The sequence below is a fragment of the Cygnus olor genome, chromosome 4, assembly GCF_009769625.2.
Source record: "Cygnus olor isolate bCygOlo1 chromosome 4, bCygOlo1.pri.v2, whole genome shotgun sequence".
Lineage (NCBI taxonomy): Eukaryota > Metazoa > Chordata > Aves > Anseriformes > Anatidae > Cygnus > Cygnus olor.
In genome coordinates this window covers 68,739,795-69,028,152 of record NC_049172.1, presented here as the reverse complement: position 1 = coordinate 69,028,152, position 288,358 = coordinate 68,739,795, and the positions used below count along the sequence as shown (strand labels likewise).

At 42.5% G+C, this 288,358-nt stretch overlaps 4 protein-coding genes across 10 annotated transcripts; 1 reads left to right on the top strand and 3 right to left on the bottom strand.

Moving 5' to 3' along the window:
• The first annotated feature begins 79,497 nt into the window (after positions 1 to 79,497).
• Positions 79,498 to 109,684, top strand: NAT8L (N-acetyltransferase 8 like). Of its 2 annotated transcripts, XM_040555909.1 has the most exons (4): positions 79,499 to 79,894; positions 81,128 to 81,292; positions 103,142 to 103,332; positions 108,376 to 109,684. In XM_040555909.1, the coding sequence occupies exons 1-4, from the start codon at positions 79,570 to 79,572 to the stop codon at positions 108,406 to 108,408; spliced, it is 714 nt and encodes a 237-aa protein (XP_040411843.1). In that variant the 5' UTR covers positions 79,499 to 79,569; the 3' UTR covers positions 108,409 to 109,684. The 2 variants fall into 2 exon arrangements, with proteins under 2 accessions (XP_040411844.1, XP_040411843.1); XM_040555910.1 differs by lacking the exons at positions 103,142 to 103,332; positions 108,376 to 109,684 and adding an exon at positions 82,128 to 86,508 and having other exon boundaries at positions 79,498 to 79,894.
• Positions 109,685 to 123,859: 14,175 nt separating this feature from the next.
• POLN (DNA polymerase nu) lies at positions 123,860 to 234,465 on the bottom strand. Of its 2 annotated transcripts, none has more exons than XM_040556361.1 (25): positions 234,432 to 234,465; positions 224,338 to 224,478; positions 220,889 to 220,950; positions 216,712 to 217,194; positions 216,071 to 216,261; positions 213,578 to 213,690; positions 212,924 to 213,081; positions 206,292 to 206,360; positions 204,746 to 204,806; positions 204,428 to 204,492; positions 203,612 to 203,695; positions 203,111 to 203,200; positions 200,519 to 200,575; positions 199,682 to 199,735; positions 199,359 to 199,424; positions 182,504 to 182,561; positions 180,881 to 180,958; positions 180,324 to 180,438; positions 156,622 to 156,704; positions 153,923 to 154,054; positions 150,825 to 150,935; positions 147,507 to 147,585; positions 136,650 to 136,717; positions 127,640 to 127,701; positions 123,860 to 125,277 (listed from the first exon to the last, which is right to left on the bottom strand). In XM_040556361.1, the coding sequence occupies exons 2-25, from the start codon at positions 224,462 to 224,464 to the stop codon at positions 125,209 to 125,211; spliced, it is 2,535 nt and encodes an 844-aa protein (XP_040412295.1). In that variant the 5' UTR covers positions 224,465 to 224,478; positions 234,432 to 234,465; the 3' UTR covers positions 123,860 to 125,208. The 2 variants fall into 2 exon arrangements, with proteins under 2 accessions (XP_040412295.1, XP_040412294.1); XM_040556360.1 differs by lacking the exon at positions 234,432 to 234,465 and adding an exon at positions 234,098 to 234,189.
• HAUS3 (HAUS augmin like complex subunit 3) lies at positions 226,210 to 234,556 on the bottom strand. Of its 3 annotated transcripts, none has more exons than XM_040556364.1 (5): positions 234,432 to 234,556; positions 232,292 to 233,804; positions 230,794 to 231,230; positions 228,899 to 229,124; positions 226,210 to 227,624 (listed from the first exon to the last, which is right to left on the bottom strand). In XM_040556364.1, exons 2-5 carry the CDS (start codon positions 233,201 to 233,203, stop codon positions 227,391 to 227,393), a joined length of 1,809 nt encoding a protein of 602 aa, XP_040412298.1. In that variant the 5' UTR covers positions 233,204 to 233,804; positions 234,432 to 234,556; the 3' UTR covers positions 226,210 to 227,390. The 3 variants fall into 3 exon arrangements, with proteins under 3 accessions (XP_040412298.1, XP_040412296.1, XP_040412297.1); XM_040556362.1 differs by lacking the exon at positions 234,432 to 234,556 and adding an exon at positions 234,098 to 234,203; XM_040556363.1 differs by lacking the exon at positions 234,432 to 234,556 and adding an exon at positions 234,013 to 234,130.
• Positions 234,557 to 235,829: 1,273 nt separating this feature from the next.
• On the bottom strand, positions 235,830 to 280,329 carry MXD4 (MAX dimerization protein 4). Of its 3 annotated transcripts, none has more exons than XM_040556356.1 (6): positions 280,150 to 280,329; positions 279,687 to 279,786; positions 271,037 to 271,066; positions 249,285 to 249,399; positions 246,050 to 246,209; positions 242,261 to 245,033 (listed from the first exon to the last, which is right to left on the bottom strand). In XM_040556356.1, exons 1-6 carry the CDS (start codon positions 280,211 to 280,213, stop codon positions 244,885 to 244,887), a joined length of 618 nt encoding a protein of 205 aa, XP_040412290.1. In that variant the 5' UTR covers positions 280,214 to 280,329; the 3' UTR covers positions 242,261 to 244,884. The 3 variants fall into 3 exon arrangements, with proteins under 3 accessions (XP_040412292.1, XP_040412290.1, XP_040412291.1); XM_040556357.1 differs by having other exon boundaries at positions 279,687 to 279,783; positions 280,150 to 280,322; XM_040556358.1 differs by lacking the exons at positions 242,261 to 245,033; positions 246,050 to 246,209 and adding an exon at positions 235,830 to 240,903.
• Positions 280,330 to 288,358: the final 8,029 nt, after the last annotated feature.

The window sequence follows — 288,358 nt, the reverse complement described above, 5'->3', positions numbered from 1 at the left end:
TCAGTACTCTTTGAAGAGACCACGATTTCTTGGGTGAACCTGAAATATCCTATTCTCCAAGGATGCCTAATGACTTTTGCAAGGTGACCGTGCACTGGTGACCATACACCAAGGTCATTCCATACCTTAACAGCACATAGGTGGGGTGGCAGCTCTGGGTGCCAGGTGAAACAGTACTGTGACAAACCCATTTAGAGAGGTATCAGTATGAAAGCAGTACTAATGCTGCCTTTCCTTTAGTTGTTCATAAAAAAACCACTCAGGTCTTTTTCTTTTGCCTTTCAGTCCCACCGCTCCCTGCAAATGGAGATACATCAGAGCTGGAAACCTGCTTTCCTCTTTTAAGCAGTAAGGAATTATGTCTAGTCTTAAAGGCCTAGATATGTCTCATAAATTCTTTACACAAGAAAGCGAATGCTTCTCGCTTCCTAACCTAACTATGTAAAGCTCCCCCTCTATGCCACAACACTGTGAGATATTTAAATTCATGATAATTTCCCTGCTCATCAGTATTTTCTGAGGCCGGTGTATTTGCATGCTGGAGGTTATGCACGTGTTAGGAATTTGCTTTATAGTTCTCCTTCTGAGAGGTGCACAGCCTTTGGGTCTCTTGCTAGAAGCGTGTACCTGCCATGTACAGTCGTCTAATTTGCCCCCCTCTTTGATTTCTGTGTTGAACTCTTGGTGCTGTTGACTTGTAGCAATTACAGCCTTTTCTGCCAATTAGGCAGTGGAGATGAGCAGCAATGGGCTCCCAAACTGGCACTCAGATGCTCTGGCTGCTCAGTGCACTGCTGGGCTGCCGCAGGCTATCGCAGAGCTGTTGGCATGAGCATTTTTCTTCTGCTTGCTGAGGGCTTTTGGGTCAGCCTGCAGCCTCACAAAATCTATTCAAAGAAAAATTAGAGTTGAAGTGAAGTTCTTGCATAAGACTAACACAGAGAAAGAGGCCAAAAACACTCTCTGTAGCAATTCTCTCCATAGGAAACAAATTTTTTCTCTGCCTTAAAATCACCGTGACAATTCAGTGGGGAATAGCAGCTGCTGTTCCTCACTAAGGTAGGGCTCGCAGAATCACCTCTAAGGCTCATCAGAAGCCAGCTGAGCATCCAGAGCAATTTCAGGAACACCTGTAATCCCTGTGTGCCCCACTTTCCAATCAGTTGAATGAAACTCACATTCCCTTTTTTCTAAAGCCTGTAAAGTTTCGCTCAGAAGCAATCAGGGCTCATAGCTTTCCTATCACAGGCAGCAGTTTGCAGGAGGAGGGCACCTGGTGTCACCCGATGGTCAAGATTCACGTATTTCAATAATAATACAAAAATTGCTCCGGCACAAATCCCACTATAGACCAGCTCCCCCCTGCCTAGACCCCTGCAGCAGCATTCAGTGTCACCGCCAGTATTTCATGCAGAGCCCTGCGCTGTCCTGCCTGCTCCAGAAAGTGGATATTAACGAGGCATTTTTATGCTGCCTTCTTGTGATTTGTGGCTCTGTAGAGTCCTCTCCTCTCCTTAACCTGGCTTCTTGGCCATGCTTCTTTTGCTTTTCTTCCTGCTATTTCTTCCTTTTGGCCAGCTGCTGGCAGTTGTTCCCTTTTCCACAGTTCACACTGGGATATCCACAGAAGATTTTCTGGGCTGAGTTCTCCTGTCACGTCCACCCCTGGAAATCAGGAGGACCACCCTGTGCAGCCAGTGGAGTTAATGGCAGTGTAACGCAGGTGTTGCACAGTGTTTCATGTTGTTCTGACATTTCCTGCTGGCGGTCTCTCTCCTAGATCTTAGTTGGGTTTTGTGTTACAATAAAATATTCATTTACCCATGCTTGCTAAACACAGTGAAATCTGTAGAGAGGCCCTCTTTTATCTACTGATAACTTTTGTCTTGAGACTCCCCTGCAGGATCCCTGCGAACTGAGGATAAAGAACATATAGCCAATGTCATCCTCTGTGAGATCAGTGATGTAAAAATGAGAAGAAATGAAAATGTCTCTGTCATTTCGCAGCCTTAGCAAGTTTAATCCCTTGAGACTGGGAAGGAGAAAGTCCCTCCTAAAATTTCCCTTCATCCTATAGGCAGTTTGGTGATCAGTCCTGAACAAGATGTAAATGGAAAGACCTTCTAGATTTTAGTGCTCGCTTGTGGATTTCTATCGCTGACATGAATTTTGGTGGCCTTGGACCTTCAGAAGGTACATGCCTTTCCAGGCTCTGTGGTATGGGGTGTACCTGCTAGATTCTTCCCCAGAGATTTGCTCTGATCGAGGAATAAAAGTCAGGAAGGTTGGCCCAGATGATACACATCTAATAACACTTCTCTGAGCTTTTTCTACTCCAGTTGGTGCTTCTCTAGTCTGTGCCAGAGGCTGCCAAAGGATCAGGCTGCCCTATAGGCAAGCCTTTGTCAGGGGGACATGCTTCAGCCCAGCGTGGGTTTCTTTGCTAGAAGGAGGTGTACCTTGTTCTGTGCTTAAATGATGACCGAGCTCTCCTCGATGCAAGCAGGGTAAATTGTCGAGGATAAAGCGAGGATAAAGTTAGATGTAAACACCCTGGCAAATCAATGTTCCTATTTACAAGAACCCTTAGCTTTCTCCACTACCTAGATAGTTTAATTTTGTTCCTTAAGGGATAACAGCAAAACGTGATACCATGTTTTTAAGCTTTTATTCATTTTAATTTTCCACAAATGGTTTTCACTGTAACAGTCTCAACAGGAAGCAATAACAACACATAATCACGAGGCTCTTGATAATGATAAAAGTAGATCTGCTGCCAGCAACTATTATGGTTGTCCTGGGACTGTGAAAAACATTATGCACACTTTTGTTTGGGTGAGATAAAGGGCAGGTTTACTCTGAAAAATGGCTGTCAGGCTGGCGTTTCCTTATTTAGTGGCTTTGCTTGCCACTCATGTCAGTTATGCTGACGTTAGGGGAGACAAGTACTATTGTACTACCTCGGGGCTTTAACCACTCACTACCTAACGGTGTCAGATATGCTCGGTGGCTCGCTATCTTCCAAATTGATTCATGTCGTGGTTTAGCCCCAGCAGGCAGCTGAGCACCACCCAGCCACTGGCTCCCCGTCCCCAGGTGGGATGGGGGAGAGAATTGGCCTGGCAGTGAGAGGCAGCCAGGACAAGGAAGAGCAGCATCCCAGCCCTTCGAGAGAGCCCTGGAGTCTCTGCTGCCCACCCACAGCTGGCTGCATCCCCCAGAAATCTTGCCTCGTGGATATCTGAAGAGCCAAAGCCACTTATGGCAGAAACCCTACTTGTGAGGAACCCATGTTAAACGACCAGCGTGCAAATTGATCTGATATCCATTCCTCCCAGCCTGTTTATTGTGAAAGTGCTTTGGGCTAGGGACTACTCTGCTGCTTGTACGGTGTCTGCCGTGCTGTCTCAGCTGCTGATCAGGCATGAAGCTCTCCCTTAACACAAATATATAGTGAGGGCAGCACTTGGGTGCCTTCATGGGCTGCACTGGTTACACAGCTACATATGCAAGTAAGGTCATTTGCCTGGTGTAACTATTTCTAGTGAAGACTTGGCTTTAATTGTTTCCCAGCCTGAGTTCACAGGCCTGGAGGTTAAAAATAAACCCTACAAGCACCATTTGTATTGAGTAGACTGAATTTAGAAAGGACCGAGAAGCACTGAGTGTGACCCCCTCCACCCTCCCATGCCATTTGCACAAAGTGACTGCTCAGAGGCAGGTTAAGCTGATCAATTGATGTTTTTCACATTTGTCTAAGTGCTAACGTGGCCTTTGACATCCGCACCATTAAGCAGCGGTCTTGCAGCATCCCAGAGCGGCAGGGGAGAGCAGCTATGCCATCAATAGATCCTGTCTGGCTCAGGGAGTTTAGGGCTGAGATGTGAGGTGCACTGTGACTTCCAGATCCAGGCAAGGGATATGTGGGATGAGTGGGATGTACAAGACTGTGAAAGAGCCGAGTGCCGAGGCTGGGATTTACAGTGATTCCTAAACTGGTCTTTCAGTGCAAGGTATGCACCCAAACTCTCTTGGCACTCACCTGGATTTGGAGGCTTTTCCCATGATTGCCATTAAACATCCTGGTGAAACTGGGATTCAGTCTGGAGCATTTTCCTAGGCTATGGTGGGATTCAGAGCTGCCTGCTGTTCTTCCTCCTAAAACACAGATGGTGGTGGAAGTGTTGGTGCTTAAGTGAGAAGATTCATGTTGGTGATTAAGTGAGAAGCAGAACTGAAAAGTGATCATAGTCCCAACTTTCTTCATCATGAAGTCCATTCTGTGCAGGCCTTTAAAATTCATTTGGAATATAAAGGTAACTATACCATATTTACGTGTCTGTAGTGCTCACGGGACAAAGACATATAAGGAATAAAATGTAAAATGGAATTTCAAAACAACAGAAACCTTAATGAAAACTCACCTTTTCAAGTAGGTTTTTCAGATCTTCTAGAATACATCTAAACATTAGTTTTGTCATTAGCCACAAACAAACGTATTTATTAGCTACAAACTCATCACTAGCCATTCATGATCTGATTTTTCACAGATTTTTTTTTTCAACAACTTCAATGGAAATTCAGAAGACTCGGAACTAGAAAACTCAGAGGATCCGATGCTAAACATCATGTGTGTTTATTTTCTTCTAGCTTTCATTATATAACAAGCTGAGCGTATTTATTCAAAATCCTTTCATGACTGGAATATCATCAGATGCATAATAAGGACAAAATTAGGACTAAACAATTAAAAAAATAATTTGAAAGTTAAAACTTCGGTGAATATACAATTCTTAAAGAATTTCATTTTAATTAATTAATTAATTTCAGCCAAGAAGACAGGCAAAATACCACTGCATTTTAGTGAGGAGTATTTCCTTAAGACTAAGAAAGAAGAAAAGAAACAAAGAACAGTGTATAAAACATTTTTCCCTTCTTCCATGTATTCAATATGTTCCTGAAAATTAATTTGCCTCAGTGACATAAGGGATCATAGTTAGATAAAATTGGCAGAGCGGTTACTTAATAATGATGTAATATCAAAGCAGACTGCCAGTAATATAAATTCAGCTGTGCACAAATAGTATATATATGTATTTATTTATTTATTTATTTCAGTAAACTTCACCCTGCTATTTCTCATATGATGACCCAGATGCAGTGCCCACTTCTGTGTATGTCTGCCAAGCCTTTACGTTCAGGAGAGTCATAAACTGGCCCTCACTTGTAAAGATATGAGAGCTCTGAACAGCATCCCAGCTCACAGTATTTTACAGCATGAATTCAGGGTCACTGGCATTCCTTTTTGAATGCTGGAGGGGAAAGCAGACATTTGTTTGAAATACATCGTCTCGAGTGATACCTCAGCCAGTGAGGCCCAGATTAATAAAACAGCTCTGGATCCAGAAGGCCCAAAAAAAGAGGCTGAGTTTTCCAGAGCGCTCGAAATCCCGCAGCTCCTGATATGACAACTCTTGTAGCAACATTTTATCTGAGTTCCTGGAAATCTGGCTGTTCACCCTGCTGCCTAAAGGAGAGCTGAGAGCATGCTTAAGAGAAAGCGACCCCAGGTTGTAAGGTCTGGCGCGCGTTTCAGCGTTTGGGATGGTTATGAGGTGGTTGAGAGCAGGAGCTGAGTGGGCTATGAAATGCTTTCCAATGCATATGCAGTAGCAGAGATATGACTAAGCAAGCCTGGAGCAAACTCCTGAGTCTATGTGACCAGCTGGGATAAGGCACGATTGTAGAAGTCCTCGTGAGAGGCAACACGTGCTACTCCTCTGCAAAGATAAGAAGGCCCCGGAGGTGATGTTTGGAGATATATGTCCAAGTGATGGCAGGAAAAGATGAAAAAAAAAAGTCCATTTACAATAGGTTCTTCCCAGCACTGTGCACACTGACCAAGCCAGCTGCAAATCAGTATTGACAGCTGTGGTACGTGAATTAAACAGTGGGGCAGCAATCTGGGAAATCTGTACAACTTACGAATTCTGTTTGATGTTGCAGTATGTGGATCCTGATTGAGTTACAGACTCTCTTTTGAGTGTAGAGCTGATCTCACCCTTCTGTGTCTTTACATCTGTGTTGGGGCAAAATAGTGTCCAGAGGGCATGATACAACACCAGAATCTGGTAGTCACCGAACCAATTACATGTAAGCAATATACTTAGGTCAGAAAAGAGCAGTGTCACCAGGGCATGCAGGTTGGCAGCTGAGTAGTGTATTTATTGCCTGGTCCTGGCTTTTCTCTCGTGGGCCTGTTAGTATGGGTTTGCTGACAAAGGAGCAGTGGAGGTGCGGTATGAGGGAAGACCTGGAATCACCCAACCCCAGTCAAGGAGCAGTTCAGTCTGGCAGGGAAGCACCACAAGGAAGGAAGTATAGGTGACCGCTGTTCTTTCCCTTAGGTTCTGGTTGTTGCTGCAATAATAATGGATCTTAGAGCACTCTGAGTATTACATGTTTTCATGTGCCATCCCCCTCGAGTGCATAAAATCTTGACCAGAGTGCCAAAAGGGGAGCTTGTAAGCATTTGGGGGAGCCAGGCAGGCTGGCACAGAGCCCTACTCTTCTTCCCATAATCCGAAGCAACAACAAAAAGCAGCTGCTTCACTTCAGAGGTAGCTCCAAGTCTCCAGCTCCTGACAGCTCCAGAAATGTATGATTTGGGATCCGCTTCCTTGCATGAACATCCCTCACTCGGTGATGCCAAGAATCAAACCAGCATGTCTGCAATAAAGCAGATCTCACAAAGGCTGCTCCTGGCGATGCTCTGCTGTCACACCAACACCAAATTTCTCTTTCATTATGTTCAAATCAGTCTCATTAGTTCAGTCAGACTTCGTTTTTTCAATGCTCGGGGCCTTCTTGAAGTAAGACACATTAACTTCATCTTGATTTATAGCCCATGGGTTGGTTTGACTGGTTTGTAAACTGAACTCCTACACATTTTTCCTTCCTTATGGCTGTATTTTCTGTCCTCTTCCCTCCAGAGCCGTCTACCCGATCAGCCCATGTGCTGTGTAGGCTAGTTAAAGATTAACACAGCCAAACTGTGGCACTGCAAATCTTGAACATGCACAGAAACATAGAAAACAATTTTGCAAAACAAGTTTTACAAGCACTTCATGAAAAAATGTTTATTCATAATATTTTATGTTTGGTTTTATTATCAGTCGGTGCAAAAAAACCAACTATGGCTGTTCGCAGCTCTAGCTTCTTGTAGTGAGCGTTAAACTTAAAATTCATGTTGAGAGACAGCAATCTGGTCATTTTGCAAGACAGTAAGGGTTCAGAAGCTTGTATTACTGCTCAGGCTCCCGAGTGACCTTGGCAATTCACTTAACCTTGTTCCCTTTCAGAGGTGATGGTGTTTTTGAGGCTTTGTGACAGATTGGGAGTTCTCAGGTGCAATCATCATGGAGAGAAGTCCATGCACAGGCTCACAGGTGGCCCTCCCTGCTGCCCCAGACTATTTCTCCCTCGTGTGCATGGGTCCAGCAACATTTCCAGCCAGACTCCAGAAGACTGCCTATTCCCTAATCCCTTGCTGCAGCTTATGTGCCCTAGGAAGGGCACTGTGGCCTTGTGATGTAGCAGCAATGATGCTTTATTATAAGGGTAAATACAGAGTGTTTATAAATATGGATTCAGACCAAAGAAATAAAATAGAATTTAACAATGTAGACCCTCACAGAGCAGTCAGACTGCTGACTGGTCCTGCTTTCTCCAGCCATACCCTATTTGGGGAAGGGGATAGTTGAATATCCATAAGAACTCACCTTCTGTATTTGCCTTCCTCGAACCAAGCCCCAGCATTCATCATTTGAAAGACTCAGTTCTCATCATGGTTCCTGAATGCCATAGGAGGTCAGCATTTTATTCTTCTGGGCATTAGAGAATCAATCCCAAGTGTTACTGAAAAGTTCCCCTGGGAAAAGCATAGGCTAAGATAAGATTCTTGACAAGGCTCCCATATTTTCTGGTAGAATACAAGCCTGCAATGATTGTTAACCAAGGCACTTGGGCAGCACTTCTGCACAGCCTGAGAAAAATCCATGCCTTCTGTTAATCCTGTACAGCAGGAGATACTTAGCTAGGATCCCTGTCTTATACCGGTACAGATGTTAGAAAGCTCGGGTAGAAATAACAAAGGTGTTTAAAATCCTATGTTTTTCCACATATTCTGTGTTTTATTATCCTGCCACGATAACATGCTTGAGGTTTTTCTCCATGATTTTCTTCTCCTTTTTTTTTTTTTTTTTAATTATAAATACAATTTGTGGGCATTCCTAGACTGAAATGATATTATTGGGATAAAGTCTTTGTGCTGAAAACCTCAAAGCAAAACATGGCCTGATAGGGTGCAATGATGAGTCATAAAAGGCTTTTTCATGATTTGCCCCACCCCTGGAAGTGCCCAAGGCCAGGCTGGCTGGGGCTTTGGGCAGCCTGGGCTGGTGGGAGGTGTCCCTGCCCATGATAAGTATCACAGGCAGGGCTGGGAGGATGGAGGGAGGTAGTGGTACAACACACTGGTCAAGGAAACCCAGGGGAAAAGTGACTGCCCAACTTGGAGGGCAGCTGCTACAGTGGTAGGCATGGTCAGACTGTTTGGACTGGGTTTGCAATGTGGTATTAGTTTCCTTCAACTACTCCAATAAATGTAGGAAATTTGCATAACTGCAGGTCCAGCAATGTCTGCCTTTCACCTGAAGATGCTCCGTGGATAATACATGGATGGTAAAGCTGAGCCACAGCATTTCCAATGTGGGCTTCAGCTTCCTTGTCAGAGGTTGTGGTGGGCACAAACCAAGAGAAGGCAGAAAAAGGAGTGAGCCAACCTCTTCCCCCTCCCAGACCTGGGCTACTACCCTGGACTCACTTGCCCTTCTTGTCACCTTGACCCCTGTGGGATCTTTGCCAGACTCTCTTTGGGACCCCACTCAGAAGACACTGAGCAAGTTTTATCCTGAATATCTGCTGCCGAGCCAAGCAGTTTTAGTGGTGATCCATGTTCAGTTTAGGAAAAACCTGCAAATTCCCAGTCTGTTATACCAGAAGGGCATGCCAAGGGCATGGACTGCCATGAGGCAAGGATAAAATAGCAGTGTATGGAGACTCTAACTCTCTTTAGCACCCAACTGTGGACGAGGTGAATTGATTTTTCATTATTTTGGGCAATGTCAGCTACAAACCAAAAGGCACAAATGTCAAAATGCTCATGGAGACCTGCATGAACATTTTTTTTTCCCCAAAAAAAGCCCACAGCCAAAGCCCACAGCCATTTCTCCAATAGTGGCAGCACAAATATGAGTAGCTTTACTGCATGCCAATTTCCTCTTAAATCTCTTCCCTCTGGGAGCCGAGTGCTTAGAAAATATTTAGGGGGACTGGAAGCTTGCCGGCTGCTCAGCTAATGTAGGCCTTGAAATCTCTGATGATGCTCCAAAGAATGTCGGGCTGCAGTGATGGGCCAAGTTCCTTTAGATCAGGCAGAATATGATGTTTTGGCAAGAAAAAATAGAAATCCAAACAGGTGCCTCTACAGGAGTTTTTTTGTATTTATGCTGCATGCTGCACAAATCTGGACAGGGCCATCTCCAGGACTGTGTAAATATGAAATCCAGCCTAAAAGCTGAGACAAGCAGTAAGTTCCTGCAGCGTGGGCGGCTCTCCAGGAGGAGACAATGGCTGGCTTTTAGCACATCTCACTTTTTTATTTCCTTAAACAACTCGGCTTGTGTAACCCTGCAGTGTCCTGCCGACTGCTCATACTCAGCTCCCTGTTTGTACCCGTGGATCCACCGAGACTTTCCATTCCCGTGAGTGGGATGTAGCTGGGGTGGATTTTCCTGTCTCCTGCTCTGTAGGTAGCTGCATATATGAGTAAATGTACATGAGTAAATGGATGTACGGGTTTCCATCTTCATATCAGGGGATTTGCCATTCATTGCTGAGAACGCTGTGGTGGACAAGCTTGATAGTGGATGACACACATCTTTTAGAGAGTGAAATTTGGTCTTTTCAGTACGGAAAACAAGATTTTCGTGCCATCCAGCCATTGCAAGAAAACTGAAGAGCTGCCTTTCTGCACAGGGTGGATTTTGTCAGAGTGAGTGCATTTTACTTATCTGACTGGTGACAAACAAATCAGCCCCCTGGTGATAAACCTACTTCGTGGACTGTCCTTTGCACATATCTGTATGGCCACTATCTCTGTGTTATCTGTTAACATTTTTCTGCTTCCAGAGGGAAAGGTGTGTTTATTTTCTCTCTCTCTTTTTTTTTTTTTTTTCTTTTTTTTTTTTTTTCTTCAGTCAGAAAACCCAAGCACAAAGATCTCAAAGATCTCAAAGTCTAAATTCACAATCGATGAGATACCTGAAGTTTTGGGTTTTTCTGGTAAGGAGCTCTGAGTGCTTTGCCTGTAATTGCAAAAGAAATGTGCGGTACATGGAGCAGCGAGAAGTGCAGCACTTTATCCCGTGAGCATCCCTCTTCCCTCGCCACGGGGGTTCCCATTCCCTGCCCATGCCAGAGAAAGTTTCTCAGAGCCTTTGCAGCTCCCAGCGCAAGTACAACGCCATTGCAAACAAAATTAAATCCAGGCTCTTTGTGAGCTGGGTATCGCTCTTTCTACTGCCTCCCCTAGCTCTGAAGTTCAAGGACACCTCGCAGTTCATGCATCAATATACATTTTAAGCTATCTGGTCCTTCGACACACTTTGCGTGTTACCCATTCAGCGCTGTCAGCCTGCAATCACCGTGCGGGGCTTCGCTCTCCTCGTTGCCACCTTTGATATGGGAAACCATTTTCAGTGTTCCAGCACTGCTGCTTACCTCCAAAAGGACAATGCCACCTTCGATTTAAAGGCACTGAATAGCCACAAATGATCTCCACAGTTACAGCAAAAAGGAAAGGCCTGTTTTTGAATAAACGCCCTACTGCTGCATTGTGGCAGTGAGGACCTGTGAGGCGAACTAGAGCCAAACATGCACCTGCCTCGCTGATTTTTATTCTTGGAAGAAATTGAAAATCAAACCCCAGTCTAGCACAGACCTAAACACCTGCCATCGCTGCTGCGTTGGGAAATTTAAACGGGGCTGTAGAAAAATCTGGGCTGGGACGTGCTGCCCGTGGTGCACAGAGGCACCGAGTCTGGGGTTTAGGGGCAACGTGTGTTTGCCGCGAGCCCTTCAGTGGCTGGGTGGCCCTCTCTGCCTCTAAGACATTGTCACCGGCTGCTGCTCGGGATAGTTAAACACAAATAAACAACTGGTGCTGGGCCCTGAGCAGTGCTTTGAAGCACTGCCACCTGGTGGCACTGCGCAGTGTCACAGTGCCACCCTCCGCCCCCTGCTTCCCTGGGCATTTCGTGTCACTCGGGGGGGGATTTTGCCTTCAATGCAGAACCCCAGTTTCATCCTTTTACAAGGGCATCCCTCGCACAAAGACCTGCTGGGCCTTCAGTTATCATCCTCACTGTGAATTTTTAATCTCATGGCCATTTTACAGCAATTCAGCTTAATTAGTCCTAACAGTCCATCGCTAGGCTGTGGTCTTCATTTCGGTGAAAGTCCCGGGGACTGGGTCACTCAGTGCTTCCTGACATCATCCGAAGCCTTTGCTTCATACATTTCTGATGAGGCTTGAAGCCTGCTGGCTCCTCTCCGTTCTGATCTTTTTTTAATTAGCATTTTGGGGCTTTTGCTGCCAGAGCCTCAGAAGGTGATCTCCGTGGTAGGGTCGCATCTGGCTGCGGGTCTGGGTGCTGATGCCCGTGCTGAGCATTGCATGTTGTCCAGGCAACAGCATCCCAGGGAGCAAGGGGCAGGGAGCACACGGACAGCACTTGGGAAGAGGTTTGCTGGATGCTCCAGGACAAGATGCTGGAAGGGCAGCAAGCCTCCAGAAGGAGGACAGGGAGCTGGTGGTGGAAAACTTGCTGCTTTTTGATGAATTAGCTGCTGATTATGCCAGAAGGACAGTTGTTTTCACCGTCCACAAAATCTGTGCAGGCAGCCAGAACTGCAAACTCTACCTAAATATGTCCTGAATCTCCCAAAATACGTCCTTTCACAACGAACTACCCCGTGCTATGGCATGGTACGTATAATCTCCCCTTTTCTCTCATCCTACTACAGGGATAATTCAGTGTCCACAGCTTGGTAACAGATTTATCCTTCTTCATCATGACACAGCTGCAATACGTCAGGGCCAAATCCTGCAAGGGGCTGAGCATCTCTTCAAACCCGCTGAGTGCCTTTGGCTACAGCCTTGTCATTAATAGGAGTCAGCAAGGCTCAGCAATTCCTGCCAGCATTTTAGCAAGGGCTGGGACAAAGTCGCAGAGTCCTTTGGCACTGCGTGGCCCAGAAGGACACAGAAGAGGACTACGGGGAACCGTTGAACCCAGCTGAAATCTGTGCAAAGCCTGGCACTTTTGGGTTTATCATTTACAAGCGACATTGTCATTATTTATTGATTGGTTATTTATGTTGCAGTAGCACTTCAGCCAATAACTGAGTACTACAAGCAGTGGCATGGGAAGGGACAAGGGGTCAATATTATTAAATATGGAAAAGCGTGGATACATAGTCAGCTATTGTTTTTAAATAATTGCAAAATTTTTTGACTCTGCTGCCTGCTTTCCATTCCTAGCTAGATTTTCTGCAGAGCCAGAAATGTGTCTGTTGCTTTGGATGTGCTAGGTTCCTCAGAAAGTTCCTGACCTGAAACACGTGGAAAAAGATGGAAGTGTTTTTGCTGGCTTCCCTGTACCTTAGGTGAGCCAAAAGTCTTAAATGCAGAATACTTTCGTGGAAATGAGATACTGTGTTTTCAGTCAATCTTTTATCAGACTAAGGACCCATGCCTCAAAAGATTTATTCAGGGACTTCCTTGTTTACTGGTATTATTTTTGTCAGTTAAAAGCATCTTTCAGTAGCTGATCTGTAGGAAAAATCTTTCTCCCACTTTTTCCTCCCTTAATGAAATCTAGTCCAAACCCAACCCTGCATCCTAATATTAGGATTGTTTTCTTGAATCAAAATATTTTGGTGTCAGTTTCAGCCCTTGTATTTTCACAGATCTTGGATAAAATGCAAAATCATTTCCTTTTAATAGTGCCACCAGTCTGACAAATATTTCACATGAGGATCGGTGAAGAATCTTTTTCTCCAGCAATTGCACAGTCTGAGCAAGTAGGTGGGCACTTCCTTAGATGACATGGGTTTGTGCAACAGCTGTTGCTGAGGTTGCAGTAGGTATTTGGATACCTGTACCTTATTTCCATTTACAGTCACAAGGGTAGAAATGTTAAGGGGCGAATTATGTCATTTATTTTTTCCAGAGCCTGCCCCCATATATTTTGCTGCATAGCTACGCTGTGCTCTGAGATTATAAGATTGTTAGAGCCGCTTTACACAAGTTCTTCCCTCTGTTTGCTTTTACTTTCCCAGAAGTTTGAAGGAATGGGGGCTGTGACTGAAAAAGTAGATGTCCACCAGTAACCATCATTGCTTGCCTGTCCCCTCCGTCATGCACGTTCACGCTCATCACAGCCAGAAGAGCAGCTTTGATGGTGATAAGAAGTAGCAGTAATCCTGCTCACCGCTGCCACTGCTCATGCAGGGAGTCTGAACAGAGCAGGCGTCTAGGCGCAAAGCTGTCATTGTGCCATCAAAAGGAAAAAAAATAGCAGTGGCAGAAGAAAAAAGATTTAAAGTAATCTCCAAATATCTTAAGTAAGTGGAATAACCTATAAAAGGGATAAAGAAAGGGATAAATCCAACAGGTACCTTCATCAGAGCGATTGAGGGCAAGAAGTGACATAAGCAAAGTGAGCAAAGTGAAACTCTGAGCAGCACAAGTCTTTAGCAAGCGCTGCATCTCCTTGGAAGAAGAAAAGATCTCTCTTTTCCATTTAGCAAAGAGGCAGAAAGTCATTCTGCCAGCCCTTTGGAACTGATAAGCCCAGCAGATGACTGTGATCACTGAATATGTCTTAAGTGATAGAGCAAATCAGTTGGGAGTTCTCATTTAATGCTTTCCTGACTCCAGCTAGAGGTCTGATTTACCTTGCTCATGGAGTTGTTGTTAGTGCACGCATCTTCCCAGGCACTTTTCATTTGGTGAACTCTGCAAAGAAGGGGGAAAAAATGCCAAAGCCAGAAGTTTGTGACAGTTGGCAGGAGAGGCTGTTTAAATAATTCATATGGAGACCTGGAAGTAGTGAACAAGAGGGAATTGGAAGCTAATAGTCCAGAGAGAGGGGCGACATCCTCCCGTGCATATAGGAGTTACGCCCACTTCTTTTGGAGGTGAAGCTCTGGCCACGCCAATAGGAGGGCAACGGACATAGATCTGTCCCAACAGGATTGCTTTTAGATTCCTCAGGTCAGCTGCAGGGAGATGGAGATGTGGCTGCGAAGTGAGAGAACTTGATTTAGGCATCCAGGGGTACCTCAGCAGAGCTTACTCCATGTGGCCAGTGGAGTTCAAGGCAGCATTCAGCTGTCTCTAAGTATTGCTTACACCTCCACGGACTGAAATGGAAACTTTGATGTACACCTGTAGGTGCCTAAACGTAGGTGTCTTATTCTGTGAGCTGAATGTCAAATGTGCAGCTAAAGCAAAGCCGTCAGAGCTACACCAGTTGGCAGTAGCCATAAATCTGATCCTATTATTTTCCTGGCTTCAGGCATATAGAATTACGTTAACCAGAGATAATGGATGCAATTTGCTAACGAATTCACTCCCAGCAGCAGGACAGAAATGAAGGTATTTTACAGCTCTTCATACAAATCCTTTGCTAACTATTTGTGCCATGTTAAATCCAGGGTCTGATGTCTGGAATATTTGATGTAGTTAACAATGCATCTTTGACCTCCTTTGTGCTTTTGCGGTTTGGCCAAAGTTTTTGTACATCTGGAATCTGGCTGTTTCGTGAAATGTTAAATAAAGGCAAAGTTGTCATCACATGTATGAGAAAATACAGCGCTCTGTATGTTGTCTTTGCAAATTCACCTTCACTGGCTTTGTTCTTTTGAGTAAAACAACACATTTTAAATACTGACTTAGATGTGACAACTTTTGCCCCTTTCAAGGAATTTACTTGCAAGTTGGGACAAGGAATTTCCTTTTGCTTTGTAGTGAAACACACATGCCCACAACACCTTGAAAGAGCTCAGTTTGCCTGCAAAGACTTCCAGCAGGGCCGTGCAATAGCATGGCAAGTAACAGCTTAAACCTGCTTATAGCAGCATCTTTTCTGAAAACATTTCCAGCCGGTGTCACCATTTAGTCAGCACAGGAGATGCTGTCGGTGCTCTAGCTGAGACTGACAGATTTTATCCTTGAAATGTGGTAACTCAGACTTATTTTGTGCCTTGCTCCCTGCTTTTTGGGGGCAAGCAGGCAGGTAGTGGACTGGCACACAACCTCCGTGTGCTGTGACACACTGAGGAACAGTCAGCTGCAGGCAGTGCTTTGGGGAAGACGAGCTCTGCAAGGGAAGCATATGCTAAAAAACATGCTAAAACTTGCTTTTTAAAGAAGTTACCTCAGAGTCTGAAAAAAATAAAGGAGAAATGCAATTACTTCTCATAACTTTTACTCTGTATCCACAACAAAACAAACAGACTGTTTAAAGTAATCTCCTGGGGGAGAGGATTGTTCTGTTTTTCTAAAAGGGCTTTTATACTCCTTTCCTTGTGTTTTCTGGAGCATGGTTGTATGACTTGAAAATGTATTCACCTGTGCTTTTACATAAGTCATTTTTAAGTTCATGTCTATTCTTTTGTTGCATGTGTCATGGATTTTTTGCCTTCCCCAATTCATTATATAGTATGGTTTTGATGTACAAAGGATACGAAAGATTGCTAGTGACTATTTTTTCTTCCCATCTCTTCTTTTATCAGAGATTTTGCTCAGTGACTCAGGATTTATATTAGTTATAACAGTTCATTTCAGTTCTTGGAAGAATTTGGGGTGAATTGTGCTTGGCTCTTTGTAGGTTAGTTGCTTAGCTACCTAGCTTGGTCTAGGAACATCTCATGTTTTCTTCCCTCTATATTTAGCATGTCCACTGTAGTCTGAACTTTCTTCTGTGTCTCCTTTCATCCAATACTTTAGCAGGCTTTTATAAGGTTTTTCTAGCTCACTCTATGGGAGCCTATGATAGCACATTTTCTTAGTTAATGCTTTATTGTTCCAGTTGCTGCTCTTCAGCAATCTCCCCTTTAGAACTGACTTCTGTGATTTCGTAGTACCATTGTGTGGTTTTATTTCCTTAAGGAGCTGTCAAGATTTCTGGTTGTACTGGCCAATTTGGACTTGGTAGGTCAATTCAAATCTGGCCTGAGTATAAACAACTCATCGACTTCACACATAAACACAGAGCGAGTTCTAACGGTTTCTGAAATAGCTGCTCTTCTCTATCTGTCACTAAATGTGATTTTGTTTCAGGAAACAAGTATCATCATTCAAAGGGCACCAGCCTGTAAATACATTAATCAGGTCACAGCATCCTGGGTCCGCCACGTAATCTCTCACTGAGTTACGATATAATCAACAGGGAAGGTCTCTTTGAAAACTGCTTCCAGCATGCCTTCACATAGATTTGGAAATATCCGTTGTGGCTTCGGAGGTGTTCTCAGCAATGAAGTGTGATTTTCCCCAGGGATAAAGCTGGGCTGGCCCACTCTTAACAGCTCCATGCTCAGCCCTGCATGGCCCTAGCCACATCCCAGCCAGGGAGGTGAGTGAGATGGGGAATGAGCTGGCTCATCTTCTCTCTTTGCATGTGCAGGCTGACCGAACAGGCCTGCCAAAACTCTGTTTGGTTGGAGTGGAGTTGGCAAAGGTGGGTAGTGGAGAGAAGGAGCATTAGCTACTATAGCCTCCCCCTCTTTGGTGGGTGGCTCCAACGCAGCAGCCCTTTGCTAGAGAGCACGAGCTGCCAAGAGGACTGAGACCTTTCAGGCTTTATCACCCATCCCAGGGTAGGCTGCAGTTCCTTCCAGTAGGAGCCATTCCTTCCTGAGCCAAACCTACCAGACATTTTCTGCTTGCTGCTCCCACTGGCTTCCACTTCCACTGCTGGCTGCTCTGTCCCATCACCATTTAATTGTTGCAAATCCGCCCTCCACCACAGAGGGACCATGTCTTCTCTGCTGGGCTGGCGGCTCCATCAGGGCTCCTTCCAGTCCTCCCCGTTCAAGATATCCCACGGCTATTTATTCCAAGCATACTCAGACCTGCTGTGCTAGTCTGCTCTGGTTTCACGCAGCCCAGCTCCCTGAAAGGTCACCAGGGAAGAACTTACTTTTCTCATCAGAAAATAAATCAGAAATATGGTTGAAACCTAGTTAGTTGAAAAGACTGTTTCTTGCCTCATTCCTCCAGACTGACAAGGTCTCATAGCAAAACAGCAGTAGCCAATGTGGATGCTGCAGATTCTCAAGAAGCAAAAGGGAAGGATCCAAACTCATGGGCATAAAAACAGTCAGTGGTGAAAAGCACCACGACCCCACCAGCTATGGCTGGTCAACCTTACCCTTGGCAGCAGAGGGCCAAGCCCTCAGCTAGGTGTTTATTCCAACCAGCTCTGTGTCTGGGGTAGTGCTGGATCCAAATCTGGGTGCAGGAGTGATGGCTACGTCAGGAAAACTGGAGCATGTGGAAGAATGCTGGGATAAGCCTCGAGGCTGCACCCAGCATTAGATTTTGCTCAGAGACAGTTTCTGGTATTAGCTCATGAATAAAAAAGCTGCCATGCACAGTCAAATGCCAGCCACTGGGAGCTGTGGAGACAAGACAAGCCAATTTTAATGAAAAAAGATTTCTCGGATGTAACTCCTAACTGATCTGTAACATGCAGTACGTCTGTTTCTCAGGTCCCCGTGCACAGCACAGCTCTGAAGCTGTTAAGATTCTTCTCTGGGACTCAGGCTTTCATTAAACAAAGGAAAAAAAGATAAAATATCTGGCCTTTATAGCTGCGAATAAAACCTTCCAAGCATGAAAAGAATGTCAAGTCTTGCCTATGCACAGAAGGGTATTGCTTTAACTACTTTACAAGGCAGGATGGAGGAAATTAGCCTGGTATAAGGTTGTTTCATTCTAGTGTAGCTAACCCCACATGGTGGGGAAACATATAGGCACAACTTTCAGACACTTTTATCCTAAGAGAAGACTCTGCACACAAGGGGAGGCCTTTGGGTCCAGGCTGGTGATGAGGGACAACCTAGTTTAGCGCAAGTGATGCAGCTCGTGTGCCTGATGCATGGCTGTCACAGCCACTCACCCCATGGCTCATACAGCCTCCGCTCACACAGCAGTTACACCAACCCAAAACTCAGCTGTAACCTTGCTCTGAGCAAGGCCACCATGCCCATATCAGAACAGATCAACTCCAGAAACGTCTGGCAGTATCACAGCCTTGGTAGGGATTTGCTTTTCTTTTTTGACAACAGAAGCCTTCATGCAGATATACCTAGGGTGGCAGAGAAGTTGTCTGGCTGGGGGAACTTGCTGTGTTTGGGAACTGTTCTAACCTTTCAGCTAAAAAAAAATAAAAAGATCATTTTGTCATTTTGTCTGTAGAAATGGCGTTTCCCCTAAAGAAGATGGTTGGTAGGGCAGGAGCAAAGCACATCTTTGTGAGAGCCCAAGTCTGAATCTGCAGCTACCCAGAAATGTTTGTTCTGAGACCTGTGGGTGTTGTGGTCCTTTTTGTGGGGGGCACTGACCCTAATGAAGACATCAATGATTTCCTGATGAGCTGCTTCTCAGGAGGGCAATTCTAATGGGCTTGTCCTAGTGCTTTCTCTTGTTTCTCCTGTGACCCCCTGCCAAAGACATGGTGTCTCCTTTTCAGATGTCCTGGAAACAGATGAGCTTCAGATGACTGCTGCAGCTTACGTGAGCTCCCCGGGGCCTGCAGACGAAAGTCCTTTTGATCTCTTCCACCCCTCCTCCAGCTCAGCTCTGCAGCTCGCCCTGGCAGATGGCAGAACCTCATTTGTCCCAGGTAACAACTCCATTCCAGCGCCTGTAGCTCTGCCCAGAGGCCTTGGGCCTCCAGGACTGCCCTTGCTCTGTGCTTCTTGCACACTCATCTTCTCAAACAGGCCAACAGCCCACCAGCAAACATGGGTTATGGTGCAGATTGTGTATCCTGCTCCTGTGTTTCATTCAGCAAAGAGGTGTCACTGCAGAACACCCAGGTTTGCTTTGAGGTTTCTTGCCCGAACCTTGAGGTTCTGCGTTTGCTGTTTGCCTGCCACTGGTGTGACACCAAGATTATGGAGGGAGCTGCAAGGCAGAAGCACACTTGCAAGGGTGCTCGGAAAGTTCCTTACCACCTGTTTGTGAATAACTTTCCAAAATGGGAATGTTCGTTTTACAACGGGCCTTTTCAAGTGAAATAGCACTGACATGCCTCATGCCAACACAGGGGATCCTCTTGCAGTACCCTGTGAGAAAGAGGTTTTCAGAGAGAAAACCTCCAGGCTGCCTGATGGGGAACTCCCAACACCCTTTCATTGCCCAAGAGGGAACTTCCAAAAACCCATGCTCAGCTATTTAGCTGTGTTGCCTGTGGGTTCTGTTTCTTGTTTTGCACACATAAAGCTCATGTTCACATGTGTCAGTCTCTGGCAATCCAATTTTTTGGCGCTATTGCAGGGGCAATGTGCAGCGAGAGGCCTGGTTCTCTAATAAGGTCTTAATGCGCTGCTGATTGTACAGAGGAAACCTGAGACAATCCTCTACCCCTCAAATTTAGTGAATTAAAAGGGAAAGCTGGAAGGACAAAGTAATACAGTCAAGCCCCCCAGGAAACAGGCAGAGACTATCAGTGGGGGTGTGAAAGACAAAAAAAAAAACAACAGGGAACAAATGCTTTCCTCAGAGAATTTTTTTGATCATTTTTGAAGGCAAACACACCAGTGTTTCCCAGCTCCTGACAGGTTTCTCCGCTACCTTCTCCTTTTTTCCCTGCTATGCTGCCAAGGACAGCCTGCATGCCATTGGCACGTCCCTTGGGAGAGCAATGTCCCCAGTTAATAACAAGGTACTCAGGCACGTTCCCAGTGCTACGCCTGGTGCTGCTGGGGCAGATGGGCGTTTCCCAGTCACCCGCCCCTTCCTGGGCAGCCAGGACCAGCTCTCCTTCCTCCATCTCCTGCAAAATCAGGCACAGCCGGGGCTGAAAGCTGGCTGCCAGTCCCAGCCCTGCCACTCTGGCAAGTCCTAAGGAAAGCCACAGGGTGGGATACGCCAGCAGCGAGGGATTCCCCACACCGTGGCAGATCTCAGCAAGGCGATCGGCCAACTTCCCACTCCCCTCTAGCATTACCCCCTCGAGGCATTCATCTGGGGACAGGAGCAGGCCTTCCTTCCTCAGGGCTTTGCTGCTCTCAGGCCTGCAGCATGTGTGTCCGCTTAGCAGCGGGTGGGAAACACGGAGGCAGGTGCCAACAAAAATAGGCCTGGAGGGACCGATTTCTTTCGGAAATGCCAAAAGACTGAAGCGCTTGTAGTGCAGTTCGTGAACTGTGTTGGGGAGGGGTAGCGATACACTGCCAGGCGTACGAATTGGAGAGGTTTGGCAGTCAGTGTGGGCTGTGGAAATAGGCAGAGCAGCAACAGAGGAAGCCGAAGAGGTAAGTGGAGGCTGTGCAATGTCGAGGTGAGCTCTGGGACAGCAGAGGAGCCTGAGCAATGGCCAAGGTGCCCACAGCCAGCCTGGCAGTGCCCTGGAGAGAGCTCCCCAGCACAGCTTGGCTTTGGGCTCCAGGAGGAGCGAGGGGTTTAGTTTGGTGCTGGTGTTTGCTCTGGGGTGCTGCCCCTAAAAGCACTTTTTTCCTTCCCTGTTTGATACAGCTGATTTGTTGGTTTTCCTTTTTTTTTTTTTTTTTTTTTCCTCAGCCTTCTTCCTTTTCCCTTCCAGGCCCGTACGCCAGGCAGGAGTGCTGTCAGGGGTATATAGGTTGGATGTGAGCCCAGAGCAGGGTCCAGATTTGGGAAAGCCGCTTTCTAGCTTGATCTAGGCACAGAAACCTTTCTGCACAGCACCCCAGAACGTCTCTGCAGTGCTTTCAGACTGCCCCAGGTGTTAAGCTGTGCCATGAACACAAAGAAGCAGTCCCCTGCAGACCTACATTTCTGCATCTGAATAAATAAAGACTCCAGAAAGATGGAAATGCAACCGATGTGCTGCACGCAGGCAGTGGGAAGCACTAAAAACCATGCAGGTAAGCCACACAGCACCAGTATTTCTTTGAAAATCCCTTTTCAGAACAGAATCAGTAGGACACAGCCGCATCAGACACATATCATTTTTCTGTTCACAAATGCTTTTAGACACTTAATCATAGCCTGTGGCATGTTCACGAGAGGATGTGCATCGGAGCGCGCACTCGGTCCATATGCTCTGGAGCGATCCCCAGTTCCTCCACAGTTACAGCCAAAAGTGGCATGAATTTGCGGAATATCATCTGTCTTGTTATCATTAAGAGGAGGGACGTATTCCCCCCCATATATTATAACCACTGCTTTCTTCGTTGTTAATCTCTTAAATGAGGTAGTTATTCCCAAATGCACCGTCTTCTGTTAATGCTATCATATCTTCAAAGCTTCTGATCTCTGCACCCAGATAGCTTTTTGTTTCAATCTGTCCTTATCTGCAGTGTGATTTTTTTCCCTATTTCGCTTGCTTGGTAAATTACAGTTTTTCACAAGCTGCCACAGATGCTCTGCATGGCCAGACTTCATTCTATCAATGTTCACCTTCAGTCAGATACCGACTGCATGAGGCTTTTGGCGTTTATTTTTGATAGGGACTCAGCAAGGAGAGGCATATGCCTGCCACCAGCTTATGCCACTTGTCTTGGGGCTTTAATTTCTCCTCTGTACCCCTTTTTGTAAAGCACCATTAAATAAGAGCCTGGCAGTAGTGCCATGTGCCCGGGGGGGCTGGGAGCACAGAACTGTTTTCCCCCACACAAGTGATCCCACCCCAATCCCACCATTTTGCTCCATGAGAGAGGACAAGAGTAGCAAAAGGACAGGGGAAAAGGGTAATTTAGTTCTATACAAGGGGTAGATCAACAGACACAAAACTTTTAAGTCAGTAACCCAGTGAACAAACAGCACTGATGTCAGAGAGAGAGCTGCAAACGGGAGGAGGATAAACCAGTCTCTGGGGACAGAATATGTGGGTCTGACCCTTCAAACCTGGCTTTCCAACACTAGGGCTAGAGGAGCACTGCACCAGGCTGCTCAGGGAGGCTGTGACCTCCCCAGCATCAGATTTTTGAGCAAAAGCCATCCATTTGGAACAGTTGAAGTCAGTGCCTGCCCATGGTGCTAGTGTGACTGCAGGATCTTCTATAGGCTTATCTGTATTATCCTGTCACCCTCCACTTGCAAAAATGTCACTCTCTCTAAAGGCAGGTAGCCAGTTTTGGGGATGGATGCTTATTCAAAAAGTAATTGCCCTCCTCTGGGTGACCAGCCCTGGTCCTTCTAGCTAAGGTTTTACATTGTGCCTTGCAATGCAAACACCACCTCCCTCTGCCAGCAGAGGAAGAGGTTGACTTGGAGCCAAGAGAAATTAATTGTTCTCCGCTCATTGCCCAAGCTGAGTGAAACACTGAAAATAAACAAATAGCATATGTGCCTGCTCGGATTTACCATTTTATATCCCAGGTATTTCAGTGGAGGTTTCTTAGGGGTGGTTTTAACCTCAGCACCTTCTGGAAGAGGAAGGTACCCAGCTCTCCTCGCTGTGCAGATCCAGGCAAACACGGGATGTGTTTGAGCACCACTCAGGCTCATGCACCACGCTGGGCATCAGTGGGAATAAGACCTGAATGCAGTTCAAGGTAAGGCTGTGCTAAGCTAAAATAACTGCTCTTTTTGGGTGGGTGGTTCTTGCAGCACCCTCCCAGGATCAGTCACCATGTGGGAACGGCAGCTCACGGCACGGAACAGGGCTGGTGAGGGGACGCAAGAGGGAGCACAGGACAGTGTTTAATAATGAACATCTGGCTCTCAAAGCACGGGCTGTGAGAGGCTGATTTATAGGCACCAAGACAATAGACTATTGTGCTGTATCACAGGGACCATTTGACTCGATCTATTCATTCGTACAGATATATGAACTGCCCATCTCTTATAAATGATCTCCTCCTTTCTTAGGTTCTTGACTTCTTGCTTCTTTTCTCTCTTGCTTTTCCTTGAGGATATTTCTGAGCTGAAATATATAAATATCTGACACTGATGCATTAATTCTTTTTTTTCCCTTGACTGTGGCCAATGGCAGCATGTGAGAGTGTTGTCTAAGGGGGATTTTCCTACTTGTAGCAAAACCAGATCCTCTCACCATGACTTATTCTGGCATGTGTGTGCAGGGCTGCATGCACTGGGGGTAATGTGACCAGTCAATCAATGGTAATTATGATTGAGTGAGGACTAAGAGATCAGGTGTTCAGCTGCAAACCACAAAGCTGCTCTTCCCAAGTTCTTAATGAATGGTGTCACCAAACATTAATGAGGCCTTGAAAATCCCTTGAGAAAATTGATTCTACATTGTTATTGTGTAACTAGGAAAACAAAGGCACAGTTAAGTCACAAACCAAATTAGGAACTGTGATTCTGGGAGACCCCAGTTCTTGGGTTCCCAGTGCTGGTGCCAAGGGCCCCGTTCTCATTTGTTCTGTGCTGTATTTCCCACCAATGCAAAGTGGAGGAGGAATGCTGTTTGAGAATTGAAGGAAGCGTTTATTATCCACTATGTTTTCCATTTCCTTTGGTCCAAATAATGCTGCAGAGTAGAAGACCAGAAGAGAGACCCTGCTCTCTAACAAAGTATGTTAGAAAAGTGGCTGGAAACTTAGCATGCAACATCCAGGAAATGTCAGCACTAATATTGTTTGTGCAACGTTAATTCAGGCCCCTCCATGCATATGCATTTGAAGACAGACTATAATTACACACATTGTTTCCTTTAGTCCCCTGCCTCATTTAGTACCCAAAAAGGATGATGCTCAATTAGTGAGCAGCTAGTCAATAATCTCTTCTATCATTGTTCAGTGGAAGGGTCCTGTGTCTTATTTAATGCCCATCTTTCAACACTGCTCTGAATACAGAATTACTTGCTTTCTCCTGGGCATGTCTTCTGAACTCTTTGGCATTTGGGCACTTCACAAATATTACTGCTTTTTGTAGCAGACTGGGATTTTAGTACCATGGCCATCCCCCTCGTACCTGCAAGGGAGATGAGACATAGGCTGAGGCTTGATACGCTCTTTAAATTTGAGTGTCCAGTTTGGGGTGCCAATGAGCAGATTATTTCATTTTTAAGCACTTGATATGACCAAAGCCTACAGCCAAATATCCTCACTTTGGAATTACCACCGTGCAGGTCTTTCCCCACAGACTAGCAGTGCTGGGCTTCCAATTGCTTGTCTATCAGTTGGAGAGATGCTGTGCAGGAGCTCTGGGCCTTGGCTCTCAGCACTGCCAGGTGGATCAGGCTCATTAAGCATGGACTAAACCCAGCAGATCTGTTTCGACAGGACCAGCCAGTCGGAGCAGGAGTAGGGCTGAACCTCCTGGCCAGGCTGTCAGCAGGCAGCCTGGACTTGGCCGCGGGATTGTGGTGGGCAGGAGGCAAACACGCTGTGCTGAAGCCTGTTCTGGAGGCTCATCAGGCAAAGCAAACAAACATAGCCCAGGACTCTGGGGTTCAAGATTAAAAATTAAGTGTCAGTCTTCGGAAAGTGTCACCCAGAAGTTGCAGGCCAGATTTGAAAATCCACTGCAAGCAATTTGTCTGCAGTCATATGGGAAATCTATTGGAGGCTGGAAATACATCGCGGACATCCATCTCCCAGCCCCGTGTTTTAATAACAGGGCTGTACTTCCCAGATACTCATCTACTTAGTTATTTTTTCCTCTATCAGAAACATTCTTTATGCACTTCTATTTTTTTTCCGCAACAGCTTTACAAAGGTGGATCTCGGTTTTGGGCTGTTTCTTTACACAGGATACTGAGGGTATTTTAATGAATATTGTTCATAGAGCCCTATGATAATATTTTTGATGATCAACTCTAAATACATTTGCTGGCCTGCAGTAGCATAATGTGGTGAGAATTTAGTTCACTGGGGAAATGTGATGCAAAGAGACCTGCTGCTTGTCTAAAAAGTATTAGCATTTTAGGAACCACATCAGAAGAGGCAAAATGCTACAGTGTGTTGCATTCATAAATACTGGCGAGTTAGGGTAAGCAGAAATGCTGTCCTGTGATGTAATGCTTGGGGAGTAGATAATCAAACCTCTTGGCTTTGTGCAATTAATACTGAATACTTCTGGGCACAAGATGGGCCTTTAAAAAAATTTCTAATGATGAAAACTTTCTGGCTCTCCTAGTTAGTATTCTTCTGTGCATGTTTCAGCAAAGCTAACCAGCTCATTGCAACCGGTACTTGATTTTTACAGAAGTTCTGAATACTCAAGAGTGGAGCTGAGCTCAATGCAGACATCAGTCCAAGCCATTGGCTCGGAGACAGTCAGGCCAGAGCTTCACAGTTGTCCTTAAAACCAAGTTAGTCAAAGCCTGGTACACATCTAAGAGAAGCACAGCTACCTCCATGCAAGTCTGAGAAGGTTATTGTGAGAACTCCTTTTTAGACAATTGTTCCTGTATTTCTTTACCTGCATGCCATGGAAATAGTTTAAGAGCAAAGTCATCCTCTCTGCAGGGTGCAGAGTTCTACTGGCTATTTTAAGACGCAGAGGCAGCGGGAGAGAAAGGACTACTGATAATTTGAGAAATGACAATCACTGTGCAAGGGCAAGGAGCACAAGTGCCACTGACTCAGAAAATTGTGTGCCAGCCAAAGGGCTGCAAGGCGAAGGGGTGTTGGAGTGACAGCGGCCACACAACCCCGGGCTGGGGAGGCTGGTGTTCCCTTCAGATGATGTGAGCTTGCAGTCATGGCTGTTTCAAAGCCACACTGGCCAATTGTGAACTACTTCTGAAGGGAGGATTGGGAACAACCTCTTCCTGAAGCTTGCATTTACCTCTGCAAAATCACATTGCAGAGATTTCTGTGGCAGGAGAGTTATGATTTAAAGACAGGTTCTGTTCTCGTGGCAGAGGATGAGCGAGGTGATCTCTGGAGAACCATTTATTTAAGCTGCAGCAGTTACTTAATGATTAGGTGGGGGAGGGCAAGCCTAAAGACCAAGTAGTAAAACCTGAGGGGTTATTTTGGACCAGATTCTTCCTAGATTAACTTTCAGTAACAGAAACAGCTAAACTGGCAGGAGGCAAATCAGTGAATGAACTAGCCGTGTGGAGGGGCCACTTTCTCCAATAACTGACTATAGTGGGACCATAGACAGGATAAGTATCTAACTTGGACATCTGAGGTCTGGTGGGATGTATCTGACCTACGCCATGAGACAGAGAACGGGAAGTCAAGAGGACTCAGTGTCATTCACTGCTGAAGTAGAGGTAGGTCTCTGTGTCACAGAGAAGACAGAAGCCTCTGCTAAAAAGTGATTGAGAGAATGTCTATGGGAATTCAGATGAAACACTGCAAAGATGTTTAGAATGTGTGGTAGTGCTGATGAAAATGTTTATTGCTGAAATATAGAGGCAGGCTCAAAGATGATGAGAAAAAAAAATGTTTTCCAGCAATTACAGCTATATTGGTTCTTGATAGGTTATGAAACATATAGTGTCCTTAGAGCAACACAGAGCACGAACCACTTCAGTGCTACCCAAAAGAGTAAACTGCCCAACTGCCTTGTGCACTTACTTCTCCACCCATAAAATGGGTGAAATAATATATTGATTTTACCCTAAATGGTTGCCTTGCCCTGGGTTCTTCCCAGCTCCCAAATTCTGTCATTATTATCAGGATTTCTGGCTTCTGGATCTCATGATGGATTTGTAGGCTGGTAAGACCCAATTGCTTCTTCATTAATCATCCGGAAAGGCTGGGACCAACTGGTCTTGGTACAACGCTGTACCACTGCATACAGAGTGATATACAATGGTAAGAAAATGAAGGGCTTTTGAAAAGAATTTTTTTTTTTTTTGACATATTGTCCAGAGGGAAATGGGAGAGAGAGATTTGGAAGAAATGGCAGACAAGTGTTAAGAAGCTGTCAGTAAAATGCTGTCATGTGTTAATTAATGCAAGGGAGAAGATGATTGTACTGAAATTATACAAATAGCCCTATCTCAGGTTAGCAGCAATTGACTGGAGTTTAAATCACTCACCAGAATTAATTAAACATTGCATCCAAATGCCTTGGAAATTATCGCAGTGCAAATCGCCCCAGAACAATAGCAGGCCTCATCATTAGTTGGTATGAATTGGTTTACTCCACTGACTTCAATGTACCTTATCAAACCAGTGCCTCTGAACAATGGGAGGCAATAATCAAAGGACTTATTTCAACCACTGAACAATTCCAGCTGCAGCTCAGAAGAGCAAAGGATATTGTTATCAATTTTCTCAGCAGAAAGTCCCAGTGCCAACTCATGTTACCAGACCAAAAGCCATTACAGAGAAGAAAAGATAGCAGCCTCAAGGGCTGCCTCTCTGCTCCTGAGGAGAAACCCTGAAATGGGCCAAATTTACCACGCTGTGCTTTGTGCCAAGACAAACATAGACACCATTCTCCCAGATCCCACGGTCTGCAGTAGTCCTGTGGATATTTCCCCATGGATACAATCTACTTTTATGGTTTTACCAGTTGGAGCAAATCAACATCACCCACACCAGGGCCAAATGGATGGGCTGCTTGGATGGGGCTGCCCTCAAATTGCTCTCAAGGTGTAAGGTCTTCGGAGACATCTGGACTTCAGTGAGCTTTGGGGATCCCCCAGCTTCAGATGTGACATAAAAGCTCCTCCAAAATCAGCAGGATCGCTCAATGTGGTGAACTGTACAAGTGGGGATGGGGAGGACGGTTCAGGAAAGGTGTGTGTTGGGGTGAAGCCCCAGCATCCCTGCTGTGTGTGCTTGCCCCTCTTAGACCCTGCTACACACCTCCCTTAATACCCTTAAGGTTTCGGCGCAGAAAATCCTTAATCTTCCAAGTTGCAGGTAACACTAATCTGAAAAGCCTCCTGTAGCTGTAAAAGTAATTCAAAACTGCGGATGTTCACAGCTTGTAAATCTCCTTATGACTGCGTGCAAACCCAAGTAAATGCACAGGAAACCCATGTACCCATCACCCGTGAACAAATTAAATTAGCAGCCAGCCCGTTACCAGTGTCCTTGTGTTACAAACATGTCGAGCACTCGTCTCCGTTAGACACCACGGTGCCTTTGTAGTGCACTTCCACTCAGTCTGCAGAGCCACCAGCCGACTTAGTCACCCCAGATAAGCAAAGCCTTCAATCTTCTGCCCACCACATCACAAGCATGCCCTTCCCGGCTCTTTTTTTCTGCTCTTGCTGGACTTTTTGACAGGCTGCCTCCCTGCAGCGACATTTTCTTCTCCACTGCCTGGGGACTCTCCTATGACGGCTGCTGATGAGGTGAATTTGCTCTACATGAGGGACAGTTGCTGCTTCTCCGGTCGCCTAAGGAGAGCAGTGATTATTTCCTTAACAAGAGTTACTGCAGGTTTCTGGCATCGGCACTGCCTGGCATGTCACGGGGAGATGGTGCCAACCCTCACGACTTCCAGCAGGTCTCTTGGCTGCTTGACTTCCAGGCACTGGGCCCTGGTCCTTGTGGGTCTGGTACTTGGGATATTGTGGGATAACCAGCAACCCTCAGTCTACAGAAGAGTTTTGCTGTGCCCGTGCCACCTCTCTCAACTCACTTTTCTCTGTTGTTCGTTCCCCTTGCTCCTTTTTTTACTGCATTTTTCCGCCTCCCCAAAATACTACAAAACACTTTTCCCTTCCTATCACTCATTTTTTGCTGCTTCTGCACTTCCTATAGTTTTCTTCTATTAACTCCCACTAGATCATGTCTCAGGCTATAATGACATGGGGGTTAACAAGATCTTTGAGGTGGCTTCTTCCAGGGTGCCCTGTCAAGTCTGCAGCCACTGTGCTGGGTCCCCATCCCGTTCCCACTCCATTTGCTCTCCCTTCCAACAGTTTCCCCCTTATTCCTTCAGCTCCCTCCTGCCTTGGTTCATGGTGTCTGGTACCCGAGGTGGGAAGCACAGGCTGGCCACCAGCCCAGAGACACCATCTCTGCTTCCCTTCTCCTCCTGTGGCACTTGGGAGAAGCAGGGCCCAGAGCAAGGTTGGTGCTTTTCCTTTCATCTTCATGGTGACCTGGCAGTGACACTGTATTTAGGTCACTGGTGCCTGGCTCAGAGCCTCTCAGATGATTTCTTCCATCATTACTCTGAACAGTGCATTAAGGGACAATTTGAATTGAGGGGGAAAGTCAGGATCACTGGCTCATTTTTTTTTTTGATACAGGGTTTATCCATGGCTGTCATCCTGGCCAGGTTATTTCTCTCTGAAGGTTCTTTGTATTTTCCCTGCTTTGCTACTGCAAAATGCTTGTGCTGGGCTGCATTTCAGCATCACGGCCTATGCCTCCTGCAGGGCCCATGGCTTGTTTGCAAGCCGAGAGGCTTTCCACCACCTGCAGTAGGGTCCCATAGGCACCTTTGTCCCACATGGAGCTGCCTCACTGGGGGCTGCTAGGCCACTTGGCGGTGCAGTGGGTGCCAGCAATGCATGGGGGACAATAGAAGGCCAGGAACTGTCATTTCCTGCCACCCGTGGCTCTGAGGTGCCCTTCCTCATATTCTGGCCACCTGTAAAGCTCTCCAGTGTGTGCAGAACCAGAGTCGGAGCATTTTGGAGAGGCACGGTAAGCAGCCAGGGCTCGGTCATCCCATGTGTGCTCGTGAAGGTCAACACAGGAAGGCAGCCCCATGGAAAAAACAACCTTCCTCTGCACCGCTCACCTTTGTCACCTCTCCTATTAGTGATCAAACTCCCAGCGTTGGTCTGGAAGCCTTCCAGATCTCTGCTAATCTCTGCAAGTTTTCTGTCCGCCTTTTCCTATCTTTGTGGTGCTTGGCAATTTTCTCATCCAGTTATTCAAAAATGATCCTACTATGCAAGGGGCACTTAGAAAAACAACAAAAAAAAAGATGTTTTGTCCAAGAAAAAAAAATGAGTACCGTCATCTAGCTGGAGGAAAACTGCAAAATTTTAATTACTATGTGAATGGCACACACAGAAGGACATGATTTCCACACGTGTTCAAGGAACTAGCGCATTCCTATGTAATTACTGTGCAGCTGACAGCATTAGGCATAAACAGGAGCAGTAAGCAGTGTCAGGAGGTTTAGAAAAAGGAAATGTGATATCCAGAAAACTGCGGTTCAGAATAATGCACAACACAAGAGATTATTTTAAAAATAAGCATATGTAACAAATAAAGGATAGAGAAAGGTATGGTGAAAGGAACAAAATCATCAGAAAGAGAACCAGGTAGGAAAAACTGACAGGACCAAAGCACCCTTTGGTGACAGGAAATGCTTTTGCTTTGGTGCAAGCAACTTATCTGCCAGGAGGGTGGGTTTTGTGCAGCAGCTGTTGCCTGGGCTGGTGCAAGATGTCCAGGAACCTCCCAAAACATCTAAAAAAACACTTGAGTGCAAGCCCTCGTCTCTATAGCATGAGTATGGTGCAAGTTTGGATGCAAGCCTGGGCCTGGTCTCTTGTTTCTGTATCAGCAAGGTGGGCAGTGCCTCTTGCTCTGCTTGCACTGAGGGCTGCTGTAATTCCCTCCATCAGCTGTCAGCCCTTGGTCCCTCTCATGTGGCTTTTTGTAGATGAAAAACTGGAAGGAAACTGGATTTTATGTTTGCTCTAAAAGCTCCCCAAATGTTAATGCAAATGAAAAATCTTTGTCCTCTACACTTCTTTTGTGTCAGATAAAATAATTATTTTTCAATCTATGATAACACAACCTTCTAGTAGAAAGGAATAAAGCTACAGGAATTCTTGTTTCCAACAGTCTTAACTAAAAAAAAAATAATGCTGTGATGCTGATCACCTTGCTTCTGCCCTGCTAGGTCTGATGGTTTGCATCAGTGTGAGTGGGACTGAGTGATGTGGAGAGCAGTGGGTGCAGTTTGCACACTGCAGTTTGATTTATACCTGTTACAAGCCACTTACTAGCTTGTGGGTCTCCACTGCCCTCCCATACAAAGGTATTGACCTCTTCAGTAAAGCGGTCAGGGACCAGCAGATGAAAAGCTGGTTGGCGTGTAGCTCCAGGAGCTGCTCGTGGCTTGGGAAATGGCAATTAAGTAATGCAGGGCTGCTGTCACAAGCCTTGCCCATGGGACACGAAGGAGAGCTGGTACAGACCTGTCTGTGTGAGGGTAGTTGAGTGGATGGTCATTACCAAGACAGAGGTCCTCTTGTCTCTAATTGACCCTTTGCAATCCAGTTCCCCACTGCCTTACAGAGCAGACCCAGGGAAGGCTGCAAAGTGGATGGTTCTTCCACCAGATGCAGTTCAGCTCCTGGAAACATTTGGTTTTGTTTTCCTGTGTTTCTGCTGGGTTTTTAAGCTGAGAACCAGAACAGCGAGCAAGACCTTTAACCACAGCCACCCTAACTTACCTGTTAGTCGACCTCAGTGTAAAATGTGCTGGGGACTGATGCAGGCAAGCGCAGGCTGCTCTTACAAATGTCTACCAAAAACAGCAAAAAAAATCAAGCCCTAACCTACACAGAAGGCAAAACCAGAGTCTGTTCTCAGTTTTGGTCTTCTGACAAAGGCATGGCTCAAAGGGAGACCTGGAATAGGATTCAGGCATTTCTCCCTCCTAGGAAAACGCTGCAGTGAATTTTGCCAGCGGTCACTGGTGAGCACTGGTGGTGCAGCTTTCTATGGATGTGGTGGTATTCAAGCCTCTTGCTGTAGCATGGATGTAGGGTCTGTAAATGAAACAGAATTATATTAAAATTCACTTCTTCGCTGTTGACTTGTTCTTCTCCTTTGTGAAATACTTCACTTATCATGCTGCCTTCTGTCATTTATGCAGATACCATCAATTAGCAGGAAATATTGACTTTTCAAGCTCTGAGGATGAATGGAGAAGAGAGACTCTGGGCTCACAGTTTACAGCAGTTTATTGCCTATCTGCTTGGACACGCTGTAGGGAACTGTACAAAGTCCTCATCAGGATGGGTTTTGCTGAAGTATCTCCTGAAACTAGCCTCAGTGTATAGTTATGCCCATGCTATTATTCCTTGGTAGCAATGGTAGTTTAAGTTCCCTTCTCTATCTCTGGATATTTGTTTCCTGCTTCAAGGGTGGGGACAGAATAAGCTCACCACAAATATCCCTCTTTACATGATGTCTGCTGCTGGAAAAAAAGCAGCACTCATGACATCTTGCCAGGTTTCATAATATTCATTGACCTTTCACTACAAGGACCTTCTTCAGATTTTTAAGACCACGTGAGAAATATTTTAATCCAACTCTTTACAAGTCCCCTGATGAATAAGTCTTAAAAACACTGGAGGTCTTCTAGTTGGCTTAAGAGGAATGATGGCCAGTCACCTGGCACACATCATAGGCTGGGTCCCAGCCTGCCTAGCTGGGACCAAGAGGATCATATGGTCCTCAGCAGTGATCTGAGTCCTTTGTTTTGTTTTAACATGCAAGTAGCTGGGTAGCTTTACTTCTCTGATGAGCCTTGACCAATAGCTTTACTTCAGTTACGTGGCTTGTACCGGACACGGGTGGTGGATTCGGGCATCTTCTGATACAACCTGGTCTGTCAACAAATGAGGGAGTTCCTGCTTTCCAAAATGCAGGGAGGGAACCAAAGAGCACGCAGAGCTTTGTCTGTAGCTCCAGCTCTCTCTGCCACGTCAGACTGAAAGGTGCTTTCCCTGGGATTTTCCTCCAACAACCATTAATGTGCCCACAAAGAATAGCCTGTTCTGGACCAACTATTTACTGCAGCCTACAAATAAAATGTCTTCCTTTATTTATTTAAAGGTGTTTCCAGCCAAAGCCACTCCAGGACAACACGGAGGGATATTTTCCCAAACTAGGCCACTGCAGCTTTATGCTGTAGCTGCACTCAAGGCACCCGAGGAGCTGGTGGTTTTTGGATGAGTCATCCCACAGACCTTCCAGGTGTGGGATAGGAAATCTGTTCATGTGTTACAGGACCTGATCCGCTATCCAACAGCCTGTTATGCAGGGCAGATAAGCAGTGTGTCTGGCAGGGAAATCTCTGCTTTTGATACTCCATATCTTTTAGGAGAGAGAAAAAAAATAAAATAGAGCTGAGCTTGACTGACCATAGAGGAGTCCTTCAGTGCATTGCAGTTTCAGTACAAAGGTAAATCAAACTCTCAGCAAAACCATCAATTGGCTTTAAAATCATGTCGGTGGGGGCCCGAGGGTTAGTGTGAAGGTTGGTGGTGCAGGGTGCTGTCAGGATGTCTGCAGGGGCCTGCCAAGCCGCCTGCATCGGGGCCTACTGGGCTGGCAGAGGTGTGAGGCCACCAGGACCAGCGCTGTGGTGGGACGTGGCCTCCTGGAAGGAGGATATGTCTTGGCCATGGATGAGTCCTGAAGGCCTGTCTGGTCTCTTTGGTTTGTGGTTGAAGGCCGTCAGGAAGCGCCACTATCACGATACGTCCCACAACAAGCCCATAACTGAGAAATCCCCCGTGGCTGCCCACATCCCTCAGCTCTCTGATGTGTGGGATGGTTTCTGCAGGCATGGGGCCTGTCACTGTCAGCAACACCTCAGGGAAGAGCTCGTGAGAACTTGTTAGTGGGCAGTGCCTCCCACAGGAGCTGAAGGTTTTGAAAACACCTGGCTGGGTACCAATTTTTAAACACACAATTGCCCTTTGCCCTCCTGTGCCTTGTTTCTGCACACATACAGTTATTGCAGGACTAACGCAGGGAAAATGACAGAGCCCTTTACCCCACTGTCAAACTACAATCACGTAATGGAGAGGAGAAGCTGGCTCAGGCCTGTTCTGTGCAATGCTGTGACATGGAGAGAGCAAAAGGGAAGCCAAAGCTGTATTTCAAATAAATAACTTTAATAGCCACCCATGTTTTGGCAGGCGTAGACTCTGTGCCAAGGCTCAAAAGCATTTCATGAGAGGCTGAGTGTAAAGGCAGCCATGCAGATGGATGTCTTGATGCTGCTTATGTCTTACAGCTATTGTCCCCTGCCTGTATTAATGTGGTTGGTAGACAAAGGGCTTAGCAGACTAGCACATAAAAATGCCACGCTGTAAAGACACAGTGAATCAAGATTTCAGCTTGGCTGTGTTTACGGGAGGCTTGGTTTCTCTTGTAGAGGATGTAAATGGCAATCTGCGACAAGCTGCCATCCTCAGAGGGAGCTGAGCCTGCTTCTCTGTGGGGAAATTCCCACTGGCCCAGGTGAAAAGCAGCAGGACAAGTTCAGCAGACACCAAAACAAAGAGAAGCCTCCAGTGCTACACGGGTTCAAGTGTGCAGCTGGTCCAGAGGATGGAAAGTCTCCTCAGTGGGGTTGCAGCATGGAGTAGAGGTGATCTGGCATTTCAGAACTGTTTCACTGGCATCAGCTCAGTTCCCTCTGGAAGACTGCTGTGTTATGACTTTGTACCTGCACACCTCCTTAGGAGGCTGCAAGCCATTCCTCCTGCCCCACGAGGCATTTGGTCACCTCTGAGCACAGTGTCTGGTCCCACGTCCTCCCTTCCCCGTGAAATTGGGGGAAGAGGGACCAGAGGCGTCACCTTCCCATAACAGCTGGAGGCATGGGCAGAGTGGTAGGTGGTGAACCTCCAGACAAGTAACATTAGGTGAGATGAACTCTCCTCAACCTTTTTCCAAGCATGTGACTGAAATTATTTATTAAAAACTTCTGCATCGTGGGATCTCTGTCCTCTAGTCCAGTAGAAGAAGGTCTTCGTTCTTGGCATCTTTTCAGAAAATCCTTGTTTTGCGTGGTATTTTTAACATACATTACCAATTTTCTACACTTCAGAACATTGTGTTTGTTTTATCAGCTCTGATCTACTTCCCCTCTCCCTCTTTGTCATACGTTGCTTTTTTATTTCTAATTGGAACCTCATTTTGCCACAGAAGGGATCTGGAAGGGATTTTAGCCAATGTTATTTTCTTTATTGATTGTGGGACTGTGATTATTTTGGCTTCAAAAAACATTGATTTCCATTAGCCTTATGTCTTTGCCTTTCCTCCTGCTTGCTCATAATTTGCTTATCATTTTCTTAGTCTGGAGGAATTAGCCCTTCTGAATCACCCTACTTGTGTGCATGCATATGCCATTTATTAAGTGGGATTGTCCCATGTTTCCCTTACTAAGCAGGAAGCGCCTGAGCATTTGTATTGTGAGATGTACGCACACACACACAAAAAAAGCATAAACCCTCCTTCAGTGTCAACAACGCTTCACTGTTATTCTTAGCTGCATTCAAAACTATCTGTAACTCAAGTCCTGTGTTTCTTGTATAAGGATATGTCTAGGGTAAGGTGAAGATGGGCACAACCCATACAGAAACACTTAGCTTGAAATAACCTAAGAAGGGTCATGAACATGGGGAAAATGTAGATTTAGCAACTACATTTAGCTAGGGAGCAGCTCAGCCCATGTCTCGGGCTCCCAAGTGAGCACGTTCAGTGCATGCTGCACCTCCCTTGGGCAAGGGAGCCCTTTGGGCTCTGCAATTGTGCTACGTAAAAAGAGGTTTCCTGTATTAGAGGCATTGGTTTTAAACACTCCTGTACCCCTTGGGGCAGAGTTTCTCAGCATTAAAAGGCTGTAGCATAGTCTGTGGGCAGAGCAACTGCCCCAGGACAGAAATGCGTAGCAGGAGCAAGGAAGCATTATCATGATCCTGCAGAGCTTCTCCCTTGTCCTTGCACCCTGGCACACGGTGCTACCCCTGCCCTCCTCATCTGAGACAACTTGGGGGCATACAGAAGCCCTAAGTATATCTGCAGTTTACATGTAAGAAAACCCTAAATGTATCTGCAGACACCAACACTGAAGGCCAAACACAAAACCAAGAGGAGTATTGTTTAGAGGTGGCCATGTTTTGCTCTGGAAGAGACTCTCTTTGCCCACACACAAGCACCCAGAGGTCTTTCTGCTCCAGTGCCTTTTGAAATGCACCCACAGGCCCTAGGAGAAGGCTGGCCAAGCAGAAGACATAGGATTTGATTCTGCAAACAGGCTGGCAAGGAGGCATCACAGACACAGAAATGACTGTAGACCCTGTGCAGGAGACAAGGAGGAGTGGAAAGGGTATGGGCTTTGCTTGTTAGCTCATTAGTTAGGCACATAAATGCTTTGTGATACCATTGGCTATGCTTATGCAGCCTCATTTTTGAAGTAATTTGTTGTAGGATTAGCGGAAGGAGGTAATATCTTTGCATTGACCGCAGAGGAGTGAGCAGGAACAAGGGATGCACTGTCAAGGGCAGGCCTGCTGGAAGAATAAAAATTTCAGAGAAGAGGCTGAAATTTCAGATTTGTCTTCCGTTTATGAAGATATGAAACATTCTACAGCTTCACAACAGCCTTGAAATATTACTGTGAAAACTTTCATCAAAAAAAAACTACTGCAAAGTTACTGCAAAGTCTGATTTACTAGATTCTTAGTGTGTTGAGAGGCTAACTTGTGGCTGAATAAATGTTTTTCTGTGAAGAAAAAAGAAATCTCAGTAACACTTCATTTGTGTTATAAACCTTTTGTTTCCCCCAAGAAAAATAGTGAAATTCCCCAAATCCGGGCCAGTTCCACCCGGGCAGGAGTGTGGGAGGCTGGAACTGGGAGCTGCAAAAATAAGTCACCTGCTAAATATCACTGTTAGGCAGGCATCACTCCAAGCAGAGGATGCAGAGGGAGTGCAAGAATAAATACCATTTTGCATTGAGTAGCAAAAGCACTCAACAGCAGACACTGGAAGGAGAACAAGAGGCTGTTTCTTTTGGAAAGGATGTCAGCTTTCTGTTACAGGAGCAAAGGATCTGGAAAACTTGGTTAAATGTATACTGTCTCAGTCACAGTCATGTTTGCAAGTACTTTTGTTTGTAGGCTCCGGAGTGAAGTGAAACTGAGCTAGATCCAAGAATGATAAAAGGAGTGTGTAAGGGCCTGTGCCACGAGCCAGCACTCCGTTTTCTGCATGCGTCAATGGCTCTTCCATCAGCAAAAGGCATGCAGAGCGAGATAAGAAGACGCCTCCATTAAAATTACAAGGCTGATAGCTGGGGATGCACTCTGGCTCCTGCAGTGCCACCAAGTTCCTGCCCCTTGTGCTGGAGAAGCAAAGGGACACTGGAATAGTTTCATGGCCCTCGGGAGCTTGCAGCAAATGGGTCCATGGCAGCCAGCTGCTGCAGGAGGACGTGACAGGGTCTTTGCTACCAGTAAGGGCTGCTGTCAGCTTGGCTTCATCTCCAGCTGCCCTGAGGTCTCCCTTCAGTAGCAGCACACCCCTCATCCTCCCAGAAGAAGACCTTGCTCTGGGATATCACTTGCTGCTAGATGCAGAGTTGTGTCTTCATGGTGGCCTCCTTCCCAGGGGCCCAGAGCACCTGGCCACGGCATTTTTAAGTGTCGACACCGCCAAATTGCTTTAGAAAACAGTGTCTGAGGGTGATTGTATCTCAGCTTATCTCTGCTGGTGACTTTTGTAGTCAGTTCACTATCTCTGCTGTAAAGTTGCTTTTGTTTGCGGAGTGGAATACCGCTGTGTCCTCTCACCTCATGGGCTGGCATCAGGTTGGGGAGCTAGAGAGAACAATGATTTGTGAATTTATGAAGAAGCCTCGGCTTCTTCTTTTCCTATGTAGAGCAACACTGCAGATGTAAAAGGTGATATTCCCAGCCTGGGAGCTGACTGGGGGTTATGTGAGGGTGGCAGCTCTGCCGTTGCAATTTGGGGCTTCTTCCAAAATGTAATTAAATCAAGTTTTGTAAGCTCCACTGTGCTGTAAAAAACCATGACAGGCAAAGGGAAAGCTTAATAGGCAGAGCAGCTAGAGAAATAATGAGATTTTAAAGCTCAATTTGAATAGAACAATGAATTAGAAAGGTTCCCCAAAATGTAAAGAATTAGTTAACTTTCTTGGTTCTCTTAGAATAAAGTAAAAAATGTGTTCTCTTCGCTAGAAAAATTATCTAAATCCAGTATAATGCCACATTAGCAACATGTTATTTTATTTAATTTCATTCTGATACCATGAAGCATACACAGGAAGGTGCCCTCTTTTCCACATGCCCCCCTGCAGTGCTCCACTCTGATATGATGGGCTCAAATCCCACCTGCACTGTCACTGAGGAGTGCTGGATTATTTCCAAGGCTAATTTTTCAGGGTGACAACGCACCTTACCTAGTAGTCATTACTTTTGTCATCATCTGCAACCAGACACTGAAACAAAAAGAAGAATCTTGCCATAGCGTCATCCATTGCCTGGATGAGCCCAATTAAATTGACCAAAGATGTGGTTCAGCTGATTTTCTCTTTTTTTTTTTTTCCTCAAATTTTTTTTCTTCCAGGTTTTCTCAAATGCCAATACAAGCTGGAGGGATGAGATCAGTATAGGCACTTAAGACACGTGAGGAAAAAACCTGGAAAAACAGAAAATCAGCTGAACCACATTTCCAGTCAATCACATTTGAGGACAGGATATAAGCCAGGAAAATGATTACAAGAGTGCGGCTGAGCAAGGATGATGGCGTGTACGAAGGATTTGGATGTCAGCCCTCAAACAGGCAGAGATGCTTACAGTCTGCCCTGTCTACAAATGACAAGACCTAAGTGTGGGATCAATACGAGGCTGACATGCTAAATCAATGTAAAAGATTATATCTAAACTGTGTGTCATGAATCACATCTAACTACAGGCACCAAAAAAGAGAGAGGCAAGTCATAACGACTGAACAATTACATTTCAACCTGATCTGTGTTTGCTTACAGAAACATTTGCACTTGTTCCTACCTGCTGTCTCAAGTGACAAGCATGAATACAAGAGATTTGAAGGCTCAGAAAATGAAGTGGAGCAGTATAAGGTTGACATGGGGCTGACCCAGTAGGTCTGTCCTCTTCATGACCAGCGTGGCAATTGCAGCCGTCTCACATCTCCCTGCTCCTGGAGATTGGATGTGGACAGAAAGTGACTGAAAATATTAAGCCAAGAGCAGATTTTTTTTTTTTCCTGATAAAAATCCAGAGGCATTGGAGAAGTACATGGGTGCTATAGGCTGGGCTGTGGGATTTCGGTACTGTGGATAACCAACCAGACTGTGGGAAAAGCTGTGGCCAGAAACACTCAAATTTGCCAGCTCACCCCAGTGAGGAGCATTTATTGAGGCCAGTGAAGCAAGCATATGGCAGCCACTGCCTCATCCGAATGCCTGGGCAATGCTGAGACAGTGCCCAGCAGCCCAGCACAGCTGGTGTAAGAACACCAACAGCCTTCTGGCTCTGGTTAATGGCCCCCCACGGTGGGTTCCTGCCCCATCTGAGCAAGGAGGAAGATCTCTGTCAGCAGTTAACCACAGTGTCCTGAAGCAAGCGTTAAACTTGATGACATGTTGGCCCAGTAATACAAATACAAAATTATTATTTTAATAATTAAAAAGTTAAAGTCAGGTCAGGACAATACCTTTGGCCTAGACTGCACTCAAAGACATTTTCTCTGCATCTGTAATGGTCTCCTGTTTCCAATCTGTGCAATTTTGGCCTTGAAAATGGTGTTATTAAAGGTTATCTAATCTCTCCTGTGTGCATGGTTCATGGGTCTGAAACTGTGATAGCTTAGGGAGAGCCATGCCATTGTGAGCTGCTCTGAAGGCATTTGTAGGGGAGATACATTCCTATCTGCAAGGCAGGCCCAGGAGCATGAGACACCTATTGTTTCAGCCACCAAGGGAGGCCAGGTGCTCTGCATAAAACCTTCATCATCCTAAGGAGATAAATGCTGACTCTTCTGAGCCACCTACACTTTCTGTCCTCTCTCTTTTGCATAACAGCTACTGACATCAGTGTTTGCTGGTGTCACTGAACACATATCCTGGTGCCTATGAGCAACCTGCTCTAGTGGGAGGTGTCACTGCCTGTGGCAGGGGGGTGGAATTGGATGATCTTTAAGGTTCCTTCCAACACAAACCATTTCATGATTCTATCCGGATGTGCCTGCCATTCAGAGCCATCAACCTGCACTTGTTCTTGCAGGAGCCCTTCCAGCTCATAAATCCATGTGTCTCCCAGGTGTCCCCCAGGCATGGAGGGGGTCACGGTGTGAATTGTTCTTGACAGATTCTGTGGCCCAGAATTGCCTTGGTCTGGGGGTGAGTCACTTGGATTCACCGAAAGACGTTAACTTTATCTCAGACTTCATGCGTGTCCACATTAATCACTCTGTGAGGGAAATGTGCACCCCTAAAGAAGGGAGCTAGAATGGACATGATTTGCAAGCTGGCAAGGAGTGTTTGGTTTGCATCCACTTGCCTTTAGCCAAGTAAATATCTTGAGCTCCTGGTGTGCAAAGACCCTGTCTTGTACGGGAGAGAGAACGGGCGGTGGGGCTCCAGCTCTTCTCCAGAGGCTGGCCACACCGCCAGGCTTGCTCAGTCCTGCAGTACACTGTTTTCCTTGGGTGTGTTTTGCTGTCAGCTGTAACTGATACGAGCCTGTGGAAGAATGAGCCGTTCATTTCACGATCAGCTGTGAAAGGAATTGTTGGCTCCGTGTTATCAGCTCAAAGGAAATATCTTTTCCAGAGAACACAGTTCCACAAATCGGGCACCTTGGCAAGACACCATCGAGAGACTGAAGTTTCATTTTGTGGTGACTAAACACCTCAAGGAAGCTGTGACTGGGGATCTGAATGATTTCTTTATTCATTCTGGAGCAGAACCTTGCCGTATACTGGTTTTTAAGGGGTCACAATATTGTGCACATGCACCGTGCATTTTCAGAGTATTTATTTCAGCCACACTCGGTGAACCAGGAGGGTCGCCTGCCTCAATGCCAAAGGTCAGAAAATGGAAATGTAATCTGACAGAGGCACGTAGACAAAGGCATGCACTATGTGGAACGGTGCTTTCGGGGGAGCAGATAGCTGACGACATAGCGTTTAACCGCATCAGGCATAGGAAGCCTCCGAGAGACTGAGCCTCCCCAGAACGCAGAGGTGACAACGTGGTATTTAGCAGCATAAAGACCTTTACAGTGGAGCTAAAGGATTTATTAATATCAGCCCCCATCACAGAGGATGTTGGGAAATATTGGCCCCAGACGTATTTTTTCAGGCTCCAATAGTAGACAGTGAGATGTTAAAACATGAGGTGTTGAACAAGCTAAAGAGCCACAAGCTGCTAGGAATGAAAGGTATATATCCCAAGAGAACTGGAGGAATTTAAGAAAAAAGTAGCTGAGTTGCTAACAAAAATATGCTGCCTCTCATTATGTCATATCTGCATTTTAGAAAGAGCTGATCCTGGGGCTGGGGGACCAGTGAGCCCTTCTCTAATGCCAGCTGCAATGGTTGAAACTAATCAAAACCAGAAGTTTAGCTGGATGAATATGACAGAATGGGGACGGCTTGGTCTGGATTCACTGAGGAAAAATTGTCTCTGTAATCTACTAGAGTTTTTTTAGTACATTGCCAGAAGAGTGGATGTGACTTTCTTGGACTTTCAAGAGGCATAGGACAAAGTCCTTCACAGGAGGTAATCTGGGAAACAGAATAGCCCTAATATATGAGACTGGATATTGTCACGGACTAGAAATTGGCTAAGAGAAAACAGAATAAAGGATCGGTTGCAACAAGGCAAAGAATGAACGTGAACCTCACCCTACCATGTCTTGCAGAATAAAATTTGTTTTATTCTTAAAGCGCTTAATATTTTAAAAAAGGACTTAAAGGATCAGCAGAACCATGAGATGAACTGTAAGTGCTGAAGGCTGTGATGAAGCTCAGACAGCTGGGGCATGCTCTGCTTGCTACTTAGTGGAGGTTTGAAATACCCTACGCAGAATAGTGCCACTGAGCAGTTACTTGCACGTTTATGTGACCCATGTGTTGCAGAGACAAAATACCAGCACAGCAGATTTTGAATCCTTCTTTTTATTTGCTTTGCAACTGAAGTTGGTTTAAATTAGTTTTGTTTCTTTTCTAGGGAAAAATACGTCTTGCAGCCCTTTCTCAGAAGCACTGCTCTATTAAAATCTCAGAGCTGACTTCACTTTCCTTGCAATCCTGTTGACATATGTGTAATTCCTCCAGAAAGGATTGCAGCCCCGTAAGATGGCAGGATCAAGCTGTGATTCATCTCTTACCTCTTCTGAGCTAGTATGCAGTATAGCTGGTATTGCATTTTCTCAAGCTTGCTGTATCCAGCTAGACATTGCATGATTCCCCATCAGCAGCTCGGTGCAGTGATCCTTCATCTAAAGGCTCTTGAATTTCTTCCATATGAAAGACCTTGATAACCAGGAATAAATGGAGCTGTTGTTTAGGGAAAGGAGATTCTGAGATGATTCGCAAGTGAGAAGGACTAGAAACCTCAGAGATGTGTGTCTTCTTATTCAACATTTCTTATTTTCCCAGCAAGTCATCCTGAGTTGTGTCTCAGGTTCAATTTTTTGATAAAGATTTTGCAGCTTATTTCCCATTTCCAGAGACTTTCCTCTACACCATAGTGCGTTTAAAGTCTATTTCCAGAAACTGTCTTGGTTATAGTATAGATACAGCCAGAATAAATGGTTTTCAGGTACTGCCTTTTATCAGCTAAGCTTTGCAGTGCTTACAGTCTCCTAGAATTCAAACATACTTTATTATTCCCTCTGTGTTATCTGCTCCTCATCTGTAGATATTGGCAAATTCCGAAATGACAGAGGAGTGCCACAAGTGAAACAGATGACTACTTCTACCATGGTTATAAATGTGTTATTTTAACAGTTAAACTGCTCTGGAAACTTCTCCTCAGAAGGCAATCTCAGCTTACTGGTCCATTAAACAACCACAAGAGAAGGTTGCATCTTTGTGAAAAAGTAACCAGTTTCCAAGTTCTTTATTCGTGGACTTTGACAGGTCAATTTGTATTCTCACTGACAAAAAAATAAAAATAAAAATAAAAATAAAAATAAAAATAAAAATAAAAATAAAAATAAAAATGCTGGAACCACCCAAGGTCCTTAGGCCAAAAGACCAATTTCATGTCTAAAATTGAACTTTACTGAAGAATAGTATATTTGTAGAGATGCTGCTTGCTTAATTCAGTTCATTGTAGCAGCAGTACGGAAACTAAAACAACCTTTGGTAAAGAGGTAACAGTGATCACTAGAATTACTTGATTCTTTGTAGAGCATTAATGGTTCTTAAAATGTTCAAGCAGTTTTTTGATCAGTGGGTGGCCCTGTGCTGGGAACCACACGTTTGTTTGCTCAGTAGTTGGACACAATGTCAGGAGTGGAGGAAAAAAGATGGGGCAAAGAAGCAATTGTTATGTACAAATCCTTCTGGTAAGTATTTCTAAGTGGGCCCATGGGGAGCATTCTCAGCAGCTCATCATCACTAGCACTGAGACTGACCAGAAAAGGAGCAAATATTAATTGCAAGATTTTTTTTTTTCTGAAAATATTCACTGAGCTCTGCTAACCACCACTCACCAGCTGACTTCTCACAACTGTCATAAATGAAGCAATTTCAAGAAGAGATTTGGACATGTTTTGCCTAACACACAAACACACATACTGCTCTATCTACAACTGTCAGGCATATGCATATGTCTAAGTTGAGTAAAGCCAGGTCAGTTCCTATTATTGTCCTTCCCCATTCATTCCCCACTCTTTGTCTACAATTCGCAAGGTACGTTTCTTCTTCTTTTTTTAAGTTTTGACAAAATCCTAAAGTTACTGAAGTCAAGAGAAGTACTGTTATCAACATACACAGGCTTAGGATGTCACTCCTGTTTTTCTAGGCCTCATGCAGAAGGCTAGGCAGTTTTGGGCAAAGGAAATGATGCTAAGTACAAAGAATAATAAGAGAGTGTCTCCTTTAACATGGATTTGACAGAATTTAACATGACAGAACCCTGCATGGTCTGCTTTTTAGTCCTCTTTTCCAATAAGAGTATTATGCATCAGCATCATGCTCTGTTCCTGTAGAGGGGTGAAAGTGATTGGTAAGACTACAATTTTAAAATGTCTTTTACAAGACATTGTAAAATCTCTTTATAAAGGGTCACCTACAGTGCAGGAGTGCAAAAGTTTGCACATGAAACAACACTCCTCTGATTTAGCCAAAAGCTCGTGCTGTCAAACACAAATCATCATGAGGGGGCACTAAAGAGCTGTCAATAACAAAGTTATTTTGAGGTAAGGTTTGTAGGGAGAGGTAATTATCTTTTTTTAGATCACCAAATATTTTGACTGAGATCTGAGATAGTCTGATTTCAAAACATCTTCAAATTATGAGGGAGCTAAAGCTTTTCAAGACCCTCTTCCAGAAACTAAGCCTATAATATTTTTGGTTGGTAGAACTGAGAAAGAGTGTGTGAAAGGTAGACAAACCCATTTAATGACAAATTTCAAATACTTCCTGTTTTGAAAAAAAATTACTCTATGTGGAAGATCAGAGATACCGCAAGGCCTCACAACACCTGGCAGCACAAATGGGAAATGAATGAATGAGATGCAAATTGGACATCTCGATTAGAAAAGATGGACTATTTCCTTCTAAAGACTGGGTTATGGATGGGGTGCCAAAGCTGGTGCAGATGGATTCAGCAGAGTCAGCCCTGACAAACTGTAAAGAAAATCCCCTATCTCGTAGACAAAGCAGAGGATTTTCAAAATTAAAATGGGCGATTTCACAAGCGACTTGTGAGCATTCCTGTGAGACCGCGCTGCTAACAGATGTCCTCAAAATTGTTCTCACAGGCCCCATTGAAATGGAATGCACATATGGCACAAACTGCAACCAGACACTCCTGGTGCAGTGCAGGCTGATCACTAATTTTGCACTCATGCTTTAAATCCGAACAACTGACTTGATGGAGCAAGGTCACTTCTTATATCTTGAACCCCAGTGAAGCCAGTGAGAATGGAACTGAGATTCAGATTAATCACAACAAAAATAATTAATAACATCTTACTTGCAATTAATTTTCTTTATTAGACATTTATTTACATAGAACATTTAAAGGAATAATAAGGCATTTCCAAGCCAGAGACATGCAAAGATGTGTTAGATTACAATCCAGACTCCAAATTTGTAGCTGATATGGCTAGAACTTCATGATCCTAGTCTTCTAGTGCAACACCTTCCCAAGGACAGGATGAGAGCCTTCCCAGAGTCCTGTTCCAACCAGACTACCATCTTGAAAAATAACGTAGTTGTGATTTAAGGACTTTAAAGGGAAGAAGGAATGAAAAATCCTAGTAGTTGGACTCCTATGCCTTTGTGTACCACACTGAGCCCCTTCAGTGTCAGACTTCAGCTAGACAGTGATCAAACAATTCTGTCACCTTCCATTTTTTTCATATACCACATAGACAGTATTTTTGGTTGATGTTTCTCCAAGGCATCTTTAACCTCAGCCATGTGTCAGAGTCAGCTCCTTCTTCCCAAATTTCTTGAATTTTGGACTCCAAACATGAAGACTCCAAGACAATCGACATCCACCATGGACATTTAGTCCCAGTTACCTTTTCTAAACACCACATTACCATGGTAGGCCATGGCCAGCTAAATACCTACTAGCACTTGCTAGTACTTTTCTGAATCAGTTTTCCAGAGAATTGTGCCCTGCCCTGTGAGAACAGTTTACAGCCTTTGACTCTAAACATAGCATTTGTATTTGATATCTCGTCCATTCAGGTTCACCCAACAGTATGATCATGTTTGCTCAACATCACTGTCTTCCTTCTGTTTACCTGCCCTTCAGTCTTTGTGTCACATAATAACTTTGTGAAGACTTGGTTTGTTTTTAACCATTGATAGAAATGCATAACAGCATGGGGACAATCCCTGTGCAGCCTTGGTAGAAGTCTACTTGGTTAATTTTGCTTCTTGTAACTCAGAGTCGGCTAAGCTAGCCATTTTTACCAGCTTTTCTCCCTTCTGCTGTATACCGTGTTGACTTTTTTTTTAACATTTGCACATAACTTCTAAAATAAGCTTTTGTTTCTTTTGTCAATACTGTAACTGTGTGTATATTCGAGCACAAATAGATTATTTGATTTTGCTTCTAGGCAAGGTTTTCAGGAGTTTTGACTCTTCCTTGACCGATTATGTTTTTGGTTTTTTTTTTTTGGTCTTTTTTTAAGAGAAATCTTTAACAAATCTGATCTGAAAATTATATTTTCACATGCTTCCTTCCAAGTAATTTGGATCATGGTTGTTTCCATTTGTAAAACACCTTTCTAAGAGATTGTATATAGAATAATCATCTGGACTTCATTTTGCCTGTGCACAAGAAATCCAATTAAGTAAGATGATTTGTATCAAAGCCATCACTAAAATTAATTCTGTGGTCAGTTTCTCTTTGACTGTCAAGATGAGGTCTAATAGTAAATTTCCTGGATTAGATGGAACATTTTTGAGTAAGAAAATCAGCTTATATAGTTTTTAGAAATTGTAAGGATGTTTAGTTTTGGCAGTGTAACTCCTCCAACATATATTTAAATGATGATCCCCTCTCCCTTCCTGACACCTACCTTTTTTTTTTTTTTCTTAAGAATTCTGCATATCTACAGATAGATAAGTATAGTGTGAATTGGTGGTGTGTAGCAGCGACCATCTGATGCCTGCTTTAGCAGTTAGGGCATTAATCTATGAGTGTCAAAGATCACGTTTCTGACTGGTCATACAGATCCCAGCAGTTCTGACAATGTCACCGTCTCTCCTTCTTCTTTTGCTCACTTGATCTTTTTTTAAATGCAATTTGTTCCATTGTATCATTGATAATTTGATTAATTCCATCCTCCATGTTTCCCTTTTGTACTAAATGACTGCTGACCGTTTCCACTTTTTACCCTCTACTTTGGCAAATGAGTTTTAACAGTCAGTGTAGTCAGATCAATGCTTGGGTTGCTCCCATGGGGTAGAGTCTGCTCCTTAAACAAAGGACATGCTGGTACAGCCTTGGCTGTGTACCATTGACCTGGCCAGTGACTCGCTGTCAGTTCCATCTTACCTTGTTTTCAGGAGAGAGATGTTTTCTGAGATATTCAGGTGTTCCTCTCTGGAAACCACCCCACATTGCCTAATCCATTCTTTGTGGAGCCTGAGGCAGGGATGCTTCTCAAATGGGGTTATCCAGGAGCTTAAACCTGCGGTGTTCCCAGCCTTGTCCCTCCTGCCTCAGAGCTGCTACTCCTGTGTGTACCATACGTACTGGATGTCCTTTGCTTGGAGGCTGTTGGAATAGAAACCATGACCTGTTCCTTGCAGGTCACAGTGCTATTTTGTTGGTGTGGTGAAGTACTGTTGTCAGTGCTGGACACATTATTCATTCAAATAAGTGGAAGAAGTAGTTAAGGTCTTTTTGGAGTGAGCAACGAAATACAGCCTTTGGGTAGTGCCCCCTTAAACTAAAATCATATGTCATTGAATTGTGTTGTTATATGGTCACAGGAGTTTGACTCCAGACTGAATGTGAATGCAGAGAGTTTGGCATTGTTTTGGGATGCAAGAGAATGAGGGAGAGAACTAGATGGCTAAATAACAGAAACAGATGATAGAAAATGCAGCAAAAAGACACTTAAACAACTGCAACAACAGAGAGGCTCTAGGAGGAAAGCTAAAAGATTTGAGGAGCAGACTCAAAATCATGACACGGGTCATTGGGAAAGCTAATTGTCTCTTGGCAGCTGGTATTCCTTGTCCAGGGTACTTCTTGTGTTCATGTACATTAGGAAGATTGTATCAAAAAGAGTCTTGGTTATCTCCCTGGGAAATGACACTTAGGATCCTAGTTATGGTGTAACAGCTCATGTCAAGTGTCACACTCAAGGAAGAATAGACTTAAAAATATTACCTGTAATTTCTTCTGGATAACTATTCTTTGCTTCTTGTCCTACATTGTTCCAGCTGTTATTAGACAGTTGCTGTTCTTCAACCCAAATTACTCCAGTGCCAGGATGAATAATTCCATTAAGCAATATATAAAATGCGTTGGAAGCTTTCCAGACATGCTGCCGAACTCCTTCAGGCACACACAGCTCCTAAGTTTCAGAACAAGGTGCAGAAACAACTGAATGAGCGCATACAGCTGCCACAGAGAGGTAACCCATATACAAAGTGTGCATTTGTCTGGATGTTTAGGTGATTCACATTTCAGCTTGTGTTTTCAATACACACTTCACACTGCTTCATGAACTCAATGTGTGTCATGGACCCTGGGTGGCTCTCACCTGCTCCAGATTAAAAACCAACCAAACAAACAAACAAAAACTATAAAACAGAAGATTAATATTATTAGCAACAAGATCAGTTGCTTGATAGTAACATATGTCACTTCCTTAGAGAGCCTTTCCAAGCAGGTTATAAATGTCCATAGAAGATGGCATGCTATCAAACCACATGCTTTCACGTATTCTGTCTATACATGTGTGATTATCACCATGCCTTCAACATGATGATGGTTTTAAAAATATCCAGGCATTAAGGGGTATAAGGCATGGTAAGATGTAATCAGAGGGAGCAGGGCAGGGGAAGTGGGAGAAGGGGCAGGCAAGGAGAGCAGAGAGCATACTTCACATATCAGCATTTGCTTGATCCAATTTAGGAACGAGCATCACCCTGCTGTGGTCATGGTCATGCAGTATTTATAGAATGCCACCTCCTGTCTCACAGACATCTAATGGCAACTAGCGTTTACTCCAAGTGTAAATCAGGACCAGACGGCGTTTGGGACCAATGCAATATTTTATAGAATATCAAAATATTTTGTTTACTTATATGGTTCCCCCCAAAACCAAGTGCTAAATCTTTCAGTGTGATTAATGGAAAACTAATCCAGATCAATATTGTTCTCTGGCCAAGGTCCAAAAAGGTACTTAAATGAATGTCAAACTTCATGCATGGAAATAAACCCACCGATGAGTGTTCCTGATGAATTAGGAATTTCATTTGGAAATACTTGCCACTTTTTCACTCTACAGTGCTTGTTGTAGCACTATTTAAGTCTTAATTTAAACTATAGTGTACACATTAAAAATATGTCTTTCCCTATTGCATCTACTCTGTACTCCCCTTACCAAAAAGGGAATTGTGATTGCACACATGTATTGCTGAAAAAGGACATGGCGTGCATGGTAGAAATGAATCTTCATCAGCCTTTGGAACCATAAGCCTGTCACATTTGCTGGGCAGCCTCAGGGTCCAAAGAGTACATTTTATTTTCAAGCATCATGTTGCATTGTTTCTGAAATGGCATTTTCTTAGAATTTGCAGCTAGTGCGAAGTTTCAGACAGTTCTGGGTTCTGTACACTTCCGACCACAATCAAATTTCGAACAAGAACAGCGAGGACATTTCCCATATGCTAGAAATTCTGCTTTCTCCTCTGGTCTATTATTCTGGGAGCAGCCCAAGGTCTCTGTTAGGGTCAAAGACAGTTTTTGCAGTTTTTGCACCTTCTACTGTTAAGTTTAGTTCTTGGGATCATATTCAAGGGACATCCCAGGTGGAATTAAGTGGGTGCTCTTTCTCCTTTTGCACTCTGTGGAGGAGGACTGACGACCACTGTATGGAGATGCTGAGGATGTGGCTCCGAACTTTTGTATTCCTGTTGTACAGGTCCAGCCCCTGCCTTTCACCTCCCTCGCTGCTGAGCCACTGCTGGTCTTCACTCCCTCCTGCCAAGCATGAAGGTTGGCCGACACACAGCCCTGAGCCTGCCTGTCCCTCACACCAGAGCTTCACTTGGCTCTGAGTGCTCTCTGGGAGCTGCTGTGCCATCAGCACCAGCACAAACCTGACCCATGGCTCTGTTCTGCCAGATGTCTGCATTTTCTGCTGGTGGCACTTCCAAGGGAAAGGTCTGGGGCTTTCAGCGTAGCTCCACACAGGCAACAAAGAAGAGAGACTGTGGTTCTAGTCTGCAAAGGAAAACAGGAACTGAGATCTTAATGCCTATGCACTTCACAGAAGTTATCACTGTCTTCTCTTAATATCTGTTCTGGAGTTGTTGGATAAAGAAATATTGCACTGTAAATATGGTATGATACCTTCAACTAAAGCCACAAATTTACAGAGTTGTCATTATGGGTGCGGATATGATAATGGATTTGGACTCCACAGAGAGAAAACAGACAAAGCTGCAAACATAAAATACTAGAAATGCCTATGAAGCAGTGCAGGACACCTAAGACAAATTAAAATGCCAAGCAGTAATACCTTTAAGTGAAGGAAGGAACTTTTTTTAGAAATCTGGTGCAATTATATCCAATATCTATAATGTCTATCCAATATCAGTGTACTATTCAGGAAGCAGGCAGGGAGGAGCATAAAGTAAATGCAGACTAAAGTTTTCATACTGGCACATAGCATACAATATCTGACTAGCAAGATCCAGGCAATGAAATATTCATGGTTACAGATTTCAAGATATAGCAGTGCCAATTTCAAATATTCAGAAATCATGAATCAGGCTCCTCTAAAGCTTGTCTCAGTGTGACACTGAACAATTTCTATGGAGGAAATCACCCATAATTGCCATTTTACAAGATTTACAGGATTCTACCATTTTAAGTTGGACTTGAAAATAATGAGACACAGAAAGAAACACTATTTCAATTTATCTTCTGGCTTGCAAGCTGCTGTGATTTCTGATCTGTGTTTTAAATTTGGTCTCTAACCCGGAGGACTAGAAACTTATTCTTTTAAGTAAAATGTGACATTCTTCTTGAATCAGTTGCCCTGAGAGCTAGATCTTTAAGATAAGCACCAAATTCCATGGAACTTATGGTAAGTGCCTAAGAATTGGGATCACTAAATCAAAGGACAAAAATATAACAGAGGGGTCACACTATAGGCCCCATGAAAAAGAACTGAATGGCATTAGGAAATCAAAGAAGTAATGTCATCTTGTAAAATGACAATTATGGGAACTTTACTCCCTATAAATTGTTCAAATGTCACATTGAGACAAGTCTTAGAGATACTAAATGAGTACCTTGAGATATTTCTCTGAAAGTATTCTAGAGGAGCAATTCCCCTGTAGAAAGTGTGGGTTTCAGCAAACAGTCACTGAAAGCCACAGACTTTCCAAGCCATCTGGGTGATTAAATTACAGATATTCATCTTGCAGGATTTTTGAAACATTCTGGACTTAGGCCACTACTTTGCATCAGAGCTTTTGAAAACCCCTCTGCCAATTCATCTAAACCTTTCACTACAATCACTCCACATACCAAAAGCTGCAGAGAGACATGTAGCTTTCGTGTACGTCCATACTGAGGCTGTCCTTCAGTACAAGCACAGGAGTCCTTCTGCCATGCTGTGGTCTTGACCTTTATTGAGAATTGCACCGGTTTTGGCTGCCGTTTTGTGCTGCTGAAATCTGGTGACTGTAAGGTTCTCTGTTATTCTACCCAAGAATGAGAAATTGAGATGGGGGAATAACTGGAGAGGTTTTCAGAAATTGTTTCTGATGTCTGAGGGGTTGGTGGCACAAAGGATGACTGGATGAATGACTATGTGTTTTGGTGTCTCTTTCAAAAGTGTTGACTATTTCAATTTGCACTGGACAGGCTTATTCTCCCTCTTAATGCATTTTCCGGGCTTCTTGAGGTTTGGCATGACTGGTGAGGCTAAATTCAGGCAGGCATTAATGAGTGGAAAATGTATTCTTGTCAGGTACCACTTTCTTTCCCAGTTAGTTCCATACATACTTAGCTGGTTTCATCATTGTAGTGTGCTGACAGCTCCTAACAGGAGCAAAATCGTTTGTCTGATCTGGTGCCTGGGCTGATTAATTGGTTCACTATGCAAAATGGCCCTACCGAGATCTGACTTTATTGTGCTGATTGAGAAAGAATAAGAGGCTCATTTAGTCCCTGTTTCTGCAGCGACAGATTTCTATAAACACTATTTGTGGTGTCGGTAGAGGGACTCAGAATGGTTTTTGCATTATTCTTGTTGGAAATATTTCCCTGGATGTTTCATGCACCAAAGTGTATCTGTGCAGCATACTGCTAGGGTCATCTCCTGTACATTTGTCTACTGCACTGTCTCTCATATTTTCCTCTCTCCTAGAATGGCTATAATTAATCACTGCCTAATGTAGGTACTGGCTCAATGAGATTTTAGATACTTGCCCTGGGAGGGCAAATCCAATTCATCTAATATTGAATTTCCCTTAGCAATCATTCCAGTTTGGCACTTCAGAAGACCTATGAGGATAGGTCAATTCTCCTTAAGATAGTCTTTTCCCTTTTAATGTTTATTCAATAAGAATTTAGGTACCTCCAGAACATAATCCAGTCCTTATATATCCTTTTAGAGCAGTCCTTTTAGAGCAGGACTGCTACAAAAAGCAGTAGTTCTGCAAGTGCTCTCCAATGGGTACGCCAAGGTGGATCAGATCCGCAGTTTCCCAGCAACATGCTGGGCAGACTTTTTGGCCTTGGGGCTGGGGTCTTCTAGCTATCATGAAGTTTGGCAATGAGAAGTGCAAAGTCCTGCACCTGGGGAAGAACAAACACATGCACCAGTACAAGCTGAGGGCCACCTGGCTGGAAAGCATCCTGGCAAAAAAGGGAACCTGGGGGTCCTAGTGGACTCCAAGTTGAACAAGAGTCAGCAATGTGCCCTTACTGCAAACAAATCTAATGGGCTGCATTAGGCAAAGTATTGCCAACAGGTTGAGCAAGGTGATCCTTCCCCTTTACTCAGCATTGGTGAGGCAACACCTGAAGTACTGAGTCCAGTTCTGGGCTCCCCAGTACAAGACAGATGTGGAGCAACTTGAGAGAGTCCAATGACTGGTAATTAAGGGAGTGGAGCACCTCTCCTATGAAGTTGAGAAAGCTGGGCTGTTTAGCCTAGAGAATCATAGAATAGTAGGTTATCCTGAACTGGAAGGGACCGGCCAGGATCTTTGAGTCCAACTCCTGGCTCCACACAAGACTATCTTAAAATTAAACCATGTCTTAGAGCATTGTCCAAATGCTTCCAGAAGAGAAGGCTCAGGAGGGATCTCAGGGGGTCTATAAATACCTGAAGGGAGGGTGCAAGGAAGATGGAGACAGGCTCTTCTTAGCAGTGCACAGTGACAGCACAAGAGGCAATGGGCACGAACTGGAAAACCTGAGGAACACCAGGAAGCACTCCTTTACTGTGCAGGTGACAGAGCCCTGAAACAGGTTGCCCAGAGAGACTGTGGAGTCTCCTTCTTGAAGATCTCCAAAAGCTGCCTGGATGTGGTCCTGGGTGGCCCTGAAGGGGTTGGACCAGATGGCCTCCAGAGGTCCCTTCCAGCAGCAACCATTCTGTGTTTCTGTGACCATTTGCTGAGGAAGGTTCTGGAGAGTTTTGAGAAGACCAAAGCCTTGCAAAAGAGGCATTTCCATGAAAACTGAAACTGTTTGCTATATACAAAAATGTGCAAATGTCAAAACTGCTCTTTTAGGAGCTATTCTGAGTGATGTTTGGAAACAAAATGCAAGTTGTAGAATTGTAAATAAAGAAGTGTTTTTCCTAAGCACATATTTTGTTTTCCTACTTGAATTAAGCATAATAACAATAAGAATAATTATTCCTGGGAAGACCTCTGACCTGGCTCATTACCTTGCCTTGCTGGGCTGTCAGTGGTATGATGTGTTGAGACAGACTTTCCAGGGATGCTTGTTCTGTGCCACATCAGATGCACTGGCTGAACCCCACCACCACTGATGGCATCCATCTCCGGGTGATTCCATGTCACACTGCCAGAGACCCAACGTACTATGGCAAGCAAGTGCTGGGATCTTTGGGATCCAAAGATGTTGCCCTCAGCAGCTGCCTGCTCTGGTCCAAGCACAAGCTGAAGCAGGTTGCCGTGTTCCCAGGTACAGGTAAAGGTAAACCTGGTCAGGTAAATTATGCCATCCCAAGCACTGCTGTGGTGGAGGTATGCGTGCTCCACAGACTTGGAGTGCTTGGTTTTGAGCATGCTTATATAGACCCGCGAGTAGGGTTGGCCCTCCCAGTTCCCAGGGGACGCTGCTGGCTCATATTCAACTTGCCATCAACCAGAACCCCCAAATCCCTTTCTGTGGGGCTGCTCCCCAGCCTCTCACACCCCACTCTGTACATGCAGCCAGGACTGCCCCATCCCAGGTGCAGAATCTGGCACTTGCTCTTGTTAAATTTCACGTGGCTGGTGGTAGCCCAGCCCTCTAATTTGACCAGATCTCTCTGCAAGGCCTCTGTACTCTCAAGGAAGTCTACAGCTCCTCCTAATTTATCATCATAAACTTGGGACCACAGTTCAGAGCCTTGGAGCTAGATAGGATGGAGCTTTAGCTGCTCATCCTGAGCTCTTTAGTTAGTCAGTTACTAAATCTGCCACTTGAATTATTTCTGATTGGAGTGAGGCAGCTGGTGTTTGGTGGTGCCCATTCATATTCAGCTCATGTTTCAACATTTGTGGCTGCACCTTGGTTGATCCAGTTCACCAGCCTATTGTATGCATGCTGATCCTGCTGCTCATCAGGATGCCCTCATGGACTCCAGGCTGTAATTACTCAGCCATGTTACACAAGCACATTGAAGAGTGGGTGAAGGCAGGGGAGGAAAAGTACATGATCAGCAGCCTTAGGTTCTGGCTTAACTTCTTTCTCCGTTAATTCAATAGTTTTCCAATTTACGTCGAAGAGAGTGGAAAGAGACAAAGTGTTTAAGAAAAACTCCTCTTGCTGATGTTGATGATGAAGTGAAACCTCTAGAGGCTAGTTGTACCCTACCTAAGTAATTCATCTCTCCATTTCAGGGCAAGTCTCAGCCATTTGCAGAGGACATTTTCACCATTCCCTTGTGAGATGAGAATGACAGAAAGGTTCCTGATGTATGCATCAGAAAGCAAGCCCAGGTCCTCTGGCAATACCTTATTAATCTTTAGAACAACATACTGATGCTGGATGAATAAGTATCATTGCTATTTATCATATTTCTGCAGCTAGTATAATACAAACTGCTAGAAGACTTTAATCCACAAGGAAATCCATCTGATCCAATCAGAAACTAATTTGTCTGAGATTTCTTACAACAGGAAGCTCTCAATTTTTGCCTCTTTGCATTCACCTAATTACCTGACTTTGTGCACCTAATTAACTTGTAATGCTGTCATCAAGGGAATCCATGATCTTTCCAAACAATTTAGTAGCAGCCAGAGATGAGCCCTCTCTAGGAAAGAAATAATCTGCTTTTTGATTGCTGAGTCCATTTTGCTCTATTCCCTTTCTGTATACCCTTTCAAGAGAATCACAGGTGAGGAGAAACAAAATTGAAGGAAGGGCAGAAGAAATACCATGTACTCCTGAGAAAACATTGTTTAACAGTGAATCCTGAGGAGATCCTGAGTCAATAACGTGTAGGTTGAAATTCCCTTCACCTTCCATCTCAATAACCAGATCCTGGCTGTTTATTTTCCCTTTACATCTGATGGATTTAACCAGGGCATATTCATTTCCACATCCTCTTTCCATCCTGCCTGGGGTGATTCTGCACCTGAGATGATGTTCTTACCTGGCCTTCATTTCATGAATTTGTCCAAAGAATAAGCTTCAGCTGCCATCTCCAAGAACACTTAAGGGCCCTTGTACTTGAGTGTAACAGTGGGAGTCAGGAGTATGGGGGACTATTTCTGCCTCTAACACTAATCACTAGGGGTGGGATTCAACAACAAGTGTCTGACCTTTTAAAAGATAAAGTTAGCCTCAAGTATTCGTCAAGACCTCCTCTGTTGAGAGATGGAAGAGAGAGCCACTTGTGGATGTGTCATTCCACACTAAATAGATATGTTTAAAAAAGTAAAATAACTGACCCCCAGGGTTAATAATGAGTGCAGTAATGCCTTTGCACTGCAGTGATGCTATGTGTCGAATGGAGGCAATAAGGTTTATCAGCTATGATGTGAGGGCAGCCATGAAATTTCAGCTGCTAATGTATGTCGAGTGTTCTTAAATCCCTGTGCAGCAAGCAAAATCGAATTTGTTGTCATTTTTATTCAATATCAGACAAAGCAATGATCTCTACAAAACTTTTCTCCAATGGTAGGTTTTCAGAAGAAAACTGTAACTGAGTTAGTACCTTGTCAGAGTGCAGATAGCGACTGTAGCCGGGAGGAGGAGGATGGAGAGCTCTTGTAATTTATGTACAGCTGTGTAGGCTGTTTGTATCCACTTAGTGGTCTCCCTCTTGCCTCGCTCCTATCCATTAGCATGCATCAGGTTATGTGGGTGCTGACAGTTAATCAAAGTGCAGTGCCATGTGCCACTCATGACTTTCCTTTTCCCATTTTCACTTCTTTGCTTTTTAATTCTGGTGCCCTATATTAATTATCCTGTCCATGACAAGGGCTAGTAAGTGCGCATTCTGTTCTCAGCATTAGTCTGCATTTGCCTGTCTGTGTCAAGTCGTTGCCTCTCGCACCAAGTTGTCTTTTTACTCTCTTCATGCCTCTTAAGACACACTGAGTGATACTAATCCCTGGCAGAACTGGACTCTTAAATCCTAAGTATACCCCTTGGGGTTGTTTTAAACTCCCTGTTTTTGGCTATCTTGTTCATTTTGAGCCAGCAGTGCATTTTACCTCCTGGCTGGCCAGTGCTGAGTAAACATAGCACCAGTCTGAAATCCTCTCCTTGCAGCTACCCACAATTAATCTCTTTCCGCGCTAAGAATTGGCCATTTGTTCCTCCTCTCTGCTTCTTATCTCTTCACCAGTTTTTAATCCATGACAGGACTTTACCTTTCACCCCTGGATTGCCAAGTTTCTCAATAGCCTCTTGTGCGGGAGTTTATCAAAAGCCTTTTGAGAGCCGGCTGGGTCCTTGCGGAGGACGGTTTGGTTAACCCTTTCAAGGGATTCAAGCTGAAAAGAGCATGAGCGAAGGAGGAAAACCATCAATTGTAGGAAGTTTGCTGGTTGGCACATCTGTTTTGTCGTCACCTTTGTCTCCTGGATTTTCTTGGTCAAATGGCTTCCAGTTCCAGGAGTGATGTGTGGTTTATATTAACTTGCCTTTCTTGGCAGCGACCTTGCTCTGTTTGCTGCTTCTCAGCCTATTTCGGAGGGAGCAGGGAAAGGCCACAGATCTGTATTTTTAGGTCACGGACCCATTTTAGCCTCTGGGTCTAAATGTGAAACTCTGAGGGGACTGCTCCAGGCCTCCAAACTTGGAGACAGACTTACATGTACCCTGTCATGCTGATTGTGTAGGTCACCTGTCAGGCACAATTCAGTTGACTGAATGTGGGCCTGGTGCCATTTGAGATGGCCATGGGTATGTACATTACGTGCATTATGGCATGCCTATATCAGTACAACATAGGCATCATGGGAGACCATGCCAGGCTTTATAGACAGCGGAAGGTGGACCTGTGGGATGTCTCCAACATCTTGAGTTGGCAGTAGGTGGCTTCCAGGAGGAGGCTGGGCAAGAAGCCTCCAGAGGTCCCTTCCAACCAACATTTCAACCATTTCCAACAACCATGATGTCTGAAGATACCGCCTTATACCTTTGATGGCATCAGGCATCAATGTTGTCCCCTGACCAAGCTCAAAGTGCCCTTGCTCTAGTGTCTGTGAAAAAGAAACCAACTTGAGGTGGCTGCAAGGAAGCCTTGGCAGATATTTCTGCAAGTCCATTTCCCTGCTTCTCTCTCTTAAACATTCCCATTTTCTTGCATATGATCTGATACAGGCTTGACAACACTTGGCACTTACTGGCATTTTGCCTTCCCTCCAAATCCCATTGGAAAGAGGCGAGAGAGCTCCTGGGCATTTCAGGGCAGTCCTCATTGTGCCATCCCAGCAGGTGTCTGCTGTAAACACTGTGGCTCTGAGCAGGGCTGACTGAAAACAGACCCTGTCCTTTCCTCAGAAGCTTCTGTTCATGGCCACTACTGCCTGCAATTTGTATATCATACCAATGCCCTTTCTGACCACTATCCTGCCACTTCAGTATGTCTCCTTTGTGGCCACCATGACAGTTCTCCACTGATAACATCCCATTTGTTGTTGTCATTTCTCATTTCTTTGTCCTGCTGACTCTGCCTGGGCTTTTTGAAGTTTCACCTTGCAAGAGCTCTCTTAAAAACACTGAAGACCCACAAATCTGCAAGGTTTCAAAGGAAGCTGGAAGAATTTCAGTGTCTTTCAGGGCATGCCTGACTCTGCAAGGCCTCTGGCCTTTTCTCTCCTTCTTACCTGTTGTTTCACCTGTTGCACTGTATTAGCGTCATCATAGCTGGACTTCCACTTTCACGTTGTTTTGTTATCTCAGTAAAACTGGGAGACAGAGGAGAGTACAGGCAGTAAATGGATCCTGGTATTTCTCCCTTTGCTTATGTGAACCATGAGGATTTGCTTTTCTCCTTGTAGCCCTGACACTTCACTGCACTTGCATCCATTCTCCTGGGGGCTTGGTCATCTGTGCTCCGGCACTATTTACTAAGTAAAGTAAATACATCAAAGGTAAGTGCACCTGGACAGGATCTATCAGGGACTTTGGGCAGGAATTTTACCATTATTTTTTCTTTTTAAAAAAAATTAATTTTATTATTTATTTATTCCTTGCTGAAATGTATACATACATTAATCATACACAAAGTACCTCAGGCTCAGAGAAATGTTTGGCTTTTTGTAGCACTGTCACCAAATGACGAATACAGCAGAAGTTGCAGGGTGTGGACTGAAATCTCTGGCTCTCACAAGGAATGTCAGAATTCCCAGAAGTAGTAAAAAATGTAAGGAGAAAGATAACAGCATATTTCAGTCCCTACCCGTAATCCTCAGGGGCATCAAAGGACTCTGCAGGGATCTGTTGTACATAGTGAAGAGTCTGAAGAAATACTGCTGCCAAGAAATCAATTCCCAGCTCATAAACAAGCAGTTAACAGTTTGCAAAGAACACCTTCAACCTGGAAACAGGACAGTCTTACATATACAGTCACCTCTCCCCAGGCAGCCAGATTACAAGAGCTGTAAGCCTTCAGGCAGTGATCGGAAAGTCAGACGGTCCTGGGAGACCTCTTATTTTAGGAAATCAGAGAATTTAACCATTTTTCCTCCTTAGGAAGCAAACACCACAGAAGTGTTTCTTGGGCGTGAGCCAAGAGATCACTGTTCACGATGGTTTCGTCCCATGCTCTTGTTTGGGAGTCAAAGCAACACTGATGTTGGGTAAATAACATCAAAAGTTGCCAAAACAACAAACCTGACAACAACAGATAATATACTATAGCAGCCTGTTTAAATAAAGAGAAGAGACATTCAAATCATCAGTGTCACTGTTTGTGCCAGGTAGAGACCCTGGAGAAGAGCAAATCTGTTATCGCTGGAGCGCAGGAGAAGGGTCGTCCACAGCGTGACCGTCATTTTGTCACCTTTTGCTGAAGTTTGACAGCATTTCATTAAATTCTGGCATTTAGTCATATTAGCATTCCAGCCGCCATGCCTTTTCTGAAATACCACTGCTGACTATGGGGTACCCTCAGTTTACTGATTTTGCAAAATATCTTTATCTTTTATGGGACTTTTTCCTGGAAGTTTTCTGGTGGTTGTAAAAACAAGTTTTTCTGCTTATGTTCTGTTTGAACTTTCGTAACAGGATTAAAAGTGTTAATCTGAGGGAGAAAATTGCAAAGATTGGAAATTGAATTGCATTCCTCACCTTCTTGCAGCCAAAAAGTATTGACCACCACGGTATGAAACCTGCTGTAACACAGCACTACCCTGGCTGGTGGAAGATTAGCAAAAAAGTAGATAACATTTGCTGGAAAGAGAAAGGTTTTATACACAATGGGGAAACTGAGCATCATTTCCTTATATGTCAGCAGAGTGAATAATCACTTAAAATTAAAAAATAATAATAATCTTTTCTGCACCTGAAAAAATAGAATAATGCCGTGGGATTCCTGCAGGAAGCGCATGACTTAGGCTTAAATCTGAGTAAATCAGATTTTGCTCAGCTCAGCTCTAGAGCATTCACAGAAGGAAAAAAAAAAAAAAAAAGTTGCACTTCTGTTCCATAAAAACACGGCTTTTCATCTGTTTAATTTTGGGACTAACAAAAGGGGAAGATTGTTATGAGTCAGGAGTAGATAGCTTTCGTATGAAATAATTTTTATTAAAAACTCACTGACCTCAACTGTTTTAATTTAGCTTTCTTAAGTGCGTTACAGAGAAACTTTATCCAACCTTGATGCTCTGGTGTCTCAGGGATTATATATCAAACTCATTATATATCAATTATTATATATCAATTATCAGGGATTATATATCAAACTTAGATCACAGATTTAACACATCATGTGTTAGCTTTCAGCACCTGAGAAATGTTATAGGTTTCCTAATGCTCCCGCAGAATTGGAACCACGAGTCATTTGGCTTTCCAACTGTTGTTTATGTGGCATTAAAGGCTGAATATTTTATTAACAAAAGGAAAACAACCCTTAAATTAAAATTAAATACTCCAGCCAGTAGCCTAACTGCATACTGTTCAACCTCAATCCAATTTGTTCTATTAGCTCTCTCCAGAATACACAAATTGGATAGCTTTGACAATTAAAAATGTTTTCTCTTAATATGGTAAAGGTGGATGAGACTCAATAACCTTATAGAAGTCCCACCTGCTATGATCTAACGATATATTTTCAAAGGAAAAATAATCAAAGCAAAAGAGTTTGGAGAGCTGAAATAATAAAAAAGCTACAGTTTGCCAAAGCAAGCAGCATCATCTGGGGAACTTTGCACAGCAAGACCAAACCATAAATGCTGAGATTGAGTGGAAATAGTTCCAGAATTATAGACATGATGATGAGAGACCTCTGGAGGCCTCTTGCCCAACCTCCTTCTCAAAGCCAGAATAACTGCCACCTCTAGATTAGGCCAGATGTGACTTTGCTAGCCAAATTTTGAATACTTCCAAAGACAGAGCCTGAGCAGCCTCTCCGTATGACTTGCTCCAGTGCCACACTACATTTCTCATGAAATTAGGTTTTCCTTGCTGTCCCTCCCAAGCTGCAGACTGTGTTCATTGCCTTCTTTTGTTATCACTGCCCTTTGAGGCATTGTAGGCAACTTCTCAATTTCTCCTTTTCCCCCTTTTGCCAGATAAAACAAGCCCAATGACCTCACCCTCCCTTTTTAGAAGTTCAGGAGGTCCCAGACCACCTTGGTAGAAATATATAATGAAACTGGGGGTCCAAGTAAGCCCAAACATGGTGTTCTCCTACTGCATGCAGTAGGCAAATACTGGTTTTAGTGCACGCTCAGCAGTCCCACAGTCCCTCGGACACCTGCCCAGTGCTGGAAACCTCTGACCAGCCAAAAGAAACAGCACAGCCTGTTTGGCAGAGCAAGGACGAAATCAGTTGGTGGAGGAGCGGAAGCGAAGGATTTGACAGGGCCACCATCTCTCGAGAAATTGACTCCTGCTGAAATTTTCGTTCCTCTGAAAGCATCTCAACCCAATTACCTTGTAATTTAATCTCCTGTGTTTCTTCTCAGAGTGATTCAGTTTGCTGCGGGTTTTATTTGCATATATATGGTTTGTAGTTAAAGGGATGTCTGCTCTCTGTCTACAAGGACTAAAGGAACCAAATTTCCCTCTTTCATTCCCTCCTCTTTCTTCTTCACCCATTGATTTCTCCCCACTTCTTCATTTTCTTCTACTGTCTTCCTACACTTTTCTAAAACAAACAAATAAACACCTCTTTTTCCCTATTCTTGGGTTCTTTCCCCATCCTCTCTGCTGCATGTCCTTCAGAGCCATGCATAAGCCTTGACGTCAATACTTGGGCCAAATCTGTGAGCTCATACAGTTCACATCCCAGCTGCATTTATAAACTAAGGGAAAAACTATTTTTTTTGCAGTGGGCCTGATAGGTGGATTTGCGAGGGATATACATTAGAGCCCATGACAGAAAGCACTTGCTGCATGTTCAGAAAACGTCACCAACAAGGGAGGGGCAACCAGCTCCCTGGGTTTCTGGGGACGTGCTCTCCGCCTCCACCGCAGAGATATTTGTAGATTGTAGCACATTTGTCCGTAATTTACAGATGTCAGGCAGCCCGACTGAGACTGCCCCTCTTGCCGGGTGAGCAGATGTCCAGAAATCCCGACATATCTGTTGTGCGGGGGAACATCTGCGTGGTAGCATCAGAGCAGTCGGACGGAGGCTCCAGGAAGCCACAGGGGATCCTCAGTTGTGGCAGTAGCATCAGCTGCTGCCTGACCCTGGCTCAGAGGGTCTGGAGGGCACGTCCCTGTGCTCTTGCAGGCTTCTGCTACCGTAATGAGCAGACAATGTCAGGGCAACATCGGGGACTAAGGAGATTTTGATCTTGCTGCGTTACTGTGGATGTCACTGCATTTTTGGAGCTTGGATTCACTAGCTTCAGAGTGCAGATTGTGTTCCCTTTCTGTTTTCCTTCTTGGATCATTGACAGTGGTGCTGGGGATTTCTTGGTGTCCCTTAAGCTCAGCAGAGACCTGATCTCCAATTGCACATCCACTGAGCTGTGAGGGAACGTGCAGCACAGTCTGGAAAGTACAGGGCATTCCTCATTTCCTGGGGTGAAAATAAGCAGGATTAGTCATAGAGATCTGAGGCCTTTTAAACTTGCAAAAGCAAGGGAATGAAGATATCTCCTTGTAGTTTCCCCAGAAGAGGCATGGCCTCGAGGATGATATCCTTACCACTAGATGTTGCTTTCCCCAGCAAACCAGGCAGACAAGAATAACACTTCACCTTATAGCTGGTGACAGAGAGGGAGCAATCACCACCCCAAACTTCCTAAATAGCATCCAGCAGCCTCGATCATTGCAATGACCATCACTGGAGAAGGGGGGTGATGGACCATGACAGGAACCAGGGGAAACTGAGCCTCACCAAGTGTTTGTCTCAAGTTGTCAACAGGCCACAGACCCTGTGCGTTACAAGGTACAGGCTCTGGGCTAGATACACGTCCAGAACAGAGAGAGTCTGTGATCCAGTCATCTGATGCTGCTCCCTATTGCATGATCTCATTGCTGGCATCTGTCAGCACCATCCTCCGGGGAAACCCCTCACTGATAAAAGGTCTCCACTGCTGTTGGTGATAAAGTGCCACTCCTGCTGTCCCAGTCAGATGCGGGGAACTCCAGCCTCCCCACACAGACGGGTTTCCATGTTAGGTCTTCTACAGTGGTGTCTTCATAGGGGAGCACCGAAATAGGCCCGAGAGGCTCTCCTCATGTTGAGGAGCTCACCGGCACCGCTCAAATCAGAGAATGCCAAACCCAGTGGTGTCTCACACACTCCTGTTTCATCACCTGGGCCTCACAGCCCATCAGGATGCTCTGCTGTGCTCTGCAGGTCCAATGTCCAAGCCAGCTACCGGGCCCTGGTGGGTGCAGGCCTCAGCAGCACAGCTGAAAATACTCTGCACATTTATTGCTATATCCTATTCTTTCCTCATGGAAGGGTTCAGGGCTTGCCCAGACATCCTTTTGACTGGCTTAGAGAAAAGGTTATATCTGCTGTAGATATAGATATAATTATATAGATATTTTTATTACAGATCCAAAGTTGTATCCAACTCTACCAATGTGGATAGATATCTTGTTCAGCTCACTGCACGGAAAGCAAACATGACTTTGCCCGAGATTTCCTCTGTGATTTTAGCCCTTAAAGTTCTGCATTTTAAAATTTCTTCCATAGCTGGAAGGTGAGCAGCCATCCTGCATTGCATCTCCTGAGTTTCGCAAAGGCATCTTCTGCAGCACCCTCAGAGCTCCTCAGAGGAAGAGTGTCACACGGGAGAAATGCTTCTCACGGGGCTTTCAGAAAGCTAGATGTGCCAAGCCTAAAAGCTGCTCTTGAAATCTTATATTAATAAACATTCCCTGCTCTTGCTAGACCCGTTGAAGAGCTTTCTCCCGGTGGGGAATGCATCCCTCCGTGTCACAAGCAGAACATCCCAAATTAGCCGAGGGGTTTGAAGCCTGTGCCAGCAGCGCTCACACAGTGTTACCTCCTGGCAGGGTGCCCAGCCCTCCCTGTCCCTGCTGGCAGCCACAGCTGGCTATGGCTGTTAACCGTTGAGGCCATCACCTGGTGTCCTGGCCAAGGCAGAAAACCACGGGGAGCTTTGCAGATGAGGGAAACCAGGAGAGCAGGCTGGAGGCCATGCTGGAGAGCCCACCAGTGTTGGCCCATAACGGTCCCACCAGGCCACACAGCGGAATGTAAAGGCACTGATGGGATCACAGCTCTGTGTGACTTTGTTCTTAAGGCCAAGCTAAAAGTGATGACTCCCCACAAGCCCAGTAACTTGAGACATTGAGTATGCTCTCAACTGGTGACTAGAGACTGAAGGAACAGCTTGAATGCCTTTGTTTCCTGCCTGGCAGGGACCTGGTTGGATCATGGCTCTCCATGCCTTGTGTCCATCCATCCTGAGGGACTCCCTGCCTGTAGCTCGGCAGGACTCAAAGTCTGGCCACCGTGGGCAGCCCCCCTCCCTGCCTTCTCCCCCGCCATCCCCTGTCCAATAATGCTGAAGTCTCTCATCCCGGGACCTGATTTCACCTCATGCTTGACTTCTCATCTCAGGCTGAGGAGAAGCCCTGTGCACCTCAGAGCTCATCAGAAACTGATCCTTTCAGATGCTCACAAAGTGAGCACCTCCATCTCATTCTCTGACCAGATACTTCCTCATGCACAGAGGTGAAATCCCCTCTACAAAATACACCTTTCAGAAATAAACACATAAGCACTGTTAGCTCCAAAATCCTCCTGGACAACGCTTCCCCCAGCCTTGGCATCCTCTGGTTTTCTCCTCCTCTCGCCACTGTAGCCACGGCAGGCTGGTGGAGGTGTTGGCCGGGCAGGCAGGTGGATGACCCCAGGCACTTTTTATCTCCAGTCCTGGCTCTCAGATCTCTGCGCCTGCCGCAGGGACAGGTTGCTGCGGTGTGGGTGGGCTGGCAGACAGCAGCATGGACGGGAGGCACAGACAGCTCAGGAGGCAGTAGTGGGGAGAACAGCAAGGGGATTCCTGGAGAGAGCCAGAGCTGCAGGGGATCTGCAGCTGCGACTGGGAAACACAAGTGAACATGCATAAATCACTCCCCATGCCACATTTGTTCCTCCAGTGCTCATAGAAGTGGCGGAGTCCAGCTACAGTTTGGAGTTTATTGGATTGCTGCTGGGCTAACAAGATTCTTGGGAAAATTAAAAATTGATCAGATGAGCTAGAAACAATGTGTTCCACTGGGGGGGGGGGGGGGGGGGGGGAAAGTTGCCTTCAACAAATTTCGCAATTTGGAAAAGCATTTCTTTGAGCCACACTTGACATCGCTAAACACGTATTGTTTTGCAACCGGAGCGGGTGATGGGGATAATCGCTGAGTGTTTGAAATGGAAGTGAAACATTTTGGTTGAGCTCCCTGGAATCTTTCTTTCAGGTTTACAGCTTGAAAAATGTTTCTGCAATTGTGGCTTTTCATTGCAATTCGTGGCAGATGTACTATCCTTCTCCTTGATACCCTAGCAGATTTCACAGGGAAAGAAAAGCACTCTCTGCCCAGCTCTGGCTGCACATACTTTGGGGCCAGGCATTGTTTTGCATGGGAGACTGTAGCATGTACACTTAAAACATGGGCTACTCAAAGCCCCATTGTGCAATTGCCTGTTTAACCCAAACAGGAGTATTAACAACAAACAAGTCAAAGCAACCGGAGCTGCTCTAGCCCCAGCAAAACCAGCATTTTGCACGAGGAAGGCAATCAGGATGCAGGCATCCCCACCAGGCATTGCCTACCTGCACTGAGGACTGGATCTGCTGCTGGTTTTGCAGAGCAGAGCCAGCACAGGTCCCTTTGGCCACCCATGCAGAAGCACGTAGCATGTCCTCTGTGGTCACTGAGCCACCCCAATGTGGCTGGTGGCAGTGACAGGGCACCTGGGGCAGATTCCTGCCCATGTAGAACAGGTGGACACCAGGCAGGCTGTGAAATGGCATCAGCAGCCTCTGTTTAGGCAATGACACTGTCACTGATGGAGAAAACTCCTCTACCTGAGTATTACTGAGGAGTGGGACTATAACTGTGTTTATACCCCTTGTTATGGCTTTCCCCCACTGCTGGACATTTGTGTCTGGTGGGTGTCTCTCCTCATTCTCCTGACCCTATACATCATGATTAAAACACACTCTTAACATAAGAGCTCTAAGCTCAGCCCAAAGTTCTCTCAGGGCTCATTCCCATACCCCAGCACTTCCCACCCCAATGCTGAAGCTCTGGAAGGAGGTTTTGGTGGCTGACAGCTTGCTCTTCACCACACAGCGAGCCAGGACTGGCTTGGGATGCTCATGAAGGGACTCGGGGTGAGAGGCACCAGTGGAGCATCCCTGCGACGGCTGCCTGTGTGCCAGGTGAGGATGTGAGGTCACTGCAGGAGGAAATTCCTTGCTGAGAAGCATCTTTGGTGATTTTATATCCATATCTACTGGATCCTACATGCCAAAAGCCCCAGGAGATTTGAACAGCTGAACTTGTCCTGCCCTCCAAGAGGGTTTGGAGGGTGCAGCAGTAGTTTCTGGAGAAGCAGAAAGTTAACTTTTTGTCTCTGTGCTGTTTGCTATGTGCTTTTCCAATGAGGCCTGAAGGATTTTCATCAGGGATTGGTAGAAAAACTGAGTGGTGCAACCAAAAATCCTGGGAGTCACTGAGCATCAGGCCTGGGCACAGAACAGCTGCAGTGCTGCTTCCTTTGCGTGGGTCCTGCCCTGTGGGGCCAGGTGCCTTTTTTAAAACGGAGGCACCCTTTTGCCTCTCACATAGGTGACTTGCTTGGGGTCATTTTTGGTTTGATCTGCTGGAAGCGAGAGAGGAGTCGGGAAAGCTCTGTTTAGTCTTATTCATCTGGCATTTTGTTATCACATGTCTCTCCTTGCTGGACCAGCTGTTCCCCTGCAATCAGTCCCATTGAGATAGCAAAACCAGCCAAACATGCTGTTCCTGGTGTGTCCCTCCAGCCTAAAAATGACATTACACCTTCCACAAGTCACCGAGAGAGGTCCCTGTGCAGGATGCGTATCCCCCATTGGGGCTCTGGGATGAGCAGGGGATTATCGAAAGCAGAAGAGAGAGGTTTGTAGAAACTGTCCTCCGTACTGGGGACACAAGGAGGCTTCAGTGCAGACCCAGCCATAGGGAAACCAAACCCCATCATGGTATGGAGGGGCTCTCTGGGTGCTACCTTGCCTCTCCTTCTCTAGTCCTCCCTCACCCAGAAGCTGCAGGACATCTGGCCCAGGTGGCAGCACACCAAAACCACATAAGCTCCCATCTACAGAGAGGAAAGGAAACCTGTGGGGAAAACCCACGGAGAGCAGATTTGTGTCCAGGTTGTGTCCCCTCCTGGGAAACCTCCTGGAGATGCTGGGCGGTGACAATGCTAGTGGAAAGCAAGGCAGAAACCTGCTGTGAAGCACTATGGCTGCAAGGAAGGGATGAACCTCACGCTCAGTCTCTGCTAGAAGCCTCTTGCAGAAGGGCTGTGCTGGCTCATCTCCCAGCGGTTCTGCAACCACAAGCAGCACTGACAAAAAGCCATATCATGTATAGAGCTGTGTCTGCTTTGATCACTTTGCCAGCAAAACTGAAGTGATGAAGGGAGGGAGTTTTCGGCTCCGTCTTAACCTAGGCACATCAGCCAAGCCTTATGCTCTAAACCAAGTCCAAATGGCTGAAAAGAAAAGTTTGTGGTTAAAGTTGAAGGAATTAGTCTTGTTTAGTCTACAAAAGGAGGTGAAAAAAGCCACAAGATAATAGTTTTCCAACGTGTAAAAGGTTGCTGTAAAGCAGGAGGTGTTCAGTTGTTGCCCCTCATCTGCTGGCCGGAGGACAGGAGGTAATTGGAGGAATATGCAACAAAAGCAACTTAGACGTGAGGAATAACGACATATAAACACTAAGCAATAAAACTGGAGATTAAATTACTGAAGGAAGCTGCAGACCCCTCCATATCTGAAGGTTTTTAGAGACAGATGAGGCTAACTTTAACTGTGGATAGCCCGTGAAGATTTGTTCCTTATTTGTTGAAGAAAAGCTGGATAACTTCTGACCACACCTCAACCAGAGATTCAGTTTTAGGGGCTGAATGCTGACAAATAGTGGGTAAGCATAAAAGATTAAAGCTCCTTTGAGAAGTTATTGCCTGCAAGAATGAATCCTCCTACATTTTATTTTCTGCTTACTTCCCATCTCCCATATTTCATTTATGTGCATTGGTCAGTCACTTACCCTGCCTTTCCCCTTCCCCATGCCCTGGATGTGCTTTCCCCACAAAAAGGGCTGTTACTTGATATTTAGTAGGTATTTTTAGCACGTGCATCACTGTGGCATCTCCTCTTGCCTAGGAAAGCTGAAGTCAGGACGTGGTCCTGCTGTGATCTGAACCTGTGGTTCCTACAAGCCGGGGCGCGCATGGATGAGCTGCACTTTCCAGATGGCACATTTTACTGAAACTTCAGGAACAGCCTGATTTATTGATGCTGCCTGAAGCCCACAGACACGGTGGTGACCTCGTGCAAGGGCCAGCTGATCTTCCAAGGTGCTCCAGCTCGGAACAGGTGGATGAAATCCCTCCTTACCCCGGCACAATGGATGTAAGCCTTGAGCCTGTGTCAAACTCACGTCTAATGACCCCCTGATAGCCAAGTGCTGAACTAGCTGAAAAGGTCAATAGCATATCAGCCAGAACAGCTGGATCTAATAGAAAATGAGTCAAGATGATACATAGTTGGCATTATAGGAATAACAGATGCAGCCGGGGTTGGTTGCAGCAGCACGTTGATGTACTGAAGCAACTGAAGAGACTTGCATGACTGCAGCCTACCGTTCCCTTCCTGCCCTCTGAAACTGAGATGGCCCGCAGGCATTATGTATGGATTTTATGATGGCCAGGTTTCCGCATGTGGCAGATACAAGGCAGATCTTGCCATTTTGGGAGGGCCCTTTGCAATGGGTGATGCAGAGCTTGCAGGGTAACAAAAGTACCCTGCATCTTCAGTTGGTGTTAGGGCTCTGCACGGTAATCCTCAGCCCCAGGTCCAGCAGCAGCACTCCTGAAACCCTGGGTCAGGCATACCAAAAAATCCACGTTTCCATTTCACCTTCTCTGCTGTTGTTTACAGGTGAAAAAATAAAAATTAAAAAAAATAAGCAGCTGCTTAGGCCAGAGCATCTTGTATTGCCTAGGTAAAGGCAGCACACCGGGGCAGGGGAAGGCTTGCAGGGAGCAGGCTGGCGGTGTGACACTGCCACAGCAGCACCTTGTTCCTAGACTGATAAAAGGGATTTAAGCAAGAAATTTAAAAAAGAAAAAGAAGGCTAAAATAGGAGTCTAAAATAAGAACCAGAATCCCTCTGGTAAATTGCTGAGTTCGCTCCCTGCTGTGGAGAGCCGGTGCTGGGGGGGGGGGGGGGGGGGGGGGCGGGGAGTGAGCTATTTTATGGAGATGTGCTGGAAATAGCACGGGGTAGCCTGGGATCAGCTCAGGAGAGCGTGTGGTCCCCCAGAAGCTTCACTGCTGATTCAGGGCTCTCAGCTGTGCTCTCAGGAAAACCACCCTGGTTTTGGGGGCAGGACACTTGTCCTGGCCCCGTCCTGGCACTGGGATGTGCCCATCCACCTGCCCAGTATCATCCAGCAAAGCAATTACTGCCAGCCCCAAAGTGCCGCTGCCGGTGCTGAAATTGAATTTCGAAGCAGTCAGCAGCAATTCCCCAGAGATCACTGCCAGGCGGACAGGGGACAGCCGCAAGGAGGTTTTCCTTACCCGGCTTCAAGCCTCACTTAGGCTGAAATTAGATGCTAAACCTAGAACTCAAATCCTCTGATCTTCCCTTTTGCATTCAGCGCTGCTCCTGGTTTTCCTTTATAAAACGTGTTTATTGAAGCCACGCCAATACCTGCTCAGGAGGTGGGCTCTAAGCACTGCTTCCAGGCTGGTGCTTGTCCCCTCCCTCTGCCATCCCACTGGGCAGAAAGCTGTGCCAACGTGGCAGCCGCATGCACAGATGTTTTTGGGGAGCCAGGGTCTGGATGCTGTGTTTTTGATAGGGAAATCACCTGTGAATGCAGAGGGAGGGGGCCGATGTGAGGGCTGAGTCCTGCCCCAGCGCAGCACGGAGCCTCAGGCTGAACCAGGAAAGGTGATGTGCAATCATCACGAGAATGGATGGCTGCGTGGACCATCCCGGGGAGCAAGCACGGGGCTGGAAGTTAGGACAAGAAATGTTTTTTCACTATGGATTAACTCTGCTGGTTCAGACCGAGGCACATGGGCACTGTGCCTGATGCTCCCACGGATGTCACTTTTGGGAGAAGAGTTCAAGAAAGCCAGCACAGAGTCAGAGCTAGCAGCAAGCCCTGTCCTTGTGGTACAAAATGCATCCAGACCCAGCTGTATGAGTGGGCACGAGCAGAAATGGGACTTCTGTTGTGGGTAACTTGTCTCAAAAGCATCACAAGCCAGTGCCAGTTAACATCTGCCCTGTGTTTTGACTCTGCCTCTTGCAGAGGGCACAAGGGGAAGGTGGTGGACACTGGTGGTCAGGAAGCCTGGGAAATTATCAGAAAAATATATATATATATATTATGCTAGGTTTGTTTGTTTGTTTGTTTCCCTGGGAGCAGCACACTTAGAGCACGACCTTGTGAAGGAGTAACCATTTCTTACGGCGATATTTATAACGGAGGCACCTGAAGAGGTGCTGGTTTTTAGGCTTTCAGTTAGATCACATAGAGATGATGAGTTCAAGCCTTGTGTCTGGCTGGCTGAGAACACCAGCGGGGAGGATGGTGCAGGAAAACCCCTGTGTGTCTCGGAGAGGGCCGGAGGGAGGGAGGCTGCAGGTTTTCCTTACTGCTCCCTTGCCTGCCCTTCGGTACGCTCTGCAGCCAGGACCCTCGGTAGGACCGTGCAGGTGTAGCCGTGTTTCCACGGACCCTCCTAGGCAAGTATGGGGTCACAGGGACCCCGAGAAGGGTCCCCATGCTGGGTCTGGGGGCACAACGCCATGTAGTACTCGGGAGAGCCGCTGGAGGGCCGAGTCCCGTCGTTTTCCCCTGATTCCCGACCGGAGCCCAGGGTGCAGGATAAGGCCCGCAGCACCGAGCATCCTTTTCGGAGCATCCCGGGGCAGTGACGGGGAGAAAATCCAGCTGCAGAGCAGGGAGAGGAGGAGGAGGGCTCTGCTGGCTCCCCTGCACCTCCTGCAGCCCAAACCGAGCCGGGCGGCTGTCCCCGCTCTCCGCTTCCCAAAAAGCTGCTCTCTGCTTCCCAAAAAGCACGAAGCTGTCAACCTTCGGGATGTGCAAGCTGCTAAGGCTGCGATTTTAAAGGAAACGTGGCAGCCCGGGATCGCAGTGACACCCACTGCTGCGCTGTGGCACTCGTCAGAGGGGAAAGTCGAACAAAACTCTCCTTTCAGTCTGGAAAACTTCCTTAAAATCGGAGACTTGCTTGTGTCTCCCTCCAGCCAGTTCCTCTACTGCCCACTTCACAGCTCTCACAATGTTTGGTGCTTCCCTTAAAGTTCCAGTGTCTGGAATCAAGTGCCTGCCACAAAATCCCACTAAAATAAATAAATAAAACCAAAATCAAACCGAACCAAACCAAAGCCAAACAAACAAAACCCCAGCAAAACAAAAGGGGATTTCCTCCAGAATTCAGAGTGTAGAAAAAAGCTTTAGAAACTGATGTGCTTCAGCCAGGTGACGGTTGTGGACTTCACCATGAAGGACAAGCAAAAAGCAGAGTTAAAGTAAGCACTGGCCACCAGAGCCTGGCTGTCTCCTTTGCAGTGGGCAAGGAAAACCACAACATTGCTTTTTACTGAGCTTCAGAAACCCACAGCCACATTGCAAATCCACAAAACATCCTCCAAGTGGCTTTCAGTTCAGGTTGGTCAGAGGTGGGAGCTGAGCAGGGATGGTGTTACGGGTTGTGTTCTTGGTGCGGGAGGATGCAGAGTTGGGCTGCGGGAAGGAGGCACAAGGATGGTGTAGGGAAAAGGCTGGCAGCCCCAGGAAATGAGGAGCATCTCTCTTGTTCACAGGCAACGCACCGTGGAAGAGCAAAGAGATAGGACACGATGGGCTTCTTCACGTGGCAGTGGCAGAAAAAGCTTTCCTGAGACTGTGAGCTGTCCTGTTCTTGGCTTATGAAGAAGAAATGCCCTGCACTTGCTGTGCTTCCAGCCAAATCCGAGCAGCACACGCAGAGAAAGCCAAAGCTGGTTTCACAGCAGGTCTGGACCTAAGGTGCTCCAGCTTTGTCTACCCTGGGAAAATGGGGACTCCTCATTCTCCAGGCAGGTCTTCATCTGATGCAGAGAAACAAAATTCACATCCTGATCCAGCAGACCTGTCCTCCTGCCCCAGCTGTGTGCTCTGGAGGTGAAACCCCACAAGAAGATGTCCAGCACGCAGGGAGCCAGCTGACAGCCCTCCACCCCAGCTCCCCAAGGACCCCTTTGCACACCCCAGGTGAAGGTGCCCAACACCAGGATGTCTGGACCTCTCTGAGCAGAAGAGGATCGAGCATCAGGCAGCTGTGGGAAGTGTGATTTTCAGAGCTTGATGCCCCCTGGGACAGCAATGGAGTCGGGCAGATGTCTCTCCTTGCTGCTGGTTTTGCTTCTCCAAGAGGAGCCCCGCGCTCCCTGCAGCACCTGGAGCTATCGGTGTCCCCACTTGTAAAGGGAGGGGACCCAGAACCCTGCACACGGGAGCCTGGAGGCATCAGTGAACGGCAAAACTGGAAATACCTGAAAATTTGCCTCAGCTCCTTGCTGAAAGGCAATATGCAGGGACAGGAAAATCCCAGCCTGGATCGAGTGCTGGAAGAAAAGTGTGAAATCAGCTCTGATGTGAGCCCAGCCCCTACAGGGGACAGTATCTGTAGCCTGAGGCAATATATACTGCTGCTGGAGGGGCTGGGGCACTTGCTGACCCCCACCTCCTGACGGCGAAGGGGTTAGTGGGACATATCCCGTGCCTTTTGCAGGAGGATGAAATCCTCCTTTTGCAGGAGCTGAAAATGCCCTTTTCCTTTGCTCAGCGGCCGAACAGATTCCCAAATGTACCCCCCCACACACACCAATAACAAATCACCAACCAAACCAAGCTTTTTCATATCTTTTTCTGCCTTATCACCGCAGAGCTCACCCTGGGCTGAGGCATCCTTTAGCCATATTTTGAGTCTTTTTCATCTGTGACTTCTTTGACATCTGATTTCCCCCTCCTGGCCACGGGATATACTCATCTCTTCTCTGCTGTGATTTTCTGCCTGTTTTTCTATTTTTTCTCCCCCTTCCAGACCCCCTCCCCATCTGTGCCTGCACGCAGATGTGATGCTGCTGGTCCGAGTCCCTGGCAGCTCCCTGCAGAATCACGAGGCTACAGCTGCACTTCACCTGGCGACCACCAGCTAAAGCAACTGCTGTTAAAAACGCCAGCAAAATAGCTGTTGGTTGAAAGTACAGTCATTAACCTCAGGTTCTTTCCTTCCTTAGCAAAACCAGATACACATTGACAGAACTGTTCATGATATGGCAAATTTTTTTAGTAACTTTTCCCTGCTGACCCAAGCAGGTAGCCAAAATCTGGGTGGCTGTAGGTTACTCATAGCAAGAGGGGAACTGATCACAGAGGCAGGTATTTTTCTGAAAAGAAAAAAAAATAAAACAAAACAATACAAAATAAAATAAAATAAAATAAACACCAAGAAAAGAGCATTTCCTGGCTCACACCGCCTGTGGCATTCCCATATGCACCTGGCTTAAAAGCTCTGGTGCTTCCTGCAGTGCCTCCTTCATGTCCCATCCAGCCTCTACCCTTGCTTTGGGCTCCTCAGCTCATTTAAATGAAGCTCTGTAAAAGTTGTCAAAAACTGGAAAAAAAAATTATATATATATATATATCCAAGCTTGTAATATTGATATTAACAGGAGGAAAGATGTGTTGTCTCCAAGCTGTTGCACTTGGTGTCAGGAAACACTATAAGTGAAGATCTTTAAAATCTGCAGATCCTCTCTATTTTAAAGTGTTCCTCCTGGTTGCATTGAGGCATGTGAGATAAATCTCTGAGTAACAGCTGGGTAGGGCTTGGGTTTTAATTCTGCTGTGATCTAGAGGGGTTTCTTTGCTGCAAATGCTACTAGACGTTATGTGGAGGTGTAAGTTCCAAGTCACCGTTCGGAAGAGGACAAGGCCAGCTGCGTGTATGTATGCTGCTTTGGAAACTTTCATATTCACAAAGCAAAAAACCTTCAAACAAACAAAAAAATTGTAAGAAGGGATTCATCTTCAGATACCTCCCATGGACACCTGTGTATCCTTAAAGGAAGAAAAGAAGAACATCTGCGCCAGTCACCCCAGACACCCCTTATAGACTAGACCGAAAAAACAGACAAATAGTCAAAACCAAAAACTGTTCAGCACATGATTCATCGGATCTGCTGCGGAGGTCCATGCTGGGAAGAGAGGGGCTGTGCCCCCCAGGAGGCTGTTTCCCCCTTTGGTCACACAGGGTGGCAAGCTCCCATGCAAGCACCCACCCAAAGAGGTTTGTGGTAACCAGCACAGCCCATCTCCAGCTCCTGGTTCTCCTTCCACAGAGTTTTACGAGTTGGAAGCAATTCAGCTTGTCTGGTTTGACAGTCACTTCTTATTTGCTGGCTCGTGGCACCTGGACATCCATGAGAGGAGGTGGTCTGCAACCCCTCTGCGATGGGTTGTGGTGCATGGCAGGGCTGGGGACACCAGGATGCACGTGGTGACCGCCAGCTGCTGTCACGGTGAGAGCGCTCAGACCAGAGCCAGCTCCTGAACAAACATATGAACCCTCAGCTGTGGGTCTGTGCATCCAAGAGGGGCCAGCAGCACATTTGCAGCCTGAAATCACCGCTGCGAAGAGAGGCTGCTGCAGAGCTGCTGCAGCCAGAGGCGTGCGGCGAGAGCAGATCTTGGGATGCTAATTAATCCCCCTTTAGGAAGATATTTATTAGGCAAATGCCTCACATTCATACGCACATCTGCAGTCAACAGAGAGGCTTTGACTTCTTTTTTCCAGCCCAGCAAAGCTGAAGGGAGGCTGCTGTGGCCAAAGCCAGCGGTGCTGGGCTGCTTCTCAGGTCAAGTGGGCATCTGTGCCCACGGCATGGAAAAAGCACTTGAAATGACAGAGCTGCAGCCTGGAGGAGAACCCAGAGGTAGTTAAGAACAAGAGCCTGAAATCTCAGTACCACCCCTGATCGCTTGCTGAAGGAGATATTGCAAAGGATGGGGTCGGAGCTGTCCCTGGCAGACGGCCTCACTGTGCAGGGAGCAGCCCTTCTGGAGCCCCTGCACGAATACAACCTGGGGCAGCTTTTGCCATCAGCCAGTTAATTGCTGAGGTTCGTTGTTACGGCTCCTGATGAGCAAAGGATCATGGCTATTTGTGGCTTTTGCAGGAGAAAGATAGAGCCAACACCGTGTGCGTGGCCATGCCAGCAGCCCCTCTCCTTGCCCAGCAGATACGGAGCTGGAGAAGGTTCAAGGAGGCTTGTGGGGGACCTGCCTCGGTGCCCACCACCCCTCGGGTGTAGGAGCTCTTTAGGAGTAATCGTTCTTTCCAAATTGATCTGTTTGACTTCACCCTTAGGTCCCATTGCTTCAAGTTTGAGCAAAATCTAGTTGGAAAATATTTGCTTTGAGTCATTCAAACTCCAGTGTTGGATACAACCCTAAAGTTTTGGGGTGAGAGCGGGGTGTGAACTTCCCAGGAGGCAGTAATTCTGTGCATGTCTGCTGGGGGCTTCCTGCAACCAGGAAATGGGGGTGACCCCTTCCCAGGGTCAGACCTGCAGTTCAGGGAGGACAAATAAAGGCATTCAAAGGCTACCAGGTTGGTGTGCCACTCAGAAACAAAGCCAGTCTAAGGCAGACCTGCTGAAGGCAAAGCAAGCCTTTTCAAATTTCAAAGCAATTTCAAGTTGCAAAGCAAGTAATATTTCAGTTTCTTACTGAAAAATATTGAAACTTACTCAGCCTTCAGAGCCATATATCCTGCCCACATTAATTCCATTTTTTCCCTGGCTGTACAAATGGATCAAGCATCCATGCATCAAGTATCCTTCTTTACATTACAGTGAGAGCTGCTGGCATGAAATTCAAACTCTAAAATGTCCATCTTAATTAAATTGCTTCTATCCATGGGGTTCAGCGGTAGGTCATGGCATGTGGGAGATTTACCCCTAGGTCCTGGAGGAGCACAAGTAAACCCAAGAACAAAATCCTCGGTGACTTGAGCTGACAACTGTGTTCTTAAAGACTTAAAGCTCCTGGCAGAGCAGTTGCCTTGCCAGGAAGCTCTGCTAACAATATTCTTTTTATTCCAGGGGCCCAAATCTGCTGTCTGTGAACCTGACTGGCTTTTGCACTTGATTTCAGCGAGGCCCTTGATTTTCACTGACATGTGCTTCCGTCCGTCAGGGCCGCCTGCTCCATCCCCATCCCTCCTGGCTGCTCCGCCAGAGCCTCCCGTTCCCCCCCCTTCTACAGAATAACCCGTAAACCTGGCTTGGCGATAAAGAAAAGGCAAAGTTTGGCATTCAGACGGTGAGGACAGGCTCAGGAAAGCTGGTTCGGTGCCTGTGGCTTCTCCGAGCCGCTGCATGACCGTGCATAAATCCTCGGGTTTGCCTGTGCCTCGGCTCCCCCGCCGCGGCAGGGTACCCGCACCTCCGGCAGAGAGGGGATGCTAATTATTGCTCACGAGATGCTCGAATGTGGCAGCATAAATAGTAAACAAGGATTCGGAGCCTTTCTAAAAATAACTCGTCCGCAAACACTCGGGCCCATAGACTGGGACTGGAATTGGGAGCTTTCCTGGCTGTTATATAACTGCAGCGGTATTTTTTGAAGGATCGGGTTGGCTTTATTACTGTAGTTATTTCATAAATTAGCAGCATATCTGACTAGAAAGGATCAAACAAAAATAAATGCCTGCTTAACCCAAGCATATGGAAGCGCGTGTTATTTGAATTATATTTTTAAAACAGCAATCTCCTATCTTTGGCCTTAAGCTTTCAGAATGTGAAAGCGAACACTGCCCTGTTGCGGCTTTTTTTTTTTTTTTCCTTATCCACAGCCTCCTTGGCATCAGGTTGGCAAATTTGGGACTGCCAGGTGTCTCCTGAGTGCAGGAGCGGATCCGTGCCGAGGGCGAGACACGGTAGGGGACGCAGGGATGCCACACGTCTTGCATCTCCCCATCAGGGAGATCTTTCTGTAGGAGGCTCCTCTCCCTCGGGAGATGCTGCTCTCTTGGTGTTACAGCCTGGCCACTGCGTGGAGAGCCCTGCCTGGTGCCACTTTTTATAATCACACCCTGATCTCCAGGTATCACGGGCTTCGGGAGCGGCGGGATGCTCTGGCTGCAGTTACCGAAGATGCTCTGGCTGCAGTTGCAGGAGACGCTCGATAGAAACGGGAACTCTGCGAGCACCCGAGCCTGCTGCGAGGCCGTGCCTGCCCCTGCGAGCAGGCTGGCAGCGCTGCGGCGTCTGGCCGCAACTGGGTCCCACAGCCACCCACGGAGGGGCTTCTCGCGAGGGGCACCCGAGGCAGCGCGAGGCTGCCGGGGGCTCCTCAGGGTGGGAAGGTTTCCGAGCCCTTACCTAATCATTCCCCCTCTCCCCTCTGTGATCTCACTTCTGAGCCTTTTTTAACCAAAAAGTGAAGCAACGAAAACCCCGTGAAGTCCCCACGGGCGGCTCAAGCCTCAGCTGGAAGCAAAGCCCCGATCGATCGCCGCGCATCTTCCCGAGGACCACAGCGCGCCCCAAGGGAGCCCCACAGACCCCATGGGGTGCTGGCGGCGTGGCAGGGGGTGTGCACCGGGTGGGGGGACACAGATGAAGCTCTCGGGGGGCTGCCTCTGGGGGGGGCTGGGTGCGAGGGGGCCACCTGCCAAGGGGACGGACGCGCAGGTGCGCCTCCAAGGCTGAAACTTTTGGGGCGTGCGCGGCTGCACCCCACGGGGGGGGGGGCTCAAGCGGAGCCCCCGGGGGGGCAGCCAGCGGGACGAGAGGCCTCTGCAGCGGGCCGAGGGGGGGGGGGGGGGGAGGCCCCCGAGGTGCGGGGTTGGGGGGGCTCAGCATCCCCGCAGCATCCCCGCAGCATCCCCGCATCCCGCACCGGCCGCGCACGGCGCATGCCTGGGGCAGATGCCGGCCGGTTCCAACCGGGAGAGGCCGAAGCTTTTCGGGTCCTGCGAAGAGGAGGAGCCCATCTTCCTCCTCCTCCTCCTCCTCCTCCTCCTCCTCCTCCTCCCTGCGCATCCCCCCGCCCCCTCTCCCCGCGCAGCGTGGGCACGGCAGGAAAAAAAAAAATAAATATAAAAGTTGCGGGCCCGGGGAGGGGAGGCGGAGGAGGGGGGGGGGGGGGGGGAGGGCCGGGGCAAGGGGGGCGTGGGGAGGGGGGGATTGATGCGGGGCTGTGTTATTCCGGCCCGGGGGGGGGACACACACACACACACGCCCCCGCGGTGCGATGACTCACCACGGAGCGCCCACGCTGCCGCAACCCGCGGGGACACGGGGACATCGCCACCTTCCTACCCCCCCCCCCCCCCCTCCGCGCACCCACCCGCGTTCGCGTCCCCCCGTGGGGCTCCGCGCACCCGCAGCGCCCGTTCCAGAAAACGCTCGAATAAAACCAGCAGCCCCTCCCGCAACCCGCTCCCCCCCCCCCCCCAACCCGCACCCCCACGCGTGCATTTTCGGCCCCACGCGAAAATCATCCCCCCACCCCCCCCCACCCCAAATTCCCCGCCGTAGTAATTTGCAAGCGGCCGCGCTGCTCGCAAGAGGAAAGGAGGGGGGGGGGGGGGGGGGGGGGCGTGTAGGGTGGGAGGCGGGGGGAGGCGGCCCGCCCCCCCCGATCACATGGCGACCCCTTGCAGCCAATGCGGGGGGCTCTAGGACCCCGGGGACCCGCGGCCCCCCCGCCCTATAAATGCCTCTCCAAAATGCAGCGCAGCTCCTTTCTCCCGTCCCGCCCGGCCGCGCCGCTCCGCGCCCCGCGCAGCCCCCGCCGCTGCCTGGCGGGTCTCCGGCCCTGCTCCGCGCCCCGCTCCTTCCCCCCCCACCCCCCCCTTCCCCCCCCCCTTTTTTTTCCCCCCTTTTTTTTTTTTTTTCTTTCCCCCCCCCCCCCTCCTCCCCCGTTTTTCTCCTCCTTCCCCTCCCCGCGGGCAGTTTGCATGCATTGTCTGTCTCCCAAGATGGTTTGTGAGACCAAGATCGTGGCGGAAGACCATGACTCGATCCCGGGCTCCAAAAAAGACACGATCATTGTTTCGTCCTCCCAGATGTGGCCCACTTTGTCGGGCACCCCCTCTTCTCCCCTGAGCCCCCCCAAAGAGGAGCCCAGGCGCGACAACGTGTACATCCGCGAATTCCACCCCTCCGAGCAGGAGGTGGTGCGCCGCATCTTCTACGAGGGCATCATGGAGCGGATCCCCAACACGGCCTTCAGGGGGTTAAAGCAGCAGCCCCTCACTCAGCTGCTCTACGGGCTGCTGGCGGGTGAGTGCCTGCTTGGGGGGGCCCCACAAAATGGTGGGGGGGGGGTGGGGGGGGAGATCGGGGAGGGAGCGCCGCGGAGCCGCAGCGCTGCGGAGGGCGCAGCGCAGCCAAGGGGGGGGGGGGGGGGGGGGGTTTGGGGGGGTGAGCCGCAGCATTGCGCGGGTTTTTAGGGAAAAGGGGGGTTTGGGGAGGGGGGGGTCGTGGGGGTGAGGGTAGAGCTGTCCGTGAGGTTATTTCGTGGTTGGGATTGGGGGGGGGCACAGAGAGGGTGGAGGAGAGCGGTGCGCGCTTCTCGGCGCTCAGCGCACCGCCCCCGCGCAGCCCCGCGCGGGGGGGATTTGGGGGGGACCGCCGCGTGCCGCTGTTGCTTGGAGACAGCCGGGAGCCCTCCTTCCCCCCCCCCCCCCACCCCAGTGTGCTTTTTTTTGGAGGGGGTCGCCTCCTGGGGTTGCATGCCCAAAATAACCCCTGCAAGGTGTGCCCCCCCCCCCCCCCCCCCCCCCACACACCAAATAATCGTCCGTGATAACGTGCGCCCCTCGTGCGAATACTGATGAGAGCCCCGCATGTGCAAATAATAACGTGTGACCTCCCCCCCATCCCAAAATATAACCCCCAGGGTGGTTTCTTGTGCCCTTGGTGGCTGCAGGTGCCCCCCCCATGCCTTGTGGGAAGAGGCCGTGTGTCGGAGGGGGACCCCCGGCAGGTAGCGGGGTGCAGGAGTCTCAGCAGGGGCTGTGCTGGGGGAACCCACCAACAAAGGGGCACCCACAGAAGCCCCCCCCCCGGGTCTTCCACGCCTCCCCCCCCCCCCCCCCCCCCCCAAAGCATCGAGGCGGGCAGGGTGCCGTGTCTCCCCCAGCAGTCACTGCTTCCCGGGCTGGAAATAGTAATGCCGCAGTGGAAAACACATGGCTGCGGAGCGGCGTGCCTGCAGCCTGCCGTCTTCCCCCCTCGGCTGCCTCTTGGCCTTGCTGGGTGTGGGGAGAAATGGGGTCCGGGGCCCCCCCAGCATTCCCTCTCCCCCCCGGGCATCCCAGCCCCAGGGACGCCGCACACTGGGTTTCATAGTCCCCGAGAGCGTGAATCGCGCCGTGGTTGCGTATGCAAATGTCTATTTTGTCTGTGCTCTTTTAATTTATTTATTTTTTGTAAATGAGTTTGTATTCCGAAATCAACACTAAATTCTCTTTTCTGACAGGTATCGTTTATTTCTCTTCCTTATCTCCATAGTAATATGCTTTGTTGTGACCAAGTCCTTCCTGCTGACCTGCTGTTTGCCCATCTTTCTGATGGGCATGAGGTACTACTTCAGTAGAAAAGTTATCCTCCACTATCTCGATTGTGCGCTGCATACGGACATGTCCGATATTGAGCAATATTACATGAAACCGCCAGGTGAGTCCGAGTGCCCCCGGGGGGAGCCTTCCCCCGCCCTGCTGGGGAACATGGCTGCTCCGTGCTGCTGGCGCCTTTGCCTCCTGTCAGCAGCACTGAGCAAGCTCAAAAGTCACCAGAATCACCAGAATGCAGCTCTTTGGCCACACCAGGCACAAATCCCAAATCCAGCCCCCTTTTTTTTTTTTTTCCCTCCCCAAGATGTCCAGTCATCCTCTGCAGAATCCGTCTGCACCCGAGGGATGGGGTGTGGGTGCTGGGGGCTCACTGCGCTGCGCTGGGTGGGAAATGGATAATTACTGCCGGCTGTCTGCCCCCTTCTTGTTCTGGGTGTTTCTGTGCTCCTCGTGCATGGGAGCAGGTCTCAGAGTGGGAAGAGGGGGAGATGAAGGTCTCTTAGCACAAATGCATAGCCCATTTTAGGGATTGTGCATGTTTTCTTGCATTATTTAAGAAGAACCTTCCTTAACGCAAGTGTTTTGGAAGAGGCACAGATCAGGTATGTAAAGAGATACTGCCTCCATCCATTTGTTATGTACATGCATGTAATTAAAAGCATAATACCTAATGCTAATGTTTGCTCATTAAGCTGCAGAGAATCTCTTACATGATTAACTATAATAAACTAAGGCACTTCACAATTTGTCAGGCAGGGAAGGTGCTGTTTCCTTTCTGGAGGCATGCACCCGTGTCGAGAACCAGAGCAAGGGGCTACCTGGGCTGTCTCCTGAAATCAGGGGGCTTTGAGGTTTGCTTTTTGTGGCCGCATAGTGCTAGCAGAGAGCCTGGAGAGCGAGGTGATGCCAGGCACACGCGTTAATCTCTGTTTTCTCAGGGTACCTACTCAGTTGTTTTTCCATGGGACTGTTTTCGCTGCATCATTGCTGTTCCCCACGTGTGACTGACCTCTCCCTAAGGCTCTCCTCCTGGTCACTTCTAGAGGACTAATAGGATGTGCCACAGCCGCAAACTTTCCTTCCTCTCACTTCTGATATTATATTTACCTAGAATGATGCTCGTCCTGTAATAAAAGCCTCAAAATGTCTTAACAGTGCTTCCTTCAGATTTTGTTCCCCATCATAGCACACATCTCATGCAGATCTTGTTCCATCTTTCACAGGGGTTGTATTTAATTCACAGTGAAGCAACGTGTAACTTGCATGTAGCTCGTGTGTCCTTAAAAAGCGCAATCTTCCTTCAAGCTGTTGTCAAAAGACTAAAAGGGCGTGTGGCAAAACACTCCTGAAGCTCTGTGCTGAGGTTCGACAAAGCCCAGTGCTGGAGGAGGCAGTGGGGAACTGCAGAAAAAGAGCAGGCGGAGCAGGCTTCCGAGGTGTTTGAGCCACGTCTGTCCTTGGGGTTTGGGATTTGTGCGGTTCCAGGTTGGGTGTGGAACCAAGCTCCTGCATTTGTAATGCCAGCGTTTGTAGAAAATAAACCAAATGGGCTCACATGAACAGTCAGGAATGCCCCCCCGCTTGTTTTGGGTCAGGAACGTAATGCAGATAGGCCACACTGACAACGTGCCTTTGAACTGTTAGCATTGCTTTTATTTGAGACCTAACAGGGCTGGTTTCAATTTTAGAGCGAGTGTGTGGGCTTTAATTTTTGACAGAATTTAATCATGTGTAATTAGGCTTCTGCCATGCCATAAAAAGCAGATTTGTGGGATCACTGGTGCTTGTGAAAGGTGCTCGATGATAGTAGTATTAAGCAAGTTGGCTGGGGTCATAACGAGGTAAAACCCAGGGGAGTCTGGCAGGACTGACTCCATCCGTGGTGCCACTTTACATGGTGCCCATCCCCATGCCATGGCGCTGCATGGTGCTGTCTGCTGTAGCCTGGCACGAGGCACAAACTCAACCCTCTGCTCCGATTTCCCCCCAAATACAGTTGTCAGATTTCTTCCCTATAAGACATACGAACAGTTGTCTCGGAAAAGCCTCCAGTTCCATGCACTTCTGAGGCTTAGCACTTGCACTGTCTATTGAAACGTCCTGAGAACAGGCAGAAATGTGCCACATCAGCTCCCCCAGTCCCTGCATAAAGGACACAAATGACAATAGAACAACTTCCAAGTTTGTCTTTTATTGTGATAGTTTGCAAATTAGCACGCAGACATAAATTATTGCAGTGGGAACAAGAAGGGCTCATTCTCGTAAGCGATGCCTATTGTTCCAACTTAGATATTACTGAAAACTTTCTCAGTTGGGTATTTGGGAAGAAGTTGTCACAGGGAGGTTAATCAGATGCTGGGACAGGGGCCCAGGGAGGCTGTAGATACTGAGAGCTCATCTAGTTGAGGTAAAATGAACCTGATGTGACTTCAGGTTGGCTTGGCTTCAGCTGGGAGCATGACCAGGCAACTTCTCACTCCTTTGAAGCATCTTTATTTATGTGCTGATTTTTTTTTTTCAACGTGGAAGACAAAGGAAGGGAGCGTTGCCATGGTGGGTTTACGAATTGTTGCTTCTCATGGTGACAGACACAAAGGTAGAGTTGGGACATGGTCTCAAGGTCTCCGGTAAGGATGCTGGTTAGGGCTGTACCGAGGTTTTGCTCTTGGCATCAGTGGCACGAAGAACTGGTGTTTGCCGTGCGCTCCTTGTAGTACCCGGGTCGGGGTTCTGTTGTGCAGAGCATCAACAGCAAACAGCCTCTGGTCAGGCAGGTGTCTCTGGGGAGGAAATATTTTAACTACTGAAACATTTTAGTTACTGAAGTGGGTCATTCCTGGTGGTTTTGCTGAAGCATTCTTGCAGGCTGTGCAAACCATGGGTCAGTTTAAGAGCAAGAACTGAAAGGTCACAGTTTGTAGTGGGTTGTCATAAGCACCAAGATTAACGATTAGTGGTACTTGCTTCAAATATTTTTTTTTCTGCTGTAGTTTTTCTGACCCACTAGTCTCCGAGTTAGTTATTGTCTTAAATTTCCTCCACTGGGTTTTGTATGAACTGAAAAATATGTGCTGACAGCGATTTTGCTGAAGTACACTAGCCAAAATTTAAATCTTTTTCTCTTGTCCTCCTACACTTACACCAGGATTCTGGCAGAAAATTTGGGCCGGAGTTTAACTCTAAGCTCTTAGGCAGTAGATTGACTTGAATTGCTGTTGACTTCAAAGGAGCTGTTGGTGTTGAGTTGTGTGCTGGATCGGGATCTTAAAACAGAGGATTGAATGGCCCAGCCTTCACAGGCTCTTCGTTAGCTTGCAATTCTCATTTAAAGTAGCACATACTGGTGGCTTTTATTTTCTTCATAGAAAAAAAAAAAAGGCACTGGGGCGGTAGAAAAGGAAGGAATTGGATAATGGGCTTAATTGTCAACCAGAGTAACTTGGGCTGTAGTAAACAAAAAAAAAAATTAATTTTAAATAGAGAAATGCAGGAGGCAGGGCTCTACACAAATAAGAGGAGCACAGCTGGAGTTTCTTTTATGGTCTGATGGTTTTGTCGACTAATCAATTTTACAGTGTCTCTTCAAGCTTCTGTCACAGTTGGTTGTTTAGTGTATTTTTGTGGTGGTTTGTGTGTTGGAAAGATTCTTGCGAGGTTGAGGTCTCCGCTGGAGCGCTGATGGAAACCAGAGCTCCTCACTTCTGGCGTGAAACCGCTGCCCTCCCGAATGAGCAGAGCTTCTGTGGACGAACCGGCATGTCTTCTTGTGGTAGTTTCAGGCCTCATCTCCAGCTACGGTCCGTCTTGACCTGCTGTGTGGGTGCCCCTGCAGCAGGACGTGCGTGTGGTGGTGGTGGTGCGAAGATCTCCTTGTAGGCCTCTGCCCCAGCAGGACGGGCAGGTGACTTGGAGAGCTGTGGCTGCTAGAGCTGGTGGAGGCCTGAGGGCATCTGCCTTGTGTAATGCAGCCGATTAAACTGAGGAATTGCTGTGGGATATGTCGGGTTAGGTTCAACATGCCAGGCTGGCAGCTGTGGTTTTCGGTGGTGGCTGCATGTCTGCAGCCATCGCTCTGTGGTGGCGTGGGCAGGGCTGGAGGGAGCGGTTCTACCATCTCCTGTGAGTCCCCATCTTGGACTTTCTCCTTGCCAGTTGTGTACAGGGAGGCAGCTGTCCTGGTGGGCAGGGCAGAGCAGGTTTCCATCACATCTGGTACATGAATAGGTTACATTATCCTGGGGTTGAACTGGGCCCTAAAACAGGGATGGCTCATGAGGGTTTAGTCCCTGCAGCTCATGGGCGGCACATCACTCAGGTGAGCCCAAAAGAGGGATGTCCTGCACTTCCTTCTCAGCAGAGATCTTGGGTTCATGTCCTTCTCCTGGGCCACCAGCTGAGGTGGGCTCAGAAGGTTTTTGAGGAGGTGACACCCTGCTCGTGGCAGCACTGCTCGCTCCTTTCCAGGCACTGCTCACGTTCAGTGCAGCAGCTGGGTGAAGAACGGGTATTTCAGTTGTGCTCTTGGGCTGGGCACAGGGGTTTTCATGCCAGAGAACAGAGCTGACACCAGAAGGGCTGACCCCAGGAGCACGTGAGGAGATGAGCACCTGGATGAGAAATTATGCAGTTTCTGTGCTGCCAAACCTGGGGGGCACTGGTGGGGTGAGCGGCCCCATCGTGGCTAGCACTTCTTCCCCAGGCACACTGGTGTTTTGGTGTACCAGGCCAGTGTGGGCACCATGAGGAAAATACAGGGGCCAATGGGAGCTGTGGTTGCTCTGCCTCACCCTGTGCAAGCTGGGGGGGGGGGGTTCCTCCCCATGGTGGGGGTGATGGCCTGCGGCAGGGAGGTGGATGGAGCCCCCCAGGCTCCAGTTCTTCCACATTCTGGGTAACTCAGCAAGCAGCTGAGCCGCCAGATAAGCGGGAGGGACGCTGCCCACTGATAACATTGTTTTGAAAGAATAGAGCAGCTCTTGCTTTGCAAAGCCAGGGCTTAGTTACCTGACCCCGGGAGGGGGTGGGAGGGGGCTCGGGGCTGCTGCTTCCCAGTGCAGGAATGTGTTTTTGGAGAGCCCTGCCCTGCTTGCCCATGCCCGAGAGGCAGCAGGAATCTAAGGCATCCCTATCTCCAGCATTTCTTGCTGGCTTTGCAGCACCCTGACCTCGGGCATCTGCCAAATCCCTGCGCTGGCTGTCGTGGGTCGGGATTTTCTCCTGCGTGCCGCTGCTCACAGAGAGCTGGGGAGTCCAGACTGGGGCTTGGAGTGGGAGCAGAAAACCCAGAGGAGAGGCTGTGTCCTGATCCTAGCGGCAGAATTTCCCAGCTCTGCTCCCACCAGTGCTGGGAGTGGAGGTCAGGTCTCATCTTTTGGAGGTGAAGGGCCTTTCTTCTGTGTCTTGCGTTGTGGCATCTCGGCCATTCAATGGAGATGCTTCAAGGGATGAGATCTGCACATCAGAGAGATCTTGCAAGATTAGGATGAGACAGCTTCAGACACAATGCTTTCCACTATAAAATGCACTGAAGATATTTCAGAGACTGGCCTCCTGCGAGACGAGTGCTTAACAATTCCCAGCGTCACTTTTTGGTTACTTACACCTTAGCTGAACTGGAACTGCCTGCTTTGGTATTTCTCACACGGTGCCTGTCTTGAGCTGAACTCGGGAAGCAATAAACAGCAGCTCATGTTTCCAAGTTTTAGGGGTGCATGTTATCTAGCATTGGTAACTGACCAAAATATTTTATTATTTGAATTACGTAAAGTGTCTATTAAAGTCAGGTTGCTGCTCCCAAAAGCTACCTCTTCTGACACAATTAGTCCTCCACATGCGAGGTCCTCTGTTGCTGTGGCCATCAGGAGCAGGGACCTGCCCACATGGGACAAACCTGACACCTTTGCCATGCCACCCCATGCCACTTTCTTGGGGCTGAACATCCCCAGGGCTTTCTCCAGCACAGGACCAAGCACGGACACGTCGGCTCTGCTGGCTCCCAGCTGTTCTGGTATCTCGGCCAGCCCTGTCGCAACCCCATGCTCGTGCTGATAAGCACCTGGTGGGGCTGCAGGGGCTGGTAATGCCTGGGTCTTCAGAGTTTTTTTTTAATTATTATTATTTTAGGCATGCTTAAGCAGTGCACATCTTCCAAAGAGCAATGCTGTGAACTGATGGTTGCCCATGGGAAAATTGGAATTGTCTGACTTGTTCAGGACTGTATCGCAGACACAAATAGGATAAACATGTTCATGGGGAAGCCACCGCAGCCTTGCTCCCTCTCCTTTTATTTCTTTATTACTGGAGTAGGAACATATGCACAACCCCATTCCTCAACATGCGTATCCTTAAGACAAAAATAGACCTTGCTTCAGATCCACTAGCTTTGGCACATTCCCATGTCAAAATGAGATGAAAATACATTTTCTAGTAAATTTTGCAGAGCGCTATAACCTATTTTTTTTCCTTGCATTCAAAATTTCTCTCTCAAGGTAATTGACGTGGCTGTCAGTTCATGCAGCAGTGTTTAAATTGGTAGCCATGACTTGGGGGTACGGCACTGCAGAAAGCAAGCTCTGTCTGCAGGTATTTAAAAACCCAGTACGTGCAAGTGCTCTTAATTAATCTGTGATACAAGAAGTAATAAGTTGTGTGAATTGAACGTCAGCAGTTTTTCAGGCACCGTTAGCTCCTCAGGACTGCCAAACGTGAGCTGCGCAGGGACTTGTGAGCGTTAATAAGGCAGCAACATCAGGCATTCTGGTTTTGTCTGGCTTTGAGCATTCTTTTTTTTTTTGCTTTTTCTCTACTGTTGGTTGATTTCTGATGTTTTGGCTGCATGCAACTTCTCGTGACTGTCTCAGCGAATAAACCTAAGGAGGAATACAGAATTTTCTCGGCAAGTTTAACTGCAAAATAATTAGTCTCATAAACTGTGTTCAATGGCTTTTCCTCCTCCCACTTTATTTGGAGTAGCTGAGATTTAAAACAATTACCCCAAAATATGTTTCAGCTGAAGGCTTTCAGAATTGTCTAAACTTAGGCTCCACATTGGGTACCTAAGTAGCAGTGGGAGATTTAAAAGTACGAAGCTTTGAGCCCCTCTGACTCTGAATTTTGGAAGTAGCAGCCCAAGCTGGAATCTCGTTCCCAAGCACCAGAGGCATTATATTTAGCTTTTTAGGGTTTTTCAGGAGTGTTTGTGATCCCTGTGTGCAGAGCCAGGTGCCTGAATACTTCAGAAATTATCAGCTCTGTATCTTAAGGCCTCTAAGTTTTTTGAAGGAAAACCAAAAACCAGCCTTTTACATAAAAACCTAAGTACACGGACTGATTTTCAACCAGCCCAAGCTCTCCAAATTTCACAGTGGATTCCTGCTGTAGGCTTAAATCTTCATCCAAGTCCCTGGACTGGGATTGGGTTTTTCCCTGCTGTCAGGAGGTTCGTGTCTGGCCTGAGATGGGCAAGCTGCTGGCGATGGCAGCAGGGGAATCCTGCCCTGGGGTGCTCGCTGGTACTGACAGGCATGGCAGAGCCCATGCCTGTGGTTTGGTAACGCAGTGCTGAGGATCTGTTACAAATAATAGCGTGCTTTGTGCTGCTTTCTTCCATCCGCAGGAGAGGCTTCGTGGAGTGTTTTGCCAGTGTCTGGTTCCGTGATGCGTGGCCTTTGTTGTTGCTTTCTGCATCAGTGAAACAGGGAGCTTCAAAGCATATTTTTAGTTTTTCATTTTTTTTTTATTTTAACCCCCCCCCCGTAGGAAGCTGAGGAATCATTTTTTTCTGACAGGTGGCTAATGAAAGCAGTCTTCAAGCGAATCCAAAGATAGCAGAGCGTCTTGCATAGCTTCTATTCACAAATCCCTCATTTGTAAGTGGTGCCAATAACAAGATTTGTTTTTTTTTTGTTGTTGTTGATAAAGGCAAACTGGAATCACCAAGAAGCCTCGGCCTTGCGTTTTTATTAAGGCACCAAAACCAGTTCATGCTGGTTGGGTTAGAGACAGGTGTGTGCCACGGTGTCTGTTACAGATGGCTTCGAGCCATTCTTTCAAGTAGTCTATTGACTCGCTGGACCCCAGCGATCAATTAAGTATTTATGAAAGCACATCCTGTATCATTTAGCATCTTCTATAACTGCTTGACAGGTGCTTCTTTCCAGAGCTGAAGGTGTCGTTTCTTAAAGGATAATCCTGAAATTTTGACCTGGACCACCCAGAGCTTAATGCCAAGTGGGTTTGTGCTTTAAAAAGGGATTCTGTGAGTTAAAGGCTTTTCAAAACAGGTAGCAGGGAACATGTGTTGTATGTGTATATTTTAAATGGCTATGTGAGATATTGCCATTTAAAATTATATTTGCAACAGTTTACACATATACAAGCTAATAGAAAAATGCAATGCATTAGTCTCATGTTAGTGGGTACTGCTTGCAATGATAATTTGCAAGTACCAATTTTGTCACTTAAAATTCATGCACTGCTTGTAGGTTTTATCTAAGTGGCAAAACTGAAAACCCAGGGTTTTACGAGAAGATGATTTTTCTGTTCAGGAGCCAGAAAATAAAAGGGAAAATAGTTTTGGTCCAAATTAAACTGATTTACTGCTCCCTCTTTTTTTCTGCTCACTGTGAGGAACCAAAAATCTTTATTTAGTGGTGAATGCAATGCTTTCCTCAGCCTGAAACAAGTGTTGGCTTTGATACAGGCTTTCTTACGAAGCAAAGACCAGCTCCAGGTATATGGTTAAAGAAAAAAAAAAAAAAAGCTGATTGCAGTAGAGCCATGTTATCTCCCAGCCAGGCACCCTAAATACTGTGCTGTAAGGACTCAGTTTTTTGCATGGCATTATTACACACAGACCCAGTGCTGGGACCAAGTGGGTCCCAGCACCCGTTAGTGATCAAGTGAGGCATTTTATACTGGTGTAGGAGTCAAAGAGGTGGTATCGTGGTGGGGACCCACTTCAAAATCCCAGTAGCCCATCAGCGATGTGGGGGTGAGCCGTGAGCAGGAGTAGTGCCAGTCTGGATTTCATGCGTGTTTTTTTCCTGGCTGAAGATCTTTGGTGAATTCAGGACAGACCTGTAACTTGTTTTGAATTGACAAAAAAATGCATTTTTAAATAAGCTACTTGTCTGGATTTACTCTCGATCACCACTAATTGCTATACAAGCTGCTCCAGCACTCTCTTGCCAACATGCTTGAATCCTGACTTGGAAACCAGTATGAGAGGTGCAGCTTTATTTGCTTTTTACAGTCACAGCTCTCGGTCTCTGCACTAGATGCTGGCTGAAGTGGGGGTGCAGGACCAGCTGGCCAGCCGTGCATGGCTCCTTAGTGCTCCTCGCATCCAGCAGTCACACAAACTGCTCTCAGATCATAACAGCAACTATGGGGAACCAACAGTGGCTTCTCGGTTGTTGTTTTTTTCCATTTTTCCCCGTCTTTTCCCCTGCCATTGCAGTTCTTTATCTCACTTTTTGCAGTCTTGTGTCAGACTGCAATGGTTTTGGTTTTTCTCATCCAGATCCTGCTTGGCTCTCTTGCCCGTCCCTGTGCTGAACTCTGCCTTGTGTTTTTCTGGGCCAGCCCTGGCTTCATTTGTCACTTGTAGCAGTTCCCAAAATGGTGGTCCCACACCACTAATATCTCCCTTTTCATGTCTCTGATCTTTCCCTCCTCCTCCTCCCATTATGTTTTTAAATTTTGTGCTTGCGTCCCTTTGCTTAATTCCATTCCACAGGCAGTTCTCCTCTTTCTTAGCGTGTCATTCAGATATTCTGCATGGTGAGCACCAGTATTTATTTTTGTTGGTAGAATGTTCAGAATAACAAAAATGAGAAAATAAATACAAGTCAGCAGCACGAGGATATTGTGTCTGCTAAGCTGAAAACACAGTGTGTCAGCGCATAAACCCATGTGGTGGGGAGAGAACATTTTGCCTGAAGGCAAATGAACTGCCAACAACAGGATTTCTTACACCTTCTTTAAAGCCTCTGCCCTGCCTCGCTCAGATGTATCTGGACATGGCCTATTGATCTTTTTCCACTACAACTCTTTTCCGAAAACCCATTCTTAGCATTTTAATGGGATGTAGAAAATCCTCATTGCAGTTAGAATACAGGAGAAAAAAATGTAAAAAGTCCTTCCCTGTGATCAGGGCTTTTTGTTCTTTTTTTGGAGGTGCCAAATTTGTTCCTCCTCCCTGGAACTAGCTAACAGCATCAGAAACCCCGTGTAACACTTCAAGTGGGAATCCAGGGAAGACCTAAATATGCCGTCTTTCAATTTAAAATAATGTAAGTAGTAAGACTGCAAAGAGAAACTTTTCAAAACAGGCTGGTTTTGGAGCACCTGCCGTTTTCAAGCGCTAACCAATTTTAGATGATGTTTGGTTAGAGCAGTAAAAGCATGTCAGCTACTCAACTGCTGTCTTCCATAACCGCAATTTAGTGTCTCAGCCACGTGAGAGTCTTGGTAAAGTCATCGCCATTGGAACAACGTCATTGGGGGTGGGATTGGTTGGGAGAGAGAGAAGGCAAGGCGGGGGGAAGGTATTGTAAGAATGGGGTGGTAATGAGAGATCAGGTGGATTTTTATTTAAAAAAAAAAGTCCAAACTGCTTGAAAGGAGTGATCTTGAAACACCTTTTCAAACTTGTGCTGCTTGTACAGTCAATTAGGTTCACTTAATGGCTACGAAAATACACGTCAGGTTTGATTCTAGAACCTGCAAATGTTCAGAGGATAACATCAAGCTGTGTGGAGATCTTTGTGCAGAAATAAGCCATCATCAAGTTTTACAGTGCTTTTTTTTGAGCCTTCAGTACTCTGAAAAGCATCAAAGCATCTGCAAGTTTTTTTTTTAAGAAGTGGGAACATTTTTCATGGATAGTGCAAACAGCTAAAGAAGATTTCAGTGAAATTCTTTATATATATATATATATATATATATGTATATGTATGTATGTATAAACAAAAAAAACTCCCCGCATTTACTGAGACTGAACTCTGAGAGAGCTTAGCTTAAAGATTCAGTGGAGCATTTGCTTTAACTTAACTGTGTGCTTAAAGCCCTTGTCTTGTGTTAGGAATTAAAAGCATACTTAGGGATGTCCTTCAGCACAGGTCCACATACTGTTTTGATCTTTACAGGAAACCTGTGGCATGAATGGGAAATGCAGTGACATGGGGTAAACTTGCCTCCAGTTTCTTGAGTTGGCTGCGAGATGAGTATGTGATGTTTTAGGGAAAACTGGTAGGTACATCAGGAGGAGTTGTTTCAGTCAGGAACTTGCTCTTAATTTCATTCTGCTCTTAGTATTGGGGGGTTTGGTATATAATTAGTGTTGCCTTTGTAGTAGGGAAAATCCACCCGATCCTCAAAATACTGTATTTCTACCCCATTTCTGTGGATTTGCATCTCTCCCGGCTGTGGTTGCTGTAGATGCTGCTTACATGGATGAGTGGATCCTCTTTCAGCAAGGCTCAGGGCATGAGCCCAGTGATGTGCTGCCTGCAAGTCTCTGCTTTCACTGCCTGTGAGCACGCTGCCCTTCACTGCCACGTGTCGCCCTCTGTGCTCAGTTGTCTGCTTGCTCCGTTGGTTATTTCACAGATCTCCTTCAAAGCCCTGGCTCTCATGACCGGCGTTCAGTTTGGGGCCAAGGGGGAAGGAACCCCGCTCGTGGGGATGTTGGGTATGCGATGTTGGTAGGTGGTTGCTGCAGGAGATGTGGGAAGAACTGGATTAGGTTTCTCTAGGGAGGTTTTGGTCAGAGTGGTTTGGTGTGGTAGCCTGAGCACGTGGCAAAGGGTTTTTTGTTTGTTTGTGTTTTTCCCTTTCTTCATTTTTGAGATGTAGACGTTTATGCATGCAATTTTCATTTTATGTTAATGCATCATCCACGACAGGTCCATTGTCTGCCCAGCCGGGCAGATGTTCATGTGTTTATGGATGCGCAATCTTCTTCTGGTGCCATACTCAACAGATGTGCTGGTTTCAGCCTGGGCGTAGCGAGGTTCAGTGTAATTGCACCCCAGACACGTTGGCCTCGATGAGGCATAGGAGCATGTTCTCAACAAGGTACGTGTTTTCTGCGGCGTGGCAGGGCTGTGGCTTCAGGTGCAGCACGGTTTGCTGAGAGTTAAAGATCAAAGCAACGTGTGGTGGCTGAGGCTTGCACTGCTCGGGTCTTGGTGGGGTCTGCAGCATGGTGGAACGGAAGGAGAAAACACTGAGGACCTTTGTTTTCATTATTACACACCAGAAAGAAGTGAAGTCTTGCCCGAGTTGCTCCAGTGCTCAATCTCCTTGATGTGCAATGCTGCTAACAGTGTGCAGGGGAGGCAAGAAAAGCCCTTCGCGTTGGTGTGTGCAGGTGGAACACGACAACCTTACCCCAGGGCCAGATTTAGCTGCGTTAGGTATAAATAGAACAGCCCTCCAGGGATTGAATATTTATGGTAAATCTAGAAAAATAAAAGGTCTGCAGGCAAGAAAGGTGTTAACTGACAGCACAAGTCTGAGGGGCTCATCCTGGGGGGACACAGCAGGGAGCGTTCATGGGCTTCTTGGACCAGATGCTTCTGGACTGTCTCTTCTGACATTTCTACCTGTCCCCCGGTGTTACTGCCTGCTCTCGGTTCCTGGAGGGCCCAAACACAGGGAGGCATCTGCAGCTGCCAAAAGGATCAGGTGTGGCCCTTTTTTCTTGGCCTGCTGCATGTGGAAATTGCTTTTCTCCCCCCTTCCCACTCCACTGCGATGGGTTGTGGGGGCTCAGCTCAGGGTGGCAGCTGGGGACCGTTCACATGATGGGGTGGCAGGTCCCAGCTGATTGTCACTGGTGTCCTTGTGTGATGCCTGAGCTATGGGAAGGGAGAGTTGTTGTATTTGTTCAGCACCATTTCAAGCTGCTGTGCTAGAAATAGGAAGAAATACTTGTTGCTAGCAATAGGCTTGAAGAGATCAAGCCATTTACCGACTGCCTTCAACCTGCAGTTTGTATCAAATCTGTGCCCTGAACGAGTTCTCCTTTTTTTCCTGCCTTCCTCTACTTTGAGCATTGAATTCTTCGGTGTGGTTTTGGAGAAAATGTGACTGCTTATGGCTGCTGTTTCACTCCAGTCGATTATTAATACAATGGGAAGGTAGATACTGGGGAGGTTTGATTCATTGTGTTAGCAACAAGATAGGATTCTTGTGAAACTCGAGTCATGTGCAGAAAGAAAGGCTTTTAGCGTAGCAATCGTATTTATTGTTAGTTTTGGGGGAGTGCAGTGGAAGTTTCCCTTTGCCAGGCGGCGTTGAGTGAAACACATTCCCACCCCTGGAAGCAGAGGAGCTGCGTGGGGGTCTGAGACTTTTCTGGTCAGTGTGTCTGCACCATAAGCTATTGTTAATGATTACTCCTAATTATTGCTCATCAGTTGCTGTAGTAATGAGATCCCCATTCAGAGGCTTTTGAGGGCAACAGGAACATTTCCTTCTAACGTGCTAAAACAAAAAACAACAGCAAACATGTTCAGGACTGTTGACAGATGCCATACAGCACCTTTTGGCTGGATATACATGAGCACTTTGTGGCATACAGCTGAACATTTCCAAATTGTGCGTTTGCCCGTCTGCATCACGTCTGTGGCACGGGCTTCCTTGATGTCCCTGGAAGTAGTCAGGAGTGTAATGCCTTTTGCAGGTGGGGTATTTTTGGCTGCCATTTTCTAAATAACCAAATGTTTTTAGTTCCCCCTTCTTACATACAGCTAGGTGGTCTCCCTGTTGAGTAGGGGAGGCCCCTTCCAGCCTTGCTTCCAATGCTGATTTAAAGAGCTCTACCTGCATAGGTTATTCTGTGTTAAAGTATCATTATGCTGGATCCCAAGCTTGCACCAACGTCTTGGGTGCAATTCCTCTTGACAGCCTCATTCCTGGTTAAAAGTGGTTGTTCGCAGAGCTCTGGTCAGGCTTTGCTATGGTTGTTTGCCAAGGAGAGGCTCCCCCGGAGGGTATCTCGCCTAAAAGTTTGTTGACCTCTGTTAGAGCAGCATAAAACTCCTCAGAAGTCCTTGTAGAGATCAGAACCGCTTTTATTATTTAACCTTAAGTAAATGTAACGTTAGTTTCTCTCTTTGCTGTGAAGCATTTGGTGCAGTTCCTGTGTAGGTACATGCGATTCTATTCAACTGAAGAGAGGCTTGGCTAAATTTAGACCAGACAAGTAATGATAGATGGCTAAAATAAGATCGATTCTACCCATTTTCCCCATGTGATTTATGTCTAGGCCAACTGCTAAGCGAAAACGGAGTCATTTGATGATACTGCTCAGTGTCTTTTTACAGTAATGTACATAAAGCAGAAGCCAGCCAGCAAATAATGAATTGTAAAACATCCAATAATTCTCGATTTTTGAGTTTTTTCAGTATTTGGAAGTGGAATGTGCCGCAGTGTAAGTTCAGTACCTTTCAGAAAGCAATAAAGCCATAGAGTGAAAGATTGATAAGAAGATGAAGATGGAGCATTAACGGTGTCCTTTTAAGAAGCTGGCTTAAAACACAACCAGCAGTACGTTTTATTTTGTAAACTGATTTAACAAGAAGCTAATTGTAACAGCAGTCATTTGGAGCAGTTACTGGGAAGGATGCAGGCTCACAAAGCTGGCAGAAAGTCTTGCTTCCTTTTTTCCTTTAAAAATCTAGCTAAGAACAGCCGAAATACTAAAAGCATTGGCTTACTTAAGGTCTGACTCCACAATTTATAGGCTTAGCGAGGATTTGGGATGCATACAGAACATCTGCTCTGCAAATACTTTAAATACTCATTTTTTGTCACTCTGTGCAGACCAGTCCCTTCTGTGACGTTGGTCCGGGGGGAGTCATCATACAGCTAGAAAACGCTGGTCCAAAATTGTATATTTTAGTCTCTAGCTGCTCCTTTAAGCTATTTAATCATTTGCTTATTGATAACTGTTGATCTCATGCAAAAAAACCCCAGCCACTGCCTGGTTTCTCAGGCTGTGCTTTCTCTTGGTGATGTAGTGGGTGGATTTCAAGGGCTAGGCTAGTAGTTTGGTCTCCTCGCTGCACAGCATGCTTTTCTGCCCGTAGCATGGAGCAGAGGGGCACAGACAGCTAAATGTGTACTGATGGATGGAGCAGGGATGCTCTGGACCCCCGGGGGCTGAAGGCTGTTTGGGAAATCAGACCGCGATGTGCCGATGTGGGGCTCTTGTCGTTCCAGGCTGGGTCCTCGCGAGGCTTCAGAGGGGAAAGGTGTGTGGGTAGGAGCTGCCTCGTGGTCCAGAGGAACAGGCGGAGGTTTTAAGCAAAGTTTTGAGGTGATCAGGGGTGCCTGCTGGGTCCTATCTCCAGCAGGCGCAGTGGGAGATGCTGGAGCAAACCTGTCTGCTTTCGGAGATCTGGCTGCTGCACAATGTGCTCTTCTTGTCTCCAGTCAAAAACCTGTGAAAACTAACTGTAGCTAGCTGCCGACATCTCAGGGGTTTTTGGAGGGGATTTGTCACCCCAGAAAGAAATACCTGTGACAAACTAGCAGGGTCCTCTGGAGGACAGGCCAGCTCCATTGGGCAATGTCCACATCTCGCCACCATCCCCGTGCCACGTGTGGGGCCGGCGCCCTTCTGGCCCTTGGCACAGCCCGGTGTGCTGCCAGCCTCCCTCCCTTCCTTGCTGTCCTGGGAAAGGAGCCAGCATTCGATCCTCCTGCAGTCCGGTGACACTGCTAAAAACCTCCTGGCATCAGGGGTGGTTTGGTTGGCCTCTAATGTGGAGCGGCAGCAGCCAGAAAAAAAAGAGATGAAAGGGAGCAAAGATGAAAAAGGAGGTGGATGGAGAGGCAGCCGGGGCTGGTGGCAGCTCATCCATCTCTCCTGGCGCTGTGCACACACGCAGGTGATCTCGTCGCCTGCCCCTTGGATGTCCCGTGAATCAGCCCCTGTCACCCGCCCTCGGCACGCGGATGCTCGGCCCTGCGCCCTTCCAGCAGGGAGTTATTTATGGCAGGGCGATGAATCCTCCGCTGGTAGCTTGCGTGGAGTTATTTATGTGAAGGAAGGGGTCCCGCAGCGTTTCTAATTTCATGCATGGGTAATTCTTGTGTGTCCCTGACATTTTTTGCTCCCCCCACGCCTGTGCCTTGTCTACTGCAGAGGGATGCTTGCGGGTGTCAGGAGTGTCAAGGCAGGGTATCTCACATCTCATCCACTTTCCGTGGCCGTAAACTACTCTGAAATGCCATTATTTTGTAGGAGCCCTCCAGGAATGTCTTCTTAACTGAAGTCAAGGGTAGAGTTATTAGCAGAAGTTGTTGGAGCTGTTATTCAGCCCTGCTTGAAGCCAAGGGGAACTAGGAAGGTAGAAGGGAGAGAAATGAAGACCTGGGAAGAGCGGAGGTAAGGAGAAATAACGTGCTTCACAGGCACAGTCCCCTCCCCGCCCTGGTTAGCAGCACTTATTTTGCAGCACCCAAGCCTCCTTTGTCTTGACGTTGATTTAATTTGGCCGGTCTGCCCCTTGTTTTGCTGAGGATGGAGGGGAAGGAGGAGGAGGTGGGATGAAAGGCTGCGGGTTCAAACAGCATCGGCAATGCACAGCTGGGACACCGTCAGCGTTGGGCTGGGGACTTGTCTGCTTGCTGCAGTAAGCACTGAAAGCTGCTTATATAAATACTGCTGGCAGGAGGAGAGGTGAGGCACCGAGCTTTGGGGCTTTTTAATAAAAACAAGAGTAGCACAGCTGCAGTGTGTGCTGCAGCACAGCCTCTGCAGGCTCCCTGTGCACTGCCCAGCTCGGGCTGCCCTAAACCTCACAGGAGGCTGGGCGATGGACTCTGTGGACAAATATTTAAAGCTCCGTGCTGTGTCAGTGTGTTGCGCTCCCTCTGCCCTGATATTCCTGTTGCATCGGGTCACAGGATGTCAGTGGGTTGTAGCAAGGAGTTCGGGGCATCTGGGCTTTGCAGCTAGGATTTGCAAGCCTGTCAGTTTTGGCAGGCTGTTGTGTGTGTTATGAGTGAGGAACTGCAGATCCTGCCCTATGGGAAGTGCTGGGCTCTTGTTTTTTTGTTTTTCCCTTTTCCCCCTACCTTAGTGACCTAGGGGAAGATCAAGGATGGAGGCTTGCCCCGTGCAGGGTGCTGCAATGCGAGGTCAGGCTCTCGCTCCTCCCAGCCAGCCCTGAAGACTCAAACTGAGACCTCCACCTCCTCCCACAGCGCACGCCTGCAAGTCCCATCTCTGCCAGGGATGCGGGTTTGCATATTTTTAATGCTGGGGAGGCCTGGCCAGAGTTTCCCATGGCGTCAGCTTCCTTCTGTCTCGGTGGCCAGGGTGACTCCCCGCTTTTGGAGTGTGTTCTGAGGAGGTCGCCCGCGACAGCTCCGAGCCGGGAGGGGAGTTGCACACATCTGTGCTGTGGTGACACGCTGAAGCAGAACCGAAAATCACAATCCGTCTAAACCGTGCTTGAAGGGATATCATGTCCGTCTGGAAGTGACGTTCAAGAAGTAGCCGTGAAAATCGCCACCTCTGAAAGAGGGTGAATTGCCCTCGTTTTGCTGGCGGTGCGAGCTGGCAGTGCCTCTTCTCTGGGCATCTGCTCCTTCCTGGAGCTGCTGCGAAGGGAAAAAGGCTGGAAACCAGCGTGCATGCACCCAGCCTGCACCGAGTTTTATTGCCTCACCTGTGTGCTGCCTGGATGTGAAATCAGGGCTCGGCCACAGGGCTTCAGCCATAGCAGCGCCTTCCGTGAAGAAAGAGGAATAAGGCCGGTCTGCTTCAGGGGTGAGGTTTCCAATGGGGTGAGCTCCTGTTGAAAACTGTCCCTGGGGAGCAAACCCCCACAAAACTGGCACCAGCAGTAGGTGATAGCTGATCCCCAGCCCCGTGAAGGGAAGTGATGGGTTTGCTCTGGCTCTGTGCCCTGAGTACCGGCACAGAGAGGCAGTTCTGGGGCGGCAAGGCTTTGCTTGCTCCCCTGGAAATTTAATAGGAAGAGATGGATTTGAAAAATATCCCAGAATGTCTGTTTTCTGTCGCATCAACAAAAAAGCCAAGACAGACCTTTGCTTTGCCATTAAATTCTGGCTTCAGGAGTAGCTGTCTTTGAGCACTGTGGGACGCTGGAGAGCGGTAGGAACCTGTGGTATTTAATCCCGTAGGGCTCCGGGTGATGGGGAAGGCTGATGTCTCATTTTCCTCTCCTCTAGCAGTACTCTCTGCTATTGCTTTCGGTTCCAATCTTTCCACCCATCCACCCACTGGCCTTTTATTCCCTAAAGGGTGTGGAAGAATTTGCAGCAAAAAATAAATGAACTGATTTTCACCCACCATCCCTGTCGGCTGTGTGGGGGAGAGCCGTGCAGCTCATGACAGGAGAGGCTTGCGAGAGCAGTGGAGCTGTGTCCTCAGCTGAAGAACCACAGCCAACCTTTGTAGGTTATTCTCCCCACCAGCTCACTGCTATGCATTTCTTACAGTAATTCCACTATCACCATGGCTCTTTCTGGGTACAGTAAATAAAATATATCTTAAGTGATGGTCCTGTAAGACCAGGAGGCTTCATGGTGGTGAAGTCCAAGTTGGTAGCCAGCTGCTTGGTTTAGCTTACTTGCTGATAAGGCAGAACTGCTGGTCTTTCGCCATCCCAGGTATTTCATAGAGCTTTAAGGAGGTGGGAGACAAAGGAGCCTTGGCTTTGCTTTATTTTACAGTGTCTTTTGTAGGTCTTGTTTATCCCAGTGTGACAACTTTCCTCTAAACTCCTGCTTGCAAGCAAAGCAACCTTCCTGTTATAAAGCTCATGCCCAATGTATGCTGGTTTTCTAATCCCGACCTAAGCTTTCTTCTGTGACTCATGGTCTTAAGTGCAGTGGAAGCCTCGTTGTATGGTAAAGCCTGGAGGCATGTTGTGTGGGTCTTTTTTAAGGAAGGTGCTACCCTGAAAGTTGTTCTTACGGGAAACATGGACGTGGTAAGGAGGAGGCTTGCAGCAAGGCTGTGTTCAAATGGGAGGCCTGGGCTGGAAGGCTGTGAGCTGGCATTTTTGGAGATACACGAGGTGTTGGTGGCACGGGGAGATTGCAGCTGGAGTTAAATGTAAGGTATCTGTGAAGAGCAGCCCTTTGTGCTCTTGCAGGGTCAGGAATCTGGAGAGCAGTTTGGGGCAGCAGGAGCTGAAAGGGCTTTGGGTGTCCGTCCCAATGAGTGATGGGGGGATGCCAGGAGATGGAGGAGATGAGAGCGAAGGCAAACACTGGCACAAGATGAGCATCTGAAGGGCAGGGGGAGTCGCAGCTGTCGGGGCGTGTGTTTATCTTGCAGCCGTGATTATTTTCAGATCGCGGTTCGGGAGCGTAAACCATCAGCACCCGCTATTAATAGCTCTGCTGGCAGCCAGGCTGCTGCTTACTGCTGACAGGTGAGAGGAAGGTAATTTCGTTTCATCCTCGGTATGAAAAAGTGCAAAAACGAGGTGGGCTCTGATTCAATCCCCTCAGTCCCAAAAAGATGGGCAGGAGATCCTCCCTTAGACCTTAGGGGTGAGGATATGGGCGCTGCTGCAGGAGGGAATTCAGTGAGGAGCTGCAGCTGGCCAGGATTGGTGAAAAAACAGTGAGTTCAGGCAAAAAGCAAACCGAAGAGTTTCGATTTCTCTGAAACTTGAGGGGTTTGCTTAGAGCATCAGACGGGGATCAGCAGCCTGCGTGGGGATGCCCAAACAGCTTTCGGCAGCAAATCCCTGTGGGCGAAGAGCACGGCTCCCCAGGGAGAAGGGATTTGGCCACCCCGCAAGGGGAAACTGGTGCTGGGCTCGCAGCCGCCTTCAGGATCCCAGCGCGTTTTTTCAGACTGAGGGTCTGGTGGATGGCAGTCCTCCGTGGGCACAGAGCCCTGAAAGTCCTGGGGACTAATCACACTGGTGCAAACGGGAGCCGAATACAACTTGCATTGTTTGAGCAGATGTGTCCTGTCTGGCGCTAATTATAAGCGTTTCATGCACAGCACACACCGGGAGGTGTGCCAGCTACTATTCCTTTTCATGTTGAACTTGAAATCATTATAATTAAGCTTTAAAGTTGTAAGTAAAAACTAACAAGACATGTGTGTTGCTGTCATGCTAGCAGTGGGGCTGGTGCTTGGTGTGGGGCTGGGCATGTCAGAGGAGTGTGAAGAGTTGGTGGGCTCTGCTGTGGCAGACGTGTCCAGGTTTGGTCTTAAAACAGGCAAAAATTCTAAAAATTTGGGAAATGCGCTGTTTTACAAACCTTGGAAGCATTTTGCCGAGTAAACTTTAGCTGTGCCACTGGCTCGTTGAGCACATGAGGGGTTTGTTAGAAAGGGAAAAGCATTAATAAACGTGGGGAGCAGTGATGGTAGATGCATAGGTGTCCCTGTCTCAGGGAAGACAAGCCAAGCGTGCTGAAGGACCAGCCCCAGGAGCAAGGTGGCAAGGACTGGCCGCTGTGTGGCACTTTTTTGGGCTGCACCATGTGGGATGCACCTGGAGAGGCGGTGGGCAGGCGACGGAGGGCTGGCAGGGTACTGCTATGTGACACAGGGTCACTAACCACACAAAATGCACTTTTTAAAACATCACAGAGCCGTGAGCTGGCAGAGCTGTTTGATTTGTACGCAGAGGGAAAGCAGCTGCTGGCCCTCAGCACTCCTAGGCCTCGTCCGGGCCTTGTCTGACTAAATTACGTTGTGAGGTTTGGGCAAATGCAGGGGAACAAGCAGCACTGTCACCACAGCAGTGGCGAGGAGATGTTTTAACTGCTTGTGATAAATGGGTCAAGATGGGTCCCAGTGTGTTAAAAATTAGCTGTTGACCTAGATAGCAACAGCACGATGGCTGCTGGTGGTGGGAGCAAAAGCGAGTGCTGGTGCTGCGCATGTCTGGGCCCAGTGGTGAAGATTTAGCCTGGGTGTTTTGTTTTGTGCTCAACTGTTCCTCGGCTGCTCAGTCATGGATCATAACCACCTCCCTAAAGCCCCATGCTTTGCTCTCCCCAGGTACTGCAGGACTTGGGGACTTACCATATTTATTTAATTTCCCCCCATTTTGGTGCCTGCTGTGTACTCCTGAGCTCCCACCCCTGTGGCTCTATGGATCATGGTGTGGCTCTGCCTTTGGGCAGGGTGGTTTGCGGCATCAGTCCCTATGCTAAAGGTGGAGCCACAGCCAAAATCCAGTTGTCTTCTGCTGTAGGAAGGAGAAAGCCACTATCTGCCTGCAGGTCACAGCGTGCCAGGGGTCTCTCCTCTGGTCGGTTGTCTCTGGGTAAAGCCACGTTCCTCCCAAGCAGCAAAAATCCGTGCTTTCCTTCTGAGCAAGAGCTTTGTCATAGCGTGTCCCTCATTAGCTGATCTAATTGGATAATGGTTTTCTTGGGCGTTAATTGAGCAACATCTGAGGTGAAATCATGTTTGCCCTGTGCTGAAAGCATGAATCTTCTCGTGTCAGTTCAAGGCACCTCCTTCACCACGGTGCTATCTGAAGATCTTGAGTTAAGGCCCAAGTAATTTGTTCCTTTAATTTCATTTGTTTTTATTAAATAGCCTTGCTGGTGGGGCCGGGTGGTGCTGCAGTGCTCTGGAGTTGAAATAGTTTCTAGTTGCATTGGCTTTCACGTTGGTTGGCCAGCCCAAGCAGCTGGATGTGATGCTACCACAGCACATGAGGCATTCAGGTGGAAATACAGCTCATAGTAGAGGAGGAGTTGGGCAGCAAAGTGAACGACCACTTTGCTGGTCCTTGTGTGCCATGGTCAGGTCTGGGGGATTGTGACAAGCAGCCAAGGGCCTGTTCTGGGCCGGGGCTCACTGCAGTGAGGCTGCTGGCAGGACAGGAGAGCTGTGACTGCCTGCAAGTCAGGACCGAGAGATGATTTCCGACCCCGGCGCTGCCGGCGGCTACATGTGGTGCTTTGTCTCCCACAGGCTCCTGCTTCTGGGTGGCCGTCCTGGACGGCAACGTGGTGGGGATCGTGGCGGCGCGGGGCAACGAGGAGGACAACACGGTGGAGCTGCGCCGCATGTCCGTTGACTCCAACTACCGCGGCAAGGGGATCGCCAAGGCCCTGGGCCGCAAAGTGCTGGAGTTTGCCGTGCTCAACAACTACTCTTCCGTCGTACTGGGGACCACGGCCGTGAAGATGGCGGCCCACAAGCTGTACGAGTCCTTGGGCTTCAAGCACGTGGGAGTGGTTGAACATTACGCCCTGCCGGGGATGACGCACTCCTTGCTGGAGAGAATGTTCTTCCAGCTTCGCTACCACCGCTACCGCCTGCAGCTGCGCGAAGAATAAAAAACCCAACCCACCAGGCGAAAAAGTTATTTTTTTCTCTCCTCCCTTCCCCCCCCCCCCCAAAAAAAAAAAAAAATAATAATAATAAATCGCCCTTCTATTTCTCGTCGCCTTTTATTTGCCAATTTTGTCCACCCTTGTTACCCATCTCATTTTTAGTTTGCTCCGTGCCGCTGGGTGGCAGGACTGGGCGCCGCTCCCTCGCGTGCTGGAGGGGGCGATGCTGGCAGTCCTGCTGTCTCCGCGCACGGGGCTGCGGACCTGCAGCCCTTCCTCCCCAGGTACCGACATAAAGCACAGAAACTTACCTGCAAAACAGCACCACAGCTCCGGTGTACATAGTCTTTTCCTTTTCCAGATGTAAGATAACACAGCGATGCATTCGTAATAGCGCAGAGGAAAATTACTTGAATGCAGATTTCAGTATTTCATGCACCAGTAAGTATAGAATATGCATTCGTCTTACCCTTATTTACTGGTTAATTGTTTTCAAAGAAAGAGTTGGGGGGGAAAGCCCTCCAGCCCAACCCGCTTGCTACAATGCATGAAGAGGAAGCGTGTGCACGCACTGACGCATCGCACTGCCGCCACGGCACCGGTGTTGCACTTTCTGTGGATGTGCCTCGTTCTGCCAAATGTCCGAGGGACCCTCGGCGCATCCCGTAACCACGACTCTGCTCCATCCTCATCCTCCTTCCTATGCCAGCAAACAAGACTCGACCCGTTCGGACTCGGAGCCCCGTTGTAACATAGCGTGACGTGAAGATCAATCAACCCTACCCAGCTCTGCGCTCCTCCGTAGCCACGCGTAGCCTGCACTCCCCAGGCCAGACTCCGCATGTGCGTTGGACTTTGCTGCCTTTTGGGGTGGGTTCTTTTTGGGTTGGTTTTGGTTTCTTTTTTATTTTTTTTATTTTTGTTATTATTTTCAGTTTTGGCTTTTGCTGAATGGTGTCATTGAGGCATAATGGAGGCTGCAGTTCCTATGGCAACCCATTTGCACATTCATGTGCGCAGCACATCCGAGCACTTCAGAAAAGCAATGTGTGACAGATAATAGCATTTTGGGGAGAGCTGGGGAGGGGCGGGGGGGGCACACACTTATTATCTTAACCAGCTGCTTGTTCGATACATGTAGATGGCCTCACTGCAGCCTGCCATAAAAGGTAATTAACTGCTTTAATGATGTCAGATTTGTGAATTGTACAATGCAAAAAGCAATGCAAAGCAGATCCGGCATGTGTCTGTACCCAGTATGTATGTACAGTGCCTGCCAACTAAAGAGTAACCAAGACTACAGCTTCTTCTAGCCTGAAATATCAACTTTTATAACTTATTTAAACAAATAGCAACTTTGCATGAATTACGTCTTGGGGGGGGGGGGGGGGGGGGGGGGGGGGGAAGGGGAAAGACCAGTAGGTTTTAATTTTAAAACATGGTATCAGAAATATAAAGAAAACACATTTCTGGCTGCACTTAATTGGAGGTGGGTGGAGGGGGTTCAGCTATGTTAATATATTTAAAGGGAAAAACCCCTTTAACTTAGTTCCTCGGGGAGGGGCGGGGGGGGAGTTCCTATTTTACAAAATAATGTTCACGATGAACTTGGTGAGAGGATCGAGCCACAAACGCCACGAGAGCATCACGGTGCATGGGAGAGCTGGGGAGGGGGGAGGCTGGGGAGGGGGCTGCATCCTGCCCCCGGGGGGCTGCATCCCCCAGCACCCCCCTGCGCCGGAGGCGGCCCCGTCCTGCTGCGTGGTCCCAGCAATAAGGGGGGGGGAGAAAGAGGCCGGGGGAGGGCGGCACTGTAATAATAAGAGGCTGCGAGTTTAATTAACAAAATTTCTGTATGGGGCACTCTATTTTTAAAAGTCTTTCTAATGCTGTACATTTCTCCTGGAGCCGAAATCATGTACTGTTGGTTGGGGTTTTTGTATAGTGTACAGAAATTGGCGGAATATTTTCTTGCTGCTTTTGGTGATTTATTAACCTAAGGAAAATAGACGAATATAAAGTGTTAGCGAAAGTGAAAGGGAAAAAAAAAAGAAAAAAACACAAAACAGTTTGTGCCTTTTTTAGTTTATTTTTCTGTTGCTATATAATCACTGCACTAAAACCTTTCCAGAGGGGGGGGGAAAAATAACTAGTCTCTTAATAAGGGAGGAATGCATAAAGCCTAAATTGAGCGTTAATTTTTTATTGGGGTATTTAATTAAAAGAATGATGCTGGTTTTATTTGATACCTGTGCCTTTGTAATGAAACCTCTATATCCTGTCCTAAAAGCCAAACCTGGAATAAATCCCACCAGATCCCACAGACACAGAAGTACCATCAGGTTACTGGGATTTCTTTCAAAAGGCATGAACTGTAGCTGGTGATTGCAGGACCTGCTTGTGATGCCCAGGAGAGAAGAGGCGCTGCCAAAAAGGTGGCCGGCTGCATTCCCCCACCCATACGCCAGGTCCCAGGGATGCGCTGAAGCGAGTCCTCGCCACTCGGCCACCTGCTGCTGAGCAGATTTCTTCCTGTAATGCTCACTTGTGCGGCTCTGTGACCTGTGTCTTTCTGGAAGAAATCCATCCCATTGCTCCCAGCTCGGTCCTGCACACCCAGTGTCCAGAGGGGAGGGCTGGCTGCTGCATCTGTGCTTTCCAAAGAAGACGGAGAAGGCTCGTCCTGAGGAGCTGCTGATCCTGCCCTGGCTGGGCTGGTTTTTACTGGGAAGCCCCCAGATGCCTGCGTGGTATCCCCGGGTGGCAGCAGAGGGATGGGTTGCAGGATGTCCAGAGTGCCCAGAGCTGCTGTCACCGGGAGGAGACAAGGCTGTGCGTAAAGGCATCACATAACGCTGCCGCTTCGTTCCCTGAACGTGGAACCAGCAATTCCTGCTCTTGGGCATGGCTCCGGCCATGCCAGGATCTGGCCAGCAGACCACGATGCAGCTCATAATGCGATGTTCTGATGCTGAATTGGCTTTGGTGGATCCGTCTGTACCCTATGTCCCTTACAGGGTGCACCAATTCCACCGGCGCTGCATGGCGAAGTCAGACCCCGCTCTCTGCCCCAACACCGGCTTTGCAGCCCCCTGGCACCACCTTGCTCCTGGCGTGAGCATCACCTCCTGACTGTTCCCGTCCCAGTGCAGTAGCTGGGTGGTGCCAAGCAGCACAAAGTGCTCCTGGGAAGACCTGGACCTACTGCCTGAGCCTCCTGGAGAACCCATGGCCAGCTGTCATCTAATTCCAGCAGTAACTGTCATCAGCAGATGAGAGGGGCTGCTCCTAACAAATTTTGGTGGTTCCTTTCCAAGCATAGTGAGGGGAAGAGTAGCGCATCCCTCATAAACCTGGGTTGGGTTTGGCCTCACGTGGTGAACGTGGTGGGCACTGGGATGGCCTCAGGCTCAGGTGGAGGTGCTGGAGGTGTGCAGGAACGTCCCCCCGCTGTGCCAAACGCCTGCTTTCACCTTGCTGTGCCCCTGGGCTGCTGCAGCCTGCTGCCCTCACATCGCGTGCTGCATGGTCCCACCGCCAGCTGTCTCCTTGGCATCGCGGCCGTCCTGCTAATCCCCACGCAGCCGGCTCTGCCTGAGCAGCCTCTGCTCAGTGGCACTGGGCCAGAGCCACAGCTCACCCAGGAGAGCGCCTTGATGATGCTGAAGCCTCTTTCTTAAAAGATAAGGGGAAACTTTGCGTCGAAGCGGCTCAGGTCTGCAGCCTTGGGGCTGCCCCAGGCGCTGAGCTCCCTCAGAGGTGAGTGGGGCTGTCCTGCACATCCCGAGCACGCTGGCATCCCAAGCAGATGTCATGTTTGATTAGCTCTGTGGGAAGCTCGGCTCCTGAACATAGCCAGGCCCGTGGTGCTGAGCAGTCGAAGCCACAAGGAAAGTGCTTTCTAACCTCACTCAAAACCCCTGAGCCGATGTTTGTCATAAATTCACGCCATGTTCTCCCTCAAGCGAAGCAGGCAGCACCTGCAAGGTGCTTGGAAAAGGCAGGTGTGCTCCAGCTCTGCCCTGCTTGGATGGCCAGGGGGCTTGCAGGGCTCACCCCACAAGCAGTAGGGCAGCCCCAAGAAAGCCGGTGACTCTCCTGAGGGTAGATTGCCCAAGGACACCGGGGTTTTGGAAAAACCCAGCCACGCGCACTGCTGAGCCCTTTCCATCCACCCTGCGTGGCCGCTGCCTTTTCATTTGCCAGATTTCCTGGCTAAGGTGCAAACGGATAGAGAAGCGAGCGCAGGGATCCTAGAGCTGCCAAACATACGAGGGCAGGACCCAGCTCCAGTTACCTCTGAATTAACAATCTAATTTTAAATTTGCTGGGAGCCTGCGTTTCATTAGCACTGGTATAATGCTATTGGTATGCACTCTATTTAAAGCTTGATAAAGGCATTTTAATTCCAAGCTAACTGGAGTCTTGCGGTGGAATATACTGTACCGCATACAGAAAATGAATGGATGCAAGCTAGTAAATAAGCTTTAACATACAAAAGGATCATTTTCTTTCCTTTTTTTTTTTTTTTTAAACTCCCTCAAAATATATCCACACAAAATCCTGAACAGCGGAACTGTGCGCTCTTGCATCCCTCAGTAATGGAGACTATGCACAGAGATTACTTTTTTGTCGCCCACTGAAGAACTGCTGCCTGGACTCTCCTTGTGGGTACCTTTCATTGGAAACAGGAGGAGCTAGCGAATCATTCAAATAACAGTGAGTTTAGTTAAAACACAGTCTGGGTAAGACAGCGAGCTCTCAGGCAGCATTTGGAGGGCGATCGCTGTTGAGCATTGCTGCTCGGTGCTGGCTTTGTGTCACACGACGGTCAGCTGCGGGAGAGGGCAAGCTTTAACATCTAGGTAGTGGAAGATGGGCTTAGTGAGACCAAGAGCGTAGCAAATACCTAATGCAACTGTAAATTCATTTACGAGTAACACGTTTCAATGCAGAAGCGGCTACTGCTATGTAAGCATAATGAGCATATGGCTAACATCGTTTTCAATTTCTTTTCCTCCAAAGCTTAGTCTTTTGACTTGTAATATGTATATTTGCTTTTTTATATATATATATAAAAATATATATAACTAGGTTTAACAAAGCATCCATCGCTTTGTGAGTTGTACTTATGATTGTGCTGGGCTGTTAGCTTTAAGCAGTTTGTGTGCTTGTGTTATTTTATAAAAGCAAAAGTCTTCTCGAGACAAATGCAGTAAAGGTTAAAAATAATATATTTTTTTTTTTTGATAGTGTTAAGCAGATATGTGGTATGCATTTGGAAAAAACGTCCAATGTCAGTTGAAACAAACCTGGGGCTAAATTGCTTACCAGAACTGCTCGCGTCCACGGCAGTGGCTCGTTGGTGCGTGGGTGCCGGGCTGAGCCCGCGCCCGCACCGGATCCGGGATTGCCCTGGCCAGCCTCGGCCCTGCACCTCCTCTGTGTTGTGCCAGCCCAAAGTGAAATCAGTCTTGTGTCGTCCGTGTTCAGCACAGTGTGCACTGTACTTTGTAACGGGAAGCGGCTGCGAGTCCTCAAAGAAATACGAACCTATATTAAAACAGCAATAATTACCACTGCAAAGCAGGGGAGCGAAGCTGGGGAGAGGGGGTTTCCCCAGGGGGCTTGGCTGGGGGAGGCTGCTTGTCACGGGGGTTTCAAGGGTGCGTTATTGGGAATGGGATTTGTGGTGGGAGCCTGTCCACAGGTGGGAGAGAAAACGGTCACGGTCACACAGACGAGGGCGAGAATAACCCGGGGCTGCTCCCGCACCGGGGCGGAAAATAGAAGAAAGGAGCGCGCGTTTCCAAGGGAAGGAGATGGCAATTGGCACCGATGGGAACCGTAGGGGCTGGAGGTGCAGCCTTCATCCCCTGCTCCCAGCTCCCCCACGAGAGCGGTGTGTCCGTGTGTTCACATGTCCGTGCGTCCGCGTGTCCGTGGGTGGTGTGGAGTGAGGCGCCGGGGTGAGCGAGGCGGAGGTACTCACGTTCTGTTCCTGATGGCCGCTGTAACTGTGAAAATTAACCAGACCTGCTGTGATAAATTTGGTTATATAAGGTTTATTTGGTTAATTTTTTATAAGTGAAAACTGAAAAGATGAAACAGAATTGTAATATGAAAGCAACTGCTGTAAATAATGTACGAATGAATAAAATCTAAAACTTATGTCAGTTTTTTCCTAAACTGTATTGCTGTCAAGTTACTGACTCCGAGTCCGGAGCATGGGCAAATACCACTTGTTCCTGTTTTCATTGACAAATAGGACTAGTTCTGCGTGTGTGCCATGCGTGTCCTTGGGTTATATATATTATATAATTGAGCATTATCAGTGAGGATGTTTTTAGTGGTGGAGGCACATCGGTGGAGATTCCCCGAGCCATGCATTCCACTTCTCTTCCATACACCTGTGCATCCCCCTTCATGTTGGCGTGTTTTACATAAGGATTTAAGTCCCCTAGGACAAGGACCTCACCCCCAAGTCATGCATTCCCAGGTGTGTGCCTTATGCTCTGAGATGAGATGGGATCACACAATCCCTTCCCCTGCTGCAGGCTCCCCAGTGCACCAACCAGCTGTAAGCACCTCCAAAAATGCCAAAGCAAACCAACAAAATAATTTCAGCCCAAGCTGTTCCCTACGCCATACCCGTGGCATCTCCTCAGTGGTTTGGTGCTCTCCCAGGACAAAGGAGCGAGGCTGAGGCTGGAGCTGGGCAGGTAGGACCATGGGTCTACAGGAAAACTAGTGCTGTGTAGTGGTAGTGGATGGGTCCCTTCCCAAAGCCTTTTTATTTTATTTTATTTTTTCTGTATTGCAGCTATTTGCAATACAAGTGGCCAAAAAACAAAGCAAAGCAGCTTCTTTTTTCCTTTCCCATCATCTCAAGGTATGGTCACGCTCCTCTGGGAAGCAAAGACCTCGGAGAAAGCTTCCTGTTGAAATGGATTCCTCATCACCACCGCAGGATGTTTGCCCGGCTCCCTGAAGTCCTCGCAGCCCACAGCTTGGCATTGCACATACGTATTATTGCCAGGATACATTCAGACCCTGGCAGTCCTTGCCACCAAAGTTTTCCAGGTCGATCTTGCCTAAGAGATAAAACCCATAGCGACATCAACTCTGTCACTTAGCAGCAATAAAATGTTGGATGACAACTAGTGGTATGGGAGGAAGATGGAGCTCAAAGGTTTCATGCTTATGGTCTGGTATGATAACACAACTTCCTCTAAAATCTGTCGGTTATGAAGAAATTAATCTATTAATTTATTTTAGATACTTTTTTTCCCTGTGTTTGACTGCATTTTCAGCTTCAATAAAGCAAATTCAACACCTCAGGTCAGTTATAACAGAAGAGGAACGGGAGATTTATCTTCTCCTCATGTGGCGGTCCCAGGCAGCATCAGACGAATCACGCTCTAGAAGTGCTCATTTCTCTCCGCTAATGACTAGTGCAGAGTGAGTCTAGACCAGCTCAGTGGTAGATGTCTACGCTATAAACACCCGAGGTGAGATCCTACCATGATGTCTAGCTAGAAAAGCTTAATTGCACCTGAGAACTCGGGGAAGCTGCAGGACAAAAAGTGCCTGCTTTATCTGCCAATATTCACCAGGGCTTTCAATGTAACTGATTGCATTCAGCCACCAAAACTCAAAGCTTTAATAGCGAAGAATTCTCCTGGAAATAATCTGAAATGGTTGTTAAAGAATCAAAGTTTTGGTGCTGGGGCAAAGAGAAATTACTTGCAAAATCTCGTTTGGTTTACAATCTGGTCCCACTCCTGCTTTAGTTACTTGCATCATGGCTTCAGCTACTACACAAAAGTGTGAAAATCAATTGATCACCAATGATATTTATATTACAAACTAATTACTCTGCTAGATTTTTTTTTTCCTAAACGAGAGAACTGATAGAGTAGGAAAAGAAGAATAAAGAACTTGTTTATTTGGGTTTCTCAACAGAGAGGTAGGAGGGAGGGACAGAAGAAAGGAAGGTTACAGCAAACTGAATTATCTTTGACTCCTCTTTATTTGTTATCACTCAAATTTTGCCTTTCAGCAACCCTGAATAATAGCCATAAAACATAAGATAATTCTTTCAAATTAGATTCTTTAGGGACTACTTCAGTTTACATCTCATGGTTTTAGACGCTCCTATGACTTTCTAAGCTGAAGAGAGCTTGTTTCTCAGACGCAGGAGAGGATCCTCTGTATGAATAATAGGGCTTCCAAGATAAATCTTTTGTTCTTTTGTGCTTGCTTCTTTGTGGAATGGTAAAGAAGAAGCAAAAAGCAAAGAAGAGAAAAAAGTAAATTCCTAGTCTTACAGGCCCTGGCTTCTTGAGGCACTTTTTTAATGAACAGAAGAAAAAGCAAGGAGACAGAGGACTACAAAAATATCTAATTGTGCGCTAAGTAGACATTTTGGCAGAGCATCAAGGGGAAGCGGGAGAAGGTTCAGTAGCGAACCAGGCTTCACCACCAAATGGATCACGAGGAAGGCTGTTATCGTCATCGGCACTAAAGAGTGTTTGGGGAGAAGACGAGCAAATGGTTACAAATGCTTGTTCCTGTCCTTTGTCTAGCAGGTAAGGTGGAGAACCATTTGTTGTGGTGTCCCATCAGTGATGAGCTCCTCCGCCTGCTTTTAAAGGCTGGGAGGTCCCAGAGCTGCTGCATCCCAGATCAGGGGCAAGGTCAACCCTTCAGATCCAAGAGGATCGTCTGAAAATGAATTTAGGATTGGATGCGCTCGCTCTCAGATGTGGATTTTCTTCTTTCTTTTTTACAGCCATAGATGAGCCTCTATCCAAGAGGGTAGTGAATCCTGTTTAGACTGTTTTGGTCTGAGGAAAGCCCCCTGCACTGAAAAATGACCTCACGCTATGTGTAACACCTGCACAGATAATGGATAAATTTTTGCTCCTGCTCAGAAGGTGGTTGAGAGGAATGCAAAGTGGGAGACCTTGTGCCAAGCCTCTTAAAGCTGCAAGAATGGCGTATACTGAGGGAGCAGGCTTATGTCTGCCACTGTGGACGCCCTAAGGCAAGCCTTCTCCAGCTCACACTGATTGCACATAGGTAAATCCCATCAGGAATACACATAGACACAAATGCAGGGTAGCTAAGCAGTTCTTCCTTTCATTTTAGTGCAGTATGTTCAGCAAAACATCACCTGAAACAGCTTTGAGGTTAACAACAGAAAAGAATAAAACATTACATTTTTATTTGATTCTGCTTCACAGATATTGTAAAGATTAGCTTTCCTGTTCAAAATATTCTCTAATGCAAGAATGAGGCCTAAAACAGGCTTCTCATGATTGTTAGACTTGGCATGTGTGGCATCTAACAACTAATAAAGATATTTACATTTAAATAACAAAGTGGAAGGAAGGAAGGAAGGAAGGAAGGAAGGAAGGAAGGAAGGAAGGAAGGAAAAGAAAGAAAAAGAGAAAGAAAGAAAGAAAGAAAGAAAGAAAGAAAGAAAGAAAGAAAGAAAGAAAGAAAGAAAGAAAGAAAGAAAGAAGAGAAATCACACTGAAAACTGGTTTCTAAAAATGTTTGAAATAGTTTGAAAACTTTCCAGTATCTATCATTCTACTTTGGCTCCCAGTCAGCAAAAACTTGTATGGCTGGCCCTTGGACATTAAACTGCAGCGAAAAATGTCTTTGATATGCTATTAAATTTTCAGAAGGCTGAGGGGGTTCTCACTGATGCTAACTCCGAGCTTCTTATCATTGCAATGTTAGTCTCCTAAATGTCACATCACCCCTATGATTACCACATGCGGACCCCTTCAGTCTGGCCACGGGGAAGACGACTGCAATTCCGGTTCATGCGTCAGAGCTGTGCAGTGTTCAGAAGGAGGATTCGAGATTTTGGGCATCCTGGCAAGATGCCCTCACTGTGACTTGCAGAAATACTGCGTTCAGTGAAGAGGGTTGCTGGTTTTTCACTGTCATTCCAATAACAACACTTATTTTTGATAAGTGAGATCTCTATAAATACGTGATTGTGTTAGCTAAATGTAAGGACCTACTATCATTTGAGACACCTATGGTTAGGCAACTTGAACCAGGCTGTGTGCACAGCTTTGGGGAGCTAATAAGCTGGAGAGGCAAAGCAATATCGTTGTCTTCTCCCTTACTCTCAGGCTGAGTCATTTAGGTTTATTATACATTGTGTTTGCATAGCAAATCTGAAGAAGTCACACAGATAGCTTGAGCACTTGTGAGATCTGTAGCCTAAAAAATAAATATCCTTTCCTGCAAAGGGATTGTTTGTCTTCCTAGAGTCTGGGCATGTCTGAGATGCACAACTCAGTCACATGATTATCTACTGATTCCACAGCAGTCTTTTAATTAATTATCAGTGTCATGGCACTTCTGGTCTTAGGAATGGGCCCCGTCCATGCATAATTAAAAATAAAGATAGATTTCAATTGAACAAATAGTAGTGAAATGACCAGGGTAGGTGATAAAACAGCTCCTTTGTCATTCATTTAAGCAAAATTAATCCAAACACTTCCATATGCTAATAAACTGCAAAATTATTCACTGAGATGGTTTGTTCCTTCATCATGTCACAGTGTCAAAGGATTTGTCACCAGCGCTTCCGCACAGATTTTCAGCATTTTTTGCATATGTAAAGAAGTCTTAAGGGAGACCAGCACAGGAGCTCGGGCCCTACAAAAAGCCATGTCAGATATGTAAGAGCTGTGGATTCACCATGCTCTGAACATGCTAACAAAGAATAAAATATCCAAATATAGCTATATGTTTAATAAAGGCTGTAGATTTACACACTAGAGAAGCTGGAGAAGACCATTTCAGGCCACTCTGCTGCATCTGAGCCCCTGAGCTCCCAAATCCCTGCCACGAAGGAACTTGTGTTAAGAGCATGGGAGCACTTGCTGAAATTCGGTGTAGCAACTCCTTGCTAAGCTTACTGGGACATGAAGTTCTTTGAAGTAAGATACCTATCGCAGTGTTATTTTCCTAGTAAAATGTTTTAATTAAGGAAAGGCATTTATTTCCTACTCAATTATTATTTCTGGGAACGCTACCAGGGTTAGACATTTAACTTGTAAATGCCATGTATTTTGTCAATCCTGCTCGGGCTAATAAAGCCTATTTATTACTTCTACCCACAAACTGTCCCAACTATGACAAGCCCAATGCTTCCAGGGGGTTATTTTGATTTCCAGCCCTCACATTTGTTTAAAAACAAGGAGATGAAAGATCTGCTGGGCCTAACACTGGAGTCCTTTGGGGTGGGCTGTCAGATGTCACTTGCAGTGCGGGTGCATCTCAGTCTAAAGAAAGGAAGAAAGGTAAGACCGTTTCCTACAAAACCTACCTGACACAGCCTGCCTTGGTAATTGCCTCCTGTGTGTGCCCGTGACTGCTGCCCCTGCCAGAGGCTGCCCTTTCACCGCCCTGTGCCACGCTGATGGAGTGAGAGGACTGCCTGGACAGTTCACAAGGAGCTGACCCCAAAATTCGGTTCTCTGTAAGCAAAAATCAGGAGCTATCCCAAGGAACGGAGCGAGGAGAAATGCCTCAGCCTTGAGGCAGTAAGGCATCCGGAAGAGGACAGGTACACCGACCCGGTGGCTCAGGTGAAATTTCAAACCTCAGGCAAGAAATCGTGCTGCGCTCCGAGGCACGCTCTGGAAGGGCTGCTGGAAGCAACCCCCTGTTGCAGTGTGGTTCTCTACACCTCCTGAGGATGCCAGGCAGGTTTTTGTAGCATAAAGGATGCTTGAGGGCTTTGGATTGCCCTCAAGCATCATTTGCACTGATGTCAGAGTTCAAAATTCTCAGCACCAAAGGGTTCAAACCCTTACTGTAATCTGATTAATTACAGGGAGCAGAAACACCTAGGCTTCTTTGTAGCATCCTCACTCTTTCCGAGTGCAGTCTCTTCCATGCCAATGCCCCTTAACCTCTCTTTTTCCTGCTGGACTCTCTCATATCATGAGTCTTTGGGGAAGGGAACCCACATTTTTTCAATTGCATATCAAGAAGGGTTTTCAAAACTGACTTTTAATGCCATAGCTTTATGAAGGTGACATGATGGTTTGCTTCGCCATCTCTTCAAGGCTGGGAAAGGGAATATGTGGAGATCAAACACTTGGTCTACAACATGGGGTTTATGTAGGCAGTGAGAGGATTTGGATTCCACAATTTCCCCACTATTACTAATGTGTTTAGCTGCATCACAATCAGGACAATACTTAAAGCTGGCAGATTTGGAAAAGAACATTTTGTATAAAAAGACTTCGCTGTCACTGGGAAAAGAATGTCCTGAGGCTAAGAAACCCAAAACTGTCATTGGCAGCTGCTAGGTACTGAAGTATCAATGAGAAAAGGAGCAGGAGGTGGAGGGGGGAGTGAATAACACCTACTGCAAAAATAATCTATTGAAAGGACTGAAATATAAGAAAACTAGAAATTAGTTTTAAGGCACAGAGATCACACTGAAATAGCAGAAATGCTCACTCTTGAGTCAGAAGGCAATGGAGGGGGAGTGGGGCACACCTGTCTCTGCATTAGTGGGGAGCACGAAGAAGAAGGAGAGGGAGGATGGGTAATGCAGGGGTGATGCTGAAAGGGAAAAGCCTTGAAGCTCACGGGCAGAATATATGTATTTCACTAGGTTGTACCTATGGCAATTACACAGCTGCGAGTTAATTCTGCTTTGTTCTGATTTGCATACAATGACATTTAAAAGAGTGAAGCATTCCCTGGACTGATGCTCAGAACCAAAGTCTTCTACAGGGTACAGTAACTTGGAGGCCAGACAGCCGTGCTCTTTTCTTTTCTTCTGAGCTCAGTCTCTGGCAGAGCAAATATCGATTAGTTCATACGCAGTGGCCAACCCCAAGAGGGAGCACAGAGAGCTCCTCGGCAGAACATCCTGTAATCTGCTGGTTCGTGCATTCCTGTGGATGATGGATGTTGAAAGCCTTTCAGGGAGAAAGGTTTCCTACACTTTGCAGATAAAAGGACAGGAGCAGCAGCAGCATCCATTGCTCTAGCTGCCTTTTGAAGGAAGGAACTGCCTCCTCCGTGCCAGAAGGAAAATCCATGAATATTAAACACCAGGCGGCAAGTCCCAGAAGAATGCACTTAAATCCCAGAGGCACAATTTCCTGTCCATAGATTTTTAATTTTATTATTATTTTGGTGGGGTTTTTTTTTGTTTTGTTTTGTTTTTGTTTTTCCACAGGCTACTTAGGTATTCAGAGGGCTGCCAAACACAGGCTAGTTCTTCAGCGTTTTATGGCGTGCTAAGTGTATATTTGATCCGAAAAATGCTCCGTGACACCAACAGTCTGCCAGCTCCGGCTGCTCCTGCCAGGCTGAGTAATGCTGAGTAATCCTGATATTAAAAGCCGATGAAAAGAGGGGTCAGGAGTTCATTTGACCCAAGCTGGACTTCTAGATAAGCAAAGATAAATTGCCCAGCTCAATAGGTTATTTACAAACTGGAACAGCTCCCTGTGTGGCAAGGACATGCACACCGAGGCCATGAGCAGGAAATGGAGAGCAGGGTTTGTGCTGGGGGGGGGCTACACAAATACAGTTTGTGGCCAGCTAAAAGGGAATGAAGCACAGCATTGCACGCACAGGTAGCAGAAATGAATACATTTCAGATTCTGCCAGCCAGGCCTTGCTGGCTTTCAGAGGATCTGGCCTGGTGCTCACCCTTGGGTAAGTCATGGGTGTGTGGCTTTGCTATTTCCCTACTCCCAAATAAAGAGACAGCAATAGTTCTGCTATTGAATAGAGCTTTCAGATAGGAAACATTTACTGTTTCTGGGTGAAAGGAGAAAAAATCAACACACAGATGTCTCACAGTGATGCTGTGAGTTCTACCAGACAGTTATATACCAGTTATATACCATGTATAGTACTGAGTACTATAATCCTCCAAGCCTTTTTTTTTTTTTTGGGGGGGGGGCATTTTTTTTTTCAAAATTGAAGCAAGAAAAAAAAATCTAGAAAATTCTGATTTTGCACCTTATGCATATGAAGATACATGAAAATAATATCTTAAGAAATTTTAGGTGCTGCCCAAAACTGAAAGAAACACAACAATTTCTAATGGAAGACTGATGACAAACCTTACTCCCTGTCCAGTCTCAAGAAGCTGCCTACAAATGAACCTGAGAGCAGTGTTTTTAAGTCTTCTTGACTTACTGACCTTGTAACTTGTTTCTAGGGAAAAGACCCTAATTTGTACATTGCTGGGTTTGAACGATCGTATAGGTCCTGATGTTACGTGTAAAAGGGGCTGTATCAAAACTTTGGCCAACTGAACACCATCGTGTAAGAAGCATATCTGGTAGACACGAAGGCTATTTATAAGGAACTGGCAATGAACAGTGATGGCAGGTGGGGGCCTATTTTTCATTTGATCAAAAGAACGAGATCCTTTAAAGTTAAACTCGGTGGGAACACAAGGTGCTTCAGGTCTGCTCCTGGTGGTTATTTAGACCCACAGGATAGTTCAGGTTGGTAAGGACTCTGAGGGTCGTCTGCTCCAAACCCCAACTCCAGTCAAAGCCAACTTCAAAGGAAGGTGTGGCAGGGAGCTTTATTTATTTATTGTTAGCACAGAGCCTGTCCAGAACTAGGAAGACACGTTGCATTGGCAGCACCGTCACGCTGGATTAGAGATATAAACCGATGGTCTGAGTTGATGGTGTCACCGAAGACCCAGTGGCACTTTTTACGATGATAGGCACACCGTTCTCCAGACCTTGCCCTCAGCCAGAACTAGAGCTGGAAAGGATCCCGACGGGCTACTCATTCATTTTCCCTGTCCTGAAGCAGGATCAACTAAACACAAGTGTTTTCTGACAGATACTTGTCTATCCTGTTCTAGAAATGTGCCGCAATAAAGATTCCACAAGCTCTATTCAAGTCCACTCAAAGGCTTAATTGTCATTAGCATTCATTAGAAAGGCTTGCTTCCCTATTATACCTTGCTGAAACTTAGGCTCCTGACTCATTTTATTCCCAGGGGACCTATAGAACAGTTCATTACCATCTTCTTCATGCCAGCCCACTGCACACTGGATGACTGCTTTCAGGTCTCTCCTCAGCCTTCTCAAGGTTAAACAACTTCAATTCTTTCAGTCTTTCGTCGCAGGTGAGGTTGTCTACACCTCTGATCATTCTTATTGCTCTCCTATGGAATCCTTTTGCTCCACATTTTTTTTCTGAGAAGTAGTCTGAAAATTGTGCACAGCACTCATCTGACCCCTGGTTGGGGCTGAATAGAATGGAGGGATTGATTACACCATTCTTGTTCACTATGCAAACACCAAAAAATCCCCAAGTCTTTTCCTGAAGTTGATACCTACCAAGCTATTCTACTCCCTACATTTTTGGGAAAATGTTGTGTGCATTTGGTAGCCAACTTGTTTTTGCTTACGTGTGAAGTTTTGCACTTATCCTCACTGAATTGCTTCATTTTATTAATTTTATGTTATTATTTTAAGATTCTCTTGAATAATAAACCTGTTGGCTAGAATGAATTAAATATTACTTAAATTCTACAAAAATAATATAAACAAGATCCAGAAACTTCACAGGGAAAAATAAATAAATAAATAAGAGAGAGAGAGATATGAATTAACATGAAATGTTTGTTTTGTTGTACAACTACAAGTGTGTCTGGGAACAATAAGTGGCCAAGACCAGAGGGTAAGGTGAATTACAGAGGTGACTACCAACCTGATTACGATGGAATAGGAGGTGTTAAGGGATGTGAAGAAAGCCAGGGAGAGGTTAAGGTTTAGATCACATATGAGAATGAGTGAAAGAAGTGAAAAAAAATCAGCTCCAAAAGAAAAACCCCATGTATCACAAACCATAATACCAGAAGCAGCACAACTCGGCCAGAGAATCTGACTAAAGCACCGCATTTACAACACTTTTTTAACCTCATCTGTGACCCACAGAGGCCCCAAGGGAAACTGTTGACTTCTCCCAGCTCAAGTGTTACAAAAGCTCATTATATTTAAAGGAAAAACTCCCTGGGAAGCTTATTTAATTTAACATCACGGTTCAAGTGAATGGACGGGAAGATAAACAAAGATGGGGATTGCTGGCAGGCAAGTAGGGTGGCCTAGCTTTCAAACCACTGTGAATTTATTCAGTGTAAAGAAATAAATTTCTTATAGGTGTCCTTCATACACAGTTTGGAACCACTCATGAATTTGAGCTGGCTTTAGGGCACAGCTGGGAGTTAAGAAAAGAAGGGGAAAAACTTCTGGCAGAAGCCTTGAAGAGACTTGTGTTCGTTACCTAACAAGATACCAGCAAGACATTTAGGATAAAGCAGCAATGAACTAATTTCTTGACTCGGCTGGGTGAACGGATCAGTGCAAGGAGGCCAAGGTAATCCAGGGAGATCCTTAATTCCCCTCAGACTTACAGTAATTCAGAGCAGAAATGCAATGTAAGAGGTGGGAGCCACTTGTGGGGAGGATGGAGGCTGGTTCTCAGAAACATTTAAGTATAGCTCTCAGTTTAATATAAAAATAGGAAAATAGGATTGTAACCTGATGCACGATGCTTTTGAATAACTAGAAAGTGATAAATTCAGTGTGCATAGCAGATGAATCTGCCAAAAAAAAAAAAAAAAAGGGGGGGAAAGAAAGAGAATTTCCTCAGTCAATTTTTGATGCCATGGAAAAATTGGTCGAGACATGAACAACTTCAGTAAAAACCTGGTTAGTCAGAAAATCATCTCATAAATGCATAAATGCTATGCCAAATGGATGAAGTTGGCAAGCTGAGGGCATGGGGGTTAGAGGAAGAACACTATGCAACTTTTAAAAAATCTTTTGGGAAGTTAATAGAGTTTTACTACTGATAATAACAGTACCTGTGAAGTGCAGAGGAAGGGTAAGCAATGGATTAAACAATCAGTGTAGAAAGAAAAGGTGAGTAAGAAAGAATCTAGATATTAGCCATGTAATTAGTACCGAAAGGAGAGGGTGACATGGAAAAACACACCAAATATCTGGAAAGCTCAGCTGGAAGGTGGAGCTCCAGAATTCAAAACCCAAGTCTGTACAACTGAGAGAGCAGAGAGGATAACAAATTGCCTGGCTTTGCAGAGGATAATAAATACACACTCGATCACACGAGAAGGCCTTACAAAAATGGGTGGTAGAAGTGCACTTCAGAGATGTCTAAAGAGAACAAGCTGATTGTAGGTTGCTGTTTTCAGTAGAAAAGAGCCGATCAGGCTGTGGAAGATTCCCAGGAAAGCAAAGATAGCATATAATTGAAACTTATTTTTACCCCCAGACACACTCTACCTACTAAAACCATTGCAGAATGGTAGAAACGAGAAGTGATTCCTTTCCACTCCTTGAATGTTTCTGACAACCTGCTAATACCAAAAGGAAGTTTGCCAACCCAAAGTGAGCCCATGAGCCAGGAAATATAGTAAATGCTGGCACCGAACCAGCCAACACAGGTGGGAAGGAGGAATGAAATCCCCAAACATTTCTGGGGCTTCTTCTGGTGCAGCTCTGTCTACTTTAATGAGGTACAGCAGAATATCTGAAGGGAATCTCTGTTTTGTCTTGCAGCCAGATGACTGCCGCTGTTCAGCTGGAGAATGACAGAGGATCATAGAAGGTTTAAGTTGGATGAGGCCTGAGGAGGTCTCTCATCCAACCTCCTGCTCAAAGTGGGGTCAGCAATGAGGACAAGACCGGGTTATTCAGGGCTTTACCTAGTCTGGTTTTTAACAGGGAAGACAGAAGAGACATTTTAGGACACTGAGGAAATACATCGGGAAGGCATAATTCAACCTTCATCCCATTCCTTGGCCTTATTTTCAAGTCAGATTAAACAAGATCTGGCTCTGTGGACTCCCAAATATGAAATGAGTTTACTTTTAAGGGGTTTTTCTTCATCATTACCAAGAGTAAATGATGTCCTGGATGCTCTAGCAGATCCACCTTTTTAATCTACTCTCAGTTTCAAAAAATATGTCAATACGCTTTTTTTCCCACATGTAAACACTCTTGCTCACATAATATCTGAGACTGGTGTTTGAGCTATGGTTATTATCGAGTTGGATCGACATTCAAGATCAGAGTCCCACTGTTCCACAGTGGTATGTAGACATAAAAAGATTCAAGGCCTGGGCAGATATGTATTGGTCATGCCACAGCCATGAAAATGCCAGCAAATAGCTCTGCTGTTACATTTCTCACAAACATTAAAGTGTTTTCAAACAGTGCTCCTTCCCCAGCAAACAAAAAGATTTGCAGATGATTTCAGGGAAGATTTAGGCCACCAAAGACAAAACTGTGACCGAAGCCAAAGATATAAGGCAATTCCAATAGGGTTCTTGCCATGTTCAGAGAATCAATTAGGGAAATTTCCACCCACCGAAGCTAAGCCGAGCCAGCTATTCCCCTCTCCCCATCGTTTCTGTGATGTTTCTCGCACTCCTTGATCACTGCTTCTGTAGGGTTCTGTATTTCAAACAGAAGCTCTGTTTGTTGCCCTTCCAGTACAATCTCATGGGTTGTGAGAAAAAGGAATCATTCTGGAGGTCAAACTGAGAGTTTTAAGGGTTGAAAAGGGCTCTTATGATTGCTCCCACTCCAGCCTATCCTTGCTTTATAGTCCCCTTCACGCCAAACCAAAACAACCTGAAAAGGTCATCATTTATTATAATAAGGGTTCACTGGTGTGAAATTATTGTGCCACCCAAAAAGAATTCCTGGCAATCATCAAATACAGAACATTTTCACCTGTATTTGTTTGGGAGGAAATCTGTGGTCAGGACTGGCCTTGCTTCCGTATAATGGCTCTTTAGATTCAGGCGTGCTGCAGGGTAGCTTGGAAAAACTGTACTGCTATGAATTTACAGCAACACATAGGTCAGCACAAGTGGTGTAAAACTGATGCCTTGTCCAGTGGACTTTGTTGGGAAACTAACAGCAAACACTAGAAATACTTCTTCTTTTCCACAATTTGAAAAACACAACTGTTTCAAAAACCTACTTTCAGTGCAGGATGGGAGGCAGCAGGAATGGATGGCAAAGTCAAAGCAGTTGTCCCAGACAGTCAGCACTCTTCTCGATATCTGGGATTTTATCCATTAGAAACTGATCCAGTCAGGAGGTTTGAGGCCCACTTCTGTGAGTTCTGAGAGATCTAATAACCCACTAAATCTGTACCTTAACACAGCAGAACAGGGCAGGTAGTGAGGACTAGGTACCCACCTGGCTGTTTGTGGAGAACAAAAGATTGAAGAACACATCCAATGAGTTATGATGTGTGACGATGATTACATGCACAACATCAAAGAGCTCTGGTCTCCACCTAGCTACACAATAAATCTCTCTATGCTAATTCACTCACAGTCTACAACTGGAAGAAAACACAGTTTCGTTACTGGAGAATCTGGAGTACTAGAAAGAGATCTTGAGTTCATGGCATGCAAGTTGTGGGGACACAAACTGCACCAAGTCTTGAGACCTTGGTCTTGAACAATCCCCCCAGCTTGTATCTGTTTGCCGTTTGCCCTCACACCAGTATATGCAAAGCGAGCCCTCAGGTGTATGTGATAAAGCAGTGCCCTTATTGGTTGGTTGTCTTCCTTTTTGGAAATATACAAATTGAGAGAAAAGTTGTAAAAGTAAAAGGGCGACCCTGTAGCCCAGAGGAGATCACAAGCACTCTCTAGGACACAAGGTGAACAAAATATTAACTTCACCCACTGTATGACAATCTGTACAAAGAGCATGTCTCTGCAGAACTGTGACTGACATTCTTGTGTGAAGGCTGTGTCTGAAAATTTGTTCCATATGTTCTATATAGCTCTGTATTTGCTCAGACATTAATCCACAGGTCAGGATCAAGGTTCCTTATGTTCTTAAGTGTGTATTTGTTTTTCATTAGGCTGAGGGGTAAGCCTCATATTCTTTAGGACTTGAAAAAATACATTATCGAGTTAAACTATGCACCCTAAGAAACACACAAGCTGGAAATCAGTGGGGAAACAAAAAAAATGGCGACAGTAGTAAGGTTAGTGCTGTAGCCTTTGAGAAGGAAGTCTTACTAAATACAGGAATACAGGCCTCCTGAAAACAGTAGGTCTTCAAGAGGAGTGAAACGTTTCACACCTATGCAAAGCCAGTGCAAACACAGAAAGCTTGAAAATTCCTTTTGTAATTGTGTGTACGTAGAAACCCAACAAAATAAACTAGTTAACTTATTTTAACAGGTTCAAAACATTTATATATATATTCATATAAATATCTAAACAGGCAAAAAGCAGAAGAAAATTAATGCAACCTCTTCTCTGTTGGAAAGGTGGAATCAGCCCCGCTGCTCGCCTGACCTGGTGCAGTGTCACAGCCACGCAGGCTGGACCCCCCCAGCCAAAGAGCTGGCCCACAATTAATATGCAGAAGGCTCTGATTTTCCTTACATCACCACCACTACTTCTATAACTATAAGGATCTATTTTTAGAAACAACTAACTCATTTCAGCTGACATATGATTAATATGCAACATAAGAAAATGTTGTTTAATAGTTTAATGCCTTTACGCATAATGCAAAATTCTTTAAGGATACAAATTAAAACTGCTGCAAACTTTCTTTAACTATACACATTTAAAATTTAAATTATGTTACTTTGATCATTTGAGGTCTAATGCTGAAAGATACTGAACATCTTGTAAAAGTTTTGTGCTTGACTTCAACTTCTAAATAATTAGTAGACTTCGAGGATTGTCTCTTCTTCAGCTATCATGGAGGCAGAATTTGGCACCCAGTAATGTTTTATAAAACAAACTTCTTTAGAGAATAAACTCTACAGAACACCAAAATATCAATAATAAATCCAAATATTAAAGCAGAAGCCTGAATCCTAAAAACTGTAAGTCTGAATCTCAAATTTATATAACCATATTTAGCATTACATCAGTAATAAAAATAATAGATTAGACAAAACTATAATACTTCCTCAAAAGTATGCTAAGGGTACAGTGTACAAATGGATTTCAAAATTAATTGTATTGGCAACAATCTGGCTATTTTAAATGCAGTTAATGCAGTTTTTGTTTACTTGCTTTAACTCTAAAATCCTAAAAACAAATTAAGGTAAAAACTCTCAATTTCTAAGGAACTCTTTTCTAAGTCTGTGGAAAACGACATTCAGTATACCAGCAGCTGCCGTCTACTCACAAAGTGTAAAATAAGCTGAACACAACAGTTGAGCAGCTGCTGATACAGTTCAAATAGTGTCTTTCTAACATCAGATTAGAAGTATTTTTACACAATCACTTCACAAAATATTTAATATTAAAATCTAAACATCCATCTAACTCAAATATATTTGTCGCGTTCCCAAAGGGTTAATATTGTCTTGCTTCATTTCTTACATGTAGTAATTTAGCTCTGAACAAAAGCAGCTCCCTGCTGGTTACCTTGGCTAAAGGAAACACAATGAACTGGTAAAAACCAGTTTTATCTCACTGCTGTTGCCTAGGGCTACAGACAAAATGAAGTAAAAAAATTCACATGCAGAGTATTAGGTGCTTATGAAAGATCCAGCAGCGCTGTTGCCTAGTGATTCAGTGAGGAATCAGCATAGGCCAATGAGGTGTACGGGTACTGAATAACATCCCCGATGACTGCTTTACATCTCCTGCAATTCTGTCATACACCCCCATGATTTCCCAGTGGTAAGAATCACTTTCAAGGGAACCTGTCAAAAAAAAAAAAAAAAAGAAAAAAGAAAAAAATTGTTTTAAACAAACAAACACAGATTACTATTTTAGGTTTTCCTTTTGGATGGTGATACTGTTCTAGATTACATGTCTATCCAGTGTGAAATGCTCTTCATATCTAGTAATAATTATAATTAGTATTAAGATATCTTAACAATTAAGGTTATCCTTTAGTTTTGAGATTGCAAATATATGTAACTGAATTGCAAGGAATACGTTAAAGTCCAAAGCAAAATTTATCTTATTATGCTTTTCAAAAGAGCAACCAAAACCATAGCATTTATAATTCGCAACTTTTTCAATAATGCATAAAGATACTGGCTTTTGTGGGTTTTTGTGGTTGCTTTTTTGTTGTTGTTTGTTTTCTTTCCTTTTTTTTTTTACCATCCACTTTTCCAGTCCTGGGGTGTATTTGTTGTTGCTTTGGTTTTATTTCAGTGCTCTGTTACACAGTAGATTTCCTGACATGAAAGCTGCCTCATTAGCAAGGACTACATTTTGGAAAAGAAGCTACTTCAAAGATAAAGGATCCTTTTCCTCAAAGAAGAAAACGAAATATCTCCCCATTAAGACGATATGTGTGTTCTACTTTAATGACATTTTTCTTCCATATTAAAATATAATATTCATATTAACAGAGCATATAATACATATTTAGTTGAAGCAAGTGTACAGAGGGAAAGCAGAAGCATTTCAAAAAAATCTTTTCATCTTCAACATCTCTAATCTTAAAAGACACATTTACTATATAGAAGGATAAACAACATGAACAAAAATACAGGCTTTTTTTTTAAAGATAACTCTCAAATTCTTCACTGAGATCAAGCTGTTTGCACTTTATGTTTTGTATCTGGTCTCTGCCACTGATCCATTCTTGATGTTTCAGAGAAAGATGAAATATCTTCATGATGCATGTAGTCTAATGTGCAGTAGGAGTAAAAGTATGTCATGACTCCTACAGTAATTTACTCAGGAAAAGAAGACCAAAACAAGAGAAAAAATACAGGTACCTCCTAATAGTTATACTGCCTTTAAAAATGTCCTAATCTTTCAAAGCCCCAGACAAATACCTTTTGTCCAAGGCTGTGTTTCTTTTTACTATTAATATGCAGTTGTCATTTAATTGCTATTCTCGTAAGAATGACATGTAGAATCCATTTGCTAAGGCATCTAGATGAATTTGTCAGTGCGTGATAGCAGACACTTCTGACACATGAAAAGACATAGTAGGACAGCGTGTTACGTTTTGTCCATGGGACAAAATGGAAGGACTCACTTTTGCCAGTTAGTGGTTAGTCTGAAATATGTAACACTAAAGTGGTGTTTTGCCTGTGTACCTATAAACACTCTGATTATTGATGTAAATATTTGTCTTTCTTACAAACCTATTAAATTGTTCACATTTTATTTCGTAGTCAGGCAAAGTATGAATGACGTTGTCTCTGACAATGTCCTCAACAAAGGGTATGAACCTTACAGCAGCATGAGTGTCAGGTGTCTGCATGTTGTAACCATTTCTGAAATAAATAGAATAAACTTGTTTCTGTCCTCAAATCTTGTTCAGTAATACTGGAGAATGAGTGATCTGGCAACACCAAGTACTCCATTTCTCAGGAAACGGGAAACCCTTGGACTACTGCTTGCTTATTCAGTTTATGGATTCCCAGAGACTATAGTCCTTAATGAAGCAAGAAGTGCTGAGCAGTAGCCTAGCAGCAAAGCATACCAGTCTTGCAGAGAGAAAAATATAACTATCTTATATAAGAATTACAATTAGATAAAATGGAAACATACATACAATAGTTGTCTAGTTTTCTACTTGGTTGTTACAGATGCTGTTCTGGTAAATGATGGCCTTCAAACTGTGACCAGCAATTTTGTCTGCTTTACATGTTTGGCTTCCACTCAGAAATGTTAAAAAGATCGATTTTCTAAGTGAAAATTACTAAAGAAAGATCTTTTGCAATAATTTTTCAGCAATAATGAATGCCTGGTACATTTCAGAAAGCCTGTTAAGGCACAATTTCTCATTCCACCACACCCATCAGAAATGTCATGGCATTAAATCAAAGGGATTTTGAAGTTACTGCACTTGTATAGGTAAGACAAAGTGTACTACAGTCATGCTTTACAAAATGGATTTTGAGTTTCTTTCTTTCTTTTTTTTTTTTTCCTTTAGGAGTTTTATGGTAATTTTAAAACGCCATTACCTGTAAATATGAAAATGAAGGTATTGAAGTGAAGGTTAGCGTAGTTGTCTCTAGATTCTTAATATGATGATAGTAACAAACAAAACTATATATGCCTGAGACAATAATGGAAATTCAGAATTGCCCCCACCTTTAGTGGCACTTCCAAGGCTGTAGTTTGCTGCAGGGATTCCATTGTTCTTTTTACCAATGCTGTAAGGCCAAAAAAGTTGAAAATATACAGCTTTATTTTCCAGTTAAAACTGTTATGTAGTAAAACAAACAAACAAACAAACCATGCTTTATATTCCATTACATAATAGCTGCATTTTTTACAAAAAAAAAAAAAATCTACCCATTTAAATTTATTGAGAATTTTTTTAAAGTTAAATTTCATCTCTTGTGGAAGAGTTCAATTCCTTATTTTAAGTTGAAATTTAGGTGAAAGTTGGAGAATTATTTAACTTATATATTCCATAAACACAAAAGTAAAGCACCGATATACGTTATAAAGAGGTACAGCTTGCCTGACTGCTGCATTTCTCAGCTTTCAAGTTCAGTACAAACAAAAATAACCTTCCCTGTGGGATAGTTGAGCTATCAAGAATCAAAACAATTGAACTTCAGTATGATTTACGTAACTTAACTACTCATCATGTCATAACCCCATGCTCACTATTACTGTGAAAAATGCCTCTATTATTAATCCAAATCAATCATTTGGGACCTGATTTGTCATCCTTGGTCAGGCCAATTAGTGTTTTGCTTGACAAAGATTTCTGCTGCAACAAAATGTGGTTCTAAAAAAATATAATTGAAGAGAGATTCAGTGGATAAATAGCTTTAAAAAGGAGGTAACTTCTGGCTAGTGAAAGTGAAAAGGGAATACTGGGCAGCCCCAGCGAGAAAGTTATTGAGCAAGCTCCATTGCTTTGACAGGATGGCTGCCTACATAATATATGTCATCATGTGCCCCACAGAACTGAGAAATAACAGAGCATGCAATATGTGGTGATAATGACTAGGCTGAAAAACACATGATTGCTTAGAAGGATTCTTTGAAGTTATCCCTGGATGCACATCATGGTTCTTGTGCAGCTGAGGTTAGATGTAAAGAAGCAATGAGAACTCCAAGAAGCAGCATATGGTTGTTGCTCTGGCTGCTGTCGAAACCTTTTCTAATGATGCCAGCACGGAAGAGCAGTATGTGATGTTTTGTGTCACATCTGTGACACCGAGGATGGCTTGGTAATAATGAGGAGGATAACTAACTTCTGCCTGAACAGAAGTGGAGTGCTTCTCCACTCTGTGCTGGCTTGCTCAGACTCGGGTGCTAATGAGCTGTCGTAAGGTTTTCCATGAAGTCCAAATTATGCAGTAACTCAAAAGATCAGTGGCTAAAGTGCCAAGGCTGGGGAAAATGAGACATATGTTGACACATGTTGACACCTACAGAGTTGCTTCATGTTGGATTTGAGGTAGTTTACGGTCTGGCATGGGACACAGCATCATTTTTGGAGAGCAGAAACAAACATGACAATCACAACTTGTGAAAGCATGGGGAAGTGTTGGTCTAAATAATTATCCATTTAAAATTCGTTCCAAGTCAAGACGCTTATCAATACAGCAGTGCTGGACTGCCTCCATCTTGAGAAGCCCAGTCTGAATTTAAACAAGCTGCCAGCTCCAGGAGATCAGCAATGCAGCAGACATCAGGGCACTGTGACCAGGCGGCGTGCCTTCAGAAGGCTAAATGGATTGCCAGGCAGTCCTGGGGTAAACAGTTTATCATTGGTAAGTCATGGCTATGACAGAACAAAGCTTTTGTGAGAGCACAGCTTCTGGATTCCGCTCTTACAGAATCACTCAGCTCTGTAGTGTTCCACCAAAGCACTTATGTACAATCTAAGGGCACACTCAACTCTGTACAACTTGGGTTTTTTGAGCCGTTAGATAAATAAACAGCAATAGACCAACAAGGCAACGGGAGGAACAGCCCTTTTAGATGAAAAGAGCCCCGATGTACAACAAAATAGGGAGTGTGAGTCAGCAGCATTGATTCATGGGCTGAAAGATGTGATAAAAGATGTGATGTATGATAAAAGGTGCTGCATGCACATGCACTGGATTAGAACAGTTTTCCCCGTAGATCTCTAGATCTCCAAATTGGACTAATTCTCTCCCATATAACTGTTATCCCCCAAATGGGGTTCACATTGGCCCTGATGGTTGCAACACCTTTCTCTGTTGGTTCATACACTTTTTGTTTTAGAGCATTTGGCATGACCAGAATTCTGTTGCATCCTTAACTGTTTTTAATTTTAAAAAGCACGGATGAAAGTGGCCACATCAACATGAGCAAACCTAATGGTTCCTCATTCACTTTGACAACCCATTAACCACCTCTCCTTGGATTTGTTCCATTTTCTTCCTTGTTTTTTTTGTTTGTTTGTTTTGTTTTGTTTTTCTGTTTCAGTTCAGCTCCCTGTGTCATTTCTTATGTCACACTGACTTCTCTGTCTCTTCCCAGAGTTTAGTGGGTGGCATGGTAAAACCATTCATTTCAAACAATCTCAAGTGGTTTTGACCGCATTTCAGCCTTTTGAAATCATACTTTTGAAAGCTTCCAAAAGATTTGCCTACGTCTATTTTACAGCAGATTTTGAATTAAAAAATAAATAAATATAAAATGATAACTGAAATGTCAAGAAAAAGCAGCTGTGTTACCATTCCTGTTCAATAGTCTGCTAAGACAGTAAACAATGAAGAAGGAAGCATTTAAATTAATGGCTGGTTTTGCACAAAAATAAATAGGTAAACTGACTGAATACATTGAGGCTGGAAATTAAAAGTTCTAGATTTCAGAAAGAGGAAATTCTTGAACAGTCTCCCAGTGGGAGTAATTTTTCATATGGAGATGATCATTTATAAAAGAGACCATATGGTGTGGTGATATGTAATCACAGGAGAGATCCCCTTTAGTCCTATGTACATAATGTCTGATTCTCCCTCTACACTCTCAGATCTCCTGAAAAACTCTCCTCTCTGAGTGCTCAAAATAAAGTATCCAGGCATACACAATTGTATTATATATACACAATTATCTCATATACTTTACAGAATAAAAACACGATGTTTAAATAGATCTGTCTCTACCATCCCTAATTTTTTGTCTCTTTAAAGATTTATATTGGAGGCTTTCGGGGGAATGATTATTTATGTTCTGTCAAGTACCTAGAATATCTAGGGCACATTAATTATTAATTTTAAAATGTTCCTTTGCAGTCAGCCATATACTGCAGTGGCATCTGTTAAATGCCCTTCTCCCAACCTTTGCAACTTCTCTCTCAAACCCCATAGTCAGCAGTTATGGGATTTGTTGGTTATGCTCATTCTGGAAGGTTTTGTAAGTATGTCATTTTAAAATATTATATATATTTCTTATTTACTCCCCCGATATTAATGACAGCAAAGTAAAGACATCACAGAGGAGCAAAAATTGTAATACGTATTAGATTTTTGTCAATACTAGCCATAATAAATGTGCTTATTGAAAGAGTTGTGAATAGGAGCAAAGAAAAGGCATGTGTGCCTGCTGTGGAACAAAACCTTGTTTGTCTCTATCCAAGTGAAGACATTTTTCAAGCTCATTCACCTATGAAATTATGACTCCAGAAGCAAGTCAAAGCTGGCCAGTCATATGATCTATGGAATAGGGATTTTTACAAATTAAAGGCTATCTAGAGGCATTTTAAGCATCAGTGTCTTTCCAGTTAGAAAAAGGCAGCTCGGAGAACACAAAATGTCACTACCTTGTGATGACCAGTTCATTCTTTTGTTCTTCTGTTACTTGAATCCCTCTTTGAACATGTGCACTTTTTTCATGCAGCTGCCTCAGTATTCATTAAGTGAGAAAATGTAGCAGAATAAAATGAAATTTTGTGGATTTTGAATGAGCCAAAAATTTCTACTGACAGATTTTATTTTTTTTATAAATCTAAGCTATTGTTCTTACATGACAATAATCTTAACTGATCTGAATCTTAAAACAAGTGGGCTTAGTTTAATTTATTTTTTTTCTTAGATTGGTTCTTTCGGTGTTCTTACTCTTCAAGTAAGTATTTCAGCTGAAATATTTTATACCCAGTAAAATCTGAAAAAAAAATTTAACTGTATGCTTTACAGATATGAAACATAAGAAAGGATGCAGAGATGAATTTCTTTACTTCTATCAATAATGTGTAGTCATAAATGAGTTCTAAAAAAAAACTTTAAAAATTATTCTAATTCATTGTGATATTGAGCAGTACAACACGAAGTACTGGAATATATATATTTCTATAAAAATATGAAAAATACATTATTTCAAGTAGCAAGTGGCTTTCATTTAATTATACTTCTCACTAATGGATGCAATTAAGCAAGCATAGTGACAAGGAACATTCCACAGTAATCACCAGTGACGAAGTTTACCTTTCAAATCCAACAGGTATATATGGAATATATATCAGAAGCCAGATCTTACAGTTGCATCTACGGGTATCCCTGTACCATAAAAAAAAATAAAATCTACATTTCTCTGCCCCTAGGTGTATTCCCCCTTTTAGCGGTCATGTATTCAGAATAATCCAAGGGCAAATAGGCATTTCTAACTGAGTGTGGAGAGGTAGTCTCAGAAATGGGTAGTCTCCCACAAAAGGAAAAATTGGGTTCTGGAATTCCTGAGCACTTTTTTGAAGTCCCTGTGAAGACTCACAATTTGATTTGAGCACCGTCTGTCTACCTGATTACACAGATTTCAGAACTCTGAGATGCTGAGCCCTCTCAGATCCGAGAGCCCAGTTTTTGCCATTCCCAAAATACCATCTCTCTTTCTGCTTCCTGGGTTGCTTGAAAGCTCAGGATGTGAGGAAGCCAGACAGGCAAGCTGGCTAGAAACCAGGCAGATTATTGATGGTAAAACTGACAATCTTCTGTCAAAACCAAACCAATTGCTGCCAAATGTTTTGATTTGATCTTTCCAGGCACCCTCCAATAGAAAATGAAGATTTTTATAAAGCTCTTTTGCTGTCCTTTTCTTGCCCTATTTAGGGAATTTCAAGAACTGAGTAAGTGAATATGCCGTATCTTTGTTGAAAATTAGACAGTTCAGAGCAGCATGCGCTATATTGTATTTCAGTGTATGTCAAAGCTTGGACACTCAAAGCTTCATTATAAACAGAGAATGTCTTGCCTTGTCCTGTCAGAGTGAACAGTAAGCATGCTATGAAACTGTGGGTGCTGGAGTCTGAGGAAAGTATTCCCCCGATACACAGATAAAAGCCAGCAACTTACATGCAGCATTTTGTGGAAAAGAAGATGTTATAAAAAAAAAAAAAAAAAAAGAAAAAGAACACCTTATTGCTTGCCTCTTGTTTATCAAATTCAAAAGATTCAGAATAATCTGAAAAGTACTGAAAAGTCTTGTTCTGACTTATGAAGTCCTAAAAAGGAACAGAGAAAGCACTGGCATGATGATTGCTTGGTGGCAACACTCAGCCTCTACTCATATATTTGCCGTTGCTTTCCCGAAAAAGTAGATCAGAATCATGACTGGAATCAGAATGCAAATACACTGAATACTAGGCCAGTGCTTTCTTGGTTCACACCGAACGCAGAAGAATAACACACCACTGATCTGTAGTCAATTAAAGCCATCACACCCTGCTCTTTAGCTTTAAGTCCATGCCTTCACCTTTCCCAAGCTTGGTGATTGTACAACTGAGATTTCTCTCTGGGTCATTAAGCTTCAGGGTGGGATCTGCAAGTCAGCATATTCTGTAATTTAAAGCTTCTGAATGGGCAAAAATCCCCATTAGATATGGAAAGATGAAGCTGACAGCTAAAGAATATCAGCAAATAAAAATAAGAAGAGTAAGGACATTACAGAGAGAGAGAGAGAACTTTGGGTAATGGGATGAAAATCATATCTGGACTTTGAAAGCACTGAAGTGAATGAGAAGCCCACATCCTTCTGACACTCCTCTTTAAACTCATACTAAATTTGTTACCTCAGTTAACAGCTCCTGAAATAACTGGAAAAGATTGGAAAAAAGTCTTCCTATTTAGTTTCATCCGAAAGGAATCTGGGTCACCTGCTCTCAGACTGCTCTGTGATGTGAGCCCAAACCATTCACACTGTGGACTGGGGACAATAGGGAGGTTTGCTTCCTACTCATACTTCTCACTGGAAGCTACGTGCTAATTGAGATGCACCCTTCCTCTGCCTGTTCAGGTCATGCAAAATCCTCATTAATGACACTGAAGGAAGAGCCAGCTTCGGTCACTTTTAAGAGCACTATTAGTTCTACCAGCAGCAGAACTAATTACTGCTTAAAAGAAGGCAGCGTTCAATGTCTTAGGTTGGTCTTCAGTGTTCAGGACAAGACATTTTATCACTCTTCTGTTCTGAGGTATGTTGAGTATATCTGAAAATTACTGTATTGCAGAATTTTCTTTTTCTCTTTGCCTTTTAGGGCAAATAGAGACAAACTTAAAAATCAATCTTCAATCAGTAGAATGAAACAAACTTCCACGTTGAATTCTGAAGGCTTGGCAGCCTGTGTTAAGAGCAAGGGTGATTTCCAAGGTATCTCAGACCTCTAGACTGCATAGCACAAGTTGTTTAAATATAGCAGAGCAGTCAAGGATTTGGCAGCTGGGATCTGCTACATACTGAGAAGGGTATTTATGATGACCAGTGATTCCCAACCTCTGACTCCCACCAAGGTTCAAATTCAGCAGCAGACAGTCCTTCTCACAGATGAAACTACCCTCAGTCAGCTAGCTAGTGTTATCTCGCATCTTTGAGGAATGGCATGTACTAGCTTCTGATGAGTTTCTACCCATACAGCAGAACTCTATTAAGGAGAATTAAAATACAACACTGTTTTCAAAAGATTGATAATTTCTGAAGTAAAACATTCTGCTGGTCATTTCATTCTTTTTGAAGTTTCTTACATGGTAATCAAGTGTTTTCTCTGTTTTACTGGAAAATTATTGATTTTGCTGAATTTACTACAAATTCACACTAATAACATCAGAATTTTATCTGATGAGTGCAGAATCTGTGAGTTTCTATACTTAAAAGCAATCGTGAACAATTTTCATCTTTTGGGTATAATAATACCCAAATATATACTTAATAATTAATGCAAATTTATCATAGAAACATAGTATCACCAAGGTTGGAAAAGACCTTCAAGATCACCAAGTCCACCCATTAATCTGACCTACCAAGTCCCATCACTAAACCATGTCACTTAGTGCCACGTCCACAGATCTCTTAAATACCTCCAAGGATGGAGACTCCACCACCAGTGCTTGACCACCCTGTCCATGAAAAAATTCTTCCTAATATTCAGTCTAAACCTCCCCTGGCATAACTTGGGGATGTTTCCTTGTGTCCTATCACTTTTCACCTGAGAAGAGACCAACAACCTCGCTGCAGCCTTCTTTCAGATAGTTGTAGAGCGTGACAAAGTGCCCCCTCAGCCTCATTTTCTCCTGATTAAACAACCCCAATTCCCTCACTTGCTCTTCATAAGTCTTGCTTTCTAGTCCCTTCACCAGATTCATTGCTCATCTCTGTACATGCTTAGGCAACTCAATGTTCTTGTAGTGAGGGACCCTAGTCCTGCTGGCCACACTATTTCTGTTGCAGGTTAGGGTGCCATTGGCCTTCTTGGCCACCTGGACATGCTGCTGGATCATGTTCAGATGGCTGTCAACCAGCACCTCCAGGTCTTTTTCTGCTGGGCAACTTCCCAGCCACTCCTCCCCAAGCCTATACTGCTGCATGGGGTTGTTAAAACTGCAGGACTCAGCACTTACCCTATTTAAAGTCAGGTGACTGGACTCAACCCATCAATGTAGCTTATCCAGATCCATCTGCAAAGCCTTCCTTCAGGCAGAACAAGAGTCCCACCTAACTTGGTATCAGCCACAGACTTACTGAGAGTGCACTTGATCCCTTCATCTCGATCATTGATGAAAACGTTAAACAAAACTGATCCCAATGTTGGTGTAAAATACGAAAATGAAAATCATTCTATGCTGTCTTACTGATCCCATTCAATGTACTATACTTCCAAACTCTGAAACTACAGCACTTTTAGACACTGGCCTTTTCGGAGTAGATACTGCAATCTCTGGTAAATTGAATAGTATGTTGTTGTTTTTTTAAATTCAAACCAGATCTGAACACCTGTATTCAAAGGTCAAATGTTAATATATGAAAATAAAGCATTACAATTCCCCCAATATATTGAACTTAAATATTTCCCAGATTCTTTGTTTTGATTAGATGGTGTTTTAATGTTCTCATTATGAACCAATACTCACAAGAGGAACGTATGATGAAATGAGACAGATGGCAAATTGTACCATTTAAATGAATGCAACACAGGAAGTTGAAATTGCTATTTAGATACTTAGGTTATAATGCAATATATTTCTTATATTGGTTAGTTTAAAATATTCATGACCTTATGATAATTGTTTCAGCCAAAAATATTGTTCAGCTTCAAACTAGACCAAAGTTTGTGAATTAACATTTGGTACCTACAGTAATGACTCCACTACTTACTGGAGAAGAGACCCAACAGTCCCATATGTGCCCTCATTTGCTAGCTAAATTTGTACCAGATGCGGAGACAAACTTTAGCTTAGGAAATAATGTCTGGAAGTAAGCCAGATGAGAGGATTAAAATGTAGGCAGGAACTTTTAGTAACCCTTAACCTCGAAAGTTCCACCATAAAGTTCTCTTCATATAAAAGAGCCGTAAATTAACTTAGAAATTACTATACCTTACATTCTCACATTAAGATTTCATACCTCTTTATGTAACAGGCCCCAGTAAGAAGTATTTAGGAAGTTACTTCCCAAGACATTTTTTTCAAACTGGTTTATTTCCTTCTACAACCCTCGAAACCTTGGAGAAAGTATTATTGTTTACTTTTATGGTTATATGCTATATTAATTCTTGTTGTCTAAGCAGTAGATGATCTTTGAAGGTCCCTTCCAACTGAACTATTCTATTCTAGCCTAGTCTAGTCTAAAGATACCTCAAGTTATTGTGGAAACAGAGAGACAGGGGGAAAGAGAAAAAGATTACATTTACCTGAAAATTCCTGGATTTGAGAATCTTCTACTTCAAACAACAACTCATCATGAATCTGAGCAATTAACCTGAAAAAATCCAGACTTTAGATAACATACACATGAAATTTCTAATAGTGCTTTCAACTCATGCCATCAACTAATTTTCAGGTGCACAATGGATACACTAAAGTGAATATAAATATCTTAAGAAAGTTAAAAAATCATTAATGAAATTAAAAGGATTGCTGTTCCACATAGGCTGAAAAAATAAAAGCCACGGTCTTAGACCAAAACTGTGCTTGCGAACTTGTGAATGCCATTCAGGGATTTGATGATGTGACAAGGTATTACTTTAAACTAATGGAAATTGCAGAAAATTGCAAGAAATAGGACAGGGCTTGTTTTGTTAATATAGCTTGTTTTCTCAAGCTGAGTTGGAATAAAAGCGCGAGTTAAGTCATTAGCAAGAGTACTTGGCTCACTGGTATACCAATAGTAACTCCTAGTATAGTGTTGGCCAGTGACTTGAATCCTTTCCAGGAAATAATCCTTTCATGTAAATGCAAAATAAGACTCCTCATGCTGTAAACAAGTAGGTTGAAGAACAAAAATGTAGACATAAATACACAATATGATCTGTAGCCTCTGCTATTAGGACAGTTGTCTTCATAAGAACAGAGTGTACAACTGAAAGAAGTAACATCTTAAAATCCATGCAACTACATGTACCTGAGATCTTGAGTTTTGTTTTTCTCTTTGTCTGTATTAGCTCTAAATATCAATCGGTCTCTTGCATATGGATTGTGTCTTAATTGTTCAGTGCTTACGGGAATAGCACCCTAAATTGTTGGTTTGGGCATAAAAATATGATCACAGTGGAAAAAATAAATGTTTTTGATTGAATCATGTCCAAGGCAGAATAGACATAATCTAGCACATAAAATCTTTGAGTGCAGTTCTCACATAGAAAGGAAAAGTAGTGTGTGTCTGATTAGACTGCATTCCTGTTAGGTTTATTTTATTACTTCTTTAACTGTTGCAGGTGGGAGTCTAAGCCATGAAACTGTAACACCTATTTCTGAATTTCTTTGCAATTCATATATAAAATTTAAATTAAATATGCCCACTGTAGACTTTTTTTTTTTTAATACCTAGCAGTTATTCATTCTTTAGAAATGGCTGAAACATCAACATGGTTACTACTTATAACTTTCACAGCTTTCAGGAAAATAAGCCTAAGATAGTTTCACACTGCCTTAAATTACAATGTGACATTGACTAACAGTGTGGTGAGCTCTAATAATAGATCTTAAATTATTAGTCACTTACACCACAGTCAGAAGCAGAGTGAAACAGATTAACATATTTCTAATAGGAAATGGGGACATGGGATACAAAAAGAAATAGATGAAAAGACCAGGATCGTCTATAGCAAGAGAATACAGTTATATGAAAAGTTCTAATTTCCAATGCAAGTAAATTAATTAAAGCAAGAGATTCCTCATAATCATTAAAGTGACATGCAAAAAGACATAAATCAGACAGAACTGTGGACATTAAAACCTCTGAATATACTGTGAGTCAATTGAATAAGTGAAAATAATTGCATTGATTAAACCAGTGCAATAAAAAATGTGATAGACTGGTTATTATTTGTATCAGAGTAGTGTCTCATGACTTCAGTCAGAATTAGAGCCCCATTCTCTGAATATTTAGTAAAGAATTGCCCTTTCTTTGATGAATTTACAATATAAATCAAATATTTTATCATCAATTTATCAGGATTTAGTAATGGGGGAAGAAGTGGATTTTCTAAAGCACTCAGCATTAGACCAACAGGTCACCTCAATTCCATGCTAGAAATAAAGCTGAGCTTAGGAGGAGCAGGGCTGGACCAGAGATTAGTGTTCCCTTCAGTAAATCAGAAAACCTATGAGAGCAATGTGAACTGAACCCAGATTTTCTGTCTGGACAACACAGTAGACTTGACCCAACTATGTGTTTAAGTTTATCTACTGAAAGCAGCACAGCTAGTGTCGCTTGATTCTCCACCAGAGCTGAAAGACCCTATTTCTCAGTGCTTCTCATCCTCAGTTATCGACTCAGTTACACTGCCCACAGCTATCTGAGTAACTGCACAAAGCTGCAGAATTACATCTACCCAGTCTTAATTATCTAGTGCTTCATCAAAGGTTCAGGACAATATTCTGTCTGCTAAACTAGAACAGAACTAGAAGTCATAATCGTTGGTCTCTTTCTAGCTATGTTACTCTCCTGCTAAGCAATGCACATTCATTTAGAAAACAGGGATGTTGTCTATCTCAGACATATGTGATCTAACAAGTAAGTATTTCTAACACTTACATTTTAATTAATGCTAAACATGATTTCCCATCTTGATGTCGAGAAATGGACTAGTATCAACTATTTCCTTCTTAATTTTCATCACACAATTTTTTTGTTATGTTCTCTTTGTCTTGTCCCTCTCACATCAACACCACAGGTTCTCCCCTGGGAGGTTTATAGTACAAGACAATTTGTATTTTTTAATTTTTGTTAAAGTAGTGACATTCTCATACAGTACGCAGTTCCACAGAACAAAGTACTCAATTTGACATCAATACAGGTGAATGAAAAATCAAAGTAATTTTTATGTTTAAAATGCATAGCTTTTAACATTCCGGTGTATGCACACACCTGTTGCACAACTTGAGTGAAAAAGTTTGGAAAAAAAATACGCTTTTGTTTAATAGCTTAAATGAGTGATCAGCACTTTGATAGAATATTGAAATAGCAAACTCCTCCCATTATTGCTTGCTAGAAAGTATGGAAAACAGAATTGGAGACTGCAAACCAAACTGAGACTAGTATTTTTATCATTCTGCAGATGATAAGAAATGCTTTTGATTTACAAGTTAATATTTTCTCAATTATTTTCACAATATTCACAGTATGCTTAGTACACATCCTTCCTGAAATCATGCTGCACTACAGAATTTTAACAAAAAAATCTTTTTAATTCTCTTCAATACTATATTCTTCCAGTTTCCCATGAAGCAACAGACATTAAACTCAGATCTTCAGTGGACCCATCCAGCCATCATTACTATATCATAATCATATAATTGACCCTATATATGACAAAACAAATTAAACTATCATCAAAATATTTTTTTTCGTAATGTTCTACTGATGAGACCATATTGCCTCCCTACGGTTTAAGTTTTCATGGTACCAAGCCAGTTTGTTTTCTATTATAAGAAAAAATTAGGGTTTTATTTGTTATTTTAAGGCAATATATTCCAGACCTGGACATCTCTGTTCGAAAGTACAGAACTGCAAGCTTTTCCATGACTACTTCAAATGTGTTGCCAAAAAATAAGTACACTATTGAACTGACTTCATCAAAACAGCTATTACCTTATTGGTGAGCAATTGTATTTCTTTACCATTAAAGGAAACTACATTTTCTCTAAGCTGCAAACGAGAGTTCTGTGGTGTGACATGCTGCAGATGCTATTGTAGGAATATAGGAATATCATGTAGGAGGTAGGACAGGAGAAAAACAAAACAAATAAAAAAAAAAACAACCAACCAACCAAATCCTCTTCCTAGTAGTTTTTCTCAGAAGCTCTTGTTTTTTTTTTTTTTTTAAACAGTTATGTGCAGTGTTTCAGGCCATTACAATATGCCAAGAGATGCTCAGACTACTTAATTCATGCTCATCCTATAGTCAAGGGACAAAGGCACCTACTTGTTTTGAGCGGACTTCTTGAAAAACCTCATCTTCATGCATTGACTTTGTGGGACTACCACCCCCTAATGCAGCCACCTACATCAGATACCTGAAGTCAGACAGGGAGAATAGCCCTCTTTTCAATTTTCTGGTACATTTTTATATCATGAGGGAAATCTTCATTGCTGTTAACAACAAATCCAAAACATAACATGGTCTAGTTTTCCAGATGGGTCTAATTGAAGATAAAAAAAATAAAAATAAAGCACCAATGTGCTTTACAAGCAAGTTGTAGGTTAATTTACTCCATAATTTGGAAGCAGGCAATCTGGACCCATCACATACCAGTTCCAGACCACTTAAAACCCACCTCAATTTTGACGGCTGTCTCTATTTCCATCCCCCATCAAAGCCCCTGAATACTCCCATGAGAGGTCTCACTAATTGCCGGCAGCATGAAGGAGGAGAATGAGACAGACTAGGCCACAGGTGTAAGGTGCTGAGCAGTGGCTTAAAACATATCTGAGAGGAGCTCAAATATTACATTGATGTGGCTTAATTAAATTCAAAATTAAGAGTTTGGACAAAAAATAAATTAAAACAAGGTTTAAAACTGGGTAAGTGGGAATGCCTTAAGTAAGAGGGTCTGATTGTCATGCATAATAAGGAATTAAGGGCACTTTATTATGACTAAGAACAAGGCTGAGGAGCCCAATGGGGTTAAGTTATTTAACAATTATTTAATGTTTATCTATTTAAAATAGTTTAAGATCTACCTACGTCCTGGTGCTTAATGTGTCCTACTGGTTAGCTCTAATATCTAACATCTAATCTGAAGGCATGTTGACAGTTAAATCATAACTGGAGAACAGATTTCATAAAACCAAAGGATTCTCTTGGAGAAGGTGCAAAAAAATATTCTTTATTTGAAATCCTTCATAGCTTTTGTGTCAAAGTAAAAATCTAGCTAAATTTTTACAAATTTCTGTAAAGCATTACTTAAGAACATGAAAAAATTTAATAATTATTAATAATTAATTAGTTAATAACTTTTATACAGCTACAGTAAAAATGTAAAAATGTTTAAAGTTACTAAAAGCACACTGCTTCAGAAAAGGAGTTAATGATCACTTAGCAGCACAACACGCATTTAGAAACTCTTTAAAAGAATCAGTCCTTTTCTAGTCCCACAGTTTTCTTATTTATAAAAGCACTGTCCCTGAGCATTAAACTTCATACAATTTTCTGATACAACAGTATCATTTTTTATATCCCAAAGATTTCTTTTTGTCATCCTATGTTGTCCCCTTTTTTATAAATAAAATAATCATCCAACTAATAAAATTGCCTTTTCATTTTGAATGTGAAATTTCTAAGTGCATAATGGGAACCTATAGAATTGCTGTATGTGACAGGATGTGGTTAGAAACTTTATATACAAAGCTGTATCATTATATACAATGATAAGTTAAAAAAAAATCCAAAGAGCACAAAAGATGTTAAGTGGTTAGAAAAAATAATAAAAAGACAAAGATATTTTTAAATCAGATAAATGGGAGAATATGAAAAAATGTAAATGTAATATCAAATAGAAAGCAATTCATATTTATTCATATTTATAATATATATAATTCATAATTATTAAATTCAATTTTTATTAAACAAAATAATAGTTTACAAGGCATATAATTAAACATCCTGATAGAAAATGCCAGAGTGCCTGCTCAGGTAACAAACACCTTCATGGCTTTCAAGAACGTTTAGAATTGATGACATACAATGACTTTGAGGAAAGACTTAAATCTTCTGTTTCAGAACCTAGACTCATCCTCACCATTGCAGCAAGATGAGAATTTGCAGACAGACAGGCTATCCCTACTAAAAATCGTACACCTTCCTCCTGAAGCATCTACTACTGGCCACAGTCAGTGATAATGGACCAGATGGAAGTTGGATCTAATTCTCTTAGAAATCTCTGTTCCCTACAGTAAAAATGTTTTTTTTTCTTTTTTTTTCTAATACTACAAATACTACATGCTATTTAATTGTTGCACAGTTTCCCCACAAAAATGGATTCAAGTGGAAAGAATGCTTATTAAATTGTCATGTAAATAAGGAACAAGGTTAAGATAATTTTGTAACATTTTGTAGATTTTTCAAGTTTCTTTTGAAGTTGCATGTACAAGGATTTCTAATGCAGTAGTATAAGAGCTATAACTTAAAATATATCATGCCTGCATAGGTGTTACCTGAATTAACTTTAAGATACTTCTTTCAGTGTTCTCCTAATGACAACCAAGACATGTTGACATTCTAACATTTTAACTACAAAAATTCAGCTAACTTGTGAAATTTGTTTTCTCAGCAGCAACATCATGAAGAGCAGGAAGCTGAACAGATGGTTAATTAAAGAGAATAGAATTTTCACATGTAACCGAAGTGTTTTAAAACATACCAGTCTAAAAGGTGACCTACAAAAAGCTTTTATAAACTGGAAGTATTTAATTGTGTTGAAAGACCCACATAAAGGAACACTTCAGTGCCTGCTACATCATGTATGTCCTTTTTGGCTGTGATATTTAAGCATATTAAATATATTGAGCTCTTCCTATAAAGAATAAATCACTCTGACTTGTTCTGGCTTACTCTGTATGAAGTGTTCAGGTAACAGTTCACCATCTTGTGGATACATGCAAAATACTTCTGTGGACGCTTGAGGAAAGCAGTGATTTTGCTAGGTCACAGCACACCTAGAAAGACAGTATTATTTGGCTACTTGGGAAGCAAAGAGTTACAAACTGGATGGAGACGACAGCTACAGAGAGCTCCCACTAATGTCTGGAACAGCCATATGATCTAGGATGTTTCCTTCATCTGAAACTGAAGCATATGTCTGTGAAACAAAAATCTTACTCTCCTCGCAAGCAGAATCAAAACCTTTACCTTTTCCTTGATTCTGTTTCTCCAGTATTAAGCCAAGGATGACACTCTTGCAAGAGTTAATACTTTAGAGCAGATCTGTGACCATATATTGGGAATAATGGGGGAGAGAACAGGCATTTACTGAAAATCCTGGATAACAGCTACAGAAGGAACTTGAGTAAGAACAGTTCTTTAATTCCTTAAGAAACAGATAGAGGGGTGTAAAATGTATGCCCAGAACTAAAGAAAACCATCCTACACACAGCAGCAGCACCAAGCAGTTCACTGAATGCCTTTGAACTCTGATATGATCAAGAAGTCGTTTTTACCAGTATGCCCTTTTGAGGAAGTGTAACTCAGGAAATTTCCTGAGGAAATGTAACCAGTTAATAAAGTACTAGTGCAAGAATTCCTGTGCACCTTATAAAATGTGTCAAGGCTCCTTTGTGTAACTACAACTGAAGCTATTTCCAGTAAGTGAATCATTTGTGATTTATCACGTGATTTCTATCAGAAAACAAACAAACAAAACAAAAAGAAGAAGAAGAAAAAAAAACAGGCAACATAACACAGAGTTTGTTCCTGGGACAGTTAGGGTTCTCTCTTACTAGTTTAGGATTTGGGACCAAGAAAAGAGGTTTGTGTCTTTCGCTCTTACTGACAAGGCTCCTACTTTTCAAATCATTCACTTATATCTGGCCCGGTGCCGAAGCTGTCTCTTTAACCAGGCTCTGGACAAGCTGAGAAGTAAAGCTGCTTGCTTGTGGCACAGATCCAGCACTGTAGGAACAATAAATTGGGAAGAAAGCAGAATTGCTGGATTCAAGCCAAATTACTCACTAGTTCTGTAGACGTGTTAAATTTAATTTGCATGTTGTTAGGATATTATCATCTTTAATGGCTAAAAGCTTTCTGAGAAGTCCATACAGTGCCAGATAGACTTTGGGTAATATCAGTCTATCTTCAGCCTACCGAGTGATAATTTTTACAAAAATTGGTGCAGGCAGCAGTTCTTCCTTAAGTTGCCAGCACCCTTCTTCCACGCCAAATTTCCATGTATCTGCCACTGTAATGATGTTTTAAACACTGAAAATAACTACAATTGTCAATCAGAGCTCACTGAGTACTCTCATACATTCCGCAAATCTTTCTTTAAGCTGCTACTATGTGCCTTGATCTGACTTCAGAAGTTTCTTTGTTATCATCTGCCTGCAGGAAACGTTCTGTGGAAGTTGTGTGAATTGGGTCAGACAGGTAAAAGCTGGCACCTGAATAATTTATGTCAGCAGCATATTTTCAGTAAGCAACTTGGCCATCAGCTGCAGAGCAGCATCTTAACAAAGATCTAGATAATATGGAAGCAGTCTGAAGAAATAATTCTGATTATTCGTCAGTACCACACAAAATGCACACGTTAACACCGATGCTGGTAGTTAATCCATACTAATACCAGTTTTTTATCATAGGGATTGCATTTTTCTTCTTTTCCCCATTTCTGTGCAATTATTTCCAGTAACTGTTTGTTTGTTTGTTTTATTGTCAACAGCATAAATTGCTAGGCTGGCATTTGAATTAAAAGGTGGACAAAGACGAAAAGAAAAATGAGACTGCCAGTTGTCAGAGCAGCCACTGATCAGTCACAGCGGAGCATACTGCTCCTTCATGAGGGCCTCACCAATTCAGCTTCATGAAAGTATAACTTGATTACCTTTCTCTGATTGTCAAACATGATTTTTTATGTGCAAACAATATCTGAAGATGTAATGATTACTAGGCATACAAAAATGAAGCTATATACTGTTGAGTCAGAGCTTACTCACATCAGAACAGTTTACAATATATGTGAATACGATGCTGTTGATGAAGGAGACTGTAAACATAACCATAAACTAACATTAAAAACTGTAAGACCTTGTCTAGAATGCATTATTATTATTATTATTATTATTTCTAAAGTAGGGAAGACAAAATGTCAAGCGTTAGCCACTATTTGGCGATGCCTTATAGGATATACTATATCCCAGTGTAAATAAGGAGCTCATAATTTCTTCTAAAGCGTATATAAATGACATTTCTCTTTGATACGTTGTTCAAAGTGAAAACCTTGATTCTAAAATTAGAAATTCTAATAGGGAAAAAAAATACTTGCAAGGGGGTAAGACTGAAGAAAAGACAGTAGTGCTCTATCTTTGGAATTAATACGATCTCGTGATGATAATAGGACACTGATTATATTTATCATTTTGGAAGAGCTACTGTGCATTCCTACTGTTACAACAACAGCACCACTTCCTTTGAACAATACTTTTCAAAGTGTTTTACAAAGGATGTTAGGATCATTCTCTTGACTTTACTGACAAGAAAATCAAGAAACAGACCACTGAAAAAATAACTAGCTGAACGTCACCTGACAGACAAGTGACTGAGTGGAAACACAAATTTCTAAGTTCCAGTACCATATTCTACTGACAAGACCGCAGTGATGCTTTCAAATGCCTGAGCCACCTTCTAACCAGGTGAGTGATCACAGAATTTACAAAGGCACTGACTGTGCTTTTCTGACAAGCCTGGCTGAGTACCTACTAAATATTACAGCAAGAAGCCATTCATAACTATTAAAAGGCTCTCCTTTAGCAAAGCCATCCAGTTGTTAGTGGCTGGCAGGAGTTCAAAATTCCAGTTTAAAACCATCTGTCTCTTTTAATTGACTTTACTGTCTTGGTCTTTCCCAGCTGTGATACTTAAGACAGGAATAAGAAGCATAGGCAGCAATTCTTCTATTATGTCTGGTCTAGCACTTCTCCAACACTTTCACACCACAAGGAAAACTTGTAAAAGTTCAGTACTCCCCCGTGTCTGTTGCCTCCTTAGCTTTCTGATGACTCTACATCTTTAAAAGAAAGAGTTTTGAGAGAGGACAACTCAAGTAAAATTTTCTGTTGAGAACAAACATCCACAAGCTCTACCAGACAGGGCATTAACCACAAAAACCTTTGGCTTTCTCAGAATCACAACAGCTAGTTAGTTATTGAACCTAAACATCTGTGTTAGGTAGGGACTGAGGAAGAGAATATATTTTTGCCCTCTCACCACCTCTACTTGCCTCCTCCAATAAAGACTGCTGGCTGACTGTCACAGAAGACAGCTGTTCTGTGGCTAATTTAACTCAAAGTTACACCTGCTAAAGACATTTTCAACCAGACCACAGCTGCCAGATTCAGGCCTCCTCATACAACTCAGGCAGCAGAAAGAATTACAATCAGCACAGAGAATCTGTCCCCAAATAAACAACACAATATATTATAATACGTCATCCAAAATTTAATACATAAAGGTATCATTGTCTGCCTGTATGGAGTATCTCTGCCAAAGAACAATCTTCCATTTCAGATTTAGAGTAGATGGAGATTTATTTATTTTTTTTATTTTTTGGTAATTGTTCAGTGGCATTTTTCTCATAAGGTTGCAATAACACTGAAGAGCATTACTCAGAACAAGGTTTTTTTTGTTTGGTTGGTTGTTTTTTGTTTTTTGTTTTTTTTTGCCTTTGGAGTGACTCTATCTTTGAATCCGACACACAATTTAAATTTTTAATTAGAAATTACATTTTGGAACCATACATTGATCAAATCAGACAGCACTGCTGTGCATACATGATACCCACACACAAACACACACTATTTATAGTCTCAGTATATATTTTATAGCTTATCTTATATAACTATATACACAAGGGCTATGAACAAGTGCAGATATCAAATAACCTTTTTTTTTTCCTTTTTTTTTTTTAAGAAAAGGAAAGCCATCTACACACAAATTAAAAAATCCTCCTTTATTTTGTTTGAGCACTGGTTTCCTGATTCTTGTTTTTTTTCCCAGCCCATTGAATGTTCAATTGCCATTGTACAACACACTCAAAATACAGGAAGGATATGATCAGTGGGCTCGATTTCAAAGATGCGGAACTACCACTGAAGAACTACCACTGAACTAGATCTGACTGAGCTTAAATGGCCCCAAGGTACTTCATTGCCTTGAGATAGATTAACAGATTCAGCCATTTAAGCAGAAAGATATAACTCTGCATGTATGAAACCATCTCACAAGTCCTCGCTTGTTTCAAAAGCATACACAATATTTCTACAGCTGTTTAAAATGCCAGAAACCCATTCAACTATTTTTGTTTTAAAATCACTTTTGCAGTCATTCATTACTAACCTGGCTGTTAAAGTTGGAGAAGTGACAACAGAGGTAAAAATTTCAACCATAGCCATTTTACAAAGATCAGCTGCAGATCCTATGAAAGAAAGTGACCTGGTTTTAATTTATAGCAAGCAAAATGAAAAAGTTGTGCTTAGAACCATGGCACAGGAATGAAACACATCTGAAGGTTATGAATTAAAAGAATTTGCAAAACTAGCAGATTCACTTGATGTTGTATGTAAAACAGATCACAAGATTAATAAAAAACTAATAGTTGCATGTTAATTAAAACAGAAAATAATAATATTACGATATATGCTAGTTAAAGGTGAATTTGACACTCACGGCCATGAGTTGAGAACTTCTTTCTAAAAAAAAAAGTCTGAAATCATCTAACTCTAAATTGGAATTAAAATTTACCTATAAATCAATTAAAATTTAATGTCATAAAAGATTAGAACATTGTTTCATGGACACATTTTCATTTGGTAACTTAATTTATGCTTTTTCATATCTCCATGGGTTTGTAATGTATATTCGTTACATTACAGTGTTAAGAGCAGTGGTGCATTAACAGTGTCATGTTATATAACGGATTCTGCATTTCTAGGGATCAAGAAACAGAATGATTCCCCAGGCCTGCAGTTTCGTGAAAGGTTCTGTTTTGAACCATGCAACAGGGTTTTAATGCATTTTTATATAAAGAATTATCAGATGAAATACAGAAGCAGTCCTTTAACTAAGGACTGGAAACCGTAATTCTCCTTTCTCCATCAGATATCCTAAATGTACCAAACCATATGCTTGTTCCTTTTTGAACCCCTGAACTCAGTCAATCTTGAATTCTTCCTTCCAAATTGTCCAACTTCCAGAGATAAAGACTAGCAACGTTAGGCAAATGGCAAGGGTACTCTCCTGGGAGCTAAGAGAGTATCTAAGAGATTGAGGAGATCATTATCTCTCAATGACCCAAGAGGGGAAAGACTTCACCTCTTCTTTATTCATGGCTTTCTGTGACAAACTGCCTCCTCTGAGTCCCACACTGAGACTCCACCTTGATGACTTTGCCACAGTTGTGTAATAGTTTAACTGCTATAGAACATCTTAGGAAAAGTATTTTCATTAAATTTTTCTGACCAGTTCTGTAGTCCTTTTTGAAAATATTCCTTGATGTTAAAACAATGAAATAAAATAATAGACTAGACACTTGTGGATATAGTTCCATCATTTCAGTGTATTTGGAACTTGCCAAACAGCAAGATCCCAGAGTAGGATTCTCCCAAATAAATGTAACAGTTTCCATGATAAATATCTTAATAAAATACATGTTTTTCTCTATTCAGCCAGCTAGATCTGAAACATAACTGATGAATAATATGCTGTACATTGGTAAAAATTATTGTACTGGAATCTTCAATAAGAGAAAAAACACTAAGAATGAACTGTGGCAAATATCGTTGCAGTAAGTTGAAGCTGTAACTCTGTACATTCCTCTCAATATTGCGATGCATCAAACGTCTTCTGCTATCAGTTTCTGCTACCATATGCAAAATGCAAACTACTTACATTAATTAGATTATTATATATAAATATAAAACACATTATATGCAGTTTACTACGCTAACAATGTAACAAAATGTTTTAGCATAATTTTGGAAGTTTTTACAGTCTTTAAATACTATCTCACAGCTGAAACGCTGCAATTAAAAATTATTCTAGTCTAGAAGGAAATTTTTAATACCATTTAGGAATATAGAATATGTTAAAGTTTTTCATACTTGTTTCACCCTACCTTCCAATACTACATGTTTTGAATAATAGACACGCTATTTTTCATCAGATTTGTCTTCCAGTATGATTTGAACTGACAATGAAATATGTTAATCTTATTATTGTATGTTTTGATACATACAACTGAGAATTTTGTAGACAGTCCTGTGGTGGCTTTGCCTCAGCTCCACGCTCTTTGGACAGATGGACACAAGAAAGTGCTGCTCAGAGGGCCGTGTAGCTTTATTAATGCTACACTGTACACTCAGCAGGACTCGCTCTATTAGCTCAAGCACTGTGCCTTCAGCTGGAGAGGGCTGCTGGCCAGCTGGATGGAAACCCAGGTAAACTGAACACAAGACTCCAGAGAAGGTTGTGCAGGCATCCCCATATTTACAAACATGCAAGCTTTCCTGCAGATTTTATAAGGATATTTTAAAATCCTGCATTTGAGAGCCTAATACAGCAAGGCAGCTGTCACTTGAGCACAATTGTTACTCACGCAACAGGGTATTAGAATTCTAGATCTGTGCATGTTCTTGCAGGGGTAGTACTTAAATTCAGTTACTAATTACAAGGAGTGTCAAACATGACATAATTACTTAAGTCATTTTTAAAATGAAACATTAACGTGAATAATATTTGGGGAGGAAAAAAGAAAAATCAAATGATCCTTTCAAAAGGAAAATTCAAATCATTCTATAAAAAGCACACCATCACCATATTTAGAAAGCAGTTTTTACTTGCCTGTAAGTAGTACATGTCCAATATAACTTAATGAAAACCCTGTCTGCATCTTCCAGTTAAAGAAATAATACTTCCAAAGGGTAGTTTGGTAGGAGGGATTTCAGCTCTGGACTGCCAGCTCAGTTTCATTTTTTTTTTTCTTTAGGTGGCTAAATTCTTTACAATACTGGGCCCCACACAACTTAAACTGAGGATGTTAATACATCATTAACTAATAGTTGAGCATTTTTATGCTACTTTTTACATTTTCCAACATGGCAAATTTCCCATGTTGTTCTGTGAAAAAATGCCTTTATTCTCACCCTTCATAGAATTATTTTCATATGATCCTTACAAAGAATGATTTGGATTTCAGTACAAATAATAATATATGTTCTTGTAATACTGTATATTTCTTAAACTAAAGCTATCTGACAAAATAAAAGCTAGAAATTGCAAGCAGCAAAATCACATAAGCCCTTTTGGTGTAACAAACTATCAAAGAAACCAGAAAGGAAAATGTTTTAAGACAACAATATATCTGAAGCCCGGAAATATATATTATCTCCATACATAATTTGTATCTATTTCTATATTTAACTATCACAGAGAACTAGACTGTATTAGAACATTGTGTTTTGTGATACTGCTTACTTTTTATTTCCAAGGAAGCTAGAATACTTGTTTTAAACTTCTCTTTTATAATAAAACTCAGGCATCAGTAGTAGCCTACTAAATAATTCATTCTTTTGAGATTATCAAAGTTGTTGTCTGCTAGAGTTAAGTGTAGATAGGCAAGTAAATAGGTAGGTACGTAGGTGTTTTCTTTTTTTTTACCTTGAACAACAAAATTGACAGCCTGCCTCTCTGCTTGAGTGCGTAGCTTATAATCCTGCGCATTGATATTAACCAGTGGTCTTTTACGCCCCATAATGGAAATCACATAACCTGGTAGGATTTAGGTAGAAATCTGTATTAGAGCAATTAAACTTCAAATATTCTTTTTGAAAATAATATGGATTTTTGCAATTATGCACTGTTTGAGACAATTCAATATTTTTCCTTCTGAAAATAGTCAGAGCTTATTGTATTGTTGGTCTCAGAATTATTTTACTCAGAGAATTGGTACATGTTATACAAGAAAAACTTGTGTTCATTAAAGCTGTATTTCATTAGGAATGTCTGCTGATACACTGATAGAAGAGCAAACTCTCTCTGTGGGAGATGAAACTATGAATATCTAGCAGAATTAGCTATCTATTAGCAGCCATAATTAGAGCTTTCCATGAAATGAATAGATTACATGAGAATAGAAAAAAATAAAAAAATAAAATCAACTTGTGCAGCAATTAAATCGTTAATGAATCTTTCCCAAAATTATCAAATAGTTTTTGGGGAAAAAAAGTTAATACTTTTTTTTTTTTCCTAAATACAATAGTTTCATGTCACTTCCAAGGCCAAACTTCTTTAACTCTCATTTGTTTTTGTTTTTAATCATTAAAAGAAACACATGAAAACACAGGTAAATATTTATTTTAGGCCTGATGATGATGTATTTTGCCAAAATAGCTGCTAGCACTTGAGAGGAGCTGAGAGAGGAAGAGAGATCCAATGATCCTCTTGTCCACATAACACATGTAAAGCCTTATCTTAGCTTTTATTCCTCCCCCCCAAAAAAAAATTTAATGAAAAAAAGAAGTACAACAAGTGAAAAATTAAGTAAGAAAAGTGAAGTCACCCATGTTAAAAATACATCTTCATACAATCTTTTCTTATACTTCTGAGAACCTTTACTTGATGAGTCATCATTAGATACCATGGAAGTTCAGACTGACGTAGAGTTTCATCTTGTCTGACGTATCTCAGACATGCAAGCAGAGTAAGAAAACCTCTCCAAACACAAAGCTCTGACTTTACTGTGGACAGCACACACTCAGTACTAAGTACAGGGAATGAAGATTCGGGTCACAAGTGGTGTTCCCCAGGGGTTGGTGTTGGGGCGCATCCTTTTTAATATCTTTATTGATGATTTGGACGAGGGAATTGAGTGCACCCTCAGTAAGTTTGCAGATGACATCATGCTGGGGGAAAGTGTCAATCTGCTGGAGGGTAGGAAGGCCCTGCAGAGGGACCTGGACAGGATGGGTCGATGGGCAGAGGCCAATGGGATGAGGTTCAATGTGGCTAAGTGCTGAGTCCTGCACTAGATGATCCTGGAGGTGTTTTCCAACCTTACTGATTCTGATTCTAAGATGGTTCTGCTGAATTCCTGTATTTCCAGAAGTGCTGACACTAAAAGTACAATTTTTGGAACAAGAAACTGAACTATCTGGAGGTTGGGATATTCTTTGGCAAATCACTCTTCTCAATTTAACTAAGATTTTCCTTGAAGAACAGTAAGAAGATGGAATTCTTAAAGCATTGGACGCTCAATGAAAAATAGATTTACTGTAAAATGAAAAATAGATTTACTGTAATAACCCTACTCCTAAATGGTGTGCTTCTGATACATGAAATATCAGACATCCATAACATGTAAATAAAATTAGGTGGGCAGATGCTATTTACCTTTGAACTGCAGATAAGTAAAAAGATTTATAATGAGCTCTGTAGGTTAGAAGTATCTTTCTAGTGAGAATCTGAGGTGGATTAACAAGAAAAATGTTAAACAATGTTTATCTGCTGCAAATTTTTTGAGCTTGTACAACTGAAACAGGTTATAGTTCTACCATTAATAGTTAAAACAATGTTTGATAGTTGGGAGTGAATGGAGGAGTAAGTACTATTTAGACAAGTATGTGCCGAGTTTTAATGACAGTCAAGGATATTAGTTATGACACTCTTGTCCACTAAACACACAAAACATAATTTTACACAGAATTTTGGTTACAGAAACTCATTTACTTACAAGAGAAGAAAGCTATGTTATTTTAAATAGATCAAAACAAATATGTAATAAACTGGTAATATTTTACTAGTTATATTATGTTTGGCTTAATTAAAGTGAAGCTACTGAAAACCTACGTTTTCTTTAGTAATACTAATGAATAAAGAAATGTAATTTCATGACACAAAGACAGTTCATGCTTCCAGTAGAGTTTTAAGCTCTACAAAGTACAAAGAAGGAATACTAACATTTTAATGACCAGAAAGTCAGAATCAGTTATATGTTTCTATCATGACACTCAGCTGTTCAATGATGGGTAATAATATATTGCAAATTTACTATTTATTTCTACAAAATGTCTTAGTACAGTATACTGTACTAGGAAACAAAAGAAATCCATTTTGACAATTCTACTAATAATTCTACTAATTTTCTTCTAAAGAAAATATTTCAAGCAGCCATACTTTCTCCAAATTGCTGCTCTCCTAGGATTCACTAAATATAAATGAATATATAGACTAACAACAAATCTGATGCAAGAAGAGTTTGCAGCTGCTGTCTCCAAGAATTACTCTGCACACATCTGTCATCACAGATATCACCTGAATTTCAAGAATATAAATTCTGACTGATGCAAAAAAAAGTGTTAAAAATTGTCTCTGTAAATTTTTTTTTGATTGTTTTTGACTAAATGCCTGAACTTCCACGGTCCAGCAGCCATATGGCGTATTTATTAATTAAAAGATTCCTTATGGTTTATTTGTGTTGGAATACATTATATGTCAAAATGATGCAGTGCAACTTGATGTTAAATAGAGTTCACTCTGTGAACAGGCATCTTACTCTTTTAGCATCTTCCCAAAGCAAAGGCAGACAGGTTTAACCACTTTGTCTTAGGGTTGAAAGAGAAATACGTGATTCACCAGGAAATGATATTCCATATTTTCTCTTCACCTGTAACTATCTGACTTTTGGTTGAGCTGAATCTCTGTCTACATCAATCTGTGCTGATCAATAAATAAAAATATGCATGTGGGCTTTGGATTACCTTTCTTTCGGCACTGTTCAATGGTTTTCTTTGTAAATTCATTTACTTTCTTGTATTTTTGCATAAAACTCTCTATAAAGTGACTGGCTTGAAGAGGAGTAATTCCCAGGCATTCAGCAAGACGTTCTTTACCTGGTGCATATAAAAAGCAGAACAGAAATCCACTACATACTGTCACATTCACAATTAGTGGAATTAGTAAATCTACGTATCTCTATGAAAGAGAATGGATCTGATATACTATAGTAATATTTAAACAATGCAAATGTTTAACTTTGAGCTTGAATGCTTCACTGAAGTTAGTGGATTAAGAATATACTTAATAAGAAGTATATAAACAGTACATAATTAGGGAATTCCTAGTTATAATTTATACCTATAATGCAGTTGACATCTTTTTTGTTCACATAACTTCTGTCTGAAAAATCATTTTACTAGTTAAGTGTCGAAATGTGCAAAATTTTGAGGAGCAGATAAAGAACGTAAAAACAATTTTAAATGAATATAAATGTGAATGAAGATCTAAAAAAAAAAGATGGAGATGCAGCTGGTTGAGTTTAGCTAGAAGTTTTGGATATCGTGTACAAATCACAGAAAGAACTAATGGCTGAAGCTATCAGACCAAGTGGCTTGATTTGAAAAAGGTAGTTAGGAGAGTGAGTCCCACATATTTCAGACAGTCTTAGGCTCCTCAATTTCTGTAAAAAACTGGGTCCAAGTTGTGAGATGAAAGGGTAGGAAAAAGACATCCAGAATCAAAAAGTGTTTCAGCAGAGATAGAAAGGAATAATACCTTTTGGATAGTACATAGAATCACAATATATATTACATTGTATCTAAGAGCATCTATAAGATAAGATAGAAAATCAATCAATCAAACAAACAAAAAACCTTAGGACAGTTTTCCAGAGTGTGAAAACATAATCTAGGAGCTACAGTTTAAAGACATTTATAAACCAAACAGTTCCAGTAAAAATAAAACATACATCAACATTAGTCATAAGAGGTTTGAAAGACAGATATATTTGTCAGCTGCACAGCAACACAAACCAGCATTGTGTCTGCAAATAACAAGCGGAGATGGCGATGTCTCAAGGCACTAAAAACATGGAATAGTTATTGTCACCGTAATACCGTCAAGAAAAATTATCTAGCGTTTTTGAAAGAGAAAGGATTTCAGCCACCTAAATGCCATCACTGTCAGTTTGATGTGCATTTCAGAACAATTCTGTACCATTTTGTTCTCTGTCATGTCAGGATCTCCACTGAGCTCCAGAAACACTAGTCTGGACAAGGTGCTAAAATAAGAAATTCACATCTAGGATGACTCTTAGCTGAGGCCTGTGCATTTGTTTGACATCTAAGTAATTTTTTTTACTTCTTTGGTGAGAAAATGACAAATCTATCTGCTAAAGCACATATTGTTAATAGCTAGAAGACTGCTGTGGCTTCCTTAGAGAACTGCAACATCCATATGGAAGCCTGCTCTAAGGAACCTGCTTTGGCAGGCGGATTGGACCCAATGATCTCTCGAGGTCCATTCCAACCCCTACAATTCTGTGATTCTGTGACATGTTGCAATGTCCATATTATCCTTCTAAAGAACTACTGCTATACAGAACAAAGCATTACATAAATTAGTCAGAAAATTAAGCCACAGTATCAATAAGGAAGTCTGAAAAGTTCCAGGGAGATGCAGTTTCTGGGAAGCAAAAAAAGAGGACTCTACAGCCATGTAAGATCACATTTCATGATGCAGGAGCACAGACCATGCTAAGCAACTCCCAGGAGTGGACTAAAGCTTCCTTGAGATTTCCCCTTAAATTATCTGTGTCAGGGGAATTGGTAGCAACAAACAGCCTGTGTGTTTTACTGTTCTCCATTCTATAATATCTTTCATAACTGAAAATAACACTATTTGCTTCTTTGATTTTCATTAAACACTTTGATATTCCTCTATGTTCTGTATAATTCAGGACTTGAACATAGTGCCACTAAATAGAATTGATTCCTTCTTTTACAGAAGTTTAAGTTGTATTTTCTGCAGCTGTATGGAGTGATTGAGGCATAAGCAGATGAATATAACTGCTCCAAATTAAGCAAAAAGTCTGTAATACTGTTATCCATCTCAATATCTGGAATATTTATTAAAGTACCAACAGACATAGTGAGACTCTTCTTTCTTATATTGTTTTCTATCCTCCAAGATTATGGAAAAGACCTTGAAAATATAAACCAAGTGTAACTTAAAGCTAAGAAAACATTAAAAAAATATTATTTACTACATGAAAGTAAGCATAATACAGGCAAGCTCCTCCAGAGGTCCCTTCCAACCTCAACATTCTGTGAACATGCTTTGAGACAATATCTGAATTCCTCTAATTTCATTGCAGTTATTCTCATCTCTGTGTACATACTGACAGAATGCAAAGTTTCTTAAAAGTTATACTAATTTTAGATAAAGACAAATGCTTCAGTTACATCAACAACAAATAAACAAAAATCAGAATAATCTTTGTGTATGTCAAGGTAGCTATATTACCTGGATAATTTTGATGCAGAGTAGATTATTTAATAATACTTGATATAAATAACAATATAATACAAAATTTTATTCCTTTTCCTGAATTCAGCACACTTGTATAAGTTACATACAAGGTAGGAATATACTGTAGCTGTTTATTTTGTAAGATGCCTACCTGCTCCATAAACCACTGAGTAAACTATACGCTTTGCTTGCTCTCTATCAGCTTGTTTCACTTCTTCACTTGGAATCCCCTTCCTAAATGAACAAACAAAAATAATATATTTTCAGTTAAAACTAATTTAAATGTTTATCCCCATAGAAAATGTATTTAACTACATACACACAAGGAATAGAAGCACTTAGGGGCTTTTGTCTTAGGCACCATGAATATACAACTTCTTCAAAACTTTCAGTGGTGATAGTCAACAGCAGATTTTATAGTAAATTTTTATAAATAGTAATTTTTTTCTTTAATCTTCATCTAGTCATTTCCTTTGCTTTTGAATCAAATCTTTGGCTAGGAAAAGTCTTACTACTATACTATTAGTTCTTTAGGGTGAAAAGGCCCCAGTACTGATCCATGAAAAAAGTTAAATCTCCCCAGCAACAGCATTTCTTCAAGATATAAAGTGTATTAAGACTCTGAACATAAGTCTGACCTAAAGCTAATTTAAACAAAGGTTGTATATCAAGAATAACGATTGATAAAAGCATGTACCAAATCTCTTACATGTCTTAAAAAGCTCCACTATAGAGATACTTCATAAAACAGCAGCACTGGCTGTTTCTTAACTGGAGAGCATAGCTAGTTTACTGGCAGAAAAGCATTGCCCTTCCCACTCCCCATTCACTCACCAAGTGATGTAAATAGTCCTATGAAAGGGCTCATGGATTTAGTAATTTGCAAATTAAAAGCTAGACCTCTGCAATGACCAAGTTTATGCCACCTATGCTTTTTCTTATCCAAATGTAGATTCTGAAAGAATACTGAATTACTGACAATTGACAACACTGATGAATATTGATAATGAGTTTAAATAGAAGTGCATTGAGGGGGATCTCATCTGCTCACACTCTGAAAAGAAATACCTACACTGTCTTTGGAACTTAGAGATTTACTGCTGGCAGAGATACCTGATTCACAAGGCACAGCTTGCAAATAAGTTTCCTCATGAGTATGTTCATGATGATTTGATCGCATTTTAAAATTCTGTTTGGTATGCTTTGTCATGAACGCTTTCTGTTATGAAAGATGCTTTATCATGGAAGTTTGTCTGACAAGCTTTGAAAAAATGTCATATTTCTGTATATCTTCTTAGAGTCTTTCACCATTATTTCACCGTGATAATCAAACACCTAGAAAATCAACAGAGCCACAGATTTGTGCTTGGTTGGCCCATACACTGATTTTAGCCTAGCCTATGAAAAGTGCTGGTATAATTAGGCTCCGAAAGATGAACAGGTAGGCCTTGGGTGCAATCAGTGTTAAGCAAGTCCTTACGGAAATGCAGATTTTTTTGAAGATGAAAAATAAAATTGAGCACAATTTCAAAACTTCCCTGGGCAAATAGCCTTTGGCTTTGTAAAAGTTCACATTGCCACTTTGAACAGTATAATTGCTTCAAAGATAAAATGGACTTTTCTCTGTTCGTTTTTTAGGCTGAGAGACATGAAGAGCTAGATAATCTGATAGACGATGTTTTCAGTGTCAAGATTATTCCCACTTAAGTCAATCATTTTGGTAGTTGGAGGCTCTTAAAATTTGCCTTCTCTGTTGTGCCAGGTGAAAAGGTCATGGCTCTTATGAATAAAACAGGCTGAGATTCCCAAATGTACCTGATTAAGATGACAGAGTGGCAATTGGAACTAATATGTGCAGAATTAGGAAACCAGACATCATCAAAGATTTCCTGAAGCAACTTCTGGCAGAAAGTCTGCAGGAATTTCCTGAAGGACCTAGCAGAAAGCTACACATATTCTTGGGAAAACATCTATCCAGAACCAGGAGGAAAAATAGAGTCTGGAGGGAAAATAGGAGTTCCCTAGAGAACAGACAGTAGATCTCACCGGAGGACCATTCTGGAATAAAGAGCAAAGACTGAAGAATACTTAAATTAGGGAAACTACAAAATCTGATTCTGTTTTCCTAGTAATGCATACTTCAAACTAGACGCCTAGAGAAAACAAGAGATAGGATTACAGCAATAGATTTTACATGCAGATTTGCTTAAGTTTGAGGTTAGAGACAACCAAGAGCCAAGGGGTGAGAAGGGGGTACGTTAGCTGCCAAACTCTCTGGAAAAGAAGGGCTATAACAGCAAGAATACAGTGGGCAAAAAGTCCTGGAGATCTGTAGAGGAACATGTAGACTAATCAGGTCGTGGTACTGAGGAAGCAACTCAAGCTCAGAGATTTGCTCTTACTGCGGGGTCTGGTGGTTCTAGAGGAGCTTTAACAGTGCAAGACACCAGAACTTGGTAACGTGCACAGCAATACCCGGTGTTAGGATTTTTAGGATTTTAAGGTTGATTTTGCATCATCCAAACTTCAACCTGAAGGGGCTGATAGAGAAAAACAGAAATAGACTTTGTTGTAATCACGATAGGCAGTACCAGGAGAAGGATCCTGTTTTGATTGCAAGCAATCACAATAAAACCTTGTCTAAGACAGTTAATGGCACAAATGGACCCGCATCATGTGATTACAGCAAGCATGACAGCCACTTTGCATTTCCTCATCATCAGTTATTCAAGAAATATATGAGAAGCAAGTAGCATTTTTAGAGCGTTGTGACGAATTTTTCATTTACTAAAATGCTAAATACAAAGTGGTCAGTCTACACATCCTAGTGTGTCAGACAGGGAAACAAGAGCGCTCAGCAGAGAGGCATTAAATCTAGCACCCTGGATATGTGCAAATGTATGTATCACACTCAAGAATCCTGAATAATAAAAGATGATAAAAGAAATTGCCATATAAATCACAAGTGCTCAAGCAAATAGAAGTCATTAATCAAAACTATTCCTATTTTTCTAATAATGAAAATGTTGTGGTTTTTTTTTTTCTCCTGTTTATATTAACAATGATTGGTTTCTACCTGTGATCCTTGATTCCTTCTGTAATAGAGTGGTACTTGTGCAGTTTGAAAAGACTGTTCCTTTCAATAATAAGATGGCATTAGGGGGTCAATTTCTCATACATGCAGTAACCATGCTAGAAATCCTCATTGGGCTTTCTTCTTGAGCCTATTTCCTCTAGCAATACATTTATTTTCATGACAACCTCCCCTATGAAGAGAGGCTGAGAGAGCTGCAGATGTTCAGCCTGGAGAAGGCTCCACGGAGACCTCGTTGCAGCCTTTCAGTACTTAAAAGGGTCTTATAGAAAGGATGGAGAAGAACTCTTCACTTGGGTAGATAACCACAGAGCACAAGGGGGAATGGTCTTAAACTAAAATAGGATAGATTCAGATCAGATGTTAGGAAGAAATTCTTCACTGTGAGGGTGGTGAGGCACTGGCACAGGCTGCCCAAAGAAGCTGTGGCTACCCCATCCCTGGAGGTGCTCAAGGCCAGGCTGGATGGGGCTTTGGGCAGCCTGGGCTGGTGGTAGGTGTCCCTGCCCATGGCAGGGGGTTGGGACTAGAGGATCTTTGTGGTCCCTTCCAGCCCAAGCCATTCTATTATTCTATAACAAATTAATTTGTTACCAAGGGTTCTACAAGAACCTATTTAAAGTTAAAACTTTTATTTTGGTTTTGGACTCATCACAGAATACCACAGTATTGAGAAGGAAACATTATCATCTTCTTATTTGTATAAGAGATGTTTAAGCTACACTCACAAAGAAAGCTATCTAATACAGGAAAACAGTGCTGAATTGTGGTATGACATAAAATAGATATCTTTTGGGGGTACACTCCTTTCAAACACACTTGAATCCAAAAAAAAAGGAAGCTAAATGGGCATAAAAAAATCTTCAGCCTAGACAGTGACATAGAGGCAAACTTCAGCTCACTTAGTACTGTATGTACATCTAGAAGAACAGGAGGAATGTTAATGTATATGAATGTAAAACAAATTGATGCAGAAAACAAAACTTAAAAGAAAGAATTTGCTGTATGCTTTGTTGTGGAAGTCCTCCAGAAAATATGCATGCACTTATTAGTTCTGGCATTAAACATGTTTTTCTGCTTTATGACATCTTTCTTATTACTCCATGTTTTCATAAGCTATTTGGTCAAGTTCATCATCAATATTACTATCTTCAATTTCTTCCTGACTTGCTATCTCCAGATGTGCAGTATTTCACCTCTTATGCGCCCACGCTCTTACATTCCTGTCCTTGGTGCATACTTATTTCAGTCTACTTCCACAATTCTGATTTGCTTGTCCTTTGCTTTCCTTTGTTTAGTACTGCTTTGCAAGTACTTTGCTTTATAGTTCTTTACTTGATACACATCTATAAGGTGAAATAAAGGATGGGCTTCTGTGCTGGAAGACACTTATCAAGTTCAGGTTAACAGATCTCATTATTCTTGGAAAGAGTTATCAGAGCTGAACAACCAGGAAAGGTCTGTGAGGACAGCAATATAACTTAGCACAGAAAGTTATAGAAAATCTGACAAATGTGGTCAGAGTAGAGATATACAAGCTCTTTAAAGAGATGGTTCTACTATGAAGTAGGTTGTATGCCAAAAAGGGAACAGCTGCCTGGAAAAAGAAAAAAAAAAAAAAAGGAAAAAAGGAAAAGTTTCTAAGGAACCAAATTGTCAGTAAGAAATATACACAGCAGATACAAAACTTAAAACAATGCATATGCAATTACTTTTTCAAGTATTTTGAATATTTTCTATAATTTCTCCAAAATGTTTTCATATATTAATGGGGTCTAAAGAGCATTCCAAAGACTTTCTGCTGAATTAAGTCTTAAAACTTATGAACACCAAGTTTCTTTATATCCAAGAAAAATATGGCAATCTTATTTGTGATTTAAAAAAAAAAAAAAAAAAAAGCTTAGCTACAAACCAGAATCAGAATAATATATTTATTACAGAGTAGAAAACAAGACGGAATTATTTTTAAACTGCACAGAATATTATAAATAAACAATAAATGCAAATTTTGGTATACTGAAATTAGCACAGAACACAAAGTAGTTGAACACATGCAGAAAAAAAAATCCAAGAAGGCCGCAGGACATAAGAATTGGGCAATAGCAAAATAAAACTTTGAGAACAGGTAGAAATGGAAGGAAACCAGTCTTGAAAGAATGCGATAAGACATTTCAGTATTTCTGGGAAATATTGCATGGTGACGGAAGTCGTCTGTTTATGTACAGTACAAGGCAGAACAAACTTCTCCAACACAATATCTGGCAGACATGCATTGCCTTGTTCTGCATTACATTACACCAAGCTAAGCTCAGTCATAATAGCCACAAAGCTCTTGGCTGCTCTCCTGCATCTGTCAGTTAATCCAAGTCCTAGCTGGGAGTTGTTGATGGGGGAAAGGAGATGGAGTGCCCCTAAATTCCTTTTATACATAGTCATTAATGTCCAATAAATGACTGAATATACAAGTGAATACACATTCATTCATCTGACTGCTCCTTTACACTTGTTGTTGTTGTTTTAATTTCTTCAGTGAAGTATATAAATCTGCCATTTTTAATCACTGTTGCTATGAAATACTGGTGAGGGTTATGTGTTTTGTAAGGTTGTGCCTGGAACGTTGCTGGCATATGAAACTGGTACAGGCAACTTACGTAATTAGTGGCAACTGCTCCATTTTATCGTGGTAACACCACTGGATATATCATCTTGGAGGTAAATTCGGAAAGCTTAGTTTTTAAGCGACATTGGCAAGCAGAATATATACCACAATATATTTGGGCATCCTAAACATACGGAAGAGATTGGCTCCACTATAACCTAGCCTGCTCACCATTAATGCAGTGTGCAAGAGTAGGGGATCTTTCTGAAAGTTACCATTCCATGACCAATGGAAAATACTGACAAGGCTCAGGCATAAGTTGTCTCAGACATTTTTAAATAATGTGTGGAAGAGATCTTGGCGTGACTTTTATGTGGCTAATCTCTGTTACAATACAGAGAAGAGGTGGGGAACCAGTCTCCTCAAAGCCACTGTCATTTCATAATAGACTATTACTTTTGTCTTGCATGATAAGCAAGGGCCAGGAATAAAGTATGTGCAGTTAGCCTACGTATTTTATCATACACAGTTTTAATGTACAGTTTGATGTACAATGTCTACTGAAAACCACATAACATATGAAAACCATATATATATATATATATATGCAGCTTCTCTAACTATAAGGCATTTACACAACTATGTTCTAAACAAAAAGTAGCTAGTTTGTCTTCTTCATAATAAGAGCATAGAGGCATCAGGATGAAAAATGAAACCTGCCTAGACTGCCCAGAAGAGTGGCAATAAAGGTAAGGTACTTTTCTAAAATAGCAAAGAAGCATCTATAAGGAAATGCAAACTAACTTCTTGTCAGGGGAAACAGCAGGTGAAATAGGTAACAGAAAGCAAGACCTTTCTGATACAACCCAAGTATATATTGATTAAGCAGTTTCTTCTTTTATTCTTGTATCTATGTTATTTCCAAGCACTTTTTATGTCTGAATCAGATGTTACGCCAAATGCCTCTATTTGCATTTTTATCTTGATGTGATTTGCATTAGTGAGATATAAGGTTTTGGAATAACACAGAGAAGCTTCTCACCCAAGGATATGCTCCAATCAATGAATCAATAACATCAGATTCCTCACATATCCTCCTTTTCACCTGGAGTGTAATATACAGACTCCTCACTTAACCTGTACTCATTCCCACCCTGGCACGGGAAAGCAGAGATGTCTTGCAGTGGCTGTTGCTCACACTGGTGAACCTCTGGCATGCATTTTCCATGTAAATATGGGAACGTACTTAAAGATGGAAGGGGGTCACAATCTCCCAGTCAGGGAGCTTAAATTTGTATTAAAAAATGTGTATTAAAAAATAAAATTTGTATTCTATTTCATTTAGAGTTTTTTATAAAAGCTTTCACTTCAGCTAGTTGTGTTCATCTTCTGTGAATAAAAGACTAAAGGACACTTCTCTGAAAGAAAGACTACAGGACAGTCAGCTTGATACTGTCCTTCCTGTACCACAGCCAGTTCTTTCCTGCCACATTTTTGTCATTGTATCTCTTTTCCCCTTTGTATGCTACTCCACCAAACTGATTTTTAATTTATGTCCTTTTAGCACCAGGAGAAGCTTTACAACCCCTATAAAACTCTTTTTCAAGACTCCATAAGCACTTTATGATTTTAAAAGCCCTTCCAATGGTTAATTACAAAATAATTAATTTTGTCTGAGTAGCCTCTGTAGTCCATTGCACGAAGATTTATTTCATTAGTCCTAAACCTTCTGCAAGAGACCATGATGTTTAGCTTTCAAGCACTTTACAGAAGATAAAGACATATCTTTTTAGTTTGCTCTGTGGGCCAGAAGTCTTCTGTTGCTACATTTTAAAGTACCAGGGAACCAGATAAAGAGATTGCAACAAGGTCATGTCATAAATTATACCTATCATCAGTAACAATTTGTTGAAGGATTCATTTGGGAGTAAAGTGATCCATTATCTTTACTAGGATATTTACCTGCATGTTTATCTCCCAGGTACAGGGGAGGTATGTTAGACAGCAGTTATTTTCAGTGCCCTTGACAAAAAAAGGTCAGAGATTTCTCTTTAAAAAGGTACAATTTTGGACTTCATTCAGAGAGATCAGAAAGTGCCTGATACCAAACGGAGGTTCTTGAGAGAGGACACCCTACCCTGGAACCTTCATATTTTCTCTCCTTCACTCCTGCAGGAACACAAAAGTGCTTTTCTCTTACAACTGTAGTTCTTTCTTACACCGCCATTTTCCCAGACAGGTGATGTTTGTTTCTGAGACGTGACTGTTGAAAGAATTAATCAGCTAGAGGACATTCTCATGTCGGAGTCTTCAGCTTTAAAAGCAGAGAATGAAAGTAAGTCACTGACTGTGAATGTCAATGGTGGCCGTCACCATCACTGAAAGAACAAATAAATCTAAACAGCTTACAAGGGCCATACAAGATAGGACGACAAATGTCATCAGAGACCACTTGTTTTAAACTACATGTCAGGGATCAACCTCAAATTAATGCTCTTAGAGTTCTTTCTTCTCAAGCTTTTCTGTATGAAGCTTTGAATAGTTAAGAAGGAATGGAAGCCATGTTGGGAAACGGTACAGGTAGCTGTAGCAAAGTATCAAATAATTACCAACACTGGCCCAGTCAGGAGTCTCGTAACTTTATAAAGAAATAGAGTTTCAGAACAGCCTTAGCCAAATACCAAAAGAGTGAAACAGCAGGAAACAAAGTTCTTAGTACACAACCAAAAGATGATGTAACTGCAATTAGTTACCCCATCAAACCACCAGCAAACAATGCACAGGTTGCTCAGGAAGAACAAGCAGGAGTATGTCACACTACATCAAAATGCATCTGTACAGTTCAGAAAAAGGTAAGAAGCAGACATTTAAAGATCTTAATAGCCAAAGAAAAGAGGAAGAATTCAATTATGATATATATGAGGATTTTCTGCAGAGAGGGATGAGATAATGAATAATCCTTTTCTTTCAGTCTTCACTGACAATACCTCTCGCAGCTTAAATTTCTATTACACTTATAATCATGCTGAATTAAAGGCAAAACAAAAACTGAAGTATGAGTTGTTTGTTTTTTAAAATAATTGGTGGGTTTGAAACCAAAGCTTCAAAAGTGTTTAGGTCTTAACTTCTGCAAAGAGATGTCCGGACACTTTCTATTAGACCTAGATCAAGCAAGAAAAATTCCTCAATTCTCCAAGTTGATACGGTATGATAGTATTTTCCATAAGCCTTACTTGATTTCTTTGGCACATATTAGCTAGATTCCCAGTACTATTGTGCAAAATGCACCCATTACTTCATCAGTTTCCACATTCTAAAAATTCCATCAATGAAAATCTAATTACTATTGTCGGATTCAATCCTAAAAATGAATTATTTATAAACTGTGTCAAAATGTGTAGTAGCACCTCAAAACATTTTTAAAATAGTGTGGATCTGTAACACCTGCCTTTACATTCTTGATTTCATCAAGATTTAGCTTGAAAGTCAAGTTAAAGTTAATTGAGTTAAATGAAATAAACTGAAACATCTCATTAAGATCTGGAGAGCGCTCACAAAATCTAGCATTTTATCAAAACCACTGTAGGTGAAAATGACTGTTTGAAGATAACTCTTCATATACAAGAAATCTTCTTCATGAAATTACCAAAGCCAAGCATTGTCAAACACCGTGAAACAACTGAGGACTGCCCTACAACCCCGGAGCTTGCTTTTTCACTAGTTTCTGTTAGTTGTGGTGATCAAAACTCTAAAGCTTTGTTTTTCAGTTATTCTAGACTGCTAAGAAACCATCTGATGTGCAATAATAATAAGCTTCCAAACTGATATAAAATTAAGCTGTCTGGTTAAGCTTGTAGTTAACAACCTGGTTTATTTAAAGTGATTGTTTAAGTCTTCTAAAAAACAAAACCCATTATGCTTTCTGAAGACTTTATTCCCTTTGCCTTATTATTTGCTAGTCTAAACAAATGTCACAGCTGTACTTCTCCAAGGGACTGTAAACTACAAGTTGAAATTTTCATAAGTTACCACTCAGTCTGTAACTGTACAAGACAAGTCCAGTGTTAAATTTGATTAATATCAACCGTTGCAAGTAAGCTATCAAAACAGATAGAAATTGCTGTGCTGAAAAAGTAAAACTGTTAAAATAGTCCACACTGATGCCCATGAGGTTTTCAACGTAGAACTTGCGATGTTTTAAAACTCTGATTTGAGAAGGCATACTGAACCTCCTCCTTTTTACCAAATTTCAGGGGTGGCAGAAGGAATGGGACACGGGAATAGGGGGATAAAGTGGCAGCAAATTAAACTGCTGCATGAATGCTTTGTAAAAACACAGTATAATAATTGAATACTGCAAGTCAAAATCTAGATCTATCTCCTCTATCTCAACATAAAAGTTCATAAATATCTATGTTCATGTGTATATATATGTGGGTATATGTATTTATACCCTAATTTGTGGAGGCTGTGCTGCCTAACATAGGTATTCCAAAGGCAAAACAAATACTATTACAGCTATCACAAAGATTGTATTTGCAAATGCCACAGTTTTCAAGTGTTTCCTGTCAAAATCTTTTGAGTATGATTTCTTTTATTATGCAAAAATCTAACAGTTAACAGTCATTCATTAATAAACAGACATTTCCACAAGTGATGTTTGTTGTGAGAGGAATGAAAAGCTCAAACTAGAATTAATGCTTTTTGCCTAATGCAAACAAGCTTGATTTTAAATAATGACACTTCTTCAGAACAATGATTTAATCTGGTAGTCTTACAGAAATTTAGGTAAAAGTGATGAACTTTATCGTTAATGATATTCCAGAGATATAAACTGAGGATTCAATTACAGCTGATTTCACAAGGATTTCAAGTAGGTATAAGAGACTGCCTAATCCCAAAGCGACTGTAATAACAGCACAGAAAAAATAAACTCAAATGCAATATACAGACAACTTGGAGCTTGTCTTTCAAGATACTCCACAACAAATTGTCCTCCAATATACCACACAGGAACAAAATTAGATAGCACACTGACACCATTTCACCCCCTCCAGACTTTAGTAATTGCAAAGCTATCCCTACACAGCTTGAGAAATGCACCCTTTCACAGTGTCTAAATAATAATAATAATTAAAAAAGACTACTGCTTTTCTGCAAAGTTATTTGAAAATAAGAATTATTAAAGCATACACTTCTTGTATAAAGTAGGGGGTGAACAATTAGAAACAGAGGAAAATGTAATATTTGACCATGGAATGACAAGGAAAGAGTATGGTTTGGCTGGGGAAAGACAAATGCAATTTCAGTATGTGACAAGTTGGTTATTTCCAATCATGACAGGGCAATATTAGTTCTGCTGTACAATGTACTGTTGAGATTTTATCTGGGTAGCTAACTTAATTTGGTCACCATGTTCAAGAAACATTAATTTGAAACAGGTATGGAGGTAGGCTATCTGAATATTGAATAGCGAAAAATCAACCATATGAAAGGAGATACTGACTATATCAACATAAAGAAATTAAACCCGTCCATAAATATCCTGCAGCAGTGGGGCTAAGTGGAAAACAACATCACACATCCATAGTTCATAAATCTCTAACCATCCGAACATGGTGCTGCATCCACCAGCCTGGTAGAAATAATCCCTGGCCCATGCTAATTCAGGAATTGTGCCCAGGAGCTGTTTGGTCCAGAGCCACAACCACGATAGCGACCAATTCAGCAACGCAGATACTGAGTGCCAGCAACCAGGAACATTCCCTGGCACTAAATTTACTAGGATAAAGGTAGCCTCTCAAGTCATGATTTTTTTAATTCATCATTCTGCTAGCCCAATTTCATGACCAAAATTAACTCGTGTTTCTTGACCATGATACAAATATACCTGAGGCTGTGTTGTGGCACAGAGATTTCAGAGCTTGCTTAAAAAGCTAGCTTTGCTAACTGAAGCAGCTTAGTGAAGCAGTCAGTCAGTGCCACGGAGGCTCATTTTCCTTGCCAAGAGGAAATACAGATTAACTTGCATGGAATTCCATGTAGTCATAACTAGCTGCTCCCACCACTAGTTCATTAAGTTATTTTGGTGACAAATACCCTGAGAAAAAGCGTCTAGTTTCCTTAAAGAATGAGGGCTGAGAACACAATTGATTGCCTTCCTGAAGTAGTTATGCAAAGCAAACTCTGGGCATGCAAGGAGAGCTAATAAAGCTAATGGACAATGTTGGCAAGAATAATTTATCTAGATAAACTATAGGAATAAATAAGGTAGAAAGTAAAAGGAGACTTCAAGCCAGAAGAGGAATGGGGAATTCAACAGCTTCCAGTAGAATTATCTAGGCTAAAACTAGCTCTAAGTTGAGGCCCCACCAATCTATGGAAGAGAGTTTATGACATTATCACCTGAAAAAGTTTTTATGGCTAATAAGTTCCTTCTAGTTTTATACTCCTGTGTAAGACCAGGCATATTTTACCAAGTGTAAAGCATTACCTAGCAGCGTAAGATTCTGCCTTACTTTTTCCTAGAGCTTCTCTTCTGAATGCTTCTCTATTTCTTAATAACTACTGTCACTTTGTCAGCATCTTTTCCTACCATTACATTTATTCACACAGAAATTCAATCTGCCACTGTAGTACATCATAGATGTTAAAAATTTCTCAAGTACAACTTGAAGAAATCTGCAATACTACAGCTGCAGGAGCTGCAGGTTACAGCCTCACTCATACCTATTTTAGAAAATAAGTAATTATTAAACACCAGATTCATAACAAGTAGTGTCTCAACAATTAGACTTGCTGCCACAGCATACCTGCCCCTGAACGTGATTTGATTTGGAAGAGCATGACTTCCCATTTAAACTGAATTTGTGCCTGAACAGCGTGTATAAAGCAAATTCCTCATTCCTCTCCCTTTATCAGTAATACTGTGAATAAGAAAAGAAAGATACAAGATATAAAGTAAGGGCTATTTTGGATATTAATCAGAAGAGAAGCGATACATAAACAATGAGATGATGGGTAAGTACTAATAATTATTCAGTTTTAAGTACTGCAACAATCATTTCTTCAGAGTCTATTCCAATAAAAGAAAAATAAAAGCAGAAGCCTTGAAACTAATTAGAAATGATAACGTTATTATAAAGCTGGGTAATCCGATGCTAATGAAAGAAATTAACCCTTTGTCATCTAGCAGGTAGCACTGAGCTCCAAACCTTGGGATTTAGAGTGAATCAATACTGGCTGAGTTACACAGCCAGACTGCAGAGCTGAAAGACCACAACACAGTCATGTATTTCTGAATGGAGACTCCGGCAGAGATCTTCAGTTACACATATTTAAGGTGAATGCCATATAATACACATGGAAACTTTTCTCCACTCTCTTCAAAAGCAGGATTCTAGAAGTTACCCCAAGTACTCCACGGCAAAGAGCAGCTATGTCCATAATTTGTCTTAATACTGCAAAACAGTTTCACGATCTTGTATGGGCTCAATGACACGAAGTATGACTACACTTCAAATCCAAAAAAAAAAAAAAAAAAAAGATTTGATTTTCCAATGCATGACTTGAAATGAAAAGAATTAATCCAAATTCATTTTAGACTTGACATTAAGCTCATAAAAAGTGGAAAAAGGGGAATCCAAGAGATTGCAAGTTGTAATGTCTGGTTACAAGAGTATGAAATAGTCTGGATTATCTAAAAATTCTTTAGACAACAATGGAGTCCTAAGAGTCCTGAGCTAGTATATCTCACTATTTAGACAATGAACAAAAACTGATAGAGCCTTAGCTGGGGGAAAATGGAGCTGCATAACCCCGTGGCTGCATCTTGTAGCCATATGTCTGCTTATGTGGATGGGAGGAAAGGTAAAGCTCTTCCCATCTCCTCAGTAGAAGTCCACCTGGATAAACATGATTATCTCATTACTCCTTAATAAACTAACAAAAACCCAGGTGACACGTCTTGATTAACGAAGCCTTTTTCAAGGGCTTGCTGATAATATTTTCATAAAATTAATATAGAAATGCAAATAAGAAGCATTAGGACAATGCTCTCAACATATGGTTTAATTTTAAAGTAGTCCTGCTTGGAGCAAGGAGTTGGACTCAATAATTCTTGTGGGTCACTTCCAACTAGGGATATTCTCTGATTCTAATCATAGCTTGTTTAAAAAGCATTTAGCTACAGATGTGGCTTTTGCCTCTCATAAATCCATTTATCTCATTCAGGTTTTACTGGCCTTTTTTGCTGTTTAGTATTAGCTTTGAATTTAAGTTGTAGAGTTAGGACTAATCTTTAAAGTTGGTTTTTTTGTTTGTTTTTTTTCATCTGAAGCTTGATGTTTGCAGTTTTAATTAACAATAACTTAAGGGAGTAGGCAGCTCAACTTAATTCAATGTTTGCTACACCATACATTTATATAAAGTAACTAAAAAAAAGTCAGTGTTTTGCTAAGGATGAATGTTGATTCATCCTTACAACCTATTTGATACAAAAAAAAAAAAAAAAGTACTTGAAACAAGATTGTATAAAACAGGAATGGGCAAGTGTATATGTATTTAGTCAGCCTACCACCAAACATTTGTGGATACTCAACCTTATCTTCTTCAAACAGACCCAGTACACTATCTTTTTGTATAATTCAACCCATGATGACTTATTTTGATTTATTTCAGGAACATCCAAAATCCCTCTGCTTATTTCCTGTGTTCTTCACAACTCAGCGGGGTATCAACAGATAAAACTATTGTCAGTAAGTATCCTGAATTTCCAAGCAGCTGGAAAAACAAAATTCACCTATTTCGCTATAGTTCCTGATGGACCCAATGCACAACAGTCTGGCTCACATCGACATTAATAGAAATAATCAGTTCCTTGAGTCCCCTGCTTGGCAGGCTGTAATTAAATAAATTTTCTCCACTTCCTAAAGGAAGACAGTCTCTAAAGAAAAAAAACAAACTTTCTGCACTGTGGTCTTTTTATTCAAAACTGGTTGACCTTAAAACACAAAAACCCACAACTTTTGTCCTTCCAATATGGTAATACCAACTAGTTCTGTGCTTTGCTTCTTTCTAGGCTTTTCCTTGAGTCAAATCCAAAATTAGCATGTCCTTCTCTTACCAAAATGGTTTTCTATATATTACCAACATCCCACACATACATCAGCTGAGGAAACATGGACTTTTATATCCAGCACATTTTGTTAACAGCCTGCAGTTCCCGAGATTATTGGAAATTAAGTGTTCAAGTTCCTCTGATTCCGGCACAGATTATATAATGTAAATGAAAGGCTCTTCCATATCTTCAAGTGTCAGCCAACCTAACCTACACTACAAAAATGGAAAGGAATGTTTCTCAGAATGATTAGAAGTGAATAATTTTATAAATCCCTTGGTATTCTATAATAGATACACATATTCTTATTTCAGGTATTAGCTACCAGTGCTACAAAGAAATAATGAGACAATGTCCTCTTATTCTGCAGCCATTTTTGAGCTCTCTGCAAGCGACATGAGTAGAATGATAATTATGTCTAGTACTTACTAGAAGATAATGTCAATACCTAGAAGAAGGACATCTATTCATGCTGTTCTCCTCCACCATCACCACATAAAGCAAGAACACGAGGAAGCAGATGGATAAATGAGAGAGAAGTGAATATTTTGCGGTGTGTATTTAACAAAACTTGTGTCAAACTGAAGCAGCAGCAGCTAGACCACTATCAAACTCCCCAGCCTTTTTCCAAGCATTGCCTTGAGCATAAGCATCGTATGCAACTGACTGCCACAAATCCTCCTTTTTTTTTCCTTTGGTACAAAGTACATATCACCCTGAAAGAGTATCCACCAATTACCTTGTTACTTTAATTCACCATCAGTAGTTAACGTGTACAGGATAAATTATAGTTTAGAGGTAGAAATTAATAGTTTAAAAAGAATGTCTGTCTTAACACTGGAATGGTGGCAGTTATCAGATTATTCGGGTAATTATCTTTTAATACACAGTACATCTGTGTATTGAACAGTATTAGAGATATTCCTCGACTACATGGTACTATAGAAATATTTTTAATACGGATTATTAAAATTCTCTACTGTTATTTTTATCTGCAGAATATAAGGAAAATTAATTCCATATAACTAAATGTTTATATGTTCTCCAATTCAGATTGGAAAGTATACAAAAAGAGTTACAGAATACAACATAAAATACTAACACACAACTGTCCAACAATCTTAACTATAATGGGATGATTTTTGAGGCAGAGATTAGCAGGCATTTCATTATGCTGGAGCTACACTGGCTCAGGTGACAACCTATGACACAGGATACATTAGAGAAGATGCCTAGGTCACTTCTCACTGTGTGGAAAAGTTTATGCACAGGGAAAATCATCCTACTACTTCCCCAGAAATGAAAATATGCATTTTACAGTAGTAACAGATTTGTGCTCACAATTAGATCATACTGTAAACAATTTACTAAGGAGCCTTCTGAATTGCTCCCCTTTTCAGGTAGTAAATATAACTTACAGAAAAGGACTATGTACCTTGAAAAAACATCTAATGATGTTTCTAGTTTAAATTTGCATTGATTTCAGAAAGATATTGTGGTCAACAGAATGTTCCTTGTTTCATATACTTATATTCTTCCTAGAGCCTACAAATTAGCTGGGTATTCCCATAGCTAAACTTCCGAATGTGAAAGTGCTAGTTTCATTTCAATACATTGGTAACTAATCTACTTATAAGGCTTTTTTCTCTGAAGCTCTTTGTTTAAGAGGATGTATAGTCTAGATGTTTTCACATCTTAGTTCGTAGTTACCATATAGACAGGGCAAAATATTTTTGTAAATCTTGTAGGACATCTACAGGAAACACATTTAAGTAGAAACTAAGAAGATGAGAGGCTGCAAAGATATCTGTAATATCTGGTTGGTGCCTGCCAATGGGTGCCTTAGGAATCATTCACTAGATAAAAGCATGACCCTATAATGATTTTCTACAGACTAGAACATAAAGCAAATACCTGAAGCTCTACCCACTTAGTTTTAGGGACTTGCCTTGGGATGATGCTCACCTCAGAGCAGTAATCCTACATTCATTTTTTGAATGAATGGTACACGGTCTGAGTGGAAGTCCATCTCTAACAAATCTGTACTGGCAATTGCATAAGAAACTGTGATACCTAGACCAAATCTGAGAAATGGATGTGGATGCCTACATCCAAATCTATGAACAAACCCATTTGACACCACTAAGTGGCCCCTGAAGCCTGGATATCCCTGAATTCTCGGCACATCTCAGGGAACACTTCTCTCCTAACTGTTCAAAAGGCTTCTGAAATTCTGCATTGTGCACGTGTTCATCATAGACCCACTCTGAGCACACCTGACCTCTACTGTGATGTCTGTAGGAGCCAATCTAGGAGATGTAATCCAATTACAGCATTATTTACACACAGTTTCTGTCTATAATATGCTTTTATTTTTATTTTAAGTATTATAATTTCATACTATAGGTGGAGGGGAGTACCACCTTGAAATATTTTTCAGGGTACTAAGGGCCAGCAACTCAGTTCTCTCTTCACTTGGTAGGATTCACAGACAACTCTTCCTCCCAGTGACATGCAGTTAAAGCATGGTCTAATTTCCAGGCCTCACAAATCCAACTTAGATATTGAATCATAAGGCCATAAAAACATGGTTCTGAGGGAGAATGAAAAGCCACCTCAGCTATCCTTGGAAATATCTGATTGACTCATTCCTTCTAGTGATAGATATTCCACAGTCTTGAGAAGTAATCCACCTCCGTATTTATTTACCTTTTCTATTAAAAAGCTTTAATGTTAACCAAAACATCTCTTACCACAGTGTAAACTCATTCATTATGCTTTGTTCACTCTCTACCCTACTCTCTGCAACAACTTTTATATATTAGAAGACTATTATCATGTGTCTCCTAAATCCTATCTTCTCTCAGCTGAACAAGTCCAATTATTTCAACTTTACAATCTTTACTGAACAGAATCTCAGCTGCAACAAGACAGTAGCATGGAGTGGAGAAGCTTTCATACCCAGTCTAATTTTGCTCTGTATCTTCCTGAAATGAGACAGATGCAGATTTGAATGCTTGAAGGTTAGAAAAGTTGAACTGAGGTCTCCAAGCACCTAGCTATTGTATAAAAGCTGGACACAATCGCCACTTAAAAAGAGTGAATCCTGCTCACTTTTTTCAAAATAAAATTAAATAAAATCTATCTAGCAGGTGTCTTCAGGTATGGACACAAGTGACTGGCTATCCTTGTCATTCTGTTCCAGCTTTCTAAGAGGAGCTCAAGCACCTACTTCTGTAATTAGAATTTCTCATTAGCTTCTCCTAAATGTTTTTTTGGCCAGCATGTAGATTTTTTCACCTTTTGAGATGCATAATTTGGCACTGTATAGGGAACTTTGCAACTCAATGCTGGGTTTTCTATTCTATGTCAGGTTCAAGAACCTAAAACATAGGAAGTATATCAAACTTTCAGGTATCAGAAACATCCATATTAAACATCGGAACGTAGCGATGAGATCTTCAAGCTTAAAATGACTAAGCTAGTTCCAGAGCCATAAAAAATGTAGTTGTGTTTGTAGGGCTAGGCTGCCATCAGGACACTTGATGGAGTAGCACAATGCTGTGCTGGCTACAGCTGAACTCATCACTAGCAGGGATCTCCAGTTCTCTAAGTAAAACTCTGAAGAAGCAGGGGAAAGGACTTACCCACACATTGAAAGAATAGCAAGAAAGAGACAAGAATTTGCTTGATTTGGGAACACTGAAGCAGTACTATCCCCATCTCAAAAAAGCACACAGGCAGGAAGGTAGGACAAAATAACATTTATTGCATGCTTAAGTGCTTAGCTAAATCAAGATACTCTTCCTGGATTTTGACCCGGTATGGCCTATACCAGTATATACTATGGCAGAGGAACATCAGCCTACTGAAGAGTGACAAATGAAGAATATGAAAGAGACTGGTAGACTGACAGAATCATTTAGTTTGGAAAAGACCTAAAGATCATCAGGTCCAATCATCCACCTAACACTACAAGTCTACTGTTAAACCATGTCCCTAAGTGCCACATCTACACATCTCTTAAAGATCTTCAGGGACGGTGACTCCACCACCTCCCTGGGCAGCCTGTTCCAGTGCCTAATCACTTTTCTGTGAAGAAATTCTTCCCGCCATCCGATATAAACCTCTCCTGGCAAGGCTGATTCCTCATGTCCCATCACTTGTCACCTGAGAAAAGAGACCAACACCCTCCTCACTGCAACTGCCTTTCAGGTAGTTATAGAAAGCGATGAGGTCTCCACTCAGCCTCTTTTTCTCCAGACTAAACAGCCTCAGTTCTTTCAGCTGCTCCTCATATGTCTTGCTCTCTAGTCCCTTTACCAGCTTCGTTTTAGTCACTGTGTCTCTAACTAAAAAAATAAAAATCACAGACTCCCTAAAATGGTGTAAACATATTTTTCAGCTTCCATCTTTGAAAGGGACTTTAAGATATGTCCATCAACAACATTTTAAAGACAATTATTTATTTTTCATATACTGTGGAAAAGCTAGCTTAAAGAAGTAACAGCATTTTCATTCAGAAATTCATTGTCAGTTGTACGTCTTATGGCAGTTAGGTCTCTCTGCAAGTCAGACAGCTGCCAAGACAGTTCTCATCATCTTCAGCACTGTGATGATGACGTGGCTTTTCCAAAGGACTATAACTGTCACAGGGCATCATGACAATATAACACAAGGTGATCTTGTAGATAGCTGGAATAAGTTATATCATGTCTTTTCAAAATTAGAGGCGAGTCTTCAAACTTTACTCTGTGTTCAGTAGTGAATAGATCATTAATGTAATGCGCTCTTAGTGTTCTTGTGTTAGAAGGTGTTGACCTGTCATTTAAGGCTTACTCTCAGTAGACCACAACAGTACTCTCCATAAGATAATGTAGGCGATAGCATATGATAATCATTACAGAGAGGCTAGGATAAGAGTAGGAACAGTACTAAGCATATACAAGTGAATATTAAAATCTGTTGAAATCATCTTGGTTTTAGCTGGAGATGCTAGGTTACCAGAAAACATATTGGATGTACAAGGCAGAGACGAGCTTGGGCTTTTCACTGACAAAAACAGCCAATAGAAGCAAACTTACTGAAAAGTGGCCAACAGACATAATTTTTATTTTATTCCATAGATTCCATGGAATTAAATTCCAAGAACATTTTTTTTCATGTGGAAGAAGCAATTTGAAGACAAAACACGAGACTAAGCATCAGATTGCCCAGAAACTCACAAAGTAAGTACCAACTTCTGAATTTTATCTGAATAGCAATTTCGGAATAGTTCTGTCGAACAGAACACACAATACTGCTTGCTGCATATAGTTAAGTAGCTACAGTATTTACAGCAAACAGCTGAGCGTGCTGCAGGGAATTCCAAACTGGTGGAGGCTGTGTTACTTCTGAGATGGGCTCTCTCCATAAACTAGCCATAGGAGTACAAGATTACAGCCTGGTCTTCTACAGAGGAGTGCCTCTCAGCTAGGTTTACTGGGCTGGGTATGGTGTTGCATGTGACACTGAAGTTCAGTTTCTGAGTTAGTGCTTTCTTTCAGCCTTTTGCCATGATGCATAGGCATTGTTTGGGTTGACATATATTTGTGCATCTCTACACTGCACTGTTGACAAGTGTAAAGTTGGCATACAAGTAATGTTTGATAGAAACATCAATCCAACAGATTTCCAAGACAGACATCTCTACCAACAGGTTTCCAAGACAGACATCTCTACGTCCCAGATGCATTGAATCCTGGTAGAGCATACCCAACCAAATTAAGAAACAAAAGCTTTTATACATAGGAGATCTTAATTCAATCAGAAAGTCATACTGCTAACCTCTTGGCAGAAACTGTCCATCATGTGTATTCATCACCAAAAGCTAAAAAAAGACTGTAAAGGTTTTTTAAAAGATTACATTTTAGATAGAAGACTTTAGCCTGAAGGATATGTAAGGAATGGAATTAAGATTCAGGTGAAGAAGTCATAATGCTTAAATTTATATATAAGTGAATAAACTGGTATAAATCTTGGTCTGACTCTGGGATGTGGCTAAGATTTTATATTGTCAATATAAATTTCAAATGCCAATATTGTCAATATATTATTTATGTTTTAATATTTATTAGCCTAAGGATTTTTAGATGCAGAAAACCTGCTAAGAGATATCTGACACACATTCAGAAACTGGAATGCTATCAGACACTGACATTAACTTAAATTTTTTCTTCAGAGGAAGCTTCTGAAACTAATTCATTCTTTATTGATTTCTTTCAGAAAAAAAAAATGGTCAAGGCTTTCCAAGATGTGTTAGAAAATATTTACAAACAGCAATCCCTTCAAGCAGAATAAAACATTTAGTATACCACTTGGTATATCCCTTGCACAGATTTTAAAGCCCCGGGATTAAGACCTAATAAAAATCAGGAGACCAAGGGGAGATAAAATAGTTTGTTTTGCTCTTCCTTCCCTCAACTTGTTCTAATACCAATGGGAGGGGAGGATGGGGATGCGTGTGTGTTATTTCATGCAAACTACACAAGGCTTTTTTCTAAAAGCACATAAATATCATTATTTAGCTATGTTTTCTAAAGCAACGTTTGTACAGCTACCATATTACACAATAATTAAATTCTGTGTCTTTAGACCTTTTCTAAGTTCAAAAAACTGGCTAATTATTTTATCTAGTAGATATTTTTGTTTTCAAACTTTCCTAGCAATGACTATATTCAAAACAGGGATACACAGCTGTTTCCCTGAATTACTTTTGTCCTTGCAGTTATGATCATGTTAAATCTCCTGGTTTTTGACACGAGTTGAATAAATACACAAATCCATATCTATACGGGCAAATTAAGTATTAAATAAAGGGTCTATATATGTATTCAGTTACTCAGTTCACATTTGCAAATTACTGTTTCGCAGGGAAAAAAATAGAAAATTAATTTCAAAATTATACTCTCAGAGTTGGTGTTATCCATACAGTTGACATTCCTCTGAAATCCAAATTTGCTCTGCCATATCATAATTCCCCTAGCAACCAGCCATATTCCACTAATTAAAAATGTGGATTAAAAAAATCAATAAATATCTGGAATGGGAAGATACCTGTGGAGCTTGTGATTTTGTGTCTTCTCATTAGTGTTTAATAAATGAAGGATAAAACTCCAAAACCCCAATATAAGTTCACTAGGAACTGATCCAATAGGAGGAATTAAATTTGTCAGAACAGTGGATGGATGACAAAATGGATGTCTACATGTGAAATGACCATCCCAGACCTACATTGTACTCAATAGTGAGAAACCAACACTTTTAACAGGCAATTGATCTTATTACATAAGGGGTATCAACAATATGCCAAATTAATCTCACCAGGTATATAACAGGCATCCAAGGTTAGACCAGAGGAAATCCAACCTTCATGCTTCTGTAATTAACGTCATATAATAGATTCAATAGTTACTTCCAAGCATTAGCTTTCCTGAAGCTTAAAGTAAGAGTCAGCAGGAATCATTATGTAATGATTTTGTAGACACACCATGACACTTCTGTCTGATAAAAATATTTGTCTGTAATATTTCATTAAATTTAAAGTTACTGTGAAGCAACTATAAGAGGTTGATGGCTGCCAAAAGCTGTGAGGTTGCTGAATAGAATAGTATTTCTGGAGCTTTGCCCAGAGTTGAGATAAAATTTGACTCATCTTCATGCATACATTTGCAATATACCTCCAAACTAAAAAAAGGATTTAACTCCATCACGAGGTTCTAGTGATATGTCAGAGCTAAGAATTGATCATAATGTCAATAGAAGCTTCTAAGTGACTTTAAAGAAAAAGGTGATCTTTCCATAGCTTCATTTGTTGGGATGTTTGTGACCTTGAGTTGTATTTCCCAGACTGTACGTGCATGTCTCAAGCACGAATTCAGTTGTTGGTAACATGACAATTATAAAATAGTTTATTTTTACTACTTCATAGTATATTAGCAAATACCACACTGAGTAGAAATTTAGAAACTGTAGAATTTGGATTGAGCTAGATCAGGACTGATGAATTCATCTTATCTATTTTTGCTTTCATTTTTTTCAGCTAGCAACCTTCCAACAAAAACAGGGATAAAAAAATAAAGAGAGAAGCAAAGAGAAAATATGGAAATTGCATGACATTTACATGACATGATTCTGTTCAACCTGCTTACATGTTATATTATTTTATTGGATCTTTACCAGTGTTGCACGTTCAAATTGTAAGATCTATCTCCCTGTCTCTATAAGATCTATCCTATCCGCTTATTGAGTGCCCATGCACTTTTGAATACAAAGTGAATACCAGCCTACACTTTTAGGCATCATCATAATAAAAACAGTAATAAGAAACACTCTCATACAGCTAAGTTACTAATATTCTATCTTTTTGGATTGTTAATCTTTTGGTCTGCATGCTGAAGAGATCAGTAAACAATAATCTGGAAATGGATGTAAGAAACATTTTTTTTAAATTACTATGTACCACTTTTTCAAAGTATCACACATCATCCCTCAGAAGATGGCAGCACTAAATCCTATGAGCTGAAAGGAAGCCCATGAGATCTAGACATATTTCTTGTACATATATAATTTGATGCCAATACTGCTATTGAATAATCAACCAGATTTCAAGAATGTTTTTACTTTTACTAAGAAAAACTGTTCTGCAATGTTTCAGACACATACCCTACTTAAATGCTGCTCTGGAATTCAAAAAAAAAGTATTGGTGAACAATTATATAGTGAGAAACTTATCAGCATGCGCTATGCAGAATATGTTATTGCACTGGTTTTAGTCTCAAGGATTATACTTGTCAACTGGATTAGAACTTTTTGGCATACGTCATTAACAACAGTTGAGGAGAAAAGGCTCAGAAAGACAGAAGGGAATTATTACTCCTAGTGTTAAAACACTATTAGATTAACAATAGATACCGTAACAAAATATTGTTCTTTATTATCACCACACAGTAATACAACAGGTTTTGGGCAATAAATATGCCAAATTGCAACATTTACTCTTACCACTGAGAAGCCAGTGTGGTAAAGATATCAGTGGTTTCAGGTTCTTGGAACAGTTTCAGAAGCTCTGGTTCAGATGATAAGTCAGCAAGGATTCTTAATTCAATATGGGAAAAATCTAGAAAACAGTGTTAAAATAAATCTATTGCTCTAAAATAAAAACATGTTTGCATTTTAACCAAACTATCACAAATCAAAATACAAGCCTGAACTGTTCAGTCATTTCCTCTTGCTCAAAACAAAAACAACAACAAAAACAACACAGCTGTAGAAAGCACATCCTTAACGAGTTACAGTCCAGCTACAGATCACACAGTGCCCGACTCCTTCATTATCTTCGGGTGTCAGTTAATCTTATTAGCTCTTTGTTTCTACTGACAAGGCTTACAAATTATCCACATCTAAATCACACTAAGGAGTATACATCGTATAACAATATTAATTGATACTAAGGGATTTGACAGCCTTCTAAAATATAATGTCATGCAAAGAAGAGGGGGAGAAGACATCATAGAACTGCGAATATTAATATGTATGAGAATAATAACACATCGTCTTACCTGCTGCTAAAAACGTATATCCTTTCTTTGAAACAAATAATGCTCTTGGGGAAATGGTTACTATTTCCTCTTCTTTTCCTAGAGAGGAGGTAGACATTTATGTACCAAATCGCCATCCAAAAATAGTGTTGCAAACCATAGCAGGTTGTTAATGCCACTCCCAACACCCAACTGAAAATACACAAATAACAACATACCATCCTAGCAGAGCATCAACTTCCAGCATCACAATTACTTTACTCATTAGTCATCTAGAGCATCTGCATCTCTGACATCCTTGCATTACCACTCATTTCTCCTACTTCTTTTTCAAAACCAAACCATTCCCAAAACACTAGCTGACAAGTAACAATAAATAGCATTATTCACAGATCACTTAATAAAAGATGCAAGCAAATAAGAAAGAGTCTACAGAGATGAGCTAAAAATGTTTTATTATCTTTGAACTTGCTGCAGCAATGTGCTAATAACCAAATTCTGAGTTATAGGAGGTTGGGAAGTATGATATTAAGAACATACAGCCAATATAGGCACCCAAATCCTAATGAAAGAAACCCTCTACAATATCTCAAAGCAATACTGTACCTCGGCAAGGTATTAGAAACTTGGTGTACTCTAGGAAAACTCCTTGTCTTAGCGTAGAAAGGAATATTTTATTTTGAACAACCATAAAAATTCATCTGATCAGTGATTACTGACAGCTGATAGCATAAGAGTGAGGGGGGAAAGTGTCTCAATATAGGAATGAAGAGCTTGAAAACACATCTTCGAGAAGCGCATATAAGAACATTAACAAATTTAATTGAATAATTTCCAGAAAAGCCTACATGCCACTGCTAAGCACTGTGCCACAGATTTACACAATTTTTTTTTTAATAGTAACTTCAAAAAAATATTTACAAAAATAATTGAGGAAGATAAAATAAAACTGCTGTCAACATTTTATACCATCTTAAACAGACTCCTGTCTTCTGATATGTATTATATCAAATGCAGAGACTGGGGAGCTGTTAAAAAGCAAGCCTGCCCTTATCTATTCAACAAATGAGCAACATTTCCCAGCTATGATGGTAGGTGTTCAAGAAAGAATTTATACAAGCAAATCTCTCTTATATTAGAGTCTACTGTGAGTAGACATTTTATTGCTTAGGTCATGCTTTTCTAGCCTTTGAATCTCTCTTATTCACCTGCCTTAAATCCACTTTTGTTAACAAAACCAACACATCTGACAAACTGTTGGTGCTTGTCTTTGAGCGGGATTAAGATGACCCAGCATTAACATCTCCTCAGGAAAAGTCTTATAAGCTGAATCCCCCAAAAACACTCCTAGGATGCTAAATGTATTTAAGATGCATAATTTCATCTGGAAGAAGGAACAGTGAGATTGTCCAAGGAAATAAAGTTCTAAAAGTTTAAGACTATTTTGATCAGTGCTGAAACAGCAAACTTTTTGCAGGAACAACCAGCAAAAAGTGATTGGTTTAAATGTTAAGGTTCAACTATGAATCAATAATCTGTTCTATTCCTTTATATTGGAGTTTTTGGTCTGCTTTAAAATAAAAAATATCTTATTAAGAAATAGAGATAAAATTACCTTTTAACATTTATAAAAACACAGTTTACCTTTTATATACTGTTTCTTTATAATTCTCACTGGATGTTTAGAGATACCTTGAATGTTCTACAAATAAGAATAAAAAATGCTTAGTAAGTTAATGTTTATGGCAATGTTTACAAACAATTTATAAGAAGTATAAAAACATTAGCGAGACTAATGCCAACATTTTTTTCTCATATATTAAATAAGATTAACCTGCCTTTCAAAGAAGTGTTCCCCTTTCTATAACAAGTAATTCTGCATATTTGCCGTTCCTTGACAACTGGGAGTTTATGAGAATGATTTCTCACTGCCAGATTTTACAAATTCTAATTTCTGGATGTACAATAATCAGTAACCCAATTAAAAACATTTTCTCTTTAATTTTAACCTGTATTTTTAGATATGGCACATTACTTTCAAGAAAAGAATACATTTGAACTCTACCTAAAGCTAAGGGAACAGACTTCAGACTCAAGTCTTTTTTCTAACATCTATTCCTGCTGTTTTGAAATGCACAACAAAATAAAGAAAGAGCTGTTTATTAAGTACAGCATATCAGCCAAGGTTAAAAGTGACCGCTAAATTTATCAACAAACATAAGGCAGGACAAAGGTTTACTAGATTTTTCTTTGAAGATCTGGGTTCATACATAGCTTACATCTCATACAGTAAAGCATGGAAGATGTCACATGACAGCTTCCTTCTTTTATCTTATGACATTATGCCTCCTCATCTAGAAAGGTAACACACAACAGGAGATAATGTGTATCAAGCTCAATTTTCATAATTTCATGCAATTAATTTGCAAGTAGTTCAGGAGTTAGATGAACATACTAATATTATGTAATCTTGTGAATTCAGTAGAAGGAAATACTGCTATATAATTTCCAAATCAAAATGATCATTTTCTATATAATTTTGAACTCAAAATCATTATTTTAAACCTAAGAAGGGTGTAATCAAACTGCAAAAGTTACTGAAATTTAGAGTGGAAGTAAAAGAACAAAAATGGAACAAGACCATTTCTAGTCTTAGTATCACCCTGAAAGATCCACAATTGAACATATTAAAGTTGAAGCTCTGCCATAGCACCATACACAGAGGAACTGTTATACAATATACATAATATTTCATAGTGCAGGTCAACTAGGAACACAGCTCTAAGTCCCCCAATACATTCATATTCTGGTACTTTGTGGTGCAGAAGAAACACTACCTTTAATATTTTACTCTTCAGTTTCTAGGAACATTTAAAAATACAGTTGTGGGAATGCTTATTATAATGCTATTGACCACATTTTGAAATAAATGGTTACTTAATCTGTGCACAACACTAATATTTCTAATGATAACTATTGATTTCTATTGATAAATTGAGGTAGATCAGTGCTTGTTCATATGAATAACATACAATTTAATTAGTCATAAAAGGTAGTGGATTCTCAGGAATATAGAAAAGTAGACCCTTCATTATGTACCCAGACACGAATGTGGGACCCTAATTTCATATATTAAAAAAAAAAAAAAAAGTCATACAAATTTAATTTTGACTTCTATCATTTGAATGGCAGAGAGCATTTTATGGAAGTTTTCATCATGGTCTACTAGTCTCTACTAGTATTGACATTTCATTTACCTAAGATAACTTCCAGCATACGAGTATAGGTTAAAGAGCTCTTTAGAGTTACTCTCAGTGATTACTGTTCCTTAACTTGTTAGATTCAAAATCATGAACAAAGTGAAATAAAGAAAGATGTATTTCAAAATCTATCTTATAGTGCTAAAATAAATTACTATATTGCCATCTCGTTTTCACTGAAAGCATATGCAGGAAGTCTGCTTTTAGAGCATTTTCAGAAGTGTTACTAATAAGTCTGAAAAACACTAGCAAGTAATTGCAAGTGCAAAATGTACTTTCACTTGTAAATTAGCTAACAACTCATAATTTGAATAAATCTTCAGAAAAGAAGTAGTTCAAGAAACATGAAAGTAATGCTCACCTTTAAGCTACTGGAATAGCTTAATAGATTTCTCTTACCTAATTTCAGACATCTTTAGGTTATTCTTTGGTCTAAACTAGCTGTCTAGTTCCCTCTAGTACCCCCCTATAGTCAGTAGTCAAAGACAGGAACCTCCAGGGGGTGATTCAATCTACCTGTATAAGACACATTTACAGCAACTTGACCTAAAACTTGCCTGAAGGTGATTTCTGAGATTTAGATTATCAAATTTGATGAGATAAATTTACTTTAGATATTTTAAAAGATGAGGAAATAAGGAGACAATCATAGAAGAGTCTTCCAAATGAAAAGCTTTCCTCCGCTTGAGTTGAAAATTATGTGACGGTATTATTATATCAAAAGCGGAAGACTGATATGGCTTTGGTAAATGACTATTACCACCTTGGGCTACAAAACAAAGCCTGGCTTTATGTATTTATTTCAAGCATATTCCTGCAAAACCATAGCAGATCCAATCTGAGATGCAACTACTATCCCTTAGTGTTAGAAAAAAGGAATACATGCCCTGTTAGAAGTTACACAGAAACAAATTTGTTCTCTCTGAACTATTATGCTCCAATAGACAAGGAACATACCTGAAATAAAGTTGTGGAAAAGCTGGTTGTGAAAGTTAACTATTAATACTTCTCTTCATTATTTCCAGGTGAGTAAATAAATAAATAAATAAATAATCAGGCTATTCTAGTGGATGATTAACAGGAAAACCCCAGCATTAGTTTAAAAAACATCTGCAGTTGCCATTTCTGCTAAAGAAATGCTCATCATGAATATAAAATATATACGTATATATCAAAACAGAGATAATTAAACTAGGAGTTTGATTTTACTCCCTTAGTTTTGTTGAATAATAAAAAATATATATATCTAAAAATAATGTTCAGATATTCCAATGGATAAAAGGACAGATGAGGCTAAGATTCCAGTTCCAATTATCTTTGAAAGGCTGTGGTGATTGGTGATCAGGAAAGGTTCCTGAGTACTAGAAGAAAGCAAGTGTCACTCCTATCTTCCAGGAGGCCAAGAAAGAGGATGCAGAAAACTACAGGCTAGTCATCCTCTCTTCAATTCCTGGGAAGGTGATGAAGCAACTGTTCCTGGAAAACATTTGCAAACGTAATAAAGTCAAGATGATGATCTGGAGTAGTCAGCATGGGGGAAATTGTGCTTAAGCACTGATAGCCTCTGTGATGAAATGATGAGCCCGGTGCATGAAGGGAGAGCAGCAGATGTTGTTTGCCTTGATGCTAGCAAGGCTTTCAAAACAGTCTCTCATACAAGCCTCATGGACAAGCTGATGAAGTACAAGCTAGGTAAGTGGACAGTGAGGTGGACTGAACACTGGCTGAACTGTCAGACACAAAGGGTTGTGATCGGCAACACAAAGTCCAGCTGGAGGCCAGGCGCTAGCGGAGTACCCCAGTGGCCAATACTGCTCAACACCTCCATGAGTGACCTGAATAATGGGATAGAGTGCAAGCCCAGCAACATGGCAGACTGTACAAAACTGGGAGGGGAAGCTGATACAGCAGAAGGCTGAGCTGCCATCCAGAGGAACCTCAACATCTTAGAGAAATGGGCCATCAGGAGTATCATGGAATTCAACAAAATGCAGATTCTGGCATGTGGGGAGGAATAACACCATGTCCAGTGCGTGCTGGGATATGACAGTCTGGAAATCTGCTTTGCAGAAAACGACCCGAGGATCCTGGAGAAAAACAAGTTGAACATGAGTCAGCAACAAGCCTTTGCTCCAGGGAAGGCATCCCTCCACCACCCCATCAGCATCCTGGACTGCATCAGGAAGAATGCTGCTAACAGGTCAAGAGAGGTGATCCTTCCTCACTCTGCACTCGTGATATATATCTGGATTGCTGGGCCCAGTTCTGGACTGCCCAGTACGAGAGAGACATGGACATACTGGAGAAAGTCCAGTCAAGTGCCACTAATATGATTCAGGGCTTGGAGTATCTGTCATATGAGCAGAGGCTTACAGAGGTATTCAGACTTTAGAAGCAAAGGCTCAGGGGGGATCATATCCATACAAATACATGCCTGATGGGAGGGTGTAAAAAAGACGGAACCAGATTCTTCCCATAATAAAACATAATAAAAACTTTTCTACCATGACAGTGGTCAGACACTGGAACAGGTTGCCCAGAAAGGTTGTGGAGTCTCCAGCCTTGGAGATATTCAAAACCCAACCAGAGAAACATGCTTTAGTGGACCCTGCTTTAAGCAGCGGGGTTAGACTAGACAATCTCTAGAAGTCTCATCCAAACTCAACAATTTTGTGATTCTATGATTCTGTTTTGATAATATCACTGTTATTGATTAATTTATGTATCCCAGTGCCAAACAGTGGAGAGTGTCTTGTCTTCTCTTCACATGATTTCTGACTGAGCTACAGCTGAAGCCTTCAATGGAATGAGACAGTGGAAAGCCGCAGCAAGACCGTGGTTTCATCCCCAGGCATTTTTTTAAAAAAACATTTATAGTACATTGTAGCATAACATTAAAATACATCAAATATTAAAGACAAATATTTTGCAGAAATTATCGGTTGGCACATCACATCTTAAAATGCAAGCTGTGAGAAAAAGAACAGTATTTTCTTGATTATGGAAAAGGTATGTAAAAATGTACCATCCAAGCTTCATAAATAATTCTGGTAAAACTGCAACACAATTCATGAGATCTACTTGACTGTATAAATGGAAATTTCTATATTTTATGTTTTTAGTCATGACTGGTAGAAAGCTGAAAAAATACCCCACTTCAACTGCACACTTTTCTTTTTCACCTTTTTATTTCCAGTGAAACTCTTTGTTTTCACTACAAGCATTAAATGACTAAAGATGAAATTTTGTAACATAGATATCAAAACTAAAAGGAAAAAAGGAGAAAGGCAAAAAGAATCATACCATGAATCATCAGAGTGAGAAAAGCCCTTCAAGGAAAAATACAACTCAAAATCTCACTGAAAGGTGAAAAAATTGAGCAGCAAGGAATCAGGAAAAATGCAATATCAAATTTTATGAGCAAGTGATTACATTTTTTTTTTTATTATTGCACATTTTCTTCTACAGTTTGTTGAAAGTCTAACCAAAATCCTTTTTCTCTGTAAATACTCCAGCCAAGCGCTGAATCTGATCCGTATTAAACTCACCTTGGATACGAGAAACACAGACTAGCTGCTTTTCCTGGGTGTCCAAAGCTGAAACCTTCTTTGGCAGAGGACCTAGCACTCACAATCAATTCCTCACCCCTTTTACATTTTCAGTTACTTGACACATTCCCCCAGCATGCAGATGATTGTTGGATCTCTGGTTCATAGTTAAACTCTTCAAAAAAACATCATGCTGGAAAAGCAGGGATCATAGGCATGGTGGGAAAAAAAGTCACTATGAACACTGGATTAAAACTGTACATGCCTAAAAACAAAGACTCCTGATTTCTTTCCTTCTTCCTCCATAATCTGATTTTCCTGCTACTATAATCCATTCTGACTAATGATCCTGAGACATTACGTACTTTGTTATAGCACAGGTTAGAAATCTGTTTTCTTGTTTCTGAAAATACCACTATTAAAAGCAGTTCTACTTTTGTCTGCTGTTTCAGGTGAAGACTGCATAGATTCTTGCCTCTGCTGTTAGCTTCTGTATATAGAGCCTTTCAGAAACAATGACAGTCTTAACTCCAGCAAGGGCACTCAGAATTGATGGACTCAATATGTCTGTTAGGGCCTCACAAATATAGCGTTCTCATACAGTGTTCAACCTGAGAAGAGCACAATTATCCATGAAAACAAAAACTAATCAAAATTCAACAAACAATATATGCTTCCTAGTTTTATGAGTATATACTCAATCCATTACAACTTCTGTTGAGCTTTCCAGTTTTAGTCTCCAAATTCTACATCTACATTTGAAACTAATTTGATCAATGTATGCTTGATTCTTTCCTAGGTTAAAACAGCACATTCTTTTGGTCCTTTCACAGGATTACAGAATACAGATACATACTGGCTACATTACCTTTGAAGTCAGTGTGGTTAGACTTCACGCAACCACAGAGGCTGAGATGCATCTTAATTATTTTATACTCTGCCAAGTAGGGCTGTTGCTCATTTTTCCTATGTTAAATCAACATTTCAGTTATTTCTGTTGATGCAGCTAACCCATACCTCCCTCTTCCTCTCCATACACATTTCCAGTAGCATAAACTGCCTTTTTTTTGGGGGGGTGGGGGTGGGGGGGGTGGCAAGGGGCAAGTAGCCTCAGTCAATTTTTGTAACTCCCTAGAAATAAATGCCCACATATGTATACAATGACATCCATATCCATATGTACTTTGACTAGGAAATTGCTTGTCCATCTCGTAACTGCTCAGATCTGCGTGATTTTAAGTATGCAATATGCAACAGAAAAAAGGCTAGGAAGTTATTGAAATAAATGGGAATGCACAGAAATGGCTGCAGACTAAGATCATTTGATTCTAATTAATTTCTGCACTAATGTCGGGGCTTATTTAAAAATAAGAACAGAAACCAAACTTACTCATTGAGATAAGGGTATCCATTCGTAAATTAACACAGCGTGGATGTATCATGAGGAAAGATCAAAAACAGCCAAGGAGTTAGACTGAACAGATCTAAGGAAGCAATTAGCCTTTTCTCCTAGTTGTCACTTAGTGATCAGATAAAGTTATAACACACACACACATATCCTTTAGTATAGCAACTAATCCACCTGCTGTTAAATGAGGCATGGTGCCAAACTCTACAGCAAAATAAAACACAAACGGAGGAATTAATACTGAGGCTATCAATATTAGTAAAACCCCCTAACTAGTTGCTCTTCTTGTATGCAAGAATATTTACTAGGGCTGTGATCTTGTCAGATTGAATTATTCTAATAGAGGTTGCTTCGGGATATTTTTTTCCTGTTTCCTAATAGTTGAGAAAAACACAGATTTTCTCTGAAAAAAAATAAAAATCTAGTTTATCTCATGAAATGTACCACTCTAGCAAAACTCAAAGCATTACAAATCCAAAAACATTCTGGAGTTTATCCTAGAATCACCTTCTCCCAAAACTTTATGTAAATAATTAGGGCACAAGAACTCAGCTCTGAAGAATGAAACAGAAAATAAGCTCTTAAATTTATCCGTTTGATGCCTAGCATTGCATTAACAGTTGGAGCAGAAGCAATACCTTGATCTGCAAGACTATATTTTGTTGAAGTGATAACAAATAGGTAGATGAGAACTCCTTTGAGCTTTATATTACACATCTCAAGAGTTATATTTTCTTTTATTCTTGTATTCTTCTATTGTAAAATTTCCCTTATTTGCTTCTTCAAAATTTTATTACTCCTTTTCCAGTTGTCTTTTCTGTCTCTATATGGGACTACACCTATTGATAAACTGTGCTCTCAATAGCTCGATTAATCACTTACAGCAGAAATATAAGCACAGGTTCAGTGAGCTACTTGCTTAATTTTCAACATTCTGCTCACTCCTTTGTTAAAGACCAAAGCTGCTGGAGAAACAGCGAGGAAAACTGCATGCTGCCCAAAGTAGCATTCTTGCAAAGCAGAACAAGTCCGAGTCCTGAGGGCACTCAACCTCAATTCACTAAAATTGTCTGGCACCTCCGAAGTCAATGGCAACTCACTCAGGAGAAATTACACAGCAGAAATAAAAACAAAACAAAACAAAAAAGTAATTCCTGATTTCTCTTTTGGAAAATTGCTATATTTAATTATTGTCCATAGCAGGATTTATTTATTGTTGCAAAAGAATAAGCAGTTTTCTCTGACTTCTATATGAGACATAATTTCTAGACAGCCTGAAGATCTAATTTTTAAAGTACAGCATGTACCTCAATAAATAGAGAAAATACGAAAACGAACAAGGTCACCATAGCAATACCAGTCTGGAATGTATGTGTACTTGCATTCCTAAGCAAGTCTTGACTTATGTGCAATTGCCACCTAGTGGCTAGGTAAAAATCGAAATGTCCATTTTCCTTACCAAAAAACACTGACTCATACTAAGTTCTGCTAAGTTTTCTTAAGATTAGGATTTCTTAAGTTTTGGTATTAGTTACTGTTTTTCAGCAATGGACAATCCTTCAAAGGTGATGCAGTTGGTTGTACCACTCCCCTCTTGTCTCATCCAGCAGCACAGAATTATCAAGGTTTTAGATCTGTCAGTCAAGTGAGAAATGGAGAAGTAATTCATCACCTTCCCACAAACTTAAGAAGCTTTCAAAATGAATGCAAGAATGAAAAAGGGCAACCAAGCATAGTGAATTCTTACTTTAGAAAGTTAGCCATAAGAAAAGAATAGCATATTTGATTTCCTATTACTAATCTGCTTTTTGTTATATATTTCTAAATTTAGACCTGCCAGTGACCTTAGGTAGTAATGTTGTAGAACCATGAGAAAGGATTACTGAATGATTTTTTAAATTAAAAAAAAAAAAAGTGACCTTGCTAACTTATTGATTTGACATGTTGTGACAAATTCTTTTATAAAATTATGGGTTTGGCCCAGCTGCTTGTTTATATACTGACCGATTACTAACCTTTGCACAGTAGGCAACAGAGTTTGTATATACATGGCTCTATGCATCTTTCAAAGAGACAAACTTTGCTTTTATTTCCCTTATATAAATAAAGTAATTTGTTAACCTAATTTAGTTCATTTTCCAGAAGAAAAATTTTACTCAGAACATAAGCTCTGTTAAACTAACATTCATTAATACAGGAGGCTCTGGGATGAACTTCAAGAAGATGTGGTCTGGTTTTAGTGAAAAAAAACAGTGCTAAGGCATGGATAACATGCCTTAGGAAAACAACCTTTTGAGTAACAGTTAGAGCCAGTAAATATCGCACTAGTTGCATACTAGCTGTATACTATAGCTTTAAAGTAAGCAGTCTCAAGGGAGTATTGCTCAAAGGTACAAATATTGGGCCTTTAAACACATGAAAAAAAACGACAAGGTTTCCAGACTGGAAGAATTCCAGACCGGAATCTTTCTAAAGAAAAGATGTTACAGTTGTTTTATGTAAGGGTAAAATTTAGCATCTCAAACAAGATTCTTCCACATACTGAGGAATTTACTGAGCATATGTTAGCAGGGAATTCCTCTCAAAAAGCTACAAAGGACTGAACAGGACGCTGATTGAAGGAATTAAAGGAAACCTAAATAACCAATGTCAGTTTCTTTACTCACTGTGAGGAAAGGACAGTTCTTGATCTGGTAGAAGGAGTACTTTACTATGAGTTCTTAACTAATAGCCACGGCTAGCGGATGATAACGTTAGTACAGGAGAACTGAGGACAGAAAAGCTGCACATGAGTTAGCACCATGACCTCTGTCCTTATTCTGTTTATCTTCAGTGATCCTTATACAAGCCACTATTTATTTTTTGTTCCAAACCTGAGAGAATGCATCTGTCTATAGAACTGTGGGTGAAATTTCCTGAGGTTTTTTGGAAGGATGCTGAGGAAATAAAGAACTGGCAAGTTTTCCACCCATTCATACGGGTGAAAAAGAACTGTCAGCTGAGAAAGATTAATGTAATGCGGATGCAGATTGACAGAGATCATTTTCCTGAAATTCTTTAGGAAGCCAATGACAACACTTTCAAAAGCAGTACTGTTTGAAAACACGACCATCCAAGACAAGAACACTCTCTTGCTGTATCTAACTTTTGATCTTCTATAAATCCATTCTCTTTTTATCATTCTTCATTTCTCTCCTTCCTTTTTTGTCCTGCCAGAACTGAAGTTTTTGAAGTGATTTTTTTCTGACTGAAAGACAGGATGGGAGAAGAACAATGCACAGCAAAATAAACTATTTAAACACTTCTGTTACATTAAAATTTAATGAAACTTGTTCTGAGATCAGAATTAGACTACGTATTTCCCTTGCAAAAAGTAATTCAGTGGTTAAAAGAATATGCTAACATCTCTTACTTTTGAGAGCCTGGAAGACAAGATGCAATTTTTGCACCTGAGATCATATTTTATTTTTTAATTGTTCTCTCAGAATTTAAGTCTCCAAGCTTTGAATATTTTCTAGAAGTGCATTTCTAGAAATCCTCCTGTTTGAATATTTCATATGAAGAATAAAAAAATCTTCAAGCAGAATTTCTAAAATCTTAATCAACTCATAAGAGGTACCAACAGCTTCATAAAAAATAGGCACACGAATATTTACACGGATGTGAAGATAGATGCATTTTGCACATTGCTGGAGACTTGATCTGTGAGCAACTGTCTTTCAGATGAGGACAGTGAAAAGGAACTTAGGTAATGGGCTCTATTAAACTCTTAAGTGTGGAGGTATAACAACTGTGACTACATTGGGACTTGAGAGGATGCTAACAGATGCCAATCTCAAGCAAATGTAACTTGCTTAGGTGGTAGTTGAAATAGTAGTATGAACAAACAGTGGAAAAATAAAGACTGTGATAGATTACAAGTGGATAGCATTATTTTTCTCTTGTAATCAAAACAGCATGCTAACATTGCTCTTAAAATATTAAAATCACATGGAATAAGACTCCAGAATTCCAAGAGACACAACACAGCGTACACATTAACTTTTATACCAGACTACTTTAATTTATAGATATTACTAAAATTAATTCTTTAAAAAAATCTTTTAATTTGTAAGATAGTGGAAACTACATAGTTAAAAAAGACACATTAATCAAAGGTGACACTAATTTTGTTTGTTGTTAGTTATGTGCTCTAGTCATGTACATATTAGAGAAAAACACTGGCAGTAGAACAAGCAGTATTCCAGCACAGATTTCTAAAAGGTGATCGGTGTATAGCTTTGGCTTCTACCTGCAGCAGTTCCAAAATATATTGGCAAAGGCTACTCAAAGGATAAAATGAATCAGCATATAACCAACTGTCTTAACAAAGCCCACTCAACAGCAATAGGCACTCAACTGCTGACAATTTAATTTATACATAATGTAATTGCAATGTAGTATCTTAGACATTGAACAGAACAAACGGAGGTACACAGTGCCATCATCTCTCTAGCAAAGAGACACTTAACAGGAAATTTTCCTATCCCATTCTAGAAGTCTGAGCTTCTCTGAGGAGTGTTCTGCCAGGAACTAAAGGAGAGTGAAGGGGGAATTAGGCCTCTCAGTCAATGTTTCATAATGTGCTAATAGCCGACATTACATACATCTTTCATTTTTTGAGCTGTTAATGCTCTATGTATTTCTGTGCTTATGTCTAGTTTGTAGAAGTAATGACAGACTCCCTCTCTTATCCTGCATTAATAAAATGCAAGCATTTTTTTGTGTTGATTACTGTACAGAAGCAGATTTATACTGGCTACACATCACCATTGTATGTATAATTATGTTTTGTGTGGTATTTAAAGAAAGACAATCCCAAACAGAAGTTATCTACATGATTGTATTGCTTCTGTTACTACAAAATTACAACCCAGATGATGCCCCAAGCTTTACTGAGCCAGATGGAAAACATTATCATGTAAAATGTAGTCTATGCATCCGATACACTACACCCACCACGAGATCCATGCACATGCACAAAACAGGAGCAGAGAATGCCAAAGATATGCACATACCGTAGAAAAGGATACTGGGAGTACACAAGATGCTAGAAGAACAAAGGTCTATGATGCAATTGTAGGTCTTACGTCTGCAATTTGATATTAAATTAACATGATGATGTTCTGGAGCACCAGACATCGGTGTTATGATACTGCTAACAGACTTTTCAGACTGTAGTTGTCAAACCCATAACTAAGAGCACCTTATTGTAATGTTAACGTAATGTAAGTTTTTATCACAAAAGCAATTGAACTGAAGTCATCAACATGCTCATTCTTTCAATCAAGTAAAATTTCCTTATCAAAACAAAAAACTGGGAAGCAGGGAAGAAAGAACTGTCTCCCACATTGTTACTACTTTCTTTAAATGCTAAAGTCTTCACTAATATATACTTCAAAAATAAAGCAGCAGAGATTGTAAAAACATCAATACTCTAAATACATAAAAAGTCAGGTATTATTTTAGTGCTATTAAAGCAACCATAACAGCTATACATCTCAAAAGTATTGAAACAAACATACTGAAAAGAAACATGACAAAAGAAAAGCTCATTTTGAATTCAAGATATACTCAGGGAACAAAACCCAACCATAATAAATGGCATGGATGCTCTGATTTTATCAGCATATCAGCACAGCGATAGCTGTTTGTACTCCTAGAAAATATGACACTAAACTGCTTTGATACAAAGGTCCAAGCAAATGCACAGACTGTCATCTCTGTTAAGACAACCATTTTTTTTCAGTAAAGCCCATGTCAGAGCATAATTACCTAAAAGTGGTTTTGTTAGCCTAAATGACATTAAAGAAAACTTTTGGCAATATGTCTTATATGAACCTGGAATATATCTGTCTCCTCTCTATCCTTAGTGCTTTCCAATAAACATATGAAAAACAAACAAACAAACAAAAACACATAAAACACACTGAAGTAAAATCAATGCAAACCTAAGACCCACACTATCCGTCCATTTGAAGTGTTTGTTCATTTCACTAGGTCAGCATATGGAAACAAGCTTACAGAAATTGTATTCACAATAGTGCAGTTTCAAAAGCAGCCAAGGTATTGGGTCATTTCTGCCAAAAAAAAAAAAAAAAAAGGGGGGGGGAAGATGAGATCACATCCCTGCTCCCAGACTTAGCGTCTGCCTCCTTACATTGCATGAGCTCTGCCAAATCCTTCCACGAATTGTGAAGGAAAGAGACAGGGGAAGCAAGACACTTCAGTAGTGGTGAGCTACTGTACAAATTTGAAATACCTTGTAGAATTCCATCTGTGTTGGAATCTAATTGTGACCAGAGATGATAAACTTGCAGAAAAAAAACTATTGGTATTATCACAGATCAGCTTGTAACCTTAATGAGGCCGGGAATGAAATGCCTGAAATTTGAGAGCTGTCACAATAGTTTGATTGCCTGCCTTAGTTTGCCTGCCAATAGTTTGACTGCCTTGCTTTTTGTCCATGTGCATGGGTATGCTAAGGATGTAAAACCCACTGGGATAGCTTTAGAGGGAGACGAATGGGTAGCATCTCATCCACACTGTCCATAAGCCACAGGACAAACTATCCCAAAACTACAATTTAATTTTAGAGTTTTAATTAGCTTTAATTGACTCAATTAGTCCATTCACTCCAGAAGACAGCCCAGAATGGAAGAAATACCTACACAGTGTGGGAACAAATACAGTGTCTCTACTTCAATAGACTCTCTTCTACGGGAACTGAAACCAGACTTCTTATTCATATTCCAGACACTGATGGATAGTAACACACGTTTTCTAATAAACGAGCATGCAATTCTCTCTCATGCATTCAATATCAGAAGATATTATTCATATCTGCTGGAAAGATTGAAGTATTTTCAATATTCAGGTTTCCTACAGTTTGCCTTTGAGCACATTAACATTCAACATACCCTAGCTAGTTTCTCTTTCTAATGACATTTCTGCTTTCCAAATTAAAGCCCTAAGATGTTTCTTTAATGGGTTAAGTGATTTACTTTCTTGGCCTTTTTGGACAAGCTAGTAGGACTATATTTCCTTGGAAGAAATTGGAATGTTTTCATTTATTTTTTTTTCACCTGCTCTGAGAAGGTAAAGAATTTTACTTATCTCCAGCATAAATCTTGATACTCAAAGGAAGGAAATATCCCTGAAGCCCAACAGTTTATGCTTTTTAGTTTAAAGATACAAGCATCTTGTGAAGAGTAGAAATGTAAACTCATTAGTAACATTTCAATTCTCTTGCTGCAGAAGCCTGGAAGAAAAATCCTTCCTGCAGACTATCTGATTCTAGTGCTGAAGTTTACATCTCAAACCAAATTATAGCATACAATTATAAGCAATCTTATATCTAGCATTACGATTTCTCTGTTCATTCTGAAAGAGGCTTTATGTCTTCCAACCTCTGCCATGACTTGCTTTTTCTTTAAAAGGTGAGAGACTGAATAATGGTGTTTTAACGGAGGTTTGGAAAACAGAAATATGTCTTTATGAATGTAATAAACATACTTAATATGAAAACTACTAACTTGCTATATAATAAAGGAGTATCCTAATGGAGACAAGTCTAATCTATTTATAAATAAAATTAAAAACAAAATATTCAAATCATAAACCTAATTAACTTTTCCTTAACAGTCACAGGCAATTCATCGGAGAATGAAAAAAATAGCCTATGGATTTATTACAACATTTGACTGAAGAATTTAAGTTTTTGTATTTATTTTCAGTTTTCAGATAGACAGGTTCTCATGCAGTAGCAAATAGACAGTTACAGTGCTATAGCAGGAGACTACACCATGAAATATGCCTCTCTTCAGTGATGTACTACATTATTCTAAAATGCTTATATATGAAAAAGGTATTAGTTGTACAGCACACACACTGCAGAAAAAGGAACCAGAGAAGAAACAGTGCACAGTTAAACTAAAATAGATGTATACGTGGAAAGCCATTGAATTCAAGTTCTACCCAGAAACCCTCTCTAAGCTGCTGCAACTCAAAAGTAAAAAAAGAAATCATGTGAATAAGCTTATCTTTTGACCTGCTTAAAGCCAAAAACATACATCATCCATCCATCATATGTGGATTTGTCTGAAAGATGATCATGAAACAATTTATTTGAAAAAGAAATCCTGTTCTGTGCCTAATGTCTGATTATTTCCCCTTAAACCTATGAGTAAAACCCTCCTAGACTCCATTTTATATCTTAAAATGACAGATCCATTTCCTTAAAAACAAATAAAATAAAATAAAAATAAATAAAATATATATAAAGAAACCTTTGTTTGGAACCTCATCATCCACAACCACTGCAGCATATGAGATTTTTTTTTGTATTTGCTATCCAATCCAATTTTTATCTATTTGGTATCCAATTTACACTTATCTTTTGTTTTTATCACTCAAAGTATTTTTAAAACACAGTTCAAAATAAACTACCTCAGCAAATGTTCAGCTAATATATGACATCACAGTGACTGCAGAAATATCTACAATACTTAGGATTTCTGGCAAGCATTTTCCCAGCCCTTCAGCACTTAGCAAAGTGACTGGGCATTGCGCTATATCTAATATATCAATAAACTATTCAGAAACAGATGGTATAAATTCCATAAACACTTTGCACAGAAAAAGCTGTGCCAATGTTTTTACTTATACAGAAAAGCCAGACATAGGCAACCCCAGATCCTAACTTTAGCAGCATTGTTCTGGAGAAAACCATCCTTTTTGTTGCTTGAAAAGTAGATTTACTGCTATTATTAGCATAATGGGCCAGAGGTCACATTGTATTTTATGTGGTTGTTCAAGATAACTTCAGCTCTGACTTGTAAAGCCTGTGCAGCACATCAGAACATTTAGCAGAGTGTGACCTTCATGATCTTCTCTTCCATTCTCTGCCATCTCTTCCCCCCATCTGGGTGCATAAGAAGCAGGAGCAGCAGTAACACTCTTCAGTTCCATATTTAATTCAGAATCCTAGGCACTGCTTTTTTACTCAGCAGAAAGCACAAGCATTCCCTATAAATAGTCCAATGATAACTTTTATGGAAATACACACCATGAGGGCAGGAAGACATGAATGAAACCTGAACTGTCAAGATAGGTAAGAGGATCTAAGGAATGTACCAGTACTATAACGATGAGATCCTCCCAGGAGAGCTTTTTGCCAGAACACCAGAAACCACCATACCAGGCAGGCCTTGAAAGGAGCCACATGAGCCCTCCCATGCAACATGGTCATGATAGAATCATTATGTTTAACATCTCTGCTCCTCCACAGAGCTATGGAAGACCATAACTTTGCTCCCAAGACTGACAAATCTTCCAATGCCTTTCATACCTATGAAGCTTAAGGTTAGGAACAGTCTGCTAAGCAGTACTCAAACCTGCAGGGACAAGGACTGATGATACTTTGGGGCACAGGTTAAGGTGTATGCAGTCTCCTGGTGTCCCTCTAGTCTTCATGAGTCAGGTCCCATTTCTGCTTCTATTCTCCTTCTGCCACAGGGGTAGGTGGGAGGTCTTTGCCAAGAAAGGCCACGGGACAGTAGAGGTGCACCAGAGGAGGTGTTAAATTCCAAGTAAAATGTTATAATAAAAAACCTTCAAATACGCACTTAAAAAGGCAACCTTGAGGAGGGAGGGTGCTTCCAGTAGTCCAGAAAGTGAAATAAAAGACATTCCAGCCATAAGCATACATGGAGATTATTATAGCCAAAGAAGCACAAAGAGCCCGAGTATCACAGCCAGTTGCACCTGTTGCTTCCAGAGCAACAGAGCTCTTCTCTGTTACAAGGCCTGAAGCCCAATCCCAGAAGAGAAGGGCTTCTCATCCTGCTCTTCCCTTTTTTTTTGTTTTGTTTTGTTTTTTTCTGGAATCCTTCCAGGGCTCACCAATCCTTTACAGAAAGTGGGTCATGACGCCAGAAATTTATTATAAGGAAAAAAAAAAGCATTCAGTAGAAGTCTAGAGGGTGCGTGCATGGTTCACAGTTCACTCTACATAAGCCTCGGGAAAAAAATACTAATTTCTGATCTAGATGGAAAATATTAATTAAAATAAATGTTGTAGAGTAAAACACCCATTTAATACACTTTTTCTGCCTCCAATTTACTTACAGTATGGTGTTAGATTTGCAAGAAAACTAGAATGTTCCATAAGTTAAAAATAAGTAATATTTTATATAAATTACAGTTTTAAAATTTAAATTTAAATCTTTAAAAGGATCACTTACTGGATGTTTAGATGAAAGTCTGCCAGTCACAGTTCCTGTCTGATTCCATGTAGAGGAAATAAATCCCTACAGTCAAGTAAAGTAAACATACCCACAAAAAAAACAGGATGAAGACATACATCTAAAAAGGACATGTTTCTCTGAAAATGTATTAATGCAAATATTAGTAATAAAAACTCACTGCAATCAGGATTACAAAGTCAAAAATAAATACTTTGTAATTTTCCATAAATAAAAGTTCTTGAACTGTAAATACTGCAATCATTTCATACCTTTATGATTTATTTGAAATACAGTTTTACAGACTACTTTTCTATTTTTACCTTTCTCATACATGTTCGTAGTCCGTCCACATAGGTTGATTTTATCTTACGAACCTGAATTACGCAAAAGTATTAAACAAATGCTTATTCATACAAATAAGATTTTCACATTAAAGATCTTAATCTCAAATGCATATAAATTTGTTTTGTAGACTTTCTTAAAAGACAGTTTTACCTTAGAAAATAATGGATAAATACTCACTAGTAGCTTGACCTATTAGCATAGGTTAGGAAAGTGCTAGGCTATACCCTAAAGCCAGGTCTATAAAGACACTAGTAAATGAACTATTGGAATTTATTCATTTATATCTTATACCCCCCTCATCAATAAACTACTCAAAAAAAGACACACAAAAAAATTGCACACTTCAGTGGTGTTCTTTGTTTGTTTGTTATCTATTTTGGAAACTCATCAGCTGAATTCCCCAAACATAAGAACTAACTAGGTAATTTTGGATTTTCAGGAGGGTCTTGTCACATAAAAAAAAGGTAACTAGTCTCTCCCTCACTATCTTGATAGTATTTCTTCAGAATTCAGAAAATAAATATTTTGCCCTGAGACTGTGCTTTATAGTACTAAACAAATTTAACAGTGAAGTTTTCCAAGTGCTTTTGCAGTAGTTTCTGCTAGCTATAATCTAACATTGTGCAAAACAAAAGCATAAACATTAAATTCAAATTAAACTCTTAAGAATATCTACAACTTGCAAATTTAAATTTCAATGAATATTTGAAATAATTAAACTATATCCAACTTTATTTGTTTGTTCATCTGAGAATATATTTCTTGTTAACTTTGCTTCAGTGCAACTACCTTATGTAAAAACATCACCTCACCTGCCGGTATTCTAACATTATCTTAGGCAAAGGATGAAGATCTTGCAACTTACTCAGCTGCAAAATAAAAAATTTGAATTACTGGTATATTCTTCTGTTAGGTGGTATTATTTAGCCATCTTAACCTCACCATTAACACACTGATTGATACTTCATGTTTAACTGTCAGAAAGTAAAATACAGAATAAGTTCTGGTGGGAGACATTCTCTCACCAAGCTGAGAGGATGAAAAACTCGCTAAAGAATAATATCCTTCAAGCAAACTCAGCCCAGGCCCAGGGGAGCCTTCATTCTTTCCTGCCTTCAGCAGGAGGGCTGGAGATTATCCCTTTGCATTTCATTTCCTTTCCCATTCCAGACAGGGACAAAAAGATTTGCAGACAAAAGCTGTTCCACAGAACATAGAAAACATATAGGGCATGGGGTGTGTATGTGTGAATATGGCCCTTTCTTTCATTTTTGTGCTAGACAGCATCTAAGTAAGAGATAACATGAAAAAGTACACAAAATAATACATGTTTATACATATATACACATATATAGAGATAATACATGTATATGCGTCTGTATACACACACATAAAATGCAAAAGGAGAATTTATTCCATTCATCCAATAATACAAGTTCCAGGAGACTTTCAATAAAAAAAAAAAGTTGAAATTGTCAAATTCAAAACCAATAAAATGAAGCAAATTTATGATAACTTAGACTGTAAATTGACACAATTTTGTTAACAGAAAGAGTTGAATGAGCTTGGATATTTAGAATCACAACAAAAATATCTGGAACTACACAGTTCAGGGTGGAAAACTTATGCAGTTATACCAGAATGATGATTAAAAAATGTAAGCTTTTTTCTTACTATCAAGGATAGACAATATATTAATTATCTAGTATTTAACTATTATAATGTTTCAGATTACATTTCTTTAATTAACCCAATATCAACAATTGTTGGAAAAAGCACTGGACTAAAAAAATGCATTGATAGACTGCAACAAATCTTATATTCTCAGACAAAGACGATGTATTTTATTTCACTGATCCTTCCTATCTCCCAAGTCTTCCCTGTCACTCACCAAGATTACATATTTGATCTATGAAGCCTCCTTTTCCATCAATAGTGTGCAATTTTTGTGGTTATGCTGCTGACATTAAGTCAGAGATGGTATCTGGTAGTTCAGACAGTCAGCCCAAGAGTTGAATTTCCTATCTCACACTTGAGAAACAAATACTACATTTCTGTTTTCCCCAAAGGTGCTCATTTTCAGCCATGAGTTGTATTATTTTCAATTTGACTCCCATGTAAACTAGAACAATACAATTGCAGGTACACGGAGTTATGATTCTATGATCATTTTAACAAAAGGAAGGGGCATCCGTATTTGCCTCTGAAGTTACCAAGAAGTTTGCAGTTTGATCTTGCCTTTATCATTTATAAACAAATAGTTTTGGCATGTTTCTGTCCTTCTGTGGGATCACATGCTGACCACATGCATTGCTGTTCCAACACTAGCAGAAGAAAAAAACCTGGAGAAGTTCCATATGTGCTGTATTCACTACACCGTATCTGAAAATAGATCTGATGTCTTGTAAAGGTGAGTGAAAGTATCTAAAGTGGTCATGATTGCTCAAAGGGAGCAGGATTCTATCAAGATCCTGCAGACACAACTCCAAATATAACTGTGTTTACTGAACACAAGAGAAAGCCTGGGTTGCTCTTTCCTTCACCAGCAGATTTTACATTTTCTCTCACCAGTGGTCTCTTTCAACAACCAGACATACTTAGCTATCAAAATCTGACCAGTGAGAAAGTCTTCCTCCTCTGAGGAAGATGGTCATACACACATGCTGGTACTAAAGCCTGTAACCCTGGTTATAGCTAAAGCTTCGGTAGGTGCTTTGCTTGTTTATCAGGGAGAGCAACTTGAAGAGAAAGAAGTCTGCAGAGGCATCAGATTCCTTTTTAGAAGGTGTTCAGTCTGTGAGGGAGAGAAGGCAGGATGCTGTCTCCAAGCAGAACACCTGTAAACATATTCACAGATTGTTCTGGAAAAATTGGAAATAGCACAAATAGATAAAAAACGTACACCTCTCATTCTTGTTTCAGAGCAAGGGAAAAATCACCAAAGGTAAACAACTCCAGACTAGTTTATTGCCAGCTCCAAACTGACTTATAAGAAGGTAAGGTCCACAGGTAAGAGTAGATTTGGCATTAGATCCCTGCAGAGTCACTACAAAGTGTTAGGAAATACCAAGAATTTCAGGTCAGAAAACTACAAATTATTTCTTTCTTTTCTGACAAAGGTGTATTCACTATAGAGTTGTTTTTCTACCTGAAGCTTGACAAATGTCAAGGGCAGTAGTATTCTCCTCTATCCTTCCCATTCCTGGTAAGTACTAAGAGGACAGCCCCCATCCCTTTCATTTCTGGCACAAATAAATGAAGTGTGATTAACGTGACTTAAAAAATAAACCAAGATTGTTAGGGAAACTTTAGATAAGTGTCAGTTTCACTGAAACATATCTTGGAAGTTTTTCTAAATTATGAAGATAGTTAAAAAAAAAAAAAAAAACCTCTCCCTGTCTCACCACGACTTCTGAAGTGGATGCCACTTGTTGCCTTTCAGTTCTTGGAATTTTCTCACACAGTGTATGCAGTTTTAACTTTTCAAATAGTACCTACATTAACAAAACATGTAAGAAAACTGTTTCAGTGCTTCAAGTGCTGAAAAAGAATGGAAAATTCTGTGCCTGAACTTCAGTCTAGAAAACAGATTTCAAGCAAAACAGAGTATACTGTAGGGAAGAGAATCAACACAATATGAAAGATAAAATCTCTACTTTTGATGTATTATATGTAACATTAGTGTATTCACTAAAATAAAATGCATTATTTCTTTAAATACATACAAATACAGACTAGCCAAAACTGTCAGATTTATGAGAAAACTGACATGTCCTCCATTATAATCAGAAAATATAAGTATTAAAAAAGAATCTGAAGTTGTAAGGACAAATTTATATGCTTTATAATTCTTCTGTATCCATAAAAAATTACAGCTTAGGTAATAACAGCAGTATAAATATTACCTCTCTGAGTTGACTACTACTGGTCAAAAGGAATCGTTCTCCAGCAATTTGATGGGCTTCCTGTTCAAGCTCTTTGAGTCTCAACTACAAATGAGTACATCAGAATTATTCTGTTTCGATTATTATTTTCTTCAATATTCTGCTACTTTCTAGACTAATGAGTATATTGGACTTCTACTTACAAATGGGGTACTTCATAATGTGTAATCATTGTTGGCTATCTGGTATAGTGGATTGCTTACGTATTTTTAATCTACAATTCTTTGTGATCCGGGAAGGGGGATTTAATGTAGTAAAAACTACCAAAAGTCATTGGAAAATTATTTACATTATTGAAGACTACAGAGGTCTGTGAGAAACAGAGCTGTGCAAATTATTCTGGTACACTTACAAACTGTCAGACCACTATGATTACCTAGTCAGAATTAATGCTACAAAATAGGATTCTCTTGTAGCTATTTTTACTAATTGGAAAATGGCAAACTTGGAACTCTCAGAACACATAATTTGTAAAGAGAGACAAAAATATGTATCATTTCTCAGAAAGATGGTTACTGACAAGTGTAGGTTCAAAAACATTCATTACAACTTTTAGTCAACCCATAATCCAAAAGAATCTGTGCATTTTACAATGCATTCTTAGTTCAGGGGCAACGCTAATAAAGCAAATATCTTTTTTGCTTGACTAAATAAACGTAACATAAAATGTGATAGAACAACAACAAAAAGAATCCTCCTCTTTTCACTGTTATTCTGTGTAAAAGCAGAAAAATGTCATATAATTTTCAAAAGAAAAAAAATAAAGACAAAATTTACCCCGAGAATCTCTGATGTTTTTTTCAGTTCTTGTTTGTTCACATGTATTTTGTGTGTTTCCATCACTGTAAACGCAATTAAATACAGAGTACACTTACAACTGACAATTGTGATTTTGCATAATTCAGACTGTAAAATGGGAACTCTAACTCACAAAGGTGTTATAAGGATAAGGTAACATGTAGTATTCTGAGTTATAACTTTAAGGTCCCTTCCAACCCAAACCATTCTGTGATTCTATGATAACATCCTATGTCAGCATAGTAAGCAGCTGTGTGAAAAAGGTGAAGAGTCATATTTTGAGCTGAGTTTTCATACCTGCCAGAATTTTGATCAGTGGAAGCTCTAATGTGCAAAATAATTTCCACAAACCTTGAACCTGTAAAGCAAGATACAAACATCAGTATCAGCCAACTTTAATTAACAAAATCAAACATATAAAAGTATCATTATGGAAATCCATTTTTCAGTAAGCAGTATTTCATTTTCTATATAATCCCTTTTCATATGACAAGGCTGTCTGTGGAATGAAATACTACTTAGTGTGAATTATAGTATCTAAATGCTATAGTCAGTTATCACATCATTTTGTAGGGAAAGGTACAGGAACAGTAATAAAGAAATACACGCACCTCATTTTTTCTAAATGGTTTATTTTTAGAGTAAGATCCATTATAGTAGAACATACAGTTATCCCTTTATTTACTTGAGCAATTAAGCAACTCCTCAGAATTCAAGAATTTGTTTTCATTAGGAAGAAGATGCAAGATAATGGGGTTATGTACCCAATTCAGTTACAAAGAACAGGAAGTCTTTTTTCTCTAACCACCGAAGCAATTAGACAGCAGTGTTTGTCTAAAATCTCCCCCTGTAGGCTGGGGATGAGTGCTTCTGTGCCTTAGACATTTCCCTATTGGCTGCTTTTACACATTGAAGGATTGCTGGGCCACTTAAAAATCCAGACTAACCTGGTTCAACTAATTGTCTAATCCCCTACAATATATTTCAAATCAGTTTCAACGAAAGCCCCTAGCATCCCTTAGATAGGGATGGTTTAGATGAGATATTAAGAAGAAATTCTTTACTCGGAGGGTGGTGAGGCACTGGCACAGGTTACCAAGAGAAGCTGTGGATGCCCCATCCCTGGAAGTGCCCAAGGCCAGGCTGGATGGGGCTTTGGACAATCTGGTCTAGTGGGAGGTGTCCCTGTCCATGGAAGGGGGCTGGAACTGGATGGGCTTTAAGGTTCCTTCCAACCCAAACCATTCTGTGATTCTATGTACCTTTCACCAGAACCTGAGCATATCCCTGAAGTGACACGTTTCCAGATATATGATCACAAGCAGAAAACAGAACAGAATGGAAGCCCCACAAAAATAGAAGAATTCTTGAGATGCATTCTGAACTTCAATAAGGGCTAACATAACCTACAGAGATGATAGACGTGCTTAGAGTTTTTGTACCCAAGGAAGACACTCTCTAAATGTGCCTACCAAGAAAATCAACTACATTGTTTCAACTCTTAATACTTTTAGATAGTTTCATATAGCTTTAAAATGTAAAATGAAAAATCACAACAGTCTGAATTTTTCCCGTTCTTACAATCTTTGTTTAAATATTTAACTGTTGCACAGGAAGTTTCTTCAAGATACACTTTCAGAGTAGACGCTTCATTATTCTGAAAAACAATGGCAAATTTGATGGACAATTTTAAATGTTGATCAGCATTGTAAATTGGTAAGGGTTGAAGACTTCTATTTTACTCGTATAGAGATTTTGATCTGAATGAAAAGCATGTCACTAGCTGTCTTTAATTTATAACACCTCAGAAGTTTTAGCTGAGTAACTACTTTTCAAATCTTACCTGTAAGTCATGAGAAAGGTCTGCCATTACTTTATAAAGCTTCTCCAAGTTTACACCTAAGTTTTGGTACTGATAAAAAAAATAATAAAGACTTTTAAGATTAAAATATTCAGAATACTACCTATTTTAAAAGGGATTAAACTATTTAAATATATTTTTTATATTTGTCGCCTGTTATATTTAAAACTTAAGTAATGTTTTTTGACCTCTGGAAAAAAATCATGAACACAGGAGTACAGATAATTTAGATTTTACCTGTTCCTTTATTTACATTTTACAAAAACCATGTACTGAGAAATAGTATCACTACACGCTGCCTTTGATGTTGAAGTCAGAATTCTATTACTACTTGTAAAATGAGGAAAAATATTTTGCAAATTTCTTTATCAGTACTGCCCTTCTTCTGTGCCTGAATTATTCACTTCCTTCTGTTCCAGGGAAGTTCCACACAATCATACTACCTTGTTTAGTTGACTAGAAGATCATTTGACATGAATATCCAGACTGAAAATACAAACAAAAGCTCCAAGAACATGATGACTAAATCTAAAATTAACATCAACCAATTAAATTTATCAAGCTAGAACACAAAATGTAAACAAAGTGCCTATTTTAATTGCTAACTTCCTGTGAAGAAAGATGAAAGTATGAAAAATGCTGCAGATGTAGATTTTACTTCCCACAGCATGCATCTTTGATAATGACTGAATAACCAAAATTATGGAATAATTTCTCACGCAAGCTATTAAGTACAAAAAGCACAGTCTCAAAATTCCTGGGCCACAAACCATAGAACCTAGGAGAGCATTCTAGAAGACTGAAGTTATATATTTGTCTGGTATATAGTGGGTGAGCTTTAAGGTCCTTTTCAACCCAAACCATTCTATGATTATATGAGATATCAATTATTTTCATATACCATAGGTGTAGAACAAATCAACTTTCTAGAACTTGTTTAATCTACAGACCATGAAATTTTTTCATGAAAAAGTTAGACTAACATCTCTAAGGGACAGTGCAGGTTTTGACTCCTTCAAAAATAAGTTTACCATTTCCTTGAATATCTACAGAATACAGACTTAATTACTAACTGCATTAAATATATATATATATATATATATATATATATATATATATCAGTTTTTAACCTCATCTCCTCCTAGTTTCATCAAATGACTCTTGGCTATAATACTGCAGTATTTGCTGAATAGTACCTCTGCATTGACTTTCTCTACTACCTCCAAAACATCTTAGAAAACTGCTAGTGGGTGCCCTCCAGTCCTTTCATCTCCCACTTAAAGAACCCAATTTTTTTCACATTCTCCTTCTAAAGAAGCTGTTTTATCTTCAGAAGGGCAATTTCAGTCACCCTTCTCTGTACCTTTTATAAGACCATTATGCCTTTCTTGAAATGCAGAGACCAAAACTGCAGTCTTCAAGATGTGGGTACACCAAGATTTACTCCAGGAAAAAAAATAAAATAAAATAAAAATTACCCTTTTCTTGCTCTCAATACTTTTCCTTACGGTACCTATATTTTGTTTATTTTGTTGGATTTTTGTTGTTGTTGTTGTTGCTGCTGCAACACATTGAACCAACAGAAAACTATCAGTAACGATTCCACGATTTCTAAGTTGCAACTACTGTGGATTCATTACCTGTAATTACATGGAAGCTCATCTGTTCAGGGCAACAGAGATGGTAAAGGGTCTAGAGGGGAAGATGTGTGAGAAGTGTCTGAGGTCCCTTGGTTTGTTCAGCCCAGAGCAGAGCAGGCCGAGGGGAGGCCTCATGGCAGCCTGCAGCTCCCTCACGAGGGGAGCGGAGGGGCAGACGCTGAGCTCTGCTCTCTGGGGACAGCGACAGGACCCGAGGGAACGGCATGGAGCTGGGACAGGGGAGGGTCGGGCACTGGGACAGGCTCCCCAGGGAAGTGGTCACGGCACTGAGCTGCCCAAGTTTAAGAAGTGTTTGGACAATGCTCTCAGACATATGGTCAGAGTTTTCTGTAGTCTTGTATGGAGCAAGGAGTTGGGCTCGATGATCCTTGTGGGTCCCTTCCAACTCCAGATATTTTATAATTCTATACTACTCATATGCCCACTCAATTTAGTGAGATACTCTGAAGTTCGATACCTCAGCTCAATATTTGGTTATCTAGAAAAGTAGATGTGAGAATCATTTGACAAAAGGCATTGAAAAGGATACTTAAGACTTCTAAGAAAGATTCTAGTCTAGTTCTGTAATGTATAATAAATAGGAAGTAAAAACAAACAAACAAAATAAAAATAAATTTAAAAAAAAAAAAAAGAAGAAAAAAAGGAAAGGGAAGGAAAAACCATCCTGAGAGAAGTCAGGGAAAGTCTACATTAAACCCCACAAGACTATGGAATTTTGAGGAAGTCCAGAAACCCAGAGTGCAAGATAATTATGCCATACAGCGCAATACTGACTGCAGATTCCTGTTAATAATATTTTGGAAAAAAATATCTATAGCAGATAGAAATGCAGAATGCTCAAGCTTACTATTTCATGTTTAACAACATGAGTATAATGTACATCTGATGGAAGACTCAGAGGAGAAACCAATTTTGAGGCCAATAGAACCCTAACTGCTTTAGAAGATAATCTGATTACATTCACTGCTTCCTTCTCAATAACTGCATAGCTCGGGACTGACCTAGATTTGGCTAGATTCTTGGTGAGCCGGGTATTCCAAGATCATTTTTTACTAAAATAGTACACATAGGCAGGGTTCCAACTAAATTCAAGATCTGTTTCCCAAGTGAATTACATCTTTCTGTCAAGAATAGTAAACAGACTCGTCCTGATTGACAGGACACCAAATGGCCATGAAATCACATGGAAAGCTTCTCAATTGAAAAAGCACTGACAGGGTTCCTTGGACACCTTGTAAGTAAGCTATCTCCAGAATTATCATTCACCCTATATATATTTTGAAGGAATCCTAATTATTCTGTGCTCTTTTTTATTATTTGCATCCCTGTCCTGGAGCTGGCGGAACACAAAGGAGGGGATCTTATGCTATGAGCTGCAGAAGTCTCTCTTTTCTCTCCAGACCTGCAGATATTCTATAACCTTCTTACCTTACTGCTATCATGAAATATCTAAAGTTGGAAAAAAAAAAAATCTCCTCCAGAAGAAATATGTTTTCCTTTCTCCACTCAAACTGAGCTAGAAGATGTTTTGCTTACCAGAGTAAGCTCTCAGAAATTATGCTACCAAATCCAGCTTTGTTGCCCATTCCACAGTTTCATGGTTTTCACTTGATATATTCAGAATCTTCCCTTTGGTCCTTCTGTGATGAGAATGCAAGGACATTCTATTTGTTATCAGATTTACACTCTAAGACTGCACAGAAAATGAAGAAAATGCTTCAATTTGAATGAAGCATCCAATGTTTTGCAAACAACAAAAACAAGATTATATTATCTGGAAGAGCATATGCAATGTAACCAGATATGGTATCACTACTAAACTGGATGTCATTGGGCTATGAATTATGGATTAAACCAGGAAGATTGCCATTGAAGTTGTTGCCAAGAATATCTTAAAAACAGGTCTGATGTCAGAACACTATGGTCCTCCAGGGCTTTTAATCTGCCCAGCCAGGCAGTGGTTCTTTTAAAGCAAAAGCGGGTAAGCATTATCAAAGCGCTAGGACAATTTCTTGTTTGATCCAATGAAGACACTTCACAAATATCCAGTCTGAGACAACTGCACTGTCTTCAATTGCATGCTAATAGTTGTCCTTGTGAAAATATGGCTTTAGTTAGAAAACTACTACATTAGAATGAATTGATCAGTCTGATTGGCTAGGTATTTATCATTCTGATCTTTTTGCCGTATCAAACCTTTAATTTCTTGTTGCAATCACCTCTGCATGTTCTTTCATAATGAAGCTTTAGATAGACAACGAGCCATAATTTTCTGGTCAACATAAGTCTTTCACAACTTGCATTTTAATGGGTAGCAAATTAAAATTAGAGTTGATAAAGATTTTAAGAAAGCACATATAATTCAAAAACACAAAAGCCAGTTTACAAGTAGATAAAGAAGTGGATTAGGTGGGCGCTAGTCTAGTAAAATCAGGGCTAGAATTTAGAAGGCTGAAAGAAAGGGAGAGGGGAGATGAATTTTCAAAAGAGCCTCTCACTGGAAACCAGAAAAGAGGAGGTTGTGTTTAAATGAACATAACAAATGCATCAATGAGGCATGTGTGTTCAAAAAGAACCAGACAACAAAAGAAAGATGATGTCAGCTGAGAGGAGTGATCAGAACAGGTTAAAGAATGCCATTGGTCTACATGCCAAGGTATTTCTCTTCTGACCTCTGTCAGCCCTCCAGTGCCAGCCTTCAGTCTCACAAAAAACTCTACATACCCTCCTACCCACCCATATCACGAATAATAGGTACCACAAGCAACATACTATGAAAAAACCTTGACAGATGGAAGTAGCTTGCTCACCATTTCATTGTGTGAGCTATTTTTTGCTACAGCCCTTTCCAAAAAAAGGAGAAAAATCATTTCCACAGCCTTGGAATGTTGAGAATCCTCAACTCTATTACTCCACTTTGGGGGTAATCTTCGCTGCAAAGAGGTTTTCCTACCACATACCAGAAAAAAAAAAACAACAAACAAACATCGACCTGACTGCAAGAAACCTTGTCCATACCCAGTGATCCTGGAAAAAATGAGCTCTCTGTGAAAGACAGTGCTTTCAGCAACAGCCAGCTTACTTGATCTGTTCTGGAGGTGGAAGTAAGCCCAGTGACAGGCTTCAAATGACTTCAGGATTCCTTATCAGCAAACGCAGTAATGACAAAAGCAGCATGACGCGTAGCACCTGTTTCAGCAAAGGTTTCAATGGATATGGACTATGACCACTTTTGTGGAGCCTTTTGGCACAGCACCTAATATACAGACCAGCAAGCAGCACACACTCCATGCTACAGAGGGGTCTGAGTGAGTAGCCGGAGCTGCAGGCTACAGAATAAAGTAGCTGTCATTCCAAGTATCATGCTGGGTAGACAAGATTAGCAAAATATAGAGGGAGCTAAACTGAAGGTGTGGGGCACAGGACATGATGCATCACCTGGCCTTGAACCCTCTGGGAGTACAGAGGACTGTTAGGAACCTATCACCAAAGACAGAGCAAGAAGGCTCCAGAGAAATCTGGCAAAAAGATAGGATTCACAGGAAAAATGGTACTGAGTGGGCAAACAGAGAAGTCAAACATAAAGTGAGAGGGTCCAGGGAACTAATGAATTGGGTAAGGAATAGCGGGGAGAATAATTAGCATGTTAGAGGGAGGCATAAATAGGGACTTGGATGAAATCAGCATAAAAGGCCCTGGAGGTGGCTGGGGCAAGGAATCAAACTAGACCCAAAGCAGGGAAAGAGGAAAATAAGACTTCAATATTTAACTCAGACATGGGAATCAGGATGAGAAAGCTGAGAAATGAAAACTAAGAATAGATGTGATGTAGGAAGAACAAAAGACTGAGGGAAAATATGGAAAGAAACAAGTTAAGAATGCTGACTCACATGACAGGACAGCACATGTAAAAATAACCTGCAAGTGTATAGCTTCTGTCTGTTTACCTTTCTTTCCATTCCCTACACTAATGGCTTAATTCTTGAAGTAGTTTCTGAACAGCAGCAGTTTACAGATAGTGTTTTGAAGTAAACTGGCTTTATTTGTCTCAGAAGGGCCTATGCAGTTGGGTATGTGCTTATATGAGTGAGCTCTGTCCATATTCCAAGTCCACTTGACATCATTGGGTTTGTATCCCAGAAGCTCTGTAATCATGATATGATTCCTGTGTCTGAATAAGCAACACCTCTGAAAAGTGAAAGGTTTCAAGAAATCACCATTTAGCCTACTGTACACCTATTTTTAAAATTAGTTCCCTCCAACACTAACGTTCTCAACATTCAAACAACCTGTGACAGCTAATGCATCCAGAGTAGAATGCAATAGCCCAAAATACCGATATCAAAGTTTTATAACATTCAGTAAACAAGTTTCAACAGACAGTAAGACTATTTCCATACTATTGGGAATAACTTCTCAAGAAGTACATTAAGGATTCTTTCCGAGTAAACCTTCAGATACTTCATACATGTGCTTCTAAGTTCATATTTGACTCCTTCCTATCAGCTTATGATGTGGTACCTTTACCAGAACGTAGTAAGATTCAGTAAAATTCTTAATAATAAACTAAATAAAGGGTATATGTTCACAGGAATTAAGGAGCAAGGCATTAGACATTTTGGAAATGACAGCTGGTATCTGTTTGCAGATAGGTGAAAGAGAAAATATGAGGTTTTATATTAATTTTGTTATTGAACTTTTGGGTATAGATACAGAATTTTGCAACTGTTCCTGGAGAATTTGATCCCATCTTGGTAGAACACAGTGAACCCTTCCTTCCCCTCTCTCTTTAACATTAGATTTCCAACAAGTAGTATTATAATAATTTTCTTCTACCTGAAAAGTATTATTTATTGAAAAAAATATTGTTTTCAATATTTTGTAGGCAAGAGCGATAATTTCAATATCTCCTTCCTCTTTTAAACCAACCACAATCTAAAACAAACTACTTACCGATGCATTTCTCAAAGCGCCTGTATCTGTATTTTCTGTTTCCATAGAAAAGGATTTTTCAAAATACTTCTGCGTCAAACATTCAAAAGAGGGAACTGTGTCGCTGGGGTTTATCAGCCATGCTGCAATCCTTGGATCTAACACGACGCTATCAGCAACTAAAAAAATAAGTTATTTCTGACAATCAAAATGCTTAAATTGCTTCTATATTGAGAAATACTTCTAGAGTTTTGTCTATCTTTCCTTTAGACATACATCATAAATAGACAAGTATTCAAGTGATTTCTAATTTTGACCAGTATGAGCATTGCTCAAGAGGATAGGATGAAATTCTAGAAGAGGAAGTCTTTCTAGGGAACATGAAACAATTCAACCTTCTCAGCTGTAGTCAAGTCTGTGTTAAAAGCTTTTGTTTCCACTGGAATCTAACCTTAAAGTATTCTCAAGTCTGAGGAGAAATATGTAATCTTGACATGCCAACCGTCTGGTAGTAAACCTCTCAAGAAGGGTTTTCTTTTCCATGATACTAAAATTCTGTTCTCCAATATATTACCTAAATACTAATCTAGTTGCTTCTACACCTTGTAATTTTAACAGAAACATCACAGGCACAGAGATTATAGGATTAGGTCATAGATTGGATTAGACAGTTACCTTGTTTCCAGTTTATTTCATTACCATAAATTTGAAGTACTGTCCTCAGAAAATCTTTTGCATTGAAGCAAATAACTGGACCTTTGCAACGCAGCATTTGAAACAACACTCGCCTGCATGAAAGAAATTTATTAACGTGCACTATACTGCTACTAGATTTAGTTAAACCATTTAATTTATTCTTTAATTAGCAACTAATATTAAACTGAACAGTTAATCCAAACATTTCTTTATTCCTTTAAGGATAGAATATTGTATTTGAATGTTAAATTCTCAATTCAATTCCTGGAGCTTCATTCTATACTAAATTAAACATCCTAGCAGATGACTTACCATGCACTCATAAAGAAAAGAAATCTTTATTTGACACTTGAACTTAAATTCAACCTTAATCTAAAACTGCAACTTGCATCTCTGTTTACTATACAAAATGAGATCGCAGAAGATTCTGAGTAAATGTAGTAAAATCATGATTTAAAAGTTGTTAGACAATCTAAATTAACCTAATTGCTTAGTGTTAATTTGCTCTTTAAGTCTACTATGCTTCATATCATGCCACATTTTTCCATCATTTATGAAAATGTCTATAGTTCTCAGATTTCACTAATAACGTTATAATATATATGTATACTTCAAATGTGTCATTTTTTGTAACCTTTATTTTAGGCGATACGGAAAAACAATTTTTTATAGAATTTGAGTTGATATATCTTCAGTGATATAAAACCTGAGTACCAAGATTTTAGACAGATTATAAATTGTGCAGACCATAAGGTATTACTGTATATAGTTTTGATCCGCTGCTAAACAACTACACCGTTCCTAGAAAAATTAGATGAAGCCTATAGGTAATACACTTATTCAATTTGTTTATTCTTGAGTTCTTATTGTTCAAAAGAACTTGCTTTATTGATTGTTCTGAACTGAGCATAACATCAAAACCGAAGACACTTTATAAAACTAATCATTTTATAATTCCAACGTTGCATCTGGAAAAGTACGGGTAAGTGAACTGATTGTTTCAAGTCATACAGTGGAGCGGTACAGAGATGTGATCAGCAAACAAGTCTAACATCGCGAAAATTAATGCTTTATAATTTAATTCCCCAAATTCAGTAGCTTACAATAAAACAATTATTACTGAAAATTATAAAATATTCTGAAGAAATTTTAATATGCAACTATTATTTTGAAAGATCAGTCTCATCCCTGCCATTATGGGTACTATTTCAGAGTTAATAACAAGGAATAAAAAAAGATTTTGGCTATGCTAAGTGGAAGTTTAAAATATAATCCTCCTTTTAAAAGATTTAATCCAACTATTAAACAGATGCACAAAGCATTTACTTTTTTTTTTTTTGCTTGTAATTTAGATGTAACATTGTTTCTGAATCCTAAGAAAGCCTCATTCATCATCTGAGTCATTAAACAAGCCTATTGCACTCCATGCTCAGAAATTAAAAATACCAGCAGGGCTCAAAAAGGATGTATATCATAATGATGTCCTGAAACATACTGCATAAGAAATGCAGTGCAGCAAATGGAAGATGTGTTCTTCAAGTTTGTTTGTTTTTTGGGTTGTTTTTTTTTTTTGAACCGTATAACCATTGTGTGTTCATAAAGCTTTTGTAACTGAATGAGTAGCTATTACTATTACTAAAATTCCAACTCAGAAAAAAAAGCACCACAACATAACCCCAAGCACCAATACAGGCTGGGCAGAAAATGGACTGAGAGAAACCCTGAGGAGAAAGGCCTGGGGGTGTTGGTTGATGAGAAGTTCGACATGAGCCGGCAATGTGCACTTGCAGCCCTGAAAGCCAACTGTGTCCTGGGCTGCATCAAAATCTGCATGGCCAGCAGGGTGAGGGAGGGTCCCCCTCTGCTCTGCTCTCGTCAGACCCCACCTGGAGCACTGCCTTCAGCTCTGGGGCCCCCAGCATAAAAGGGACATGGATGTATTAGAACAAGTCCAGAGGAGGGTCACCAAGATGATCAAGGGGCTGGAGCACCTCTCCTATGATGAGAGGCTGAGGGGGGTTGGGGTTGTTCAGCCTGGAGAAAAGAAGGCTCTGGGGAGACCTTACAGCAGCCTGCCAGTACCTAAAGGGGGATACAGGAAAGGTGGGGAGGGACTCTTTGTCAGGGGGTGCAGTGATAGGACAGGGCATAATGGCTTTAAATTAAAAGATGAAAGATTAAAGAAGAAATTCTTTGCTCAAGAGGGCGGTGAGGCACTGGCACAGGCTGCCCAGAGAAGCTGTGGATGCCCCATCCCTGGAAGTGCCCAAGGCCAGGCTGGATGGGGCTTTGGGCAGCCTGGGCTGGTGGGAGGTGTCCCTGCCCATGGCAGGGTGGGGTGGAATTAGATGATCTTTAAGGTCCCTTCCAACCCAAACCATTCTATGATTCTATAAACATTACTGTTGCCAAAAGCAAAATAGTACTGTTGCGTGTAAAGCAAAATAGTATTTTATTTCTACATGCTCTCACCAAGCAAATTTCTTATGAGCCTGTGCTTCTTGTTCCCAAAGAGGTGACCATTCAGTTTTTAAATAAATTAATTTGTCACTTCCATCAGCAGCATTCCAAGTACGGTCACTTGAAGAGTAACTGGGAGAACAAAGGCGATCTGTCTGATTCTTCACTAATATAACAATTCCTTTTACTGATGAAGTTAAGACCTGTTAAGTATAATTAAAGTGTTTTCTGACAGATTTTATGCAATTCTATAACGAAAACTTCCCGAGTATTTTACCATATGTCATCACATACACTACAGTTACTGCACACACTATTGACAGAATAGAGAAGCGGACAAAAGCATCTTTTAAACCCAAATCCACTGTACAAAGAAGAGAAAATATTCAAGCAGTCTCACTAGAAGTTCAGTTATGACTGTTTAGCCCAAGTGGTTCCATTTGCTTTTTATTTTTCTACAAAGTAAAATTTAATGTAGTCAGAAATATTAAGTTTTACCCTATTTTGCTTTTATATTTCTGTAAGCAAGAATATCCAAAACTGGTCTGGATTCCACGCTCCCAATGAACATAATTTTGTGTTTATTGGAGTCATATGTACAGTTCAAATGGTTCCACAAAACTGCCTCTAAACAAAACACATCATTCACTAACCTGCTCTGAGTTGAGCTGTGAAGAACCATCTTGAAATATCATAGTAGTTACAAAAGCCACTGCCTGCTCTATATTTGCAAGCAGTTCTCTTTTTTCTTCATATCCCAAACTCCTGATATCACAAGGATAATTTTCAGAAAACTCTGCTTCTCTGGAAGTCCAGTTATATCTTCTTTCATGTGAAGCATAGTTCTTTACAGGTAATCTTTTTTTCTCCAAATGACATGTAGGTACATCTTGCTTTCTTTTAAGGGGAGTAGCTACATTCTTTTCACCATCCTTCAGGTTTTTTTCTTCTACTGAAAGAAGTTTTTCTCCATATCCCCATTTAGGCAAGTCTAAATCCTGGTAATAGCTCAGTATTTTGGTAGCTTGATAAGAAAGCATTTCATTGGTATGTACTGTCCTGACTTTCTGACCAGCAGTATTTCTTGCAGGGCTGGCAGATGATTTTAATAAGGCAATTGTGCAATCATTAATTTCCTGGAAAAATCAAATTTTTCAGTGAACTAATTATTCAACTTATTAGGAAACAAAAATAAACATCCCTGAGTTAATTCAGAAAGCTTTTCAGAAAGTGATACTGTACAAAAGAAAAAAAAAATTAGTGATATCACCAAAACAGACAGACAGTTTAGGGGAACTCTATCACATAGGCCAAAATTCGAGCATACATCAGTAAAAATGATTTTGTTGCTTTATATTGCTGGCATCCAAAACCACCACCATTTTTTTTTGCTTCTTATTACACCAACAATGTACACCACCTTTTTTATTTGCTTGTTGTTAGTCCAACACTAACAATGCCAAATAAGCTACTGGACTAGATAGCTCTTGTTGTTAGTCTTCCACAGTGACTAGGTCATTAGTAAGCTTTGTGTGAAGGGAGAGGTGACCTTTCATTTTCATCTTTAGCTTCAATATTCAAAGGGTTTTTTGTTTGTTTGTTTGTTTTTTGGCAAGGGACCACAATAACTGCTTTGGAAATTCTGAGTCTACTGAATTTCCACTGACTTTTCCAAAAAATTTACAGGATTGCAAGACACAGTAAGAATTCATAGGAAAGTTGCATAGAAGGTGCACCTTATTATCAGGTGTATGGCTAAGTATTATACTCTATTCTGTTTAAACCACTATGCCCGCAACAGCTTTCATATTCCACACATTCCCCTGCATCCTTTTATAGCAGTTAAAAAAAAATACTGCTATTAAAGAGCCTAGAGCAAGAAATTGCATGGTAACATAATTCTAACCCTTCATCCTTGATTTCCTTCAAAAATTTCCTTGGTATACTACTGGCCCTTGTATTTTCTTGCTGTTTATTTTGCTAGTTTCTTCTACACCCTCTTCAGCCAAGAGGGATTCTTTGTCTTGTGTTCTTTACAAAACACAAATTCTGTAAAGTTGCAGGATGTTTAGTTGTCTCCTTCATGCTGTTGTTTAGCCATACTGCTCCCACACCCAGAGAGGTTTGTTTTAAGCCTCCAATATTCTGTTTTGGATAAGTCCTTATTACCTAAAAATGTTTTGCTTTTGGAGGGGAAACACCCTATACTTTCTTTTAAAAGCTCCTTCCTTTTTATGCAATTTCCTTTTTGAAATGAAGCATTCCTGTAGTGACTTATCTATCTTTAGTGCCTCAAAGACTGTAGTCCCTGTCAGGGCGTCTTCCAGCAGGAATATTCTGATCTTACACAGAATCAAATCAAAAGCAGTTTTTTCTCCGAATTCTCTAACTGCTTGGCAAAGCAGTTGTATTCTCAGCTTTAGTCTTAGCACCATGCATACGCATAACATTTACATACATCATTGCAAAGTAACTGAAGGCTCTCATAATTACTGCATTTTCTGCTCTTGTAGAATCACCAGCCTCCTTCAGTACCTCTGTCATTCCAAAAACTGGGGCCTTCTTGCTTTAAAAGAACCACAAGTTACTGCTGTGCAGACCTCACATCAAGAACAAGACAACAATTTCCACTGATTAAAGGATATCATCCATTTCTGTTCACTCTATTGTTTGAGCAAACCAGAACGGCAAAGCCAATACTTTTTTGTTGGTGGTGGTTTGTAATATTCCTTAACCAAGATCCCATTTTCCCAAACCTCAGAACTATGGAATCAAAGGATGAAAGAGCCTTAGACTAGATAAGAACACACTTCACAGGATCAGCTCTACAGGAAAAAAAAAGTACAATTAAAAGGTTTTAAGTAAACAGAAAAAGATTTAATTAAGCTTTTGCTGCTACCAAAATGAATAGTGATTGTTCTGAAAGACAACAAATAAATTGGACTTAGGCAAAGCTAATCATAAAGGGAACACTAAAAAAAGCTACCGTAAGTGGAAAAATATTAGCACAGAAAGACTGACTGTTCAAGAACTAGACAGACAACTAATCCACTTAAGTGTATTCTCCAGTCAAAGCACAAATAGTTTGTACTGTTTAACATATAGCAGAATTTGAATTAGGACACTGAAGTAATTATAGAATCAGGAATAAGTAATTCTCTTTTAAAAGATCAAAAATAAGAACAAAGCAAATTTAATTATCAAGTCAGAATAATATAGTTGGAACTACGATTAACCACAGAGAGGAGCAGCAGCTTCTGGGAAGAACTGATCATCTATTAGAAATAGTGACATAGCTGGAAGTAGACAACAGGCTTTCTAAGTCAGAGGATGTCGTTCCATAATTCATGTGGATGTAGAAGAATTTCATTAGATCTGGTGCGTCAAAATTAGCTCCTCAACGTTACAAAAAGAGGTTCCACTACTATATACGTTCATCCATTTCTTAAGTCATTCTCCTCATGCCTATAGACAAGTCAATTAAATCTACAGAAAACTACCTCACAACGCACACAAAAAGCAAACTTTTCTGCTTCACGAGGAACCTGAACAGACTTGCAGAAGCATGCACCATGCACCAGTCAGAGTAAGGAAGGCTGTGAGATCTGCAGTTGGGATGGGAGCTCACTTTTAATATCCACAGCTCATTTGACCAACTTCATGGTCCTCAATCACAGTCTAAGTTAGGTCTGCCCCAGTTATCCATCATTCTTGGCTGGCACTTGAATGCACATTAAACTAACTTCAGGGAGATGATTCCACCAAAAATTAAAATTCCTAAAAACAAAGACATTTTTCATGAGAAACAGCTCGTTTTATGATTAGGTAACAACTAGTACCAGCCTGTGGAAGGATCAGAAGTGTAAAACAAGAACAAGTGGAAAAGGAGGAATGGGTGATGAGACACTGTCACGGTGCTGCAAACTGACAACTTGAAGAGATTAATCCTATGAGCAACAAGTACAGAACAGAAAGAGTGATGTAGCACTAGCAACACTAAAGAAAAAACAGTTAACATCTGTGGAAAGCAATACAGCCAACAAGAAAAGAGCAGTAATCTCTTCAATATGTTTTTTCTAGTATCAATGAGGAAACATGTATTTTTATTCCCAGACCTTTCTTTTTTTCTGGTGAAAAAGAAAAAACACAAACCAAAATAAAATACCCGCTTCAAGAATTCTTTATTTTGAAAAAAAAAAAAAAGAAAAGTCTTGTCCTTCTGTAATGGACGAAAGTAGTGGTTTCCTGTATGAATACATTTGGGTAAAAAATGATGCCTAAAGCTTCATCCATGCAGTTGCACTAAGGGCATTTAGTAGATAGAACGATGCATTAATTTAACACAGCTTATGTAGAGGACATAGTACCTAATGGCTGTACTGTATACCCCACGGGCATTATATGGGCCATGCTAGTTATGATGAGGTGACAATTTTATGCTGAGGTGATGATTTACAAAACATAAGCCACTTCACTACTACTATGAAAAACAGCATGCTGTAATTTGGGGGATTTTTTTGGATGCCAGTGATTGTTCAGTGACTGAGGTTTGACAACATTTCCATTCCTTAGTAACTATCTAAATGTGTCAACCTCATTTATTTCAGGTCAATCACAAAATCCTTTGTATTAATAGGAAAAGTGAGGCTGAGACTCTCAAAGGTAAGTAGATGCCAAGTGCAAAATAAGACTAAAGAGGGAAGTTATCTGAACCATCAGAATATGCAATGTCCTGTGATAAAACCCGTTACAAAAGAGCCAGTCAATAACTTCAAAACTTCCATTAAAGAGTGGCTTTTAAAGTAGTCTTTTATCTTACAGTGTGCTTGCCTTTTCATTTTTCAGATGTGAATCCTTATCACCTAGCTTATTTTCCTCAGTCTTCTCTATACCTTTAAAAAAAAAGGAAACATTTTACAGTACAAATGAACCTGAGATCAATGCATACAGCTTTGGTTACATACAATGTTACATTACCAACACTTTCACCAAACTTAAAATAATTGCAATCAAGTTTTCCATGGCAACTGTTTTCCTCAAATTAATACCATTCAAGCTCAAAATGGCTCTGCAGGTTCCTGAACATGCACATGCAAAAGCATGCTCTGTCCCCGTGAAGAGAAAGTTACATTCAGCTTTGCTACATAGCAGACAAACATTTTTCATAGTATTCAGTAGAAGCATCACTATAATATTTTAAGAATGCATACCGCCTTCTTTCAAGAAAACGCATCCCTTTTTGGTCGAGGTAAAGATAAGGGCATGAGCAATAAAAAAGCAAAACACACTTCACACAGTTGAACTTGGTGTTAGACAGTATTATTCTCTAAAATATTCTTCAGGAATATACTTTATTCACAAATGCATCTTTAACTTACCATGCCTTAGAGAAAACTGACCGGGCTTCACTGGGAGGTTAATTTTTTCACATTGTTCATCCTCCCAAGAGAACGGGTATTGTAAGACCAGACGAGAACAGAGAGCAAGGAAAATTCAGACTTACCAAATAGACAGAAAGGTAACAAAGACCAGCACCCCAACAAGGAGAAGGATTACTGTTAGAGCTGGGTCTAAGACAGAGCCCTGAGGCACAGCACAGCTGTTCTCCTGGGCCCACCACCAAACTACCAGCAATAGTCAGCCTACAGTTCTGAAAGTATAAGGAAGTTTTGTAAATACACCTCAGAAGTCTGCACCACGCTGAATGAAGAGGCTAAGACATGCCTTCTCTTTTCTGCACTCAACACAGCCCAATAGCCCCAAGAAGAGGAGAAGCATGTGAATAAAAGAACAAGGGCTAACAGACTAGCAGTAATTACAGATTCAGTAGGGACAATAAGAGGAGCCAGGCAATGGAGAACTCTCATGAAGTGCATGGCCCTCCAGAGTTTGTAATTACAGGTCCTTTATCTCTAGATCCTTCTACTGCCCAGCCAAAAAAAGCACTCCTGGGCAAAATACCCATTTTGTCCCTTTCTAACTGCTGGTCTGCACAGAGTCCATTCCACTGCTGCTTTCAACTACAAAACTTGTATTACCAGCAGCTAGACACATTCTGAATCTAACAGGCTGCCACACGATACCAAACAACGCAAAAGGGGATCTTTTTGCATTTACTAAAACTGTATTCTAAAAAGTTTTGATGAGGTAAAGCAGGATCCTATATTTAAAAGACTAATAAAAAAATTTTAAAAGACTACCTCAGTCTCCAGAAGAAACTAAGCTTATTACTTTATAATATCACAAGCAGGTTCAGTTATTTTATCTCCAGCTTTGCCCCCTAACCTGAACTGTTAGAACAGTGAATACGGTATAACTGAATTTACAATGTCAAACATTTTAGGTCTGGTTTTCTTGACACTTCCCAAAACAATAAAATAATCATTTAACAACAGCAATGTGAGTCTACAGTCAGTGCTTTTAACCACTTCATGGCTTGATACTTTTTCTCAACAAATACACCCTCAGAGAAGATTACATTGCTCTCCTTCAGCACACAGTGCTCAGTATGACTGGTATCTAAATCGCCACACCACCTCAAATTCCTGGTTCATGAAAAAGTATCACCAGATGGCAGTAGAAACCCATCCTTGCATTCAAACTTACTGCTGGATGGAACTATTACAAGCACTACTGCCAAGATGACCACAATTTCACCCATGAGTTCAACATCACAGATATTTGTCTTATTTGAATCCAATATTTACCTTTTAAAGACAGACTTTCCAATTAAGTAGAATTAAAACTTTGAAGATCTTATCAATAAAATACAGTCCAACTTTTGTTGTTTTTGGTTTGGTGTGTTTTTTTGTTTGCTTTAAAGCAAACTTTTTTTTTCCTCTACAGATCCATGCTTTGATCAGCTAAAGCTACAAATACAGGCACTTTCCTAAAACTAATTCAAATTATAAGTTTGTTCTTAAGTCTGTAGACTAGAAGCAATCGTAATTACGATAAGGGAAACAAAAAAAGCTAGTCATGTGACATGCTGCCACTAAATGCTTATACTGTTCTTTCAATACCCAGTGAAAAAGGGTTTAGGAACACTACAAGACTGCAATTACAATTGGCTAAAACTACCAGACATCGTCATCGTACTTTTAAAGAAGGAGAATCTCTCATTTTACTGCTTAACAGAGTGAATGGATCAAGAGCAGACAACATAACACTATACAGACATCACACAGAAGGGAGAGTTCCCATATCTATGATGGAAAACATTTAACAGAGAAAATGACAGGGTAGCAAGAGAAGTAGAAAAGCAATTAAATCGAGGCTGAAAGGAGACCTCACTTTCTTTAAAATAACCTGGTTTTTTGTTTTCACATTAAGATGAATGTATTCCATATGTCTTCAAATGCGCATCACCAGTTTACATAGCAATGAGCTACTACCCTTTTCACCACTACACCATCAGGCTCCACTGATCCACTATCTTACTAGTGAACGAAGAGCCTGAGCTACTATTCTTATAAAACCGAGGTTGTAACGAACGCCATATAAACAAGAACAAATGCAATATTTAAATCTTAGTTTTAAATCCTGTTGACCAGATAATGTTCCAGGATCTAGTTCTCCAGAGAAAACAGAACAGAAATTAAGCAAACCTCAAACATTCTACTTCTTTCCAGAGCTACATGATCAAACTATGAAATACACAGAATTGAGAATTAAAAAAATCTCCTTGAAAAACCTCACCAGTATCCACTACATTCTGAGTATGATGCTGGGCTTTGCCCAGAGTCAGAGATCTGCTGAGGCACTTTTAACATTACCTAATTTGCTCTACAATTTGGACTTTTGTTCGCTTTTCCCCCTAGAATTTCACAAAGAGTGAGTTGGTAACGAGCATGTATTTAAAGAACAGACACTAGTCTGGAGAATTCACTGGCCTTCTTGCAATTTCCCAGTACCTCTAGTGATATTTAAGTATCTAGTCCAGATTCAAGTTAACATACATTTAGTTTACAGTATTAGTTAATCAACAGTTTGAAATTCTCATTTGTTTTTATACCACATAGCAGGAACAGGTTAGGAAGGATAAAAAAAGCAATGAAATACAGGATACTAGCAATACCTTAGTTCCCTGCACTCACACAGCATCATTTAACCAGAAGAGTCCCAGCAAATGCCACAGTTAAAGCTCAATTCATTTTCTAAACCTAGAAACACTCAATTTTCTTTTTAAATAGGGACTAGAGGTTTGATATTGTTGTTTGTTTGCATTTCAGTTTTTCAACTGAAAATATAGACACTTAAACAGATCAAAATTTACTCACTCTGGTTATTTTTTCTGCTAGTCTGAGTTCCTATAGGAACAGACTGTAAAGCTGACATAATCCTCTGAGCAGCATCAGATAAAGGCACTTCAGAAATCTCACATCCTATATATGTGTAATGTTCCATTTTTATGATTATACCTAAACACAAAATACACATGAATTACGCATGCTATCAGGGTCACAAAACAGTCTGCACTTAACATTCTTTTCAAGTTAAAGACAAAATATAGTGAATATGTTCAGCCCTTCATTCTCCTTAACAAAAAACATTTCCTCCCTGACTAGTTTTTAAGTATTGTAATAATAATTAGCAAATTCTACTCATTTACAAAACCTATGAAGTGAAACTTCTTTGAAATACAAGGTTTTAATACACTGATAAAAATTAAACAGTCTTTTTTAAGTACAGCTAAATTCTAATAAAAGAATGATAAAACAAGAATTATCCTTTGTGTTGGAAATACTTCCCCCTCAACATCTTTAAATTAGTCTGTATCTAGCGTATCCATGCATTTACTGCTGGTGGTACTCAGGTTTTAAATCAATAAAAAAATCTTTCAAGAGGTACCTGCCAAAATAGCATCAACACAAGATGAAAGCAGTGTTACTATCAAGATATACAAAGATTAATGATATATGTATTTTCTGAAATAGCACAAAAGACCTCTATTCCTTAAATTTTGTAAAATTGATGTAGTCAAGTAACATTAAATAGTATTGTTACTATATTTTTTGTCAATTTAAGGTCAGCAACATCTAAAGTCTCAACGAGCTGAGTGCAGCTATTACTGTTCTAGATTTTATCCTTTGTTCCCCTCCCAAAGCATCTGCTTTTAAAGTTGTCCCATAGCCACGTTCTATAATGCACATAAAAAACTTGTAGCCCCTAGGTACAACACATATGGGAAAATTAGAACCAGAAGGCATCCATACTGACATCTTTCTTGACTTTATAGTTAGAACGGAACAATGCATAAAACTTACCACAAACACAAGGTATCTATGCAATATTTTCAAAATATTTGCATCAAGCAAACATTTCCTTCTGTTTACATGGAAATATTTTTCTCAGCTCAAGACCATAGGCAGACTGCAAGTCTAAAGTATTTGTATCCAGATTCAAAGAAGAACATCCATCGAGCTGCATTAAATTTTGCTTGATAGCTGTCTAGCTCAATAAGGTCAATTTTTTTCTGTTTGTACTCACATATGCACTACTTTAAAGATTTCATAATAATCTTAATTCTGAAGCCAATTATCAGTTGGAGAACTGATGTTGCAAAAGACAAAAAAGCATCCCAGAATTCTAGTTTGTGATGATTTAGTCCGAAACAGAAAAGAAACAAGACTAAACTTCAGCACAGTATAGCACAGGGCTTACAAAGCTTAAGCACAGTGATATAGGGAGGTATCCTTGGATCCCCAGGATACTTGTGGTCATAGCCCTTGCAAGGAAAGAACTCATACCAGGTGATGCAAAGTCACAAAGAACTGACTGACTTTCATAGAACCTAATGAAGGATATGGTAGAAAAAACAAAAACACAGTTTGTAGAAGGCACTGTAGAGTGAAAGATGGCTTGCAATTTGAGAATAAGCATGCAGAAGGGGGAGGGAGGCAGAATGGCTCTCCTTTCCCTGACATTCATGAGTATCATACACCTTCTCCAAACCTTCATAATTAAGAGCGACATTGCTTTCCTACTCAGAGTAAAAACATATCCTGACTTCTCAGGGTGGGAAGCAGCAGCCTTCAAACTCTGGGGCATATCAAAATGAGAACCTAGCAGACTAAATACAAACAAGACACCAGGCATGAGAATATGTCTAAAACCAACATAATTTGTGGTAAATATTGACAACGCTGAACTTGTAGTGTTTGGCATTTAATAATAATAAACAATGTACGGAGCTAAACAGCATGACATACAGATATAAAGATATACGACCAGTAAGTTAAAAATTACACATTTAAAAATAAGTTATACTCTTATATAAAAGCTTAAAGTCTGCAGTCAAAATAGTTTTAAGAAAACTGTTACTAAATTTAAAGGAAATTATCTAGCCTTCATCAATACATACAACACTTGCAAGCAGGCATGGCTGATGCCATCAAAAATATGTAAGACTGGAATTTATCATACTATAAAAGCGTATCTACTTCCACTGGTGTATTAGGAAGCTACACAAAAGTTTGATAAATGGTCTAACAATGTCAGTGAAAGCAGAAGTATGAAAGCATTAAGACTCTGACTTCAAATGCCTATCATTACAAATTGCATACAGAGAACTGCATGCAGTTATGCCAAAACTGGTCTTAAGTCCAAAAGGTACATTTTAAATTCATTTTCTCTGAAAAGCCTGGCATAAGTATAGACTAGTTTCAATGGAGAGGATAGGCCATAATTTAAGACATATCAAAGTAGTCATAAAAAAAAAAGAGGTCTTAGTACTTGAAACAGATTCTGGTATATATTTCAACATGTTCCCATATATCAAAAATATCTGTTTTTAGGGGAACTGTAAAGTAGAAACAGAATTTCTGCCTCGGAGAGCTTTTCCCTTCAGAAGAAAGGGCACTACATTCATGTTCCAAAATCTGGAATGACTCTTACACACTTTTTTTCTTTTCAGTTCACCTATTAAAAGGTTCTTATCACGCAAGAAAACTGATCTCAGGGGTATGAAGCTGTCTTCTGTGCTATGTTGTATGCCCTGGAAATCAATATACAGGTTAGCAGAAGAGCAGCCTGCATGTAATTCATTCAACCAACCAAAGAATTAACTCATATCAAAGAAGTCAAATCAAAGAACTTGGACGAAATCGTGATTTGAACTCAATGACCAGATGCCAATAGCTGTAAAGCACCACAAAATCCAAACTTGGTAACTGTGGCAGCTAAACATCCATTGCAATGACAGACAAATGTTAGCCTTGACAAGCTAATACGCATCATTCCATAAACTTGTAGACTGTTTACATAGGAAAACATGTCAATCTGAAGAGTACGCTGAACATTAAACACTAAGAACTTCACCAGTGGTGAAATTCTAATTTCCCAGGCCACCGGCTTTAGCCTCCGACTGCCGCTCGAGCTTCTCCACCAACTCTTTCAAGTGATCTTCGTCTTTGAAAAAATACACATACAAGTTTCTTTCCATCTGATGCAACTTATTGGACTCTAAAAAGTTTCTCTTTGACTTCAAATCAGCAATAAGATCCATAATGAGTTGATTTAGTTTATTTAAATCAGCCTCCAGTTGATTAAACTGTTCAGTAAGTTCCTAATAAAAAAATACAAAACAAGAGTTAATTTTACATTGTTAATACACTAGCTGAACTAGAAATACGAAAGGTTTTTGCTTTTGGAAACCACTTTCCTTGGTAAGTGAAAAATCATCAGAAACAGAAAACAAAGAGGCAATAAATTGAATTTATGTAGCTTTTGAACTACATGTATTCACATCAGGTCCTGAAAATGTAATTTTACTTACTTGTTTACTAAACTAGATGAGTTAAGACCATAAGAATCTGGTCTAAATGGATAGTTGAAATACACTTCAATAAAGTTTTCACAGCAAGGTAAAAGCAAACAAACAAAAAACCAATTCAATTTTAAAATGAAAAAATCAGTTAGCAACTACAATTTTCCCAGCTGTCAATCTTACAACAGTTCAGTGCCAGGTAGGCTAGTCATCTACTTATACATTATTTCCTTTTTAAGGGAGTTAAATTACTTTTCCTGAGAAACAGTATCAATAGAAAAAAGGCATCATTGTTTTAAGAGGTAACTTTAATAAATAAAAAGTTTGTTGATGGATACAACAACCTGTAATCCCTAAATACACATTGTTCCAATTCCAAAGTTTAATTTTTTAACAAAACTGTTCTAGATGTTGCAAATTCAGTTGGCAAACGGAAGTGTTAAAAATATATATTTTTGTAACTATTTCATAACGAAAGTCTTCCCTCATTCCACTTTTAAGATATCTACAGTTGCTTACTTGCTGATAACAAGCAATATCTAACAACCCCTATTCCCTTTTAAACGAGGCTGTAAAAGCAATACCCAAGAGCTCTGTAGCAGAATTGTCCTACTACAACTGTCCTTCAAACTTTTGATAACTTTATTTCATCCACACAAGTCACCCATGGGTAGGCCTTTTAAGAGGCTGAACCATACTACTCAGGTAGTACACGGCAAAAGACGCCTGTCTGAAATAAATAGAAATTTAAGTGAATTTTCCAGTGATATATCCAGAAGACATTTTCCACACCATGGACTTACCAGTAGTACATGACTGCATATACCTTTGAAAGAAATTAAGGGTTAGATGCAACTATTTGCTCAAAACCAAGAAATTATTACCTGCCAACATATACAAAACCCAACATTTCCTAAGAACAATGTAACTACCAGCCCACCATCATTAAGGCAACATTTGCTGCTGTCATGCTGTAGCCAGTTTGTGTCCCCAGCCTTCATACTACATTTGTCTCAGTAAAAGAACATGACAGGCACGAACATTATAATTTTAGTAACTACATAAGGACATACCCGACTACTGAATAGTAGCTGATTTCCTCCACAATACAGAGCATCACGAAGGGTATTTACATCACTATCTAGTTTGGACAACAAGAGAGACTGTTCTTGAGAAGACACTGCTAGCTGGTCTTGTGCTGCAACACAATCCTGCATTAACTTCTGAGCCATCTGCTGCAGGCTTTTGTATGTTTTAAACAATTGCTTTTTATTTCCTCCTTCCAGAAGCTGGTATAGCCTGTAACAAAAAGTTAGACACAGTGTTTTTAAGGTTACCTAAGCATTCCCAGCATTACTAGTCAAGAGAAGATCTTCCTGTTGAAGTCAGAGTGAGGACTATCAAAGAACAGGACTGCTCAGGGTACTCTTGATATACTGCTGTATCTCTCACTGATTTCATGATTCCATCTGTATATAGCTCATGAATGATTAATAGGACTCCAAATATTCCAACATTATAAGCAACAGCAATGAAATACTGAAGTAGCAGTTAATGAGCACACAATGAATACCAATAGAAGGTGACAACATATGCTTTTGCAAACTATTTCACTACACTTCAAGCACAGCAAAATAAGGTTTTTTTGTTTGTTTTTTTAATGCTAAAAGACAGAGGGCTTCAGTGGCCAGTGAGAAATGAGAACTCTTTATGAAATTTTCAAGCTTACCAGACTGTTTCCCATCTTGCATTTACGAAGAGACAGCTAAGGAATTCTACAATTAGTTGAGCCATGCAGAAGACAGCAATACTTTAGTACACCAAACGGTACCTTTACACTACGTCAGGAACAGTCTCATACAATTACTGATAACTTTGCTCAGTTGCTACCACCACCTCTGCTTATCAAAAATCTTTAGGAGTTGAGCCCCAGTAAAGAATCAGATTGGATTTATTAAGAGCAGGAGATATATTTCAAGAGTAACTGAGTTTCTTTGAAATGTCTTCTGCTTACTAAACATTTAGGGTTTACAACTCTTTCAACTTCCTTTCACAGTCATGAATACTAAGGCCTGCCTTTTTAAAGAAAGAAAAAAAGTGAAAAGCAGCCAGATAACATTGTGATTTAGTGGTGTGGAGACTTAATAAACCTGAACAACAATGTTACAAGTTGTCAACACACACACAAACCTGGAGCAAAATTAACACTACCTAATGCTGGCAATCAAGTGAGTCTGTGCAAGACTAAACTATCACTCAACATAACAGCTATTAAAAACACACACTTGAAAGAAGGGGGAAAAGCCTAACATTAAAACAAATATTATAGAACACACCATCTGAAAAGGTTTCGAGTCTTGAAGTGACAGCAACACAACACACATTTCTACTGTATCACCTGAGCTACAGGGAAACTTCGTTACTTAGATGTTGAAAGGAATCTACACGGGCAAGAGGACACAGAGGCCAGACAGCAAGGCAAGCAGCAGCAATGAGCTAAGCACATTTCAGATCTGCCTGGCGTAGTTCCTCTCCTCTACCACATGGGGGTTTCCGCAGGCTAAGCTGATGAGGCCAGGGATATCATCTGGGAAATCACTTAGCAGCTCTCTACATCTACACTTCTGGAGTAACTTTCAAAGAGTCCTAGGTCAGTACACCATTTAAGAGAGGTTTCGCTATAAACATTCGATATATTCTCAACGTTGCTTAGGAGTGCTCTGGCAACATAAACAAAACCAATACTTGAACAGTTTTCCTTAGTCAAACCTGGAAAGAGCCTCTAAGGATAAGCAAGAGGCGAATCTCCTATCCCAAAGGCTTCGGTTTTGGAAGCATTCAAAATACAAAGTAGCTATAGCAAGCAACTAATAACTTAGCAATGTAGATGGCTTCACTTACCAAAGCCTTTATCTCCCCAACTTTATTTCAAAATAAGCCAAAGTTCGATAGCAGCTGTAACACTCACCTACGAGAGAAGTCATCCTTTGGACCGATAGTTTTTCTCGGTTGTGCGGGTTGAGCGAGCTCCGATAACACCTCTAGTCTCTGTTGCAACTCGTTACTGCTCTGTTTCAGAGATTCTAGCAAATTGTCAAGTTGACAGTGCACGTCTTTATGTTTCTTCAACTCAATTTCATAGGCCAGCTGAATAAGTTCAAATGATGCTTTCTGTCTTAGCAAATGGCTGCAGATTTCATCTTGTTTAGAAGCAAAACAGTCCTGCCGAGCAATCTCACGATCCAGGTCTGCTTTCACCACTGGCACACTCAACAGTTGTGCATGCTCTTTCAAAAGAGAAGGCAGTTCTTCATTGTTTAGCTGAGCTATATGTTGCTCAATTGTTGAAATTTCACCTTTCAAACTAGATATTTTGGCCTCAAGGTTTTCTTGTTTTCCAACACCCTGCATAAAGCAAAATATGTCAATTTCCATCACATTTCCCTCACACTTTTATATCACTTCCCTAACATATTTCTTCAGTTCACAGAAGAATCGTGCATGTATGTGAAAGTCATCACATCTACAAAATCGAGAACTCTGCAAGAAGCTTTACAGAACTTTGCAACATCAGGCAATTAAAGATTTAAAATGCAGATATCAAACAAGCTTCAATAAATAACAATTCAGCCCTATTGCAGGGCCATGAAACAGTTCATTGTGGAAAAATCAGAGAAGCTGTATTTTACTTCACACCCAGATTTCAAACAAGTCTAACTGAAATTTCACATGCAAACACGTTTTTATATTCAGCTGGATGGCAATCAGCACTGCAACCAGAAGCAATCTCTTTCAAATTAATCCATCAAGCCCTATATGCTAAGCATACATAGACGAAAAATATACTTACAGGGGTTAGTCCACAACTGTGACAAACTAGTTTTCTTTTTACTCTTACAACTCCTTCACATTCTTAACTTCCATTAGTCAGATCTAACTGTCACTCACTGAGACCTCTCTGGGTTTCAACTGCCCACTTCACTTATTTGGTATCTAAAAACATGCCACCACAATGTCTCCATATTACAGGTTTCTGAGTTTCAAAATCATTAGTGAACTAAAACTTTAAGTTTTTGCTATGGAACACGAACATATTTATCATATTAGTTGCCCTATACTATAAAATTTCGACTAAAGTTATGGCTTTGATTGTTGTACAAACAAGGGAAACAGTTACAATTTGAAATTTCAGAGTTTAACAGAACTAGGAAGGTATTACTAGGTTCTAGTTTTTCAAGGCAATAAATTCTGGAAGGAAGAATTAAAGGCACTCTGCCACACCAAGCAGTTTCTAACCATAGCCATTGAAGCTATTTCACAAGAGCAAGAATAAAATCTCATAAAAATGCAATTTCACTACATAAAAAAAGTGGAAATAACAATAACTCAGCAGTTCTTTTTACTAGATGCAGCTGAACTTGCCTGTCTGTTTAAAACTCCACCTTATACCATCTTTTGTGGCTTACCTTGTTCTTTACGGACTTGAGCATGCTCTCTGCACACTGTATAGCTGAATTCATGCTTTCTTCTTTAGCTTCCATTTGAATTAGCTGATGTTGAGCACAAATATACGCCATCTGGAGCCTGGCCACCTCATGACTCTCCTCATAAGCTCCATTAGCTTCATCACAAGTGACTGGTTTGCTCTTATCCCTGAGCTGAACACTGTCTTCGTGCACATTTTCAAACAGTTCAGACATACCTGGATAAAAATGCTTTTTAGAGTATGAGGTGAGCGCTGCAGTGCACTGTTCTTCCTGAGACAAATACTTGTCCAAGGAAAGCTGGGAAAAAAACACAAGACGCGAACCTGCCCCTTGTTCTGAACCTGAAGCAGTGAAGAAAGAGGCCAATTTCTTAACTCCATCCATAAGAGAGAGCAGATCATTATCAAGCTTATTATTTGCTGCAGTAAACACTGCCAGCCCTTCTTTCAGAACTTTAAGTGTTTCGTCCTCTTTGCTTTTTAATGCCTGTAACATACTGCTGTTCTCAGAAATCATCAGCTGAAGCTTATTATGCCGATGAATTTGAAGATTTTTTATCTTCTGAAGAGTTTGAAGCTCATCCGTTAATTTCTTAAGTTCCTCCTTCTCCTCCTCCTGGCTCTGTGAATCCACGGGCTTACAGGTTTTAAGGACTTCATCTAGTGCATTTTCTTCTAAAATGGGCTTACCAGACTCAAGAAGATTATTAAAATCTTGCAGTTCTTTTCCAGATACCACGTGCTGCTCATTTACATTTCCACAAAACCACTCCAGAAATGATCTGTCTTCCGAAGACTCAAACATCCAGTCAAAGTCTTCTCCATTAAGCTCATCAGCTTTTGGATATCCAATTTTCTTAAGAGTTTCCACAAAGTCCTTTCCACAGCTCATGATTAAAGTATTTTTGAAAGCAGAAAAGATCCAAATACATGAAAAAAACTAGAGCATTATTCCAGTGAGGGTTTTTTTGTTGTTGTTGTTTTACATTAACATTCAGTATTTTAATTAAAAGGGTCTGTACAGCAGAAAGGAAGTGTCAGACCACACCAGAAAACCAAATACTATTCTGGGTTAGAGCAGTTATTGAAAGACTAGAAACCAGTTTTAACATCAGGGATGTCTTAAATAATTTGTCCTGATTTGATGACCAAAGTATTTTTAACAGTGAAATCCCAGATCTTTGCAAACACGTGTTTGCTTAATCAACACAAATTTACCACTAAAATAGAGTTTTACCAGTGATTCAAAATTAACAGGTGTAAAATACCAAGTAATTCATTGGCCTGCAAAAGTGTTTTACTCATACAGTTTTCCTTACATTAAATTAAAAAATAAACCTTTTTAACTCTTCCAAAACAAGGGGAAGTTTTCAGCTTGCTCTAAAAACAAAGTTAAATATTAGAACGCACTTAAAATCTTCTTTAGTTTTTTTTTTTTAAACTTCAGCAGCAAGCAGAATCTTGTCTTCTAAGCCTTCATTTTAAAGTTTCCTCTGCAAATAGAACAAGAAGCCCTTTAACATAAAAATATCAAAGCACAAGCTCTTTGGCCATTTACGAAAAAAATAAATTACACTCTGATTAAGTATTCTAGTCACAATTCAAAAGCTACAAGCAAAAGAAGCACAATTTCCAGCCAACAACCTACCAGCTTTGGGATCTTAGTATAGCCAAAAGATGAGAAAGAACAGGATAAATTACCAAGAATTTCAGGTCTGCGTTATTTTGGCAGTGTCCAGATTGTTTTAAGCTTGATCTTACTTAACACGGAGGTTGTAAAACGTACATTTCACCAGGAAAACCTCAGCTTGTCAGCCGGCCGGGAATGGATGAGCGTTGAAGAAAGAAACGCACCCTTCTGAAATCCGTGTTTCTAAGTCAGCTTGGACATTCTATATATAATAATAATAATAAAAAGCACAAAGAGAACTCGTTACACAAGCTACCCGTCACGGGACAGCCCTGTCTTAACAGGCGTACCCCCAAAAAGAAGTCGACAAAAACCACACACAGCTTTAGGTTCGCCCACACCTATCGCTAAGCCATAGAGAACCCCCAGAAGGCTTTACTTATTAAATAAATAAACCACCCCTAAGAAGGGGGCGGCCGCCGGTACTCACCGCAGGGGCTGAGGCGCTGAAGGGAGGTGGGGGGGTGAGGGGCGGGGGGAGGGGGCGGCCGTTGAGCGGCGCCAACGGCTCAAACCGCCCGCCACGCGCCGCTCTCGCGCGGCCTCCGCTGCGCCTGCGCGCCGCTCCTCTCCCGCCCACTCGATGGGCGTGGCTAAGGCGAGCCCGCGCGGGGATTGGCCCGCTGCGCTGCTGACGTCAGGCGGGCGGGCTCTCCTCGGGCAGCGGCTGTTGGGTCTCCTCAGTGGGGCCGCCCTTGTCAGGGCGGGCGGTTCCTTGGAGGGTGGGTTGCTGCTCCTCCTCCGCTCACCTCAGAGATTTTTTGGGGGTGCTTGTTGCGTCTAGCGGGTTGTGAGGAGAGCGGGGGCAGTGCTCTCTCCTATTTAACTTTTTTTTGTTGAACAAACCCACGGTCTCAGACCCTTGTGTTCACCAGGCTCCCTGAAGCTGAGATGTGGCGGAGGGGCTGTCATTATCCTGTAGAGGTGTACCCATAAAGCGACTTTCAGAACAATGTAGCCAAGCAAAAAACAACACTTCCTTAGTTGCTTTTTAACCCATCTTCATTTCATTAAGTGACCCTTGGCTCCCGCATTGCAGGATTTGGTGAACACCACCTCTGCATTTAACCTTATCTGTTGCCTTCACAGTAATTTAGAAACCACGAGTAAATTTCCTTTCAGCTTTATCCGTATCAGTTTGAAGAGTTGCAAAATTGGGCTTGTATAAAGCAAGAGCTCGATTATTTCAGTTGTCCTTTTCTGCACCTTCTACCGCATCGTTTCTTGAGGTGCAGAGAGATGCACGCAGTCCACAAGGTGTGGGTGCACCAAGGTTTTCTACAACAGCAAAATTCTCCCTTCTGCCAAGCTTTCAACGCGCTTCCTTATGATGCTCGTTATTTTGTTGGCCTTTTGGCTGCCACTGCCTGTTAAGCCAACAAAAAGGTCTCAGCAATGACTGCCAGACCTTTTCTGCCTTGGGAGGGCTCTTTCTGAGCTGGGCATCACGTAAACCTTTTCCCAACAATTTGAGCATCCTCTATAAGTCACCCCTCAAATTTAGCTGCCTTCATTTCCAGTTTACACTTCACGTGCCATGTTTTCCTGGGCTTTCCTATTTGCCTCACCATAGCCTCCTTCACTTTCTCGTTGAGTCACATTGAGGGAAGGAGGGGGGGGAGTTGAAACACTGTTTTCTGTTTGTGTCAGATGTTTTACCTGAGCTTCTAGTACAAGAAGTCTTCTGGGTGTTTGCAGGCTACGTGCTTCTTTTGAGCTGTTTTTTGGTGGTGGTGGTGGTGTTTGTTTGTTTGTTTGTTTGTTTTGTGGTAGTGGTGGTGGTGTTTTGTTTTTTTGTTTGTTTTGTTTTGTTTTGTTTTTTGAGGGGGGAGCATTTTTCCCATTTTCACAGTTCTTTTTCTTAAAATTTAATATCTGTGTGCTTTATTTGTCTTGCTGTCGCTTGTTATAGCATGCAGCTTAATTGTATTGTGGTTGCTATCACAGAGCACCTCACCCACTAATAGCTCTTGAATTAGATCCTCTGCGCTTCGGAAGACTAAATTCAGAGCTGCGTTTCATCTTGTGGCTTCTAGGGCCAGTTATTCTAGAAATAAGTCATTTATTGCACCCAGCAATTCTATCTCCACATTTCACCCTGATGAGGCATTGACCCAGTGTGCATGTGGGTGGCTGAGCCCTCCCACTACATGTCCTAAATGTGCAGCTCCTCTAATCTCACTTAATGCAGCTGTTGAAATGAATCAACGCAGGGAAACGAGCAACCTCTCAGCTCAGCACAGCTAAGGCTAACTCCCGTGAAGTTTTCTAGCTCCAGATCAGCACCTGTAATGCCTGCAAGGTGCAGAAGGGTGATTTGTACTACAAAGTGGTCTGTGCAAGACTCAGCTTTACCTTAAGCCCTGACCTTGCAGTAATGGGTAAAAAGAGCTGTAGGGTTGAATTCCTCACCATCGGATTACAGCCTGGTAGGCAGCTGCAGTTTAGGCTAGCTGAAGTTTTCAAATCGTCTTGCAGGTAGAGTGCATTGCACCTTTCTGATGGGGAAGGAACAAAAGAATTTGCTAGCTTATTTCATAAAACAGTGCCGTTCAGCTCACTCACTTCCATTAAAATCAGCTTATCCTGTGGCAGTATTTCAGCATTGTGTTTTTAGTAGTATATATATCAATGTTGCTCATGTAAAAAATACTTGCGTAAAAGCAAATTTTCCAATTTTTACACCTAGCAATCTTTCTAAAGTTCCCCTGACCTGAGAGCAATTCAGATCTGCTGCTGAAGCCCACATCCCAGAAGAAGACACATCGGATACAAGAGGATTTAGGACACTTTCTGGACTGCTGCAACTAACACCTTTGGTTCCCTGTGTGACCGTTTCCTCTCACTCTTTCCTCACACCAGCCTCGTGTGCAGTGTCCCATCTCCCCGTGGCCTTGCACAAAACATCCATCCCCATCTGTTTAGCTGGGCGAGCAGGAACATATACTAATTCTGTAGCTGGTTTGGAGCTACCTAGGTGTTGGCCAGTAGCCACCTCTTGAAACAGTTAAGAGCTCAATTGGGCCAGCCTTCGGGCACACTCACCGCAGAAAATAATTTAGCTCTCTCTCTACCCAGACATGAAATTTTCATGGAAGTTTTCACCACTGATTGTCGTTGCGGCCTCCATCCTATCTCTGCTTTGTCAAATTTGGTCAAAATTAGCCTGAAGGTTCAAACGTTATCAAGGAAAGGAGGAGGGGAACAGATGGATGAAAGAGGAGTTGACAGACAGCATGATCTCATAATCCCCGCTGGCATAAGAATTCAGGCTAGAATTGAAATATTTTAGGTCAGAACATTGTGCACTTAAACTTCTCATTTTGAAAGAACAAGCCTCTAATGTGAAACAAATTTTCATTTGTCAGACCTGAGATCGGCTTTTAGGGGCAGAGATTAAACAACAGCCTTCCCCTACAAACACGTTACAAACATATCTCCGAAATTTCTCACAGTCCCTTACCCCACCCAACCACAGCCCCAGATGCTTCCCTGTGTTTGCTTTTGCAGCTCCTTATGGGTCAAGAATGTTTTTCTCTGATTCATTCTTTTTTTCTTGGTTGTGTTCAGACAAAACATAATTAAAGGCTTACCTTACCCTTTTTTTCCATTCCAGGAGCAGTTGTTTTGCATCTGTGTGCAAGAACCAGAGAGGTTGCTCAGATAGCATATTGCATTTACAAGCCATTTTATGGTGGATTCCAACAAATTAAGACGTAGACGTTTCTGGAAGGATGTCTGCAAGCTCAGCACTGTTCCATCCGTGCCGTGTTGCGTTTGTTTCACCGCAAAACGTGCCATAGTTGTGTCTGGTGCCTCACGGAGGAGCTATCGATTACCCATCGGCTGCAGAAAGCAGCCAAGGAGTGCGGTTGCCATCATGCAGTCACTGCAGCTGCCTGATATAAACCCTCCCACTGAGATACATCTGTCACATGAAAATCTCATATAAAAGCGTTTCGCTTATTACACTTTTAGGTTTGGGCCTTTTTTGGTGAAAAGAAGTAACAGAGGAGACATGGAAATAAGTTTTTAGCTGAGGAACTGTGACGGGGTGGAAGCTTTTTCATTTTGCATCCTACTGTTTGGTGGCTCGTAGCTGCAGGATTTTGGAGGTCCCTGATGCAGATCGCCGGAGTACCAGCCACTCTTTGTAAGCACTATGTTCTAATGAGATGAATTGCTTTAAGCAAATTTAAACTCCGAATTAAGCACAGCTTTTGAAGTGCCACGTGAGCTTTTATAACAATAAAGGTAGATTACAAAAATCTGGCACCCGCTTGCTTTCTCTCGTGAGCGCATGCCTCTTCCCTCTGGAGGAACAGGAGATTTCATTCTGAGACCTCGTGTTCCTAGAAAAGCAGGTCAAAGTGATTAGCTTTCTTCAGCTGTAGAAATACAATGCCATAAATAATAATAATAATAAAGCAGGTCCCTGCCGCTTCCTCGCACTGCTCCCCCATCACGCTCCAGCCATTTCTGGCACCACTGATGGCAGCCCTCCGCTCCTCGCCTGTCCACCACACCGAACCCTTCCTGCCATGCCGAGGCCCTTAAAAGTGCTGGGAAATCTGCACATTCCAGAAGTATAATAATAGTAATAATAGTAATAACTGAGATCTTTGCCATTGAAACCTCTTCAAGCTGTATTTTTTAGGAGAAGCTGATGGTTATGTTACTCTGAATTTAATTATAATTTAAGGCTCTTTCCCATTTAAATTAACTTGAAAAAAATCATCCTGATAGCCAAGCTTCTGGGCTTTTAATATTAAATTTACTTTTCTTATAAACAGATCATAAGATGTTACAAACATCAGAAAAGAAGCTGCACAGGTCTTAAACTGACCGGACTCTCAGAAATAGTGCCCCAACATCAGCCATAATAAATTTACTCATAATAAACTTATAAATCTGTAATAATTTAGTAATGCACTGGATAGTATTTTATGTGACAATGGTACTTTCAAAAGAAAGCTTTGCTAAAAACATGTCTCACTATGCTTTGTGCATGAATATTTTTGCTGATTCAGTGGCTTACTGGAATCAAGTGTAAAAATATTGACAAGCCACGTATCAGGACTTCAACCTAAAAGGACTGCTTCTATATTTTTAAGAAGTCTCTGCATTTAAGTGCAACATGCTTGACAAATTGAAACAAAAAGTTTCACCACAGTTGAAACACTGTGGTGTTTCACAAAAAGAAACACCACAGTTGAAAGTGTAATGATACAGTTTGCAAAAGCATTTCAGTTCTGTCCCGCCTCTCATCTCTCCCAGTAACAAACTGAAACGCTCATCGTTGGCTGGCTGTGCATCACCTGTGGTGTGAATTTCATATTCAGCAAAATACACACGCAGAACTTGTAGGCTGCCTGTTACACGCTGCTTTTCTACCTTGCACCAAGCTGGAATGACTTCAAGTGCAATTATTTCGAACAGACACTAATGCATTTCAATTTGCACTTTGTTTTATAGGTTGGTTTTGTCGTCAGAAATTTAATAGTGGGAATTTACACAGCACCCATGGTTATAGACAAATAACGTTAATGACTATTAAGGTTACATTGGGCCAACGTAAGTAAAAGAACTTTAATTTAAACAGCACTCCGGCCTTAATGCCATACTATTAATTTGAATTGCTAAAGCTCAGTGAGCTCCTTATTAAATAGGCATTAAAGCTACATGAAAAGATCTGCAAAGAGAAGAAACGCTATAAACAGAGATGATGAAAAATTCTAAGAAAAAAAATGAAACCCACAACAAGAAGGTATAAAAATCTGTATTTATATTATGACGAGATAATGGTACAACACAACACTCCGTGCGAGCACCAGGTAGGTGTGTACAGACGACCCTTGACAGTGCCACACATCTCACAGACGGACCCTGCCTTTTGGCTCTCGGACCCAACGGCTCTGGCACAGAACCACTCGCTACCGCCTTCAGGCAGCTTCACCAGTGACCACACATGCTGAAATTTCACCGTTTAAAAATCCATACTGCACAGACCCTTTAAATTACAGACATCCCGTGTAGCCACATTTTATGCCTCTCGTGCAAAACGGAAGGAAGAAATTCTGAAATCGGAGCACCTTCGCAATGCTTTACTGGGGGGCAAGCCTCTAGGTGGACTTGCGTCCCCAAGAACCTTTTGCAGGGATTAATTTATAACCAATTAGATAGAAAGAACATGACCAAATGGTTTCTAGTATTTTCTGTTTGATATTTCTCCTGCATTTTAATTCTAGGTAGTTCGGTAACATTTGGATGGGCTTCTGCAGCTACCAGTTAACAATATTGCATTAACTCAGCCACTTGAACAATTTGCTTAGTTGCTGGTGAAACTTCTGTTATTTCTGATCTGTTTCCCCCATTACTATTTGTGGGGAGTGCAGATCTTCTTTAAGAGTATCTAATGGGATTTAGGTCTCCTTCCGCCAATTTTGGGAAGCGCAAGTTAGTGGATTAAATATCAACTGTTATTGGCTCTTATCACATGCAAAAACAACGTCCTGGAGCATCAAAATATTTAACAGCTTTCTGAAGGAGCAACCTGCTTTACAGACATTACTTGATCAATACCAGCATCAAACGGAAGCGTATAAAATTAGTATTACTTAACTAAAAGCGGCGGTGGTGTGGTTCTTTCTTAAAATGTCCGTCTTTTCCACAGCGCTGGTCTGCGAGGACAGATTCACAGCTTGGCACCGTTCTGCTCTGAAGCTGGTCGGGTGGAGATGGAATCGCTGCTCCCGGGAGCAGAGGCTGCTGCAAACACCTTGAAGTCCTGCAGACATTCGTCCTGCGGCTGAGCACCTCTGCCTGCGTGCACACAGCTTCACGGCGTCCAGCTCCCGGGTCCGCTCCCTTGGCATTGAAGTCAGTTCGCTGGAACTGGTCACCTACAACGTACAGTAGGGTGCTCAGGGTACTGGGAGCTGTCACAGTGATTTGTAGATCAATAGGCGTAACTTCTTTTTAATGAAATAAGGTTGGGTGTGATATAGCTGAACCCATACCCGCTGATGTCAAGAAAAATAACACCACTGAAGGTCATGAAAAGTCTTAATTCTTTAAATTAGAGGCAAGTTGTATTAGCTCTTTTTTTCCATCTCAAATCTCACACTGAGAAATTAGTAATCAGAAAACAGCTAGAAACAATCTAGAAACATCAGAGGAAAAACTTTGCCCTTCTCATGGATTTGGGGGGCAGTGTATGGCTGCTTTAGTCTGATAAAGCTCATTCTGAGCCGAGTTTGGTTTTTTGCACAAAAGTCAGGATCCAGTCTCTGTTTAACAACATGCTGCAGCTTCTACTGGTCAAACCCTGCTCTTCCAGGCAGACAAACCAGCCTCCATGGGATACCAGGTAGGCAGAGACAGGATGGGAGCGAAGGCGTATTCATCCTCCTAATTGCAGTGGAGAATCTGCAGGAAAAGTTAACCGTTTGGGGCTGCCCTGCACGCCTCTCCCCACTGGCAGCAGGGAGCAGGCTCGCAGCAGAATCCCAGGACAGGGGAAAAAACAGCCCCGAAGCACCAGAGGTGTGCGGGTCCTCTGCCAGCCCCGTGCTGCAAGGGGGCACGCTCTGTCCTCCAGCCCGGGAGGAGGCTGAACCTCCTCTTGCAAAAAGGACTTCTTGGTGACTTCATCTCTCCAGAGCCTTTTCCGCAGAGGAAATGACCCAGCAGCCCTGTCATCTTTTCTCCTCCGCTCATTCTTTCCCCGTGCGGTAATTGCAGCGGGGAAAAAGAAGATGGGCTTAGGAGCTTCTCACCTGCTAAAAGCACGGTCATGACACCAAACTGCAGCACCACCAAGGCACCTGTAGGGTATAATACAGGAGCCAGCAGCATTTGTTGTGCACTAATGCCGTGATTACAGATACAGTCGCGCACACACCAATGCGTGCACGCACACGAAGCACATGTGCAAATATTCAACCTAAATATGAGGGAAACCAGCACGCCATCTCCATCCCTCGATGACACATTCGAGCCCTGGCTGTCCCCAGCGAGGGTGGCTGCACGCAGCAGCAGCCAAACCCAGCACCAGGTGCAGCCGTGCCGTCGCCTGCAGCCGGATTTCTTCGGTACCTGGTCTGCAGACAAGGGGGCTACGGCTGAAAACACCTCTCAGAGCGGGCTGCACATGAGGGAGAATAGCACAGTCACATGTTTCTTGACCAGGATAATAGCCCCCACTGGAGTAACTGAAAAAGTGAAAAACAAATAAACCCTTTTTATTTCCACTCAAGATTATTCGAGTAATTTTTATTGAAAATATAAGATCTACAAAGCCATGGATACCCAGCGTGGAAGAACTCATTAAGTTAGCACATTCATCTTTAAAAGGAAAATTTCAGGTCGACCTAAGGTACAATAATGTTCAATTTAAAATCTTGTCTTTCCTTCTGTAAGTTTCAAATCTCTTTTCATAAGGAGGTTCTGTGCAAGAGCTGCTTGTCATGAAAGGAAACACTTTACAATTCATGAGTGTGTTCATTATATAATAAATGAACAGCAACAATATACTAGCCTTTTTTTTTTTTCCTGTTAACAGTCGTGTGTTAAAGTAAACTCTTATTTTTTTTTGTTTCCATGATTTGGAAATTAGTTACATATGCACCAAAGGAGCTAGTAATTTCTGCTGCTTGTCAGCTACACACAATGAGTATATTGCTGTGTGCTTTCCCCAACAACGAGGATTTTAGTAATATGCAAGGTGTAGATAACATAATACCAAAACCTGCATCACAGAAAAGGTTAATTGTTTTCTTATTCAGCTGCCAGAGTTTATAACCTTAGGCCCCTCCCCAGAGCCAAAGTAGGGGTGGCCATCCATTAGGTTATGTAAATTAAATGTATATGTTTTCCTTGTTGGCAAGTTCCAAGCAGTAAGCGAGAGTGCAAACAAGGATCTGTAAGCTGCCACAAAATGTATTCATATTTCTACTCCGTGTTGTAAGAGCCAAAGGGAGGACACGTATGTCAGATGTTGAAAGAACAACTGAATCTTTGTTTTTGATCATTATGGTCAGTACGTCATGAGGTCTTGTAGCTGAATGCTAAAAATGGCACCACACTTGGACATCCCATAGCCTGACACAGTACATTTGTGTTTCCCTAGCCACTGAGCACTGGTCTCACGGAGACCCTGACTTTATTTATAAGCTAACAAAATATAGATTCGGGTGCTGAAGAATCACAGGGAGGGCTCGTACAAAGACAATTAACCCTCGCACCAAAACCTAATTTTATGATTTTACTTAAAGCCACACTGAATCAGTTGTGAGAGGGTGAAGATATAAATACACCTCTCTACTTCATCGGCAAGAAGGTGGACAACTGACCATTCAAACAGAGGGTCTGGAAACAAAGCTTAGTTGTCCTTTAAACAATGAAAAGGAGAGGCATACATAAATGGTCACCAAGGCACAATATGACAAAGGTGAAGAGTCCCTGAGACTCTGGTCTGGGTCTGTACCATTCCCCTCCCTATACAAGTAAATGAGAACATTTAGGAAAATATAATACAAAATCTCTTACAGGAAATATAGACTACACTTGCTAAAATCACTTCCCTAAAAGTGTTTATAGCTTTTTTTCTTTTTTTCTTTTTTTTTCCTTTTTTTTTTTTTTTTTTAAAAGACCTTCTTTAAACAGGTAATGCAAAGACTGGTCCGTTTTTTTCTTACCCGGCAAGCCAAGCTCTAATGACTTCACTAAGCAGAAGTTGTATTAAAATACATCTTCGTAGTATTGCTACAATTTGGGTAAATATGTTCTGAACAGCTTGATGAGTACTAAATAAACTTTGCTGTTTTACAGCATACATTTTATTTTTTTTGCACTTTTAAAGAATAGAAAAATGCAATTATAGTGTGCAAAAGAAAAAAAGATTAATTATCTTCTAGCTGAATACTGTAATTTTAAGCCATGCCTTCCATAAAAATGTATTGACATGTGTAAATAGAAAAAAAAAACACAAAGAACAAGCAAACAGAGATTTTCCTTGCGAGGAAAGATTATCGCAATCTGGATCACTTGAGTTCTGTATTCTTCAGACAAAGAAATGGAGAAAAAAAACAAACACCGAAAACACTGAAATGCTTCAAATGTCATCCATTCCACAATAACAGGTTAAAATTGCAGTGTTGGTTTCTACTACTCCTGTTAACATGGATAGAATGATTTGCTGCTGGTTGGATATTGAATACAAAAAAGCAGAAGAAAGTTGAGATCATCCCACATGAAGTCATTGTTAGAGCTGGCTTTTCCCCCGTTTTGAAGTACAGTAGTGACTTGTAAATATGACCTTTTCTAAAGATCATCTGAGATTTGAAGGTTTATCTGCCTGCTTCACCCAAACAACAACTGCTGAAAGAATTTATATTATAGAGCCTGCTATACAGCATTCAAAATGTTGGGGTTTTTTCCATGAAAAAATACCACAAAAAGTAGTTTTAAAGTTTTTGTATCTCTGAATCACTAACGCCTTGTAGATTCCATTTATTCTTCGATGTTTGAAAATGGTTTCTGCAAAATCAAAATAACTGTCAAACTTCCTGACGCCATGCTTCCAACAGTTTGAATTTAATACTTCTTGAATGGAATGACAATTTATTTTCTTTAATTTGCAGTATGGCTACATCAAGCTAGCTTTAAGTCACAACTGTACCTAACCACAGTTCTCTGCAGCAAACCCATGATTTACAATATCTAATATTGTGGTTACAGTGCAGGGAACCGTGGGTACGAAACCTCCATGTCAGAGTTACTGTGGTTGGGGTTTCCCGGAAGAGTGGCAGTTGACACCTCTGGAATATTCATATATAAGTGCTTCAGTCAGATGGTCCTGAGTCGAACTGGTCACTCAGGCACTATGAGAGCCTGGCATTCAGTCTGCGGGAATGTGTGTAACCTCCGTCGCTCGAGCCGCTTTGCAAACTGTAGTGGTCTTCGGCATCACTGGCACTTCCAATACTGTCCATTTCACCTGGTGTAAATTCCATTCCTTCAATGTCTACTTCTAAAGAAAACACAAGAAGGCACGTTTTCAGAAACACAGCAGCTCTAACCAGCGATAAGGGGCCACTACAGCCTGTGTAAATCAACGTTCAGGTGAAACCTGAATTGTACTTCGTTTTCTGTAATTAAAAAGACCTGGAACAGTAGTTCCTGGGGTAAGCAGCATCCTGTGCACCTAAGAATTAAAATCCCTTCTGTCCTCATCCACATACAGCACAGCATCAATACCAAATGCTGTCCCAGAACTGTTCCAACCTATGCGTCGACGCTGATCTTAAAGAAACAAAATGAACCAAAACACACTCAAAAAAAAACCAAAAAAACAACCTCAGAGGCTGTAACACTGCAGCACCACCGTTCACAGCAATTCCAAGCTATACAGGTGTCAGCTAGCAGTGACCGCGGTGTGGCCATCTGTCCCCCAGTAACTGCACTGTGACTGACAACTCGCCTCCCATAGGCCCTGAAAAAGTCAGCGTGTGCGAGTTTTCGGTCACAGAAAAAACTGCAAATAAGAAAATAAGAAATGGTGACAGGGAGCTCGAAGAGCTCAGTCTTAAATGAGAACCAAATGCAGGAAACACTTGGTGATCACCGCACAGAAAATATTTTAAAATTTCACAATAAATGATGTGGAATTAATTTATGCACACAAATGAATTAAGACAAATAACATCTTTTTTTCCAAGAAGAAAATATTATGCCAGCCTTACCAATAATTACACTAAAAATTCGGAACATTAAATGGTAATTGTTTAAAAACCTGGCAAAACCTCACGCTGTATAAATAGCTTTACAAAAATCAAAACTGATTAGAAAAAAAGAATGTTTTGCAAAGAATGTACAAAAGATGTAGTAGTTTTTTATTCTGCAGATTGCATAATGGAACAGTTTTGTCTAGGGTTTGTAGAAAGCTTGATTTTAGTTCTAAATAATGCTTTTCTGTTTTCTTGCTTCCCTGCTTCCCCTTTCCTTCCTGCTCCTGCAACTCCCTCTGGGAAGCCCTCGTTGCGTTACCTTGTTCAGAGTCAGTGGATATTGTTGATCCCATGCTGTCAGTGCGGATGCGCTCCATGCCCTGCACGGATAGCTGTTCCAACCTGCGCTTGAGGTAGCGGTGCTCCCGCTGTAATTGTTCTTTAATATTTAGAGCTTTTCGGTCCTGTTCTTCCAATTTCTTAAAGGGAGAGAAAATCGGTAAGCCGCCGATTTTTACTCACATTAAAGCAAAAGTAACGTAAGATCTCCTCGACAGTTCTTTTACAGCAGGAATTGTTCGTCAGGCAAAATCATCTTTGTTACTGTTATGCAGAGCTCCGTACAATTTCAACTGTCCAGGCCAGGACTGAATTTGTTTCACAGCAAAATACACGGATACAAGGGGAAAAAAAAAAATCCCTTAGAGACTCCTTTGCCACTAGCAAGTTCCTCAGCTAAGACTGAATTATTGTTGCCTTGGTTCTGGGGAATATTTTAATCATTCTGTCAGGCAAAACTGTCATCACCTTTGATAAGCAGAGCACAGCTCAGGTTTCAGTCAGAATGCAATGTCTCTTTAGGTGAAATAAAGAAGTTCTCACCGTGAAGGAAGCATTACGAGGCTCCTCAATGGTCTCCCTCCTATCACAGGCTATGGAAATTTTTACCTTTTAGAGTGCTTCACTAACATTGCTCCAGTACTGCTTGTATAAAATAGGAGGTATTTACCAACAATTGCCTTCATTCTTGCATTTCTCTTTCCTAGAACTTCTCTGGAGCTACTATGATAATTCTATCATAACCTCCTACCAAATCAGTGCTATTAATCCAATACTTCTCAGCAAACAGCCTGTGAAAGTATCCTTTCACAGCTCTGCCTAAGATCTCCCCTGTTGCTTGAATAAAAGAAGGTATTTGGAAATAAAAAGAATACCTCACACCCTGTAAAATGTGCTGCACTGTTGGTACAAATGTAGTACAGAAACATTATATTTTAAGATTTCAGCTGAACACTTTTGCAATGAATTTGCACTGACAGCCATTTTCAAAAATTGTCTACATAACTAGGGAAGAAAATACAATGAGTACAATGGGATCAAAAGCAGGAACTACAAACAAATCGAAACCAAAAAAGAGAAAAAGCCCTTTTTTTTCATCTAAATGATTAAATAAATTACAGGTTCTAGCAGCAAAAGCACATACAAGAAAGACCGAATTTCTCTTTGAGCTGTGTTTACATGCCCGTAAGATTTAGGAGACGTACTGGGAGCGAACACTGCTTCTGATGATGATTCTTCCCTACCATCTGAATGAACCTACGCTTGGTTTTCTAGAGAAGGGTGGCGTGGGACAGCATACAGCAAACCACAAGCCAAATGACCACAAAGATTCTGCTGTTCCAATGCAAACCTGAAAGCAAATGCATTTATCTTTGAAAACCTAATTCCCATTATTCAACGAGACAGCTTCCCTGCTGACTTGAAAACTAACTTCTGTAGGCTGTAAGGCCACACACTACTCAGATAGACATCACACATAGGAACACAATGTTAGAATAAGAAAATGGGCTGGTACATCCATGTACACAGCAAACCAAATGTGCCCAATTGATCAGATTTCCTTTTCCTGTATTTTCCTGGCTGCAGTCCCAAACTCTAACAACTATTTTGGGAATGAACTCAGTGATTCGTATCCAGGAGACTCAAAACTGTCTCAAAACTGTCCAATTTTTCAGGGCAAGTTTCGGTGAGTGAGTGAGTGTTCAAAACTAATTATTGTATTAGATTTTTGTATTAGAAATGACAGAGGGGCACTGGCACGCTCTGGCAGTGCAGCAGGGAGATAGCTGTCTTCAAAGCCTGTAGACCTGATGAAGAGGAACAATTAAGGGGCAGGCCAGGCAGGATAAGTTCGGTTAAAATTTCAAAAAGAAAACTAAACTTCAGTTTCACTTTTCAGAGAATGAGTACTTGGTACTGTGCATGATGGACTTTGAAACCATGTGCTCCTAGCTTTTTTTTTTTTTTTAATCAGCAGCTGAAAGGGTAACTACATGGCTAATCTCTCACACTTGCCACTTGTAAAAACAGATTTTCAGTTTGTATGCATAAACTCAAGATAGGGGGGTAGCCCAAGACAAAAACCACACGCAGTGCCTTTCATGCATGTTAGCCTGAATTATAAACAAGAGGCCGAAATCTCAAATGGTAAAACCAGGGGTTGCTCAGCTGGAGTAAGTGTGCTTACAAGAGCTGAAGAGGTAGCTCAGTAACCTTGTTCACAACCATGGATTTGTTTAAATTCATCTTCAATACTTCCTACGAATTACACCCATTTATGCAATTGCACTGCATCTTAATGCTGTACAACAGCAGGCTGTTTTCAGAAATATTCCCAGATTACTGGCAGCGTTTGACCTCTTTGACACTTTTCACTTTCCTACCTTTTCCCCTCTAACACTGAAGAAATGCCAGATGAATAATTACAGTCCTGGACACAGCAGCAGCAATCTATACTCTTTAACTTTTTACATTTAAATACTTGTTTTATATTTGCACGTAGCCCGATTCCCCTGAAAGCTACGAGAGTGAAACTAGAGTGTCTTAGGAATTCCTGAAGATGAAGATGAAGATCCTGGGGAGGATCTTCCTTTGTTTACCTGTGCAAATATATGGCCTGTACTGCTGCTGACGCACAGGTGAGGTTTTGGTTTTGTTTTCAACTTGTGGCCCAGATCTTACACACACAAATATGCAAGGGGAGTGGCAACTAACAGGAGATTACATTTATTTTTGGTTTCTTTTAAATGACTGTCAAATGCTCCAGGATCTGGTCATCGGGGTACAGGATGAGGACAAGACTTACTAGTGGCTACAAACCTTTTGACTTAATTTGTTATTTCATTACTAGTTATTAGTATTTTTACACTGAAATTAGTGCAGTACAATGCTACTTTGCTCGGCCCTTAAAAAATGTATACATTAATCAAAGAAGAGCCTTGATACATATATATTTTTAATACAATGTAAACTAAGCAGAAACCACAAAATCACCATCTCATGTATCTGAAACTGCCGGGTAAATTGCAAAACACACCAAAACTTGACACTCTGAGTGAAATCCCTGCATCTAATAAGGATGAATATATCCAGAAGACGAGACATATGGGTATGGATTTTGTGTGAAAATTAACTTCCTCTCTATGGATACACATTCTGGAAGATTCTGCCTTAAAAATGGAAAAATAAAATAAAATACAGATGAATGTTTTTACCTTGATATGCATCTTAGCTCTTTTCAACAGGCTGAGGGTGGTGTGCCTGGTGCTGTCCGGCCCGAGAGGCACAAGCTGTTTTAGCTGTTCCAAATATAGCCGGAGCTTAGCCCGCCTGCAATTATTAAAAATGAAGAGCGTTGTAGTACAGTTGCACTCGAATAGCACATCCTATATGCAAACACCATCTGTTTGCAGGATCTCTCTGCAGAGCTCGATTCAACAGTGGCTTCCTCTCCCCTCCCTTTGGCAAAGTTTCAGAGCAAAAGGTCACTTGAAATGTAGTAATGCTACTTGGCACATTTATGCAGTATTTTCATACCTATATTTCAAAGCAGTTTGCTCAGCCTGGCTATTCCCAACTTAAGGAAGGGGAAGTACACTCCGAGTAATTCAACCAAAGCTGCACACTGACTTCGAGGTTGAATAAAGAAGAAAAACACGGACTTCAGGGAGAAACCAGCTCCGGCCACACTGGGTCCTGCTTCTGCTTTGCAAGTGGTACTACTACTGCTCTCAGCAACCTCTCTCCTGTATTAACAACACCAAACCCATCAGCAAAGTGTGGATCAAGAAGGTGGCATTTCTATAGACACTCCATTTCCAAGCATTTTGTTGTTTGTTTGTTTGTTTTAAATTTCTTTGAACTTCTTTGTATTTCTTAATTTCTTGCTTTTCTGTGCAACCTTACTTCAACTATCCAAAACAAAGCAGGAGTGAAAAAAATAACATTGTGTGAGTGTATTTCTACAGTTAAAACCAACAGAAAATCCCTCCTGTTTTTCGTGCATAATCCTGAACAGGAATCCTGACGAAATTACCTTTCAGTTTTACAATGAGATAGAAATAGATGCAGAAGCGCTTACATGAGCAACATCTGTAATATTTTCTTTCTGCCAGTCTGTTACAGATTGAACAAAGCGATGATCTGGAGCATGCCTACATCCCCCACAAAGCAGTCACAGTAAGCAAAGCGGATCACAAGTGTGACATGAATAATTATCTTTCTCAAATCTGCTATATGCTGTATGCATGAAGGAAGCAAAACAAACTGCAGGAAATTGAACGCTCCTGGTCAAGACTGAACTGTCTTTTGAACACTCAGTTCAGAAGAAGCATTCAGCATCAGCGTCTGAAGTGCCACTTAAGAGGATTTAATATACACTGATGACAAATTACACCTGTAATTGGAATGATTAGTGCGATATCAAGACAACCTGAGAATAAATGGGGGAAAAAATAAAACAAAGCAAAAAAGCTAATTAAAATTCAGTACTGTAATGACTACACATTTAGTTTTGGTTACCTATAAATCAGCAGTGTATTAGGTGGGAATTCAAAGAGCATTTCTATGAAATTATTAATTCTTTATTCAAGCCATTCAGGAGAAAAAGATTATTGGTAAAAATGTGATTCTCAAGAGAAAAGTAATGACACATTCTTTGTTTAGGCCTGGGGTTTGTTTTTAAATTCAAAGCTCTAAATTTAGCAATATAAAAGCTTTTATTTAACCAACAGCAACATGGACTGGGGTAAATACCCATGGAAGTAACCCCACCAGACCGCAGAGCACCCCTGTAACTGCTGATTTAAACTCAGACACTGACCTTTAAAATAGGTCCAAAAGAAAAAGTACCCCAATTAGGGACTACTGGTATCTGTACTGAAAACAGAGGTGAATTTTTCTTTCTGTGTCTATAGCCTCTACCAACTACCTGGCTTTTTCGTGTTTTAAATAAAAAACTTTCTTCAGGCACTAAATTCAATCAATCTTTTGGTTTTTTAAATGGCCTCTGAACACGCATGCAGCCATCTGCGTCACTCAGCACAACTTGGATGCAACTCTATTTAGACAGCTGACAGAAGTAGGGACTGAAGATAAAGGAGGACGTGGCAAGGAAGAGGACAAGAATAGCATCCAAGCAGTAAAGAGAGAGTTAAGTACATGGAAATGGAACTATCAATGTGCTCGCAGTAGTTAGAAGTATTATAATGAACATACAGAATTGTTAATCTGAGATCTACTTGGTATTAATCCTGAAAAACGTTAATGGAGCCCGACTGCACACTGAACTTTTCAGCCTCTGTTGCTATTTGAAGAAAGTCTGCTTGCCACAGGGACAAAATCAGGTTTTAGTGCACTTCATTACCATCAGCTGGGAAATTAACAGAGAGATTACCACGATCAGTGGGCAATGCCACGTGCCTTTTTAAAGCACTCATTCTTTTTATGTTATATGCAAACCAGGTAAAGCAGGACTTCACAGAACTGCTATGAAGCGCATGTGACCGAAGCTAATAAGAATATTTTAAACAACCAATGAGAAGAATTAAAAAGAGCTAAATATTAAAAAAAAAAAAGAATGCTCTAAAGCATTTTCAGCACTAGCAACCGTCAGCACTAAATGTAATAAGCACATCTGCTAGAAGACCTATTCTAACTTCACTTTTTTTTTTTTTGGTAGGGGATTTTTTCTTTCATTTATTCACTCAGCACCTATGAAACCATGAAAGATTTTAAAGCATAAGCAAGTAGATCTTTACATAAGTATAGGCATGTTTATGTGGCTAATTCATACATCATAGCACAAAAGCATAATCAATGGCATGGATTAGGGAAGTAACAAAAAAAAAACCAGCCCATCACAATTACTAGAGTAAATATCCCCATGTTTTCCAGTTTACACATCATAGAAAAAAAACTGTAAGAATGCCAGAAAACATTTCAGGCGTGTTATGGTAACAGATCACACCATCAGCAGCAAGGGACCCAAACTTCACGGCAGGTAAGCTGTCACGTACAGGATCTGCCAGCACTAACTTCCCTCTTTTACTGCAGGGAACCGACTGCTCTCTCTCCTCGGCCGAGGGGAACCACCCAGAAGGCAGCCACAGAGGTAATCACAGCCTGAGCTGCTTTGTGTTTCGCAGATCACGCCACGTACTCCACCTAGAAAATAAGCCGCCCGGTCCCAGAGGGACAGGGGAACGGTCTCCCTGCATGAGATGCGGTTCAAGTGCACTAATTACACTCTGCTCCAGCTTCAAAACCCGACACGATCGCCCACACCACGTGTGATGTCAGGCCAGTAAAACAGTGCCTATAAAAGTGTGCGCTTTCCCCACCTTGTGCGGATGCACAGAAATATCCCCCTTGTCGCTGCTCCTGAATTTATCCAAGGTAAGGATCTATAAACAGCCGCCCCAAATCTGCATCCTTGAGCCACGCAGCAGGAGCGAGGTGCCGAGCTGGAGCAGGTGAGCCAACACCAGAGGGACCCGTCTCAGACTGGCTACGTCTGCTTTTTGCCAGTAGACACAGGGGTCTCGGATGTTCAAGGCTTCCGCATCTTCCCTGTGCATGAGCTCACAACGTGGTCCCATGAATCTACATTATAGCTCTTCAAATGCTTAATAAAAACGAGTTACTAACCCCACAGATTTGGTCAATGCTCCACAGGAGCAGCCACACCGGGTGGTCCACCACTTCCACATAAATGATGAAGTCGCTTGCTGACAGCTACGGCAACGTCTGCCAACTGGGACTCCTCTGAACTGGTTTTGACTGGGCACTACTGGTCAGCACTTCCGAACGGACAGCAGGACAAACCCTGCCACACCACAAGGTGTGGGTCAGAGGAGCTGCGCATCAGGCCTCTTAGAACCACAGAATCATTAATTTTGGAAAAGACCTCCAGGAACGTCTGGTCCAACCGTCCCCCTACTACCAATGTCACCCACTAAACCATGTCCCTAAGCATCATATCCAACCTATCACAGAATCATTAAGGTTGGAAAAGCCCTCCAAGATCATCTGGTCCAACCACCCCCCTACCACCAGGGTCACCCACTAAACCATGTCCCCAAGCACCACGTCCAACCTTTCCTTGAACACCCCCGGGGACGGTGACTCCTCACCTCCCTGGATAACCCATTCCAATGCCTGGCCACTCTTTCTGAGAAGAAACGTCTCAGAATTTCCAACCTGAACCTCCCCTGGCACAACTTGAGGCCATTCCCTCTTCTGCTTCGTCACCCGCGGGCGCCCAGCTGGGAAGCTGAGGCCTGCCTCAGGGCGCTCCGCCACCCACCACAGGACAAAGCAGAAACCCAGCGGTGCTGGCAGCTTCCCCACACGGGCACATCCACCAGAGGTTCGTCTGAAGACCACTCACTGCAGTCCACAGAGACTCCACTCTAGTGCTCAACCATGAAAAGGCAGGAGAAACGCTGGCCGCTCAGTTCACCACATCTCCCAGACAGGCTGCCACGCAAAAGCAAATTAAGATCTTTGACTCGAACCATTTTCAAAATTGCAGTAAATGCATGTGAAGTAATAGTCAAAAAGCTTCTCCATATGTGCGAAATCCCGGGTGCAAATGTGTTTTAACACAGCAAGAAATAGAATACTACACTACATAGGGGGGGAAAACGAAACAAAAAAGCCTATTGTTCACACTGGATAATCTTAATTCCAAGAAAACTGCAACAATTCCAAGAACTTCCTACAACTACTTGATGGGTGGTTGCAACGGGAACAAAATACTCTTCAGTAAGGCCAAATAATATAATAAGAAGCAATGGTTGTGAATTGGGAGTTTCAGGATGGTCATTAAAAAACAAATTTTTTACAAGGGCGGTGGTGCACAACTAGAATGGGTTGCCCAGAAAGGCTGCAGAAATGCTGTCCTCGGAGGTTTTTCCAAGATTCACCTAGACAAAACCACAGGTCCCTCCAATCGACATTTCGGTGATCGTACAAATCAGAGTGCTTGTAAAGATGTAGTGTTTGACTCAAAAAATTGGCCCCACAAACAAAAATGGTGCACTTAGAACCGTACCAATCCAACCCAATACAGTGCTGTAGGCTTGTTGAGTGACCTGAGCCACCTATAGTCTTTCCACATGGGCTCTCCATAGCTTTTTTACATAGCACAGTGACAGAAACAGCCTACAGACAGTCAAAAAGCAGATAGCTGCAGCTGCACATTTCTCTGATGGCAATGAAGAAACAAAGGTATGTTTCCTAAACCATGCAAGTACAAATCTAGAGCCCCTATCTGGGGCCTGCTGTTCAACCCACCGATCTACACAAAGCCAACTGGAAAAGCAAAGCTTTCCTTTGGCAAATACATGTCCCAAACAAGCTGCTTTTTCCTCAGTGTGGCATGCCTCAGCCAGGCCTAAGCAAAATTAAATGGCCACGGACGCTTGTGACAGCTTACAGGGTGACACTGAAAAATCCTGTCACGTCCGTGCGGGACGGTGGCAATAGCGCTGGGAAGGTGTGCTTGTCGATCCCGCTGCCTTGGCTGGGGAAACCCCCGTGGACAAAGTTGCTGACAGCCTTCCACGTGTTTATGACAGAGAGCACAGGGCAGGCATGTTCTCTGAGCTGCACCCGAAGACATAAACAGCAGTTCCTGCTCTTGACATTGCGCTGCGAGGGCCAGACATCACTTGCAGAAAGCATCCAAATGGCAATGCTCATGCATGATTTCTCAACAAGCATGGGCAAGAGCATAAAATTCAACAGATACAGGTCGAATTCCTGACATGTCCACCTGGTGTATCCTCAAGGTCTCAGTCCCCCTCCTCCCCAGGCTAGAAGAGTGACTCTCTCACACGTACTCATTCTCTTGTTGACTCAACACTGGCTGTAAAAGGGAAGGCCCAACTCTATCAGCAAAGTTTGCTGTCCCATGGGAGGTCCTGGAACTGCCTTATCTGCTCCACACCCTCTCACCCCTACCAGGGGATTGCCCAGTCACGGCACGGAGCTGTCTTGGCCATACTGGGAGGTGGCTTAGAGCTGCACCATCTCCAGCTGTTGGGCAGCAAGGATCTGAAAGGCTGGCAAATGGGCAAGAAACAGCTAAACGTCCATATTCCCATACTGCACATACTCAGTTTCCCTGAGCTAGACAGGGCACTGTCCACTCCACTTTGTTTCAACACCCTCAGCCCAACCATCGTGTACTACTGAGGCATGTATGGGCATGAAACAACACTTGCCTCACAAGAAGGCCCAAGTTGTGCTTTCTGCAAGATGTTTTCAATGCTAAAAATGCTTGCACGGCTGAACATGTGTCTGTATTTCAGATGTCCCAAATTTAGTCTACTAAACTAAGCTGTGTATACAGGGGGTTGACATACTCTCAAATCAACTGCTAAATATACCTGCTTGGTGATGTTCTGCAAAGAAAAGGACACAGTACATCAAACATTCAAATGACATTGAAAATGCAATCATTAAAAGCTGCACTAGTGAGAACAAGAGCTACATTTGAAATAATGCAAAAATTAAAAATTCATAATTTCTGTACTTTAACCACTTAAATCCAAAAACCAGACAGCCTCAGACCCTATCGTAGGATAAGTTCTGTCCTACCCCACAAGTAAAGCCCCCTGAGTTTTTAATACAAGCACCCTCCCCACGCACACACTTCAAAGAACATAAACCTATTACAGGTAATGGGAGCAAAAATTTTGAAATGAATCTAGAATTAGCAATATTATTACAAACTGGACAGAGTTACCGAAGCATTTCAAATTCCTCCTCTCGTGTTTCGCATTTTTTTCCACATTTAAACCTATCCTGCTCCTGGTGCTGTACAATGAAGTTAATATACACAGGTTTAAATATAGAGCAGTTACTAAATCTTTCATTGTTGCATAATGACTATGTAATCTGGATTAATAACGTACCTAGGATAAAGTCAGAGAAGAACCTCTGCACCAAAAATTCACTTCTGGAGCCAAATGTTCTCCAGGTGCTCTGTGAACCAAAAGGGTTTGGGCTGAGCCCACAGCTCCAGGTCAGAGACCCCTGCCATAATCTGTTGTGTTTTCTCCCTAAAGAATGGTGGTTTTATCTCCATACCAGACATGAAATTCAGCATAAAATACAGAAGTGAGCTAACTGCAGTCGTATGATGCTTGCGTTTTTACAGGAAGACTCTTCACAGTTTTATTTACGAAAACCCAGCACCTGTGTATGGGGAGTAGTAAAGTTTTAGTCATAGAGAATCAGCAAATCAGGATCTTTCGCAACTCTTATTGGTCATGATGAATACAGACAGAATTATTATTCATATTTTTATCATCACTTGTTTTTTAAATATGGAGACCAGCATTAAACTTCAGCGTTCACCTGACATGAAGGTAAAATTATACAGACGATCTGCCTGCACGCTGACCCCAGTGCCAGCTCCTTTGTACTGGAGCCCGCCACAAGAAGTCAGGATCTCTTCAGAGCTTCAGCTCTTTTCATTTTATGCACAATCACACTTGAGCGGTGACAAAATTTTGCTGCAAATGGCTTTAATGGTACCGTAAATGAAATGTTCTCACGTCGTTTTCTATATTCACGGTATCGTGGCCATACATACAATATAGGTACACAAGTAATTATATTCTCTGCTCTGCTTAGTCTAAGTCAGTATTCCCAGATACATGCCTTACTCCTCCTTAAGCTAATACTTTTCCTGAAGTATGTGTCAGGAATGATATATTTACAGATCTACAATACTTTTTGTAAGCTACCAAAGATAATCCTGTACCAGTTAAAGGACATGTGTTCACAAAGGTATTTCGAGAGATTATACCTAAAACTTAAATCATAAGAAATAATAGAAAATCATAGAAAAAAATTGTTCTAAGTAAACCTGTTTATTAATGGTCTTTACAGCATTTTCAGTATCTTCAGAAAGAGATCAAATACAGTGGAAGATAACAACCCTCCACTGAAGAATAAAATCCTGTCTTTTCCATATTTATTTCAGTCAGAGACAGTTTGAATAATTTTTTTTTTACTCTACAAAAGGATACCTCTAACATATATTCCTTTTTTCAAAAGAGGGTCATATTCAAGCAGCACAAGCTACTTCAACAAATTTACTTGAGTGAAAAGGAAAGAAAACCTCTTAGTATTAAAGCACTGTACCATGGCAAGGCACCCAGTGTGCTGCACTTGGACATTCTGATTGCTTCGAGACGTGTGAAATATCTGCTCACAGCTCAGTGCCTCAGAGTCAAAACCAGAAAATTCAGCGGTGTCCTTACAGCAAACTTCTTTGGTTCTTATTATACAAGGAAAAAATAAACCAAACATCAGTGGCCTGTAATGGATGCACTTTTCTTTTATTGAATTAAGAACAAAATGCTGAAATTTGTGCTGCAGGTGAAGATTCGTAGAAGGTTTGTTCCAAATATATGTATTTTTTTCTCTTTGTCCAATACCTCACACAGGCCTCTGAAACTACATTCAACAGTGAAGCACGGGAAGGTACTGGGGAAACAAACAGATGCAAAAAGCTCTGAGTTGCCTAATCAAAGTGACTGTTAGTGGATTAAATGCAACACCCTGCCTTGTTTACTTCAGCATTTTCTATGAGTTTCACACTCTACACAGATTTTCAGAGTCCCAAATATTTTTGTGCATCTGTTTCTCTACACTGAAACTCACCAGATAGCTCTAGCAGCCAGGTAGTTGGTGGCCTTCAGGTACTTCACTTGCCTACAAAGGCAACGGCTGCAAGTGTACCTTAAAATCATTACCTTTGAAAGAACCAACATTGCTGTGAACTTGGTCATCCACAAGTTTTCATGTGAACACCTGTTAGAAGTGAGTGGTGATGGTCCTAACTCTTGCACTACCGGGGACAGAAGAAAATGTCTGTTGCCCCTGACAAAGCTTGCCATTTCCATGTTTTCTGCATTTTATCACTCTGAAGCATTCATACTGCCTTTTATTTACTTTCACTGAGTGTCACTTTGGCCCGCTTGCTGAGCCAAGACTACACACTTTTAACTTTGCTTTTTACCTTCAAAAAGCTGCAGATTGTTCACTTTTTAGAATATATGCAAGTACCAGACCTATTCTTACATCTTCTAGCAAGTGTAATTTAAAGGAAATATCTGCAATACCGCAAAGGTATAAATATTTGGCCCGCTAAGCAGCGTGCAGAAAGCTAGCTGGGGACAGGTGGATACTGGTTTATACTCGGAGGTTCTTGACTGCTGACAGAGAGAAAGAAATCTTGGTGCCCAAGTTGTCCTCTTCTCTTCTTCCTCCTTTCCCTGTCCCCCCAGAAACTCCCTGCTGGGTACAGCAGTAGGAGCACCGGGTGACATCGATATTTCTTCATCTCTCAGGAAACCTACAAGCAGCTTTCAATGCTCTTGCACTGGAGGTTGCCACTGGAGGGTGTGCTGTGGAGGCCAGAGTACCCCAATAAGACAGGAGCAAGGTTGGAAAAACAACAGGAGCTCCTGGGGCTCACTTCGGGCTGGAACAACCGTGTAAAGCAGCAACCTGGGCAGCACTGGTGTGAGGCCCAACCTGAGCCTCAGCAGCTGGTGGCTGGCATCTCCCACCCCAAAGCTCTCCTCTGCCTCACCAGGCCCCAGCATGGCCCCTTCTCTGCGGCCCGTCCACTGCTTTTTGTCCACCAGCGGGTGCCAGAAACGGGACCTGAAGCACCAGGACCGATGCTCACCTCAGCAGCCAAGCTTGCCCCTTGCAAGGCCCTGGGTGTCCCTGGACTCAGGCCGTCCCTTCAGGAGCGTCTCCCACAGCAGCAGCAGAGCATGAAACGTCCCGGAGTCACACTTTACTTTGGCCAGCAGAAGAAATAAAAAGCCCTGCAGTACATCTAGTGCCTGTTACCATCAAACTCCTCAATCTTCTCCCACTCAAGCACTCCTCCTGCCGCAGTGACGCGCGCAGGAGCTGTCATGGAGGCGTGTGAGACGTGACATTGGTGTGTCCCCCTGCCGGCGCCATCCCACCTCACACACACCCCAGTGCCCGAACTGCCTGCAGACTGACCCCACAAGAGGACAAAACCAAAGCGCAGCGCTGGGTTTCCCACCGGCCTGTTTTCTTCACGGCGGGCTGGCAGGGGAGTACGCCACGTGCAAGGCAGCACGGTGCGAGCAAGGAACACCAGCAACTCTGACTGGTACCAGTTTTAGCTGCTGGTGAACCACAGCCTCAGGACTGACATCTGACCACTCTCGTCTCGTCCCGTGTTTTTCCAGTGCTCCTCCTCCCTGCAGTCAGGCTTGGCTTTCACCAGTTCCCCCAAGCTTCAGCCCACTGTCGTAAGCTGCTCTGTTTTGAACAGCAGCCACGGAAGGTTTAACAGCCCTTCATTGTCTCAGGTCTCCGAGATAAGTAACAGAAACATGCAGAAATTCGAGATGTGCTTCTCGGAAAACGTCAATAGGAATTTACAAGGGATATACAGGGATTCCCAAAAGCATCCCAAGCAAACAATGGCAGCTGGATGCCATTTGCCTTCCCTGGATGGTTACCACCTCAAAGCTACACGTAAAGGATTTCCCCATCCTCTGACCAGAGGCAATGAAATCTCTGACCTTGCAAGAATCTGAGGCAACAGAAACCAAACATTACGGTAACTGCTGAAATCATCTGCAGTAAGTTTTCACCCTTGTATGGATTTTTTTCCTCAGTTTAAAAAAAAAGAGATTCTAACCTAGTACTGTAGCCTTCAAGGTTGTGCTCACCCATAGAGAACAGTTTTCTGTATTTTAAACCTTCAAAGTCAATGTCAAACAAGTGTGAATAATTCTTACACCTACAAAAAAGGAATTTGTTTCTAATGTCTTCTGGTTTTAGCCCTGGTATCTGCTGATTATCTTTTAACATTTACCTCTCAGATGCTTGTGAGCAGTAGCAAGAGGTATCGCATAGTGCAACGGGCTTAGCATCACATGTGCCACATCTGCGTAATACAGGCAGATGAACAACAGTGCCTTGTGGGGAAACACACAAGTGACGGCAATACATTTGTACATACTTGAAAATACAGTCTACAAAAAAAATCAGCCTTGTTTTCATTAAATTTATTAAATAGTTTTTTTCAGCCAGCCTTATACTTGTTTGTTTCACACATTATAATGCACACATTGCAACTTAGTAGTCCTCCTAAATTAGACCTCTCAAATCCATCTGTCTTACTGGCACTCAAGTTTCTTACACTACACTACAGGGAGACTTCGGATCTGAAGTTTGTCTGTTACCTCAGAACAGCGATAGACCAAATTAGATAAGCAAAGTGTCACTGCAAGATCAGACCGCTCTGGTATCAAGCGGTTTTAATTCCCACTTGAAGTTACACAAGATACACACGTACTTACACACAGTCCCTCTGAAACCCCAAAAGTGGATCACGACTCTCCATCCTGCACACGGGAGCAATGCTGCCCTGGTCTTTGCGAGCAGTGGAACACAATATTCTGTCCTGCACGGCAAATCCAAGCCTCCTGCCACAGGTTTGCAGTCCTACAACAGGCATGCTTTCCTTTGCTACCTTTCCCAGAGCTCTTGTCAGGAATTTCTTGAGGACTGCAGAGCACAGGTTGAAGAGAACTGAGCTTACTGAAATAAGGAAAAACTCTGTTATCACCAGGGGTTTGCACAAGCGGAGGGGAACGGGATAACTGTGATTTTCCACAAATCAACAGCTCGCCAAAAGGTGGTTTAAGAGGACAGATACCCCCACCAGCAGCTCTGGGAGCACTTACATCCCTCACCCACCAGGACGAAGGCGCAAGGTGCAGCGTGGCACCGCACAAGCTACGCGGTCACCAGCCGACAACACCCCAGCGCAAGTCACTGCTTACAAATCAGCCCATGGCTTCAAACCGGCTTTAATTATCAGACTGTTTCCCCACATCAAAATGCTAAGCAAGAACATCGTGTCTCAGGACAGTTGCCAACAGGAAGGATCTTCAAAAAAAAAAAACGCGGGGGTGGGGGGACGACAGTGCTTAGAGAAGCCTAGAAAAGTTGAGCTTTAGCACAGCGCTAAGCAAGAGGAGCACAGCACAAGGCCTAGCAAGCTCCTTCTGCCTCATTTTAAACCTCCCTAAAGACCTAGTTATTTTATACGTATGTCAAATGTGTTCAAGAATTATTTTTTTTTACACCACTGTATGATGTCAAATTAAAGGAGAGGCAAGTCAGGCTGAATTATTTTAACTAAATTAAAAACACGCATTGCCTTCACACGCTGAGCGCGAGGTCTTTGGATGGCAGACAGCTGTGACTGGATGGCCTCTGCCTGCCTGAAGTCAAACGGAGAGTGTGATGCCACAACATCAGGAACACTGGACACCTGTGGTTGCCATTTTACTGTCTGTTATATCCATATGAAAAGGAAAAACCCAGTGACCAGTGTGACCCTAAGGGCCATCTCTAGCCTGACAAATGCCACAGGAGCCCCGCCTGGCATCAAAGGCATGAGACACCACAAGAAACTACAACAATTCAGACGGCGCTTTTAAAACCTATTTAGAGTTAAGGCAACCATATCTCCATTTAGGCACCCAGACAATCACTTTCTCCTTCTCAGAGGTAGGAAGCGTTAAGTCTGACTCAGAAATTAAGTGAATTAAGCGTCAGAAATGGGTGTTCAGTGCGTTTCTTACTTCTGTTTTTGCTTGTGCTGATACTTCCTCAGCACCTGCCTCTACCAAAGCTTCACAGCCATCTTAGAGTAGCAAATGGCGGATGCTTGCGCATGAAGGAGCAAAGTTAATTTGCTTTTAGGGGAAGGAGCCGGTGGGTACTGCTGCCTTTACTGCTGTAGATCTCCGAGATGTCCTCCAGCGAGGAACCTGGGGTGCCTTCTCATCCCTGCCGGAGACAGCAGGGTGCCTGTTCCAGCCAGCCCAAGACAGGCTCAGGCCCCAAGTGAAAACACCAAAGGAAAAGAAGAAAAGAAGTCACCCTGAAGTAAATAATAACAAACATCCCCAAACATCTCGCTGTACGCCTCAAACTCTGTCACTGACACCTTGTAATTAGAGGTGGATAGAAAAGACTGAACGTAGATGCATATATAAACAAATTTAGGGGAAGAATTAAATACACTGGCTGTAATTAAACATGGTCTGTTCCAAGACTACAACAAACCAGAAGCTCAGCAACACTTACATGGTGTTTTTCCCCAAAACAGTGGCCCAGAATGGTGTCATGGGACAGTGGAGGGTTGCAGCTATCTGACAGCCCTGCCTCAGAGTTTAGCTTTAGCTTGCCACAGCACAGATAGTGCCTTGTTTATAATATAATTTCCGTTCTATTTCCTTTTCCATTGAGCAGCACAAAGCTGATTGTCTCTGTGCCAGACAGGGGACAGTTGAGCAGAATATGAAAGCAATCCATTTTGAGACGGTAAGGTATGGCACAGCTTTTCACAACTCTTCCCCTTTCCTCCTTCCTCCTTCCCCACAAAATTCAGCCTGGATTTCTTAAACGCAGCGTTCTGAAATTATCTGGCAATAAAAGGAAAAACCTGAAGTTTGGACCCACTTGCCATGGGAGTATGTAAATCCAGGCAATGGGAACCGAGACACCTGCCAGTCTATTTCGAATACCTGTGAGCACCCAAACCCAATAACTGCTTCTAGCCAAACATACACAACCAGCTCCCAAATTTCCCTATGAGAAATTATTTGCTCCACCCACGCTGTGTTTATTTCAGCAGGCAACACGACAGCACTCACCTATCGGGATTAAGTCAGCTTTCTTAGGGGAATTACAGGGTTTGCTACCTTCATGTTTTGTAAACGCCAGCTAACGTGGTAGGTAGGACAGTGTCTGTGCCACTGATATTTGCAAACGCTGACAGTTCTCCCGACTTTAATAGCAACTGCTGAGTTCTGACAGCGACTACATGCCAGGCAGGCCCTTATTTAGCAGCTTGTATCTTCATTTAGTTACCTAAATGGAAACAGCCACGAAACAAAGGCAGATAGATTTGTTAGGCATTAATCCCAGGATGCCTATTGGGAGGACAGGACTCACAAATACTTCTCCAGGCTTTTAGAGACATTTCAGTACATTGAGAGGCAGCCTCTGTCTCCTGAATCTTTTGCATTCTTACCATTAAGTTAAAACCTAATCCAGGTTTTCTTAATGTAGGGCATGTAGCCCGTGACAAGAGTTATTAAAGTTAGGAACATTGCAACAGATGACCTCATGTACATCCAAACCCACACCTCTCCTGTATCAGCTGTGTCAATCTCCTTACACTACGTAATTAGTTATGCTAATTTGTGTAGAAAAAGAAATTGTGTAACATAAACGAGGATTAAAGAGACGTACTAGCCACTCGCAACCTTTGGCAAGTCCTGCCACTCCGCTCTACCCTCACGGGACGCGCACACAGCTCGGCATACACGGCTCCTATCTCGGAACACAGCACTCCACGAAATCCCAAAACAACCTCTCCTTCCAAAAATAGGAAGAGCCTTAAGAGACGAAAAAAGGAAAATCTTACCCGCTCTTGTGAACTGCACTTTTTAGGACAAGGAAAGTCTGGATCACGTGTGTGGGGCTTTTGGTGGTTTTGGTTGTTTGTTTTTCAAAAAGAGGCCCAAATTCAACTGCTGTGAAGGAAGAGCATTATGCTTTTTTATGCTTATGATCCACCAGCTTAGAGCTTCCAGTTCATGCTTAGAGCTTCCAGAACCAGAACTGCACGCTCTGTAGCCATCCAAAAGTGCTGTGGGGTCTGGCCAGGCTCGGATGCGGGCACACACAGCTCCTGCTGATCCCCCTGAGCTGAGCGCAGAATTGGGCCAACAGCCTGCCTTACGCTACCCCACCATGTGCACCGAGGAAAAAATAGAGTGGGAATTAATAGACCTGTGAAGGAATTCCAGGCAGTATATCGAAGCCACGGACTGTTACGCTGGCAGAGAGTGAGAAGGGAAGGCGGCACAAGGTGCAAGAGGAAAGCACGTATTGTTCCATTCAGAAGGCACCGTCTGAATTTGGGACCAGGCCACATTATACCCAGTGCAAAAACAGTGTAAGCATCCAGTGGAAAGGATTTAAAATAGAGCTAGAGGTGCCGACACAGCATGGAGGGGATGGAGCAAGAAACAGAATACCATCACCTCCTGCAGTCTAGGTTGCTCCCTCAGTGTCTATCTTGACCAGAGATGCTGGGTCACCAGAAACATTGTGCTCAGAACGTGCCTGGGAGAAAATAACCCTCTCTCCTGGAAGTTTGGCAAGTCCTGAGCACAGAGCTCATCTTGCCTTAAACAGCCGAGCCACGCTGCTGGCTTGTGGGTGCATTGTGACCTCTGCACACCGTGGTAGGCACCGCTTCTGCGCTCCCAGTGTTCGCCTGTGGGCTCCCACAGACAGGACTGGTTGGGATTCAGTCGAGGATTCCCATCGTGTTACGCAGGACTAGCTCCAGAGGCCAGCTTCTTAAAGCCCATTAGCTGCCTGAATACCTTAAGCAAATAAATAAATAAATCGAGTTGCAGTTTCCTTGCTCAGCTGTAACTAAGCAAGCTTAAAAGGAAAAACACTTTTTTCCATATCTGGTTCAGCAAATCTCCTCCAGTTAACAGAGCAGTCACCGGCGGGCTTCTCTCCCCCTCTTTGCAGGGTGTAAGCACCTAGCTGTTGTCTGTACAGTCCTGAAGCACCTGGAAGCCTGCCCCATCGCTCTCTGATCTGTACAAGAGCCACCACTATACCATGGTGGATAAGAACTGGTCCTGTCAATTAGCAGATGCTGAGAACGTAAACCACCTCTCACACAGCCCATTAGAGGCAGACACACAATGGGCTCATGTTTGGAGAGAGAGGGATGAACAAACGCAAGTGGAAAAAACACGCGCACTTGGTTTCTCGCCCATCTGCCTTCTGCTCGCTGCTTGTCTGGCCAGGAAGCACGAGGCATTTTGGAGCCCGAGCCCATACATAGGCCCTGTAGCGCAGAGCCTACTTCAGCAGGAAAAAGGACAGGACAATTTGGTCAAGAGAGTACTTTAGTCCGTTTTTCATTGCTGAATAAAAGCTTTGCCCAAAGCACGAGGATGTGTGTATGTCTGACACCTGGAATATAACTTCCTTAGCCGCCTGATTTCCAAGCTTCATCAGCTTAATGCACTCCTCCCTTCCAGAAGGGCAGTCTACATGGGAAAGCTCTTTTGTCGGGAGTGTGTAACCTACGTCACGTTGCTGTGGGCCCCGAAAAGACAATACTTCAGTGCACAGGCATTTACAATAGCTATTGCAGCACGTTGCGCACGGCGAGTCACAGGTCCTGACATCTGCTGAATACCGAGAGACGGGGAGAAGGTGAGGGAAGAACAGCACCACAGTGCGAAGCTCTAAACCTTCTGATTCCTTTAATTCCATGGATTCATCAGACTCAAACATGGGACAACTCAACAAAACCACAGGATTCAGTTTTTCAGTTCTGTGGGTCCGGTTCTTTGAAGACTTTGCTAAACAAGCTCCAGTAAAAAAAACCTGCTTATAGCAACTTAAGACACAAACCCCACCACATGCTTTGCTCCTCAGTTGGAAGCCTGAGGTTAAAGTTCAGGCAAAAAGGGTTTGAGCCAGCTGTGGCAACACCATTCATTCACTTGACTGCTGCAGGTGGGATCCTCCAGGAGGCAGAAGCAGCCTGGAGGGGAGCAGGTACCTGAATCATGGCTCCTGCCCGCTCCCAAAGGCGATTCAGCCTCTTAAGACACTACCTGCAAAGGTATCTTTATTGCAATTCATCTGAAAACCTCTTTACACCGACCAGATGGCATAGAAAGTCTTTGGCTTGGTGGGAAATTAACAGTATGGAGGTTAAGTTCTGCTACTAAGCCCAGGTGGTTGCCCAAACTAACGTAGCAGCCACGTATGGGGATGGTTTGTGTATAATCTGCACGCGTCCTAGCGATGGCAGCAGAGGTTACAGACCCATTACAACAATGATTTCTGTACCAGGTCAGCAAGACCCATCCAGTTCAGCAATCTCTGGGCAGCAGCAGCCAAAACTGGATGTTAAGGAGAAGCATTAAACTGACAAAGGAGTGAAGTGTGCTGTTCTGTACTGCAAATTAATCCCGTCGCTCACAGAAGCGATCCCACCCTCCCTGAGCTGGCATCAGGGCGTGCCTGCGACAGGCAGCTGGATCAGGACAAGGAACCGGCTGAAAAAGCAAACTTCTCCCTTCCCTGCCACGTCAGGAGGCAGCAGGACCACCAGCAGCCGGGCTGGATTAAGCTCACGATGGCAGCCCAGCAACAGGACACGTAGCAGGTGATCCTTCTGGGGAAGCAGCCTCGCGTCCTCAGCCTCCAGCGGGCACTCAGGGGATTTCCTGAGCCAGCAGCCGCACCGTAACCTCGCAACAGGATGGATCGATGCAGTTGTATCTTTTATGCTGCACAACGGTACCAGCTGTGATGGCAATCTGCGATTTGGAAAAGGCAGCTTGTAATAAAAATAAACACTAAGTGTTGTTTTGCTATGCTATTATTTCAGTGACCTTTCAGTTCTGTATCAAAACCTCCAAGTTTATCAGCAACTGGCGATTGCACCCTTTTTATTAACCCTGCCATTTAGTAACACGAAGAACCACAGACAGAATTTCGAGACCACTCTCTATGCACTCTCCAAACTCAAAATAACCCTAATGGGGGAAATTAATGTAACGTAATCGTGAATGTAATTGTGCTCCCGGCAAGCTCATCCGCGCTCCTTTCATGAGAACCGATGATCTATTAGAATTTAACTTCAGAGGCACCTACTCTTATTTATCAGCTAATGCTGCACGTCATAATTCTTCCGTCAAAATACAGATATTTAAGCAAACCCTCTATTTATATACAGGTATCTGCTTCATACACATGATGGTGCAATATAACAACATTTGCCTGGCAAGATTTTGGGTTTAAGGACTGCCCAAAGCACTACACAGAACTCAGGAGCACGTTACCTTCTGCACGCGTGGGAACACACTTTCACTCTCCCCCTGATCAGCACCATAAAACGATATATATTGGGCTGTATATAGAAAACCGTATATATTAGGCTATATTACCCATTTCAGGAAGGATTGTTTTCTTCTACTAGAAGGTGCTTGCCGTGAAGATGCTGCAGTGCTGGGCACCGCCGTGTCCGTCTGCCCAGCGACATGAACCAGCACCCTCTTCATTACATTCCCAGTGCCTCCCAGGGATTTACTGTCTTCAGGAATGCACACAGGATGATTCCTACCACTGCTGATCCACCCCTTTCCCTCCTTCTTGATTAAAAACTGAATAAAACTCAGTTTATAATAAAATCGGCTTGGCAGAGGCAGGAGATAACTGTCCATCCAGATCAAGCCTCACCGCATTCACCCAGCCAAACAAGTTGCCAGCTTGGGGACAGCAACACGTGGCCTGCCCATTTCGAGGAACACTACAGCAGATGCTTTTTATTAATTTCCTCACTAACTCTGAAAAGCTGTGCTTTAAAACCATCCAGTTTCGTGAGCTGTTTTCAAAGGCTTTGCCATCAGAAGGACAAGATCTTGACCATGCAGAGCTCCTCACAGCCAGGCAAAAGGAGTGGAATCGCTCTGTCAGAGATGCCCGAAGTGTCAGCCCCAGTGCTCCTGTTCAGGACTCCCCCTGCTTTGGACAAGCAAGGACGCAGGGAAGCGCCACTTCCTCCTGCAGTCCTGCACGAGCTGCAGGGACAAGTCCAACACGAAGAGCAGAGGGCAAATGACTCACTGCCTTCATGCCGCGGTGATCTCAGTGCAATCTTGAGAGGGCCATACCTCGCTTTTTCATGACTTAGTTTCAATGAATGCAAAGAAACGAGATTACGCCGTGTCGTTTTAAGATGCTCCGGTCCCCTAGGGGTTCTTGTTTTTACACTGGGAAAGCTGAATTCCTCGGTATAGCTGTCAGGTTAGATTGACTGAGAAATATCCGTGCAGAAAGTCATGATTACCGATGCACTTGCTATTTACGTTGCTCACTGAAGGCTTACTGATACAATGCTCTGGCTAGAAACATAAAAATACATGTATATTATCTGTTGTATCATCAGAAACTGGTTAAATTTGAGTGCTGTTCTGATTGACATCCCTTCAATTATTAAAATATCTTCTAGAACATCACCTTTCCTCGGGACAGATTTCTTTCCTCCCTGCTTTTTAGTTAGGGTGGGTTTCTGTTTCACAGTTCTGAGATGCAAACCTTAATCACAGCAAACCAAAACAGGACTGCCGTCACATGGACAACTCCTTAGAGAGTGTCACTGTAACAGACCACATCCAAGTTCTGTATCCTGTTGAGAGTAAAATCAGAGAGAAAGGAATTTTACATACAAACTGCTAACAAACACTTGACTGTAGTTTTAGTCTGAAGTCTACCACTTAACGAAGAGTTTCTGCTGGAATTTTGTCTCTGTTTCCATTTGTCTTCCTCTGAGCATCCCCGCAAGAGCGTACAGACGACTAGCCCAGCAGTAGAAGATGCAAATCAAAGTAGTGGTGCCAAACAGCACCACCTGCACTCACAGAGAAAGCAACTGCTGACGTCAAAGTCAGAGATAAAACCTCCCATGAGCAACACAGACGCAGAACGTGGAGCGGCACCGTGTACCCACAGATGGCTACGAGGCTCTCCGGTTAGCGCCAGCTCTGGCTACCCTCATCCAGGAAACAAGGGCCCCGGTAAAATGAAAACCATTTCCCTGCCCTCCGGCTCGCAGCCCACGCGAGGGCCGGGGCCAGGAGGAGGACGTGAGCAGCCATCTCCTCGCCTCCTCCCCGTCGAGCTCCTGGGAGATAACCAGGCACACCTCGGCCAGAAGCGTCGCGGCTGGGCTGACTCAAAGGCGCTGGGGCTGGGAAGGATCCACCTCCAAAATCAACAGGCAGTGCTCCACAGCTGGCAGGGCAGGGCTGCGTCGGGGGACGTGGCCGCCGCTGCAAGGACCAGCTGCTGCAGGGACCGGCAACGGCTGTGAATCATTAAACTTTACAAGATGCTTGACGGGGTTTAAGGCAGTTTTGGTAAAGCGGAGCGAAGAACAGTACGATCGGTATTATCAGCTCGTAAAGCCACGGGGCTGGAGGAGGGGGCTGGTAGAGGAAAAAATTTACAGGAGTCCTTCAGACCAATACATTGGGTAACCAGAACCATGCACACTTCATCTGCTTTGGTGAACATTTTTTTTTTTTTTTGGTAAATCCAAGGCACCTGCACTATTTTGCAAGTTCACACCAATCACCAGGAATAATAAAATCTGGCTCCAAGGGACAGTGTAACTTCAGGAGGTACAGCAAGCAGCAGCAGTTACAAGTTCTAGTTGTACAGTCCCGAGACACGCCTTGCTGTTTACCTATTTTGACCTTGAGATGACAGAGAAAAAAATCCAACACGGCAAATACTACACAGCACACTACTACGCAGGTACAACACAGAACTGAAAGCGAGAACAGAAATTGGACAATGAATAGATCCCACTTCTGCCCCTGCATCTGCTGCACCCGACGTGCTGCGCTGCTTAAACATGCCAAGGCAGAGCAGAGGAAAGGAGAGGCAGCTCCATGCTCGGGTTATAAAAGTGACTGGGAGCAAAAAGAAGGAATACGCAGGTTGGATGATGAGAGGAATGACAGAGCAGAGGGAAAGGAAGAAATAGAAGAGAATATCTGGAAAGAGGATGGAAAAAAAATAAAAGACAGCGATAAAGAAGCACAGCTGGGGCAAAAGATTTAAAAAAAATTTAAAAAACTGTCAGGGAAGGGCAGAATTTTGCACGGAGTTGTTTTCTGGAGGGATCTGTCAGCTGATTTCCCTGCCGTAGCCACGGCACTGCGTTCTGCAGCCCAGGCCTGCATCTGCGAGCAGTTCCTCTCATCTCCAGCTGACCACGTGGCTATTAGGCAGGGCTACAGTTTACTCATATTACAATTAAACTACAGGAAAGCATGTCGGCATGCAAGGGAAGTGCTGGCCGAGCTGCTACGTAACTGTGGCCACAGAACAGACTTTTAAAAAAAAAAAAAGCCCCAGTGAGTTCAGTCTTGTTGTGCCACCAACCACTTTCTGCACACTTAGAAGCAGGCGGATAGCTTGAAGTCATCCGTGTTCACACACAGCCCTGCCTTCTTTGGATCCGTGAAACCCCAAAAGCCACAAGCTAGCGAAAAAGGCCAAGAACTACCCAAAAGACAGCTTGCCCTGCTGCCTCGATGGAGTGCCAGCACGAGGACGGGCACCTTTGGCACGCTGCATCCTCAGGGCAGTGCACCCCAGGAGGCTTCCTACAGCTAAACTCCACCTGCGAACAAACCCTGACAAGATACAGCAGACATTTAAACAGTCTCTAAAAGCGTGCAAACACGGATCCTCTAAAATTCACATCTCAGGGACTAAAACATCCGCACAGCACCGAGCACCCCGCGCCAGGGCTGCAGCTTTCCAGCATGCACGCAGCTCTCTGGGCATGACCTGTACCAGCAAGGAAGCAGACCAAGGGGAAAAACGTCTGTAGGTATCAACACGCAATAGAAATTGCAAGGCTAAAACTAACTGTTCTCAAAGTATGCCTAAAGTACAACAAACAATCCCTTGTGGCACCTTGTTCCCTGAAAATCATCTGCCTCCAACACAACGCACCTCTAGGAAACAGGTGCTGCAAGCGGATTCATTGTTAGGAGCAGTACAGTTAACCACTTACAGCATTAATCAGTCAAAAACTAATTATCAGGGGCATTTAAAAAGTAACATACTTAACATAAAAAAACAAAGCAACGTTATACCTACTAGATTTAAGTTGACAAAAAAACAGCACTTAAATGATTTGGTGCAGAATGAATAATTGTCAAATACTCTTAATTAAGCACAGTCACTCTCATGTCAGCCATAACATCTTTTAATTTGCTTTATTCTCAAGACTTACCTATGTTTTTCTAGTTCGTTGTGTGATGACCTATTAAAAAAAAGAAAAGAGATATTAGAGAACAGGATAAATACCAAGACTTCAGAATATTAAAAAGCCAACGCCTGCGTATGTTGCAGAAGAGCTCTCTAAAATCTATACTTATAGGTATTATGAAACAGCTTTGCTGTGAAATTGGCTCACTTTTACATCCCTTAGATACTTCAAGGTACCAACTTCATTTCCATGAGTAAACCGTGGGTTTGTGGGGAATTATAATGAATTTGCATATATAAAGTTTTCAATAGATTCAGAGACTGAGTTGGACGTGAAAAAATGATCAGGTTAGTAATAAAAACAGCCCACAAGATCTTTATCTGCAAAGAAAAATTATGAGGGGGCAGAAAGCGTTAGAAGATCTAAACGGCAATGGGTAAGAGGAAAAAGCCCCCAGAAAGCTGGCTTCCAAGCCCAAGGAGAAGCAGAGGGAAAAAGCAGCAGCGAACCACCGCCATTGCTGTTGACATCTTTATGACAAGACAGAGGAATCCTCTGAATTCTTCCGAGCCTACAAACAGAAGAAAAAAACACAGTCCCTGAACTGACCACATCAGTACACAATTCTCCTCCAGGCTACTAGGATTCAAGATTTGTTCTTCCTCCCAGCTGATGCCCCTGGTTCTTTTGCCATTCGAAGGCAGCCCTAACTTCTTGGAGGACTTGTGATTCCCCCAACTGATTCAGCTGGAAATACCAATTTTATTTATTTACACGGCGCGGACTGAAAACACTCCCAAAATCAAGTCATTGTCACCACTTCAAAACCAGCAACTCCCCAGCCCGTTACTTTTGTCCAGCTAACTCCGCTTCCAGTACGTAAGGATCAAAAGACACATCAAGGCAGCAGCAGATCGCGGCAAGGCAGCTCTCCTACATCGTGCCACAACCCTGTGCCCGCCCTGGGCGTTACGTGCTGACAGAGGTGGCTGTGCTGAGGCCCGGGGTGCAGGCACTCGGTCCGTTCTCACCCGCAGGGCGAGCGGGGACACCTCGGGGTGTGAAATCCCTCCCGTGGAAACGCACGAGCTGCTCAGCCGCAGGATGCTCTGCCTCCCCCTGCATGCACGCGGGTGCCGCAGCAAACCTCGATGCACTACGAACGAGAGGGACAAAGAAAGGAGAGCTCACGCAAAGGAGTAACTATTGACCAAACCCACCCGCGATTCAGTGCACGCCGGCACAACGCCTCATCTCACAATGCGTTAAGTGGACGGCCCCTCTGCAGGTGAAACAGAACTCAAACACGTCCAAGGTTCAGCACTGATGCTAATCTGCTTTTGCTGGAAAGCATCCCGGCGTTGTCGCTAAGACATCAACCAGGTCAACCATTACCTGGTATCATTTTCTGAGTAGCCTAGGAATTATTTTTTTAACCTGATGCATCAAGTGAGCCACAGCCAGCTAATAGATGTGTTCCTCCAATGCCAGGCAAGTGGTCCTGAGCAACGCAGCCAGACCGAAAGCGGTTTAAAGATGCTCTGCGCTACGTCGACAGGTGAAGGTGAACTGAGTTTATTGCGGTTTACTGTCTTTGCCATACGACCACATAAGGGGGTGCTGTTTTTATTTTCCACTTTTACATCCACCGAAATAGATCACACTTTTGCTCCACAACAAGTAAACACTGCTATGCCAAACCAGCAAAAACAACAAACACACAGAAAAAACAAGTTCAGTCTGGAACCGCTGTCCCCAAACACAATGTCACACAGATGATGTTCACAGGGGACTCTGAAAGAGAGATAAAACATAGGTATGCCTAAAATGATCTTCACGGAGGGACCTCCCTCACTTTTTGAGGATTATACACGAGCTCGCCGTAGCCAAGCCTGATCCCCCTGGTTCACACCTGACTTTGGTGACACCAGCAGGAGAAGCACTGACCAAAACTGAAGCCAGATGCATCCCGGCCAGCTGTGGGGCCACAGCTGCACTCCCTCATCGTGCCAGGCACAAACGAGGGGCTACAAAGCAGTGTGCAAGCACAGGCACCAGCTGCACACTGCATGTAGCACCAGGAGGCTGAGCACCAGCTGATTCACACGCCGGCTGATTAACGCACCGCCTGATTAACGCGCCAGCTCTCAGGCCCAGCCCGGGAACCAAAACTGAGCGCACTGACATTTACCTGACAGCTGCTCCAGCTACAGAGCAGGCTAAATGCCCTACAGCCTGACAGGTCAGCTCTGACAATTCATTAGAAAGCACAGTGTGTTTGGTTGCTTTGGGAGGGGGCCTGGGGAAGAGATGAACATCTAAATACTATTTACTTTCTCCTTCTTCTGCATATCACAAGAATATCCACCTCCTTTTAATGCTACCTGAAGTGAGGGAAAAGAAAGTGAGAACTGGTCTGCAAGCGCTACCTCAATTTCAAAGTGGAGTCTTATTATTTCAGTAATAGGGAGTGGGCCAAGACTAAGACAACATATAAATAGACATCCATATAGAAGAAACAGGTCTGTGAGCGCAGTTTTCGGAGGAATGGTCTGCGGAACTCTTCAAAAGTGGCTGCAAGAGCAGGAAGACTTTTGGTGTTCAGGTTAAGTCCTTTACGTTGGGTTCTCCATGCAAGATCCTGGGGAGCTGGGGTAGCACTGGTACGTGAGAGGTGTCAGTGAAAGGGTTCAGCTGAAAAAGGGAACAAAATTTAAAAAAATCGTCAACAAAAAGGATTCAGCAAGAGATCGGGAGTGCCGCTGCTCTGCACCACGCAGCGATGATGACCACGCAGACTTGACCAGCGATGATGACCACGCAGACCTGACCAGCGATGGCACTGCTGACCTGAGGCACCCCTAACACCCGTTCAACGCACGCCGAGCAGTTAACCACCTACGTAGCAGCACTTGTGTTCTCTTGGCGAATGAACTGTCAAACGAAGGCTTGGAAGAAGGGGGAGGAACCAAGTAAATTCCTGTTTTGTTTTTGCAAGATGCCGCAACATTTCCAGGAGCACTTCCCCAGCCTGGGATCAGAGCCCCGTTCCCCTCCGCAGCCTTCCTCCCGAACCTGCGCCTGGACAGAGCTCAGCCCTTTGTGCAGGCGCTGTCACAAGGATGAGACAAACACAGAAAAGAGCCCTCCAAAACCCAAGCGACCTCCTACCGCTGAGCTGATGAGAGACCCCGCTCCTCCTCAGAGAAACCCAGGCTGGCTCCAGCCAGGGAGCCAGCTCCAGGCTGCGGGTCACCGATACGCTCCCAGTTCCCAACGCCTTCTGCAGCACGATGGTGAGCAGAGCTGGCTAGGCATCGGCGTGCTGAAAACACAGGCGAACATCCTGCATGCACCAGGGCTTTCAGGTAGAGGCAGGGCTGGGCAGGCGCTGCACAAGCCACGTGCAGAGGGCAACACAAAGTCACGCAACCCGGCGGCGTCGGAGGACACAACCCCACCTCAGGTTGCGCAGCACTCGCAGGGCTGCCAGAGCAACAGGCAGTGTAAGAACTGAACCGCCTGCATTTCACATGTTGTCCAGGCCAAGGGAGCAAGGACAGAGCAAGAAGTCGTACGGGATGCTGCACGTGAAGCTTCTGTATCTGATTCCAACTCCTGATGTGCTGCGGTGCGAGCGCACAGCTCGTAAACCTCGCCATCTTGCCGCTGCCCTGGATGTCACCTCCACGTGGCTTTTCCCTGTAAGGATCCTGATCCACTTCCAGGGAATTCCTTGTCCTCACCCATCATCTGCCATGGGACACACACGAAAATACCAGGCCCTGCAGCACGTGGGGCCAGGACGAGCGTAAGACCAAAGTGCGGGCACGCAGGCGTCCCGCCTCTGCGAGCTGCTCCCGGGGTGTTTTTCCATTTGGTTTCATCTGGGCACACCACTCACAGCCTGCCGGTACGGAATTAATCCGCCAGAAATGGCTTCTGCATTCTCCTCATAGCACACGCGGCACGCTCCCTCGTGCACAGCTCTGGCTCCTGATGCAAGCTGGCGCTGCCACATGCTCGCAGCAGCGAGCTCGGAGGCACTTCTCAAACATCGATGATTTTTCCCCCGCCCCCCCCCCCCCTCGCTTACTTGAAGGCTGCAACTCCTCGGCGTTCCAGGCTCCTCGGCGGTGACAGAGCAGTTGGTGAGATTTAGCATATCAGGACTAAAACGCATCATTTTAAAAACAAACACGGTGCTATCGATTGCTGCCCCTCTGCTGAGGGTTTTAGGGAAGCAGACCCAGGGGGATCCAACCAATTCAGAAAGCCAGGCAAAAAAAGCAGAGGAGTCATCTCCACAGCCTGCTTCACGGTGTTTTATTCTCAACCTTCCATAAAATAATAATAAAAAAAAGATAAAGAAAAGAAAAATCAGGCTCTGGTCCCTCAGCTGCTTGGCGTGGGCATGGAACAACATCTGCACGGAGCAAGGGGCTTGCTCTGCGGGGCACGGGCTGCCTCTCGCCGCGAGCCAACACTAACAGAGGAATTCGGACACGAAGCTCTGTTTTCATTTGAAACACCAAACGCAGCTTTCATCCTTTTCTGCCCATAACCCTTCACCAGAGCACGGCACCGAGTACGAGTCTATTTATGTAACACTCCAACAAAAACACCGATTTTGATAGATATAGGAGATATATTTATAAACGGGCGCTTATTTTGCTTTCCTTCCCCCCCACCTTCCCTAAAGCAGCTCCTAAATTAACACGCCAAGCGCCGCACCGCTGACGTCCAATTCCTTTCTCTGCAAGTCAATTTATCCGTGACCTCAGTAGACTGGCATCTAACGCCACGATTTCAGTTTTCGTTTTACCTTATTTCTGACCCTTTCACGGCAGGGACATTCGGGGGCTGACACCGCTCCTCCTCGCACTCACGCACAGCCCAGGCCATCGGGGCTTGGTGGTGTAAATCCTCCTGGCCCAGCACTGCGAAGGGTACAAGCAGCAGGGCGTCAAGCCCTCTGGATCCTCTGTGTGCTCTGGCACTGTCACAAAGGGTGCTGCCCACGGGGCGAGCATTTCAAATCCTCTCTTCTTCCCCCTATTTCTTGTTTTCTACAAGCACCGAAACATTTGGGCTTTAGGGTGTCACTACAGATGGGGAGCAAGAAAGCCCGGCTACCTGCAGGCCGAGGCGGTTTCCTACCCAAGTGCCCTGCCTCGCTGGCACACGTCACCGAATTTCAGATCTGTGTCACGCTCCTCCTCGGCACGCCGCACGCGTTACCTGCCCGTGGCACTGCACCAAACGGCAATCAGCTGAAGGCTTGCTATTACCATTTCCAAGGCACAATCCCCCTAAATCCAGCTGTTTGTTTTATGCCTTTTCTTTAATTCCAGCTAGACGTTAACAAGAATTATTAGACTGCATTGCACTGCTTTGGGAACTCCAGCTACTGCTCCGCGAAGAGGAGACATTTATTATCCTGCGGTCAAGTACATGATAAGTATTTGTGTAACAAGATGTGACCTAGGTTTACCTCTCCTCCCCCCAGAAGTCAATTACAGGCTTCTGCTTTTCTCAAATCTCCTGTTCTCCTTGCAAAACAAGCAGGCAGTTTCATTTGCCAGAGGATTTTGGTCAAAACTATTGGAGGAGAACAAGTCTGAATCTCAGCAGAAGACACTGCAAAACAACAAACTGGAGAGAGAAAACAAAGCAGTTTGGTTTGTGTGACATGGGGAAGGGCATGCTGTAGGAAAGCCGGTAGGAAGAAAACACAAAATCAAGTAATTTAATGTAGAAGTGAAAAAGATGGCTAAATACAATGTCTGATAGCCACTAACCATGCTGGGAACGCTCTGCTTAGCAATAAACACTTCCAAATTTGATCCGAAGCTATCAGTGGGCAAAGCAAAGCTGTTAAATTCCTGCAGTGGACAGAAGGCTTATAGATTTTGGTTGATTAAACGTGGTTATGCTGCTATTTTTCCCCACTGTGACCCCAAACCTGCCAAATCTCCTCCTCGTTCGATCACAATCGAGGAGCTGACCCCATTGCGATTGCCCTGCCCCAAGGGCTGCCCCCCTCCCTCCCTGCCCTGCTCCATCCGACGCCTTTTCCCTCCTTCCCTTCTCCCATTTTGCAAGAATGAGGAGGAAGACGTTTTTCACGCTTTAACAGACACGCACATATGTGTTTAGCTCATGAGGCACGAAAAACATATAATTTAAATATATATCTTATATACATAGCCTGATCAGATGATGTAAACGTGGGGAGCCGAGGATGCTGCAAGCAGCAGGATGTAAAAGCCGATGACGAAAACAACAACAAAACCCCTGCAGTTTTGAAACGCGCAGCTATCTGCTCCTTTCCTTCCCCTCCAACCTTAAGCACATACTTTTATGTAAGAAAAAAGAATAATGCAGCAATTAGGCATGAGCTTCAGACGTGCAGGCAATCGTGCCTGCCTCCATCTGATGCTCCGAACCCAGTGCATCTGGAAAATGGTCGAAGTGGCACAACACGGACAAACACTTCGCATCACCTACGGCCACTCCACGTCCTCTGAACTTTGGCCACTCGTCTGCCTCTGGTAATCTTTGAGTTGCTGAGGAAGACGTAGCTGTACTACCAAAAATTCAGGCTCTAGTCCACGGCTCAGACCCTACAGCTCCAAATAACAACAATAAACAGCGATGCTGGTGTACCTCATGCGTTTTAGACCGGGTGTTCACACGCAAGAATAATTTTTCCCCCCTCGAATTGAAGCTCACAGCCAAACCTGCGGTCGCTAGGAGCGGGTACAGCGCCGGTAAGTACAATGCAGAGGTGCCCACACAGCTCAGCCCCTGAAGGAGCAGGATGCTGCATTAAAGCACTGCGGCTCCGCTCCACACGCTGCCAGGCGAGCCCAGCAGCCGAGCTGAACGAGATCGACCCCGGCCACGGTGGTGGCTGCCTTCGGAGCCGCTTCTCGAGGAGCATCAGCTCGTCCCAAAGCACAAACAAGTCGCTGCTGATCACTGCGGCCAGAAGAACTGAAAGTGCAAGTAAATGCGTGCGCTGCATGCCGCTGGATGGCATTTCTGAAGGTTACCACTGCTACACGGCGAGAGACAGGGCAAAAGTCTGAGCAGGTAAATGCAAACCTCCAGTCAGAAAAAAATGCAGGATGCTAACTGCAAGCAGGCATGCATGTCTCAGCTTCGATAACGCCAGCAAATCTGCAAGCGGCAACCTTTTAATTCTGCTGTATTTGATAGATTACAAATCCTCTCCTAAAAACTCCTGAAAGCAGCTTACAGCTCAGACAAATAACTATTTTGCAGTGGGTGACAAGAGACCTAGGAAAGGAAATGATGGAATAATAGCTCTGTAAGTAACACAGATTTCCTGAATACCAGAGACAGAAGAAATCTGCAACTGTGAATTTCTTTTAAAGGCAGCAAGCATCCTTCATGACAAAATAATTAAAAACCTTCAGGAGCAGTGTCTCAGCAAAGTCCTGCTTTCCTTCTAAGAAGACTTTCTTTTCAAAATGAACTGATGACTTCTCTATACCCCAAGATGAGACAAAGAATTCAACTAAAACCCCGAGCTGTCGGACTGCAGCAATGCAAACCCCAGAAGGGTTCGCCTGACTTGCAGCAGGGGAACAATTCGCTTCCCCCATGACCACAGCAAGACACAGTGCTCAGCCACGGCAGGCAGAGCAGAAAGGCTCATGAGCTTGTGGTTTTATCGAGGAGGGAGCCCCTCAGCTTTTGATTTCAGCTTGCATCTTCGGCACCCCACAACCCTTGAGGGCCCTGCGGGATCCCCAGTGGGGGAACGAGACCAGCGGCCAATTTGGAAAACAAGTCACGTGCGAGCCGAGTTCATTTTAGGCTATCCTAGAGGAACCAGCGTCCGCCGTGCCGTGGGGCCACGCAGGCCCAGCCGGGCACCGTCTTGAGACCGAAGCAGCCCTGGAAGAGCGAAGCAGAGCAGGCAGAGCACAGGGCTGGAGGAGTTCCCAGGCGGGGGCCGGCGCTGTCCCTGTAAGACAGCCTCCTGCACGTACACAGCCACTGCCGGAGCAGCAAACAAAGCTGCAGAGAGCCTGCGCACAGCAGCCCTCCACTAATGCCATCGCAGCACAGGTAGTGGCTGCGGGGAGGAAAACAACGGGCAAAACAAAAAAATTAAATAAACCGTGCGGTAACCACGATAAACCACGGCCAGGTCGTGCGGCTCGACGGCGGGGCACGGGGCTGCCCGGCTGGCTGGCTGAGCTGCCCGGCGGCGCTGCAGGAGCCCTGGAGGGGTCAAGTTCACCCCGACACCTCCTGCTCTGGCACCTGGAGGAGAAGTCCGGAGGCAAAGTCGGAGCACGGCGTTGGGTTTTGGGCCCCGCCACCCCAACGGGGGCCGCATCTGGGGACGGGCAAGGCGGCCGGGCAGGGCTTTGGAAATAAACACCGTGGGGGGCGGGGGGGGTGCTAGGGAAGAAAAAAGGGGGGTGCAAGGCAGGAGTGCCACACAGAGAGAGGCCTGGGCGGCGGCGCTGAGGGCCGCAGGAGAAGCCGGCGGCAGCGGGAGCGCGGCGAGGAGCTGGTGTACGCGTGGCAGTGTTTATACGGCGGATCAAAACAGAGCCAAGCCCAGCCAAGGGAAAAACATGGCGACTGCCGGGACAGGGGGGGGAGAGCCAGGCCAGGGGCTCGGCGTTACCTGCTGCTGGGGGCTCTCCTGGCCAGGGGGGCCGCCTTTGTTTTCTTGCGGGAGTAGTCACTGGCGAAGGGCAGCACGGAGGCATAGCCGTGTTCTGCTTCTGGGGACAAAGTCAGCGTTAGTGGCAGCGTACATAGATTTTTTTTTTTTCCTCCATGCATCTTTTTAATTCCCTTTGCCAGAACCTTAAAAGAACAATTTTTTTTTTCTATTTTTTTTTTTTTTTTTGGATTTGTTTGGGTGTTACTCTGGCGCCTCACGAAGAAGCGAGGTGAAAAATAAAGGCACCGAGGCGAAACAAACGAAACCCGAGTGCCCAAATCAGGGGGATTACCCTAATAAAAAGATAAAAATAAAAATAAACCCAGGCGGAGCATGCATCCAAAGGGGGGAAGGGGATGGGGGGGGGGGGGGGGGGGGGGCAAGCTGCGGTCCGATCGCTTCTCGACGCCCCCCCCAGTACCTCGGTCCCTCCGCTCCAAGTACTCGGCCGCCTCCAGGAGAATGAGCAGCGAGTTCAGCTCCATGGCTGGGTGCGCCGAGCCGAGCCCCTCACAGCCGCCGCCGCCGAGCCCCCTCAGAGCCCCTCTCAGCCGCCGCTGCCGCCGCCCCCCCCCCCCGCCCGCTCCGCGCCGAGCCCCACGCGCGGGGGACTCCCCGGTTATAAGGCACCCCGCGCAACCTACATTTGACACACCGCCGACGGGCAGCCCCCTCCGCCAATCCGCGCGCGTGCTGCCGACAAAGGGCGGGACCTGCCCCCTCCGCCGGGCCAATCGGAAGGCAGAGCTCTCCACTCCGCCCGCCCCCCCCCCCCCTTTTTCCTCTGGCTGGGGCAGGGAATGTTGACAGATCGCCGCGCGCGCCGCGATTGGCTGGCCGCTATAGTAACAATTTAGAAGCCGAAGCTTAGCAACAGCACGTGGTGGCCCGGCCCCCGCGCTCGCTGAGTGGCTGGCTCCGTGCATGTTAAGCAGCCAGCGGGCGCCGATTGGTCCGCGGGGCGGCATGCAAATGAGGGAGGGTGAGGGGACCAATGGGGCGTGGCGTGCGGCGGGGGGGGCGGGGAGGAAGGGCGTGGGCAGCCAATGGGCGGTGCGGGGGGAGGCGGGGCGTTGCTGTGAGGAAGAGACAAGGCAGGGAGGGGGCGGAGCCGGCGGCCGCCCCTCACGCGGGGCGAGAGCGCCTGACAAGGGGAAAACAAACCGGCGGAAAGAAGGAGGAGAAATGGGAAATAAAGTGAAATAAAATGAAATAAAACGAAATAAAGAGAAATAAAATGAAATAAAATGATGTGAAATGAAGTGAAATTAAATAAAATGAAGTAAAATTAGGTGAAATTAAGCGGAAAAGCTGAGGCGGGGGAGCCCGGCTGCTGCTGACGGGAGCCGCCGCCGCCGCCATCGCCCCGCCGGGCCCGGCCGCCCCACGAGGTTCCACGGGTGCGGGACGATCGCTCCCCTCCGGGCGGAAGGGGCCGGGCGGCCGCCGCCGCTCCCCGCCCAGCCCCGCTGAGGAGCCGCCAGGCCCGCCCCGGGGCCGCGCTGCGCGTGCGCGGGGCCGTGTGGTGATGGGGGGCTGTCATGGAGGGGTGTCACAGAATCGGCAATTTTGGGAAAAAACGCCGAGATCATGTGGTCCAACCATCCCTACCACCACTGTCACCACTAAACCGTGTCCCTAAGCACCACGTCCAACCTTTCGTTGAACGCCCCCAGGGACGGTGACTCCACCACCTCCCTGGGCAACCTGTCCCAATGCCCAGCCACTCTTTCTGAGGAGAAATTTCTCCTGATTTTCAACCTAATTCTGTCTGATGTTCCAAGCAGATCGCAATCCTGCTGCTCATTATGAGAGGGTATAATACCAAATAATGTCAGTGTATGGGTAGAATTAAGGAAAAGCCTCAGAGTGGAGAGTACAGAAATAACCGAACTGGAATGAAAAAAGTGGTACAAATTGGATGGCAGAGATCTGTGCAAAAAAAAAAAGAGCCCGGCACATATATCCATGACCCCTTACGGCACGCAGGCAAGAGGAAAACAGCAGCACTGCAAAAATACGCAGAGTTAAAAGAATTACTAAACCGTACACAATAGAAAACCTAACCTGCAGAAAAAAAAAAAAAAAGGAACAGTGAAAAGCTCCCAGAAATGCAGTCAGAATTACTGCCAGCTTTCCAGCCCCTGCCAGCATGTTCAGCTGCCTTTTGTCATCTGCGAACACAGAAGCCATCTACCAGAATAGTCTGGCTCCTAGCGTAGGCTACGCTGAACAGGAAGGAGCTCAGCACCTTTCCTGTCCACACCAGCCTATTTGCGCTGTTAACTTCGCATTCTTATCTCAGATAGCTGCTGCACAGCTGTTGCCTGAAAATGTTGGTTTTAACATGAGCAAGAAGTTTTAAAATAGATAAATTTTAAGCTGTGCCGTGAATGCGCATTGGTACGTCTTCGGGCCAAAAGCGCTGGAAGCCTGTAATGGGTCCTCCTGCCGAAGAGCACTTAGGCACACAAGTGGTCCCATGGATTTTAATTGAACTGTTTGAATGAGAGCTGTTCAGCATATAGCAGGGATGCAGAATATTTTCTTCTGTGTTTATTCCTTGGCAAAAGACATCAATTCCTACGTGTTCGGCTACAGTTTCCTTTTAAGAGGAGACTAGTGATTCAGATTTAAAATAAGGGTTATGCTTTACCTTTATTTTTTTTTTCTTTACTAGTCTGTATCTTGTTGCCTCAGATATGCAAATGTAAGTAGCTGGTAAATGTTGCAGATCACATTTTACTGCCATTTGGTCCAGGCCTCCGGGATGAGACAAAATACAAGGCTGTAAGGAAAGCATTGTGGTGTAATTTTAAAGAATTTTACACCTGCTTGGAAAAAGCGTGACTCCATGAATTACATGACAAAAGAGAATTTGGTGTATAGATTGCAGCAGTAAAAAAAATAATAATAATAAAAATTGCTCCAAGATTTTTTACTTGCTACCTAAACTGTTGAAATTGTGCTGCATGTCGATGAGACAGAAAGGTCTTCACTGCACCCATCAAAATTCATGGTAGTTTTGCTGTTGATTCATCTGGAAGTAGATTTAGAAACTATTTCACGTTGCTTTCTGCTGTGAAATAACATGAAACCGTATGTGTACAGGTCTGTGTCGTCCACGCAAGAAAGAAAGTTCCCTTTGCCTGACCACATGCATAGGGCATGTAGTAAAGAAAATGCAAAGATACACAGATATCCTCTCTCTCTGCTCGCTGCGGCTGCTGGGACACACTCCCCTGCCTCCCTAAGGGTCAGAAACCCAGCACATCCAACCTCTCCTGGGTTGAAAACCATCAGACTCAACAGAATTGCACTTTCCGCTTTTAAATGTGAAGTATTTGGTTTTGAAAAACAGTTGTTTTAAGATGATCCAGCACAATTTGACATTGATATGTCCATTTTCCAGGTCCCTTCCCTGTACAGCCAGAGCGCTTCGGGAAGAGAGAGGCCACTGAAGCCAGCTGGACTATGTGCACGAGCAAGTGTCACGCAATGTTAAGGGCTACAAAATAACCTCCAGCCAGTCACGAAAATAGCAGATTTCTGTTCGTGGTGTCTCTCAGCCTGAGTTATAAACTACTTGAGCAGTGAGGGTGTGTGTAACCACACACAGACATACACAGACACACACACAGCCCCTGCAGATGAAACCCGGAGTAAATCCACATGCACTTAGGTAAGACAGTGTATGGATTGGCTCATACCAAACAAATGCTGTACACTGCGTGCAGACTGTACAAATGCACACTTCTGCCTGTAGTTGCATCAAAGGAGCTTTCAGTACAGCATGCAACAATGTGTTAGAGAACATAAAGCAAGTGTCCCCAGATTATTTCCTAGAGTGAGTTCAACTGAGCTCTGATCAGGAGCCACCATTCAAACTTCCAAAACACCTAGAGTGAATCTGTCTGGGTCTGGTTTTATTTGTGCCCATGAATCAGGACTACAGGACTGGCTTCAGTGAGGTCAGCATGGAGGCATAAGTGTAAGGCGGATATGAAAGATCAACTGAATTCCTTTAAGAACCAAAGTACAAGCTCTAAAATATACATAAGGTTTTGCAGATTTGCATCTCTAAATACCTTTTTTTTTTTTTTTTTCCCCATTTCTACAAGAAAGCAGCAGGAACAGCTGAGTGCTAAAGTAACAGCTGGACTGCAGTGATAAAGGGTAGCTGTCGCTTCATGGTGATGTTTTAAAAACTTCATATTTAGAAACAGAAGGGAGAGCCATCAGTAGCCACACCCCACAACCTGCACTGTTTGTGGTTTGTGCGCAGCCTGCACTTCATGATTGGAGTGAGAGTATTTACATTTCTAGATGATACAACGCCTTTCTTTTCCAAAATCTGTCATTTGCCCTGTGGTGTGACACGACACGTGAGCAGAGCTCTGGAGCTGAGAATCCATACTTTGAGAAAGTTCCTTCGATCACCATTCACTGTGTACTCCCATAAAGAAATAATTTGTCCTTGCACGCTTTTCAGATTTGGCTCATTGCAGCTACTGCATATTTCTTTCTTTCATCTTGTTCAGTTCCCTACTGTACCTTATCACTATGTCCAAAACCCTGGCCTCCTTTGCTGTGCCTTGCAGTCCATCCCCCTGCTTCCTTGGGTGTTGCAAGGCTCAGTTAAGTAGCAAAGAACTCCAGTTGTCTTCCCACACAGGAGGGGACCTGCAGTCGGAGCTGGCACTGGCAAGTTTCATCTTCCTGTCTCAGCATCTCGCATCCCATTTAATTTCTCGCTCACCTGTGATTCAGATCATGAACTCTGTTTTCTAGATGCACAAACCAAAACACCTGTAAGGTGAATAGCAACAAGTTCCAGAAGTGGTACTTTTGGCAGTGCCTGAGCCCATTTGAGATGCTTTGTCTAAAGAAGGGCCAAAGGTCACTCTCCAGCCCTGATCCCAAACAGCAGGTAGTCATTGCAGCCTCTTGGCCCTGCCTGTCCTCTGGGCTGCTGCTGGTGCATGTGCGGCTTTTAGTCACAGGCTTTATTTATGTGTGGTTTGCTTTCAGTTCAGGGTGTTGGTGTTTTTGTTTTTGTTTTAAAGTTCAAAATGCTTGAAGATGTACTGCAGCAAATCGGAGAGAGCCTAAAACTTTTCAGAGCCTAAAACCGAGGTTATGTGACATGATGCTATGTGGGATGCTGAGGGTAATGAGCTTCTGCTACAGATTTGAAGGGCTGTAGCGTGGAGGGACTCAAGTCTGTGCAGTCTCATCTGTTGTGCCTGCCCAGATTGGTGCCTGGCCTGCGACACCCCTCGAGCTGCACCCAGGCACGGGCTTGGAGAGAACCTGGTCTGAGGACCGTGACAAGAAGCGGGCAGTATGGATAACGTGGGGCCCTAGGGACCTGGGTCGCCCCCAGGTATTCAGGCAGGTGGGCTCCGTACGTGATGCCCACCAGCCCAGCCTCCTGCCTGCTATTGTTCAGTTGCTTCCTGCACTGTTTGAGGCACTGGCTTTTCAGAAGTGGTTAAATTTGTCACGTTTCTGTTTGGGATTTAGCTAGGGTTGATGGAATGCTGTGGAACAGACATGCCTGAAAGTCAAATCTGAAAAAAATAGTACTTCAAACTGAATACCGGTCCGTTTTAACATTCATTCCTTGTCAATTGCAGCATTATGAAAGACAACATTTGTGTCTTGGCGTCCTTGAGAGTTTGGCTGAAGGGACCTTGAATGCTCCCTCTGCCAGCACTCCTCGAGCAGCGAGCTGCTTGGAGCGGCGAGACGTGCGGTACCCTGCCTCCAGCCCCCAGGGCCACTTCTGTGATGAGGCATGAAATTATTCCTAACTGATTGAAGCGAGGCATAGATTGAAAAGCTTGAGAGGCACTGATTTATGCCATCATCTGGCTCCGCATCAACTCTATTTTACCTGAGCCGTGCTTGATAATTTGGGATAGCACCTTCCTAAAAAATCTTCCCTGATGCTGCCGCTCTCAAAGCGCTTTATGAAAGGCAGCGGTATCACTGCTTTCATTTTAAAAGACAAAAAAGAAACGGAGACATAGGCAAACCAACTCAGTGTCACTGAGCCAGGGGAGGAGCTGGGGATAGGAGCGGGTATCCCAGTTCCCAGTGCAGCGTGTTGGGCTTTACGTTACACTCCAAAGGAAGGATTTATTACATGATTTTGGTTCTGAATCCCAGACATGTCCTGGCTTTATTCCCTGGTGTAGGAAGGGGACCTTGAGCACATTTGTATCACATTAAGCTTCCACAAAATATATAGCCTAATGCAGTGCAAAGAGGCTTTGAAGAAACCGTGACTCAGACCCACTTTGCATTAGAGTGTTTGGGGGGGAGGTGGGCATGGGCATCTGCCTAAAGTCGCTGCTGGAAGGAGCTGATGAATTAAACATTTCTTCTTTAACAGAAAATTTGCAGTCGGGCCTTCCTGTTAGGTTACTTTGGTATAAGCACCTCGTATAGCAGTAAAAGCATATTCTAGCTCACTGCCATGGTCTTGTAAGCTGTCTCGGTGCCTAGTACCACTGTTGCAGTCCAGGACAGAGAAACAGAGCAGGGTCATGTACACACTAGCAAATGGAGATAAAACCAGTCTGGCTTTGGCAAATGGTCCATTTTACAAGGAGAGGGAGGCAACTGCAGGCTTTATAAATAAAATCAGTTACTGGTAGCGCAGCCTCAATGGCATCTGTCCTGTGAACATAAAAAAATAACATTTTCTTACCTAAGGTACATGCTTCCTGGGATCTGTGAAGTGAATCATGTCTACTGAATTTCCAGGAAGAATCTCTAACAAATTTGTATCACTGTTCAGTCTGAAAGTACGGAAGAACGAGCTCATTTGTCCTGTGGAGACCGACAGAGCTGTTAGCTGCCATTATTTTCTAAGATATCTATTACAAATGAGGAACCAAGAGAGGGAAAAGATGGAAAGCTAGATTTACAAATTTGAGCATGGAAGTCTCTTACCCGGATGCCTGGGCATCCAAGATCAACCACATCATAAGCTGGGGAAATCAGATTTTTAAATGAAAAGGAAATTAGAGGTGGACTCCTAATGTCTTTTCATACAGCCATTCTTCAGGAGCCAAGCTATGTGCATACATATATGGGAGAACAGCCTTTTGCTCATTGAAGGACAGATATCTATAACATATTTAAAGGCCTACAGCAAGTATTTAAGGAAATGTTTAAGTTTTATTCCCAGCAGGGAAAAACCAACACCTAATACAGCTGAAGGAAATCTAGAATCGACTTAGTGGTGTTACCCACGAGAGGATCTGGGTGAGTCTGGAAGAGCGTAGGTATATCACCTACTGTGCCACAGTGACAACGCTGTGCGTTTCTGCAGCGTGTCCAGCACTTCAGACTGCTTAGCCAAGCTTTGCCAGTTCAGGCCCTTAATAGATATTAGTAATTAGGTAAGTAAAATGCTGTTCAGCTGAATAAGAGAGGAATCACAATCGATCCCAAACCTTGTACTGCTAGTACAGTTGGGCCGGTATTACTGCGGTAGAGATAAGAGAGCTAGTGCATCGATACATGCGTTCAAGAGAAGATCAAAACAGCCCAGGTGGTAAATAACCTGGACAATTGCCTGCAGCACCTAAAATTAGCAGCATAAAAACTTGGCAGGTGAACAGTCAGCAGATGCTGTCTTATCTCTCTATTTGCTTTGGAAGTTTGAGTCCGACCCAAAACACGTTGAAATCAATTTGTATCCTCTCCTCTATTTCGATGGGCTGTGCACCAGGCTCTAATCCGTTGTGGGCCTAATTAAATGATTTTCTTCATTGGAAGCTAATTACCCCTATGGAGGAATGAAACTGAATGCTAAACGAGCACTCTGTAGGAACTGTATCTGTAATGTATGGTCTAGAATAAAAAATTACACTCTGGATTTTGCACTCTCTTACGTAGTCTCTTACTCCACATAAAGCAGGTACAATTTCCACTCTCTTTTATTGGGATAAGTACGGAAACTGAGCGAAGAGTCAGATAAAATGACTGTAACAAGCTCCCTTTCTCATGTGAAAAAAAAAAAAAAAAAGAAAAAAACAATAAACTAATGCAAGCAGGAAATCATCAGCTTTCAGCATCCGAGAGAGGAAGAAGCTCTGCACAGAGATTGCAGCAAGGAGGTCAGGTACCAGCAAAGCGCTGTGACCGTGGGGCAGCAAGGCACCAGGCTGGGTCACCTGGGGAGCCTTTGGGATCTTCAGCACATGAGGGAATTTTGGCAGTGTTTGCTGGGACGGGCACGTTCGCTGCAGCCCTGGGCAGGAGATGGAGCTCCCGGTCTCCAGAGACCTCCTGGACCACTCTTGCCTGTGGCAGGATGGAGTTTTGCACCAGTCCGGGGTAAAAATGCAAGGGATAGGACTAGGGAAAATTCAGTCCCGTCACCTTGTGTTGACAGAGTGTTTGCTCTTCTCGAGCAAATGGCAAAACAGGTAAAGTGGAAATGGGAAATCTGCAGCAATTAATTAGATATTGGGAAATCAATCACACTAATGGGTTTGTAAGTGTTGGCAGACTCTAACCATCGCTGTCTGGATGGAAGCGATTTAGTGAACGCTTTTTTCAGGGATTGTGGGTGGGAGGCCGTGTAGGTCTGGCCAACCATGATAGTATGT

Coding starts and splice junctions, on each gene's coding strand:
- NAT8L (XM_040555909.1), top strand. CDS start 79,570: ATGCATTGTCTGTCTCCCAAGATGGTTTGTGAGACCAAGATCGTGGCG. Junction 79,895..81,127: donor GCTCTACGGGCTGCTGGCGG/GTGAGTGCCTGC, acceptor TTATCTCCATAG/TAATATGCTTTGTTGTGACC. Junction 103,333..108,375: donor TCAACAACTACTCTTCCGTC/GTACTGGGGACC, acceptor ACATCTAGGTAG/TGGAAGATGGGCTTAGTGAG.
- HAUS3 (XM_040556364.1), bottom strand. CDS start 233,203: ATGAGCTGTGGAAAGGACTTTGTGGAAACTCTTAAGAAAATTGGATAT. Junction 231,231..232,291: donor TCAAGTCCGTAAAGAACAAG/GTAAGCCACAAA, acceptor TGCTTTATGCAG/GGTGTTGGAAAACAAGAAAA. Junction 229,125..230,793: donor AAGGATGACTTCTCTCGTAG/GTGAGTGTTACA, acceptor TTTTTGTTACAG/GCTATACCAGCTTCTGGAAG.
- POLN (XM_040556361.1), bottom strand. CDS start 224,464: ATGGAACATTACACATATATAGGATGTGAGATTTCTGAAGTGCCTTTA. Junction 220,951..224,337: donor TAGCAGAAAAAATAACCAGA/GTGAGTAAATTT, acceptor TTTTTTTTAAAG/GTATAGAGAAGACTGAGGAA. Junction 199,425..199,681: donor TACGAACATGTATGAGAAAG/GTAAAAATAGAA, acceptor ACTTGACTGTAG/GGATTTATTTCCTCTACATG.
- MXD4 (XM_040556356.1), bottom strand. CDS start 280,213: ATGGAGCTGAACTCGCTGCTCATTCTCCTGGAGGCGGCCGAGTACTTG. Junction 279,787..280,149: donor CTTGGAGCGGAGGGACCGAG/GTACTGGGGGGG, acceptor CTTTGTCCCCAG/AAGCAGAACACGGCTATGCC. Junction 271,067..279,686: donor AGGAGAGCCCCCAGCAGCAG/GTAACGCCGAGC, acceptor TTTTTTTAATAG/GTCATCACACAACGAACTAG.